This window comes from Brugia malayi (assembly GCF_000002995.4).
Source record: "Brugia malayi strain FR3 genome assembly, contig: Bm_v4_ChrX_scaffold_001, whole genome shotgun sequence".
Taxonomy (NCBI): Eukaryota; Metazoa; Nematoda; class Chromadorea; order Rhabditida; family Onchocercidae; genus Brugia; species Brugia malayi.
In genome coordinates, this window is record NW_025062479.1 from 10617419 (window position 1) to 10905776 (window position 288358).

Below are 288358 nucleotides of genomic sequence, written 5' to 3' on the forward strand. Positions count from 1 at the left end.
TTGTGTAAATATGATAATGAATGGATGGTATCAGAGTGATTCAGAAATGATGAAAATATAACCGGAAGAAACCGGAGAAGTATGGTGAAATTGCATCGTTTTTTTTTTTTTTTTTTCAAACATAAGGATCTATCAGCTATAATTTTTTGTAACATATCGATTTATGGAATAAAGTGGAATGAATAGAATTGAATAAAATGGAATAGAAAGCAATGAAACCAAATAGAAGAGAATGAAATGGAATGGAGTAGAATAAAGTGAAATAAAATGACATGAAACGAAATGAAAAATAAACAAAAAAATGAAATGAAATACAACAAAATAAAACAAAATAAAGTGAAACGAAATAACATAAAATAGTGAAATGGAATGAAATGAAATAAAACGAAGTGGAACAGAGTGAAATGAAATGGAAGAAAGGAATAATAATGAAAATATGAAAGAGTGGAAAGAGAAAGGAGGAGGAAGTTGTAAAGAAATGAAAGGAATTGTGAATCGTAATTTATGTAAATGTAAGCGTAAAAAAAAAGAAAAAAAACCTTCACTATAATCAATAAATAATACATTTCAGATTTCCGATGTTTTTAACTGATTATCCAGGATTGTGTTTTTCGTCTTTCAGTTTTTCAATTTCCCTCTTCCCTCTTCCTCTTCACTCATTCTCCTCATTTATCGCTCTTTCTCTTTTATCTTTCACCATTCTATTATTTTCTCCTAAAAATTCATCATGATATTTTTTTATGATTTTCTTTTCCATCCCGAAATTTTATATTTTCAATTTGGACATTATTTGATAATTTGTTAATATTAATGATTGAAATTTTATGATAATGTTATATTATATTTTATCCCAGTTATAATAAGAAATATAGTAATATATTTGTAATGAATGAATATTTTATTTTTGGTTTTTTTTTTTTTGTAACAATAAATTGGAAAATAGCTACGGTTTTTTTAGATTTTCTTGTACCCAAAATTTGATCACATATTTCTTGGTGGACATTCAAAAAATGAAATTTTTAAGTTAATCTCTTCTTTCTTCCTTCCTTTCTTCATGCTTTCTTTTTGTCTCTTTTCATTTCTTCCTTTCATCCTTTGTTCCCTGTCATTCTTTTCGAGGGGTCAACCAAGGATTGATGAAAAGGAAAAGGGAAGAAGTTGCAATAAAGTTAACGACTTTTCATTGCTTGAGAAAGTGAGAAGAAAGAAGATGCACCAATAATTCAAATAAAGTTTCGTCAAAATTTAACACTACAGATGTCATTTTTGTTAAAATCTTAAAAATTGAGAAGTACTAATCTAATAGTTCAAAAACGAAAAAAAAAAAAAAAAGAAAATGAACGAATAATACATGAATACATCTAAAAGAAAATCAAATGTTATCACTAATTTAAATGAAGCATTTGAGTAAGTTTTTTAATATTTATTCATATTTCATCAACTTCTTTCATTTTTTTAAAGACTTCCTTCGATATTTCATCCTAACCTTTACTATCATTAATAAATGAGAGATTATTGAATAAATCATTTTCCCATCTTATCATTTATTATCAAATGTCAATAGAATATTTTTTCTTCCTTTTTTTAAAAATAATTTTTAATTTTTACAAATTTTATGACTTATTCATTTTTTACCATTTCTCCAACAAATTTCCAGCACTTTTCAGATAATAGTGAATCATTTTTTAAATATCTGTTGTGGCTATTTTTTTTCAAAAACAGAAAAGAAAACGGGAAAGAAGTATCAATGGTAAAATGCAGCAAAAAACTTAAAATATTATTACATTTGCTAATTTATATGATAAAATTAGTTTTGAAGCAAAGAAAAAAAGGATTCAAAATAGCATAATATTTCACAAATTTACAAAAATTTTTCATACTATTTCATAAAAAAAAAGAGAAACTTCCAAAAAATTGAAAGTGAAAAAAGTTTTAAGCATTGAAGTAATTCCAAACAATCAAAAATAGAATAAAGTATGTAATGAGTAATTGAAAATGAAGTTAAATAAAAATTAAAAAACGACGAACATTAAATAAACAATGAAAGAAAAGAGAAAGAAAGAACAAAAAAGAGATAGGGATGAATCTGAAGAAAAAATTAAATGAAATTGAAGGAATGAGTGAGAAAAATGACTTAATCTAATGTTTACAAAGTATGCTAAGTTAATTTCTTACAAACACTAAACCAATTTGATATTTCAAATATTTCAATTCAATTACAATCCGATCAAACAACGTCAATTTCATTTTGTAATGTAATAGGTTTTAAAATAAACTAACTTTTTTTTGCAATCAAACGACTTATAACCTTCTCGGTTCTCCTTTATTTTTTTTCCCTTCAATTTCAAACAAATTATAAAAAAGTTTAATCCAATTAAATGAACAGCTGATTGTTAGACACAACTTCCGTTTCAAATGCAAGTGTTTTAATTAAGTGAAACTACTAAGCAACATTTACTTATTGCATGATTGTTTTAAATAATTTTATGAATTTGAAAAATTTCCAAAACTATATTAATTTTAACAATTCATATATCTTTCCAAAACAATAAATTTATCAGATTTACATTTGTGGCCACAATTTAAAAAATGATAGCAATAAGTTTAGTGAAAATGTCAACTTTGTTCAAGAGACATCGAGCTTCAACAGCTATAATCAAACGATCTAAATTACCGACAACTTATTCTTCAAAGTATTTCGTTTAATTCAATCAATATTTAAATCGAACGAAATATTTTAAAAATATTTAATAGTTTTTGGCAACATAAGCTTGGTTCAAATACTTATATCAATGATCTATTTGGCTTAACTGCTGCATCACTGACATAAAATGAAAATTTTTTCAAATAAAGCAGTGCTATGAAAACTCTGATGCTAAAATTTCAATGTTAAAATCTTAATTTTTCACTCAATACTCAATGATTCAGCACGATTCAATTTTTAAACTTTATTACTCTCATTTTTTTTTTACTTTCATTTTTTCATGATCATTATATTGTTGATCGCAAACGTGAATTATCCTCACGTAGCATAATTAATGGTGGTTAAATGTGGAAAATTTTTGGAAAAGAATAACAAATTCTTCCAAAGGTACTTTCTAAAATAATAAATTTAAAATTAGCCAAAAACTGACGGACTGCATCAGTCAACGATTTCGTTTATTAATTAAAAGAAATTTTTTTTGTACTCTCTGAAAGAATTAAAAACAAAACATTTTTCAGTCTGTTTTTCTTTTCATTGTTTATTTTTTTTAATCTTTTTGAAGTACAGCAAGAGATTATTGATTAATATGCATTGTATATATTTTAATCTGAAGTAGTAAGTAATTCAGGAGATTTTCAGGAATTCAAATTTTTCAACTATAAAATTTATATCCTATAAGTATTTCTAAAAATCAGTTCTAAAAATAAGAAACAAACAAAAAAAAACGAAAAACTTTTTTTTCAGTTCATTTATTTTATTGATTATAAAATTGTTTATTAGGATTAATAAAGATTTTTCAGAATTTTATGTTAAGTAAAAAAAATTTTCGCAACATATAAACATATTCATTTATGCAATATTTTTTTTTTCTTTTTTAATATCTAGAAATAAACCTTTTAAATGTTAAAAACAAATAAAAAGGAAAAATAAAATAGAAAAAAATTAAACGGAATGAAATTAACGAATAGTTGAAAAGTTTTTCAAGCCGGTTTTTACAATTTCAAGAATTATCTCGCACGAAAATGGGTGAAAGTGATTTATTGTTAAATGAACAATCATCTCAAACTCCTGTAAATGTTGAAACAATGCAGTGGATGATGATGTTGTTGTTCATACTTCTTAAATTTCTTTTAAACTTTATTCATGGATGTATGCCACGGTATCAGGAAGAACTTCAATACTTAGATTATTATCTTGGTATACAACCGGAAAATCAGGGTAATTTACCTATTGAAGGTATATTTTTATTAAAAAATTTTTTTTTTTTGTAAAAAAATTATAATTTAAAAAAAAATAATATATATATATTTCTTTTTGCAAATATTTATAAATGAATAATTAAGAATCTCAAAAAAAAAAAAAAAAAAAATGAAATGGTTCAAATTTTTTTCAAAAAAAAGAAAAAAAATTCATTATTAGTTAATTTTCTTTTTCTTCAGAAACTATGATTAAACAATATCTAAGCAATTCATCAAAATTAAATTGTCAATTCAATGAACGATGCGCCTGGATGAATGCTCCTGATGATGATTTATTAGATACATCAGATTTCTATTTATTTGTTAAAACAAACACTAAATTATTTCCACCACACATTCAGCCAGGACCACCTGATCCATTGAAAGGTTTTTCATATTATCAAAAAGAACTTTTAATTTTCAGAAGCAAACAGCAAAAATTTGACCATAAAATAAAAAAAAATTTTTTTTTTGCTTTTTTCTTTCAAGAAAAAAGAGATGTTTAAAAAATTATAATAACAGAATAAATTTGTAGCAAAAATAATTATTAATAAAAGGGCAAAAAGAAGGAACAAAAAATTTGAATCATGATGAATGCTTTTTTTGCGGTCTTAAGGATTTTTGAAAATTGATTTTAGATTAGTTTTAGATTGAAATAACTCATTTTTTTTATATAATAAATATAGACTTTTTTCTCTTTTTTTGAGAATAAATCATTTTTGAGTCATAAAAAGACTTTTTTTCTTTTTTTAGCAAATGAATTATTTTCAGGTACAAAATTTATTCTCGCAGGTAATACAACAACAAAATCTCAAAGTGCTATACTTATTAGCGCACCAATTGCATGTCAACGAGCATCCGGATCACTGGATTTCAGGTAATTTAATTAAGCACAGAAAATAAGTCAACCTTTATGGTGATATAAATATAAACAGTTTTACTTCATCATTTTCTTTTAATTAATTTTTGAAATAAAAAAAAGACAAAAAGATCATTTCCCTAAAATTTCATCCAATAAATAAGATAATGTGCAATTTCATATATTAAAAAACTAGATCTATCCATAAAAGTTGAAATATTTTAGATACTGGCTATACAATGAAGCAAAAATTGAAGTATTAATTTTAAAACCTTCTACCAGAAGGAATCGTCATCAGGTTATTAACTACCTGGCTCCTTTTTTTCATTCATTTACTATTGAGATTTTCATTTTTCAGTTTATAAAATATCAAATTTGTGTAAAAAATAAATAACATTAATGTTTGAAGGTTATTTTACGGCCGCATACCGAATGCTACTTCATTCGTACTTTTAATGATCGTTGCAAAATTGAAATACCAGAAATTAGTGAACCATTTCGAATTGGTATTCGTGTCCATGGTTTAAGAGATTCAGCATTAGGTAGTCTTGGGATGATAACTGATATTAAATATAAAGCTGAAATATGCTTGGAACCTAGTGAGTTGATAAAAGTTTTTTTTTTTCGAAAAAAAATTGATTCTTTAATCAAATTATGACAGTATTTTGTAATTTTTAACAAAAATCATAATAATTAAACAATAATCTGGCAATTAATTTTAGCATTCCTAACTATTAATTGAATTTGCATATAATATTTGCAAATCAATCAAATATTTAAAACATACAAAAGAAGCCATAAAAATCATTAAATTTAAGTAACTAATATAATAATTTATTATTAAAAAAGTCATAAATTAAGTTGAAATTATGCATATAGAAAATTTAAAGAAAAAGAAAATTACAAACAAAATTTAGAATTATCAAAAATTTTTGGTGCTCGAGCAGTTCCACCGTCATTAATTAATTCATATCCAATTTCTGCTGCTGATCTTTCCTGTGTTGATTACAACTCAAGCTGTCGTTGGTCCAATACACTTTCATCATTAGCCGAATGGAAAATTGGACGGAATCGTCGACGATGGAAGGAAATTTTCGAAACAGAAAGTAAACCAACTGGCAGCTTTTTCTATCAATATGTTGATTCAGTTATTCAAGAACCTTATTCATTGCTACGATCAGAACTTATTCCATGCACCAGCACTGTTACAACTTTTTCATTTAGGTTTGTTATATTATATTTAATTTTTGATGATTATAGGGATTTTTAAACTATAAAATAAAGTATTTTGTCAATGCTTTCCCATTTTATTTCTCATTTCTCTTTTTTTGTTTTTGTTTTTTCAAAAAATAAGCAATTTCATTTAATAAATAATGTGAAAAATTTTAATATGAAAAGAAATAGGAAAAAAATTATAATTTTTTGTTGAAATTTTGTCTTAATTTAAATTTTTATAACTTTACATATTGTTGCAAAATCTACAGTTCCAGCAAAAAAAAAAAAAAAAATTTTTTTTGTCAATAAAATGATATTTAAAATTGATTATTTATGTTAAATGTTTGAGAATGCAGCACTCATTTACTGAATTGTTTAATTGAATTATTAGTAATAATTTTTTTATTATAAAAACATTCTATCAAATATTTTTGAATCTTTATTAAATTTACATTTAATAAAATTTGAATTTAAAATTATTTCTATTTACAGATATTGGCTGCAAACAGGTACACAAGTTCAAGTTTGTACAGTTACAGCATCAAATGTTATAATTAGCTGTGTGTATCTAAATGAACTAGCAATGCCCGGACCAGTTAGTATTGATGTTGATGCACCAACTGAAGAACCTTTCCGAGTATGAAATGAGGACTTTTTCTTGAAAAAATTGATAATTTACAGATTTAAATTGTTATATCAAATTGCATAACGCAATTGATTTTTGTTCCATTATTCAAATAATAATACTAATAAGACAGATATTATAAAAATTGTCATGAATAGTTAATGAAGTCTTTCATTAATAATATTAATTTACAATATTTCATATATATATATATATAACATCAGGAAAGTATTTTTTCAAATTTCATTTTACAGTTCATATTTGAATTGATCAATTTTGATAATTCAACATTTGGCCTTGTTGTAATTGATGATATGCAATTTACTGGTTTATTATGTCATGAAGTAACTGTACCAACCACTACAACAATCGATCCATTACAAATCAAACGACTTTTCTCACTTCATCCATATCCAAATTTGCTAATTGTAAGTAAATTAAGCTTTATCATTATATGAATAAAAAAATACACAAATTAATATAATTTGTAAAATAATACTTTTTGAATAATAATAAAATCCTTTTTTTTTTGAATCAAATTTTTGAATTTTTTCACTCGCAGAATTTTTTTTAATATAAATTAAAATGCTTTAAAAAATTTTTTTTAATAAAAACAATAAGGGAAAATTTAAGCAATATTTTCAATAATTTTATCTATTTTTTCAACATTGTTAACACTTTTTTTCACTACAATCATTGTAAATGAAAAAATATTTTTAAGCAGCACTGATTGTTACTGATTATTTGAGAAGTTTTCAAAATAGTGTTTTTTTTTTTTTCTAACTTTAGGATAACATACCAACATTGAATTGTGATTTTAATCAAAATACATGTCCGCAATGGGAAAATGATGGACATTGGTTACTTGGGACAATTCCATGTGACGAATCTTTTACATTACCATCATCATCATCAATAAAAGGCTTAAAATTTATATAAATTTTAAAATTTGTTGAATTTATATATCACCATAATAGTAAATTTATGAATTACTAAATTAATTGCATTCCAAAATTAGTATTTGAATGATACTTATGTTAATAATATAAATGATCTAACTCATAAACATATCTATCCTTTTAATTTTCCTTCCCAATAATCATTTTCAGATCAAGTTTCGGTTGCTGTTCTAAATAATACCATGGCTATATTACAATCCCGAAAAGTTCCATGCGCATCTAATGCTAAGATTTTTATTGCATACTTTCGAACTGAAGAAGCTAACTTAATGGTATGCATCGCGAAACATTGTGTTAGCACTAATGATAGACGTTCCGGTAAAATATTTTTCAAAATTTAAAAAATTTGAAATGATTGATGAAATGTTAATGATAATAAATGAAAGTAGTGGCATCATTCACTTTCTTCATCAATAATTCTTTTTTTTTGAAAATATAAATTAATAATTTTTGGATTTACTAATTTTCGGTTGGCTTTCGATGAATGTTAATTATAAGGAATCATTTTTTATTCGATTAATCGCAAAATCAACTGGACCCGGTTTTGTTGTTATCCGGAAAATTGAAACGACAGGCAACTGGTGTCCACTTCCAACATTATCACGATACGCATGCGAAAAACTTAGCTGTACATTCCGTCAAACTTTTTGCAACTACAAAACAGAAATAAATTCACGTGCTAATGTTTTATTCAAAAGTGATGGAAGAGGTAAATCAAAGATTTTTCTTTTAAATATTATATATATATTTTTGAAAACTTATGAGGGGTTTGTTTATTGCATTTGTTTTGTAACATTACGTTTGATTTAATATGTTCATCACTTAATTTCAGCATATTAAATGAAGCTTATCATTAGCTTACTAACAACAGTTTATTAGTAATTACTAGTTTAAGTTTTTATCCGTTTGAATAGTTGCAATTAATGATGAAAAGTCATCAACTATATTCAGTGCTATAATAATTATTTTCATTATTATTATTTGCTTAATATGTTTAGGAGTGATAGCAGATATTGACAAAGGACCAGGTTTAGCCGTATTGCGATCACCACAGTTCAAGCTTTCACGCCCGGCTGAATTGCAAATTAAGGTTGCTTTTCAAATTTGCAGTCAGTTGAAAATTGATGCACGGAACGGTATAATGTAGCGTTTTCATACAGCATTCATGAATTAGTGCAAGAAAGTGGAACACTAACAGTTACTAGCTTTTTAATTCTGTTTTACTTATTTTTTAAACAGAATAAGAAATAATCTTAAAAAAGAGTTATTAATTAGTTGTTTAAACAAACTTTGATCTAGTTGATTGACAATTCGTTCACGAGAAATTTCTAAGTGAAGAATTGTTTACATCTCATTTTTTTTCCTGATTATCATCTTTCTTAGTCCCAGAAAAAATGATCTTTCCTAGAAACAGATTAAATTAATAAATAAAGAAAGAAAAAAGAGAAAAAAAGGTTGGAGTGAAAAATAAGTTCAACCTCCTTTTTTTTCTTTTTATCCTACCCAAATTGTAATTTTTTTTATTTCGAAATAGAAAAACACAAAAATGCGTTAATGATTACTTTCAATACTTTTTAACTTCTTTATTATGGCTAACAAAAATTATTTCATATTAATTAAATTTAAATTGTTGATAACTTTCAGATCTATCAATCAACATTTGGTTCTCAGACATTCTTGTGCGGTGATGATTTCAACACTCTGTTTGATTGTCAACCAATATTAGGCCCAAAAATAGAACTGCCAATAACAGAAAAAATAATCGTGCCACTTGATCACGATGCACAAAATTTTACAATTCTTGCGGTGCATGATAAATTTATCGAATTTGGTGCAGCAAAATTTATCATTTCAAACATTGAAATATTAGATGAAAATGGAGAATTATTATGTTAAAAAGATGAAATGATCGTAATCAATTTGCTATTGTCTTTTTAAATTTTACAATTTAATAAATTTAATGAATTTTTTTTACAAAAATTTAATGAATATGAATGCAAATTGAAAAGGAAAATAATTGAAAAATTAAGCAACATTATTTTTGCTTTTCGTTTTTTTGTTTTGCTTTTGTTTGATGATGGAAATAAAATTTAATTAAAAAAATTTTAATTCTGATAAAGTTTGGACCCAAATAAATTAGACTAAAGATTTATTTAATAATTTTATTGCATTTTGTTTCTTAAAAAAACTCATTCAATAACTTAATATTTTAGCTCATTTTAACATTTTTTTTTTTTTTTTTTTTTTTTTGAAGTTGTTATTATAATTGGATGTTACATTCACAATTTTTGTATTTATTAGTAAATTTCAATTTTCATTTAAATAATTTATTTGATTAATTTATTGATTTATAAATAACAAATTTCTGTTATTTCATATGGTATTGCAATTTATAAACGATAAGAAATGTTAAATTTTACAACAGTAATTTTTGTTAACATTTACAAATGGTATTAATATATGACAATAATGTTCAAAATGAAAAAGTTTGTTGAATAAATTAATAAATGAAAATAGCAATGATGTCTGGTGACCAAAAAGATTCCTAGTAAATATTTAATAAACAGAAAATGGATTAATGTTATGCTTACTTTTATTGTAAACAAATGTTTCATTTTAGCATTCGTTCAATTGTACAAACATCATTGTGTCATCAAATTTTGGGTCGTTTTTAGCTACTGTAAAACAGTTTTGGGTTTACATTTGTTTTCAAACTTTTACATATAACATCCAAAAAAAAAAAAAAAAAAATTCTGATAAATTACAATATGGAAGCTACAAATTAGCAGTAACTATTTTTTGAAAAAAAAAAAAAAAAAAGGGAAACACGTCAAAATCTCATTTTCAAAAACAAAAAAAAAAAAAATAAATATGAAAAATTTAGGAAAAATAAAAACATAAATAAATAAAAAATATATATAATAAATAAATATGAATTATTAAAATCAATCATATAATAACCGTATTATCGTGAAAATAATAAAAACTGATCAGTAAATGAAAAGAATAATTGGATAGAAAAGAAATAAATAGAAGTGAACAAATCTTGATAAACATTTAAAATTTGACTGAAAATTTCTAAGGATTACAACATTGATTAGTAACAAAATTTCTAAGGATTACAACATTGATTAGTAACAAAAAGTTAAAACATATACTTTTACAAAGATTTTAAAATTGATGAAAAATTTTTTTGAGGTTGAAATACAAAAAGTAAGATAATAATTTGTTTCTTTATCGAATTAAAATTTATTTATTAAAATTTTGCTAAAATTTGAATTACGAAGAGAAAAAGCTAACAATGAGATAATATCTCTACTATTGCAAATAAATTATTCTCGACAAATGTTAAATGAGATTTTGTGAGATTTATGATTATAGGAGGCCATCAACCTCCTCAAATCTATTCAAATCATTTCCATTTGAATTAAAATCTAATTAATCATTTAAAATGTTAGATTAAATTTTTAATCAATAATTTCTTAGCTACAAAAAACGATTCCAGATAAAACTATTCTGGTCTATAATATAACGAAAATTTAACTTCTAGGAAAAAAGAATTCAATTTGACAAGAAATTCAAATAAGTGAAAAAGCAATGTTGAAAATAGCAGAAACTTTGGCTTAAAATTTTTTTTCGGCTTTGAAAAAAAAAGACATAATGTTAATTTGGTTGATAACCTTTCTTATGCAGAAAAAAAAAATGCACAAAATTTGTTGTATGTCAAAAAAATGCTGTGAAAAAGCTAATGTTAATTTTTGTTCTCATAAAAATTTTATTCAATTTAGAGATTTGAGAGCTTGTTTTTTAAAAAAATAGGCTAAAATTGGTTCTCATTTAACATTTATTTAGATTTTAATAAACTTTCGATTGCTACAATCAATTATCAAATCCGGTAATTGAAATATTTCACTCAAATTTTGAAAATATTTTATTCATTACTAATTGAAAAAATTCTCAAAAACTATTCATGAGTCTTTTTCATTATCCATTAGACAATATTTTACTTCTTACAAAATTTTTTCTTTTCTTTTTCTTTTTTTGCCTAATTTTTTTTTGCAAAAAGCAAACGATGTGCGCAAGGTAGGCGTCAACATGTCGTATATTATGCATGTCGCAAGCTAATTTACCGTATTTCCGGTAAACCGTTTAAGGGAAACATGCAAAAAAAAAAAAAATAAAATTATTGAACTTCTCAAATACAGAAAGAATTGAAATATATAAGAAAGATTAATCAACCATTCAAAAATACCATGAAATTTTGATATAATAAAAAGAAAGATTTGCATCTTCAAAAAGACTTATTTCTTTTGATATAATTTAAAATTTGTACATTTTTTCCTTTTCTTTCTTTTTTTTTTTTTTTTTTTTTTTTTTTTTGCGAAGATTTCGCTTAATATTCTATTACAATAAAAATGAAGCAGCAGTAAACTTAATGAATTGTTAATGTTTAAGTATTATAAAGAAGTGGCTTATAGCATAAGTGATTTAAATCTTTTTCAAGGTTTCAGAACCTTTTGAATTCAAATTTAATTTTTTTTCATCATAACATGCTAATGTGCATTAAATTAATAATGTCAATAATAAAGAAAAATGCAATAAATTTTTAATTAATTTGCTAAATGATATACTTGTAATGCAATGAATGTTGGAATTTTTTTTTGAAAAAATCCTTGTTTTATCAAATAACATAAAATATAACATATCATAAATGCAATATATTTGATAAAGATTTCATTTAAACATTGAAGAATATGTAGGAAGAATCCTGTTATCAGTCATACAATTGTTCATATGACAAACGAATAAATCATTTGAAATTCCATAATCATTGCAAAAAAAAAAAAATAAAACGACAAAACAAAAACAAAACAAAACAAAATATCAAATGATTATAATTTTCAGTTTTCTGCACATTAACTATTTAACAAAACAAAAAAAAAGATTTTATTTCCTAATGTTTTTGATAAATTTCGAAAAATTTTCAAGGATCAATTTGAAAAAAACTACAAATTAAAAAGACAAATAATAAAAAAGCTGAAAATTTGAATAAATAAATTAATAATTTTCAAATTTACTCACAGCAAATCTTTAAAATTGCATAATGCGAAGAAATATTAATGAAGGAATGATAAATTTGAAAATTATTTAATCGCAGTAAATTTTGCATATTTGATGATAAAATTTTCATTTTTGAGTGAAAAAGTAAAAAAAAATTTTAAGTAAAAAAAAAGTAAAAAAGCAAAATTTCTGTTTGAGTAAAAAAATTTTTTCAAATTTGTTCAAAAAAAAAAATAGATGTAACATTAACAATTCATAAGAAAAGGAAGAGAGGTCAATTACGCAAACAAGAAAGAGATTCATAGGAAAAAAGAAGTCATTTAGTGAGAAGTAAAAGTTAATGTGTTTGTTAACCATTCTTTTTATTTTTTTGAATTTTAGAGCATAATTTTGAAAGAAAAGTCTGAGCAGTTTAATTTTAATCCAAAATTAATTACACCTCTATTTCAACTTATTTCGCTCTAAGCACAAATTAGTTAAGTCAAATTCATGTAAAAATATAACCATTACAAATTTTAAGCATAATAAAATTAAACATATCAACTGATTGGTTGGATAGAAGATTAGTTACATAAAATATATAGGCCACAAATCATCCAACAATGAAAGCAATTATAGTAATGCATTTGTGAGGGATTAAAAAAAAATTGTATTTAATCAATATTTGTTAAATTAATAGGTAAGCGCAAATATTACACAATTCCTGATTGCTATAATTAGTAATGGCGACATAAGAATATTATAATTTCAAATGATTAATATTAATTATTTAATGATCATTTGATGATGTAATTTGATGTAGCTTACGTATATGCTTCTTAAGATCAAAATTACGACAAAAACCTCTGGCGCAAATTGGACAAACAAACGGTTTCTGTTCTCGATGTGTATGCATATGAAATGTTAGATTGTATGTTTGATGAAATGCTTTATTGCATACGCTACATTTGAATCTTTTTTCGCCACTATGCGTTAATTTATGATTCTTATAATTTCCATTTTGATGAAATCCTTTACCACATAATTCGCATATATACGGTTTATAGCCTAAATTAATTTTTATTTTTATTTTTTTTTCTATTTTCAGCAATTAATTTCATTTTAATTTCAATTCATAAAATCTAATTTAAAAATGAGGAAATTTTTATTGATAAATAAGAATTAACATTGAATAAATGTTTTACGATAACATATAAAATTAAAAAATCGAAACAAACCTAAATGAATACGTATATGCGTATTGAGCGTTGATGAGCGATTAAAGCATTTGCCACAGGTGACACACTAAAAGCTTCTTAGATGGTCATATTTATAATGAAAATAATTATTACTTTTCTATTATTCTCTTCTCACACATCATCCATTATATTTCATATTTTTATTTTCTTTTATAAAATCTCATATTTTGAAATTATTTATTCATCAATTCATGAATTAATGAACGAATTACTTGAGAAAAGAATGAAAAAAAAAAAAAAAAAACTTACTGTATGAGGTTTTTGTTCAGTATGTATAATTTTATGACGACATAATGTTGAAGCTTGTCGAAAAGCCTTACCACAAACCTAAAATTCTTAGAATTTATAATTATGCATTTTTTAAAAATATATTAAAATTCTTTTTACATTTTTTTTAAAAAACTAAAACAGTAGTATAATTGTAATAAATAGTAAATAAATGTTTTACAATGGTGAAATTAATTACAGATTATTATAGATTAACGATCCAAATAAGATTAGTTTAATCACCAAGATTTTTTCGTTAACAATTAACTGATTATTTTTCAGTTATAACCTGATTTATCAAATAGGACTTATAATATAAATAGCCAAAAATTTCATTTAACATATCTATCAATAACTGGAATTGCAAAATACTTCAACTAAATAAGCAATGCTTTATCACTCATCATTTCTATACTGCTAGCTGGATCTTACATAAATTTATTTTATACAAAATACCAATAATTGAATTCTTTTCGATTATTTTCCAAAAAATTAAGTCTAATATGAAAAGATCAAAATTTTGTAAAAAAAAAGGCATGAAACCAAAAAATAACTCAAATTATATCATCAAATCCATTTTCTAATATGCACAAATTTCTTCCTGTTCAATTAATAGATTAAAATTAGTACGAAAATTTGCTTAAATAGTTCACCGGAAGATGAAAGGATAGAGGAAAAAAAGGATTAATTGACAAAAAATTCTTCTTATTAATAGTAATTTGTTAAATTTCAAAACATGAAAAATAATTTTTCAATTTTATAATTGATGGGTGACGAAATTTCTCAGATATAATGAACCTAAATAAATTAGATTGAAATGGATTAGATTAATTTCTTAATGAGAATTAAATGCCTTTTTATTAAGCTAAAAGAACTATCATCTCAAATAATAAGCTGTAACATTTGCAGTTATCAAAATTATATCATTTGAAAGATTGTAAAAAAAGAAAAAAGACCTTGCAAAGGAATGGTCGAGCTCCAGTATGCACCGGCATATGCCTTGTTAAATTATAATGCGCACTGAAAACCTTGCCACATTCTGGGCATTCGAACGATTTCCGTTTTTCATCATTCCAGGTGTCACGCCAAAATGAATTAGTTGATCCGGTCGCCCAAACGCTAGTTAATCTTCTATCAACTGTGAAATCTAAAATTTCACAATCCAATTATCAGTCTAACTTTTCTTAAATGCAAATTTCATACATTTTTAATGTAAAATATCTAGAATCACTGTAATAATAGATCAGCCGAAAAAAGAATAAGTTAAAGAGTATTTGTTCAGATAGCTTACCTGTATACCAAATATAAAACCTAACATTTGTTACAAAATTAATTAAACGATTAGTTTAACATATTGATTCATTACAACTGTTAATAATTAAGTTTTAGCTAAAAATAAAATATAATTTATGGCTTTTTTTTTTTATTCTTAATTATTAGCAATTTGATTAACAGAAGAAAAAATGGATAAAAAAAGCAAACAAAAAAAAAAAAAAAAAAAATCAATTAATATATTGCCGATGTAAAAACTAAAACTATTTTAGTATCATTTTATTATATGATTCAAATTGTAAATAAAATAAATAGGCAAAAAAAAAGAAAAAAAATTACCTGAATTAAGGATTGCATCAATGGAAAATGGAAGAAAAGACATTTTTCCTGAAATTTTTTCTTCAAAAATAATTTTTATTATTCATTTACCGTTAAATCTGACCAAATTTTAAAGATGCAGTAATAATATATATTGTATGAGTGTTTAGTTTCTTGATGATTTATAATGACAGCAGGCGGAGTCCATTGATATTTTTCAGTCCAATCAAACAAACATACACACCCATATTCTTTTCTATTTTATCAAATCATCACTACCGTATAATTGTTTTCTTTTCTCATTTTAATATATATTACGCATCTTTTTATTTTTTATTTTCTTTTACTTCATTTTATCAAAATCTATCAAAAATTAAACTTTTAAAGTGCAGAATTAGCTTTTTTGAAGTACGTTCTTCAGATATGGATTGTACTTTTTTTTTTTTTTTATTATTATTACATTTGTTTTTCATCATTTCAATTTCTCTATTTAATTTTTTTTTCTTTTACCACTGTATTATAGAACTTGTGATGAATATTACCGATTAAGATTCATATTATTAATGTATAACGAATATAATACAGTTTAAGATTATCAATGTAATTCAACGATAAGTTAATTAAGACAAAATAATTGAAAATCAGACCACTGGTGAATCTGTAAATCTCATGAATGATGAGGATAAACGATGAATAATGACGGACTATGATTAATATAATTTATACTAATCATCTTCGAAAAGAGATTGTATTATCAACAGAAAAATATTACTGTTATCACGTTTTTATTTCCATAAAATAGCGAAGAAAACTTACCTCAAACTGTAAATTGTGTTTTTAAATATAACAGTATTCCAAACTATAAATCGCATTTTTGACTGCATTAATCTGTCAACGTTAATCAAATAATTTTTTTTATAAAGAGAAAAAAAATCATTTTTGTTTTCCTGCTTTTTCATTTATTTTTATCTCATTTTAAAGAGATATTCTGCATAACAATAAAAAAAAACTCTTTTTGGTTCCTATCATTGTGCTAAGAAGCTTTTCAAATTGACTTAAATTGTCACTAAAATATTACCAGATTATAGCTAAAGATGACGTCGACAGTTCTAGTAAAAGAGATGATGGCATCATTGCATTGGTTCTGTAAGATTATTTGACTCGATCAGTGGTAGGATTCAAAATTGGTATCGCAGTATTTCGATTTGCGTCACATTCAGAAATACATCATGTAGTCAAGTCGACAGGTAACACGAAATGTGATATAGATGTATTGAATATAGCATATGCTAGCCACAATTTCAAAACCTGGAGAACCCGATACTGTACTTTAACTTTGTCCCTATAACTATCCATCCATATCATAAGTTACATTATTAGATATCCTGAAGTGAACCAAAAAAAAAAACGGTCATTTTCCAGTAGTCGGTAACAAACCCTACTGTTCAATTTATGTCACAGTAGCTTCTCTATAAACTCATTCAAATCGGACTCAAATCGATAGGCATGCATATGATAGTGGAATAGGATGTTGGTTCTATTTTGTTGGTTTCTAATCTAATTGTTAGGAAAAATGGACGAAGATATTCGTGTCGTTATGTAAGAAGCAAAATTTTTGGACCATAAAAAGACTTTTTTCTCAACATTATTATTAAAACTTCAACTCTTAGATGTGGATCACTTGGCTTGTGGATCGATGAAAAACACAGCTAACTGCGATAAATAATGCAAATTGTATAGGCATTGAGCAAGAAGATTTCAAACGTACATTGCACATCAGGTTAGTTACTGATGTCTTTGGGAGTTAATAAAAGTAATATTACTAATGAAAAATAATATTCATTCATTCAAGTAAAACGTTACGAGAGAATTTTTTTTTTTGTTTTTGATAGAAATTTAATAAATCAACAGTCATCAGATGTTTAAAAAGAGAAGAATCTGAAATTAAAATTAAATTCTCGCATAAGCGGTCAAATAAATGAGTAATACTTTATTTCTTTATTAAAAACCTGTGACATATGTACATATAATTGTAACATATATACATATATTATTAACGTATACACATATGATTAATTTTCCATATTAAAAGCAATGAAAGATTATTATTATTATTCATTTATTTTCATTGCAATGATTAGTTCAATTTTCTAACTCCCTAAAGCAAGAGAAATAAATAAAAGGAAGCACTATGTGAATGAATAAATGAACAATAATGGCCAAGAAATCATTTTACAATACTTCAAAACTTCAAATAATGAGTAAAGCCAAGAATAACACTGTCAAATCATCACTGCTTTGATCTCGTCTCAGTCATGATTATCTGCAGAATTTAAACATATAACTAAGCGAAGCAATAAAAAAAAAAATAACGAAGATTTCCTTAGTAACGGCGAGTTAAAAAGAAAAAGCTCAGTGCTGAATCCGATATTGGGCTACATGGAAATTTAACGTATAGGTATAACTAACCGTATTATTAACATTTTTACACCCAAATTCCCCTTGAGCGAGGCTACAGTCCATAGAAGGACTAGACCTGTACAGGTGAGAAAAGTTATGGTATGGAATCGGGCTGTTTGAGATTGCAGCTCAAAGAGGATGGCAAACCTCATCTAAGGCTAAATACGACCACGAGACCGATAGTAGATAAGTACCATGAGGAAAAGTTGCAAAGAACTTTGAAGAGAGAGTCAAGAGGGCGTGAAAATGAAATGGGAACGAATAGAAATACGAAAATTATCGATAGCAATCTTAATTGATCTATTGTTCATTATCCAGAGCATTTTAACAAATTAGTACAATCAATTTAGTGGACCAATTATTTCAATTGATGGGATCCTAAATGTGCTGAAATATGTCTTAGAAGTTTCCCCATATAACTTTCACTTGAAATAATAGTGACATGTATCGATAATTTTACTAGTTATATTTACATGTAATCGTATGCGACTTTATCGGTCAAAGTAATTGGTAATATTATAATATTGTATGCAACAAAGTTATGTATCGATGTGAACGTTAATCACCTATCTGACCCGTCTTGAAACACGGACCAAGGAGTCCAGCATATGCGCAAGTTATTGGTTAGTAAACCTAATTCAAAAGAAAAAAGCATAATGAAAATAAAGATTATCTTTGTTATAATGATGTGATCCATATATATATATTTGTATATGTAAAGTATATCATATGGTGTAACATAACCCCATTCCTGTTGCATGCAATCGGGCGGAGGTAGCGTTATATTCTGGGACTCGAAAGTGAACTATACCTAAGTAGGATGAAGCCAGAGGAAACTCTGGTGAGGGTCCGAAGCGATTTTGACGTGCAAATCGATCGTCTGACTTTGATATTGGGGGGACAAATCGAACTATCATCTAGTAGCTGGTTACCTCTGACGTTTCCCTCAAGATAGCTGGAGCAAATGTCTTGACCAAAACCAAAAAAAAACGTTCAGCCCACAATTGTTTAATGGAACAAACCCCATCCCTCACTTTGTACCACAATATTTGCCCTAAAAATCATCCATGTCCACAACCAGCACAGTGACCAAACATGTAGCCCTTCCTCAAGGTTTGGATTAGAAAAAAAATGAATGATGTCCATCCAGCAACAAATGAAATTCGCAACTAATCTCTATCACCAACGCTCCTTATAAGAATGGTACAACGCTTCCTTAACACCATAGTAGTTCCCCAAGTTATTGTTATCGCTTCAAATCACTTTCAGTTTATAATTAAAGAAGAAAATCCACTTCATTTTCTGGCAATTTGGAAGTAACGGAACGCAATTCTTTGTTCCCTGGAAAAGAACGCATGGAAAACTCAAACAATTGAAATACAAAATGCAAATGAACATGCGACGACCACAGAAATGACAAAATGTTCACGGTAATGACAGTTACATTATTCACAACTGCTAAGGAATAAATTTAACCTTTGGATACCTCTACACTGAATAAAAATACTCTACACTACATTGACCCTCTTTCATATCTATCATCCAAACTGTAGAGAACCATACATTCTACAGAAAAATGTCACAAAAAGCAATTATATGGTTTGTCTCGTATGACTTCATTTTTTTGGATGATTACTTCACTAAATATTCATCATTCGTTTCACGCTAAAAAGACATATCGATCACTAAGGAATGCATGTTGCACCATAAACAGGAGATGGAAACTAATAATTTCAAACGATATATCACTCCGCATTGAACCACGGTTAACAAACACTATTTGCAACTAGATTCCTAAAACTATTCAACCCCACGAACATTGAAATGAAATTGAAATCTTGTCATCTCCCGAAGTTAAATTTGCGATAAAAATAAAACACCGAATTAAGTCATTATAACAAACACTATAAGTTCAAAACAGTAGTTCTCAAGTAGCAGCAAAATGAAACGGGAAACACAGAAACTTCAGAAATTGAAATATCACAAAAAAGGAATGAATATTAAGCTGAGCACAACGAATTTTGTCAGAAAGGATGGAAAAAAAATCATAAAAAAAAGTTGAGAATGGTAAATGGTAATTGACAAGCTACTACTGTTAGTGATCAAATCAGCACCATCAGAAATTTTAACTTTATTTTCTGGTCAGATATGTAGAAATGACATGCTAAAGAGTGGAGTCATTATTATGCTTATTAGAACAGTATGATAGAATACTAAATGACTTGACATATAAAAATACAGCAGAGAAATAAAATGAACATATTGTGGACGGCAACTTAGGATGACGTTACAATAGTTCCATCAGCTAACTGGATAACAATAACTAGGGCTTACAATTTGATGACAGCCATGTTAAGCCTTCATAAAGACCATCACCAGTTGTAGCACAAGACGGTTGCACATACCAATTCCGATCTCTTATTCGTGTCAGTCCCAATTTATCCTGTATTTCATGAGGCTTCATCGCTGTAATTTAACAAACATTTAGGGCCACTGACCCAATTTTAACTGGATTAAATTACATGATTCTAAAGAGAAACGAAAGCTTTAAAAATTAGAGAACTCTTTCAGAAAGTTCTAGGCAATCATAAAGAAACAGGATATGAGCATAACGACATCGATGTCAGAGAAATTCGATGTCTGGACTAACAGAGATGTTTAAAGATGATTTATTTGTAATGGCTCGAGTTACTAATGTTTTACACTTTTAGAAATCAGAAACTTCGGTCCGCATGAATATTCTGTTTGTAAGAAATGCTTGTACGAAAAGCTAGCAAACAGCATGATATCTTCAAAGATCACTCAATGCTTTCAACTTATATATGCTCTAACATGTTCCAAATTATATTTAATTATTGGTTACTGTATATCACTATCGGATAGGCCATCTGTGTAATCATATAAAAAGATTTCTAAAAAAGGGGTGAAGAGTTTTCGAAAAGAATCAGACAAATATTTACTCAGAGGTTTTTTTTTTAAAAAAGTAACCTTCTGAAAGATCTTGTTTGTTAGCAAAAACAAGAATGATTGCATCTCGCATTTCGCGATCGTTGATGATTCGATGCAATTCCTGTCTTGCTTCATCTACTCTCTCTCGATCGGCAGCATCAATTACAAATATTAAGGCTTGCGTACCTGTATAATAATGCCTCCATAGAGGTCTTATTTTGTCTTGACCACCGACGTCCTACAAGTCCGATTTTTAAGAAAAGTATGGATGACGAAATAAATGTTATGAACATTATGTAATTACTATCAATTCACATCTACAGCAGCCCTACTAATAATAGTAAAGCACAAGCCGTTTTCATGAATTTAAAAAATTAATCTGTGTTACTAACTTGGACTATCACATGAAAAACACTAGGTTTAGGGATGAAGCACTCCGTATATGTGCTTTAAAAAGGTGCAAAAAAAATTTTTTTCTCCACTCCAGCAGAACGGAGATTACGAAAAAAGACAAATTAAAAAAAAAATTTACAGATGTTAAAATGAGTGAAAAAAGAAATGATTTCTTTGAACGCAAGAAAGCTCACCCAAACATTAAACTTAATGTTTTTGTAAGTCACTGTCTCAACATTGAAACCAACAGTAGGGATAGTTGTTACTGACTGACCCAATTTCAACTTATATAATATAGCTGAAATAAAAAAAATCAAATGATCGAAACATCAACTAATCTGCCGAACTGCTCTAATAAATTATAATGCTATTTGATAGCAAATTTAGACCATAATAATGGTCTCGGAAATCTTCAAAAAAAAAAAATCTCAGAAATTCTCAACAAATTTTGTTGAACTCTGGAAAAATCGATGAGGCTTACTTGTTTTACCCGCAGCATCCAAGCCGAGCATCAGTATTCGCATTTCTCGCTTGCCAAATATTTTTGATAGTAACTTCCCCATTATTCAAGCGAAAAGAAATTGAATAGGGGAAGATTCTCCTACCAGATCTTATAGTATGGTGGAAACCACCACTCTAATGATGATTTCAGTTCTTAACAACGTTACACAAAGCAATTCAAAAATCATTTTTTGGTAATAACGACATGGAAACGTTCTGCGTACAGAAATAGCACAAGTGATGAATCATTACCACTCAAGCAATCAGCTGTTTCGATACGACGATTGTTGCAATAAGGACGATGAATGTACAGTTTTATAAAACCTAAAATCACACAACTTTTGTCAGGAATAAACAAACAATAACGCAAGAACCAAAAATTATAATAAACGCGTTACGTCTGGCAGGAAAGAAATGTCAATCAGCACATTTCAGGACGATACAAGAGTGGAAAGGACCAAGCAATATTGAAATATAACAGCTCAATGTTTCTGAAGTTTGACGTGATTCGCAAAGCCAATATCACAAAAAACGAACAAGATGAGATTTTTCGGTCAAAAAAAAAAAAAAAAAAAGAATTCTGAGACTTTAACTAGCCAATCAACTAAATGATTGAAGTCAATTTCTGAATACTGACACATTATTAGATCTGACTGTCTACAATCTTATTCTCCTTCAAAAGATCACGAATAGTCTGACGAGTAATCGTGTGAAGAACTGAAAGCAATTCAGCAAAATTCTCCGTAATCTTAGAATTAATGAAGACTAAAGCTAGACAAAAGAAGAAAAACTATGATAGAGTACACCTGAAAAAATGAGAAATTCCCAACGGAGTAAAGCGTCATTTATTCCAATAAATTTACTTGTGCAAAGAAACAACTTCCTCTCTTTTCCTTTTCTTTTTCTCCTTCTTTATTCTTGCCACATCGTATTTTCTCTTTTTATTCTAAAATATAAATCAATTTTTAGGCTAGCAAGATTAAAGAGCTTTCCTAGTATAAACAACGGATAGAAGTTAAAACATTTATAACGTGCATCGTTGAATCACAAATGTATAAGTCTGAAAGTTTGATATAACCAATGTACCAAAACTCAAAAGTTTCATTCATTCCCTAATTGTTTAATTATGATATGCTAATGCCAGACGTTAATGACTTTTTATTATATTGGCAAACTGAAATTAAAAGTTAATAAAAAAGTATTCTCACTAATGTCTCGATTCCATCAATACCGAAACGACACAAGATTAAATCTCCTGACATCACGTACAAAACATATTCCCCAAATCGAACATAAACTTCATACCCAACTATCTGCTATTGCCTATCAGTAAATGGGCCACATTTCGTAATCAGCTATACCGTTATGCAATTCCAGATATCAAAATATTTTCAAATACGCCTTCATTTGTGGAACTATTTCCAGAAATGCTATGTTTTCTTGCTATTAAGTGGGAGATCACAAATCTTTCATTCTCAATATTTTATTTCAATTTTTTATTGTATTTAAAATATGAATTTGGAATGAAGCACTGGATTTTCGCATATCAATTTGGCATCTCTAATATTTCAAATTACATGCACAGTGATAATCGGGCTGTTATTTGTTTACCTTTGATTTTTAATATTGTGAAGAAATAGTAATTAATCTAATATGCTTTGTTATAATAAACCACCATTCCAGCTGAAATCTTAAACAACCAATGAAGAAAAACAGTGCGAACCCGTAAAAAAGAAAGAAATCAGGAATATCCATTCTGTTATTGATAATGTAGTATTTATATTTACGTATATAAATTTCCGAACAGCTGTGGTTCGGTTGATTTTTTTTTCTGAAAACTATATCTCTCACATCTAAACCTTCAATCTTAACTTGAAGATTTGTTGGGAAAATTTCAAGCCATAAATCTCAACAAGCAAATTAAAAAAGTTTTCTTCAAAAGCAAAAAAGAAAAAAAAAAAAACCTAGAACTGATTTTCTTCTACCATTGGAAGATATTCCAAACAACTCATCACCAAACCCTATGTCTTGCTGATATTAATTAGGAGAACCCTGTGTTCTGTTCAATGTTCTTTTAATAACATCAAATTCGCTCACCGAAAACAAGGATTGATAAATCACCCAAGTAGGGGCGCTACAGTCTATCGGTGATATAACTCCAACTCTGTACTCAATTTCTGGAAAAGAACTGCCGGTTTGATTGAAGAAAGCAAAACTTCAATACCGTCGAAATGAAATAACAGGTATGTAAGATTACTAAATGCACTGGCAATGACAGTTCAAACCACTGCACTCGATGTAACGCTGTTATAAAATAGACGAATATCTATTCTAAAGACAAAAATCAATATCGAAATAGATTACTCCATTAATATTCCCCCATCTTTGTAATTTTAGTTGCAAATAAATCTTGTAATGATACAATGATAACCTTAAAATTTGAGAATACTGCAATTACAAAATAACAAAATGCACAACCTAAATCATACAACCATGTAAAACAACTGCAAAGTAATCAGAGTAAATTTTCGATCAGTAGCATTATGAAGTATGTGAAAAACACAGTTTTACAAAGTTTAAAACAACAGTAATTTTAAGTTTTGAGTTGGTGAGAACTTCATCTTACTTTCCTAACTTTTGGATGTTAAAATAAGAAATTATCGCATGTTTTTTGCCCTTAACTTTTTCATTCTTTTCATCACTTTTCCATGCAGAAACGTAAGATTTGCAATGCGCCTTTCAATTCTTAGATTGCCCTTTCCTTTGTTCAGAACATTACAACGGATACTCATTTCAGATTGGAACAATGCAGAAACTAACAGTGCCGCATCATAATGAAAGAAAAGTTGTTCTCCTATGCAGAACGATATACTATTACAAATAAAAATGACTGTTTCAAACAAAACCTTAATGAATCATCAATAAATAAGAATAATTTAAGAACCAGGTAAGTTAAGCTTTTAAATTTCAAGGTAACAAAGACATAAAACGGTATATATATTATAATTTGGAATTAAAGTGCGAGCATTTTGCACATCGCGAATCACAAGCATGAAACATTGATAAGTCGTTTCAGAGACGACTCATGCTGAAAAAAGAATCAAAGACCAATTAAGGTATTCAGTGGTGAAAGATGTTTTTGCTCAAATAATAAGTGATATATTTGCACTTCAAACTGTCATTCATCAGTTGGAAATAAATGACTTCATTTCTCATCATCTTAAGTGCTATCAACTCTTACATTAACTCATCAAGAATAGCTTCAACTGTATCATAATAACATAATATTGTATTCTCATGCTTCCAAACATATACATGTGTATATATGTACGTATACATACATGCATACACATATATAAGAATATGACAACATACTAACTGGCATATGAGGGCTTTCAACTGAAGGAATTCATAAACACGACTGAATCTCTCAGGAATGAATAAGCTTAATTATACTAACTAAAAATGTTTCAGTTATTGATAATACCCTGTAAGTGATCCATTCTGAATCGAAAACAAATCCTCATCATCAGAACCATCTTCTCTATCACTTATATCTTTGCTTAGTGCTTTCCGTAAATCATCAATGCGCTTTTCGGCGCATTGTAAATCCCTCATCAAGGTCTGTTTTTCCATTTCCATTTTCTCGTGTTCAACAGCCTAAAAAATCATCGTCAGATTTTTTTCAAATTATCGGTAGTCATAAAAAGAAAGAAAAAAAACATTTTCCACTTAATATTCACAGCTATACATTATATGTAAAATTAAATAAATAAGTTATGCTTTCCACAAATTTATTGATTTCACGCGAAATGTTTCCAATTAAATTGATTCATGCAAGCTTTGCACAAATTTGTCCAAACCATTTTACAAGACAAATCAGTTTAAACGATTTCCCAACACATACACTGCAGATATAACACGCTGTTTCATATATTAAAAGACTGATATCAACTTACAACTTGTTTGCATTTATGAGCAAGATCCATTTCTCTCTTACGCAGATCTTCTAATTGCTCTTGGAGAGTAATTGTGTCTCTGCGTATTTTACGGTTTATATTAAGATCATTTTCACGCAAGCTGTTTAGTTCCTGAATTTGATCTTTCAGTGATTCCACTTCGTCATTTGCTTTTACCATCAAAGCCTTTAAAATTATTCTATAAAAAGAGTTCCTTGAATGCTCTCATACATCCAAATAAAAAATGATTAAATAACGTACGCAACAAATCAAAGTTTGAAACAAGGGAAGACAAATTAACGACAGTCATTAAGATCGTCAAGCATGAAAGCATCGTACAGAAAACTGACTATCCAAGAACCAAAAATGATGTTACAGTTTACCTCAAGCCTAAGTTTTTGTGAAATCTCCAGTTCCAACTTCGCTTCCAAATCACGTATTCTTTGTTCAGCTAATAACAATTTATGCTTCTCAACTGAATGTTGTTGATGATATTCTAAAGCTGATGAAACATCATTCAATTGTTCACGCAATTTCTCCTTATCTTTCTCCATATCAGCCATCTGAAATGTATTGTTACAATGGAATTTTTCCAAAAATAACGATTGCTTCATAGATGGTTCAAAAATAGGTCATTTGATTGCTGAGTTAACAAGAAATATTCCGTTCTTAAACCAACTAGTTGAACAAATCGAGAATCAACCACTGAATACAAACTTGTTCAAATTGATCAGCAATTTTAATGGAATCAACTGCACTTTGCTGCACCGCTGCTTTGTATTTTTTAAGCAGACTTCGCACCTGTTCATCTTGTTCTTCAACTAGCGCTAATGCACTACTTTTCTCTTTGAAAAGTACCAATGCCCGATCTTCTGCGGAATTTTTTGCTGTTAAAGCAGCTTCCAACTGTAATATAAAAAAAAATAAAACTGGCAAATTTTTAATAACCTTGCTGAGAACACGAAAATTCAATGTTAAGAAAGAGAGAGAGAGAGAGAGGGGAGGGAAGATAGGGAAGGGGATAAATCACACTATACACTAAAAAATTTGAATAAAGATTGTGAAAGATTAAAGGAGAAGTGATCCACAAGGGGTGAAGTTTTGCTTACCTGAGCTCTAACCTCAGCAAGTTCACTTTCCAGAGAATGACGTCCTCGAATCGCACTTAATTTTGCAGCTTCAGCATCCATCAGTTGCTCTTGCAATTGACAAATCATCGATTGACTTAAAGAAGTTTCTCGTTCTCGAGCCAAAACTCGTTGTGTATCTCTCAATAAAGCTAAAGCTTTCCTCAAATCACGTTTATAATGAGTTGATGAAGCTTCGAAACTGAAAGCAAACAATGAAATAGAATCATCATATAACAAAAAAAAAAAAAAAAAAATGTTGGCAGACATCATAAAATGGATTCAAATTATAATTCACCTAACACTATAATTATCTATATCACGTGTACGTCCCTCTAACATACGATTCTGCTTTACTAAAGATGAATTCGTGTCTTGTAAATCTGCCACTTGCTCTTCAAAAGCTCGAATCTGGAAGAGAAAGAATTACGGGATACTTCTCCTCTAAACACAAAAAATTAATGAAAAATTAAAAAAAAAAAATTAAAAACCAGAATCTTACACGTCTCTGATACTGCGACCTCAGTTCATCGATTTCATTATCCTTAGCTTCCAAATCACGTAAACGTTCCGTTCGACTTCGTTCTGCAGCCATTTCCAACCTCGTTACGGTTTGCTCCAACTGTTTCATTCTATCCGTTAATTCATTGAGCTCTTCTTCCTTCAAGCAAAAAAAGAAAAGAAACAACAACATTATGAGAAAGTTTATGATTTAATATAATTCATAGTTCTTGGATTTCTTACCTGTTCAGCACACTTCATCTCCAGAGAATGTTTCGTTTTATGCAGTGAACCAAATTCACTTTCTATAGAGCCTTCCTTAATTTCGTTCAGTTCTTCTAATTCTTTTCGCAGCTTTGCAACGCTCTGGCGCAACTCACCATTTTCAGCCTTTAAATTCTGAAAAGTATTAACGTCTTTAAATCTAGCTAGAAACATAATTGGTAATATATCCTTTTCAAGCTAGAAGAAAAAAAAAAAAAAAAACGATCACAGCAGTGGAGATGCGAAATTCAAGTCTAAATCTTCAGACGAAAATGAAGATGAAGACCTGAAAGACAACTACAAAAAGTGGAAATTCTTTCAAATCTTTTCTTTCACCAATGAAAGAGCCAAATTTATGTACTACATCAAAAATATGACATTTTATGATTCTTTTAAAATAGGATCATAGAATGAGTAATTTATACCTGCAATTCTGTAAATCGTCTTTCACTATTACTGATGGCTTCTTCTCGTTCACGTTCAGCTTTAATCCGTTCTTTTCTTTCTTTCGCGCTATTGTCTTTTACAGTTTTCAAATTCGCATCAAAACTAAAAAACAAAGAAATTTTGCACTAGTCACATAAACGTGCACTTTACACAAAAGCATACATTGAGAATATTTATTAAACAGTATAAATCACATACTTTTTATACTTCTTTTCCAATATGTCGTTCTTTGCTCTGAGATCTCTCAATTCATTTTCAACATCTTTCAATTGCTGCACTGCTTTCTGAGCTCTTAAACGTTGCACTGAATCACTTTCTTTCAACGCCGCAACTTCTTTTTGTAACTCTACAGTCTGCAAAAAAAAAAAAAAAAAAATTTAGACAATACAGTTTAGACAGACGATACACATACAAAATATACCAGTCAAATAACTAAAACAGCATGAAATAATTAACCTTAGCGTCTATGTGTGTACTCTGATCGAGACGTAAATGAGATGAACATGATGAAGACATAGGTGAATCTTCTTTTGAATCTAAAATTTTAGAATTTCGGGAAATAAATTTTCAGAAAGATATTCCTTCTACTTTTATTGCAAGTGAAAAGTGTACGGCTCACCGTGAAAACGCTGTTTTAATACCAGTAGTTGCTTCTCAGTTTGAAGACGATGTTCTACTTCGCGTTCTAGAGCATCATTCATCGACTGTGCATTCCCACGTTCAATAACTAACAGTTGTTCCAATTCCACAACACGTGCTTCTAGGCGGTTTTTTGATATACGTAATTCCTGGATTTTATTTTCTTTTTCATCTAGTTTTTGCTCCCACTCACGATTTTCACGATCACATCTAAAAAATTTGAAACCAAGGTGTACACTGCTAAAGACACAAAGACTGCTATTTTCTGGAAAATAATAATTTAAGAAAGCAAAGGACCTTGTTGCTGCCAGAAGCGGCGACACACGAATGTAAAGACGCCACCAATGCCATTCACGTACTTTTGCGTAGGCACGACCATTTCGTTGTATGCAACGTATGGCAATTTCTTGTACACGTCGCTTAGCCAACCATTTCATAGCCAGGTATTTACGACAGACTTGTTGGAAATGTTCAATAAGACCACTCAAACAAAGTTCACGACGTTCTTCCAGTTCGTCCAGTAAATCATTACGTAGAAGAACCTGATACTTTCACTGCTTATGTGATCTAATAAATTTGCTTACTCGTAGAAATTAATGCCATCATGATACTCGATGAAACAGTAAGCTTAGCCAAATTGATTACATTAATACAGAAATTTAGCTAAAATGTCTAGTTACCTGGCTTAAGCCCAATCGATACCGATGCGGAAATACACCTAATTCCTCCAGTATTTTGCCAGAAATAGCTCGATCATCCATGTATTCGCTTGAAGTATTCTGTTCTTTCAGCAAACACTGGAAACGACATCGAAAATATTTATAAGGAATTTGTTCCGGAAAACCTGAAAATGAGAACTGTAACAAAGTCAAAATAAAGCGATGAAAAGCTTTTTACAAACATACAAGATTAACGAGAAACTAGAAGTACAATATGTGACGAAATAAATGGGTGAAAGATAAATGAATAAATGAACGAAAAAAAGACAAACAAAAAAGAAAAACAAATCACACAACATTGATGAAATATTTAAACACTGTTGCTATAAAAAAAAAAAAAACATAATATACCCTGGTTTGCAGCTCGAGCTGAATTCACTAAGGAGAGGTAGCGCAACTGATTTCGGACATACTGTATATTCAGGAATTCATCAGGTCGCACATGCATATCAACTGTAGACAATGGCCGAATACAGTGTACAAAATGAAGACCACTGATTCTTTTGATACATGATGTGATGCAATCCTATAATTCAAATAATATTTTTAATCATATATAATAGGTAACCCCTTTTTCTGACTGCCGAACTTTGCAACATATTTTCATTCAGAAATCAAAACGAATGAATATAATGATCAATTACAAAAATGCGATGAACAGATGGCTTTAAAAATCTATCAGAAAAATTGGGTCCAAATAAAAATTAGTAAAATATGGAAAGACACATCAAAAATTACCAACTGAAAGCAAAAATCAGCAAAAAATCCAGAAATCACGCGTACACCAGCAGCGTCAAGCTTGATTGTTTGTGTTGCTTTCCGCATTTTCAATGTTGTATTGCCAGCCACAGGGTTAGTAACCGGTGAAAACATAGTTTTAACTGTTAAGCTGAATGAAAATATTTGCATATATACAATCACGTATCGTCAAATGAATATGAATGAAGGGTCTTCTCTATGTTGGCTTCTCTATTATATCTCTATTACAGATATAATTCTGGATCATTGAAATTTTCTAGAATACCAAAAGTATACTTCAAATTAGGAATGCGAACCATATGGCAAAACAATAATGAAAGCTTCGTCATTTTGTTAAGAGAATGAAAACTCTTTACTCACTATATTCCACTATTTCGATTATGGAATATAATTGTAATTTATTCGTTGTCTTAGTTCAGCAATATTCAAACAAACTTACTTATTTGACTTGCACAATAAAGAGGTAAGCGAGGAATCGGTATAATCAGACTGCGCAGCTTTTATCCAGCCTTGAACACTATATGTAACAGAACTGCTATCAAGGCCGTGCCGTAATGCAAATGTCAGCGGATTAGTGCCCCGTCGAATCAAGTCTGAAACAGAAAACGAAAAAAGCTATTGCTTACTATTTTAGTATTCAAGAAATAAAACTTACGTGAATCAGCCAGATGAACGAAGATTCTCTCTAAGAAAGAATCGTCTGTTGCTCCCGGAAACAGTGCTTCCTCATCCAAAATACACATCAGACCACGCTTTTCTGTGCTTCGCAATTCAATATCAACACAGTTTGACTGAAATAATTGTATTCGTTTTAAAATGAAAGAAAACTTAGCGTAGTACAAGTTTGTTTATTCATCTTAAAACTATAGATGTTTGAGCTGGATAGCAAGTATTGTCAATCTCTTTCAAATAGCTATGCGTAGCTATGATCTCCTACTTCTTAAACTTTCTTAAAAAAAAACTTAAAATTTTTTTAAACAAATTCTTAAAATTCAACTTTACTAGTGCTTTCATTATTTTTAGGATTAATGTTATGCAACAAATTACTAGTTGCTGTCTTTGATCAATTAATCGACAAATTTCGTGTGGAGAATTTTGAGTTTGCTCAACATCAGCCTCAACTTGCTCCCTTTTGTACATTTCCACAGGTTCATTAAAGCATACATCATAGTAGAGCTCCGCAAATCGTTCATTTACATAATTGTATAACAAATCATTGAGGTTACGTGGATGAACAGCATCCTGAGAAACCACCAGGTAAAAATCAAAGTGGAGCACAAAATTAGCAGAATATTTCTTTTCAGTTCAAACATTACACAACCAGTTTAAAGATATGAATATTTAACTCTACCGGACTAAATGACCCAAACTGGCTTCCTGGGTAATCAACAATAGTAATAGTAGAAGATGACACTGAACCACCTTCCCCTAAGCGGCGATTTAATAAACGAACAATAGCGTCAAACAGTTCGTTATACAAACAAGCAGTAAATCGATTCAAAGCTTCTTGTCCAGTTTGATTACGTGTTGATAGCGAAAATCGGCTAAAAATAAATGAGATAATAATTGATCTTCAAATTTATATTCGTGGTGATAATTAACAAAATTAAAAATATGCATTTTTCCTCCGTTCTATCTATACTTCTAAATATTATACCACCCGAAACATCTTAGCATTAACAACTTAGTTTAGTAACAGGTAATAATTAACTGGAACTTAAACAATGCATCTTCGGATACAAAAAAAGTTTAGTAATATATAACGATGGTCCACAGAGCATAAAAAAAATGCAGAAAACCATTTAAAATACCTAACAGGATTAGTGGATACAGTATCTGAAAGATTTTTACGAAAAACAGCTGAAGTAAGCTGCTCTATTTCTAGCCCCAATAATGAAGCAGCTTGCTGAGCATGCTGCATGTGTATAAATTGAGATCTTGGCGCATCACTCTGTGTAGCTTCAGCATAAATCAGATGTAGGATTGCTGTAAGGATAGATATGACTGCAGCTTTCTCTTTTTCCGTAAAACTCAATTTCGTAAACGTATCCAACAGTTTCAACCAGTCCTGAAGAAAAAAATGGTGAAGTTAATGATGTCCAGAATTAATCTTCCAGATTTCTTAAGCTTTTCCCATATCATATATAATACCAACGGTCAAATTCCAGATATATTGTGCATTTGAAAAGGACCTAAGAAATTCCGGGTACAAAGAATATGATACGGAAAACATGACCAATTACATATAAAATGAAATACTTTTTGACAGTCAGCATATGAATCGTTGTTTTTCTGTTTGAATGCTGCCACTAATTCTGAATCAGCTCCTTGCAAAAAATAACGTATTACATGAAATACCTTTCCGTCAGTGACACAACGATTTACACGAGTTTTTTCCAGTAAAAATGTTTGTATGGAAGCATTCCTAAAATATACAATACCTCATACATGTAATTTATGAATGTGCGTCCTCATAAGAATTAAAGTGAACTAAACTGATACCAAAATTTTAACAATACTATGCATATGTATTTCGTTATCCTCTCATTGCATGAACCAGTAAACTCTAGGAAAATTAGTGTTTCGAAATCGTCACTTTTCAAATGGTGACTCGCAGTGATATAAGTGATGTTTTGGATGGGATAAATTTGCGAGAAACTTTAAAAGATTTGAGCTGAAGTAAAATTACCTTAATGATGCTACAGTATCAAATGAAAGCGAGAACATCATTAAAAATCGAGTTGAATTCCCATTACTTTTCGTTCTACAGTTACCGAATGATTCCAAAACAAATAGAGCCGACGATATTATATCATCTGAAACACATGATATACAAGGAAAAAAGTAGACACTTGTTAACCTAAAAAAAATGATGAATTTTATCAAAAAAAGCTTCCAATTTCTTAATCTTGTTCAGATGGTACATACAGTAAATATTTTAGTGACCGCTAAAAACTACTTTTTACTTATTTCAAATTAAAGTATTGAGTCAAAAAGTGAAATTAACTCTATTATTATGGACTTACATGACAACGCCTTGGTCCATCCAGCTACTTCACAAAAATAACGACATATATTTCGTAGTTGCATTGTTTTTCCGCTACCAGATGTTCCCGACAATGTAATGCACTGGTTTCTTCCCGACATTTGCAAAGCTCTTTAAAAAGTCGATATCTAGCCATCACCGACCACAGTGGAAAATTAACAGTTTGTATTTAACATCAACGGACAGGAACATGTACATTTCACTATTGATTCGAGATGAAACGGAAGACACTACCTGTAGGCTTGCTGTGCAGAAGAATATATGTGTGGTGGAATCTGCTGACGTCTGCAACCTTTGAAAAGCGAAACTGTCGTTGCTGTCTTTGGACCTTCAGTTGCCAGACATATGATATTCCGTGGACCAACGTAAGTGTAAAACAAATTACTACCATAACGTTGACGAAGTACATGGAGTACACTCGTTTCATTTATATAGCGTAAACTAGAAAAGAAAGAAATGGAGGGAAAAATTAAAAAAAAAAAAGTGCAGAGAAATTCATGAAAAATGAAACTGAGACTTATTCAAATCATTTGTTCAAATTACGATAAATTTTTCATATGTTCGCTGAATAAAAATCTGCAAAAGAACAAAAGAAAATAACCTAATAAGATCCTTAACACGATCTAAGCATGATGGATTTGCTTTATCAACATCCGTTACATCAACATCCATTTCCAAATCCATCACTTTTATTTTCATCCTCCCGTCCGGTAATGTTTCCAATAAACGCGCGAGAGTAAAACCATTTTTATGAATCAACCAGCATCGTTCCTCTTCCGGCGTGTTCTATATCATTAAACTGCTTTATAATTTGAAGTCTTCCATATTTAATTTCATTTCCAAAATTTCACTTAAAACCCACAGTTCCTCTAAAAAAAAATCACCGCATTAGCCTGATATTTCGCATTTGCAGGAAGCATCAGTGAGTCACCAATAGCAGAGCGATCCAACTCATTCCGCTCGCATAATTCAGCTAATTCCGGTGCAGCTCTTACCGTCAGCTCAATAGTTGATCCACAACGCTGTAATAATGATTATTAGCAGACTGTGACATTTAAATTTCAGAACCACTAATCTATACTGTTATCCCAGTACTGGAAAGTAAATCAGATAACTATATCTATACTCCAACATACCAAAAACTTCAAAACTACCATTGATTCAACCTCCACTTATTCCAGTTAACTGTTGAACTGTTCCTAACTGTACTCTATTATGAGCTAGAATATTATCATGTTAAAGAAACAATCCAAAAGTACTACCAGTCCAGGTTTAATGAAAGCAAAACAAGAACTTCTTTTTGAATATGTAGTTTTTCTTTTTTTTGCTATTTCGTAGTGTGAACTGGTAACAGTAACTTACAAAGGGAAATAAAAAAGGATGAATAAATTGGTGACAAAAAGACAGGACGGAAGAAAACATAAGACGATAAGGGTAATTCCTAATTTCATCTTTTATATTTTAATAAGAGTAGCTTTTCTGACAATTTTTGACGTAACTCCATCAATAAACTTGCTTATTTACAGATTGCAGTATAATTTTCTAATTTTCCAAAAAAATATTATAAGAATGGAGGGGGGCGCGCTTATTTTTAAAGCAAAATCGGATTAAAAGAAAATGGAAATATCTTTAAAATTCCACATCTACTAGATTCATTTCGTATCTGATATATCCATTTCGTTTCATATAATCGGAAATTTCCAGAACTAAATCTAAATGTATGTATGTTTATGGGATTAATTGAAAAACACTTATCACTGCTGATTAAACTGATGATTCAGTAACATATGGCTAAATATCACAATTATAACAAAGCCGAAAAAAAAAAAATTAAAACCTCCATAAGAGTTGATAAATCGTTCCGACTTAATACATCGATTGAAGTACCATTAATTTGTAGCAATTGATCACCTGGTAGTAACCCATATCGAATATCGTTTGGTCGTGGTGGACCATTCCGAAACTTCACAGGTTCTACAAAGGCAACAGCATGCAATTTCCCCTGTTTATCAGGAATCTGCGTACGCCGCACAATAAAATCAAAGTCACCTGAAAAAAAGAAAACAAGAGAAGGATGACTTTAAAGATCTTCACTTAAAACAAAGTGAATGAATCTCAGTTATATCGCTTTTAAATTTCAAAATGACAATAGATGTAAGAAATTCTTCATAAAAATTTTCTGAATTAAACCATTAACTATAAGAATTATGCTTACCAGAAATATTTCTACGTAACGATACAGTCCTAATGTTAACTTGCACTGGAGCCAATGCTGGAAGCGACAACTTCGGTAAATTCTAAAAATCATTTGACCAGGAAGTATTCTGCGAATAATTTCCAAAAAATTTAAGCTTGAAAAAACATCAAAAATAAATTAAATGAATTATTTTTAATGCTAAATTATGTATAATGTTAAAAAAAAACCTTGAGGACATGAAATGAGGAAGGTGATGAAATCGCAACAGCTGTATCAGCCATTTTGCCTCATTAATTCCTCTTACAGTTGTAGAAAACAAGCCAATTCTTTAAATCGTTCAAAAGAACGATTTTATGTAAATTTTTTCGTTACTTCTAAATTTAACTACTAAAAAACAATCATTTTTCCAATGCACATATCAAAATTTTCAATGTCATAATTAGAACAAATTTTTCAAAATAAATTTTAACATTGCACACAACTATAATCTCAATTGTCGAAATGTTTTAAATAAAATATTATCGATCATTATTATTCATATGAAATATAACAGAAAAAAAAAATGAATTAAACAGTCCTCCAAATCATGATAAATAATAACATTGACAATTGGATCCATAACACGAAAATTGGCATAATGACACGAAACCATTTTGGTTCTACTTCAGTTATGCAACACAAATGATGGCGGATGGTTTTCATCGTTGTGTTTGGTTGGAATTTACTGTGATTATTAAGCCATTGATTGTTGCCTCATTGATTAATTTATAATTGAGTTACTTTCTTTTTCGTTTTTAAATTTTATAGTATTTTAGTTGATATTTCATTTTCCAGGTCAATTATTTTATTATCTTTAAATATTTTCATTCTGGATGATGAATTATATGGCTAGTAATTGATTAGTTTGATCGAAATTTGCTATTTATCAGAAATATATCCATGTAATTGTATGAGAAGAAAAGAAGAAAATTATTGTAGATGGCATTTTTAACGAATTTATTTGGTGTTCAAGCCAATGGTATACGTGAGACGGATAATGCTGCAGAAGTTGTGGAAAATTTAGTGGAAAGAGTGGAAACATCTACGGTTCCTGAAGATCGACGAGATGCTTTGAAAGCATTACGATCACTTGCTAAGGTTTTTATGATTATTTCTTTTTAAATGCTAATTTTAACAGTAGTAGAAATATTGTGACATGCAAATTACGAGTGAGATAGATAAAATTTAATTGTAGAGAGAGAAAATTTGAACGATGAGGATTGTTAAATTGTTAGCCTGAAATATAGTTAGTCAATTCTGGGATATCTGCAAGAGAAATTTGTCAAGAAATATCGCATGAAACCTATAAATGTACATATGGATCATCATAAATAACACCATGGTTCGCTGATTAATGTGTGATAAAATGTTTTCGAGAATAAATTTTTTAATAGTAGTAAATTATCATGGGAAAGACGTTATATGAACTTTCGATGACTTGTTATCTTATTTGGAGGAAACGATTTGCAAATTATTGAAATGGAAAATTGCAGAAAGTACGATTACCAGTTGCTGCCATAGGTATGAATGCTTATATGGAAATTCTGGAGAAAGAAGGCAGTAGTTCGGAGATCGTATCTATTGTCCTTGAAATACTTGTAGCTGTTCTGTGCGATGATGAGGCTCGTGATGAAGGTCGAGATTAAATTATTGCGCCTTATTTTAGTTGAATTAAATATTTTTCCATTATAGCCAAATCAGCTGAAGGAAAAAAAAGTTTAAGGGATGGACGAAATTGGTGAACGACTTGCGGAAATGATAGTTCGGAGAAAGACATTCATTACATCGATCATGGCACTTGTTGAATCATATGATTTCGCTGTTCGAAGGTATGCTTTTTTCATTTTCATAGAAATCACTAGATTTCAATGACTGTTAGATAGGAAGAAACAGTAGCCAGAGGTTATAAATAGTTGTGCACGGATCCATGAAAATAATTCATAGTACCTGCTATCAAGTCATTCATTAACTTTTATCGGCGATTTTTTTTTTTTTCTTTATTTAAGTGAATAAAGCCATTAAGCAATATGAACAAAACTACGAACTAAACCTAAATTTTCGCACTATTAGAAATTCTTGCATGAAAATTGTCGATGCACAATAAAATAAAAATTGCATGTTTCAGAGCAGCAGTACAATTATTAACAGCACTTTTGCGACATCGCGCTAGTGAAGTACAAACAGCTATTGTTGAGGAACCGATGGGAGTATCTCGTCTAGTAGATTTGCTCCACGATACCAGAGAGGTATCTTATTTTTAGTTAAGCTAATAAAAGTTCAAATATGATAGGAAAGCATAATTTTTTGCTCACCGTTTGAAGTACTATTTTCAAAGCACTCTCAAAAGCATTTGAAACAGCTTTCAAATGAAACATTGAGTTTCTATTTACTAAATTAAATTCAAGCATACTGTGTTTTCTCTTTTTTTTTTCTTTTTTTGTTCAAGATAATTCGTAACAATACGGTGTTAATGCTAAGTGAGCTAAGTCGAGCACATCCACAAATTCAACAGCTTTTGGCTTATGAAAACTCATTTCAACTTCTTTTTGATGTAATCAATGTTGAACCCATGGAAAGTAAGTATTTTTTTTTTAAACATAGAAATACTGAAGATATTCTAAGTTCGCGAGTTGCTTTGTCATACCTTATGCTTCAATTTCAGGTATCGTCATCGAAGACTGTCTTTATGTGTTTCTCAATCTCTTACGGAAAAATCCGAAGAATCAACAACTGTTCCGGGAAGCCAGGTTTGTGCATATTTTTCTCAGATAAAAGTACTGATCACAGTTCATATGTTACAAGTTTCTTCACCTTTTTAATGATATAAAGAAAAAGTAGAAACTCTGATCTGAATGTCCCCTTGTTATTTAGGAACTACATATCTTAGAATTCTTACAATTTTGAGGATGCTGTATGTGGAACTATTTATCATGATATTCAAGTTCTCTTGTTATAAGTGAAAAAATGAAGCAAATTAAGTTCGGCAGAATTGTTTAACCTTAAAATCTCAAGATCTGAAAAATCTTTGATTTTTTTTTCAGTCTGATACAGCGTTTGGCAGTGCTGTTGAACTATTTCTTATATGGACGAGAAGGTGAGGAAGATTTGCCACAGCGCGATTATGAGTGGCAAAAACAGAAAATAGCAAATGTAATATTTTTACTTCAAGTTATTCGAAGTTTGGTTTCTCCGCAAGATAATTCACAGAACAACACTCATGCTGCGCAGAAAGCTATTTCACAGACAGGTAAAGATTTGACATTTCATTAGAAATCTTTTTTCTAAATATTTCGCATTAGCATGCCAAGTAAAATACATGCTAAAATATTAAGATCCGTTTAGTCATTTTTATTAATTTATTTGAATATGGTAACAAGTACAAATCTGTAAAGGTTGAATCGAATTTTGAAATTCGATTAAATTATTACGGTCAAAAACAACTTTAAGTCGTAGTGGGATTTTTCTTGAAAAATTGTCCATCTAGCAATCTTTGCTTTTGACGGTGAGATTTAACTTCGAACCATTGTAAATCTAATGTTTTAACATTGTTATATTAGCAGTCAGGTTCTTTTAAAACTTAGCATTATAAGTTTAGATTAATTTCTCAATAATGGATGGAACCATTTTTTTTTTTTGGCACATCAATCATTCTATAACTTTGTTCGGTCAAATTTCTTAAGTCATCTTTATTGAATTTGACAGAAGGAGGACTTTAATTTAAGATGCTGAGCTTCACTGTGTTCGTTTTTTTTTTTTTTTTTTTTCTCTTTTTATACACATAAGAAAGAGAGGAGTGACCGTGATAAGAAAGCAAAATATATTTTAAATTCGTACTTGATTTTGCAATATATCCAAATTTTTTTTCTTTTTTTACAAGCTTTACAGTACAATTTTAGGAATGCTGAAAAGTTTATGCAGTGTTTTGTTATCGGAAATTGTAGCAACAGTAGAAGTTCTTACTGAAGCTATTATCACTGTAGCAGAAGTGATATGTGGTGACTATCCGAATCAGGAATATTTTTCAACTCGTAGTCTTGCAACCGATGTTGGAAACAGGTAACTCGCTACAAATGCCAGGTTGTTGAAATTGAATGTGATGTTGGATAAAATAGTACTTTTATTTAAATAGTTGGTAGTTCTGGAGGATATCGTTGCGTTTTTTCTAGAAGCACTGGTGTCGTAATATAAAACATTTTTGCCAAATTTCTCATTTAATGTACTTTTTTTTCCACCTTACAGGCCGTCATTAATTGTTCTTTTATTATCAATGAATACTGACAAGCAACCATTTAAACTGCGTTGTGCTGTTTTTTATTGTTTCCTGTGTTATCTGTATGACAACGAATTTGGCAAAACTAAAGTAAGTTTTGTTTTGCTAATTTTGCATTATAAAACTTATTAATAGCTTTGAAGTTACTATTGATAGATAAAGAATTATGTAATCTAAGTAACAGAGACTTTTCAGAGCATGATAAAATCGCAATTAGTTGAAATCTAAAATCTCTCTTGATTATAAGTATTCTGTAGATGCTAGCATTTATTCTTAGTTTGCGATTTGTTGTACTTGAAAGAATTTGATTTTTTTAATAATTAAATGCAGGTAATTGATACACTGTTACCGTCCGGAACTTCAAATAATACACAGATCACTACTGGACAGTGTATATGTACTGCTATTCTGAGTTCAGAAACTATTCAGGTATATAATCATGTGTAGTGAACAAGACTCTGTATCAAACTTCAAAATAATGAAATTCAAAAATTAAGTAGTTAACGGTTTTTTAGAATTAATTCGCAAAAGTTTGCAAAGTATATGAACTCTTTTACACTTTTTTATTTTTTTCAGTGAATCTATTGTTTACTTATCATTGTTCAGATATGGTTTGGTTGCGTTTGTTTGCTGCATTGTCTTCTAGATGCGAATCATCTGAAACAGCAGCTTCTTAGAGTTCAACTAACAACAAGTCCTTCCGAGACGCCTTCTTCACTTTTGCATCATCTTAGTACTATTCTGGTTAGTAAAAATTCCTTTTTTCTTTGAGAAGTTTTTACTGTGATTACTAGTTAACCGATATTTTTCCAGATCTCATTGGGTAACCGTCGGCCGCAGACTAGAACAGGTCTACTGATGTTGCTTTCAACATGGTTGCACAATTGTCCACTTGCAGTTGCACAGTTTATCTCAATCGAAGAAAATGTCCAATATTTAACGACACACATAGGTATAGCATAAAATTTTAATTTCACAACTTTTGAAGTTGTTGAAATCTAATGGTTCTTATCTTTATGAATGTTTTCTATGTTTACATGCCATGGATTTTCTTGAATCATTTTTTATTGTTTTTAAGATGGATATGGTAATGAAGGTTCTGAGGCTGAGAATCAAATTGTAAGGGGATTGATAGCCTTCTTACTTACAGTATGCCTAGTCTTCGATGAAACTGGCGTGGATCAAAGCAGGTAGACTGTGATATTCTCAATATGCATGCATTTAAACTTGTTTCCGTATTATTTTTTGGATATCATTTGGTTAATATTTTCCAGAAAGAATGCTTTGAGTGTGGTAGTGGAGCGTCGCGTTGGAAAGGAGAAGCTAGTTGAGTTATTGGAAGGTTTTTCGCATAGTGAGCATTACGTGAAAGCTGCACAACGACCGCAACCGTTAGCCAAATCAGCTCAGGACTTGTTGTTGGATTATCATTTTACGAAGTTCTTCAAAAGTGTCGAGGGTTCCTCAAAAAATTTTTTTTGGTTATAACGAAGCTTTTTTGCTTAGATTTTAAATCATTTCCCATTTATAACTAGAAACATTAGGACTATTTCATTGTTGGAGGGGGTGAGGGGGGTACAGTCACGGATTTTGATGAAGAATATTGTTTACTTGACAAGCAACTTAGTCATATATTTCACTTCTGGAAAAATTATGACATCAATCATTAGACCATATCGACCTGTCTTCGTTTTTTTAATTGATGTGTGGAATTATTTGTGTTTAGGACTTGTATCATCATTAAAATCTTAGATTTTATAGGTTTTAAAAAGACTTGAAGTATAAATATTTCTCGCAATTATTGTTCAGTTTATATTCCGCTTAAATTTTGTTTTTTAGGTCAAATGGTCAAACAGTTATGTCCATCTGCCGATATAAGTTCTTCCAGTAGCAATAATGATAGTGTTTTCAATTCATACAAAGAACTGATAAAACGTCAGGATGAAACAATCGCATCATTAAATCAACAGATAAGGAAGCTCAAGGAAGAAGCTGAAAATCAGCAGGTTTTTACTTACTGTGACTAACTTATGGGTTTTTGTGTTATGGGATTTTGTTTTATTAGTATCATTTCATGAACTTTTAAGGTAAACTAATCATCTTCTGAGATGTTGAAACATTCATATTTCTTTTCAGAATTATGATAAAGAAAACGAATTAGCTTCGCTTTGGAGGCAACTTGCTGAACAGTGCCAGGTTAATGAAACCAGTATTTCTAGACAACAAGAAATTGAGCACTATAAGTGGTGAATGCTTGAATCTTTTTCAAAGTGTATTTTTTAGAATTTTGGCCCTTATATTTCATTTTTGCCACTGGTCGATCCATAAAATTTGGAAAATTAAGTCCAAAATTTCATTCTTTATAATAAGGCATCCTGAGCTAATTTAACTTGATCACAAAATTAAGATTTCTCATAATTTTCAAACTTTCTCCCGTGAAGTTACACTTTTTGGCCGATATTGAACCGTAAGAACGAAGGTCGTCGAAGTATATTTTTCTATGCTTAGTTCCATTTTTTTTTTTTGCTGAATTGTATACATTTTAGTATGACTGTGCAATGGCAGTCAGAGGCGAAAAGGTATCAGAAGTGGGCAGAACAGTGGCAGCAGTACCAAGTTGCTCAGGTTTGTTTGGGTATTCGAAGTTAGAAGCATTTGTCACCAGTTTAAAATGTGATATTCCATAAAATTGAGATGATTTTCAGTCACCGAACCCTCAAGATCCATTGGTAATGCAGCTTATCTCTCAAAACAAAGAATTGGAAGAACAGTTAGAACGCGGTTGGCAAATGTACGATTCTCAAGGAGTGTCGTTAGTAGCCGCTTTAACAGAGATCGAAGAAGCAAAAACAAAAATTCGTGTTCTCGAAGGACAGATCGCTCAGACGGTTTTGGATCATTCCTACAAACAAATGAATTCCACAGAGGTTTTTTTTTTTAAGTATAAATTTTACTATAGTTACTACCACAATAATGGATATTATCCTTTATTACGTAAGCAAATGAACTTAAGAAAACAAGGAAGATGGAGGAAACTGAATTATTGCTCCCATTACATACTTCGACTTTCTTTTACATACTTAGATTTATTTCAAGGTAAAATTTTGTATATTTCTTGTTTCTGCATTACAGATAGTAAATGATGACGAAGTGGCAGTGTTGAGAAAAGAGCAAGAAGATTTGTTGGTATTACTTGCTGATCAGGATGCTAAGATACTTGAATACAGGCGAAAATTGACAGAACTGGGGCAAGCAGTTACAGATGACGAAGATACTGATGCATAGTGATTTATGTTTTGTAAATCTGCCTTTTATAGTAGGAAAAATTTCGGAAGATGAATTAATTTATTTGAGAAATATTTTCGGTATTTCTTGTAGGACTTAATGATTTCAATGACATGTCTACATTCCACATGTTTTATCTGTGATAAACAGTAACAAGAGCTCATATAGTGAAGGTTTTGGAACTTCCCATTAATTTATCTTGGCATTCTTTTTAAAAGTCTTCTGTTATTCCGATATGCTATATATTACTTTTAAATGAATGATTGCTTTGAATTGCATACAGCAATCATTACCAAATAACTATAATTTGATGTTTCAGGTTTTTCTATATAATAAAATTATCTTTAATATGAATGTAAAAAACAGTAACATTGACATCTTCCTAAGTTTAATGATTATCATCTTAACTTATAACTAATTCGCTAGAACTAGCAAAATCTTAAGATTCAAGAGAGACATTTAAGATATTTTGTTGCAAGTAAGAAGCACATCTGATGCCACTTAAAAGAAACTAATTATAAGGTAACACTGATATAATCTGAAGTATTTTGAACTGAATGAATTGCATACAGTAATTTGTGAAAAAGGATGTATTATAATACGGATGGAGAAAGGGAATATCCTTATCACGATGCATGATTTGCTTATTATTTTTATTCTTTTTATTTCCTCCTAGTAGTTCTTATCGTTAATTTTCCAACAAATTTATTTATACTTTTAGTGATCATCTGTCTAGGAGTTAAAATTGAAGTTGACGATAACTCTAGATGTAAGTTTCGCAGCATATTCCATAGCTCACTATTCGGAAATTCATGAGATGTCAATGCAGATTTAAGGGACATATGACACGTACAACTGCTCGTACGCTTACCAACTAATCATTGAAATCTTTAGTAACAAAGACGGACTCACTTGTTACGATGCAGAATAAAAAATCAGAACAAAACCATTAATGTTATAATTACATGGAATGCAAAAATTCTGACTGAAACTTAAAATCCCCGATAACCCGACATTGATATACATTCTTATCCCATTAAAATAACCATATATTTCTCTCTAATTTTTTCAATTTTGGTACTTTTCATCTCATATTTTCAATGTCCAAAATCGACAATTTCAAATCACATTAATATATCCAAAATGAACTTTCGAAAGCTGTGGCAGTAAGCCAAATGTAAACTGCATTATATAACCTTGAGATAATAATAAATAAAAATAGTATCAGGTCTAATTTTTTCGTATCTTTTTCCACTTCAAGAAAAGTCAAATTAATCGGGATATAATGGAAATCCATTTTATTACTAGAATCATTTTCAGAACAATGGCATGAAGCATGAAGTAACTATTTATTTATTTACTCGATTTCGATCCTGATGAACGTAACATTCGTTCGAGAAATTTCTTATTCGTTTTTAAACAGCTTGGCTTTTTCCTGAAATAATTCTCTCACTTATACTCAGCTGTATTTCGCGTATTTGGGATTATTGCCCGTTATGCCACTTCTAAGACATCAATGAATCAATATAAAGCAAAAGTCAAAAGCTTAAGGGTTTCGTTTATTTTTAATGAATTAACTTTTTTCTTTTATTTTTTTGGACACTTCTAGACTCTTATGTACTTTGACATGATTACACAATTAGGTGGTACTTAATCTCTAGTAGGTATTTTGTCGCCTGATTATTTTGGAATTAATGGTATAGTTAGTTTATTTTTAATGAATATAGTTAGGTTTTGACGTATTCTGTCATTATTCATGTTTAAATATAGTTAAATATGAGAATTTGTTGTTGTCATGTATTTTTATTGGGGTTCTTCTTTTATATTTTCAGTTTTTTAAATATATTCATAATTATTTCGTTATAAATGATAGAACTTACGGTAAAGTTTTCTATATTGACACAGGGTTGCACGGAAGACAGGTATTTTGTTGGGGGGAGGGGAGGGAGGTTTGTTATTATTAATTTCGTAGTAAATTGTTCAGTTTTAATTGATATATACTCAGGCTTATGGTATGTCAATTGATTATTGGCGATTTTTAGAACGATGTTTCTGTGCAAAATATTTTATTTTCTGCTTTTGACACTTATTTTGAATACATTCTGGTGCATGAGTAAAATAAAACACGTCAATATAAATATTTAAACGAAACATACCAGCCCTGTGGTCCAGTTATTTCGTAGCGACGAATACCCAACATAGCATCCTTAAGAATCTCTTCTCGAGCTTTCTTTTCTAATTCAGATAGGCCACTCTTATGCGTTTCAGTATTAGACAGTTGTACTTCCGCGGTTACCATATTTATATTTTTTCTCACTTTGATAATCAGCTTATCCAGTTGACGGAGTTTGGACCGATTAGCTGTTTCATTCATTGATTAGAACTTCCTGAATTATTATTTCGCACAATACCGTTACTACCCGACAATCACTGTTTAAAGTCTCAGAATCTTGTTTAAAATCTCAAAATTCCTATTCATCTACTTACTTTTTGTGTCCCACTGCTGGATCCTATAGTGTCCCAAAACAAACTAATTCCCAGTATGTTCCACTATCACCGATCATATAAAACCCATTCAGAACTGAGACAAATTGCTCGTGCATGATACAAGTTAGACCTAACTTTCTGCCATTTCTACAGAGCAATAAACTATGAAACACCAGGTCATAAAACCTTTATTAAAAACTGATCAGAATTACGGAGGGCACAAAATGACGTGAAAGACAATTCCAAAAAAAGGTGGGACAAGGAATTAAGGGCATGAATTCATAGTTCCAGTTAGGGAGCGTCCACAAAATTTTCTGCTTCATAGGTGCTTACAGTAAATAAAAAACACGACAGTATAACATTTCTCTAATTTTTGCACATAATGTTCTACAGGAAACAATAATTACATTATAAAATCACATAGTGCAAAGAACATTTTGCACATACTTCTCATAAAACAAAAATTTCGGCAAAAAAGTGAGTCGTAATCGCCAAGTAGATACATATACATTATGTTTCAATAATTTCATGAAAAACAAGCATATTACAAGTGATAAAAAAACTATCACAACCATGCTAATTTTAAAGAAAAGGGATAAACATGTGACACACTACCGATATACAACACGGAACATGAATAGCCACAGCCAAAAGACAGATGGTAATGGCTAGTCGTATCTGGCTAATTCCAAAACATCACTGATCTGAACAAAAAAAGTTAAAAAAAAAAAAAAAAAACAGGAACGCGAGACCCAAGCAATCACAGAAGAATAATGTACGACTATAGCTGAATTACTCCAAAAGAGAGAAAAAATAAGGTAGGAAGAAAGTTAATTAATCTGTAAAATAAACAAATATTAGCACCTCCAAGAACAGACTAAAACACACCATAAAGAAAAGAACCAAACAAACAACTGATAGGGAAAAAAGTTGCAAGAAATTGATTTGTGCTCGAAAACATTCTAAATATACAACAAATTTAACGGATTTGGCAGCTTAAACAAAAGTTGTTTCTCAAGAATTTAATTTAACACGATCAAAATGAGCGATTTTGAAGTCAGTACTGAAAATGTGACCTAACTTGATATTTCTGGAAAACTATGCTTGGCATATTTAGGAATGAAAACAACAAATGAACGAGCATAAATAGACAAGATCTCTGCAGTATGCGTCTTATTAACAAAAAAAGAAAGAAAGAAAAAAAGAAAAAAAAAAAAAAACTTCAGGATTATTAAAGCTAAAAACGGCATCATAGGATGTAAAATATAAATAAATGGTTTGGATCTCCAAAGAGTGAAATCAGAATCAACATAGTCTGCTTACGCTAAAACAGTCACTTTTTTTAGACAAAATTTCAAACTTCCTTTTCATATAGCAGCTTCCAAACGTTTCGAAGAGTAGAAAGGTGTTACGGATGAGAGACCTGAGTGAGAAAACGACTCACAACTTTCGTCAATAACTCCACTATCGAATGAATTAAAACTAAGACGACGTATGGAAGATAAATTTAAAGCTTGCTGGGGTGTGTTGGGTGATGTATTAACGATGCTGTTCGACGTATTGCCTTCTATCTCGGATAAACCCGAATCTCGTTCACGTGGTCCGTCGCTACGACTAATCAACGAATGCTTGTCCAATTCGCCATCAATCCTTACTGCTTCCATTTCCGCACACTCGGCTACTGACTCTTTTACATCTGCCACAAACCGATGTCTAAAAGTTCCAGAAAAACCACTGATACAAGAAAGGACTCAAAAGCTATTCCTCATCTTATCCACTTCATGCACGAAAAACAGCAGTTTCTCTCACCTGTCGTCATCATTTTTCGAGTTGAAAAAAATTTCCTGTCCGTCAGGTAGTGTGATCATAATGCCATAATCGTAAAAAGAAGTCTCAAACATGCTAACACGTACTCCAAGAAGCATCATCCACGTGCGCAACACGTACTGGCAACATGATTTTCTCTTTGAAGCCATTTTTGCAATCTACAACAACCGAATATTTCAGAAAGTTACAACTACCCAAACTTTATTCTTCCGTAAAATGCTTTACTTGAAAATATCTTTTCGAACTATAAGAAATGTTTCCTAGAAAAATATCAGCATTAAATTACTAAAAATTCAGATGTTAAAAATTTACCAACAAAAGGTCGTTGAACAAAAAAACTTCGCGTTGATGAGCATTGGATGGTTGTCGCTTATTACGATCGATAATCTGGTTCAAACGGCAGTAACAAACAAGCCGACGATGTGGTTCGACCAAGTTCTAAAAATTATATTATCAGGATGCTGAACATATGCCTAACCAATAAAACTGTGAACATATTAATCAAATTTTAAAACTGAATTATCCAACTTACTGGTTTCTCCTTACCAACCATACTTTGATCAACCACTATAACTTGCGATACATGATCTGACCCAGCGCTAAATGGCGAATCACGAATACGGCGGTAAATCCGAACCAATAGTGATCTTACAAATTGGATAACAAAATGAAAAGTTATATTGAGAAAACAGATTCAAGTTAGGAAAAATAATATTTTGTCAGGCATATGCTTATCTATCAACTTGTTTCAATAAATGAAAACTAATACATAACATCATTAGAAAAAAATCAAAGAAAGGGAACCTGTCAATGTCGTATCCTCCATCAATTCCACGTAAGTTATTGATGAAATCTCCCACTTTCATTTTCAGTGATGGTTTGATATTAGGCGAATGAAGATCTGTGTTCAGCATAACAATGGCAAATGCCAGGATGAATATTGTGTCTCCACTGTGAAAAAGTGTAACCTTGTCGGGATTGCATACGGCATATCGTGCCGAAAATACCTACAATGAGTTATAATGATAATAAATTTTAATGAAATGTTTTAATGAAATATAAGAAAAAAAAAAAAACCGTATGATCCAATATTTTTATAATTCAAAATAAGCACAGGTGAAAAAAAAAAAAAAAAAAACTACCTCAAACTGTTGGAATTTTCAACAGCAACTGATTACTTTGTTCAGTGTATTTGTTGAAGAGCGATACGATGCATCAGAAATGAACAAATTCTCTTCATGAATGGTGATCATGATTGAATCATGTTTTATCTTTTCATTCACTGTTAACAATATTTTTTAAACAATTTCGCAAAACAAAGAAAAACTGGTTACAAACCTGCATAATTCTCTCGATTTTCTGCGCTTCTCCTGGAAGGCGAAAAAACGAAAGCGTGTGCCTAAGAGCAATATCCACTTCCATCCCATGTAAATCAATTTGATCAACGAAATGACTAAAAGTGATAATTGAGGGGAAAATAGAAAATGTAAAGTTTGATGATAATTGATATTTTTAAAATCGCTCAGCAGGATTTACTTATATCCCTCGGCAACATTTGACAATATCCACTTTAATTCAAGTATATTCAACGCACAAATCAAAAAATTTTGTGACTTCATCTTTCAAATTTAGATCACTTCAACCTACTTTTCGAAGCTTTTCGGTTGAAAAAGTCAAGGGGATTACTTACTAAACATCAAAAGATAGATGTTAACCATCCCTGAGAACAGAGGACTGAAAGATGTTAACCATACCTGAGAACAGAGGACTGAAAAGGATTGTGCAAGTGTCCAATGTATTCACCAATCATTTGTTTACTTAAACCTCGACGATGCAATAACAAATTAGCAATAGCGAGAGAACTGTCTTCAACAAAACCCCACTCAATGAGATATTGCACACCACGCGTAGGTTTCCTGTAATTCAAATATTTTTCTGTAATACCCTAATTCGAACTTAACAACGAGATATATGCATCCAATATTAATATTTATATATTACTAATATTCTACGAACTAAGCCTCTCTTTCTCTATTTCCTTTCAAAAATTATTTTCAGAGCATAAAACTTACTTATTAAAGAAATTAAGCGCTATTCTGTACTGACGTCTTCTTCGCTGATCTGGTACTGCATGAGCATTCGATGAAATGCTACAAACAAATGCACCTTAGATAGATGAGGAAATTAACAACAATAACTTTTGAGATTTCGCAGTAATAGTCAAAAATTGCAGATATCAGTTCATCTTTCTTCGAGTCAAGAAGTTATCTCCGACTGTGAATAATTCCTACAGCCTATTTAGTTGATAAAAGCTCCTTACTATTCAATTTTTGGTATTCAAGAGAACTGATGATTTGGTATCCAAAACAAATCACCAATTCTAGCTCCATCTTCTGAGGAATTATTTCCCAGAAGTAAAAGAGTACCATGATTATTCAATAATTCTGACAGAAACAAAAATGAATCTTGATCTTCCTAGCAAAAGCAGTTTTTCAATTAAAATCTTGTTTTTTTTTTTTTAGACAAACATTAACCTGACTGCCTGAGATGGTGTTGCATGTTTGTCGAGACGAGGAAGAGAATTTGAATGACTGCTACGTCCGGTAACTGCTGATGAACGGGGAAGCCAAACATGTGATGCTGGATGTGCCATATTTGTCACGATCCTAAATCGAAAAAAAATCGTCTTATATGTCTTTCCTGATTAATTTTCAATTTCATCCTTATCCTTCATAAGAAAAGTTTCTTTAGGAATTATGTAAACAAACCTTCTTTGGGAAAGTCGAGGCGACAAACATTCCACTGCAGAACGATGAAGTGAGTTACTGTCAAATCTGGCGCTTCCAATATTTTCTGCAACCGCCAGCGGTACTTTACAACCTCGTTCCGGTACAGGTATCTTAATGCGTGAAGATGGATTCTTTGACCTAAAACATGAGCAAGAATTCAGGAAAAAATCTAAATCGGCAGTCGACAACGACGCTTGCGAGCCGTTGATGAAAGTTTCTATTTATAGTTTGGGAAATATCAAAATTAAAGTACATACGTACCTAACTGGTATAATGGAAGGTCGATCAAGACATGCTAGAGCACTAGATGCAACCAAAGATGTATCATGCTTCAAAACATCATTATATCTCTGCCTGTCATCATTTTTGGAATACACTGCATTATTTTGGATTGGTAATACGAGATGTTTCCACTGCTTCAATAAACAAGACTGACGAAATGCTCGCTGTATTCGTGTAGCAGCTGTATGAGCGCGCAGACGGCCACCATACCGACGTTCCAACACCTAAAAAAGCTGCAGTAATGTAGTCATAACGATGGAATACAATTAAATGAAATATATGCATGCAATAATATATAAATTCCAACTGTCATGAAATTTTTAGCATGGTAAGGGAAATCTCTCCCTTACCTGGAGTTGCCGACGACAGAGCTCATCCGAAATTTCATAGCTCGTAAGCGCACGAACCGATATGGTTGGACCACGCCACTCGCTCAACATTCATCAACCCAATATTCTAATAATATTTCTTAATAGCAGCGGTAATTCAATTATGATTTAACACAATAAATACATATACATGTGCACTATTCTGCAGCTAAGATTAATGCTCGGAAAAGTTCATAAGTCTCGAAACTTCATAAGTCTCAAGTTCATCGCTGATAATCTTTTTTAGGATAAAAAATGTAATTCCAAATGCGAACATCTCTAATTCGAAATACGTAAACGATAATTGATGATCGAAAAAATAACACCCCACTATTTAATAAACAATAAAAGAATTATGCACTTAACGATAACAGCGAACCTTTATCAATAATTTAGCTGTTACGAATGGAAACCATTTCTATTGATGATGAATCTTGCAAAAATCAATGTAGGCATAACAATAATAGCGAACAAATTTTTGATATAACACGTGACTTAGAATGGAACTCAATCCTCTTTTTTCTTTTGTTTTTGAGGAAATTCTTAATTAAAAAGATTTCATAGATCGATTGCAACCATTAGATCTATGCTGATGGTAGCAGAAAAACATATGACATTTATTACATGTGTACAGTATCAGCTCCATATGTGTGGTATTTGTTGTATCGGTCTGTTTATCTATCTATCCATCTATCTGTCTGCTTGTCTATTCATCCATCTAGCTATCTATCCATATGTAATATCCAACAAATAAATTTGATAAATGTTGCATATATATTTCCTTTTTGTAAATGCAGTAAAAGATTTGTATTTATTGAATATATTCAAAAATTTATTCGGTATTGATGGGATGTAAATTTGTCATAATGTAAAAATTTACTGCAAAAAATTTTCATATATTTTAAAAAAACAAAAAATTAAATTTTAAATAGTTTGTGAATTATTTGTTTGATTGAAAAAAGAAAACCTCACAAGATTAATTTCTTAAATAATCGTAAATGTTTGTTTAATTTAAAATTACGTAACTGTTTTTACAATACATCAAAAAAAGAAAAAAAGAAAGGGGAAAAAAGGGAGACTACAAAGCTAACAATTATTCGATCAATCATTATGTAAATTAATTGTTGAAATATTGCACCATACCTATTGCCTAACCTATTGATCTTTTCTTTTATCGTCGATGTCTAGCTTATACATGTTTTGTCTTCTACTCGTTGTCAAGCATAAAAGGCACTCTCATCAAAGTCTATTCTATTTTAGCTTATATTTCATGAAAGTATACATGAAATGCTAGAAGTTTTTGCTTAAATTGCTTCCAAAATTTCATTTGGTTTTCCGGTTCCTTTTCTTTTTCATTTATTCATTTAAGTTTAATTTTAAATTCAATTTAAGTTAAATATGTGTTAGGGTAAACAGTAAAATTTATATTTAAACCGTGAAACAAAGAAAAGAAGGATCCTTTCAGGATTAGTGAAATTTTTTCTGTTCAGTGTATTTTTGTATTAAAAAGAATTTTTCTGTTTGGAATTTTTTTTTTTAAGGATATTTCTGGACTGGGGATAGCTGAAAAATGATTATCCTTGATTAGCATAATTCGTTTTTCTTTATTTGTGCGATTTTTTTTTTTTCATTGCATTATAATTCATAATTTTTTCGATTTTTGAAGAAAAAATTGGAAAAACTTCAAGAACATTGGATTCAAGTTTGTTTTCGGTATTGTTTATAGGTTTTAACTGTATCTTTGGCACTGCTTGGAACATATAGCGCATTTTAATTTTGTTATTCTACTTTTACTATTTCTGTGCTAAATAATACACGTTAGTTTCAACAATTTTCAATTTTATCGTTTTATTCAGTATTGAAGTTGTCGTATATGCTTTCGATACAACGACGATTCTTGAGTCGTTGTGCCGATCTGCTTCGTACAGAAACGGCACGAACCTATTTTGAAGTTATATTCTCTAAACTGAAAGCACTCCAGAAGGATGGGAAGGACGAATCGAGGATTAATAATTCTGCTTTAGTCACACATTTAGAAACCGTAACAACATTGGCTCACAAGTTTTACGATAAATTGGAAATGCTCACTCAGTTAGATTTACTTCTGAAAGGTTCGACTATTTTATAAAATTCCATATTCTATGAATATATTCAAAAATAAAAATTTTATTATTTAAAGAGGGAAATGATCCAGAAATCCAAGAAATTGCGAAGTTGGATAGTGAACAATTAACGGAGGAATTGGATAGTGTTGTTAACAAATTAACCGATGTAGTAATACCTGTTACCGAATACGATTTGCTGAACAACTGTCAGCTAGAAATCACTCCGTTGGTCACTACTTAATTATCTTCTTCAAAATTTATTCTTGGAAACATTTTAAGATTTTTATTCTTTCGCTAAAGATTATCTTTTTACGAAAGGACATTACACCTTTCCCGCTTGATAAACAGACTTATATTAGTGAAACTTCAGTTTAAGTCTTAAATTTTATTCTTGCTATGTGCTCGTAATGATTATAAACTTTACTTTTTTTTTTTTTTATAGAGGTGTAGGTGGTGTTGAAGCATCTTTATTTGCATCCGAATTAGCTCAAATGTACCATAATTATGCGCAATTTATGAAATGGAAGTGGACACCTTATCAAATGGATGTTTCACCATCGGGTTGAGATTCCAAACATTTACAAGTGAAGCCAAGAAAAGAACATTTCAGATCAGTTTACTTGGTTATACTACACTTAGTTAGTTGATGACGTAGCATACATAGTGTTTTTGCAGGAGGCATACGTAGTGCTGTAGTTTTTGTGCGAGGTAATGGAGCATTTCGAACGCTACGGTATGAAGCCGGTGTTCATCGCGTACAGAGATTCCCGGTAACGGATAAAACACGCATGCATACAAGTACATCCGTTGTAGCCGTCCTTCCGGAACCAGATAAGGTTAGGTTTGTTTCGCATTTTTCATTCGTGATGGATTGCAAGATGTCCAGCTTCATTCAGATTTAGTTTTAAATGGTAATGTTTTTATTTTGTAAGTCTGAATGTAGAAGGCTATACATATAACATATTTTCAGATAGAGGCTTGCGTGACACCGGCTGATGTGAAGGTAGAAACAATGAGAGCTTCGGGTCCTGGTGGCCAGAACGTCAATCAACGATCCACGGCAGTCCGCTTAACTCATCGTGAAACAGGTGTAACAGTGCATTGTACTGATGAAAGGACGCAATATTCTAATATGGAGGTATGACTTTATACCCCATTCTTCTCCTTTTTTACTCATTCATATTACTAATGGCTTCATGATATAATCGTCATCACGTAAATGCAGAGAGAATTGAACTTTTACTTACAATTGTAATTTCTAGTCCGACACTGAAATGTAACTGTCTCGCTTTCTATATATCATTTAAAGTCCATATATTTTGTTTAGATAGCATACAAACGATTAGCTGCTATACTGTTACAACGGAAACTTGATGAAACACAGAAGCAATACTCATCATCCAGAAAACTACAAGTCAGTTATTACAGAAGTACTAATACTTTATTTGGTATATGAAAATTAAATTAATACGTCCCAGTATTGTAAATTTCTGACTACTATATGAATATTTTAGATAGGAACTAAGGCACGAGCCGAAAAAGTGCGAACATACAACTTCAAAGATGATCAAGTCACAGATCATCGTTTGGGTAGAGCTTGGCAAGGTGTTGCAAACGTTATGAAGGGAAATAGTGTCTTAAATCAGATAATTCAATCTCTGGATGAATTGTCCAAAGCTCAGTACTTGAAAGAAGTCTTGAACGCAGGGGATTGTACTGCAAAACATGCTAGTTTCTAATGTTTAAGTTCAGAAGACAATAAATATTTACATTTGCTTTTATACAGCACTAAAAATTTTTGCCAAGGTGACAAATTTAAAGCGCCATCTACGTATTATGGATTATATTTCATTTTATTTCCAGAGGTACAGTAGGCAAAGCTAAGCAAAAGTAGAACAAATAGTTTTTTTTTTTTTTTTTTTTTTTGCAAATCAGATTTTACAAAATATTGTGAACAAACGGTAATTTAAAGCTGAATCATTGCTTTTTTGGAAACTGACATTCCTACAGATTTGAGTAGTAAGGCCTTTTAAAGGTAAGGTTTACTATGAATAAGCGAGGCCCGGTATTATCATATAGTAATTTGCTTACTGAAGGACGAAACATGAACTCTACTTTAAGAGTAAATAGTGAACTAGAAAATTTGATTCGTTCTCATCAAAAAATCCAAAAATTTGAAGGAGTTCGGAATTTTAAGGAAGTCTCTTAAAGTAGAGTTGGCCCGTTATCCAAAGTTTTCCAGTTGGTAAAATTCTGTTTTAACACTACTGAAATCTGCTAACATTATACTTCAGTATAAGGGGAACATTTTATTTACACTCAACATTACATATCTCCCGTCCATCTCAGTTAGCTTTCCCATATTTTTTCTTCCGATGGAAGATATCATCTGCATATGACTGATTCGGCAATCGCTTAAGCGCTTTATATGGATACTGACCTAGTTGAGGTTGTGGATATTTTGCCATCAAGTTATTTATCTGGTACTTGGTCAATGTTGTTCGTCCATCGACTGAACCGTCAAGTACACCCTGAAACATCCAATCCGGAAAATCAAACTCCACAAAAAGAATGTGGAACACGAAGCTCGTAAATGATGTGAAAGACTCAAGTGTGAATAAGTCATAATTAGGAATTGGGTGAAACAATTCTACCTTCTTTGCAGCTTCAGCAAGCTCCTTATTTGCTTTATAGGTCCTACTCACGCAATCCATATAATCTCGATTGAAGTCTGCGCAAGGCAAATTATCATGCTCCCATTTTTTCAAGCAATCAAAAAGGGCTTGTAGCTCTTTTGTACAAGTTTCACCTGCAAATATATACATCCCACTTATCTTTGGAAATTTAAAGATCCAATTATATCACTGAAACAGAGCAAGCTTGAAGTAAATTAGTGGGAAAGACAAAAGCATAATCACCAGAGATACAAAAAATTTCGAGAATGAACACAGACTGTTACAAATATCTTGAGTATTCTCCTGTACTTCTAAAAAGGAAAAAAAAAAACCCTCCGTTCTTTTTTAATTTCTTTGCAATATTACAAATATAAGTAAAAATTAAACCTCGTGGTTTCGTATAATTACTCATTACATAATTCGTAGATTTTAGGGGAAGAAATTCCTTAAATTGCAACTGATCACTCTTTACCAAACTGGTCGTAATTGGTATTTTAAAATGACATTTTGAAAGCGATCCTGTAAATTGCATCGTTCTTCTCTATTTCTCCCTTCCTTTATCAAAATTAAATAAAACTATTGCATTTAATACTGCTGATTGCCACGAAATAATCCCTGAAACAAAATAATAATGATAGAAAATTTCTAAAAAATATACTAAAAAGCAACTCTTAAATAATATTGCAAAATATCCTACAGCATCAAATCACAGATCCCATCAGAACAACACCAATTCAACCCGGTTGGTTTCATGATGGTCTCAGTCAAGGTTGTACAAAATGCTTTAATTAAATTTCATGGTTCAAAACCATAAGACGGAGTTATTTGATGACTGTGAGCATTAACTGGACTTCGAATATTTGATGATGCTGTTAGGTTTCCGATTTTTAAAAGGTTTTATGAGCGATGTTTAGAAGACATTGGGGAATATAAAAGATGAAACATGGAAATGTCACGTTTTTTTTCTTTTTTAATTTTTGCTAAAATTGTTTATTCATTTGGAAAGAAAGAAATTTATCGAACAAAAGCAAAATTAATATTTTGGAATGCTGAATATTTTTCAGTAATAAGCAATAAATTCATTGTATCATGTTAATAATGAAACATATTTGCAGATGCCGAAACAGCGTCAAGCTTTTGTTGATCCCAATGCGGAACGAGTTCGAACTCACTTGTTTTTTTCATCCAAAGTTCCACGTAATCCATCAAGACGAAGACGACGTCCTCATAGTAAGTTAGGTAATAATAGTTGGGTAGGTTTAAAATACACTAAATACGTATGATACTGATGTGGAATATATGACATAGAGTATTATCCTTTCTTTAAGTATATAAAATTTGGGATGAAATTAGGAATTCGGAAATTTTTCTGTAAAGGTTACTCGCATACTCGTAAATTGCAGATAAATTACACCAGCTCTTGCATCGTAAGGATGAAATGGTGCAAACGGCACCAGCCGAATTAGAACCGTCCTTATGGTCCGGTAATCAACGAGTACTTCATTTTGGTCCTATGGCACAACGTGATCCATTCTTCTACTACTATCCAAAAGGATGGGATGTTCTGTATCCGGCACACTTCGGTTTTTTTCCTTATCGGGCAACGTATGGATTTTTTACATTCCTTATTTACTTTCAATGAATGCGCTTTCCTAAGATGCATTATTTTATGTTGTTGCCTTTTGCTCTAATATCACTGACAAGTAAAGAGAGAGGGAGATTTGGATGAACTCCTTTCGGAATTGAGGGGTCATATACGAAGTTGACTGTGATTTGCAGTCCGACTTTTAAAATTTTGATTGTTTTTTGAATCTTATTTAGTGGAAGAAGTTGACTTTTAATTTGATTTTAGCTTTTCTCGTTAGACGTATTTACTTTTCTCCGGTACTGGGAACTGTTGATCACCCTTAATAATGATCATCCAGGAAAAGTTTCACGTCAGATTTTAGTAAGCTGTCGGAGAAATTTGGTTTTTTCCACATAGTGGCAGGGAAATTTTCAGTAGAAAAGCTTGCGCAAAGAAGTAGGATCGGTATTGATGTAAAATTTCCAACTCTGTCTCCCTGTCTCTCTCTTTCTCTGGAACGGTAGTTAGGTCTTCTGATTTTGCATGGATGTCAATTCTTACATTCCAGAATGCAGTGATTTTGATTAAGGACTACTAAAGATATCGTCTTCATAAATTTCGTTGACGTACTTTTGAACAACTAATTTTTCTAATGCGCCTAACATACTTTATACTGTGAAAGCTACTTCAACTAACATACTTTATAATGCTGCGGAAGCTAACGAAAGTCTTAGGAAATGTTTATTAGATTTCAGATTTTCTCAACGAGTTCCGTGAAATTTGTTCTTCGCATGCTATTGCCGTGATTTCATATGTGACAAATGCAGTTGAACGTCAGTTTTTATCTTTTTTTCCGGATAATTTTAATTCTGAGCGGAATTTCCTATAGAATAAATCTCATTCTTTTCACCTCACTTTTCACTTTCACTTCGCTACCACTTTCTAGGAAATTTCGAGGATCTTCATCCGCTATTTGCATAAGTGCATTTGGCACCTTCTTATCGTTAGGTGGTGCTTTAATGTTGCTTTTGGCACACTTCTCAATGGATGATTCGCCGCTGTTCAATTTGAAATATTATTATCAAAAGCCGATACAATTAGCTGGTTTAATTTTCCTCATTTGTGGTGGTATCCTGGTGTTTGTGTCACTCGTATGTATAATATTTTCGGTTAAGGTTCGTTCGAGGAGTCATTTCTGCATCTTATTAAAATTAAAATTTTGAGTATTATTATTAAAAAGTACTACTTTTTCGAATATGGTTTAATTCCACTGTGCTATTTAGATTTTGAGTGCGGACATCAGTACTGAACTTGGACGGCCACGTTACACAATTTTGAAGCAAGCTATAAAGGTATTTGTTTTCTTCATACTTCGTGCTTCTCTATTAAAGTTTATCTCTTTGCTTTTTGTTTAAAATATAGATAGGGGGAAGTGGTCAGAGAGTGGGTAACATAAATATGTGCATATGCTTAAAAAACATAGGAACAGTCCTGAACATTTGTAACAATTTGCAGATTTTGTACTTTAATATACTTTACATCACTTTTGTATGTTTTGTTAATGAAAACATATTTTCCGGAACCCACAGATTTATGGGAGAAATTTAGCTGGCTCATTTATGCTCATATGTTTAATTAATTATGATATTTTAGGAACCGATTGGTGTTTACGAAAAATCTCCTTACCAATCAATGCCACCACCAGCGTATCCAGTTTTGGAAAACAAATACACTCAAATGACAGTGTTCAGTCCGAAATCAGAATTGAAATTATATCCACCGGTGTTAGTCTTATTAAATAACCGAATGTATATATCGGTTAGCTGATTATGCCCTGTTCTAGGCGTGGGAATGTTAAAAGGGTCAAACAGTGGGGGAATAGTTTTAAAGTGGTCAACAAGTGGATAACATAAATATGTGCAGCACATACGCCTCAATTCACACGCAGACAAGTTGGATTAATCAGTCTCGTAACGGTACGCTGGAGTCCAAGCAAGAGTGAAACTGCAACGTTGACGAAAGGTCGTATAGTTGCATTAATGGGACTGATGGACAAAACAAGTACCACAAGAACTCAACTTGGAAATGGAATTCACCGCTAGTGAGGGAGGATTCTAAAAGATTTGAAAGGAGTGAATGAGGATAAATTCTATCCGATACATTCAAAAGATCCTACACATTCAATTTGAATTAAGCAATGCAATTCAACAACACGAGCATCAGTTCAAGACAGAATTGATAATGGAAGTAAAAGCAAGTGGTGGAATGAAAGTATGACAACTTAGTGAACATTCAGTAGATTGTTGGTATAATTTAGTACTCACTTAGTTGATTTTTTTCTATTATACGACAATAGCAAGAAATACTATAAAATAAAAGCTCTCTCAGACGAAGGTATATTTTTGTTAGTAAATAGCATTTTCTTTGAAACGTTGATTAAAAAAAGATGAAATTGATAAATGCTATTATTAATTCGTTGTCTTTGTCAACCGGCAGATGAATTAGGTAGAACGCTTTAGGAGTTGATAGTGTGAACTGGTGTTAAGGCAATGTCACTTTGATAATGATGAAAAACACTTAATCAGATCAATATCCCGAGCTGTGTGTTATATTATACGATGAGATGAATTTGATGATTAAGAAATACCATTTGGTGAGGCATTAAAAATAGTGGTAGATTTTAAAGTTCCAGTAATTACGTGATTTAACGTGCTAAAATTACATGTAATCCTTATTTTAAAATTACCTATAATCCTTATTTTATAGAATGCCCGGTTGTTCGACGTTATCGTTGCATGATCGATCATCAAGTTCTTATTTTGCTAGTCCATACAATACTTTACGCGCCGTCTCTGCTACAGTGTAATTTTCTGCTTGAAAGTGCAAGGTTTTGCAAATTTATATAGAGATTCTTTTCAAACTTCTTGAAATTCGTGAAATGCAAACTTAAAATAAATCTTTTCAGACAAACGGACATGGTAAAGGAAAATCCACGAGCTAATTCGTTGGCAGGTACTCGAAAGCTTTCAAACGATTCTGTGCAAACTTCACGTCGAACAAAAAGCTTAGCTGCTTCGTCAACAAGAACAGAGAAGTCGACACGCTTGATGAAATGAATTTAAGTGCAATGAAAAGAAAAGGACATGAACTCTTGGATTATTTTCTGTGGCTTAGCGTTAAATTTAATTATATCTGTCGCGAAATTTGTTTCATTTTATCTTTTATCTCTACAATGTCTTTGTTTGCATAGTATTGGTGTTAGTATTCGATTAGTTGTAGCTTGGGTCATCATGTAACACTAATATGTCAGCCATGTAATAACAATATGTCTATCGATTAATTGTTAATCTTATGTAATATTTTGTTCGTATTTTGTGGAGAATTGCTCATAGGTAGGCAAATCACTCTAATGCTTGAGAATTTAGACTTGTCAATGAAAGTGTTTTATTCTTTGACTAGAGATATCTTAGTATGTTTGCTTGGCAGTAAATAATATCGGAAAGAAATATGTAATATTAGAAAGAAATGCTGTTGAACCTTCAAAGCTTTTTTCGTAATTAGGTTTGGAGGGTTCTGAATTGTTATTTGCTAACTATACGTTGTGTGTTCTTAGTCTGCTTGTAGTTTCTTGAATGCATTGTTGTGTGGTACCTAATAATTATCTATATATAATGTGATAGAATGTTTAAATGACATTTTAAAAATCAACGAGGAAAGTGATATTATCCATTCGGATTTACAGAGATTTTCGATTCTTCATTCCAAGTATATGTTGAATTAAATCATTAATTCAATTGGCGGATTACAATAAATATTTCAGTGAGAATGCTGGTAATTTTACAAACAGCAAAACTATTTTCTAGTCGGATTCCATCATTTATTGGCGCTCAAGTTTCTCGTTTTATTTCATACTTGTACTATCAAATTGAAAAGGATGAGTTGAAATTTGAAGGTCGAACTTTAGATTACCCGTCGTCTACCCAATTTTCCGTTCAACTATTAATGCTGAAGAAGGATTGGGGAAAATTGGTTGTTATACCGAATAGATACTGCAGCTCTACTACGAAAAGCTGATTGGTGCTTGGTCTTTTTTTCTCGAGAATCAACGGAGAACATATTTGAGTCGAGAATTGATCTCCGGCGATAGATACGGTATCGAAGTGTAATTGCTGCAATTTTTTTGTATTGAATAAAGAAATAGGTGTATTCTGCATCGGCCTTCAACATTGCGATCAGTATAGAAAATGAATTAAATTCAGGGAATCCCATAATCATACTAATGTTATTACGGAAACTTCATCAGGCAGACATAGGAATTAATGTTAGGAGAACAAATGTTATTATGTGGTAAAAGACATAACAATATGCAACCCTTCATCAATGACGGTGAGTGAATCACGCATTTGCCCTTTCAGGAAATTCATACCCACTATGTTGTCTTGAGTGAATTCATAGCCATTGTGATGTCTTCAGTGAATTTATGAGACAAAATGACCGATTGCGGTAAATTTAATTATTTCTTTGAAAAAAAAAAAAGCATTTAACATTAATATGTCAAATGTGTAGTATATATTTGAACAATTTATACTGTTATCCTGACGTTGACGTAGCAGTTCGTAATCAACCATTTTATATCAGTTTTCAGCAAATGAAAGAAGGTCAAAAGAAATTCATAAATATATGGTTTATTAATTTTAGGTTCAAAAAATAATAGTCAGTTTTTGGCACCAAGTCAAAGGACTACTCGACAATTTCGCTATTTCAGTATGCAAACCGTGGAATTTGCAGTACCATCCGATTCAACAGATGAACTTTCAACTGTTGAATATTTAGGGGGTGGTTCATTCGGCAACGTTATGTACGTATTTATAATACACTTGTCATTTTATTTGTATTTTAATTTGTGAAAAATATAACTGGAATTTTTCGTAATCCTAATTTAAACTTTTGAGAAAGGAATTTGCAGAAAAATTACAAATTTTATATGTGTCGATGGTCGTCGAACAGTTGTTGCAATCAAAAAATTATATGAACCATTTCGCGATGAAAAAACTGCACTAAGAGTACATAGGTAAGAAATTTAAATCTTAAAATGTTCTTGTCACTCGACATCATTGTCCAGAACAAAGCTTGACATATGTGAATGCTGCAGAATTCGACAGCTGTTCAGTTGAGGACTAATAAGCGGAAACAGTATGGTATTCTTGGTGAAGTATATATTGTCAAAATCAATTTGGTGCATTTGCATTGAGAGTGATAAGATATTAATATAAGCTGCTGTTATTTTAAACAGAAAAGAGACAGAAAGGGGAAAGGTACAATATTTCATATGATCTTTTTTAAAAATTGCGAACATTCTTGAGTGGAATTGTCATTCTTTTTTCTTGGAAGAAAAAACATAACTATCCACATCTATTTTTCATATTTTAGGGAAATTCGTCTACTTCAAATGATGGTCCATGAGAATATTGTGAGGCTTTTGGACTTGTATACACCTGATAATTCACTTTCTACTCTTTCCATTGTGTAAGTTTCGTAATAACTTTACCTGAAACTCATTTATTATTCGTCTTTAGTGAAAAAATATTGCTATACAGACAATGGTAATTATTTAGATAACTTCGGAATTTGTTTCTCAGTACTATATTTTACAAGAAGTCTACAGAGAGTTTAATCTGCCAAATTAGTTATTAAAGATTAGAAATTTTAGAATGAGGTCGATGTGCGGAAGAAATATAAGATGAAAGGAAGATAGTTCTTTAGTATGATAAACTTTTATATCACGAATAAGTTCACCTCTTCACTTTTGCATATTACTTTTTACTGAGCATGTCTTCAAACAATCTTTTGCATTTTTTTTTTTTTTTTTTTTCATTATCAACGTTGATAGTTATAAAACTTGTTCAAATAAACTCATTTAGCTTTGTATGACTAATACGGAAAATTATATCTTTATGTCTGTTTTGTTCAGATTTTTTTTGTATAATATATTAGTGTTGGATAGCATTCCCAACATTTATGCACCTTTTAATCTTTTACTTTAGGTATATTGTGACAGAATACGCTGGTAATAGTTTGTATGAAATTTTGAAACGAGAACGTGAAACAGGATTACGAATCCTTACTCCGGAACATCATAAATTTATTATTTATCAATTGTTGCGTGCATTGAAATACATTCATTCAGCAAATGTAATTTTCTCGGAATTCTTTGGTATTTTTTTTTTTTTCACAATGTTACCAGCATTTTTAAGAAATTGAAAAAGATAAGCATTATATACTCTATCAAATTTTGTTAAGGTTATGCATCGAGATTTGAAACCGGGTAATTTGGCTCTTACTGATGAATGTGATTTATCAGTTTTGGATTTTGGTTTAGCTCGTTCATTAAATGCTGACGATACTGTTTTATCTGCATATGTTATAACACGTTGGTATCGTAGTCCGGAAGTTATGTATTGGAAGATATGTTCATACGACACGCAAGGTATGAAATATTCCTTCTCTTATCGTAACATTTAATGTATGAATCTAATATTCGTCTTTTGGTAACGAATCTTTGTTCATAAATTGTACCAAATTTAGTAGATATTTTTTGTAAGAACTAGTGGAGGTATTTTGTTGTAAAAATGAAAAGACGATTCATAGAATAGATCTTATGTAGCTATTTTCGTTAAGTATTATTTTTTGATTAAAAAGAATTTTTCAGCTGATGTGTGGTCAGTAGGTTGCATTCTTGCAGAACTTAGTCTCGGACATCCACTTTTTCCTGGGGAAGATTGTAAGTTTTAGTTTTTTATTGTTAAATGTATAGATTTCAGTTCTTACTTCCATCAAGAAATCATTTTTCGAACTTTATTTTCCAAAGTTTGGACTTAAAAAATGTAATAATTCTTATGTTTTATGCAACTTTTTCGCCTGTTTCGGAATACGTCATTTTCAGCTATGGCACAATATCGTTTAATAGCAGAGCTATGTGGAAGTCCGGACCCAGAATTATTAGTTAAATTAGCTTCGAATGAAGCCATTCTTAATGTTATAACGAAACTGGGTGTTTATTCGCGCAAATCTTTTTCAGAATATTTTCCTAAAACCTTCTCCAAACATCTTGTTGATTTTCTAGATCGAATTCTTGTGCTAGATCCCGAGAAAAGGTTGGTGAATTTTATTATTGAATTATATTTTGTTTACCATATATTATGATAGGGTAGTAATTTCTTCAGTTTATATGCTTTCTTTTTAGGGATTTTTAGATTCAGTTGATAAAAATTTATCATCGATATTTTTTGTTGCTTTTAGAATGACGGTAACGGATGCACTTAGCCATCCTTACTTAGAGGAATATTCAATGCCAGAGGACGAGCCAGTAGCAGATGGGCCTTTCATTCTAGATGAAGGATCAAATGGCCGGACAATTGCAGAATGGAAAGGTAATCATCGATAGTTTAGCCTCATTTGTTGATTCAAAGCAGTAAAATTTCTAATAACTCAAATTTTGTGAGGTGGACTGGATGTCTCGTAAAAAACTGAATATGTAGGGGAAATTCTTAAGTAATAGTGTGCTGACCTGTCATGATTATTTGAAAAACTATTTAATGAACCGATCCAAACGCAAGCGTTACAATTTCTTATCATTGTCCAAGAAAATCTAGGATGAATAATACGTCAGATGCTAATCCGAAGTTCGTACTCATTACTTACTCTTTCTTATCATTTCAGCTCTTATATGGCAAGAATTGTTGAATTTTGATCGACGGAAGAAAAACAGTTGTTGATGACATTAATAACACAAATGTACATTATACGATATTTCTGTTCATAAAATATTTCAGTGTTTTTGTGTAATTTTCCAAAACCATATCAAAAAGTAGGGAAAAATCAACTGCCTAAGTCGAGAAATACATATTGTAATATTTGCAAACAAATATTTATTAGTTACTGATGAAAATTTCACATCAAATATTATAATGTCAAAAGTTTGAACACTTAGAATTTAAATAGCATATATAATGTGTAATTCTTGACAAGCACTCCATGATTTTTTTTTTTTTTTGACAAAATTTTCAACATTATGAAAATTTGTAAAAGATCAAACTACTTCATGTCTAAAATTCCTACTGTATTTTGTTGCATTTTTAGTTCTAACCTAGACATTATGATTTCATTCTCATGAAACTATTCCTAATATGTAGATCATACATTTGGTATGAATATTAATTTAATGCAATTTTTCCTGTATGAAATATATGAATCAAATACGTAATACGTAAGAATATTTATCATTTGAAGAATTCTGAATAACTGATCAAGAAATACACGTTGTTTGTTTCCGGTTAGGTGAACAAGGTGGGAGAGAGAAGGAGAAAAGCAGAGGGTGAAGAAAAAGAAGTAAAGTTCCTATATTGAAGGAGCCTTTCGGAATGCTCAATCAATCTTGTTGAAATGAATAATGATAGCATGTTTATTATATGTTCGTAATAATAATAATAAAAATAATGAATAATCACAATAATAAAAGTAAATAAATAAGAAAAATATAGTGATAGTAAGATAACAACAGTAGTAGCAGTAATAGTATGATCGATAGGAAATCAATTAAATCAGTGAATGAACTGAAATGTTAAACATTGAACTGTGCAACAATGCATTTGATGCATAGCAATACAATGGCTTGCTTCAACTACTTTAACCCGTTGCATTGTTATTTTCGATTAGATTTTTATAAGATCAAAGTTGCGGAAGGAGAGAAGGGGAGAGAGAGCAAAAAAAAAAAAAAAAAAAAAAAAAAAAACAAATAATTATGGAAAGATGGAAAAGAAAGAGGAAGAAGGAAGAAAGATGAGGATGAATTATCGAATATCTCTTAATATATACACTCTGAAATAAAAGATGATAACAAAGCTTTGCTCATTTCTACTAATCTTCATTCTTGCTTCTTCAAACTAACATTTCTTTCTCTTCCCCCTCTTCATCATATTTTGTTAAATGCCGCTGGCATGATTCGCTTAGTCGCTTTCTGCTTGCTTTAATTCATTTTTACAGTGATGCTTTTTTGCTTGATAATATGAATCATTAACAGATACTTCATATTGATTCTTCAATAGCATTTTTAACCGTAGCTGTGTTGATCCTAACTTCATCTAAGCATTTTAGTCATGGCGACAGATTATTTTAGCATATTTTTGTTGCAACTGATGACAATCGTAAGTTTCCTCCTTTTCCTTCTCTCTCTTCTTTCCCTCTTTTTATCATTTCGATAAACATTAATTGACACTATATGGATGTATGTAATTTATTCAATTATATATATATATATATATATATATATATATATATAATAATCGAGTAAATGATTAAGTAGGCATATATATATATATATATATATATATATATATTTATTTATTTAATTATATGCTTCATGTTTACTCCATCCACACATATTTACCTCTTGAATCATTTGCTCAATTATTTATTTCCGTCGTTTTATCTATATTTTATACAGATACATAGTTTATTCACATAGTATTAAAATATATATATATATGGATGCACAGGTACACATACCCATGGTATACATACCTGTATATAGGGACACAGACACATACAAAGACGTACAATATATAAATAAATATATATATGGGTCATCTGATCTGCTCAATTCATCATGATAGCATAGGTAAGATATTCGATGTAATAAATGAATAACGTTTATTTTGTTTGGGGATTTTTGTTTTGGATAAAGAAATATATGATTCGGGTAAAAGTGATGAAAAACGATATTTATTAGTCATATGTAAGTAATTAATTAATAAATTATTTTTTATTTGCTTTTTCTTTTTTGCTACTTTTATATCTTTCTGTATATGTTTGTATGTTCATTCTGTTAAAGATGAGCATAAGGATGTGTTAATATTATTTGTAATTTAATTTATTTTCGTATTTTATTTATTTGAATAATTAGTTAGTTAGGAATCAAGTAAATTAATTGATTTGTGGACAATCGTTGAGAACTTTTTTATTTTATTTGCAGGGTATGGAAAATTGTCGTGTATATTTATAAGATATGTATGTATATTGATGGATGATGAAGTAAACTTTATTGGACTACTTTTTGAGTGATTTTAATTTTAGTATTTTGTATTAAATGTCATTAAAATTCATTGTAGTAGATTTACTTAAAGAGTTAAAATATTTGAATTGATATCTTATCTTGCGTATAACAACAAATAATTGAAAATTATTTATGAATGTTATTCATGAGAGAGAATTAGAATAGAATTACAATTAGGATTGGATATTTTGATTGCTCTTATTATTGCATACTTTCATGTGTGTTTTAGTCATTTCTTCCATTTTATTATAATAATAATAAATTTTCTGGGAATTTTCATATTATTTCGATTTTTTTTAAACTATTTAATTTTTGATCCAATTTTATGGCCAGGTCGATTTTATGTTAGAATTTTGGTTATATTCAATTTTTAACTAATCAATTTTACACGATCCTGCTACTATTATTTGTAGCTTTGATCATTTGATCATTTATAACGGGATTAATAATAGGATTAAACCAATGTTATTTTGATAATAATCAAGCATAAAAGAGATAATTAGACATTAAATGGAACTGTTAATACTTAATATACCTACATCTAATCTATTTGTCTGGTATATTTCTTTTTTTTTCGAGTCAAAATTTTTTTCTTTAATACTTTCATGAAAATTATATATATATATGTATATGTATAAATCTCACTTCCATTTTTGTTTCTTATAATAGATTGAAAATTTCCATGAAATACTTTTTTTTGCAAAAGAAAATGATAAAAGGAAAAGATAAAGTAACCGATTATGAAAAGTATTGAAATCATTTCGTTCATGGCGTTTCTCTTTTTTTTCCTCTTCCTTCTTCATTCTCGTTGAATGCATATAATTTTTAAGATTTTGCAAAAAAACCAAGCACTTTTTTCTTTTTTTTGATGGATAGTCATTAATTTTAAATTTAAAATGTGAAATGATGTCATCACATTTTTTTTGTTTTTTTTTTGTTGATCGTTTCAGTATTTCAATGACAATAATATATATTTATATGTATTCCATATGTTTGTTATAAGGTTGCTGGATGAATTAATTTTACAAAGTTTTTGGGCAAAATAATTTTTTTCCCGAGTTTTTTTTTTTTTTTTTTGGATTACATTTACGCAAGAGATATCACACATGCTAGAACGCATAACATCTTAAATTCAAATAATTATATTTCAAATAACTGTTTGTTTTCCTTCTCTCCTCTTTTCCCTTTCCAGCTTAACCAGTTAGTTAACTGTATTTGTAAATAAATAAACAAATGTATATGATAGTATACTAAAAAGTTAGCATAATTTCATGATATGATGGTATAGTAAAATTAAATAAAAAGAAAAAAACATATATGAAAGTATTTGAATTTTGGAATTCCAGTGACAATATTTTATAGTTTAGAGGAAAAAAAGGAATGAAATGAACTTAGTTTATGAAAGAAGATAATTTTTCTGGTTTACTTACTGAACAGTGTTATTTCTTATCTTTTTATACAATTACCATTCATTTATATATTTATTCATTCATCCATCCATTTCTCTGATGTGATCAAAAATCATCCACTTACTTTAAAATGAACAAATTTCTCTCCCCATTTTTTTATTTGCACCAGTTAGTTTCAAAAAAAAAAGAAAAGAAAAAAAAAAATTAAAATCTTATTCTTATCCATATCATATCTTCAAACATTTAAGCAAATAACAGACATCATTACATCACTTTCCTTTTTTCTCGCTCTCTCTCTCTTTCTTATTAGCTCACTGAATTTAAATTGATAACATGTTATTTCGGTGTTTTATTGTTGATTATCGTACTGACACTTAAAATTTGTAAAAATTTCCACGACATTTTTTATTACTTGGGATAATTTTATCATTTGTGATATGATTACTGTTACTACTATATTTGATAATGATGATAATGGAAAGAAAATGATGAGTATGATGTAACATATTCGATTTAAAAAAAGAAAGGAAGAAAAATCCCCATCTTTAAAATGAAAATTATCTTACATTTGATAGATTTAATTTACAAAAAAAGAAAAAGATGATAATGTAAATTAAAAAAAATTTTTTTTTTGATCAATCTAATGCGAATGAAAGAAAAGAAGTAGAAAGCAAGAATATATTGATTGTGTTGTATTAGTTTTTTAAAGCTTCGAACGCTAACCTAATACATTGATATATTTCTTGAAAAAAAAAATTTTTTTTTAGTGAAATTTTGCGTCCAATTCTTTTTGAAAATAAACAATTTAAAAAAAAAAGAAAAAAAAACGAAATTTTGACTTCATACAAATTACATGCTTAATAATACCATAAATTTCGTTAAAATTACATATGAAAATATGAATGAAATGGAATAGAATAAAATGATCAAATGTTAAATGGAAAAAGTTATGATAAAATAAAAGAATAAATTAGTTAAAAGAATAAAATAATAATAAGGAATTAGTTATATAATAATATTAATGATAATGACTGAAAACTGATACAAGGGAGATTAAAATATATAATAATTTTAATGATAGTGATATGATAATAATAGAATATTCAAAAATATTGACTGAATAAGAGATGATACTAATATTTTAAACTCCATTGTCATTTTGATCAATGATGCTTCTTAAAGTTTTGAGGTTATAAAGAGAGGGGAAGGAAGTAGAAACGACGCTTTCAGGGAATAAAACAACATATCTACATACATGCATACATACACACATACATACATTATTCTGCACGTATTATAAATACACATACTCATATATTACATACATACATACATATGCAGAAGTGTAGTAGCATTTAATTTCCTTTCATACGCTCTTCAATATTTTTCTTTCTGTCATTCCCATTAAACCAGTTTTCTCTTCTATTCTTATCTTTCCTCTTCTTTTTTCTCTTCTTTTTCTTTTCTTTTCATTCCATTCCATTCCATTTCATTCCATTTCATTCCATTCCATTTCATTCCATTCCATTCCATTTCATTCCATTCCATTTCATTTCATTTCATTTCATTCCATTTCATTTCATTTCATTCCATTTCATTTCATTTCATTTCATTCCATTTCATTTCATTTCATTCCATTCCATTTCATTTCATTTCATTTCATTTCATTTCATTTCATTTCATTTCATTTCATTCCATTCCATTTCATTCCATTCCATTTCATTTCATTTCATTTCATTCCATTTCATTTCATTTCATTTCATTTCATTTCATTTCATTTCATTTCATTTCATTTCATTTCATTCCATTTCATTTCATTTCATTCCATTCCATTTCATTCCATTCCATTCCATTTCATTCCATTCCATTCCATTTCATTCCATTCCATTTCATTTCATTTCATTTCATTCCATTTCATTTCATTTCATTCCATTTCATTTCATTCCATTCCATTTCATTTCATTTCATTTCATTTCATTTCATTCCATTTCATTTCATTTCATTTCATTTCATTTCATTTCATTTCATTTCATTTCATTTCATTTCATTCCATTCCATTTCATTCCATTCCATTTCATTTCATTTCATTTCATTCCATTTCATTTCATTTCATTTCATTTCATTTCATTTCATTCATTTCATTTCATTTCATTCCATTCCATTTCATTTCATTTCATTTCATTCCATTTCATTTCATTTCATTTCATTTCATTTCATTTCATTTCATTTCATTTCATTTCATTTCATTCCATTTCATTTCATTTCATTCCATTCCATTTCATTTCATTCCATTTCATTTCATTTCATTTCATTTCATTCCATTTCATTCCATTTCATTTCATTCCATTTCATTCCATTTCATTCCATTTCATTTCATTTCATTCCATTTCATTTCATTTCTTTTCATTCCATTCCATTCCATTTCATTCCATTTCATTCCATTCCATTCCATTTCATTCCATTCCATTCCATTTCATTCCATTCCATTTCATTTCATTTCATTTCATTCCATTTCATTTCATTTCATTCCATTTCATTTCATTTCATTTCATTCCATTCCATTTCATTTCATTTCATTTCATTTCATTCCATTTCATTTCATTTCATTTCATTTCATTTCATTTCATTTCATTTCATTCCATTCCATTTCATTCCATTCCATTTCATTTCATTTCATTTCATTCCATTTCATTTCATTTCATTTCATTTCATTTCATTTCATTTCATTTCATTCCATTCCATTTCATTTCATTTCATTTCATTCCATTCCATTTCATTTCATTTCATTTCATTTCATTTCATTTCATTTCATTTCATTTCATTTCATTCCATTCCATTTCATTTCATTCCATTTCATTTCATTTCATTTCATTCCATTTCATTTCATTTCATTTCATTTCATTTCATTTCATTTCATTTCATTTCATTCCATTCCATTTTCATTCCATTCCATTTCATTTCATTTCATTTCATTCCATTCCATTTCATTTCATTCCATTTCATTCCATTTCATTTCATTCCATTTCATTCCATTTCATTCCATTCCATTCCATTTCATTCCATTCCATTCCATTTCATTTCATTTCATTTCATTCCATTTCATTTCATTTCATTCCATTTCATTTCATTTCATTTCATTTCATTCCATTTCATTCCATTCCATTTCATTCCATTCCATTTCATTTCATTTCATTCCATTTCATTCCATTTCATTTCATTTCATTCCATTTCATTTCATTTCATTTCATTCCATTCCATTCCATTTCATTTCATTTCATTTCATTTCATTTCATTCATTTCATTTCATTTCATTTCATTTCATTTCATTTCATTTCATTTCATTCCATTCCATTCCATTTCATTCCATTCCATTTCATTTCATTTCATTTCATTCCATTCCATTTCATTCCATTCCATTTCATTTCATTTCATTTCATTCCATTTCATTCCATTTCATTCCATTCCATTCCATTTCATTCCATTCCATTCCATTTCATTTCATTTCATTCCATTTCATTTCATTTCATTCCATTTCATTTCATTTCATTTCATTTCATTCCATTCCATTTCATTCCATTCCATTTCATTTCATTTCATTTCATTCCATTTCATTTCATTTCATTCCATTTCATTTCATTTCATTTCATTCCATTCCATTCCATTTCATTTCATTTCATTTCATTTCATTTCATTTCATTCCATTTCATTTCATTTCATTCCATTTCATTTCATTTCATTTCATTCCATTCCATTCCATTTCATTTCATTCCATTTCATTCCATTTCATTTCATTTCATTTCATTTCATTCCATTTCATTTCATTTCATTCCATTTCATTCCATTTCATTCCATTTCATTTCATTTCATTCCATTTCATTTCATTTCATTTCATTCCATTCCATTCCATTTCATTTCATCTCATTTCATTTCATTGTTTGTTTACATTACTTGAAAAGTGTTATCGATTTTGTCAATTTCTTTATGAAATTAGTTTGTAAGAGGCGGATGAACAGCTTATCGTTTATTTCATTCAGATATGTTTTAGTAAATTTGTAGCATTATTATTGTTACTCATTTATAGTTGCATTAATTGATCGGTGGTTTATGTTATTTGAATGCATAATAGAAATTAGTAATTTGTATGTATGTATGAATGTGTAGGTATGTATACATATAAATTTATTATTTCTGATTATATATCATTGAAATGTTTTAAGTTTACTTTTTATTGTGTGTTATATGATTTTTTGAAATTGCTAGAATACTTTAAAACGTTAAAAATTGCAATTTTACATTAGTTTTTTATCTCTAAAAATTTTTTTCTAATTCTCGATGAAATTTTCTGATGAAATTGCTTGCCAACAGAATATGAATATAGAATGATGAATAGTACAGATCGTTTCCAGTTTTTCTTTCGTTTTGCGTTAGGAATTGGAAAATGTATGTATATATTTGTGTTGTGTATATGGAATTATTTCAACCAATGTGATGTATTTAGAAATTCTATATTTTACGAAGAGGAAGAATTTACACGGTGAAATTAACGATTATTATTTTGAACATCACGTGAAGCAATGTTTGATAGCTGCTATAGATTTGGGTCAATTAGATAGTAATGGTTATCAGTTATTTATAATTAAGCAGCATTGTATTTATGTATATTCCTTTATGCGATAACAACATGTTCCTCGTTGTCATATTGTAAGAGTGTTTTGTATTTTTTGTTGAAATGGCAATAGTGTTTTTTTTTTTTTTTTTTTTTTTTTTTTGCAGCATTGAACAATGTCAGGTGGTGTTAAGAATCGTCGAATTTCATTGGGTTCACCTAAAGATTTGAAGGAAGTACATTTCTTTGAAGAAGAAACTATTCCTGATGTTCCTGAAAAAGGTGCTCGTGTTAAGGTACACTTATTAATTCCTTCATTTCCTCATATTTTTGCATAGGTAGTTCAAAAATTAGAAAAACATCATGCATTCCAGTTGTAATGAATTTCCCCGATGTTTTTCTGGATAAATTTCTAGATAACATTTCATGTAACGCTGTGGTTCAAATAGATTTCAGAATTAAATAAAGGAAAGAAAATAACGAAATATCGTCAGCGGTGAAAAATTGATGAATAGGGGAAGGAAATAAAAAGTCATCAGATTATTCATATAGAATAAATATCGATAGTTTCTTTCTAGATTTGCTTTTTTTTTTTCGAGTTTTATTCTATACCGCCCAAAACTAAACATAAATACACATATTTAGGAAAGTTTAAACAAAACTATCAAGTATGAATCAAAAAAGTGGTAAAAAAAATTACTAAGTCTCATCTCATAGGTGATAACGAATAATTATGTAGCTCGAAAACCAGTTTGCGACATTCATGTTTGATGTTTTTATAACACGTAAGTTGTTGTCGTTGATATTCATCAATTTTGTTTAGCTAAATTCTAATGTATTGTTGCAAACAAAAAATGCTGTTAATTATATAATAATTTTGAGGTGTGTTATGCTGGAGTATGTCTTACGGACCGTGAAGTAACAAATACGAAGCAAGCAAGAATTACGAATGGTATAAAAGATACGAGTCTTTTCCCAGGTTAATTTTGTTTGTTATATCACAAGTGCTTTTTCTTTATCGAATAATCTCTTCTATACATCTTTCACAAGTTTTGAAAAGTTTGAAAATTTTAGAATTTATGGTTTTTGCGCATTGATGCAATAGTTTTTTTCAGGATATGAAGTTTCTGGTGTAGTTGAAGCATTCGGCGATGAAGCAAAATGTACGGAATTCGATTTGAAAATTGGAGACAAGGTATGTCTACGATGAATGCTGGCGCATTTTATAGTTTATAAGGTGACTCAACACATCAACTTGAATTTCCAGGAAATTTTATAGTATCGCATTTTTTTTTCCTGTGCAGGCTTGTTCGTTCATTTTTACATAATATATCCGATAATCAAAAAGCTTTGTCTAACTGCTGATCATTCTCTAGGTAATTGTTTGGCCAACGGATGAAATGTGTCAACACGGCTATGCTGACTATGTCACAGTACCTACACTGCAGTTTCTTATCAAGATTCCGGATACTCTCTCAATGCATGTCGCTTCCATCCTTCCAGCCGGTGCTACTTGGGCTCTTTCTGCTGTTATTCAAGTAATTTGGCTCACTTGTTATATGAATGCTTTAATAATATTTCAAAAACAATAGCATCAATAATATGCGCACGACGTTATGTTGTAACTCTAACTTAGCAGTTAGTTTAATAACAAATTCCTAGGTTAAGTTGGGAAACCAAATTATTAGAAAGTGGAGTTGATTTTGTGGATTACTTATTCAGAATATTAGTAATATCATATCTGTTTCAAACAGATGAATGTTTAAGACGATAGTATTAAGGGAGATGAATAGTTTCATAAAAGTCGACATTTTCAATACGTTGTTTTTTGCGTTAGTGACCATAATAGTTTTAGTCTTTTTTTTTTTTTATAAATCTAAATTAGATTCGAAAGGATCGTAAACTTTATAGGTTTCGCAATTTCAGTTTTTCAAATTCGGAACTTTTATTGATATCGAAAATTATTATCGATAATATGCATGATCATTTGATGATCTATGTATATCCTTATTTGTTTATCGATATTTTGTGATTGCATGGGCACATCTTCGAAAATTGTAGTTTTTTTTTTCATGCAGGCACGTCCGATTGTTGAAGCATTCTCGCAGTCAAAGGGCTTCTGCAACATCCTCATCGTCGGTGCCGGTGGTTTGGGTCTGTGGCTACTAAAGTTGGCGAAGCATTTTCTTTCCGGACATCAGGAAAGAAAAATTAAGGTTAATCTATTTCTTAGACATTTTATTAGTTTTGTGCCGCAGTATTTATTATTTCCATTAGACACAATGCAAATATTAAGATATAATTACATGAAGCTAGAAAAGTACTTTATGGCAGGTTATGTATCCCGGTAATCACATTTGTTGTTGGTTTTATTGATTCATGAAATATTTCCGTTGTAATTTTAATTTTTTTAGATCATGGTAGCGGATGCTCGTGAAGAACGTCTGTGCCTTGCTGAGCGTAATGGTGCAGATTTCGTCGTGCATTGGGATGATTCCGGTTGGTTCAGCCTCGCATTTTCAAAATACTTTGTAAAGCATTAAGTTACAATGTTAGCTTTCTTAAGGAAACTAGGAAAGTTTGCTTTTAGTTACAGATGTTAAGGTTTTTTCCAGAATTCGAGGAATATCTCATTATGAGAACTAAAGATGTTGCTCGTACGGGTGTTCAAGTTGTATTCGATTTCGTCACTTCGCCACGTACTGTTACTCGTTCTCTTAAATGCCTTGCTGAGGTACGCGTTTGTTAGCTTCTTGGAATCTCCCACTCTAAATTAATGGGTTTAACTATTTCGTGCCATATCAAAAGTATATGCATATTTCAATATTTAGGGTGGTGTATTGTTTGTTGGTGGTCTGTCGGGTCTTGATGTACAGCTTCCTATTAAACTAGTTGCCCGTAATCGTCTTGCAATCATGGGAGTTACACGTGGTTCCATCGAACAGCTTAAAAATCTTGTTTGTTTAATTGCTGGAGGACAGATAGATGCTCCTGATTACAGAGTTTATCCGGTCAATCAGGCATCACAGGTTTGCACATTACTCTTTCCTTAGTTACTTTAATTTAAAGTGTGAAGATTCCGTCAGTTATTTAGAGATAATTTAATCCCATCATTGAATACTGTAGCTTCACGAGAGCAAAAAATTCTCTCATCACTAATGGTGATATAAGTTATACGAAGTGCTCGGTAAAGGGGAAAAAAAATCCGGTCCTAAAAAATGATTTATCTTTTGTTATACATAATTGGCAACTGTTATCCTATGTGATTGGTTTGTTGATTATGAAGTAACGAATTATTTTCTAACCCGGAAGTTTATTTCCTTTTTGATTTACAAAGTATTGCTGTATTTTGCAGGTGTTAAAACAACTGAGTATGTCAGAAGTTGAAGGACGCGCAATTCTGGAAGTATGCGATCCAAATACGGCGCTCGAACCCGTTGTGAATCCTTGAAAATTGTTAAAATACATTTATTGTGAAATGCATCGGTTTTGTTCGTCTCAAGATGAGCATATTACTATTAAAATTTTATTACTATCATATATCTATCATCATATGCTGTTGTTACTCTGGATCAGAATTTAATTATTCGAACTCCAGAGAGTGCATTATAAAAAAAGCGATAAATAATGAATTACTTTCGGCGAATTTTAGTTTAATTTAGCTCGAGTTAGCAATATTTAACCTTTCTTATCATTTTTTAGAAGATAGCTAAATCAATGATATTCCCATTATGTTTCCCTTACCTCTTCTGTTTAATTTTTACACTTTTGGCATGCGGTACATGTTGTATAATTTTTTTTTTTTCTTTTCTACGTTCTCAACTTCAATTTAGGAGAGGTGAGATGATTTATTAAACGTTAAACTAAAATTTTATTTTCTAAAACAAATGTTTGGTAATTTTTGTATAAATTTTTTTTTTTGTGTGTGTGTCATATGACATACAAACATAGTAGGATGTGTTTTTCTTTTAATTTAGTCTAGTTTTAGTTTACTCATCCCTTACAATGTACTTATTGTATTTTGTATTATTTCCTTCAGCTTAGTTTCTTTTTTTTTTCTTTCTCTTTGTCTTTTTAATGCTTCGATATACCAATTATTATAGAATTGACTTATTTGCAATGCTATTTGTACGTGTGCACAGTTGTATGCAGTGTACTGGGAATAGGAATTATTCATTCATTCGTTAAACTGTTATAAAAAATATTTTTTTCCAAAGATGTGATCGTCATCTATGTTAAATGTACTTTTTTTTTCTCATTCATTTTCCAAAAATTAAAAATATACGTATTAAAAAAAAAAAAAAAAAAAAAAAAAAAACCATCGATTAGTTTTTTTTTTTTGTTCCCAAGCCCAATGTTTACATTTCGTTAGCGATCAATTCTTCCTTTTTTTCTCTGTTAGGTATCTAAAAAGCTATATCATATGATTTAGAAAATTAAAATTAATTTTTTCGTATTACTGGTATTGTTATAGCACTTACCTTTCATATTTGATCAAGTAAAGTTTAGCTATTCAAGTTTTTTCTTTTTTGGGTTTACATGATGAAAATTAAAAATGAGTTTTAAAATGAGGTTGATGAATTTTGTTAGATCCTTTATTGTGTTAATTTAAAATATAAATGGAAAGTGTAACATAAGCAATCTCGGATATCAAATTAACGTGTCGAAAAGTTTTTACAGAATATTAATGGAAGTGTAATGCAACAGTAGATTGTGTGAGGGAAATGTTCCTGTCTTTTTTTTTCACTACAAATTGATTTTTAGCTAACAAGTTTGAACCACGTACTTTTTTGTGTGTTGATGAGATAAATGGCTTTGGACTTTAGGATAGTGTCGAAGGTGCGGTCAGCTCGTCATGGACGACTCAGGTAAATTTCCGGAAGGAAATCAAATGCTCAAATATTTCAAATAGTAGCGATATATGAGGTAGTGAACAATGAAAGTTAATCACCTGTTAATATCGTTAGAATAAAAACATGTTGATGATACTGAGTAGTTTAAGGTTATCACATGCTGATGTTGATACTCCGGTATTTATGCCAGTTGGAACACAAGGAACTATGAAAGGTTTATTGCCGGAACAACTATCAAGAATGGGTTTTCGTTTGATGTTGTGTAATACGTATCATATGGGCCATAGGCCTGGTCACAAAATTGTTCGCAAAGCTGGTGGTCTTCATTCCTTTATTAATTGGCCATATTCTATTCTTACTGATTCTGGTGGCTTTCAGGTATAATCCTAAATTTGTCAAATTTCATAATGTACCATATCATTTGTAATCTCAACTGATTTAAACGATTACTTTTTAGATGGTTTCATTGAATGATTTGATGAATGTGGAAGAGAAAGGGGTCAATTTCGAAAGTCCGCATACTGGCGAGAAGATGATTTTGAGTCCTGAAGCAAGCATACAGATACAGGTAAGAACTTGGTTTGTCGAGGTCAATTTATTTTGTGTACCAACCACTTTATATTTGTTTATTTCTTTATTTTGTTTTTCCTTATGCATTTTCTGAGCATTATTAGTTAAACAGCCATTAGTAATCTTGAGCAAATGAATATCTGAATGACTTTTTCTTTTTTTAAATCAGTTTAAATTATTGCTCTCCGAAACTTTATTTTCTTTTGATTTTGTTGTAGGAAGATTTGGGAGCTGATATTGTAATGCAGTTAGATCATGTAATACATGTATTTCATGAAGGACCTATCGTTGAAGAAGCAATGGAACGATCGATAAGGTTTATGCAACAAGTTGATTAAAATTTGAATAATCGATTGATATAAAACTGTTTTTAGTTCATACAATTTATTCTTTTCAGGTGGTTGAAACGTTGTCGCAATGCGCATACGAGAAAAGATCAAGCTTTATTTCCTATTATACAGGGTGGTTTAGATCTTTCTCTTCGTAAAAAATGTACTGCAGCTATGGTTCAACAGGCGGAAACGGGTATTGCAATTGGTGGCTTAAGCGGTGGTAAGTTACCGCTTTTTTTTTCTCTCGTAAAATTATATCCCATCTTTCTGTGCGTTTTTAACACTGTCATTTGATAAAGAATGATATAATGTAAACATATGTCAAATTGTCATGAAAATAGTGGAAAAGTTTTTGTTCCTCCATTAGTGATGACGAATTGGTATTTCAATGAAACTTTTTTAAAGATTATAAATATTTGAGATATCCAATACGCTTACACAAATAATTCCGCTTCAGTAAGATGCAGCATCAATCATCAAACTATTCTTTTTAGACTATATAGCAATTAGGCTTTTGATAGTACTGTCTGTTTTTCTTTTTCTTTTCGTAGTTCATTTCACATATATCACTTCACAAAATTTTATTTTTAATTTATAAGGTATTAAATTTTGAATTTCTAATTTATATTTATAAGATATTAGAATGGAATAATTTTACCATAATGTGCAGGAGAAGATAAAAATTCATTTTGGAGAATTGTTGCATGCTGTTGTAAGAATTTACCGGAACATCTGCCACGATATGTGATGGGTATTGGATGGCCAATTGATTTAGTAATTTGCTCATTACTGGGTGCTGATATGTTTGATTGTGTTTACCCAACACGTACTGCAAGGTTTTCAACTCATTATGCTTATTTTAAGATATTTAAAAACTGTTTAGTGATAAATTTTCAAAAAATTAATCTCAAATTTGGCAATTTACAAAGCAATGAATAAATTTTGAAGATTTGGTACAGCAATTGTACGACGTGGTGGTATGCTGCATCTTACTCGAAGTGAATTTGAAAATGATTTTCGACCAATTGATGACAGTTGTCCATGTCATTCTTGTCAGTGTTATACACGAGCCTATATTCATTCCATATTGAGTCAGGTATATTTTATTCCATTTATCTTGAACAGAGTAAGAGAGAAAGGGAGAGAGAGAGAGAGAGGAAGATATTAACTTAAGTTTATTGATTTTCTAGAAATGGAAAAGTTTTTGCAGGAAACTGTTGCATGTCATATTATCTCAGTGCATAATCTGCAGCATCATGTCGATCTCATGAAACGATTGCGTAGTGCAATTGACACAAGTACAGTGCAAGAATTTTTAAACGAATTTTTGTTGGAACAATTTCCCGATGGTAATATACCGAATTGGGTACGTAATGCAGTTGCTCATATGCGTTATGAAATTTAAATAAAATTTAAATATATTTTTGTTATTTTATCATTTTATTAAAATTTTTAAAATTAAATAAAACATGCTTATTTCTTTGGTTTACACTGAAAAGTCATAAATTATGCAATCAGGTTTTAGAAGTACAGTTGTATGGGAATACTGATTTCCATAATTAAAATCTAAGAATTATGAAATGTAACTCGATCAATTTGATATCTTCAATTAAATATCAAATTATAACTCAAACACGGTAAAAGAATGTAACGTTATGTGTATTTTGAATGGATGATAATAAACTGATTAATTCAAAAGGTGCGAAATCATCATTTCAAATATGGCTCTTTATTTACCAAATTTATTGGAACAAATATATTGCCGCCTACATGTGAGAAAAGATAAGAGATAATACAAGTAAACTATGGTATTCCAAACTTTTCTTCAGTCTTTAGTATAACTCTAATTTTAATCTTTCAATTTACATTATCAGTTAGAGTTTTCTAGCGAAATCTTAATTTTAGTTTTAACATGAAGGCGACAGATAGCGCAACTGTCCGTGACATTTTCTTTGGATATTTAACTTTTTCGTTTGTGTTATTACTCTTCCACCTCGTTTAAAATTTCATCCTGTGGTACATCATATTCCTGAAATAGCATCATATTTTTGAAATACTAACTTTTTTTAACCTAATCATCACAGATATACTTTAATTTTGTCATATTTTTATTATATTTTTGACCTGAGACTTCTGGGACTTCCCGGAACCGACTACATCAGATGAATTTCAGCAAAATATTGTATTCAATTAGTGGGAATTTTGGAAAAAGCTTGAGTTGTTTTCGCTTATTGCATGCTTTAATTATTAGTGACAGTCTCACCAAATATTTAACAAAAATTATGTCAACAAAAACAAAAAAGACAAAAAAAAAGCAAAAAAATTATCTTGCATTGCTTATACTATAGGGATTGATATCACAACTTCATTATATTGCTTATTTATCTCATTTGAAACTATCTCTAGTAAAATCCAAAGTTGACTAAAGATTTAATTTAAATTTTAATTTTTCAACCTTTGATTGTTCCGGCATTAGAGCAAAGTTTACAATCTTTGCTGATGTTTGGCTGCCATTTGTAACATTTACTTGTTTGAATGTTGATTGGTAGCCATCCGCTGTTACGTAAATTTCGTAATATCCTGGAGTAAGTAAACGGAAATATTCACCAGTTTTCCCTATAAAATAAATAGCTAATTATTTGACCCAAATAGAAATACAATTTAAGCTTTTTTATAGAGATAACAAAATCTAGATTAATTAATTAAAGTTCTGAATTTGAAATTTTTGATTACAAATTTTTAATTTAAAATTTGTGAAAAAGAAATTTAGATGAAATATTATTCATAATTATTCACTGTGCAGACTAGTCCAAAATTCACTATTTTTATTTTTAAAATTTACAGGATGTAACAGGATGTTTGATTGGAGTAATTTCGGTGCTATTTTTTACCCATATAATAGCTTCTGGTATTGGCTGTCCGGTAATTTTATCTGTTACGATACCTTTGATTCCAATATGAGCCTGTAATAACATTTGTCAAAAAATCTATTTCACAGCAGAATTTTTTTTAATACCTTTAAGATTGAATATGTATGAAGTATATGCATATATATCGTGTTAAAGTTGTCAAACATAAACTTGAATTATTCAATATGTTAAATATAACATAAATTATTCAATAAGATTGATAAAGAAGTAAACTAAAATTGTAGTAATGTATTAAAATATATTGTTTAACATTTGATTTAGCTCAAAATATTACATTTAGCTTAATTTCCATTTAAAAAGAAAAAAGGACAAGCGAACAGTTTACAATTAATGAATATAATTACAACAAATTTGCATAAAAGTTTAGCTTTCTAAAAAAAGATTTGCTTAAAATTTAGTTTCAATTTAACAAAATATATAATAATTTGAGGACAAACCTTCCGAATAAAATCAATCAATGCCTCCTTATTATCTCCCCAAAATTTCGGTAACAATGTGCTATCCGGAAATTTTTCACACGATAATTCCAATGTTATTTCAAATGCATTTGTTGCCAAATAATTGAAATCTTGCATGCCACCCGAAACAGAATACCATTTTGCGCCATTTGTTATTCCACCTAAAATGTACTTATATCATTGATTTATGTAATTTTATGAATTTGATTAATTTGTTAATTTATTTTCGATTTTTTTTTTTTGATTTTTTCAAATATATAAAAGTTTAAAAAATTATTTAACCTTGCCGCGCAAATGCATCAGTAACAGTTCCATCACAGGGTGGATGATCATTTTTTGCCATTTGAGCATGTTTGCTTGCATAACTCTCTGCTAGGTATCTTAAATTAATTTTTTTTTTTTGCTGATTTCAAACAAAAAATTCTTTTATCATTTATTATTTTAGCAAGATAATAAGAGAGAATTGTATGATATTATGGTGATAAATTTACAACATCTCTTAATCATGAAATTCCAAAAAAAAAAAATTCTAAATTTATGTAATCCAAAAAGTAATCGAATGATAAATTCTTTAATAACATTTTTTTTTAATAACATTTGAAATATATTAACCGGAATGTTTCATCATCAGGACTTATAGAATATTCATTGCTGTTTGGAATTCGAGCAGAATCAAACGGATAATTAGCCACTAAATCACCTTCATGCATATTGGCTGATAAAACAAATGGCAAAGAAAGAATCCATTTGCCAACAGCTCGTACTTCTGGTTGATACTTAAAATTTTCAAAAATTTATAATTAAAATTACTCTCATAATTATTTGCCTAAATTACTTCAATAAAAATTAAATTTTAAGTAAAAATACATACTTCTTTTCCCTCATCACCGAACAATTCCAGAAGATGATCAAAACGTGGTATATTATGTCGTTCCAAATAGTAATAGAAACCATCAAGATCCGGAAAATCTCGATTCAAATCAACACCATTTGCATTAGATCTACCGGTAAACCAATCACGAGCATTACTTTCCTGAAATATATTTTAGTCTAAATTTATTCGCTAGTATTTTTCATCACAACTGTTTATTTTGCATTTGAAACGTCAGCAATGTTTACTTTACAGTATCCCAAACACCGTAAGCTAACCATTGTTAAAGTTAAAAGAAAAATATTTCAACTGCTTCCAATGTCCTAATTTTTGCTTTTTTTTTTCTTAAAGCAAAAAATTTAAAGAAGAAATAAAAGAAAAGAAAGGAACCTAACTTTTACAATTACATTAATAGTTTTTATTAAATAATCAGTTAGAAATCTAAATTTTAGAGTTTTTATTTTCCTGTTCTATTCAAATTCCTGTTTATTGATGACACTCATTTGAAATGATGTACAAATCCAGAGAAAGAAAAAAAAAAGAATAGAGATATTCTGAAATATTTATTACGGTGGAAAGTGCACGTTCAAATCCATCCGGATTCATTGATGGCAATAAATGAATTGATGTGGAATTGATAAGTGCCATAATTTCCTTATTTTTTGCCAAAAGTTGATCACAAAAGTATGATGCAAGACGTAATAGTAATTCTCTTCCAATAGGTTCATTACCATGCATATTTCCAATATATTTCATTTCTGGTTTTACTAAAAACAAATCTGTTTTTGACTAATTCAAAAGATTTTCACTTTCGTTTTTTTTTTTTTTTTTTTCCACAAATATAAATTCGAAAATTTGAAAACATTTATTTGTATAAAAACAAAAAAATGCTTAAATGACAAAAATTATTGAATGATACATCGCAGATGGAAATTGAGTGAAAGAAAAAACGGCAACGAAAAATGAGAGAATGATTTTGAATCGAAAAAAAGAAATTGATCTTTTTTAAGTAAAAAAAATCCGTTTTTGTAAATATAATTATTTTCAATTGTAAAAAAATTTTTTACACAAATTATTTAAATTTTGTAGGAGAAAAAAATTTATTTAGATTTTACACCAATCATTTAAATTAATAGCGCTAGTAATAACTAAAATTTAAAAAAGAAAAAAAAAAGACAAAAAAAACATACACATTTCATGTTGTCCAGGTGTTGTTGAAAAATGAATCACAAGTAAATCATTACCATTAACACTTTTACCAATGGAATAAATGGTGGTAAAGTTTGAACAATGCTTATTAATATTAATTAGAATTGTTTCTAATTCATGTTGATTATGATATTTGTACCATTTTTCATTAACGGTACAATTAATTTTTTGCATATTTGAAATGAATGTGAGAAATAAAATGAGAAGCAAATATTTATCCATGTAAACAGAAGTAAATAAAATTAATTTATACAATAATTGTAGATTTTTTTAAAAAATATTTCAATATTTAGACAAATATTGATGAAGAAAGAGAGTAATAGCGTAAATAGCAGACAACAAAAATATATGCACGCTGGTTTCTCTTATTTAACAAACTAAAAGCTTTATATGCTTCTCCTTTTTTTTCCTTTAGGGGCTTACTCGTATTTAAGGCTTTTAAAAACTGCATTCCTCCTCCTATCGTATATATATATATACACTCAAACATTATCAATACTATATATGCTTTCTTCTCTTCCTCTTTCTCTTTCTTTTCCCCTCCCTCTCCCTCTCCCTCTTCTATTCTATTCTTCGTTGCTTAATTACTGGATGTAAGATGATGATGACAAATCGATTAGCTTTAACGCCCCTTTCATTTTCTGTATGTATAGACATATATATATATATATTTATGTATTTGTCATTCACTTACTTCTTTGTCATCAAATTTAGAAAAAAAAGAAGCATAAAATGACAGTAATATGTTATTATTTAAAAAAGGAAAAGAAATATTCATCTGGTAATGGTGTGATATCTTAATGATAATGAAGTAATGTGAGAGAAAAAAACTTTCCATTTTTTCATTCTCAGAAAAAAGTTTTTTCCCCACCTTAATTTATATCTTATCTCACTTTTTTAGATCTTCCTTTTCCACTTTCCCTTTTTTCTCGTTTACTTTCTCTTCTTTTAGGTATAATATCATTTTTAAAGACGTATTTTAAAATAAATTTATTCATATATTATTATTAAACTGATTTAATATTAAATTTATTTTTGAGCTTAATAAATTATAGTAATAAAATATATACATGCATAACAATTATCATAACAGATAAGATAACATGATAAATGAGTAATATTTATTTAGGCTTATCAGTAATGCAGTATACTGCCACTTTTAAGTGCATTAAAATAATAACAATTATCTCATTGACATTTTAATGGTTAATGTTTTAAAAAATTTTTTGCCATTTCCTTTGAAACTTCAAAAAGATAATTTTTTTTTCTTCCTTCTTGTTTGCATAAATAAAGTCATTTTCCCTACATAATTTAATTTCCTTATTAAGAATTTTACAAAACTTTAAGAAATGGAAAGAAAAAATGAAAAAGAAATGATATGGAAATGATGGAAGAAGAAAAGAGGAAAAAATGAAATGGAAAAAAAGGAAAAGAAAAACGAAAAAAAGAAAAAGTAAATTTCGTGAAAGGAATAACTTCATTAGAATTCATTCATTAACAATATCACTAGTTTCAATTTCACATGTTTTTTCCATTTCTTGTTTTATTTTAGCTTTTCTTTCTTTCCACCCACGCTTTGTCTTCTGTCCTTTTCTCTCTCACTCTCTTTCTCATTTCTATTTTTTATTTTTCTATTTTGTCACCATGGTAAATTGTTTTTTTTTTTTCATAAAAAAGAATGACTATTAGCAAAACTTAAAAAAAGGAAAAGGTAAAAAGAAAAAGAATCAATTTAATTGATTGAGAATGACTTTTTCATTTCTTTTCCATTGACAATTATTCTGTCGTTAAATTATTAATTATTTAAACTTTTTGAATTTCATTTTTTATTTTTGCTTTTTCTTCTTTTCTTTGTTGAGAACTATAAATTAAAAATATCTTGTAATGTTGAATGAGGTAACCAATTTAAAAAGAAAAAAACAAGAAGAAATTATTATTATTATTTATAGAAATTGGAATGAAGTGAAAAAAAAAGAAGAAATTATTATTTATAAAAGTTTTGAAATGAAATTAATTAATGCAACAATTTCATTGTTTTAATTTTGGAGTTATAGGAAATTATGCTTGTTCCTTTCCTTTCTATTAATTGTTTATAAATTATTTATAATTTTTTTTTCGAGTATTTATAAAAGAAAAACTGAAAAAAATCTGTCTTTTTTCTTTTATTGAATGACTTGAAATTTTATAATTCCATATTTTTTATTTAACTTTATGCATTAATATGATAATTTCGTAATTTCAATTTTGAAATGATGCTAAATTGTGAATAGCAATTTGTTTGAAATGATAACGAATATTTTTTTTTTTTGTTTAATTTTATTAAATGAGCAATTTTTTTCTTTTCCTTCTGCGATTTCTCAAAAAATTGTACACCAATTGCATAATTGTTCATTTTAATTTTCATTGTTATATTATGTAAAATTGGGTGGGTATTATTTTATTCAATAGTGATAATTTAATTCTAACTAAAATTGAAAATATCAGAGTTTTCTTCTTTCTTCCCCAGTTATTGAATCTGTGGTGTGTACAGTTTGAAATTTAACAAATTCTGATAATTTTTTCTTCTTTACATAAACGAATTATCACTGATGCTGAGAGGGAGAAGAAAAAGGGAGCATTATTTAATTTTGTAAAAATATCTAAATTTCAAAATTTTATCAATTTTGAAAAAATCTTCCTTTCTCTGTATAATTTTATAAAAAGTAAAAACAATAACAAAATGTTAAATAAGTGGTGAAATCAATTTTTTGAATATAACTTCAGTGAAAAAAAAAAAAAATTAAAATAAGAAATATATTTGTATATGTATTCTAAATTATTTTCAAATGAAATAATTCAAAGAAATTTTACTCCTTTCTTTCTTATTTTTCATTTCTTTTTCTTTTGTTATATATCTATTGTTTTACCTAATTCATTTATAACATGAGTAAAAATTTTATTTTTACTTAAAAAAAAAACTTTTTCATATCTATTTATATATATGCTTATTTCACTATAAAACAAAGGCTTTTTTTTTCAAAAATTTATAATTTTCGTTAAATTTTATTAATAGCCGTTGATAACTTAACCACTATAATAAGTAATAGACGTTACATTTCAACGTAATGGGTGGAATTTGTTTATTACTTTAAAAAAAAGAAAGTGACTCATTTATATTTATTTGTACATGTAATGAATATCACTTTTTTATCATTTATCATTTTTTTTAATATATCACTTATTATTTTTAAAATGTAAAAAAGTTGAATTTTGCTGTGAATTTTAGGAATGTTTTTTTTTGACAAACTCTTTTCATTAGCAAATTTGAACATTTGCTGAAAATTGTAATGTAATGCAATAGTCACAATGCAGCAAATTAAGTTGGCCATTTTCATAACTATTGCGTTTCTTCTTTTTTTTCCTAAATCATTTTTTTATCAACGATTTTTATTTGATAAACATTGGAAAATTGTCAATTAGCTTATCATTATCACATGGCAGTTGAAAATTTTTCCTTTTAAAAACACATTCAAAAGTTTCATTAAACTAAATCAGATGAAAGTTGTCTTTTTCTGTTACAATTGATATAAAATACATTTCTTTTTTTTTTTGACAAATATGAATTTTCACATATTTGAGTTTTTTTTTCCTTTTTCTTTTCCATTTAAAAAATTTGTCGTTTCTTTTGAAGTTAACTTGTAAAAATGTTTTAGCAGGGAAATTTTAAATGCTAAGCTTTAGTTGTTTTTATTTTCCCAAATGAATTTAACATACATATGAAGAGTGTACGTACCAAAGTATTTTTTTTCTTTTTTTTTGCCTTCTTTTAAAATCATTCTTAATAATTTATTGAGTATAACATGAGAAAAGTGTACTCTTAAGTAAAGAAAAAAATCAGGAATTAATTAAAGTTTAAAAATAAAAAGCAGAAGGTTCCAAACTATTGTGTCATATATTAATTGATTTTTAGAAATAGCAAATTCGTTCATTAGGACAGAATAAATTAGAATTTAGAACATAGTAATTATTTCTAAAATATGTACTTATAAAAAAGACTTCAGTTGAAGTATTCATATTTCAAACTAGCTATTATAATATTTGATTGTCTGTTCTTTTCCTTCTTTCTTTCTCTCCCTTTTTTCGAAACTTTCCAGATCAATGAATTTGGAGAAAATCGTTTTGCAAAAAAAAAAGACATTAATTCAAAAAATTTGAAGAATTTTTTCAAATATCCTTTTATTTTTCCATTTATAACACTATTATTAATTAATATGCTTGCAATTCGCCAATTAAAATATGCCAAACATTTTTTTTTTTTGTAATTAATTTTATCAATCAGTGATATTACTACTTTTTATAAGTTCCTTTATTATAAACTAACCAAGCATTCTAATAATTATAATATTGTGATAGGAAATTGATAAAACTATTTTTTCATGCATGCAACAATTTATTTCTTGATTTTTAGTTCTCCTTTTATAACAACTAATAAAATTTATTTGTAATTATGTATAAAAGCTTGAACTATTTTTTACTGCACATATTCAAAGCAAATAAAAATGAAAAACAAATTTAATTATGTAAAAAATACAAAAGTTTAACAAAAAGAAAAAAAAAGGAAGAAAAAAAATGTATAAATTGATCAAAATAGGCAAATATGGTAGATCGCTGACTAGAAATGTTGTTAAAAATTATATCAACTACCACGCTATGACTAGTGAGCGAATAAGCGGAAAAGTGCATACGAATATAATAATTAATAAAATTCATTTCCAATTTGAAATTTCAGATGATGAAAATGGCTGAGGTAAAATAAAACATTTTTATCGTACAGACAAAAAAAAAGAAATTATATCGTAAATAACGAAAACAGCATAAAATGGCGTACGTAAAAAAAAGAAGAAAATTTAATCTTGCACAGCATAAGCGATAAAGGAAGTCAAAAGTATAAATGTATAATGATAATAATAGTAATAATAATAATAAATAATAATAATAATTAAAAATTATATTCAAAAAAAAGAATAGGAGAAAAAAATTGCGTACAATTTTGTTTGTTTATTTTTTTATTGAAAACTCTCTGTCTCTCTCTCCTACTTCTCTGTATTTTTTGTCCTCTTTTTCTTTTTCCTTTACTGTTTAATCATAAGATGATAGTTTTAAACCATTAAATTAATATTAATTGTTAATTGAATAAGCGAAGCTATTTTATCTACAAGTTAAAAAAAAAGAAAATTTTCAAGTTAACAATAAATGATTCAAAGCGATTATGAAACCAGTAATATGGGTAAAGAGATTTTTGTAATTAAATTTAAAAAAGTTTTCATTAGTGATATTGTTTGAGATTAATGTTAAAATTATTATTATTATTCCTTACTATTATTATTATTATTAGGATCAAAATCATCATAATAATTATAATTAACATCGTGATAATAAAATGATGACTAGAATGAGCCGAAAGACAAAAAAATCGGAGGAGAATAGTGATTGAAATCTTAGAAGAAGTTTGAAAAATGGATTTTATTCTTATCATTATAATTCAAATGGTAACATTTGCATTTTAATGGTAAAATTTGCAGAGCTATCGGTTCGTTGCCGATAATAAATTATATCATTTTTTTTTTTTTTTTTTTTTTTAAGGAGAACATTATATCAAGTTAAAAATTTAAGAAATATTTTTGCAAAAGAAAAAGAAAAAAAAATTAAGAAATAAAGTGCAATTATTTTATATTATGAAATATTTACAACTTTAAACAACTTAAAACTAGTAAAAATATGCAAATTTTAGCTGCAATTCAAAATTTCTTCCATGATTTACTAAATTACTCGCTAACAAAAAAGTTATTACAAAATATTGGGAAAGAGAATCAATTTTATTAACTAACCAACTTAAGTTAACATAAAGCAATCATGCAATTAGCATTTAAAAAAAAAAAAAAAAACTTTTCTGAAAAAAAAAACATTTTCGTGTTTCTATAATTTTTTCAAAAAATTCTTTGAACGAGAGATTATTGACATTTTTTAAAATTACCAATAATTATTCAAAGTAATGCTGTGCTTTTTTTGTCTTTTTTTATTATTTTTTTTCCAATACCTAAATATTGCTAACGTAATAGTATTGAATTCTTTTTTTCAATCATTTTAAATGATTTGCAGATAATTAAGAGTTATCATTTCATATAACACACATGTGAAAAAAAATAAAAAAAAGGAAAGGAAAAAAACATTTGGAAGAATATGAATGATGAAAAATATTTGTTGATGAAATGAAAAAAATATGTGCATTTATAATTGTGAAATATTAATGTTTCACAATCATTAACTGAATAATAAAATCTGTACCTAATCCTTTATTTTTATAATTGCTCAAAAACGGGTGGCGGTGGTATGGTACCAAGAATCGTTTCACTATTTGTATTAGAATTAAGTACCACATCATGTTGTTGTTCGGATTGATGCTGTTGCTGTTGCTCTTGCTGTCGTGTTTGTGATTGTTGTAGTTGCTCTTGCTGTTGCTGTTGCTCTTGTTGCTCTTCCTCTTGCCTACCACGATCATGACCACGACGACGGGCATTCATGAAAAAATTCGCAACTGTCGTAGGATCCAATTGTAGTTGTTGAGATATTGTCAGTTGCATTTCTCGTGATGGCCGTTTGGTTTCCTTGAATATTGCCTATAATAAATGTCTCTCTTTTTCTTATGAATTATTTTAGATATTTTAATTTCAAAGTTTTATAATAGCATCATTTTTTAAAAGGTATTATTTAGAAAAAAAGTTTGAACGAAAAAATTTTCGACCTAATTTGTTAGTTTGTTATAATTGTTAACTGCAAAAAATTTAATAAATCAATATATCACATAAAATTATATAAATTATAAAAAGTATTACTTAAAAAAAAAAAAAAATTGGTGCAAATGCATCAGAATGATGTTGGAAATGTATTAATTCAGGCATGAATTTATATTACAATGGAATATTATTTATTCTTTCTCACATTAGAATTAATAAACAAATATGTATATCCTTTCCTTACAAGATATCCTTTCCTAACTAATTTCAAATCTCTCTTTCTCAAAGAAAAAAAAAAAGATTTGAAGCTTTCGTTTTTTTCCCAAAATATGGAAGGATGTATCTTAAGCCATAATGCTAGAGCAAGGCTAACATACCACCTTCCTCCTTGTAATGTATCTGGAAGACCAGTCCTGTGATGATTTTGCCTTCTTCGCTACTGATAACTGATTGCTTCCGAGAAACGAAGAAGGAAGCGAATACGCACGTAACTGATTAATTATTTAAATGTTGATAGAAATAATGGAAAGAGTGGAGCGTTTTTTAAAATTTGGAGTAAATTTTTGAAGAATGTAAAAATTAAATTGTGTGACAATAACAAATGACATCTGCTTCCTTTTTTTTCCTCCTTCTCATTCTCTCTATCACTCATTCTTGCCCTTACTCTTTTCTTTCTCTCCCTCTTCCTGTTCCCTTTCAGCTTAAAAAAAACAAAAAAGAAAACAAAAAAAAAAAAAAAAAAGCTCTAGAAGTGACTAGGGTTAGCATTCTATTAAATTATGTCAAATAAAAAAAATTTAGATTTAAAAGAAGAAAAAAACATATATAATAGATTAATATTATCTTCATTATATATTATTTTATATAATTTAAATTTAGAAAAAAAGTAGTTTTTTTTTCTGTTAGAAATTACACTTTCCAAAAAAAAGGAAAAAAAAAAAAAAACTATCATATATTTATAATTGATAAAATAGATCACAGAATACAAGATGAAAATATTATTATTCTTTTTGCATAGTTTTTTTGCTTTTTTTTTCTCTTTCTCTTTTTCCCTCCTCCTCTCTCTCCCTCTCTTTTCTCTCTATCTTTTACAAATTTCAATTAGCACCTTCAACTGGCCCACCTGCAATGTACGTCTTTGAATATCGGTGAACACTAAGCGTGGTTTTTTTGGTGTTGTCGGTTGTGAAGCACCATTAATTTGTTGTTCATCTTTTCGTTTACACGCTGAATTAATTTTATTAAAAGCAAAAAAAAAATTTTTTTTGAACAAATAATTAAATTTTTAAAATTGAAACAATTTATTTAATAATTAATGAGTATCATATGCGATCTTTTTTTACTTCTTTTTTGTTTTAATGCATAAGAATTGAAGTAAATATTAGTAGTAATTCGAAAATTTTTTTTCACAAAATTAAAACATAAAAAAAATGAAAGAGAAAGAAAGAGGAAGCAGGAAGAGAGAGAGGAAGAGCGAGAGAGAAAAAGAGAAAGTATACATATTTCATATGTCCCTTGCAATCATAGTCAACCATTTAATTTTTAGAAATTTTCCAGTACATATCATAATTAGTAGTACGAAAAAAAAAACATGAAAAGGATACGCACACTAATTGATAGAGCTTTCTTACAAATAAATTTTACAATAATGCTCATTAATTTATAGTTGAATGCTTGACCTTTCGGCATGGATAATTGGTATAATGATTAGATTTCAATCACAAAATTAGAGAATCATTACTAATGATTATAAAATAAGATTTAGTTTAGAATGTTGAGAGAGATTATAAAATTCAAAAACACAAATTAACAATTACTAAATGATCTTATTTTTATTGCAATGGCACATTTGCTATCTTGTAAAAAAAAAAAAAAAAAAAAAAAAAAACAATAATGTTATCTGTGATAACATATAAATCATATGAGAATGATAATATTTAGATTCATTAATTTTGATTTGGAACAATAAAAGGATATGAAAATTTAAATGGTGATGAAAATGAAAAATAAAATAACTTCAAACGTAAAAAAGAAAAGATTTCACTTTTATCTATCTGTTATAGTGTTATAAATCATTTAAAGTTTCAAAATTGAAAGTAATGAAATTTGATCAGAAAGTTTGTATGGACAATTCGCCAGGAATAAGACAATTTCCGATGAAATTAATTCAGACATTTATTGAGATTGTATAATTCGTCACTATGACATAAGCATATTCTCATCCATTGAGGATGCGCAATAATTTTTGTAAAGATTTATAGGCATATTCAATCTTGTAATCACTCTTGCATATACGTCTAATCTCCCGATTTTTCACTGCATAAAATTAGTCTTTTTTCCGGATCATCTAATTTCAGGTATTTAAGTTTATATACTTTTGTTTGCTTAATTTACAAATATAATAATATCATACTATTTTTCCAAAATATAATGTCAAATGAATATAATTTCATTTTTCTTTTTTATTTTTTGTTTCAATTTCCTTTAGTTAATTTTTTTTTTCTTTCGATAAATAACTATTAAAAGATTTGAAATATTTACAGAAATTCAAACAAAAAGAAGAAAAAAAATTTTTTTTGTTGTGCATAGGTGAAAAATTGCAATTATTTTTCTCAAAAGATTTATGTTCATGTCCAAATTTCATACATTAAAATGTATCAAACAATCTAAAATCACTTCATATTTTCCGGGAATTTTCCGGTCTTTCATCATTTATAGATGTAACGAAATAACCGTAGACAAAAATTTTTGAGAATTAAATTTTTATAAACCATTGCAAGCAAGATAAACTTGAAACGATGAAAAAATGGACATCGGCAACGGATAATGCATTATTAATGAATGTCAAATACATCTGTATGTATGCATGTATGTATGTGTGTGTGTGCGTATATATATGCTCGTACGTAGGTATATTTCACGAGTGTCATATGAGTAAGACAGTTGATAATTAAAAGAATATATAGCGTATTATCATAATATGAAAGATTTGCCGATGATTTCAATTTAATTATTACTTAGCCTAATTATTAGGCTAAGTAATAATTAAATTACTTAGCCTAATTATTATTAGTATTATAAGCATACATTTTGTATTTCAATTCAAACAAAAAAAATTTAAGAGCTGTGTAATTTATATGAATAATAATTATAACGAAAAATTTGACTATAAAAAAAGAAAAAGAAATATTTATTTATAAATTTTTTTTTAATTCGCTGCTTTTATTTATTGTGAATGAAATTTTAATTTTGTTTAGTTTTATTTTTTATTTTTTTTTCTAAATAAAAAATCATTTATACCATTAATGAATGCTATTGGAAAGAAAAAAGTAATAGATAAAAAGTAATAGTAGTTGAAGCTAATAATTTTGAAAAACAAATTAAAATTTAAAATTTTTATAAATACTTTAAAGGAAACAATATTAAATTGGTAATTGTATTACTTAACAATGTTAATCTCATATAAAAAGAAAAAAGTGCTCAAAGATGATAAATTATACAGATTTAACTACTAATTATATTATATTAATGGCAAATGATAATTTTTACTTATTGTCGTATCTTCTTATCAAAGTTTATTTGATGTACAAATTATTTGTCGACTAAATTATCAACCAAACTATTTTTGCTCTGTTTTGAACGTTATCAAAAATTATCATAGCAAATTCTACCACTAATTTATTTGGGAAGTTTCAAATATTACGCAATTATTTTTTCTTACCTGCGAAAAAAGGCAAGGAAAGAAAAGAAAAAATAAATTGAGGTAAATTTGTCAAAAAAAAAAGTTAATGTTGAAAAATAATAAATCATAAATATGAAATAAAAATTAGAATAAATAAATTAGAAATTATATTCGAAAAGTGATAAGAAAAAAAATAAATTTGATAAAATATTGTAAAGGCTATAAAAAATAAATTTGATAAAATATTAATTGTCAAAGATAAAATTACAATTGTAATTGCTATTATTATTAATTCTTGAAGAAAGAATGAAAGAAAGGAAAAAAACACTTTTTCTTCTTTTTCATATTACTTAATAAATTTAATTATCAAATTCTACTATAATTAATTGTTTCAAATTATTTAATATAAATTTTTTAATTTTTACAAATTAAATTTTCACAAAAAGCAAAGAAAAAGAAACAAAAAAAAAGAATAAATAAATTTGTTATAGCATTACAATGACAAGTTAATTTACGATATGCAAATAATTTGACAAATAATCATCGGTTACTGTATCTAAAATATCTTTTCAATCAAATAGATTTATTTTTTCTTTTTTTTCCACTTTTTTTTAACCACTTTGTTTTATTTGTAACAATAAAATGTTTGAGTATCATTTAATCAAGGAAAACTTGTTGCAAAATGTTTAAACAATAATTTTGCATTTATTGTAAAATATTTTATGGTACACATTTGTATAAAATTTATTGTATAAAAAACTTTAAAAAAAGAGAAATGATAAAAAAAAAATGAAAAAAAAAGATAGCAGAAATGAAATAAAAGATAAAGAGGAATGAACAAAAAAGGTGGACGAAGGTCAAAAAACAATTAAATCACAGATCGAGGTAAGTGGTATCCCCCGCACATAAAAAGATTGAAGGAAGAATCACCATCTGTGAGGTTTGGTACAGTAGCAGCTGCACTTTTTGCTCGTTAATCTAAACCCATGCCACTCTTTTCAATTCGGTCATTTATATATGGATAAATTCATATCTTTTCTTTTAGCTATAACACATGTAGTGGTCATTGCCATTATTTATTTTATATTTATTATTATTATTATTAATTAATGATAATAATCAGTTATTAAAAATCAAAAAAAAAAATTCTTTTAAAGCGTTATTAAAAAGTAATGATAATAATAATTATTATTCATTACTATTATTATTATCATCTATCAAGAACACATATCATCCACATAATCGTATTTCATTTTTCATCCTTAATATCACTATGAATTCATTTTAATTCGTAATTTCTAGTTGATTAAAAAAAAAAAAAAAGAAGTAACTTTTTCATCTCAAAATTTTCTTCCCTTCCTTAAAGTAAAAAAAAGCAAAGAAGAAATGGTTAAAGATTTGCTCCCAAAATATCTGAATTGATTAAATCTTATAAGATTTATCAAGTATTAAAATAGTAGTATTTATTTAAAAAAAAAAATCAAAGACGAAAGAATAAATAAAATAAATGAAGAGAATTATATTATTTTGATTTCATATCATTATTTAAAGTAAGCTTAAAATGTTGAAAAATAATAAAAATCTTTTCAATATTATTTTTATACATCAATCAAACTCCAAATTATTGATAAATCTTCTTTTTTGTTTTGCTTTGTTTTGTGAGAGAAAAAATGAATTACCAACAATTTCAAATTATTAAATATAAGAAAAAAAGCTAAGAAATTAAATAAACAACAACAACAAAAAATACCAGCTAAACGTAAAGCGGACATTCGTTGAAATTCCGGTTCCTGTAACCATTTTGCCATACGTCTGAATGTTTCACGACCGCTCTTAAGCTTGGACCATGGTTTTGGATTTCTCAATAAATCAGAAAGCGTTCCTTGTGATCTAAATAATAAAAATTTCATGTTTATACAAATGCAATTATTGAAAAAGTTACTTTTGGAATTATATAATTGGTACTGTTTTTATCATTTTTTTAAAATTCAATCATCGTTTTTTTTTTTTTTTTTTGTTTCTTATTTAATCAGGAAAAAAGAATAATTTAATGATGAAATTTTTTTTTTTTAATTCAAATTTTTAATAATAATAATAAGTAAATGAAAGATAAGTGTAAGAATGCAAAAAAAAAAAAAAAAAAAAAAAAAAAAAAAGATAAAATGTGAAAAGCACAAAATAAATTACTTGCTTGAATTACCTGTTAAATAAATGAATAAATATTTATACATTAATCAAATTCCAAATTATATATACATATATATAAACATATCTAACAAATTAAGAACCAAAAAAAAAAAACGAAAAAAAGAAAAATTGGCAGTGAAGGAAAAAAAGCATGTGATGTACTAATTTTACAAAATTTCTAAAAAAAGGACAGAGAGGGAGAAAAGTAGGAAAGAGAAGGAGATTTCTGAATGAGAAATATAAATAGGGTGCATTAATTTTGAATTTTTTACACATTATAAACAATGAAAGTTGATCGGATTTGTTATGTTATAAAAGAGAAATTTCAATTTGAAATAAGATCGCTTGAAATGAATATGATTCCAATTAAAAGAATGAGAGTTATAGATAAGCATAAAATTAATTTGACTTTTGTATGATGACTAATTATTAGTGAAGTGTATAAGTTGAAGATGAAGTGAGAAAATAAATTATAATGTAGAGAAAGGAAGTGTGTAAAATTAGAGGCTAATAATTAGATGAAATAAAATTAGTGATATCATATTTCTCTTTCTTTCTTTTTCTTCTCTTTTTTTTAGCTAATACAATTAAAAACAATGGGGAATAATTTGCATTGATAAATTTGATAAATTATTGTATGAAATTTTAATCAAGAGTCTTATGACATATGTTATGTTTATATTTGATATGATAATAAGTAAATTTTGAAATAATAAGAAGTAAATTTTGATAAGGAAAGAAGGAAAATAAAAAAAAAGTAAAAAAAAAAAAAAAAAAAAAACGATTTAATAAGATACCTGCATAAAACACGTTGTGCAAAAATTGCTTGTGGAATTGAATACCGTTTAAGTTCAGCGGAAATCCTCTGTGCAAGATCTTTGGTATTTAGCTCATCCATATCGCTACCAGAATCTGGTGATCCGGCATGTGATATTGTATCAGCTTGTAATGGCGAAGAACCATTCTAAAATTTTATCACTACTTAACGCAATAATATTTAAAATTTAAATTAAAAAAAAAAGACGTCTAACATTGATTAATTACAATTTGTTATTGCTCTACTATAACAAATTTATTATTACTATCATAATACCACTAATATTCATCGAATACTTGCAGATAATTCTTATTTACCAATCAATGAATAATTTTTTCAAATTTTAGTAAGTCTAGCAAAGAAAAATAATTAATCTCTAATGAACAATATTACTCGTTTAAATTCTTAATCTTTTCTAAAATTTGAAAATTATTGGCAAATTTGATTTAAAGAAAAAAAAATGAAATAAAAAAAAAGAAACCCTTTTGACAGTTTCCATTGTTTCTGTGTCTAAGATATCATTTGGACCATTAAAAGTATTGTATGAAGTTGAACTGATGAAATCCAATTTTTCCTGTTTCGGTTCCAGAACACCACTATATGATGGTACATATGGTGATTGTGAAGGTGAAAATGGTTCAGTTAATTGATGAAGTTGTTGATGTAAGGTAACTGGTGTTGTATATTCATTCCTGCTATCATTACTGGAATCGGTAGGTTGACCATCTTCCGCATCCGGTTCATTCTTCATGTCATAAACGTATTTAATGTTTATATTATATGCAAATGAGCCAAAATTTAAGGAATTTGGTATGGAACTTGTTGGTGTTTGTTGAAAGAACATGCTACTACCAGATGGAGCACCTGAGTCTGATTCACTTACCGCAGGACTTGCTGTAGAACGATTAAATTTAACAGACGAATTAGTAACCGTTGAAATAGGCGGAAGTGGTTGAAGAGGTGTTAACGTAGTATACTGATTAAATGCTGTTGTTGTAGCAGCAGTTTGACTATGAGGACTATTACGACCATGGCTTGAATAACTATCATCATGAATATGATTCCGATAGTTATCCGGCCGTGACGGTGATGAACTTGATAATGTAGCTGATAGTAACGGATCTGAGCTATTGCTGGTCATCGGTCCTGATGATTCCAGTCCTTCCATTTATCCAAAGTAATATGATGCACTGAGATGCCGGGACCGCTTCGTTTCTGGGCTTTCAACGTAAAGCAAAAAGCTGTGCAACAGACACAGACATATACGCTCACAACGACGACACACATAGATCCATAGATAGGAAAAGGACCCAAAGAGGTGTGACACTTAAGGAAATCCTTAAACTCCACCCTGAAAGAGGAAGAAGGCTTTCTTACTCCGCCGAAATGATATGCGGAAAAGTGAAAAGAGGAGGAGGAGAAGAGAGTAGATGGAAAAGGAGGGAACAATAAGGAAGAGTAGTTAGCTAGCTGAGCTAACTAGGCTTTCATCCTCTCTAAGCTCTAATATTTCAGTTTATGAGAATGAAAGACGAGGAAACAGGAAGAGGTAAAAATGACACATGAGCTAGGGTAGTGGAGGGGGAGGGGGAGGGTAGGGGATGACAAAGGGTGACATTGTTGATTCAGAAAAAGGGAATGAGAAGATGGACCATTTTATAAATGAATGTCTAGCATGCTAGCTTACTGCACCACTCCTGAATTGCTTGCTACTGTTGTCGCATTGCATGCAGACTTTGCCGTCATCCATCCGTTATTCATTGAGCCTAGCAATAAGAGGCACAGCTTGCTATCCGTTATTAAACTCTACCACAATTACATTTAATTCATGCACTACGAGCAGATAGCAGATGTTATTTTGTTACTTACTAAATGCTACTAACTGTGATGAATTCATTTTTAGCAATCAAACAAACAGTAGCTAATTGTTGTAGTAAAAAACATTTTCAATAGCATACATTAAAAATTTCATTTCATTTTATTGTATCTCGTTTTTTTTATTTATTTTTCGAAAAAAAATTTATTTATCAAGCTTAATTATTTTTTCCAATGATTTTATTTTCAAATTTAATATATAATCCATTTTCTGTATGTCGATGAATTATCAAAAAACTTAACTTATGTTTTTAAATATACTTTAATATCCTTCCCTCTCTCTCTCTCTGTTCATTTAAATTTAACAAGATTTTATTTATTTTTTTATTTTGTTAATTCTATTAATAGTTTTATATTAAAATATTTAATGAATCAAACTGTTTATTCTATTATTATTTAAAAATACTTTTAATCATTTACGTATACATAATATTAGTATTGGAAACTATTCTTTTTTCATATTCCACAAGAAATAAAACAATTTCATAAATTTTTAGTGAAAATTCACTCATACATTTCATTTTTTTTTTTTAAAAAAAACCAAATTAATTGTAACGTATTTTATCTTGATAAATCACAATAGTTAGTCATTCATGCATACATTTTATGCATGGTACATTATTTTATTTGAGCAAAAAAAGAAAGAGTAAAAATAGGAAAAAAGTACCAAAATTCAACAAAAAAAAAAAAATTAAAAGTTCACTATATGACAATATATAACAGATAATTAATTACTTTTCTTTCTAAAGGAAAAGCTTAGACAATTTTATTTTTGTCTATACATTATTATCATATTTTCTTTCTTTTTTTTTAAAAAAAAGAAAAAGGTAAATGATCAAATATGAGAAAAAATGAATAAGAAGAATAAATAAATGAATGAATAAATGCGAAAGGAGAAAAGAAGATGGACTTGTAAAAGGTACATCAAAAATAATTGGGTGAAAAGTTTATACTTATAATTTTATAGTTCATTTTTGATCAAAATGTAAAACAAAATTGAATTAACTATAAGCAATAATAAATAATAATGGTAATAATAATAATAATGACAATAATAATAATAATGGTAATAATAATAATAGCAATGATGATGATGATGATAATAATAATAATAATATTAATAATGAAAATAATAATGTCAATATTAATATTAGCATTAATAATGATAATTATAGCAATAAATTCCGCGTCAAAAAATTCAAATTTTAATTACAACTTGAATTTTACTTGCAGAGAAACAATTTATCCAATGTCGCTTAACGTCAGTCAATCAATCATTACTAATTTAAAATTTTTCATTTTTCTTTCTTTCCTCAATTTTTTTTTAAAGTGAATTTTCAATATTTGCCTTAACTTTCATGACATATATGTAAAAATATACTACGAAGCTTTTTCGTTTTTTTTTTTTTGATTTTCAATCGAATCAATAAAATTTTTGAAATCAACAAATATTAATAAATATTATCATTTAATCAAGCCTATTATTTGATGGCGTATACATATGCGCCTGAGCATGTCGTACTCTTTCCGCCATTTCCTTCTCTTCCTCACCAACAAACATCGTTTTCATGTCATACTCATCATCATCTTCATAATAATAACCTATTGGCCTAAAGCAATAAAGTAAAAACATTAAGTAGAAATAACGAAAAAAAAATTTTCTTCATTATCTGATAATGTCATTATTTACTATCATTATTTGGAAGTAGAATTAATTTAAAGATTGTATTAAAGATTGAATAGAATTAAAGATTGTATAAAATCAATAAGAAAACGAAGATATAATGTTGTTATATTAGTTGAAATGCTATGTATAATATAATTTAAAAATTTTTAATTTAATACAAAAGTAGAAACTAAATTATCAATTTCTTTTTTCGTCGTTGTATCAATACTAACCTTGGCTGTTCGCTTGGAATTCGACCATACAAGAAATTAGTATGAGTATTCTCTTCAACTGGACATTTTTCCGGTTCAGATGATTCTTCAACTCGATTAAATCGATATGATATCATCCAAATGATAATAACGATAATAACAAGAATGGTTACTACACCACCAATACCAGCTGTGATAAGAGCAACTTTCTGTGTTCGAGCTTGGAATCGAACCTATTTAAATAACAATTTCATTTAAAATATAGATTTAAATAATAATTTCATTTAAAAGAAAAAAAAAATAGTGAATAGAAATTTTGATAGTATTAACAGTAGTTAAAAGATTTTCCAATCTCCCTTTTTTCTTTAGGAACAAAAAGCTTAAATAAATGGTAAATTTGCTTGAAGCTTCTTGAAAATTTGAATGTTTATTTCAGCTTTCAACGAAACAATAAATTTTTTCAAAAAATTAGAATCAATTGATTTACAATTTCACTGCACTTTTTTCTTCACTTTTCTTTTTTTTTTTTCGTTTTGCTTGTTTTCTTTAAATTTCAATTTAACCTCGCAGCGATCGCCTGAGAAATTCTCTTTACAAATACATTCCACATAACCGATTGGATTCTTCTTACAAGTACCATCATTAAGGCAAAAATTATTGCAAGCATCTAAAATACACTCATTTTTTCTTTTGTTCTTTATTTTGCATTATTAATAATATAATAATGCAAGTTATCAACAAAGAATTAACAAGAAAAAAAAAAAAAAAAAACAGAAACGAAATAATAATGATTAAGTTAAGAAGTTTTTCAAAGATTAAAAAAAAATAAATAATTTAATTTTCTACATCATCATTTATTGATTTTTCTCGCTAAATTTTTTTCTTATTTTATTAATTTCCAAAAATGCGATAATATTTGTTAATTATTTGTTTATTCGCATATTTGCACGATAATTAATGTAATATTATCAGATAAAATTTTAAATTAACATTAAAAAACAAACAAAAAATAAACAAACAAACATTAGAACTGTATACGTTTTATAAATTGATGCAAAATTTTATTACCTTGACAATGTGTTCCATTTCCCTTGTAACCAGGTTTACATTTGCATTGATAAGATGGAATATCATTATCATCAGGTAAATCAATGCAAACTGCATGCCATGAGCAGTTATCCTCACCAGTAGCACATTGATTTGTTGAGTAGCATTGACTTGCTTGTGTTGCACCTAAATTAATCATTAAATTGTTGAAATCATCTTTTTTTTTTTTGAAATTTTAACAAATTGAAACTTCAGCAATTTTATTGAAAGTGGTAAAGTATAAAACCAAACTCTATTTTAAACCATAATTATTAGTTTGAGAAAAAAAGAAAGAAAATCACACAGTTTACAAAAATATGTATTGCAATAAATTCCAGAAAAATTTTGAAATATAGGAATTAATTTTTGATTTAATAAGAGTGATTCTTTCGTTTTCTTTTTCTTTAAAATACCCTGAGAAGCAGTTGTATGATCAGGTGGACAAAGCTTGCAAACAGTTTGAATTTCTTCGTCCTGAAATGTCCCTCGGGGGCAAAATTGACATTGTTTGCTGAAATAGATAATACAATTATTGTTCATGTAATTAAATATGTTTAAATTTAATTTAAAATTAGTTTCCATTTCTAAACTTATAATATATACTTTCTTGTTATACTTTTAATTATTTTTAAAGTATAAAATTTTTGGTAATTTTATGCTATTTTCCATGTAAAATTATCTCATGATTAGTACTCTAATATTGAATTAACCTTTTTTTTTAAATGTTGCTTAATAATTTATTGCAAAAATAATTTACGTAGTAGTAACAAGAAATTGTCCTGCGGAACATTTTGGTGTATTGCATTGCATACGACGGACAGATGCAATTCCTTCGGTGGTGGTACCTGGTGGACAATCAACACAACTTTTATGGACACCACGTGTACGATAGGTACCCTGTGGACATGGTAGACAGACACCAACTTGTGTCAAATGTTCACCATCTAAAAATGTTCACCATTAAAAGTTAAGCAAAAAAAAAAAAAATAATTTTAATATTATTAAATATTAGTTGTAATTACTTTTATAACAAAAAAGGAAAAAAGAAATTAACGTAAGTTTTACAGGTAATCACTACAAATCTGATAACAAAATTTTAAAAAAAAGAGGAAAAAAGGACAGGAGAGCTACAATTAAGTAAATAAAATTCAAAATATTCTCCTTCATTTATAAAAAATTTGCTTTAAAAAAATTCTAATATTTGCATTATAATAAAGTTTAATAATAAATTATGAATTTAATTTTGATGAATTTCATTTAATTTATCACTCTTTTGTTCTTTCACTATGTAAATTCCAATATTGTTTTAAATAGTTTGAAAACTTAAAAAAAAATATTTACCAGGACACTCATCACGACATTCATCTTCAGCTATTGATGTTTCTTTCAGTGTTGTTTTTCCAACACCACAAGGAATACAGCTAAATGCACCTGGTGCAGGTTGATAAAAGCCAAATCCACATGGCTCACAGATACCACTGCTAATATTGAACATTGAACCAGCATCGCATGCATCTTTAAACTTATGCATTCATAACTTTAAAAAAAAGACAATAGAAATTTATTGTTATTGTTTATCATCAGTAAACAAACAAACCAATTTAATTTATTTACTGCTTACATTAATATAGCAATTAAATAGGATAATTACTTGATACTATTTTTCTAATCAATTAATATTACTACAATAATTAGAATAAAATAGAATGCATGGTTGTAGCTTAATGATAATTTATACCCTTCTAAATTAACAGTTAAATCAAAAATTTCTTCACTTAAGTTACAAAAATTAATTTATTGCTTAATTTATAATTTAAAATCATACTTTTACAATCTGTTAAAAGTGCTGAACCAGGAGCAGTTGTAATATAACCTCTAGGACAAGGTAAACATGATGTTTGTGCTGCACGTGGTTGATATTCATCGGTCATGCATAATTTGCAAGTATGTGTTGTTAAATCATAAAATGATCCCGGTGCACAAGGTACTATAAAATTAAAATATTGTAAGCTTAAAGATGAAATTTTTTTTCTTAAATTGATAAAAATGAAAAAGAGGCAAATATATTGTAGCTTTTTAAGTTTTATCATATTTAACAAATTATTAATTTCAATAAAAAAAAGAAAAAAAAAAAGCCATTCCACAAAACTCATTTTATTTTATTTTAATTTTCATTTTAAAACTAATTTTATTAATTATCATGCCAAACATTAAAGAATTCTAATATTACTTACCGCATAAATTACGAACACTAACAGTTCCTATTTCACATAAATGTCGTTCTTTCAATTCAAAACTATTCAAATCTGGCCGACCATTTGGAATTACCTAAAAGATAATTTGAAACAAATATTTTACTAGCAAATTAAACAATATTATAAATTATAATCTTTCAATAAAATTCTCATAAAATAACACTGTGGTTAGCATGATTTATTTGCATATTTAAATATTCAAAGATTTTTATACTGAATATATTAAGCATAATTTTATGTGCTAATCAATAATTAATCTCACAATCAAATAGTTTTTAATTTCATAATAATAATTACTTGCTCCAAACCAAATATATCTTCCAGTAAAATTTCATTCTCTAATACATCTGATACTTTTGCTCGTTGTCCTGTTTTACTGTTCTCCAAAATATCACTAAAAGTAGCATAAATTACAAAAAGAAAGAAATAATTAAATAAATTTTTATCTATTTTCTAATAAAATCCAGTCAAATCTTGATTATTGTTATTTTTTAATAGAATTTAAACTAATTTAAATTAATTCTTCCTATTAAAAAATTAATTACTTTGTAATTGGTATGGAAATTTTAACATTGAAAAAATTTTGCGCTTCACGACGTAATCTTACAGTCATATCAATTGCTGTTACGGTAGTTTCTTCATTTCCGGCAAAACATTGCACCGAAATATTAAATACTGAATGATCACTTATGTTACTGAAATTAGCATTTTTGAATGATAATGTAAAATTTAGTACATATTTTATTATAAAAATTTTTTCTAGTTATTATAATCCAAATATATTTGTGAAAAAAGTGTAACAAAAAATTAAAACTAAATTAAAATTTGGAAAATTTATGGTTAAGACAAAAATGTTGAAAGAAAAAAAAATAAACCTAGTTGAATAAATGTTCCATTTACTATTCAATAATTCAATTCGTTGAGAAAGTTTTTCAGCTAATGTATTTCGACCCGCTGCGTTACATATTGATACGGTAGGATAATTAATGGATACTTCAGCAACACGTATAGCTTGATGTGCTCTTAAAAAAAAAAGAAAATAAAGCAAATTATTAAAAGATGAATGATAATTTCAACATAATAATAAAAAAAAAAAAAAACATTTAAATTGATTTTTGATAATTTAGAAATTATAAATTTAAATGGAAAAAAAGAAAGGAAATAAATAAAATATATAAATTATTAAAAAATGAATAAAAAATGAATAAAATGAAAAAAAATGAAATAATTTTAGCATAAAAAAAACACTTCAATTAATTTTCGAAAACTTAGAAATTATAAATTTAAACAAGAAAAAAAAAAGAAATAAAGAAAATAAAATTTATAATTACAGCTAACTAATTTACTTGGTACATTGGGGATAACGAAATGTATATGCATTGATTGGACGTGGTCTCCATTGACCATCTGAAGAACAGGTGTAAAAAACAGGTGGTTCAATGCTAAATTCATAACCATTTTCACATTCAACTGAGCATGCTTTATAACGTAATTGTGGTCCCCATGATTCACATGCCTGAACGCCATGAAATGGATCTTGTAATGTAGGGCAAAATTCACGCGATACATAGATCTAAAAATGAAATAAATTAAAACATTTTTTTAAATATTAAATAATTAATCAAATCTAATAATGATAATTTAATTTTATGGTTTTTTCTTATATGAGTATTGTTTTTGTATTTCTGAAATTTTAAAATAAATTAATCATTTATCAAATTAATACAATTGAAATAGTTTAAAATTTAAATAAATTAACCTTAAAGATGCATTCAGCTATGGAATAATTATCTTTAGCAAGATAAACGACAAGATATTCACCCCATGTAAATACTTGTCCCGGTTTCAAATTTCTTTTAACTTCAACATAACCATGCACTGATGTAAATACTGGCTCTTGCCATGTGATATTTACCTATAATGTAAAAGCTTTCACAAAATTTATAAAATTTGATAGAACTGAAGCAATATTTGCTTAAAATTGAAATCCTAGTAAAATTTCAAAATTTCATATGAAATTCGAAATAATTTGAATAATAAATTGAAATTTTTAGGTTTTTACAAAAATGCTACATGTTGATAATGTTAACCTCTTTTTGATATGAGACAACAAAAATATCTGATGGACAACCAAAAATATCTATTTTCTTTGCAGGTTGTTGCGTATAATCTCGTCCACAGGTACTCCTAACAACTTTTTCAACTTTTCCAGAAAGTCGCGTATAACCAGCAAAACGCAAAGTAAGGTCATCATAGATAACCTACAGCAATAATTTCAAGTAAATGTTAAAATTATTATCATATGTCATATTATTATTATGACTGTTATTATTATTTATTATTTATTATTTATTATTTATTATTTATTATTTACTATTTATTATTTATTTTTATTATTTATTATTTATTATTTATTATTTATTATTTATTATTTATTATTTATTATTTATTATTTATTATTTATTATTTATTATTTATTATTTATTATTTATTATTTATTATTTATTATTTATTATTTATTATTTATTATTTATTATTTATTATTTATTATTTATTATTTATTATTTATTATTTATTATTTATTATTTATTATTTATTATTTATTATTTATTATTTATTATTTATTATTTATTATTTATTATTTATTATTTATTATTATTATTATTATTATTATTATTATTATTATTATTATTATTATTATTATTATTAACTACTAGCACTGGCATTATAATTATTAGCGTTATAATTAATTATTATTATTACTAATACTATTATTATTAATTGTCGCTATGATTGATAAAGCTCTTTAAATTATCAATACATTATAAGGATAAAAATTTTGAATAAACTAATAAATTTTACCACCTGTTGCTGTTGACATTGATGAACAATTGAGGGAATTTCAGCTTCAAAATCAATTGCACGCTTCCAAATATTAACTCGTGTTATAGAACCAACAAATTTTGGCTCACTTGAAAATTCATTTATTGGTTCACCAAGTGATATCCATGCACTAAAAATGGTAAACAACTATAATTACCATTAAAATGATAAAAACAATTGTGATTATTATTATAATTGTGTATAACACTCATTATTTAAAAATTTTTTCCTTTTCTTTCATTTTTTTCTTCTTTCTTCTAATTATTCTTCTATTGAAAAACTTTAATTTATAAAATAGAAATTTTTCATATTAAAAAAGAATGACTTTCCTTTTCTTTCGAAAAAAAAAAATTAAAACAAACTTTATGTCTAAAATTTTGCCAGTACCATAGCCAATATCAGCATAAATTCGAACAGCATTCCAAATCAATGAATATGAACCACCAATTGATTGCCATGTTATCACCAAGTTATTCCAATTTCCATCATTTAATCGTTGTGTTGGAGGAAAATGAAGATTTAATGGTGTTTCATCGTGTAAAAGATTTAAATGTATATTATCAGCTGATATTCGTAATAATTCGCTTATTTTTGATGGATAATTGCTTTCTCTTAAAATAATAATTTTTAAAAGAAAAAAGAAAAAATACGCGAAAAACAAAGACGGAAAACAATTCATAATATAAAATTATATAATTTAATGTTTAATTTAAAAATTTATTACCAATTAACTGTTAAATATATTATTAAATTTTATAATTTAACCATAAAAAAAAATTTTTTTTTTATTTAATTAATAGATAATGATGTTGAATTAAAAAATAATAAACAATAATTTTTAATTTAACTATGTAATAAATTGTAATTAATTCCATACATAGAAATATCAAACCTGCTACTGTATAAGGTTAAAACAGTTCCACGTGTTAATGGTACGTCAAATTTGACCCAAAGTGAAATGGTAAAAGCGGATGATGTGAATTTGAAAGGAACTGATAATGCTGCAGCAGCTGATAATATTGGATCATAGAAATGAAAATCATAGTCTTCATCAATAACTTTGTCACAATTTAAACCAGTCATATTAAATGGACATTGGCAGAAGAAACCATCAACCTATAATTTTATCAGTTTCAATTCAATTATTATTTATTAATTAAGAAATAAAAAAAACAGAACATTGGTAAATCAAAATCTGAAAGCTCAAAAATATATTTCTGTTCGATTTGAAATCGAAAAAAAAGAGAAAAAAGTTAGCAATTTCAAAGCTCTAAAATATATACCTGATCGATACAGATTGCTGCAAGAGGACATGGTGAAGGTGAACAATCATTAATATTTGTTTCACAATTTTGTCCAGTAAATCCTGAAAATGTCAAAAAAAAAAAAAAGAATTTCCAATTTGTTGTTTTTTAATTGAAGAATTGTTATTGTAAATTTTCTTCGATTTTTTGAAATCAAATCTTTCTATTTATAGAATTTAGTATTCTACAAATTATAAATTTCTAAATTTTCTAGACTTTTACCACATATTATATTAATATTAGCACAATTTTAATGATTTTATTAAATCAATACAATTAATCTGAATAAATGAGTAGATTACTTTTAAAATTTTAAACAGTCATAAAATCTTAGTGCTATTTATACTAATAGTATAAGCTTATTACCAATTTATATTTAACATTTTAAAAAAATAGAAACTTTTTTCTTTAGTTTCAAAAATTCGTAAGTCTAAAAATTTATTATCATTCATATTCTTGTCAACTTTAAAGGTCTACTTATCAATCGAAAGATAATAACTCAGGTAGAATTTATACCTGGTTCACAGATACATCTGTAATTACCACCTTCAAGTAATTCACAAATAGCATCATTTTGACATACACCTTCTTGACATGCATCTAATTCATACTGACAACCAACACCGATGAAATCTGTAAAATTAATCCTTTTTTTTTGAAATACTTTATTTTGTCTAAATTACTTAATAAGTTAGGAAATTAATGATTTAGTTAAAAAATATATGATTCTGATACTTTAATAATTATCATATTATATTTTCTTTAAATATTTTTAGCACAAATAGCTATATAAAATGTACAATCTTTTAATAAAACAATAATTAAATTTAATTTGAAAATAAATTTTTTTTTAATAATCAACTATTAATGCTTGTGCTATTCTTTTTTTTTAAATAATATCTTATCATTTAAACATAATAATTTGAACATATATTTTTTTAAAAAAATTTTCAATAAAATATTTTTATCTATAATAGATACCTTTTGGACAGGTGCATTCCAAATGTGAACCAAAATCACCACAAACACCACCATTATGACATGGTTCACCTAAGCAACGATTTGGTGCAATTTCACAATCTTTACCGCTAACACCTTCCGGACAAACACAAAAATAATCAGCGACAAGATTAACACAATGCGCATCATTATGACATGGATTTAATGCGCATAATCCATCCTCCTCCTCACATCGATTACCTTTCCAACCTCGTGGACAGTCGCATCGAAATTGTGAACCGGTATCAACACATGTACCATTATTAAGACATGGTTCAGATGCACACTAAGATAGTATTTTTTTTTTTAGAAAAAAAAGTCCTAAAATTAAACTTGAAATTAAAATAATTAAGCTCCCAAAAATTTTTTCTTTCTTTTTCTTTTTTAATTTAATTTAGAAATTACAAAATTGATAAATATGGAAAAAAGATAAGAAGGAAAAAAGTTCAAAAAAAAGTATTATAATTATAATTACTTGATCAATATGAATCTCACATAATTCACCAGTATAACCATGACGACAATTACATTTATAGCCATTTATTAAATCTTCACAAAGTTCAGTACCTTCTTGAGAACATTTATGTAATAAATCACATTCATTTCTATTATGTTCACAATGTGCACCTAAAAAAAAAATGAATTGAATTTTTTTTGCAAATATAAAAAATTTTTTTAAGAAAAAGTGTAAATTTTATTAAATTATATTCATTTTCAAAACAAAGAAAAAAAGTCATACATTTTATTTAATCACAAATTACCAACTTTTCATAATTTATTCTCAAATTTAACTTCACAAAGAATTTTTTTTCGAGTGAGAAGTTAAAATTTAAAAATTTTAATAAGTTAATGCTGTTTTACCAACCTTCAAAACCTAGTGAACATTCACACAAGTATTGCGCTCCTTGATTTATACATGTCGCATGATTTCTACATGGTGATGAAGCGCAATGGTCGGTCATATGTTGACAAAGGAAACCATGAAATCCCGGTGCACACTGGCAGATGAATCCATCAATCTGTATGAAATTAAAAACTATTATTATTGCATAAAATCCAATTTGTATAATTTAAAATAAAATGAATTTTAATTTTGTAAAAAAGAATTCTAATAATAACAATAATAATAATTAGCAAATTAAAATATGTTATTATTGCCTGAAATATAATTTACCCAATTTAAATAAAAGTTAGATATCAAATAAATTGAATTTTAATTCCGGGAAAAAGAATATTAATAACTGTACAACTTAATAGCTAAATCAATCATAATAGTAATAAAAATAATAAAAGATTAAAACATTTTTCAATAATTCTAAAAAAAAAAACAATAATCAACAATAATCAAAAAAAATCTATCAAATTTTAATTTGATGAATTTCATTAACAGAACACTTGAACAATTATTCAAAAGATATTGATAAAATTTACAGATATGCTTTTCCTACTTTTTTAAAAAAATAAATAGAAATTTATCGAAACTAATATACTGCTATTATTATTATCAAAATTATTTTAAAAAAAAATTTGAAAGAAAAAGAAGAAAAAGAAAAAATCATAAAAATTTTTTCACCTGATCTTTACATGTAGCACCATTTAAGCATGGATGTGAAGCGCATTGATCAATTTTAATATCACAAATTTCACCTGTCCAACCCGGTTCACATATACAACGTTGTGTATGCAACATATCAACACATAAACCATTAATGCATGGATTTTGTGCACAAAGGTTAATTTTTTCATGGCATCGTTTACCGGTAAATCCAGGTGGACATTCACAACGAAAATCATTGACAAGATCGGTGCAAGTTGCATTCATTGCACATGGATTTTCTGCGCAATCATCTAAAATAATCAAGAAAGTGATAATGAACAAATTATTAATTAGAATTAGAAATATTTGTGAATTATTTAATTGTATGAATGAAATTTGTAAAATTATACGATTAAATATGCAATTAATCATAATTTTATATATACCATATACATATGGCATAATGATTAATTATTAATGTAATTTAATTAATTGAATATTAATTATGAAATAACTAATTAATTAAACTATTGAGAAAGGACAGAAAAAGCAAGAAAAAAGACCAACTAATATTGATTGAACATGTTGGTCCGGTCCATCCCGGTAAACATTTGCATTTAAATCGTCCCAATTGTAATGGTACACAATCAGCGCCATGTTTGCATGGATTATCCATAAAACATGGATCAACAATTTGTGAGCAATCCGGACCAGTAAATCCGGTTCTACAAACATTTAGTATAATATATAATATGCAAATTAGTTGTTATAAAAGAGTGCTTTTTGAAAAACATATTTAGTATTATGCCCAAAAAAATAAAATAAAGAAAGAAATAATAATGGTTTTTTAACCTGCAAATACACTTTGTTGTTCCTAATCCAGGTAAATCATGACATACACCTCCGTTTGGACAACTCATTCCGATACATTCATCAGGACCAAATTGGCATCTACTCCCCGTATAATCTTCAATCATATATATATTAAATAAACATTTACAAAACTAAATTTAAAATTAAATTTGTGCTACTTGAAGCTAATGTAACAATTTTACAAATTATAGTAAAAATAATGCAAATTTGATTGCAAATTTTTAAATTTAAAAAAAATAAAGCAAAAACAAAAAAAAAAATTAAAACAAACTTTGTGCACATATACAACGAAATGTACCAGCTGCTGTTTCACAAATTCCTTCATTAAAACATGGTTGTGTATTACATAATGGCATTTGTTCTTCACAATATTTACCGGTAAATCTAAAAATGTAAAAAATTATTAATTTAAAATCTAAAATAATTTAGAGATTTTAAATATTCAAACTTTTAAACAAAATATCAAATGCTGAGTGTGAAAAGAAAAAAAGGAATAAGAAAAAAATTATTGTCTCTAAAATTCGTGAATAAGTTATAAAATTTACAATAATTTATATTCTTAAGTTCATCAAAAGAAAAACAATCTTATTAATTAATGGTTAACTTAAATAATATAAATTTTTATACGATATACCATAATGACAAGAATTGCTGAAAATGTTCCAATAATTTTATAAATTTCAAACCATCCTAGACTATTCCGATAAATTTTAATTAATTAACATTTAAATTTACATAAAATTTACAATGATTTATATCAGAAATCTCATACAAAAAAAGAATGATTAATTTCAATGATGTAATAATACTTAATTATTTTTATATGATATAATAGTAATGATAAAAATTGCTAAAAAATATTCCTAACAACTTTATAAATTTTAATTCCTTCCTGCATACTTTTGATAAACTCTAATTAATTTGAATTTTAATTTACAAACCCAGGACGACAAAAGCAAAGTGCTTTATGATTATCTACCATACAGGTACCCTTATTTTCACATTTCACAGCTGAGCAATCAACTGGCATACAATCTGTTCCTTCAATTGTACCCACATCTCGTGTTATTGTATCATTGTGACATTCTATACATCTGTAATAAATTTTTAAGAAATCATCGTTTTTCTCTCTCTTTCTCTTTTTTTGCATAATTCATACAAAATTTGAAATTTCTATGATTGATTTTTTTGAATAAAATTAAATGAAATTTATTAAATTAATTTCTACTAAATTTATTTTTTATTAATTATTTCTAACTTATAAAATGTAGAGAAAAAAAACCAAAAAATTATAATGAATATTATTTTTAAAAAAATCTTTAAATAGAAATTAATTATAAAAATAAATTTAGCAATTGTATTATTTCTTTCATTTTTTCCTTGCTTTTTTTTTTTTTTTTTTAAATGCTTATCTTATATAAAATTTGATTAGAAAAAATTTGAGTAATATTTTTTTTTCTATTTTTTGGAAATTAAATAACCTTTGTTGTCCAAGTACAGGTTGATACCAATTAATAGGACATGGTGAGCATGGTTCTAAACCTGTCAACGAGAAATGTCCAGCTGGACAAGGAAGTTTACATTGTGATGGACCAGTAGAGCCTAATTTTGCTGTATATGAACCCTATAAATTTGTTACAACATTATTAGCTCTTTTGCTTTTACTTTTTTGGATTAATTCGGAAATGTTGATTTCTTTTTTCCATTTATAGAGTAATATTTGCTTGAAAAAAAATTTGCAAGAGTTAAAAATTGAAATTCAAAATTTAAATATTAAAACTATCATTTTTCATATATTTAATACAAAACCATTTTTTTTCACTCCTTAAAAATATATTTAAATAAATTGACTTTTCTTTTTAAAAATTTCAATTTATAATACTTGTGGACATTGTTCACATTGCTTATAACCACCAAATATTGGAGGACCAGCAAAAGTATGCCGTGGACATAACTGACATGGAATTAAACCGGTTTCACTATACATACCATTTCCACAGATAGCTATAAAGAATAAAAAAGTAAAAAATATCATTATTATTTCACTTTTTTCTTTTTACGTATTTAACATAATTTAAATTAAACATTTGAATATTTATTACCGTAGAAAAAAAAAAAAAAACATACGAAGACAGGCATTAAATGTTTGAGATCCAGGAAATTGTGTAAAAGTTTGTTCCGGACATGGTTTACAAGTTATTTGAGCTACTTCATCCTGATAACTTCCTGCTGGACATAATTCACAGGTATTATTAATATGAACTGTACCTTTTGGACATTGCACTGAAAAAAACGAAATATTTTATTTATTTATGCAAAATTAGATTTGCAATTTTAATTTCAAATCAGTTTTTTTTGAAATTTTAAATTTATAATAAATAATTGTTATCTATTACTCAAATACTAATTATCAAAAGAAAAACAATTATGAATATTTATCAATCACAAAAAAAAAGAAAAATTTTAGCATATGAAAAGTTATTTTTTCCTTCCTTCCTTCTATTTCTTTAAAATAACTTGTAATATGTGCTAACTTGAATATGAAATTGATAATTTATAAAATAAAAGGAAAATATAATAATTTTTATACTAAAATTTACAGCATTCAGGTAATGTTTCGGCATTGCCCTCACGTAATACTTCACCATCAGCACATCCAAAGCCTTGAACAACCACTGTTTTTGTTGCATTCATTGATGGACAACCAACTGATTGTGTTGCAATTGTTTCACCATTTACATAAAGAAGATTTTGAACAGGTACAGTAACACCTAAACGAATAAAAGTTAAAAATTTTTAGAAAAAACATTAACATAGATATGGTGATCAGTTGTTAACATTTAGATGAATAAAAATTAGAATCGAAATTAAAAAAGAATTAGCGAAATTTTTTTTGTAAAAAAGTTAACATAAAAGTGCTGATTAATTATTAAAATGAAAGTTCACTGGCAGTACTGAATAAATTATTAATATGAAAGTAAATAAAAAAAGAAGAAAGAGAAGAAACGACGGAACAAAAGAGGCAGAAATGTGATAAATAAAACTTTGTTATTAAATTTCAAATTTTCATTCATTTCTAAATAACAATTACAATATTCGAAAATTATTTTTAATCTTTTTTTTCTTTTTTTTTTTGTTTCAGTCTGAAATAAAAAAGCAAAAAAGAGCTGACTTAAATTTTTAGCACTAAAATTAAAATTCAAATATCGAATTTCTAAAGTTTTAACGGAATATTTTTGTTAAATCAAAAAAGTTAAATAACATTTTGAAGATTTAATAATTTACAATTAAGTTTTACAATTTTTTTAAAAAAAAAGAATATATAAAAATATATTTTATTTACCTGGTATTCGTAAATCAAAAATTGTTCGCAATGTTAAACCGCATAATTCATAGAAAACATTTTGTAAAACAGTTGGAAGTATTTGAATAGTATAATTAGCTGTGACACCGTTTACTGTATTAATAAATTTAACATCCAAGAAACGTACAAATACTTCAATAGATGATGAACAACGTTGTGATAAGGTTGCATCTAAGTTATTGAAAAATGTACCAACATATTCCGAATAACCCTAAAAAATTATTTTTCTTTAATGCTAAAAATTATTTCTAAACATTGAATAATCAAACTAAAATTGGATATTAATTTTAAACATTGAGAAATTTTAGGCTCTATCGGATAATTTTAAATCTTGAATAAGTTCAAAAGAAAAAAAAGGAAAAAAGTATGATAAATGAAAGACTAGAAAAGAAAAAAGAAAGAACTAAAAGAAAACATTTCAGAAAAATTTTTTAAATTAAAATTATAATAATAATAGAAAATAAGTCAATAACTTTAAACTGCTGATTTTTATTTCTAAAGATGCCACAAATGCCTAATAAAGTAATAAACTAATCACTGCAAATATGTGATAAGCTGATTACTGCAAATGTGTGATAAAACAGTAAACTATAGTTAAGTGATCACAGTGAACAAAATCCGATGCTCTATCTTTTTTCTTATTAACTAATATTTTTTTCCGTTATTTACTAAATAGCAGAAAAGTGTTACAAAAAAATTTGCTTATTTTTACTCATCATATTTTGATAAAAAATTTCTAACTTTAATTTTAAATTTAAGGAAAATTTTTTCAAAATTTTCATATTTAATTTGCTCTTGAAATAACATTTATAAATGAAAAAAAAAGAAAACGAAGAAAATTAAATTATTTTTTCATTACCTTTAAACAGTCATTGCCAACAGGTGTTAAAGTAGCATAATCAATACTGACAGTTAATTCATAACGAGCTGGTTCCAATGCAATTGGTACACAAGCAGGTATCACATTTGATGGTGACCAAATACCATTGGTACATGTAAATTGTCGTGTACCATTTTTACCATTAACAAATGTAAATTTTCTAGCACATTTAGCAGAGCAAATTGTCGTTGCACCTTTTATTTGACATTCTTTTTCAACATTTTCTTCACCAATTAATGACCATGATGAACATGGTTTTGCTATAATTTTAATTTTTTTTAAAAAAATTAGCAGATTTTACAAATGCAATATGATTAGAGAATTTGAATATTTTTATTTTGTTTTTAATTATCAATTACAAGATTATATCTTTAAAATTTTAACTTTTGCTCTCTAATTATTGAGTGAATATAAGTTTAGTAATACAAGATGTATTGTAATATAATTTAGTATATAATTCAATTAATTAATCATCACAGTAACATTTAGCTATAATCCAATTAAAAAAAAAAAACAAATAAACAAGCAAGAAATATTTAGTTGTGAGCATAATTATTTCCATAAATTTAAAAAAAAAAGAAAAGCGGAAAATTTTATTCAATCCTATCATAGCATATTTATATTTGGTTAACTTTTTTCCATTATAAATTTTTAAATGATAAGTGATAAACTACTGATAACTGAAAAAAAATAAAGTTCTAACGTTGAAGTGACACTTGAAATTTGCATTTATTTCGATTTGATGCACTATCAGTAGCAATAACTTCAACTGTAACATGTGAACTAAGAGTAAGTAAAGCCTCAGATGGCTCAAATGTTACATCCGTAATATTTGATGTATCCTGAATTACCATATGTACGGTACTTTCATTAAATCTAATCAATTTTTCAAATTCTCCATCATTAGCAGGAACAATATATGAATCAGGACATTTCATCACCGGTGGTTGTGTATCTAAAAAAAATAAGTAAATAAATATTTATTTATATCATATATTCAATATTTGTTTAATTTTTCCTAAATTTCAAATATTTCATTTGTAATGGTTGTGCATCTAAAAAAAAAAACGAAAGAAAAAACGGAGAAAATAAATATCTGTTTATATTATATATTCAATATTTTCTTTAACTTTTCCTAAATTTTTTTTCTTTTGGAAAATTTTTAAAATATAATCTTTTAAAAAAATAAAGAAAGCGAAAATTTTAATATTTGATTTAATTTTTCCTGAAAACAATTTTTTTTTTTTTTTTTTTGAAGATTTTGTTTAAAATATAATTTTTTTAAGAGATAAACAAAAATTTTTTACTAAAATAATTATTACCAGGTATTCGAAGTTGTACAGTACATTCAGCTGCATTACCAGCATCATCAAATGCTACGTAAATAATATCCATATCATTTGTTATCATTTTTGGTGGTTCAAAACCATCCGGTGTTACACGTATATATGCTACGGAACCGGAATTATCAGCTGCAGTTGGTATTTCATATGTAGCTGGTAAAAGTTGCCCATTATCATCTGTTAGAATATAAATTGGATTTGTTGGACAATTATGAAATGTTGGTGATTCACTATCGACACACTGTGGTACAGATGCATTCCAACCGACCTAAAATAAAGTATTAAAAGAAAATGATATAATAAATAATAAAAGTAATTTTAAAAAAGAAAAGAAAAAATTAATAAAATTATTTATGAAAGAATAATTTGGGATGCAAAAATTTTTAATTAATTAGTTAAGCAAAAAAAAAAATGATTCATATATTCAATTAATCAATTAACCTGTAAATGAGAAGGAATTTCATGAGCAATTGAAAGTGGTGCTAAACAACCTTGCATATCAAAACGAATACAAGGATTTTGTTCATATTCGGTGACACCAAGAAGAATGTAACGTGCACGTAATGGTGGATTTAATTCAAACTGATGCATTGCATTGTGATTTCCGGATGGTGTTTCAAATTCCTAGTTTTAAAATAACATCACCATTAAAAAAAAAAAAAAAGAAATTATTTAAAATATTACAATTTTTATCATATATTTTTTCTACAAGTAAATTTTTCTTTTTCTTTTTTCAAATTTCACCATAATATATTTTAAGATTTCAATAAAATCAAAATTTTCATATATTTTAGAAATTAAAAAAAATTTCAAAATTTTGTATTTTTTAAAAAAAAAGGAAAACAAAAACATAACATACAATTGGATATGTATCATAATTTTGACTATATTGAACTTTATAAAATAATTGCATTTTAGTAATATGACCACGTAAATGACCACTACCAGCAACACCAGCCATACGTAATGTTGTTAACGTGTAAATACGTTGTAAATCAACAGAAAGAAAAATAAATGCATCCTTAGAACCACACCAACCAGTTGATGATAATCGAGCCTATAAATAACATTTTAGTAAGATAAATTCGAAAAGTATTTTAAATTTTAGAGAAATCATTACGTATAACGTAAAACTGGAAACATTTTGTTGTTTTTTTTTTTTGTCACTATTTACCTTATGCGGTTCATAACCCCAGGTGGTCGAATCAGAATTATCAGCAAAAGCGCCGTCCGGTATAAAACCGGATGAAATTCCAACATCTTCCGCTAAGACACATGCTGTTCCAAGTGTGCAATTAATTGTATCAGATGGAAATGGCTTATAGCCAGCTCTATTACAGGTAAATTTTGCTTGTGCACCTTCTTCCACTGATTCTAATTGAATTTGTCCATCATCCGGAAAACCGGGATCAACACAAACTGGTCCTGCATATTAAAAATATATTATTTCATGCTATCTAGATGATTAATTAAAAGTTAAAAAAAATAAAAATTTCATTCTAACTAAGAATTTTCAATACAAATTTATTTTTAAAATAAGCTAACCTTCACATCTTAAATCACCAAGATCCCAATTACCATCTACATTACATCGAATAGTTCGATCATCATAACTTGATTTACCAATTAAACTATATGGTGGTCTACAACTGAATGTAAATGCTGATCCTACCTTAAAAAAATTTTTTTAAAAATTGTATTCTAGTAATTGAATAGTATAATTAATTAATTCTTTAAAGCATAAAATTACAAATAACAGTTTATTAATTAAATAATCAAGATTAAAAATTAAATAATGAATAAAAATTTAATTTATCATATTTTTAAGATAGTTTCCTTTTTTCTATTCTATTTTCCTTTCCCCTTTATTTTTCGAGAAAAAAAGTTTAATTGATATTAAAACATTAAATTAAAATAATCTCTAGCTTTGTATGAGTAGTCATCGCCTTCGTAAATTGCACCAGCAAGTGATGGTGGTGGTCCACAGTCTACCAATGGACAATCAATTTCTGGTCCTGATAACCAGTAATCACGACCATCTTCTTGTGGATCATAAATACATTGGCGAAATGACGATAATAATGAACTACTTGCTGTAATTTTCTTTTTTCTTTTTTTTTTTTTTCAATAAAAATATATGCTAATTAAAAGAAGAGAGAGAGAGAGGGAAAAAGAAAAAAAAAAAAAGATATTGTAAAAAATATATTAGTTGGTCGAATAATCTTAAGAATTATTATTAATCATTAAATAAATTTCAATTTCTTATCTTCATTCTTTCTACAAAAAAAAAGAGAAAAATATAATTATTTAAAATAAAATTATAACATTATTTTTTAAATTATATTTTCAAAAAATTTATAGAAACTAATTAAAGAACAATTTTCCACATTTCGTTACAACAAATTTTACTAATTTTTAGCAAAAAGAAAAAAAAAAAATAATTCAACAATATTAAATAGCTTACATATTAAAAAGTAAATTAAAAGGTAAAACATATGCAGATGAATTTATTCCCACCTGGCCTGTTTTGTTGACTACAAACAATTGATACATTACGTCCATATGCAATGGTACTGTTTTCAGGTGCAACAAATAAACCAATTGCAGAATTATTACGCACACCTTGACATGTTGCTGCTAAAATGATCTTAGTGAAAAAAATTTATAATTTATTAGATTCTTAAAAAAAATTTTTTTCATCTGAATCAAATTAAATTAACAAAAAATAATATTGCAAAATCAAATTATGTTATTAACAGTAATTATAATACATATATCGTAAAAAGAATTACATTAATTTTTTGTAACTTTTCCGTAAAATAATTTGCTTAGTTAAATAAAAAATTTCAATCAAATTATTTTAGGGTTTCAATTTCATTCTTTTGAAAAACAAAAGAAAAAAAGATTCCAATTTTTTGAATCGGAATTAAAATTTTAATGACTTACGAAGACAAAGTGGTGCTGTACCATTCCAACTACCATCTTGCATACATTTCAAATGGCTTGCACCCATCATCTATGAATTTTCATTCAATTAAAATGAAAAAAAAAAAAAATAAAAGTAATAATATAAATAATAATTTGTCATAATTATATTATATATGATAAATTAAAAAAAAGAATTGTATTATTTATATTAAAATAATTATGACAGATTAAATTATATCAAATTTTATGAAATGAATATTTTACTTGATATGCAAAATCACATTGAAATTGTATAATCATCGGATAATGGAATGTTTTCGCAGTTGAAAGAAGTAAACCATTTTTTGGCGATGATAAATTAGCACATAATCGTGGCACACATGTTTGATTATATCGAATAACATCTAATGCATTTAAACCTGTTTCACCATCCTAAATTTAAGAAAAATTAAAAAATTTTATAAATATTAAACAAAAAAAAGAGAAGAAAAAGAAAAAAACTTCTCAAAAATGATAAATACAAAATTTTAATTTCTATTTCTTTAAAATTATAAAAAAAAAAAATTAAATTAAACCTTTATATGAACACCACCCTGTCCATCTTCAGTAAGTAAATCAAAACCAATTTCACATGCACAGCGATATGATCCTTGTGAATTGATACATATTTGTTCACAATTACCGTTATTTTGTTCACATTCGTTCACATCTATAACGATTTTTTATTTTTTTAGTAAAATTTATGTAAAAAATTTCAACATTTATTGCAACTAAATTTTGATAAATTGTCAATTTTGCAGCAATTCGACTAAATTATTGGTTAAATGCTGATAATTTATCAATTTTTTATAATTAAATCATACTGCAACTATAATAATTTACCAATTCTTTATAACTGGATTAAATTATTGATTAAATGTTGATAATTTATCAATTTTCCATAATTAAATTAATTTATTGATTGAGCATTAATAATTTTACTAAAAACAAAAAAAGTATAAAGAAAAGAAAGAAAAAATTTTACCAAAACAATTAGTTTTATGGCAGCCAAGAATATCCAATTTCATACATGCATTATTGAAAAATTCTTCAATTGTAAGTTCTAATACGCGAACTTCTATTGCTTGCGGTAAAACGAGTAACTCACCACCAACAATCGCAACATTTCGTGTTATCAATTTCTAAATTTTAATTTTAAGTTACAAAAAAAAAAAAATCGTTATAATTTTAAAAAAACTGGAATAAAAATTAAGGTTTTATACATATATATATTCAGTATGAATTTTAACAGTAATGTTTATTTCTGTCAATAATAGGTCAATTTTTTCATAATCACCTAAAAAAAAAATTCATTACTAAATTTTCAAAAATAAAAAATACGATAAAAATTTTATTCCATTTCCAATATTTATTGTCTGTGATTAACTTACGGTTATATTAGCAGCAACAAATGGTATTAGTGGGACGCCAGTACGATTTGAATATTTTAAACTGATAACAATTGGATATGCACCATTTGTTGTTTTTTCAATACGTATTCGTTCGATAACTTTTGGTACAGCAAAAACAAATGTAATTTTTCGATTACTATCATTAGGATTTGCGCACCAGCCTATAAAAAAATTAAAAACAATCAATTAATTATCAATTTTGTTTAAAATGTTTGCAAAAAAGAAAAATTTATTCAAATTATATTGTAGCAGCTAATAGCTTAATATTATTAAAAAAATGTAATAATGAATTTTTTTTGCAAAAAAAAAAAAAAAAAAAAAAAAATGATTTTATTTTTTATTAAATTGGAAAGAAAACGTCATGAATTTTAGTTGTTTAATATTTAATATTATTTACTTTGCTTTTAATTTAAATCATTAGCTATTTAATATTATTAGCTTTGCTTTTTTTCTTTTAAAAAATCTTCTATACCATTTTTATTAGGTCAGTAATAATATTAGTAATAAGAAAAATATATAATGATGCAGAGATGAATGATTTAATGTTATTAAATTTCATTCTAAACTTAGCAAAATATGATTAGATTCATTTTTGTCAAAAAAATTTAATTTAAATTCTAGTTTTACATCAAATGTTTAACTTATTTCTGGAAAAAGAAAAATTTTTTAAATTTACCAGTTGTTGCATAATCTTCAGCACGAAAACCATCCATTTCGCTGCTTCCTTCAGCAGAAAGTGAATTAAGAACTGAAGCTGTATTACATGCTAAAATAATAATTATAATTTCGTACCAAAAGAAGAGATTTTAAAAAGCATTTATGATTATTTAAGTTGAAAAAGAAATCAAATATTTTAAGCTATATAATAGTGCAATTTACTAATTTTGCCATAATACAATTATAATTAATCAAATTGATATAAATAATTATTTGATCTTACATAATTGTGCTTGAAATCCGGAAAGACATTGACAATGATAACCACCCGGCATATTAATACATTTTGTACTCTGAATGCTACAAATAGCCGATCCTTCGGCACATTCATCAATATCCTGACATTCTGGTACATCACTAAGTGTTTGATTTGCAAGACATTTTAATGAATCAGCTCCAACAGTTCGAAATCCTGGTTGACATTCAACACGTGCCAAATCACCAAATTCAAATCGTTCACCCGTTACAACAACACCATTTGTTATTAATGGTACATTTGTACATGTTAATTCTAAAATGAGCAAAAAAAAAAAATTTTTTTTTATCATTTAATTAAATATGGAAAAATTTTGATTAATACAATCATAAAACCTGAAAAGTAAAATAAAAATTAAATAAATATTATTTATACCAAAATTAACGAAGTTTTTTCTTTTTTTCACTTTTGTTGGGAGAATTATGGAAGAAAGAAAGAGATTAATTAATTCAAAACAATTAAAAAATGTATACATAAAAGTTTAATTAAGCATTAAATTAAAAACATTATATAAGACGTGATAATTGTAATTAATTCAATCTATTTCTTCCATAATTTTATATTAAATAGATTTTTACATCAAATTTTTAAACATTTTTTTTTTGCTTAATCAGTTTCTCAAAACTATGAAATTTCAAATTTAATTTCTTTCATATCAAAAAAAAAAAAAAGAAGAGAAAAAAGCTCAAATGATAAGACAAACTTTTGCAATATGGTTGAGCAAATGACCATTCACCAGTGGAAAGACAGAGAAGTGTTGCAGCACCGATTCGTCGAAATCCAGCAGTACATTCAAATCGAAATACAGTACCGTAACCTGTACCATCACCAAATTCCAATATTCTTTCACCATTTAAAAATGGTGCCAATGCAGGACAAGTCATTGCTAGAAATTTAAACATTAAAAATTTAAATTAAGAAAAACGAAAAAATTGCAATTTATTATTTGTAATAAATAAAAGTCCTTCGTTTTACTAAAAAAATTTTTGAGTAAAAACAAATAAAATGAAAGTAAAAAATCTTTTATTTTTATAAAAAAAAAAATCAAAAATTATTTTAAAATTCAAAAAATAAAAAAATATTTAAAAATTAACATTTTCAAATAAAAGAAAAGACATCAAAAATAAAAAACAAAAAATATAACAAATAAAAATTTTAAAAATTGAAAATTATTTTGAGAAAACTATAACTACAAATTTTAGATTACTCCTTTTTTCCTTTTTGTTTTTTTTTTTTTAAATAAATTGTTTTTGAATATGCATTTTACCTTTACAAGATGGTGTTAATGTCCATCGTCCTTCATCGGTACAATAAATTTCACCTGAATCTTTACCGGTAGAAAAATCAAAACCATCATAACATGTATACTTTGCTGATCCACCATATGAAACATTTGTTGCTGATGATGCAAATCCATTAGCAATTTGTGGAACAGTCGAACAATAAACAGCTATAATTATATTTAAGTTTTTTTTGAGATAGATTTTAAATTTTAATTTTGGCAAATTTTTTTAAATAGCTTTTTCTTAAAATAATAGATAAATCTAGAAAACTTCTTAATAATTAAAAAAAAAAAAGAGAATTGAATCAAATAATTAGTGTATAAGGTACGTTGACAATCTGGAATATGATCTTCAGTCCATTTTCCACCTAACTGACAAGTTATATCAAACATTTGTCCACGTCCTGTACGAAATTCATAGCCACGTGGACATGATGCAGTTACTTTTGTGCCAAATGCTGATGCTTTTGTTGACAATGATACAAGTTTTGGTGTTTGTAATGGTGGACAATCTAGAAAATTTCAATATTTTTTTTTCAATTAATTAATTTTAGAAAAAAACAAACTTTTAATAAATTATATAAAAGTTTTTCTTTTTTAACAAAATATTAAATAAATAAAAAATTACTTGTAGAGAAAGTAATATTCCATCCAAGACCATTTCTAATTGAATTAGTAGTGAAAACAATTTGAACAATTCCGGTCTGTGCAAAAATACTTTTTGGTGGTCGTGAAATTGCCGAAAAACCATCACCTGGATGTAAAGCACGACCACCTTCAACCTCTTCAAACATCTACAAATATTTGATGAATTTCCTTTTTACAAGTATTTAACAAAAAAAGAAAATATGCAAATTTGAAATGTTTAAGTTATGAAATAACAAATTAATAATGCATAAATAAATTAAACTAAACCATTAAACGATCATCTTCCGCAACATCAAAACTATTAATAGCAAATGCTGTTGGCTGTTCCGAATTTCTATCCGGTAATTCTACAGTATAAATGCATCTCTGAGAATTTGGATATGATATTCGAGTGTAACCGGGTGATGTTATAATTCCTTTATCAAGACGAATACGATTTGAGCATCCTAATAATGCTTACCATCAATATTCAATAATTTTTTGATTATTATTTTTTAAATATAAACTTAAATAAAACGAAAAGAAAAAGCTAAGAAAAATTTTAATAAAAATGAAAACGTACCACGCTTATATGTTATACTAAATCCTCGTCCATTTCGGGCAAAGTTTGAATAAAAATAAATGTACAATTGTGATTGAGTTGAAATAATTAATTGTGGATTTGAAAATGTTCCAGTCAAACGTGCTAATATTGGTGCTAACGGTGTACCACCATCGTAAATTTGCAAGAAATCATTAGCTCTTTCTAAATCAAGTTCTTCAATCTAAAAAAAAAAAAAAGAAAAAAGAAAATATATCATCATCTATTGATTAATTAAAAGCTTCAAAGATTTTCAAAATATTTCTTTTTTGACCCTAATAGCATTTTAACACGTTTTTTTCCTGTTAATATAAGTTGCTTAATAAGCTTACCTTTTTTATAAATATCATTTATCCACAATTATTCAATTTTAATAAAATCATCATAAAAAATGTTAAAAATTATGATTAATTACTTCTGTTATTAGCCTTTTCTTATATTTGATAACATTTATTAAATTATCATCAAAAATTTCTTAAAAATTATGCTTAAATAAGTTAAAAATTAGCACTAATGAAAACAAACATCAAGTGAAATAAGCTGTCCTGGATCAGCATCAATTTTCCACACGCATTCAACACCACTGGGATAATTTTTTGGATAATCTGGGCTAGTAAATATTTGCCCATATGGTTGAGCCTTCAAAATACCACCACATGATATGCTTGCTAAAAATTTCACAGACCTTTCTTCTCTTTCTTCTTTTTTTTTTAAATATGCAAATAATATGTCATAATTAATTAAATAATCAAAAAAAAATTTTTTAATTTAATAATAAATAATATCTTACTAGCTCGCCAATTTGCTTCAAATCCACGTGCTTGAATTTGTGTATCACTGCTAAATCTTACGACCATTACATTGGTACTTGAAATTAATGTTTCAGGCTTTTTTGATCCAGAAAGTATAGCCATAACAACGGATGAATTTTCCGCTGGACCACCATCCAAAATTGTAACAAAATCTTCATATTCTTCCGTTTCAAATGCATCAAATGTTATCTGTGTAATAATTTGATTCATAAAAATTTTCTATTATTTTTTTCTGTTAATTTTTATACTCTTCAATTCAAATTTTATAAATTTCATTATTATTGGGGAAAAGCAAAATTCGCCTAGCATAAATTATTTTCAATTATATTTATAATTGTTTTTAAAACAATTTTAATTTTCAAATTAAATTGATAAATCTTTTATCCCCTTTTCTCTTTCTTTCCTTCTTTATTTTCTAATTTTTTTTTTTTCATTTCGACCTTTAAACAAAATGTTCTGGAATTTGATAAAATCTAACATGAATGCTTTATTTATTTTCTCCTCATGTATAAATGGTAGAAAAAAAAAAAAAAAATAAATTGAGTGAAAAGATGAGGCGTTTCTTTTTTTCTTTTTTAATATCTTAAATTATTTTACATTTTATGGGAAATTTATTTTCAAATACAACAAAACTCTTTATGTGGTTACATTCATATAATCAATTTTACATTTTTTATATCAAAAGAAATTTTTTTTCGTTTGTTGTACTATTATTAATTACAAAGCATATAAAAATGTATAGTGAAATGAATTAGTAATAACTATAATATTTCATTATAAGAAAAAAATAATTATTTTTTATTTATTAAATTTTGTTTCAAAAAAAGTTATTTTATTAAAAGAAAAAGAAAAGGATAAATTCAAGAGAATTATTCATATCGAATTTATTAATAACATACATAAATTCGTGAATTGATTGGTCCTTCAACAACCCAACGACAATTCGCATTGGCATTATATGGCGATGGAAAATTTGGTGATTGTATTTTACCTGATTCACCTTTTTCATATTTCAAACATGTGATCACTTTTGGTGATGCTATAATATAAAAAATTTGCTACATTTTATCGTGATTTATTATTAATAAATATGAAAATCCAATTTTTCTTCATTTGTTGATGAATTTCAAGTAATTTTAAATTTTTAGTAAATGATATATTAAAAAGATATATATATATATATATAAAACAGGAAAAGAATAAAAGGAAAAAAAGTTTCATACTTTTAAATATTCATTAATGAATTATAATAGGTCGATTCTAATTTATACAAGTAATCGGATTTTAATAAAATTAAATAGAATAAATTGATCAAAGTTTGATATTTTTAAATATTTATTAATGAATTACATTAAATAGATTTATAATAAAACAATGTAAAAAAATGATTTTGAATATTAATGAATAATTATTAGCGAATAGTAAGTGAATACTAATGATTAATATTAAATAAATTAATAAATAATATTGAAGAGAATAAATTGAATTTTTGAATAATATCAAATAAAATTTTTACATAACATTTATAACAGCTAATACATAAAATTTATATATAGAATATTTAGCATAATATAGCAAAGAAAAGAGAAACCAAGAAAAAAAAAATTAAAAGAAAAGAAAAAAACGAAAAACTCCATTTAAAAATTCAAGGTTGCTTAAACTAAAGATTTTTGATTAATTTGACTATTTTAAACTGCATGTGAAACAGGTAATAGTGAATAAAATCTTTACCTGGACAATTGAATTCATCACTGTAATCACCGCAATCATTAATACCATCACAATGAGCTGAATGTGGTACACATTTGCCATTTTGACAAAAAAATGAACCTGAAACAAAAAATAAATAAATAAATTTGATTAATAGTAATTACTATTTTTTGTTTTTCTCTTTTGTGAATTTTTTACAAAATTATTTTGCTTAAACTAAATAAAGAAGGCCTTATTAATTGAAATTTTTAACAATTTAATAAAATTCAAACAAATATGCTAATCAAATTAATTATTGCGTTTTCAAATCATTTCAATAATTGTTAACACATATTTTTTTAATATTGAACATAATGTTAGTTTATTAGTTAGTTTTACGAGAAAATTTTGTATTTCTAAGTAGATATGCAATATCAGTAAATGTATTGAAACTGATAAATGTTATTAATGTCATTTTTGTCTTCTCTCTTTCTTAATGTTTTTTCCTTAGCCCAATACTATTAAAGTCTTTTATCTCTTAAAAAATTTGCCGCAAAAAAATCAGTTGAATATTATAGCCTTAAAAAAAGAGAAATTTAAATAAAATTTTTAATCTGTCAGAATTTTAAAAATTCCCATCCACCATATGTATAAAATAAATTTTTAAAATTATCTTTTTTTAAAAAATTTTTTTATTACAATAAATAAAAATTAAAAAAAAAAAAAAAAAAAAAAAAAAACTAACCAAATTTTAAGAGAAAAAATAATGCAATTATAATTATACATAAATATTCTCATTGTTTTTTTATTTTTAATAATCTATTTCTGAAGATATAATACAGATAAACAGGTATTACGAAATTTCTTCTTTTTTTCTTTTTTTATTTAAAAAAAATATTATTTCAAAGAAAAAAAATTATAGTAACATCAAACAGAAATTGTGAAAATTTCTTTTTTTCCTTTCTATAAAAATGTTAATTAATTTTTGTAATAAGAGTGATGACGATGAAATTTTCGTTTGCTTACTGCATTTCATTTTATTATTTTAATCGGTGATTGGTACAACGAATTGATCGATGCCAAGGTCGTTTAAGTACCCCGCTATCTTTTCACATCTTATCTCATCTTTTATTTTATTTCTATTTAACAAAATTTACAACTATTCATTCATATGTACTATTACTACTAATGATATTCTTTTAAATATTTATTATTCACTAATATTTTGTCATTAATATTATTTATATTTAACTTACCTTTTATACATGCAGGTAATACGCATATAAATGGTAATAGTGTATTGCACATTTCTAAACTCCAACGTAGTTCGTTAGTTGTTGTGATCGACACCTATAAATTTACATATATATGTTACGATCACTATCATATCATATTATTATCAAAATTTAAACAAAATAAAATTTTCATCATATTTTAACACTTATTTCTTTTATCATTTAATAAAATAAGTGATTAAAATCGTTATCGATCATTAATATATTTTAACAAAAAACAATAAACAATAAGTAATAAACACTATATTTTTATTTCTTAATTATATAAAAAAAGATATCATTTTAAGTGATAATGTGATAAAATTTTCTTTTTTTTTTAACACCATCTAATTTTATCATTTCTATCATTTCGCTTCATTTTACTTCTCTTTCCTTTCTTTTCACTTTGTTTCGTTTTTTTTTTTTTTTTTTAAGACTTCAATTTATTCAAAATTTATATGACTCAAATTTTGCAAAAAAAAAAAAAAAAAAAAAAAAAAAAAAAGAAAAGGAATAAAACATAAATTTAAATACTAGATCGACTAATTAAAATTTAAATTTATCAATGTGTGACATTTTTTTACATTATTATAAAATAATTTTTTTTTAGTTTAATAAAATTATACGAATACTTTTGCACAAGTCCCAGTTCTGTAATCCGGTTGTCCATCATTCCAAAAACCAACATAACGTGATATTACGGTACCATCAGACCATAAAAAAAATGCATTTTCATCTTCCGTTTGTTGTGCAACAACACCTTTAACAAAATGATTTTAATTAAATTTTTAATTATCAATTATTTCTTGAAGAAGTGTTAATTTTGCATACCAATCCAAAATTCGTTACGATTTATTGGAAGATTTTTTTGTTGCCGATTGACTAAACGATGTAAAAAGCTATTTTCGCCGAATGATTCGATGCGAGCAAGTTGACTTCCATACCTAATTATGTAATAAAATAATGAAAATATTTCTGACAAAAAATGCAACATCATATCTTATTAGCATAATATTATTTGAAATTTTGGAAATAAAATAAATCATAGAAATTAAACAAATCTGCAAAAATTGATTAGTTTTTTTTTTTGAAGCAAAAATATGTAATTATTCAAAAATAGGGAAATTATTAAAGAAAAATTAAATTTTCTTATTAAAACTAAATTGAAAAAAAATTCATGTCTAATATTTATCAAAAGTTTTGATATAATTTTTTGTTTAGGAACTTTTAAATTTTTTGACTAAAAAACAAGAATGTTGAATTGTGGTAACAATATATGATACAATTATCAATTAATATAACAATTATGCATTTTTCATTGAAAATGTATCCGTCAAAATTATGATTAATTAAAAAATTTAGAAACTGAGTGGAAAAAGCAAAAGCAAGGTTTTTAGAGTTAATTTCGCAGAATTCTCGTGTCAATAATGATAACTGTAATAATAATAGGTAATAATAATAATGATAATGATAATTATAATAATGGTAGTAGTAACAATAATATATAACAATAATAATAATAACATTAAGGCAATAGTATGAAGAATAATATTAAAAATTTTCAAGTAATCTAAAGAAGGTATTAATTAGTCGAATAATTAATTAATACATTTAATTTTACCTAGAACAAAATAATAATGCTTGTGGCCATGATCGTTCAATCGTATACACCCGAAAGCATTTTGATCTGCACTTTTCCCATCCTTGTGCACATTCTAAACCAATATCTGATACTGTATATTTTGCATCAGTCACATTTTTCAAACCATTTTCCTGAAAATTTTTAAACAAAATTCCAAATTAACAACACAGTTTTATAATTTATTTATATTAATGCAAAAGAAAGGTGAAAGAAGAGATGATTTTTTTTCCATTTAATTTTTTAAAATTCTAACTTGTTGAGTAGTAATAGTAATAGTAGCAGTAGTAGTAGTTATTGTTGTTGTAGTAGTACTGATAATTGTAGCACTAATTATCGATGATATTGAAACAGCAGTATCAGTAATGGTAGTAGTATTATTATCCGTAAAAATTGTTGCAGTTACAACATTTTGTTGTAGTAATAATAGCAATATTAATGATAATGATAATCGTAATCGTTGTTTTTGTGGTGTTACGAACAAATGATATTGTTGGAAAATTATCATGGTTGATAATAATGATGATAATAGATGGTTGAAGCGTACTCGTGCACATACACCACCCAATGCAATAAATAATGGGGCGTCAATGTCGCTAGGCGCTCTATCCGTTGAGTTGTTCAGGCTGTCTTACGGATTTTGCAATCAGGGCAAGAAGAAGATGAGAGAAATAGTCCAGTTGACCTCATTAATTTGACCTTCCATTTGCTTCATTTCAACCTTCAAATTAAATGAGAGAATGTTCCATCTTGTCTTCCATTAAAATTCTCACAACAGTCATTACCAGAGATAGGTATAAATATATCAATTTATCCTAATTCATCATCATCTTTTCTTACCATCTTTTCCTCTCTTCTTATCTTTTTTTATCTTTTATATCATTTTCTTTTCATTTCCATCTATTTCAAATATTAAAATTACAAGCTAATACTTTCACTTTATCATCACACATACATAAAATTTTCATTCTCATCATCCCATTAGTTAGTTGATCAGTTATATATCATTCAATAAAATGGTTGATTACCTTACAATAATGATATATATACGAATGGTAAATACTGCATATCAAATGGCCCTATCACTGTCACATTTTGATATTCTTTTTCAATTGTTAATTTAGTTTCTATACGTTTATTAACTAATTACTTCTGTGCCATTCATTCTTTCTAACAAAAAGAAGAAAATTTTCATCTTTTTTATTTTGATTTTTTAATTACTGCAACAAATCATTTCAATAATAATAATTATTATTATTATTATATATTTTAAATGATAACGATTGCTATCATTTTCTATCAAATTTAAGGATCGAGTACGGATTTTGCTGAAATACGTATCTTAAAACCGTTATGAATTTTTTCTTCTATTTTTTTTTCCTTTTTTTGAAAGTGTCACATTAATTTTATTATTTTGCATACTCATGAAAAAAATTCAAATTTAAATTGACAATATTCGAACAAAATTCAAGTTTTTGAACAATCTTTATGTTATATTTTTAAATTACATGAACCTTTTTTTGAGTTTACATCTCATTTTTTTTTTTCACTTTTCTTCTGCCTATCAGTCTTCTACAAATTTCTCTTTTTGTATCTTAAAACACTTATCTCATTTGTTTCCTGAATAATTTTCGGAAAAACTCAAAATTAATATTATTATCATAGCATATGTTAAACATTCCAAAAGACTTAACAGATGTAATGGAATATTTAAATTGGATTTTCTGTGTGAATTAATTATTTTGAATTAATTAGTTAAATAACTGAATTATCCAAATACAAAGTAGTTCCCAGTTCCTACTGCAGTTATTACAGTTTTCTTCTGAGGTTTTTCTACTTTCCTGCAGCATTTTAAAAGATAATATACTAGCAAAATGAGTGGAAAAAAGAGACATTAAAGGTGAATCTAAGTGAAAACAATAAAACATTTTGTTTGTGATAACTTTTACCAAATAATTCAAATATTGATTAATCACTTTTTGTTTTCTTTTTCTTTTTTGCTCCTAAAAGAATTTATAATATGGCGATAAACTGTCACATATTTGTGAAATATAGTAAAGATGGAGAAATTGAATTAAACAGACTATTAAATGAAAGCAAAACAAGTAAACTGACATTAGCATTTTTATTCAAATATTATTTTTCTAACTGAAATGAAAAAAAAAAAAAAGAAAAATATTGATAAATTAATAAAGAAAGTATCAGTAATGGAAATTGAAAATTGCTGTAAACTGATATGAAATGAAAACTAATATCAGCGAAACTGATGTCCATGATGAATACAGTGAAACCAGTTAAATAACTTTTGCCGATATCTTTCATTAATAATAATAATAAACAGTAACATCCAGCAAACATGATTTTCTGATTTAATATAAATTACTTTACTATGCCTTTTTGCATTCCAATGAATTAATTCAATGATATTCAAATGGGAAAAAGAAAGATTTTAAAAACAATACACGCAATTACATCCGTTCATGCATGCACACACATAAACACATACTGTATATATACATACATCACATTGATAAGTATGTTTGCATAGGTGTGGGTGTGTGGGCGTTTGTTTGTGTATTGCTCGCCTAATTAAATGACCTCTTCCATTGGTAAAACACTCTCATCTTTCTACAATAATTTAATATATTTTTTTTTTGATTGTGAGAATATTAAAGATTTTAAAGAATTTTTAAATTTGCCAAACAATTTCAAGGAAAAAGAGAGGAATAAATAATAAATTTGATTTATCATTTAAATCTTATTTATAAAAATACATATATAGGCGAAACAAATGAAATAACTAATTGTAAGGAAGACTTAGGAAATTTTCTAAATACGTTTTTTTTTTCTCCCCCTTTCTCTCTTCTCCTGTTTCTGTCTCTTTCCCTCTTTCTAAAAATAGAGGACAGAATTACAGTGTTTACTAGCGCAATAATTTCGCAGCAGATGATAAATTCATCGATGGCTAGAAAAATTTTTTCAAAAAAAAAAAATTAATTTGGCATATTTTACATGCAAGTTTTAATACTTAAAATGTGATCGCAAAAAAAAAAAAAAAAGACGGGAGAAAGAAGGGAATTAAGAAAGTTATCCAAACATTTAACTTTTACGAATAAATTATAAGCATGTAGAATATTAGTATTTAGCTACATTTGAATTTCTATTGATCGATTAAACAGTTTATAAAGCAATATTGACTGGCCCTTAATGCGATGATTACTCTGAAAAATAGGTAAAAATCTATGGCTAAAGTCCATTCAGCAGCTCTTGACGATGGGTAATTATTGGATAGAGATGAGAAAAATGAAGAAAGTACTATAATAAAGTAGCGAAATTATTAATATGAATGATACAACTTTTCGCCGATCTTAAATATTCTTTGAGAATCAAAAATTTAGTCAAATATATCAGATTAGTCAATATTCAAGAAAGAAAACGATTATATTGTAAGTAAATATGATTTAGGTATAGAAATAGTATTAGCTCCGTTTACTTTTGCAGCAAACCTGTCCACTTCATTGGTTAGCAAATAGTATGATTGGATGACTAGTGACCACGAAGAGAAATTGCACACTAATAAAATAGTAAACCATTTAAGTTTACCAGTCATTCATGCTAATTTGCCTTTGTTAATAATCTTCATTTTACATTTTTAACTAGTTATTTATTGTTTACCAAGTCATTATTATAACGAAAAAGAAGTTATTAAATAATTAAATTAGAATGAATGAACCAATGTAAAATATAAAAATTTTTTTAAATTTATTTAAATATCTTGTTTGGTTGATTATAATTAGATTATTTCAAGAAATATTAAAAATTAAATTCACTCACGCAATCCAATCATTTCATGTTTTATTTTTTTTTCTTTCATTCAAAGATTTCATTTTTTTTTTCAGATCAAATAATTCAATAATTCAATCTAGTTGTATTCATTAAATGATATTAATGATATGAAATTATTAACACTTACTGAAAATGATACATGAAATCCAAATGCGTATATTTAAATATATTTTTCATTCAAAATTACTGTTTAAAAATTTTTAAATGATTTTATCCTTGTTGCAATAGTACATTTGTTTTCTTGTAGAACAATAATGTATCTGTGATCTCTGATATCATAAATCATATGAAAATGATAATATTTCTATCCCTTAATTTTGATAAAAGTTTAAAATTTTGGAATAATAAAATAATGTGAAAATTTAATGTGGTATAATTTGCATTAAATGGTGATGAAAATGAAAAATAAAATAACTTCAAACGTAAAAAAGAAAAGATTTCACTTTTATCTATCTGTTATAGTGTTATAAATCATTTAAAGTTTCAAAATTGAAAGTAATGAAATTTGATCAGAAAGTTTGTATGGACAATTCGCCAGGAATAAGACAATTTCCGATGAAATTAATTCAGACATTTATTGAGATTGTATAATTCGTCACTATGACATAAGCATATTCTCATCCATTGAGGATGCGCAATAATTTTTGTAAAGATTTATAGGCATATTCAATCTTGTAATCACTCTTGCATATACGTCTAATCTCCCGATTTTTCACTGCATAAAATTAGTCTTTTTTCCGGATCATCTAATTTCAGGTATTTAAGTTTATATACTTTTGTTTGTTTAATTTACAAATATAATAATAATAGCATGTTAGTAGACCAAATATTCCTGAAGTTTTGAGACATTCATTCAAAGAAAAAAAAAAAAAAAAAAAAAAAAATGACGAATTTTTTCATAAGCAAATATAAACAAACCAATTGATTTAATGCTGCTTTAAATACCTTAAAATTTTGAGAAGTTTTTTTTTTTTTTTTTCACATGAAAATTTACAAAGGGATATTAATAAGCAGTCTTATACATTTGAGCTGTAGGAATAACATATACCGCCGCATATGTACTATCGAATTTAGAAAATAGGTTTATGAGGTTTTATGCATTCCCTTCGTTAATAAATTTTGTTCAAAAGAAAACGCAGATCAGTAGTATACTTCAATATAATTGAATTCATCATTTCAATTATTCATTTTATTTTCTAAATGAATCACTTGCAATACAATTAAACATGAGATACAGTTAACTGTCTTGGAGTATTTTTATTACATTTTATGATGATTTCTTTTCTTTTTCTTCTTGTAACATCAACAGTGATAATTAAAAAAATATATACAACTTACATAATCAAACAAATGAGATAATAAGAGAAAGATAAAGAAAATCAAAATAGACTGTAATATTTGTTTTCCATCCATAAAATATTCAGAATTATGATGATTTTTTAAATATTACAATAAATTTAGCAAAAAAAAAGAAAAAAAAAACAGATTTGCAAAATCGCATCTAAGATTTATAAATATCTCAAAAATTTCAAAAACTTTTCTTTTCTATTAACATTCTTTTACCGATTCCTTCTCTATATCTTTTAATAATAGATAAAATATAAAATTTCAGCACTATAAACCAAAAGAATAAAAACGAAATAGGTATGTGAAAGAAATTAAAATTTGTTAATCACTTCTATAAAACGAATAATACGTGTACGTTACAGCAGTAGTAGTAGTAGTAGTAGAATAAATTAATCGAATTCGCTAAAATATCGTAAGGAACTAATGATACTTAAATTTTGCTCCATTAAATTCAACAACATTAAAATAGGTTCATTCTTAACCAATAATAATTTAAACATATAATTCCTTTTATCATTGTGAAATTCATAAATTCTGAAGAATTTCAAACATATCAAATAAATTCAATACGGTTATGTTGTATTAAACTACAAAGAACAATTAGAAAGTGAGAAAACAAACAACAACTTGCAAAAATTAAATTATGATAATGAATCTCATATAACAGATGTTTTTAATTTTCTGATTGCTTTTGCATTGATGGAAAATCAATATCCAAAAATACATTTGGTATTTGTGAACCGTAATATATTTTGTTATTCATTGCAATTGCTTCAATTTTTTTCAATTCCAAGAATTCTCTAAAAGGAAAAATTGTTATATTTCAAAAATTTACATATATTAAATTTATAACAATAACGATTACCAGAAGATCCATGAAGATGAAAAATAAGAGCCATAAGAACAGTAACATTCTTCAAAAATTTGTGTCGTATTTATTTCCAAATTTACAACATCTATTTTTTTTTAGTTATGAATTTATATGGAACATTTTAATGAATCGCTTATACATACTTGGTTAATAGCAACTGATTACCCTCTGCCTGTTTCATCCTCGAATAAAATTCAGCATCCGCACGAGCAGTCGCTCGGGCTATATGACTTTCATCTGAAATTTTGAAGCAATTTAAATTCAACTGAAATAAAGCAAACAACATTCAAATGATGATATAAGTGAAATGGATACAGCGAAAACCATACCTTCCAACTGAGAAATTCTTTTTTGAGCTTCTTTTTCGGCTATATGTTGTTCATAATGAATAGCTGCTACTTGCGCAGCTTTTTCAGCTTCTACAATTTTGAGTAACAAGTTCAAAATTTTTCAGAAAATTAACTATATTCATTTAAGACTTACATATATACAAACTTCTAATTGATACTTTTTTTCTAACCATGATGTCTTTTTTAATCAAAAATATCTTACACCTTATTTGTTTTTGAGGCTAAAAATAAATTATATTTTGCAATGTTATAGAGTGAAATAGATGAGATCAATCACATTAAATCATATCACTGAATGATAAACAATATCATTCAAGGAATTTTGAATTCAACCATTTAAAAATTAATACAGCTCCAAAAACACGGCAAAAAAATGCACGATAAAAATAATTTCACCACAAATGGAAACAATTAATTATAACGAATAAAATAAAGAAATAACGAATATACAAAATAATAAAATAACGAATAAAACAATCTAAGATTCACCTATAACAGCTTTTTTGCGTTCCGTTTCAGCTTCTTTCTCAACCACCTTTTGATGCTGTATAGCTACAAGAAGTTTTGTTTTTTCTGCTTCCCTAAAGCAATCACAATTTAACTTAATGAAAATAAACAACAAAAATAAAACGATGACTTTTTGTTATATTCATCACTTAGTAATGATTAAGATATATCAGATATTATCAATTTATACGATATAGAACTTACGATGCTAACTACTCCATTTCTGATGATGACTATTTTGCAATGTGTGAGCAAAATTGAAAAAAAGCATACATTTGCTCATAATTTTGTCGTATTGATTCTGGTATTTTAGGTTTTGTTACTCGGACTGCTTGCACAGAAAGACCTGGAGCCATCCTTATTAAATCCTTTTGTAAAGCCGTTTTCAAATTTTCATCAATTTGATCTGAATAAAAATTAGCAGCTCAAATTGTACGACATATGATCTGATCATATCCGACCATTCAGTGCATAGCATAAAAAGAAAACAAGAAAAATACTAAAAGATATCAATAAAAATAATACTAATTAGTTAGGAAACATACCAAACAGATCAATATAAACTTCTTGAAGTGTATGACTACTGCAAAATTGATTCACCTCATGGTGAACTTTGTTGAATATTAATGGCCTATCGTAGTCTACCGTATAATTTTTCACAATATCATAAACTGTAAATGCAAAATTGAATTTGCAATAGAAAACAAGAAAAAATATATAAATATATTCACTGTTCATACTCAAAACTAGTATCAAAAAAAGTCATAATTCCAGGGGGCGCTCCTAAATTAATCCACTAAAAAGTAATGAAAAAACAGAAAAAAATCCTTTACCGCTTGATGATGATAAAATATTTACAACTTCAATTCGATCAAAATATATCATAACACCACCACTAAAATAAAAGTTCAAGCAAAAGATCTTGTTGAACATGAAAAATTAATGAATTGACCAACATATTACTGTACAAGAAAAAAGCAACAATAACACTAATCTATTCACAACCAAACATAATGATTAGTTTTCGAGAATATTGTCGTGGAATTTATTGACTGCCAGATATTTTATTTTGCTGAGCTCAAACTTGGGTAATTAAACAAACAAATCAACATTAAAAATTAACACAAAATCTACATTATAACAACGCGCAACGGATAAGTATAATATCATTGTAAAACACTAAAATATTATCAAAGTAACGAATAAATATAATTGTAAAACATTAAAATATTATCAAAAACACCCAAAAACATAGAACGAAATAATAGTTAGTGGAGAAAGTTGGTTAGTTTATGTAGGGAATTAAACTGACAACCGGAAAACAAAGATTGGTAACAAGATTAGTTTTTTTTTTGTTGTGTGAGAAAAGGGAAAGTAATTAGTATAATAGTATAGATTAATTACATATGCAATAATATTTTGTGATTGACTCATCATGCATCTGGCAAAAAATATTAGGATTTGAATGTAATTTAAATGTGTCGTTTTTACGACAAATACCATTTGCCATTCTATGAATTCATAAGTATATTCTATTCATGTTTAATTTGTTAATATTACAACTTCACTAGATAAAAAAAAAAAAAAAAAAAAAAAAGAACATAAGAGTTACCTTGTTCCACAAGGTACATTTTTAGCTTCATCCGTTTGTAAGGTAACCTGAACTGATTTATATGTTGTGAAGAACGGAAACATCAGATGATATCCTGGTTGACTGACACGACTTAATAGCGCGCCACCCTTCAATGATCAAATGCATAAAAAAACTTATATTTGAAAACAAAGAAAACAAAATCGATAAAAATGATTAATAGAAATATTTTGATAAAATTTAAAGAGAAAAACAAATTTCAGTTTAATACCAAAAATTCATTAATTGCAAAATTCAGATAACATACTCGATAATATACACCAACATGTCCTTCTTCAATATGATGTAAAGCAAATGCCATAAATAAAGCTACAATTGCACCAACTGTTACTAGAGGCCATCCAGGTACCATGTCTAAACTATATCACCTTTCAATCAGATAAACTTCTGAACTGATTTACAATCATAATACGCAAATAACATGCAATAACTGGTCCATGTACTGTTTTCACTTTCGTCCTCTTCGCTTTTCCTTCCATATTTTTTCTTACATCCATAATGGTCATGGAATTTGGTTTAAATCGAATAAAATTTCTGAATAATCAAAATCAAACTATAAACTTTTTACATGGCTTTCCTTTCCATTTTTAAAATCATTGACTTCAACATTTATGAAACAAAAATATATATTAATGAAACCGAAAAAGGCGACCAGTGATATTCATAAAGTATTAAATAAACAGATATGTCGAAACAATTTATTGGATTCAATAGAATAATTGTACAACAAATTTGAGAATTACACGAGGTCGTAAATTTGATATATCGCCTGATTCACAATCAAATTGTTTCGACATTGGACCACGATGCATTGTTGCAGCTGTTAACAAATCAGCCATTGGAATTCTACTGCTACCTGAAAATTTCAAAATATATTAATAAACGGAAAATATTACAACTTGGTTATTTTAAAGCATTGTAAAATAGTATGGAAATAATTGAAATGTCATGTCAGTTGAAAAGAATTCACCGTTTTGTTTTTAAAAAACTTGATCAAAACAATTTATGTGTCAAAAAAACGAAAAAAAGAAAGAAAAAAAAAGATGGTTAGCAAAAGACAGCCATGCAAAAGAATGAGCAATAAATTTGGAAGAATTATTGCTATATAAAGTTACAAAGCTATATTATTTCGCTATGACAGATTAATTTAATGATTAAAAATTAATGGATTGAGTATGGAAAAGAAAAATTGATCCAAATATAATAATAAGCAACTGATATAAAGTTTATCTTTCAGTTATGATTAAATTATGCCAAACATGCCTGCACAAAGATCTGGCGAAAAGATTCGATTGAGAAAAATTGCTACTTCAAAAAAATCATCATAAGCAGTTTCATAGATAGGCAGTTGTGTCGTACAAAGATGCTCTTTTTTGTTCATATCAACGTCAGCATAGGTTAATGATTGACCGATTTGAAATTTGCACAATATTGATTGAGTTCCCAATAATCTTAATGCACTGTCGACGTTTAGAATGCAAACTAGTTCAACGAAAAGTCGACCTTGTTCAGACATATAGGATAATGATGGTTTCTGAAGAAATCTTGTGATTACATAAAAATACCTGATAAATTTGAGAAATTTTTAAAAGGATAAAAAAATTTTATTCAAATGAAAAACCAATCCATTTCATGCTTGTTTATCATATGCAAAAATATGACAAACTTTTGTTATTTGGCACTGATTACGATATTCATTAATGGCTTTTTCAATTTGTGCAATCCAAAATAATCGAGCATTTCGATTTGGTGCACGTAATATCATAGAAAAATCACCTAAAATCTAGATAGGCAAATATTAGTCTAACAAAGCAGAAATCATTAATAATGCAGTAGCAAACCGGATTATTTCAAACCGGATTGTACAAGATAACTCACGCAAGCAGAAAAATTCAGAAAATCCAAAAAACGCTAACCAGAGCGAACTTCAAACGAACAATCATCCATTTCCTTATTCTGTATAATTTTAGCATTTTCCAATAACAAAGGTGTCTTGTAAAGATTTAACTGTAATTCACTTGTTTTGGTAATCCTGAATTCCTCCAACTATAATAAAATTATATGAAACCTTCAAGAATTTTAGTTTGTTACACTCTCATTAATATGATCTATGTTTTCTTCTCATTACAATCTATTTTCGTACTTCCATCATTGAGTGATTTGCAAAATTTAACATTTTTCTGATACGTAAATCAGGTCATAGTTTTTCTTAGCTGTTGTACAATATATTACCATGACGATCTGGCTAAATGCATATAAATATAATTCGTTAACCTTTTATTAGTCTAGCTACTCATAAAAAGAGATAATGTTGAAACCTGTTCAATTGGTTCTACGGGTGTTGTTAGCATCAAAAAATCATTGAATAATAGAGCAACTAATATTTTCCCATTTAATAGTTTCTGCAAAGCACCACAGTGTAGGAGACATCGTGGTCCAACTTTCCTGAAATTAATATTTATAAAAATCTAAAGCTGATGCATCTTTTAATCTTGCAATTTTCTAAATTTATTTAATTTCGAACTTAGGTTTAAACAACAAAGTACCGTGTAGAAGATGGGAAAACAATAGGTGGTTGTATAGCTTCACAATGAATGTGTTGCTGAGCCCAAATGAGCATACTTGAACTATCCAATGCACTGATAACATCGTTAATTTCGGTGCATAATAACTTCAACAGCTCGTGCGCTTTTTCAAGATTCTAGATAAATAGTATTTACTTTAGAAACAATCATAAATACAATTCGTAAATTTTAGAAAACTGAAACAATTAAAAATTTGAGAAAAAGAAATAATGACAAAGTTTGCAACGCAACCTTGCGTTTAGAATCACTTGGATGCGTATATTTGACAAGCTTTTCAAAAATTAACGGATAACGAGTAATACGATTCATTGGCAAAAGCAAAAAGTAGCTAAAGTTTATTCCATTTGTCTTTATACAACATGAACGATATGCCTGAAATATAATTTTGAAAAATTGAAAATTATAGTATAATAGCGAACTAGAAAAAAAAAAAAAAAAAAAAAATCAAAGGAAAGAGAATACCTGTCTAAATGAAATATTGTTGTGCTCTAGTTCGTTTAACATTTCCAATGCTGCTTGTTGTTTCGAGCAAAATTCAACATAAGCACGAAGTAAATCAAAATTCGCCACAAATACATCACCTCAAAAGAAAAAAAAAAGAAAAGATCATTATATAAACATTGTATAAACAATCAAGAAATTTCTCGACAACCAATTTATAGAGAAATAATTCACTAGAATGAATTCCGAAAAAAAAAAGTTTGATAACAAGAGAAAGAAATGATTTGTATTCAACAAAGAACAAGTTTGAATTTATTGAACAACGAATCCTAATTCTAATTACTAATTTACAGTTTAGAAAGAAAGAGCCAAGAAGCATATGAAATCGCATTCATGTATAAATTTAAGTCTGCATCATCCTCAATCATTTCCTTTTCTTATATTACTTAATATATTGCTTATATTAATTACTTAACATAAAAGGAAACTAACCAGGTGACAGTTGTTCAAGTGCATTAGCAATAGACGTAGATACAGAAATAAGCTGTTCAAAGTTTAAAAATAACTGGCTTGCAAGATCAGTATTAATTATGTCTTTTAATCCTTGAGAGAATATTTCATAGCACTGTGTTAGGTCATGACAATATTTCACTTCAGTATCCAACAATTCCTGAAAAAATTCTGTTTTATAAAAAAAATACAATGATTTTTACTAGAATTGACATACGACAAAAAAACATTTGAAAATTTGAAACGCATTATATCATATTACAAACCTAATTAATAGGCAATAAAAATCCCGGACAAACTTCAATTTGACTTTAATTTAAAAAGATTCAGTTAGATAGAAGATCAAGATAAATAATCATATATAAAATAAAATGATAAAAAGAATATGCATACTTTTGCAACTTTTTCGCATTTCGAAGAAACGATGGGATATTGCTCAGTTGTGATTGTAACAGATTGATTATGCAAAGATGTCACTGAATTTAGAGACACTTCGATGCTTGGTTGTATGGTTTTGCTGAATTGGTAACCATCAGATATTTTAAACTCTTGTACGTAACTAATTTAAAAGACAAAATACGATAATATTAGTATCATTAGAAATTATTAAGTGATGAAGTATCGATAGAATTCATATTAATTTTACTTTTGAATTTAGCAAATTTAATAAAACTTAACATTCTATCATCATATCTTACTTCATCAAACAAAAAAAAAATCATCAATCGCTTGGTATATAACAAAATGTAACTCTCAAGTATTTCTAATCTCCTTACATTCTAACAATGTAGTTCAATCGTTGTCAGAATAATATTTCGGGCTATTTCGAAATTTGAAGAGAGACAAGAATATTTAGCTTGTATATATGAATAAATCAGACTAATTAACGCACTCGTCACATATATCGCAATATAATTGTATCAAAACCATTTTAAGATAACCACCAACTTTTCCAGTTTACAATATATCAAATTTAATAAGACTGGTGTAAATGAACTTCGCGTCATTACTTACGTGTAACGTGTATATGCCAAATAAGAAAGGAAATTGTGCAAGCGTTAATATATTTTCAATCATACAACTACATGTTGCTTTTAATTCATTAAAACTGTTCAAATTATTTCGATTTTATATAATTTTTTCTCATTCTATTTGAAATTCAAATATTAAAAAGCAATGTTTGAAAAATGAGACGAAGAGAAAAATAAACAAATAATTATAAATTCCAGTTATGTGGAAATGTTCCAATATAACAAAAATATTCACAAAATGTTCTTAAATTTCATTTTGAAGTGAGAGCCAACTTCCAACTTTCATATTTATATTTTATTAGTTCACCTACAATTTTCATATAAATCTATTCACTTTTCCAGTATCTCATAATTTTCATATAAACCTATTCACTTTTTCAATATTTCACAATTAAAGGTAGGCAAGACATTAAAGAATGTATTGTTTAAATAGATCACCGCTTTTACGCGGTACTTTAATGGAAAAGGGAAAATACAAATTACTCAAATTCGCCGAAGTCGATATGACAAATAGAAACCCATTCTATTTCTTTTCATTTTTCTTTATGTTAAATGTTCACTTGTTGAACAATATATCGAATTTCTGAGATGCATCCAGAAAAGATATTATATGATATAAATTATCCAGTAAATCTAAGAAGTTAAGAATTGGAAAATTAATAGTTCTCTAAAAAATCACTGAAGTCAAATCCATAATTCTCGGAATTCTAAAATTTGATCATCACCTTTTCCTTTGATAATATCTATCCAAATTCTTCTATAGTACAATTTGCTCTGGTAACGTGCACACCTTTTCCTTTTGGATGCTGTACAAAATCAATTTTCATCAACATAAAATTTATCCGTATTAGTCCAGTGTTTTTTAAATTACAAATGCACAATATGCAAATAATAGCCTTCACCTTATGCCATTAAGCATGTTAATTTTGGTTTAGAATTTTCAAAAAAAATTTAAAATCACGAAAAATACTAGAAAGTAAATTACAAAACTAATTAGTGGAAAGACAAATTGTACATGCCTTCCTCTCGCAACATCATTTTTATAGGTTTGTATTACACTTCTACGGAGTGTTTGATAATTTATCACCTTCAGATTTATGCCATAGTTTGATGGCATTTGAAAGCTTTCTTTTGATGTATCACACATGATTACGTCCAACACAGAATTAGGCGATGCAAGAAAATGATCGTTAACAATTTGATGCTATTAATTTTTGATAGTGAAAATACTATATGCATCTGCTGCTAATAATAAATTCTAAAAATTTTGAATTTCTATTTCCTAAAATCTACCATCTTCAAGTCATTGATAATACAACAAGATCAGAAATGGATAAAACACTAGCTTATACTTTTGCAATGAAAAATATCTATCCTGAATAATCGTTAATGACTTAAGCAGTACCAGTTCAGTCCAAGCTACATAAAATATTTTACCTACACCATATGAAAAAAGGACAAAAGAATCCAGATTTTATTATCAGGACACTCGCTTGAAGTGTAATGCATACCTAGAAGAAAGGAAATCCAGAAGAAAGCAATGCACAATCATAAACTATTTGACACAATGGCATATTGCATAAAATCATTCAAGAATTCACTCCAGTCAATATATGCACTCACGGTAACACCAAATGAGACCTAAAATATTTATCAATGAATTAAAAGAGATAAAACTTCGAAAATTCCAAATAAGGGAAGAAAATTTTTCCAAGTTCTTCCATGTTTAAATTAATTTTTCGATTGATATAGTTAGTGGTAGCACAGATATGCCATTGCCTGATACCATTTTAAGAAATAAAGTAGACAAGTTAGGATTAAGCCATAACAAGCAAAAATTTAACTGTTGCAAACAGCTGTAATTTTTTTAATTTATAAATATTAAATTTAAATATCTTCAAAATTGAGATGCCCTTGATCTTCCATCCAGCATCTTGAAATTTATTCGCTGCATTGCCTGCAACAACCTTACCAATGGCAACTATAATTTTCTCAATAAATTAAGCGAACTGGCATATAGAAGCATATATACAAAACAATAAATTATTGCAATGAGTACCTTTATTACCTGAAACTTGAATCCAGCAACAAGTAATTAAGTAGTTAATGCGAAAATGCGACAATTAAGGTAGAATAAAAAAAAGTTCTAGTCCCTCAATCATAAGTGATATGAGGGATATAAGCGACCATATATCTAAATTATATAATTATGTTTGCAAATTATGGTTATGAAAAATCTAGAAATTTAGACTTTTAACACTGAAATCAGGTCAGTGGTAGCATTTTTGACGAGATTGAAATCCCTCCAAATATAACAGAAAGCGAGTGTTAAACTGATAATAAAATAAACTTTGCAACAGAGCTCCGAGAAAAAATTATCTGAGACCAGAATAGGAAATTATAAAAATCATCATGCATTAATGTCCTTACCATATAACGAGAGACAAAAACAATCATTAAATAAAGAATTATTGTGATGATATAAAATAACAGTACCATATATAAATATTATCTAAAGCAAAGCAAAGAAGGATGAAAGATATACTAAAGAAGAAAAAAGAAAAATATACTAAAGAAGAAAAAAGAAAAACTTGAAATGCAAATAAAAAATGAACCTAATTCGAAAATTTGAAAAACATAGAATTCTTACAAAGCTCCCGAACTTCAAAGTATGAAGAAAATTGAGTAGTTAAATACAATCACTTGAAATGCGTACTGATAAACAATTTTTATATAATCATTATATATTTATTATATCAATACCAAGATAATCAACAATCCAGTAGCAAAGTAAATCCAGCATTAGTAGAAGTAGCACCTGTCCATCATGATAAATTAAAATAATTGCCTACCTTTACAAATATATTTCGAACCAATAAATATTAGGCGTTGATGAAATGACTTCTACCTGACTCGACAATAATGAATTATACGAGTACGATGCTAATTAAGTAGAAATAAAAGTCGCGAATAAATAACGCATTTAAATTTGACCGAAATGATCGAAGAAAAGATATATTTACTGCCTGCAAAGTTTTATCTCCTCAAGACCAGAACTGTCAAATTTAATTATGTTTAAACAATCTTTTGAGCATTTCAATCAAAACAAAGGCAGAAGTCAATACTATGGAATCCGTGCTAATCAAGGTGGCCGTCACCAGAGCTACTAACATACCGGAAAGCTACACCATGAACATGAAGGATGATGTAAGTGGCAATGAGCTTTTTTTTAAAAAAAGAAAACATATTAGCCATACACCAAATTAAATCTGATTGCAGTTGATCTTATATCATAGGAACTACGCTACGATAGCAAGCTAATGAAGTATTAAAGGAGATGAGTACAGAAAACATAAGTGAATTGACCCATTAAAAAGTGAATCAGTATCAAACAAGTCTTATCATCAAATCAAATTGATCTCTTTTAAAGTATGAAAAATTTATTTACTCCTTAAACTTATACATATATATTTATAACTTAGATAAGAATTTAACAAATTCAAGACTACTTTGCCATGCACCCTCATATTTAGTATTTAAATGTCAACCTTATCCATATGGAAGAATACTATATTAAGAATAAATTCTTAAAAAATCGAAGAGCGAATCAAAATCTTATTCGTTCTTGCACTTATTTTTGATTTTGTATTAAAACTTCATTTGGTAACACTAAGTTGGCTTTCTTGGTCATCTTAAAATTTAACTCGAATCTAAGAAATTAATGCGCTCTTCAACTTGAAAAAATTTCGCTAAGACAGAATTTTGAATTCGCATTGGTCTTAAGATCCCATCGAAATATCCGCAAGATATTTAGTTGAAATACCACTAAAAGAAATAAAAAATAACCTACCGCAATTGAACATAATTTCCTGGGAAGAGTGCGTCAGTATTACTTTTGTCATTCAGGAGACGTCCTTTCCACCATTCGCCATCACTTTGATCAGTGACTATTATGATATCACCGTTTTTAAAAGATAATTCATCATCACGCTGTGCCTGGTAATCATATAAGGCTTCTGCTTTCAGTTCATTTCCACCTAAGATTTCCACATAATTACCTGGGAACCAACCAAATTTTCTAGTTCCACCATCGGAAACAATCTGCAAAAATGTTACTTCAATGTTATTATCTAAAATGAAAGTTGGAATTCGAAATGAACACTAATTCGTTCTTTACCTCTCTGCAAATCTAGTTGAGCACAATTCAGAAAAAAGATTTTTTTAGTTACGAACTTCTAGATCAACCTTTTCATGGGCAATCTTGCCTATCAGGATTCTCCCTAACTTCTTACTTCATTTCTCATTTTCTGCTTGCTAAAAAACTATAAATATCATTACAGTTCAGCTGAGAATTTTAGCCCGCAATTGTAGTACGAAGAAAAAATGGGAGTTGCAAAGTAGAAAATTCTAGAAAAGATGTGCAACTTGCCTCGCCTTGCCACCAACCACAAGATGATTTGCTTTGAACTTTTACTACATCACCAACTTTCAGAGACAACTGATTTTCCGCTGTAGCTTCAAAATCAGCAATAGCTCTGCCTGTACCAAAGTCTGCACTTTCTAAATTTTCTTTCGTCAATTTATTCGCATCAAAGCTTTATAATGTAAAGTCTACTTTACGAAAAAAAAAAAAAAAAAAAAAAACATCACAATAGTATTTTTATGGACGACAAATCTTACCAGACTGCGATACATCACCTGAAGAAGGTGGGCATTTTTGCACATAATTCGCAGGGAAAATTCCAGTTCGTCCATTACAAGTTCCTTTCCACCATTCATTGATTGCTTCCGTAACAAGAATACGATCACCTGCATGCAAATCGAGATCTGTTGGTTCCATTGCTTGAAAATCATACAGTGCCACGTACCACTCGCCTGATGTCGATTCAGCTGGTGTTTCTAAAGAAAAGCATCACTTAAAAAAAAAAAGAAACAGTTTTATAAAGCGCATGTGAATTAAAATTTTAATGTGTTTACATTTCAGAGGGAAAAGAATGATTTACAAAAAAAAAAAAAAAAAAAAAAAAAAAAAACTAAACCTGTAACAATATCATATACTGCACCAGCTGAGGGAATAGATGAAGGTGCAGAAGGTTCCTTTGCATCAGATTCTTTTGACTTTTCAACTTGATCTTTTACTAAATTATCTTTCAAATCGGCCTTATCTCCACCTGACATTGAAACGTACGATTTGGGGAACCAACCAACTGAGCCAGATTTATTACGACCCTGGAAAATGCAAAATAATCAGGACTAGTTAACGTCAATATTAAACTCGCAAAAATTTTGGTCTAAATCATAGAAATAAGTCGTCTTCCAAAACTAAATATGTAAATCTAATAGTAACTGTACTAATGTCTATTTTTTGCAGAACTAATATGCGTACTGGTAATTTTTTTTCTATTAACTTACTACTGATATATCCAAAACTTCGAAAAATTAAGACTTAATTCTAAATTAAAGTTCTAAATTTCTAAATTTAATTCGACGTAATTTTGTTACTATATAATTCGATAGTTCTAATGCTCAGATTTCTCATCGTCATTCATGTTACAAAAAAATTTCCGGCCATTTTCAAATGAAATATTAATTTTGCATTCATTACTTAGCTTCTAACCTTCCACCGCATTTCTAGCTGTTCCAGGATCTCGATAGTATCTCCTTTCGAAAAACTTAACTCATTATCATTTCTTGCCTTCCACTGATATAAAGCAACTGCTGCTCCCAGAACAGGCAACCGTTTTTCTTGTCCTAAAAAGATGAAATAAATAAGAATTTGTAAAAAGATGAAATAAAACAAAATAAATAAGAATCTAACAGACATATGATTGTGATGAATCAGTGTTTCTATTTATGAAAACCTTAAACACTAATTTTAAGTTCATAGAATGTCTTGAAAAACAACTACAAACATTATAATATTGATAATTGCATTATCTACCGGATGGTGAAGCACTTAAAGTTCCTGAAGCTGATTTAACAACCGCAGCAGCCGGTTCCTCTACAATGCTCTGCAACGGCTCGCTTGACGGAGAAGTTGTAACAGATGATATGGTTTGCGGCGGCTGAAACAGCACATCCTGAACACTGATTCAATTGGATCTATTAAATAAAAAATGGTACAGTGACAGAAATTAAGCAACTACTGATCTATTTCAACCAATTAAAGTGTTACCTGTGTAGGAACAGCAGTAACAGGTACCATTGGTTCGGCAAATGCTACGGGGAACCATCCTACTTTGTCACGCATCTGTCCCGCTAACCAGCCCGGTTCTGCGGCATGATTTTCAAATGCAAGAATAACATCTCCTGGTTGGAAGCTAAGCTCGTCATCTACAAATTCTAGTACAATATCTCAAAATTACTCCTAAACTGAAAACGGGTAATACGAGACATATGAGGAAAAAAAGAGAAAATGAATAGTGATAAAGATTTCAAAAATGCACCTGAACGAGCATTAAATTCATACAATGCCCGATATTTTACTGTACCAGTAGCACCATTTCCTTTTGGTAATGAATTACTAGGCACGGAAAATTGCTGAACTGTTCCGTTCGTAACACTTTCTAAAAATCGACAACTTCTGAATATAATCTACAGAAAACATTGAAAAACCAAAACCAGACTCACAATTCATATTTGATAAAGATGAATTAATAGTTTTAAAACTTACTCGAATCAACCGATGGAGTTTTATTAAGTGAGTGACCCAACAAAGATGTTGTCACAGCATTCGGCACATCACCATTTTGCCCAGAAACTATGGTATTTACTTTCAACTTCAAAGTTTTAATCTGTTCGTACAATTGAAAATGTAGCGTCGAAAGTTGAGTTAACTTTAAATTACACTCGTTGAATTCTTCCGCTTTCTAAAATTTTATTTCTTTCTTACAAAAAGGAGAATACGGAATTGAAAAAAATGTGACAAAATAAAACTAGTGAAAATGTTGTTACCATGGTAACCAATTGCTGCTGAACCTTTGCTCGTTCATTTGCATCTTTCAACTGTTTATTCAACGTTGATAATTGAGCAATTAGAGATTGTTTTGCATTTTTCGCTTGCTCAAGATCTTCAGCCTTTTGCGCTCTATTACGACATTCAACCTGCATTTGGAGACTTTCGTGTGCCAGTCGTTCATATTGCACACTTAACTGGAATTCAGCTGACATTTTATATTTTGATCAAACTTAAAATCCACAAATCTCCTATAAGTCATTCTAGAACTCTGAGAACAGATAACGAACAGTTCTGAACACTTGAAATAAACACCTTTTGCTAAATATATTTCCACAGCCCCAAATTTCTGAAACCTCAGAGAATTTCATATCGAACACAAGGAAATTTAGCTGCTTTAATTTACTTGTTGTTTTGTTATTTCCAATGATCGAATTTTTTCTGCTTTTTCATCACGTTTGACTTTCATTGATTCTATTTCTTTTGTTATACCAACAATTAGATCCCTTGTCTGCAAAACAAATAAAATTCAAGAGAAATACTATAAATAAAATCGTTAATTGTTTACGAGCCGTAACAGTAGTGAACTCACTGTAAATATGAATTACTTTTTAACTGATTATTACTCTATCTAAATTTGGATAAAAGAATTCCCCAATATCTTAATATATACCTCATAGTATTTTTGAAACTCAAATGTTTATTTACGGAACTATGTTTATCAGTACAGAGTAACAGTTGAGCAAAATAACAAAAGCAACAAAAACAAATAGTACAAAATACTTGAGTAATGTTAGTGTTCAACTCTGTTGACTTTTCATCGAGAGCTTGAAGCTGAAAGGATAGACTTTTCTGGCGTTGCTGTCGTTCCAGAGTGCTGTCCACTTCATTTTGACGCTGTGCCTAAAATTTTGCACGAATTTCAGAAATCCACAGAAATGCATACACAAGACATGCCGCTGATAACGATAATTCTTTGCTTCATCTACTTCAACTAATGGTTCTCAAGTTTCAGGCCATGTCCTAACAACATGTCAAAATTTCTCTCAAATCATTTGTTGGTCTGAACCAAAACGACATCGGCTAAATTATCTTACTTTGATTTCTCGAATTCGTATAGCGTTCAAATCAGCTTTTCTCTGCCGTTCCATCTCCTTTCTAGCTTTCTCTTTTTCTGCCAAAACACGTCTTTCTTCTGCCAGACGAGCTTCTTCGCGTTTCTGCTCACGTTCTAATTCCGCTTCACGTTCAGCCTGACGTTTCCTTTCAGCTTCCTCCCTTTCTCGTTCTCTCTTTTCTGCCAATTCTCTCTCTTTCTTTTCAAATTCTGCACGACGACGTTCTTCCTAAAAATCTGGTACAATGATTATCTAATATCAAAAGAACTTAAAAAAGTCACAGATAGCACCAACAAATTTCTAATTACGAATTTAAGTAAAAACCTCTTCACGTAATGCCTGACGACGTCGATCCAATTCTGCCTGCCCACGATCATAATTATCACGGCGTTTGTCCTCAAATGTTTTCGGTATTTGAATTTTTTGTGCAGGAGGTACATTCGGATCAAGTACTGGTGAATCAGAAACGGAACGTGAACAGTGAGCAGCTAACTCAGGTGGAAGAGTTTTTGGAAGCAAATAACCAGTCTGAAAATTACGCTTCCATTAAAAGCAGAAAAATACAACTAAAATTATTATCTGGACAAGTACTTCAATGTGCTACCTATTGATAAAGTGTTGAAAAATAGAGAAATAATACCTTAACTGAATCAATCAAATGCATGGCAACACAAAATTCTTCTACGCTAAGCCGTCCATCTTTATTATAATCCGACAAATTCCAGATTTCAGCTAAGACAGAATTCGACAGCTGGCTTTGTGCCAAAATATTTCTGAAATAAATACTTCGTACACAAACATTAGAAAAAAAAAAGAATAAAATATCATAGAAATATCATTTTTTTTAAAAAATGAAGTTAAATTCTTTAAAAACCAATACACCATAACAACATATGCTATTTGGTATATTTGTCAATATTTGTCAAAAGAATACCTTGCATGAACACCACTAAGCGACCCAATTCTGTTTTTGTCAAGCTGATTAAAGTGCTGACAATATTTCAATTTGTTATGATGCGGTATGGTCCAATCACCTTGTATCTTCCCAGAAGTGATCAAATCTTGTGTAGTTGGTAGAAGTCCGCCAAAGGTCATTACTGGAGTAACCATTGGTGTTTGCGCCATCAGTGGAGGAAATGATGGAGTTATCACCACTGGAGGCTGTAAAAAATGACTCAGAAAAATGACAGAAAATAATAACTGTATATGGAAGCAGTTAGAAATTTTTGTTTTATTCTCCAAAAGTTTAACTGTAATCTAGAATTAATCCAAAAAATAAAACAAAAAAATTCACGTAAAAAACCTTTAAGGAGATCGGAAGAGTTGGTGGTAACGTCGCACCAGCCAATACAGCACGAATCAAATGCATGGCAATCGAAAATTCAATTCGGTCCATCTTGCCATCCTATAAACTTGACCCGTCTCGCAAAACGGATTTTTTTTAATATTATTGAGTCCATAAAATGATGAAATTATTGAATCCAAAGAATGATACCGAAACATTGTTCTCGAAACGATTATAATAAATTGAATCTACTTTTAGTACTTAAAAAAAAAAAATGCTCTTACCTTACTGTAATCAGCTAAATGCCACACTTGAGCTAGAATTGCTGGTGAAAGACCAGATTTCATGAATAATGGACGTGCCTGTTCACCGGAAACAAATCCATTTACTGGATTAAGAGACGAGAACTGAATATCATTTTCTCGCATTTCTGCTTCAGTTATTACCCACGACGTATCACTCATTGTCTGGAAAAAAAAGGCAAATAAAGAGAAAAGGTAAACTAAAACCGAAATTTCAATTTTTTTAAAAAATCATTCATTAAAATAATCTATATATCCATATTAAAAAGCAAAAAGAAAAAAAAAAAGCTATCGATTAAAATAATCTGTATGTCCATAACGCATAAAGAAAATTATTCATTAAACAGAATGACATTAACCACAAAACAGAAAAAGAAAGAAGAATTTCTGCTTTCATTTGCTTTCTCACAACAATTTAGACTGAATGGAATATTGCACCATTTAAATTAAATAATTCGAAGAGAGAGAAAGAAACAGAGAAAAGAAACAATTCAATTATTCAATAAAATTATACAATATTGCACCGTTTCTATTTATGTGTTTTTTTTTTTGAAAATGACTAATAATATCACATTGAAATTTACTTTATTTTTTCGTCGCATAAGCTCTTTTAATAAGTCCATAAGAATTGCTTAAAATGGAAATCAAAAAAAAGTAAGAAAAAAAGAAAACTAGTAATAAGAATTTTGCCTATCTGGTCATCCTCTCATTTGTCAACTATTCGTAAGCAATGACTGTTTACAAACCCTTTTCCTTCTTTTTTTCTTAACTAATTTCAGTTGCTGGCAACTATATGATTACCTTTTCCTCTCTCTTTTTTTTCGTTTCCTTTCCTCTTTTTTCACTATTTCCGATGACATTTTTTTAACTGAATATATAAATTAAAAAGAAAGTCAGCAAATTGTATTTTCATTCTGAATCACATATACATAAATGTTGATCAGACTTTAAATAATTTGCAGTACGAGGAATAATAACAGTAGTAATGATAATATTTTATGCTCATATAATTTTCCTTGAAATTACAATAACATAAATATTATATATTGAAAAATAACACAGAAATTATAACAGAAAGAAAAAATTGTAATATAAAAAAATTTTTATATTGAAAAATAACAGATACAGAAATTGTGACAGAAAACGTGCCAACGTATGAAACAGATTGTAATATCACTGTACGTATGCGTCAGTTCCTAACGCTACTGCACGTGTGCGTCACCTCTAACGTTATTACACAAATGCGTCAATTTCTAACGTTATTTTCTGTTGTTCCCATATCTTAAAATTGTCCTTTTTCTTTTTTAAATGTCCCCTGTCTTTATTATTTTACCTGAAATGATACTATATTTTGGAAGATTTTATAAATTCTCAAATTTTATATTATTAAAATTTTCTTCTGAGAAATATTGAAATAATATGTGTATTAGAAAGTTACAATTACGATTGGTTATGTCTTCTCCATATATATATATGCTATTTAACATAAAATTTTCTTCTACATAAACATAAAAAATTTGCGACATATATATATATATATATACGCAAATAAATACACTTAAAAATTTTTGACAAATATAAGGAGAAAAGAAGGAGAAAAATATTTTAATAAATATTTGATAAATTTTGATAATAAAAGATATCTAGTTATTAAGAAGAATGTTAGAAAAAAATTTTTTATTTAATATGAAATATTCCTAAATGATATCATAAATGATTTCTCATTTAATAGTTTATTAAATGTAACCTAATTATTTTAAAATGATGTAATTTTGTCGATTTCTTTAGTAACGTGGTCGTAACGTCATCAATAAAAGAATTTTTTAAGAAGTTAAAATTATCGTTGTTAGAGATTACATCAAGCTAAAAGACAATAAAGTAAAATAAAACCATTAATCAATTCAATACAAGAAGATGATTCGTCGGATTTTTCCCTAGCTTTAACTGGCTCAAAGGTATTTATTGCATGTATATGTATGTATGTATGTATGTGTATGTGTTTGTGGGATATATTTTACTCGTAAGGAATGTCAAAAAGAGGAAAATAGGAGGGAAAGAGAGAAAAAAGGAGAAGAGGAATGGCAAGAATTGGTCGATAAAATGTAGTGAAATGAACGGGTGAGATGCCTTTAGCGTTTTATTCTGGAGAGCATTCACGATTCGTCATCTTAAAAATGTTAGATACATCAGAAAGTTTAAGCATTTAAAAAAAGAGGGTATACATATGAAAGTTATAAATTTGAATTACATTCATGTTTAAATTTAAAACAAATAAATAGAAGTAATGTGGTATGATATGATATAATATATAATATAACGATGAGCGGTATTTCAGTGCATTTTTCGGGATTTTCAGATATGTATATCATTAATTGAGATCAATCAGAGTGGTTTGTTTATTTTTATTTCTCGTTGCAGTGATAATATTCAAATTATTTGAGTGTTCATTATTGTATGTAATTAGTTGAAAATGTTGATTTGAAAATTTGGTGAATTTGATACTATATATAACTTTTCACTTTTTTTAGAATAATCTGGTAGCTATGTAGGAAGTCTAGGTTTTAATCGATGCGGGTTTGGTTTTTATTTTTAAAGGTTACTATATTTTGCATAAATTATACTTCTACTTTGTAATTGTTTGAAAGAGTTGTGAAAATTTTTTTGAAAATTTCCTTTGAAAAGTCATTTAACTTCGACTTTGAAGTTGTACAATTTTGTACAGGATGTGAGATTTTATTCAAATCTGTGTTGCTTTTATCTGTTGCTAAATGTTGGACAAAAGTTATTTTTCTTGATAAATGATTCTATTTTTTCCGTTTTAAAAACACTTTGCGTTTTCTAAGACATTTTTGAACTTTAATAAACGTGGTGCGTTTTCTACTACATTACACCTTTCTGTTATCAATCTCAGTAAGTAATTCCTAATTTTTAGGTAATATTCCTCGGAACTGCAGTGGTTTTTCAAATTGAACTACTACATTTATTCTTCTACTAACAGATTTTTAATCTGATTTATGTTACATCCGTGGTGTGTTTTGTTGTATCGAATTTTTGATTCAATAAATAGATATCTTTATAATTACTGATTAATTATTTATTAGAAATCTTTTCTGGATTTGTTTTAAACTGAGTTATGCCGTTTTCCCTTTACATTAAGAACCGAAAAAAGAAAAGCGATGAATCGTAGTTCATGGAGAGACGAATTCGGTCCAATAATGAATACACTTCGCATTTTGGTGCGCAGCCAATTAGGATACCAAATGCGGCATCTTGACTTCAAGTAAATTTTTTAAATCTAATTGTGAATGTCTGCATCCAGTTTCACTTAGACCATGTATATATGTATTGATATACTTTACTAACGTTCACTTTATTTTGACGGATTTTTGCAGCTGGATGTGCAACAATTCATCAAGCTGTTTATTACTTCTATTATTTTGTGAAATTAAACAATTATTTAAAGGGGTTCAAGGTGGTCGCTCGAAAAATTTTGCGATCTTTTTGGACGTGCTCAAACAGTTTCTTCAAGTGTTAGGGAACTCACGAAACTTACTACACGAGGCATATATCCTGGTTAGTATTAATTTGCTTGATGAAGCAACTGTCTAAAACTTTCCTTCTGTATTGGTCGTTTCATGACAGTAGCGATGAAAAAGTTTCTGAACTGTAGTTACAGGTACGGCAGGTTACACGGTCTCGGATGCAGGTCTTGATAATTCTTCAAGTCTTATACAAGTTTTTCATGAGGTAAATAATTTCATCCTTCAGAAATTTTGTTTAAAGATTAATCTTAATTGATTAATTACAATGTTGTTACATAGGATGCTAGCACTTCGAACAACTCTGACAACAAACCCTGGAAGAACGGTGACAGTGGATTAAGCAAAAAACAAGCTTCCGAAAGTTCTGTATTAGGATTTAACGATATTTCAAAGTAAGTGTACATTAGTGTTTAATATATAAATCACCCTAATCCAAACGTTTTCGATTACTGAGAATGATTACGAAAATTCAGAGATGTTTATTTTGCAAATTTTGCCTGGAAACACCATGATATTTCTCAGGAAGGATGCAGATATTGTTTCGTCAATAGTTTCTCCGAAATCGAAGTATTATGAACCGCGTTTACCAAAGGTTTGACTTCCACATCATCAAGCTAAACAGTTTATCTTACCGATCATACATAACTTAAGACGACATGTGTGTTCAGGGCTATCAGTTGAAAGCTTTGGAAGTGGAATCCTTAAATACAAAGAATCGGGAACGCAAAGTACCAAGCTCTCGCATAGCAAGATTTGCTCAATTTGGCCAACTTGGAGTGAGTCTCATTATGGGTGCAGCTGCAGAAGTCAGCAAGCGGACACTGGGCTTTAGTAAGGTAAATTTGTCGTCAATTTGGAACTTCGATTTTATCTTTTGCTGAAATTAAGATTTTGGACGGTGATTGTGTTTTTGAAATAAAATAATTTTAGCCTGCAAATCCATCAGCAGATACCAGTATTACTTCTTCTACCGGAAATCCATTCATGACGGAAGCGAATGCTGAGAAGATTGTACGCACTCTGTGTAGAGTGCGTGGTGCTGCCTTAAAGTTGGGTCAAATGCTCAGCATACAAGGTTATTTCTCGTTTTTTTTTTTCGTTCATTAAAATATGTGGAATCATGAATTATAAATAACTGTCATTGTTTAACTTGTATAGATACCTTCTGTTTGATCAATATGAGTAATTCAAGTTCAGATTCGGAATTAATTTCACCAACATTACTCAAAATATTTGAACGTGTTCGACACAATGCTGATTTTATGCCATCATGGCAGGTTCACCGTCAGATGTGTGATTCGTTTGGTGAAAACTGGCGTGAGAAATTTAGAAGATTTGAGGATGTTCCGTTTGCGGCTGCATCCATCGGACAGGTTGAAGTTATATTAGGACGAGTTTTAATTTTAATAAAGTTCAGTTTATATTTTTAGTTCAGTTTATTTTTAGTATTTTGTTCATATGGTTTCCATTCTTGAGAGAAGAAACGAATAATCTTTTGTTCGGATGTTACAGGTTCACCGAGCTTGGTTACCTAGTGGAGAAAAGGTTGCGCTAAAAATTCAATATCCTGGAGTATCAGCAGGCATTGACTCGGATATTGATAATTTAGTAACAATACTGAACTATGGAAACTTCTTTCCGAAGGGCCTTTATCTGGAAAATTTTGCAGCGGTGAATTTATTTGATTTGATTAATATGGAATAAATATTTTCATCCAGGAGTAGTATCTGACTTCTAAACCTTTCGTAGTTACTAAGGATATAATTTAGGTAGCAAGAAAAGAATTAAAACTGGAATGCGATTACAAACGCGAAGCACGTGCTATAAAAGAATTTCAACGATTGTTAGCTGATGACAAGCATTTTTATGTTCCAAAAGTTTGCAGTTGATGTTGCTTTTGGAATTTTTATTCATTGTTTTTTTTTAAAAAAAAAAAAAAAAACTTCTTTATTTTGGAAATATGCTGCATAGTTTTTAATTGGAATGGAGGAAATTTTCCGTGAAAGGATTTGAATTGGAGAGAAATGGTAATTTCGTCTGATAAAGTTGAGCCTTCTTATACAAACTCATTCTTTTATTGATCTTTCCTCTGTTGGATTGTTTTATGTGTCACTACGGGATATAGAAAAGAATCTGTTTTTCATTATTAGATATCAGTCATTTATGCTAAATTTCTTTTCTTTAGTGATCATCGGATCGCTGAATCAATAATTTTAGGTGATTGATGATCTAACTACAACACATGTGTTGACAACGGAGTACATGGAGGGTGTCCCTGTTGACAAATGTATGGATGAGCCACAAGAAGTTCGTAATTACATTGCTTCTAAATTTATCGAACTCTGTCTCCGCGAAATTTTCGTTTGGAGGTTTATGCAGGTAGTCTTTGTTCATGTTCTCTTTGTGGTATTAAATAATTTGCAACAAGTTGACTACATTTTCAAATTATTGTGGTAATAAGATATCTTTTTACGAAGCAATTTATCTTTCTAAAAACAGTCGTTTTGTTCGATTAAAAACTTTAAAATCTGTAAATAAATCTTAGACCTGCATCGTGAACTATTTTATTTAGAAAGAAAGTGGTGAATTGAATTAGACGACTATAGAAATTTGACTTGTCATTCTCAAGTTATATTTCAATGCATGATTTATGAATGACTCTTCGCATAAGCATGTTAAATTCCTAAATATTTAATAGTATAAATTGAATGCTTATAATTATTTTCATTTATTCGGCATTCACAATTTAAAACTTAGAAAACACAAGTTATTTATTTTCTTTTAGACCGATCCAAACTGGTCTAATTTCTATCTCGGCAAGCATCCAACTGCTAATGGTCCAACATTAATTCTTTTGGATTTTGGAGCTTCACGTTCATATCCCAGAAAGTTTGTTGACCAGTATATGAATATTATTCGTGCTGCTTATGACAATGACAAAAATAAAGTAAACGTTTTCTTAAAACACTGTGTATCTTCTAACCCAAATTTTAATCTACAAAATCCTGGTCAAACTTTTGATTAATACATTTGAAATTATTGTTTATGAGCTACTTCATTTGCAGATGCTGGAATATTCGAGGAAGATTGGTTTCCTATCAGGATATGAATCAAAGGTAACTATACTGTGCAAAATTTGTATATTATTACATTACTGAGAAATCATTGTGAAATGAACATTCCAAAAATTTGTGTTTCACGTGTAAAATATTGCTGCAGATAATGGAGAATGCGCATTGTGAATCAATCGGTATTCTGGGTGAGACATTGGCATCTACAACTCCATATGATTTTTCGAAACAGGTTTAGACTTTGAAAGTTTTTTCGAAGTATAATCATACATGTCGTTTCATTTTTAAAAGAAAATTATCCGAAATTTAAGACAAATTAAAATTTACTGAAATGAATTAAATTATTTTTCCCAGTACATTTGGTTGCTAAACTCTCACTATATGTCTTTAAAATATTTGAAAATGTTGTAAAATTTCAGAATGTAACGAAGAGAATTCACGCATTAATTCCAGTGATGTTAAAACATCGCCTAATATCACCGCCTGATGAAATTTACTCATTACATCGAAAACTTTCTGGATCCTTTTTATTAGCATCCAAATTAAAAGCAGTTGTTCCCTGCGGTGCTTTATACGAACAGATTTATGAGGAGTACAGATTTTGTGATAGCGCCAGCGTGAAAGATGTTAACATTGATAAATGATGCAGTTTAATATGTTATACATTTCCCCGAAGAAATTTTTCGTTTCTTTTTTGCATACATTTTTCTGAAATTTTCAAACAATTTAAAAGTTTTTGTTATATTTAATGTCACTGTTGAGAGCTAGAAAAAGAGATCAGAAAGATAAAAGAACTATATTAATTATCATCTGATAAAGGGAGCGATATTTCAGTTTCATAGATTAAGTGCGCTACTATCCATCAAGAATTTCTTCTATTCATGGTGTAAGAAAAAAATTTACTCATCAGTAAACTTATGACTAACTATTTTTATTATTTTTGTTTAAAAAAAATCAAAATTCAAGATGATGCATTATGCTACTTCATTAGTTAAAATGCTTTCTTTCTTATTCATTAGATTTGAGCTCAGACAATTTAATCGGCTAGTCAGAATAGCAGAATTATTGTAGTTTAAGACTATTTTTTTATATAGTGGGAAATTTTCTAAAATATTATGGAAATTAAAAGAATTTTACACATCAAGCAAAAGATGTGACATTACGTCATTTCGCCAAATTCTCAGCATTGATTAGTGGTCAAACTACTTGAAATATAGCTTCTCAATCTTGCGAATTAGTTGATAATAATGAGAAAACCAGTACAAATTATAGAATGATTGACAATGATAAATTGTTTGTTCATTCATTTAAATTCTGCTCAGTTGGTGATGTCCACTAAAGTGCTTAAACAAAAGAACCGAATAACATTAATAATATTAATAAAATGATAGTGTTGAAATTCCTGTTGAGAAGTAATTATTGTTGAATAAAAATAAACACTTTTTTTTTTTTTCATTTTCTTTGGGAAGTGAAAATGTGGAAGAAAAAAAAAAACGAAAATAAGAAAAAGGGAAAAGGGAAGAAAGTAATGAATGGAAGGATAAAAAAAAGTAAGGGAAGGGAAGATATGAACGTTAGTATAATGGGATTAAATTTAATGATTGTTTCGTTGAAAATTTCAAAAAAAACAAAAAAAAAAACAAAACACAATATGGATATTTGTAAGTAATAGGATATATTCCATTATTGTGTAAGATGAAAATTGTTAAGTGATGTCGTTTTATTTGTCAATCTCATTTTTCTCATTTTAATTGTATCCACTCTTTTTATTTATGACATTACGTGTTTTTATTATTCTTTCATAGTAAGATTTCATGTGGTAAATTTTTGCCACTATTGTTATCATTAGTTAAAATTTCCTTTTTTCTCATTTTTTTTTTCCTCAAAAAATATTATTTTTATTGCTATAAGTAATATTATTTTCATTGTTATAATGATAATGATAATAATGACAGTAATAGTATTAGTATTAATAATACCAAAAGAATAATATTAATTAATAGTATAATAATAATAATAATAATAATAATAATAATAATAATAATAATAATAATAATAATAATAATAATAACAATAATAATAATAATAATAATAATAATAATAATAGTAATACTTATTGTTATTAATTAAAAACGTGGTTAACGAGATAAAAAAATATGGTGAGTTAAACTATTACCAATTTTTCTTCCTATAAAACTTTTAAAAATTGATCATTGATAAAAAGATAATAGAACGATAGAAAAACAATTAAAGAGAAAACAAATGGATAATAGATAAATGATAGGTTTTTCATATTTATTATAATTTCCGCTTCTTTTTTTTTTTTTGAATAATAACTCACTGCAAATAATTAATAATTTTTCAGGGTATTTATTTTCAAATTGAAAAGAAATTTTGAAAATTAGATGAAATAGTACTTTGCATTCATTTTTAGCCATTTACCTAAATTACTGTCTGTGCTGTATTTCTATAAATAGTATTGGCACTCATTTTACTGTGATGAATTGTGCAAAAAAAAAAAAAAAACAAAAACAAAAACAAAAAACAAGGAAAAAAAATTATGAATGAATATAAAATTTAAATAATTAATGTCGCTTCAAAGTAATTAATCACTTCGTTTTATTCCACACAGTAATATTATTATGAAAGTATATTATTGAAATTTATAAAATTCTATATCAAAAATGAATTTGTAAGATTTGAAGAAAGAAAAAAGCTACGGATGAAATGAAATAATATTTAATGCAATAATAGTGAGATTACAATTTATAAATTTTATTACGATTTAGCATAAATTGAGAAAAATATTTAAAAAAAAGTTTAGAAAGAACTTTTTTTTTGCATTTAATATGAATAAAAAAGCAAATGATGTTAAAATCTCTTTAATTTTAAATTTAATATTTTCATCTGAATATAATATTACATTGAATGCTGGTAAAGAGTCAAATGAAATATTTAACAAAAAAAAAAAAAAGAAAATGAAAAAAAGAAGGCGAGAAAAACAAATATCATTGATAATTAACACAAACATAACGTGTTGAAGAAAAAGACAGGAAAAAAAAGAATTGTAACAGCTTGAAATTTATTTTCTTCATTTTATTCTTTCCCTTTTTCGTTTGCCTTTTGCTTTTTTCCTCAATTAAATTCAGGTAAATTTATTTTTAATATATTATAAATGTTGTTATACCAAATAATTATTTATATGTTATATTGGTTTGATAGATAGATACGTATTTATTTATTTTATTATCGAAATTATTAAAATCAATATTGTTATCTATAAATTTTAGAAGGATTTAGCACATACTATTTAAGCGTATGTTTTTGTTAATTTTTTAGAGAAAATATTAAAAATTAATCTTTAAAATGTTATTTAATTATTTTAATAATATACTGATATATTAACTGATAGCATTAAATGTTTCAAACTCATATGTGGTAAAGTTTTAACTTTTGTAATTTTAAATATGAATAAATAAAACATTCTTTATTAAAAAGTTGCTGCAATAGATTTTATTTTCAAGATATCAACTTTAAATTCAAAAATTTTACTTTCAGTTTTGATTAAACAATATACATATTGCTAATGATATGATGAGGAAGAGAATTTAATTTTTATTTTTTTCTTGAATACATCTAACAAATAATTAAAAAAAAAAAAAAAAAATTAATTGGTTGATTGAAATAAAGAATGAAAGAAAGAAATGAATTATAAAACTGCTGAGACAGAAAAACAAATTTATCCAGGAAATTTATCTCTAAAAAAAAATTTTTTTTTGGTGATAATTCATTTGTAATTTCATCAATTCTAACAATCAATAAAATTATATAAGTTATTACTTTTTTTCTGTACTTTGTCAAGGTCAAATTTTGTGAAATGGTGCTAATCAATCAAATTATGAATTCAGAAACATACAAAAGAATTGAATGATTCAACAACTTCCTTTATTGCAAATGTAATTTAAATCTTTTTTTGCGGAAGTTATAAAAAAAGAAAGAATTGTTCATTGTATGCAAAATATTTTTAGGAAATAAATTGTATTTGAAAGAGCCGAATGTTCATCAAGGGTCATTTAGATGATCAGAATAAAAAAAAAAAAAAAAAATAGAAGTGGACAATAAATTGCAGCAAAAAAAAATTGAAAAGAGGAATGAAGAACCAGTTATGAATGAAAAGGTGAGGTGATGAATGGTCAGATTGTTTGTTTATTTATTTATTTACTGAATTGTTTGTTTGTTTACTAAATGGACAAATTAAAAGAAATTTATAGTATTGACCATTCATTTGTTTATAATTTTTCATAGTAAAACAAGTATATGTGTGTATTCATATTTCATGTACAAATATTCCAGTAATGATTTTTTTTTTTTTTAATTACTATTCTATCATAATCATTTTGAATATTCCTTTCCAATGTTCATTTTCAACGATATAAATAATTTGGATTTTCGATTATATATATAATAAAAATTCCTGTTTTAATAAAATGATGTATTTATTAGCGAATCTTGTTCTTCCGTTATTATCTTTTAAAAGAGAGAGAGAAGAAGGAAGAAAGGAAGAAATTACTTTATTGCTCGCCCTTAAAATTAACTTATTCAGTCACTTATTAGATATCTTTATCAAGTAAATATCACTTTTAATTGTATTAATTTAATGTAGGAGAGGAAATATAGTAAGGAGGAAAGATGGAGAAGGAAAAAAAGAATGTTAACATGATAATGTGGTAAATATTATTGATATGTTAATATCATTTTAACATTTACGATGCATTTTTTGACCTTTAACAACTTTTGGCTTTCTTTTGTACTAATTAATTTAATTTTTAGTTTTCTTTAGTATCTAAATCTCAGCAAAAATTGATTATTTCAATAAATACTTATTATTTATTCATTATCTTATAATATTTGTTACTTCTTTCAATTTTTTGCAAGTTTTTATTTGTCAAATTTAGTCTGACTTATTTCTTACTTATTTACTTCTTATTTTATATTAATTTAACTTCATTCATTTAAAATAGTGTTAGAAGGTTAGAAATTTAATAAATAAATTGAAATAGATGTTCATAATTTTCATTTTTCCACTTTAGTTCTTTACATTCAAACAAAATTTTTTTTTCTTCATTAATTTTTAGAAAAATTTAACTGCATTTTTTCTCTTTTTCTTTTTCTCTTTGCACATCGTCTTTGTTTTATTAGTAAATTCAAATTTCATGCATAGTAAAAATAACTTATAAAAGAATTGAAAAATGAATAGGTCTTTCCTTTCAAAATTTGATTATAATTAATTTTTTAATATGTTTCATAAGTGAGAAAAGAAAAACGAATGGGTAAAGTATTTTTCACATTACTTTAACACTTTTTCCGTTTTTGCACCCATAATTTTTTTTTTACAATTTTATGTCGTTTTTTATTTCATCAAAATAGCCAATTTATAGCTTTTTTTCTTTTTCATCTAAATGTTCAAAATTAATTTTTTAAGACGGAAAAAGTTCGTTTTTTTTACAAATGAAAATTTTTTGAAATTGAAATATTTAAATTGAAAATTTTTACTTAACAGAGAATGAAAACATATTCATATATAATATGATATAAGTTTGCAATATATAAATAGTCTATTAAACAATTATGACAAATTTATCACGATTCCATTTTAATTTTTTTCTTATATATCTTAAAAAGTAACAGTTAACAGATTAAAGACTTTCAATTGGAATATTTAATTTTATAATGGTTGGAACAAATGAATGCATCCTTTTCATTCTATTCATTCACCTCATTTCTTCAATGAAATGTAAAGTGGTGACAATATGATAACATTTTCTAAAATTATTTCCATTTCCCCTTTGTTCAGAAAAAAATTTGTGAACTACTCATTTTAATTGCATTCTAACATCTATCTAATTAGCATAAAATTATAAAATTATTCAATGTCATTTAATTTATTAGAAAAAATATACAACAAATTAGGCCATTTATAATTTTACATAGCCCAACACTTATTTAGCCACTTAAATGATTCTCTCTTGTTCTTTCTCTCATTCTCCCTCCCTTGCTCCTTTTTAATTTTCAAAAATTATAAATGTCATTTTATTTAATTATTAATACATTTGATATTACAAACAATGATATGAAAAAAAAGTTTTACTTTCATGAAAATTTGCAAATATTTATTCATGTTTTAATAAATTTTTCAAAATGAATAATTTAGTACGCTTTTATGATAAAATATATATTAAATAAATTTGATTTAAAAATTTGCGTACAAATTTCTTAGAATAATAGTATACATATTAAATTAAAATTTAACGATCATATCATTAAAAGTTGAGAAAAGAAAAATAATGATAAAGAAAATTAATTTCAACAAAATAATGAAAAAATTTTGAAATGAAAGTGAAAAAAATTAAAAAGATTTATTTATTAAAATGACTTCTATTTATACATTGATAATTATTTAGATATTATATTTTTTAACAGATTGCTGATACATGATACAGATATGTTTTATGCTCACAATATTTAAAAACAAATTTAATAAAATGAATGGCCTAATTTCATTATCAAATATAATGATAAATGATCATGATAATTGTCATTATTCTCTTTTCTACATATTAATTAAAAAAATCTTTTCAGTAATGAATTCATTAATAATGTGTAATAAATTTAATGTCAACCAATTCATAATGATTTTAAAAAAAGAGAAGAAAAGAAACAGAAAATGAAAAAATTATTAATTAATAAATTAAAAAGATAAAAAATGATTTATTAAAATTAATAATTATTATATACAATAATTTTTATGTTTTTATTTATTTATTTTACTCTATCCTCATTGTTTTTTTTTTTTTTTTGCTTTGTTTCTTTTCCTTTTTTGTTCTTTAAAAAATTTTTTAATTTATTTTTTATTTTTTTAAGTATCAACACTTTTTTTTTAACAAATCAATCAACTAATAGATGTCTGATTAAGACATTTAGGAAGATAGAAGAGTTCTATGATAGCCTAAGGGAATGAATTAAAATGCATATATAATGAAGTGAAAATGTTATATGAAGGGAACAATACGTAACGTAATCTTACTTCCGCTTCAATCACGCTCATTTCTATGATTTTTCTACTCTCAAAAAAAATTTTTCCTTTTTTTTTTAAACCTTTTGTTTTTTATTTTTCATTTTTTATTCCTAATTTATGTTATTATTCTATTCATTAATACTAATTCTGTTGAAATTTTTTTCGATTTTCATAATAAACAAAATAACTTTTTCTTTTTTTTTTCTTTTCTGCTAATTAATTTAGTCTATTTTTTATATGTTTACTATTTTATATGGTACATTAATTTTAATTCTTTAATTTTCTTGTTTTTTCTATTTTTTTTTTTGTTTTTTTTTCTGCAAAATGAGTAATTTGAAAAGTTTTTATATTCATTTACACTTAGTTCTGCATTAATATGATTTAAAGAAAAAAAGAAACGAAGAAAAAATAATTATTTCACTGGTTTTAATTATGTCATTCAGCTTTTATTTAACATTTTAATAATTTTGTATTAGTTTTTGTCAATTATGAATTTAAAACTATTGTTTAAAAGTTTGTTAAACTGATTGATTGTAAAAATTATCGCTTAATTAGTCCTCGAATTTTTCATCTAATAGTATTTTGATGTTATCATTATTGTTGTTACTGCTGTTATTACATCATTAACCATTATTATTAATAACTACTTCTGTAAATTATTAACAGGAATTATAATAGTTTATTATTTAATAATAGTTACAATAGACTAAATATTCAAATAAATGATGTATTAGTAATTGTTAGAAAATTTTATGCAAGAATATTACTGATTATAGCTACAATAACTTCTATTTTCTTAAGTTACTTTTTATTGTTCAGAAGAAAAAAAATCAACAGCGAAGTTATCATAATTATTGTCATTATCAAATCAATACATTATCATTGCCATCCATCCATCCATCCATCCATCCATCCATCCATCCATCCATCCATCCATCCATCCATCCATCCATCCATCCATCCATCCATCCATCCATCCATCCATCCATCCATCCATCCATCCATCCATCCATCCATCCATCCATCCATCCATCCATCCATCCATCCATCCATCCATCCATCCATCCATCCATCCATCCATCCATCCATCCATCCATCCACCATCCATCCCATCCATCCATCCATCCATCCATCCATCCATCCATCCATCCATCCATCCCATCCATCCATCCATCCATCCATCCATCCATCCCATCCATCCATCCATCCATCCATCATCCATCCATCCATCCCATCCATCCATCCATCCATTCCATCCATCCATCCATCCATCCATCCATCCATCCATCCATCCATCCATCCATCCATCCATCCATCCATCCATCCATCCATCCATCCATCCATCCATCCATCCATCCATCCATCCATCCATCCATCCATCCATCCATCCATCCATCCATCCATCCATCCATCCATCCATCCATCCATCCATCCATCCATCCATCCATCCATCCATCCATCCATCCATCCATCCATCCATCCATCCATCCATCCATCCATCCATCCATCCATCCATCTCATATACAGTGCGGCTATCCTCAAGGATAATAAAATTTAATGTAACGATAAAAAGAAATTAATTTTTATAAAAATTTGTAATTTTGATACATTCGCAAATTTATAATTGCTTAAATTTATATTTAATCTTTCAGACATATAAGCTAAAATGATACTATTATTTATTTTATTACTTTTTTTGTTGAATAATATGGTTGACGCAAGTGGTAGTGATATTCACGCGCGGCAACGCCGTAGCAACATTCCATGTGGTGTCAGTTTTACGCCATGTTCACGTGCAGCACTTGCATTTGGTCTTGTATCAAATACCTTCAGTAAGATTTTTTTTTCGTTTGATTAATTTTTCAAAATTTTTTGAAGTGAACCAAAACAAACTTTTTTACTTCTTTTTCTTTCTTTTTTTTTTCTAAGTTAATAATTGAACATATTATCAAAGCAATAATTCTACATGATAAAAAAAGTGTGAAGAAGGAAAGAATGAAAAAATTATTTGGTATAAATTTTTTTTTTCATTTATTTTATAATTATTTTATACGAATATACATTTCGTTACCTATTTTGAAAATTACTGAAATGACCATAATATAAAAATTTTTCAATTAATTAATAAGTGTATATTTTTACTGTATAATTCCGATTACATTGTTTCATTTACAATATGATACAATAATATTTAATCAATAATCAATATTAATAGCTCTAGGAAAAGAAAAACATTATATTGATGTGAAAGTTTGGAACTTATTTATTTTCTTTTTTTTGATTCAAAAATTTTGCAATAAATAAAAAGTTTTTTCCCACAAATTATTTTTTGATCAAATTTTTATAGTGAATTCGAATTAAAATTAAAATATGAAGCTAGTTAATTTGAGAATTATCATTTGCTAATTGAAGATGAGGACGAAACACAAACTCAGCGAAATTCAAACGAGATTAGAGGACGTCACACTGATATCAAAAAATTAATCAGTCATCAAACTATTATCACCGCGATACGAGAAGCAAAGGATGAAATTGATTTGCTTTTTAATCATACTGAAACAAACATTTTCAAAAATATAAATGGTATAAATTTAGAAAATAAACTAAAACTGTGTTCTCTTTTTTTTTTTGAAATAATTTAAAATTTTAGGATGGGTTATTAGTTTTTAATTTATAATTAGAATTTTGAAAATAGTTGCTAGTCCTTTTTTTTACTGAAATACTGAAATTTTTACTGAAATTTTTTACTGAAATTTACTGAAATATGACATTTCAACCAGGAATATTCCAATAAATTTAATTAATTGATTCAATCATTTGAATTATAAGTTTAAGTTATTTTTTTAACTTGCATTTTGCAAGTGAGCACTTTAATAATAATAATAATAATAATACGAAATGTTTGATTCAAAAGTTATTGATATAATTTTTGAGATTTAAGTGAAAATGGAAAAAAAGTAAAAATATTCCTTAAAAAGAAAGGATAGGAAAATGAATAAAAATAGAACTGAATTCAAATTTAAATATTTCAATTTGTATAAGAAAAAAGTAACGAGATTTGACGAATAAATTATCAATTAAATTTCTATCTTAAATATATAAAAATATTTGTTAAGGAATTTGATAGCAATATATTTTTGTATCATCATACAACATACAAGTATCAAAAGTTTATCATTTAACGTTGTGCTTCGTACCAATTATTTAAATATTTAATATTTAATAACATTTTAGGTGTAATTAATAATCGAAAAATTATTTCATTTCAAATTATAGCATTTGATGGCGAACCATCAGAGATAACATGGAATGGCATAAATAAAATTGATCATTATTCTAAGAAACTTTCCTATTCATCACAAATTTCCATTCTTGCAACTGAAAAACTACAAAAGTATAATTTTTTTTATTAATTTCAAATTTAATATTAGTATTTTTTGATGCTTGGAAATTTTTATTAATTTAACATTTAAATTAGTAAATCATGTCATGTGATAAGAAATGAAAATTGTTTCATTTAATAATGTTAATGAATGATTTTATTATTATAAATTAGTTAACTAATTAATTTGACAACTTTTTTTTAGTGCTGGTCTTACATCGGAGCTAATTCTTTACGATTTACCAATAATGAATCTTCATGATACGCTAATTAATAATATATGTCCGGTAAATTTGGCAACCGAATGTTCATCAACCAAATATCGGACATATTCTGGACACTGTAATAATGTTAATCATCCATTATGGGGTGCATCATCCGAACCGATGCAGCGTTTACTGAAGCCATTTTACGCTAATAGTAAGTAAATTTTAAATACGAAATAATAACTATATGATAATAGTAAATAATTTCATTCATATGAAATTATTTTAATAAAAAGGTATTTTAGTAAATAAAAATTTTTATTTATCTGATAGCTTAGTGTCTTTTTTTGTTGCGTCATCATCTTATAATTTCTGTAATATTTTTAGTTAGAAAGGAGAAAAAACTATTTTATTTTTTCCTCTTTTTTTTCTTTTGACATTCAACAAAAAAAAAAATTATATATGTAAATCCAAAAAAATAATAATAATAATAATAGAAATTTTTATTAATTTAGAAATTTCAAAACCACGAATATCAATTAGCGGTTCATTACTTCCAAGTGCACGAAAAATATCACATAATCTTATCACTGAACCAACTGATCGACATACCTTATGTTCAATGATGATTGCACAATGGGCAATGTTTATCAATGAAGATATCAATCATCCTGGTATCACTACTCTTTATCAAGGTATAATTATTATTTTTTAATAATTCAACGATGAAAAAAAAACAAGGGAAACAAAAGAAATGAAAATTTTTCAAAATGAAAAAAATGCAAAAGCGTTTATAAAAAAAAAAAAAAAAAAACATTAAAAAAAATTTTTTTCTTTTTAACAAATATAATAATAATAATAACAAGAATAAGTAAAATACAGTTTTAATTATTATTATTCACACATATCAAATTTTATTTTTATATAACTTGAGTAATTCTCGCTTTCTATTCTTTTTTTTTTTTCATTCATATGTTATATCAATTGGAATAATAAAAAAGTATTTAATTTTATTTGATTTTGTCTTAATTTTCTTTTTTTCTAAAATTCTCATAATTCGTTCAAAAAAAAAAAAAAAAAAAATGTTAGATTTAAAAAAAAATATATAAAAAAATTGCAGAAAAAATGAACAAAAATTTTCAGTACACATGATTAAGTTGCAAATATTTTTACTTTTAATGATATTTTATAAAAATTATACAAAAACTATATTTAAAAAAAATTAAAAAAAGAACTTATTTTTTTAATTAAAATTTTAGGTGATCGATCAAAATCATTATTATGCTGTAATGAGAAATACACTCATCCAGAATGTTATCCAATTGAAGTAGATGAAGATGATACAACTTATTCAAGTAAGCACTTTTTTTTAAAGAAAAAAATATAATTTTTTTTGGTTTTTGTTTATACATTATAAACTTAAAACTTTTACTTTTATTAAGCAGTATTTTTAAATTTTAATTTTTTGAATTTGGAAGATATTTATTAAATTTTAGTTTTATTAAGTATTATTATTATTATTATATGTCATATTTCTAAATAATTCTACAATTTAACTTTTTCATTACTTTTTCATTATTAAATTAATTATTGTAGAATTAACACAATGTTTGCCATATGTACGTACAGCGACTTCACCACGTGAAAATTGTTCACTTGGTCCACGTGAACAAGTTAATCAAGCAACATCATTTCTTGATGCTAGTAATATTTATGGTAGCACCGTGGAACGCGCTAGTAGACTTCGTGCATATCGAAATGGTTTTAATTTATTGTAATTAATTGTTTAACATTTTAATTGTTCGTTAATGATAATTTCTATTGAAATATATAGATTAAAAAATTTTTGAAAATATACCATAAATATTAAATATCTATTCAATTTTTTTTTCGTTATTTAATTACATATAAATTTAAATTAAAAATTTTGAAAATGAAATACATATGAAGTTAAAATTTTTATTAAATTAATCATTCTTAATATATATATATATATATATAATTAACATAATAATTTGTCAAATATAAACAAATATAAAATTTTTTTTTTCTTCTTATTTCTCAAGGAAAATTGAAATTAAAAAAGATATTATTTTTAATATACTTTAAAAAATATATGTTGTAATAAAATATGTTTGTATAATAAAATATTAATACAATAAAATTTTATTATAATAAAATATATTATGAATACAATGGTTTATCAAATATGAACAAATATAGGTTATAAAAAAAAATTAAAATGAAAAAATAAAAGACAAAAAAGAAAATTTAAATAATATTTATAGGTTTTCTATTAACGCAACAAAGTTCACATTATAATACTTTATTAACAATTACAAATGATGATACCTGTATGAGTAATCGAAGTTCACAACGATGCTTCTTATCGGGTGGTGAATTAACAAATTTATTTCCCACACAAACTGCATTGCATACGATATGGTTACGTCAGCATAATAATATTGCTAAACAATTAAAAGTTAGTAATATTTTCAATTAGAAAAAAATCAATTAAAGCAAATCATTTCAAAAAAAGAAAAAATGAAAAGAGTTATGATATTCTTAATAGAAATAACTTAAAATTAATCAATTACAACATTTTAATCTTGGTATTTCCTTTGAAATTTTTGATTTATGAAAAATATAAAAAAGAAAATTAATATTGTTTATAAATTACCTGAAATTAATTACTCAACAAACTAATGATTGTATATTGCTATATTATTATTTAACTTCTAATTTCAATTTTTAGCATTGCTTTAAATTTTGATTTTAATAAAATATTTCGATTTAATTAAATTTTAGGTTATAAATGTTGACTGGGATGATGAAAAATTATTTCAAGAATCACGTCGAATTATTATAGCACAAATTCAACATATTACTTACAATGAATTCTTACCAATTATTGTTGGAAAAAATAAATTACGACAATATGGAATTAAATTACAACATAATGATTATGATAGTGATTATGACTTGGTTAATTCTAGATTTTTAGAAGGATTTTTTTTCTTTTCTGTAAACTTTTTCAAATATACAAGATTACAACGTTTAAATTTTTGTTTTGTTTTGTTTTTTTTTTTTTTTTTTTTTTTGTTTTTGCTTTTTTTAAATTAACCTGTAACTTTAATTTTGTAAACAATATTAAATAAATCATTAAATTATTTTACATTTTAGAGAATAGATAGCTAATGTTTAATAAAATCTCTTGTTTTTTTTTTTTTCTAGGAAAGGGATTGATGGGTGATATTTAATTATAATTAATCAGTTTTATTATATTTTAAAGAATAAATGAATAATGCGAAATAATGAATTATTTATTTGATTATATTTTAGAAAGTTGATGCAACAGCATTAAATGAATATGCATCAGCGGTTGGATTATTCTACTATTCGCTCTTTTCTGATCAAATGACCTTTTATGAAGATAATGATGGAAATCGAAAAGCGCAAAAATCCTGGAGTACACTGCTTAATGATCCAGGATTATTTTATAATGGTAAAATTGACATCATTTTAAGGTATGATATTATTATTTGCACATTTTTTCTAATAATGATTATCTTTCAAACTAATTTTGCAATTAAATTAAACACTTAGTTAAATAAGAAACTTTTAAAATTGGTAAAAATAAAAACTTAATGAATTAAATTTAAAATTAAAGACTGTGGATCTAAATAACTATTTATTATTATTATTATTTTCTCTTTAACATATATTTTGTTTTTTGATTTGATCTAGACTTTACTTTAATAATTTTTTTGTAATTAAATATACCAAATTTAACTTCTATTATCAGTAAAATTAAAAATTGCAGAACTAAACAATTGTTTGGTATTATTATTTTTTCAAATATGTACTTTGATTTTTGATTTGATTTAGATTTTAGTTTTATAATTATTTTCGAACTAAATATGTTAATTCAATTTCTATTATTGGTGAAATTTAAAATTGCTGCACTAAATAATTGTCAATTATTGTTTTTTATATAATTGGATATTTCATTTGATTTAAATTTTACTTTAATATTTATTTCTCAATCAAATAAATTTGTTATGTTAGTGATAAGTTTAATTTTTAATTTATAATGACTATAATTATAAATTCTCCAATTCATATATTATTTTATTCAAAAAATTAAAAAAAAAAATTTTCCGTATTTTTTTCTAATGTCAGAAATTTAAAAAAGAGAATTAATTTATGATTATATTTTATTTAAAAAAAGATTTACTAATTTTGCAGCTTTTTATTTTTTTTATGATAAAATGTTTTTATTAATCTTGCGAATTTTTGTTTTTCCTATTAATAAAATTTTTTACTAATTTTGCAGATTTTTATTACTTGAAACAATTCGTAAACCTGGCTTACATATGAATAAATATTTTAAAAATGATTTTCTACGTGGTAAAGGCAATTACGGAATTGATTTAGCAGCAATGATTATACAAATGGGACGAGATCATGGAATTCCAGGCTATACTGCTTTTCGTAGTGCTTGTGGCCTTCGACGACCAGCTAATTTTACTGATTTAGATGATATTGTAAATATTTTTTAAAATTTCTTTGAAAAAAGAATTTTTTTTTTTTTTTTTTGTTTTTGTAGATTTGTTATACTTTATGGAAATCGAAAAGCATATATTACAAAATTTTTAGCGCTTAAAATAATTAAATTAAGATTTGTTTTGCAAGTCAAAAGAAGTTCTTTTTTATATTTTAAAAAACTGTTAAATTTTTTAATAAAATTATATAGTAAAAAATGGGGGAAAGGGAGAGAGAGAGAGGAAAAAAGACGATAAGAGTATTGTAATTGATAGATAAATTTACATTTATAGCCAAAAAGCATAATACAAAGTGTTAGCACTTAAAATAATTGAATTAAGAATTATTTTACGAATTAAAATCACTATTTTTTTTATATTTTAAAAGAATGTTAAATTTTTTAGTAGAATTATGTAGTAAAAAAAGAACGAGAGTGAGGGAACGGAGAGAAGGAAAAAAAAATGAAAAGAGCTTGCAGTTACTAGATAAATTTACATCTGCAACCATTAGTATTTTTTTTTTTAATTATAGGTATTAAAATCACTTAATTTGGATGAATTAATCAAATTATATAATCATATCGATGATGTTGATTTATTTGTACTTGGTATGGCTGAGAAGCCAGAACTTGGTGCATTAGTTGGACCAACATTTTCATGTATCATTGGTAGACAATTTCAAAAGGTTCTCTATTTAATTTTTTATTTGAACTAATTGCCAAATTTATGGAATAATAATTAAAATGATAAAATAATATCTATTATGAAATCGAATACAGTGCTATTTGTTTGTCAATGTTTTTTCTTTTCACTTTTTTTTGTTCTAAAATTAAAAAGAAAATTGCTATTACATTTGATTTTCCCTAAGGAAATTGCAATTATATTTAAAATTTTTATTTTTCATCAAAATTTTTATTTTTTTTCAAATTTTTATTTTTATTCATATATCACTTATCATAATTGATTCTAAACAGAATTCAATTCGACATTGATAAATTATAAAGATTAAATGATCAATGATTGATTTTTTTCATCATAGTTGTAAAAATAATATTAATATCCAAATGCTAGAAAAAAAAAATGTTATGGAAGACAAAAATAATTTTTTGATAAATAGGACAAAAGAAAAGATGTCAAACATTTTGTCTTTTTCTTGGAAATCAACTTTTTTAAATGATACTAATAAAAATGTTTAAAAAACAAAAAGAATGAAAATTTTGGACAAAAAAATAGAAGTGTGAATTTTATTAGTTTTAGTTTCAATTTAGTTAAATGTGTTTTCAACTGTCCTTTAATTTTTCTTTAATTCCAATTTAGTTAAAATTTGTTTAGGACTCCTCTTTTTTTTCTTTTACTTTAATTTTTCTTTTTTTAATGTTTAGTTTTTTATTAAGATTCGTAGAGGTGATCGTTTTTGGTATGAAAATTTTTTTGCGCCCTCAGCGTTTACATTGGAACAATTAGCAGAAATTCGAAAAACAACATTGGCTCGAATAATATGTGATAATTCGGATGGCATTCAGCAAATACAACCAAATGTTTTTACACTCGCTGATATTTATGGGTAATTAATTAATTAATTATAAAATGTCATTTTATGCCTAAATTTGAATAAATTTGTTTAAAAATATGAAAAAAAAAAGTAAAACAAAAAGTTGCTACGATAAAATGAAATAAAAAGAAAGTATTCTTTAAAATGAGAAAAGACATTTAAAATTTAAGATTTAATATATTTCTTAAATTTGTTTAATCAAATATTTAGTATTTATTTTTATATAATGATGGATTTTTTTTTTTTACAGAAACTGCCCTATGTATTGTAATTCAACGATAATTGATACAATTGATTTAACACAATGGGTTGATCAAGAGCCTAGGCTAAAGTTACCCATAACAAAGGCTACATTGGAAAAAGCAGTACGTTTAGGTGCTGAACATGCTAAACGTTTAAATGATGCAGAAGCAGACCGAATCAAAAAGCAAGGTTTGAATATATGATATGAAAAAAAAAAATCAAATGTACTTTTTTTTTTTGTAAATTTAAAAAAAATTAAAAATAAATCTTCTTTTTTTGCTCAAAATTTATTAATTAATGGAAATATTTATACTTAAAGTAATATTTATTTTCAAACATCACTTTAATATACATATTATATGCTAGGTAATAATGGTAATCGAAATAAAAACCGAAATTTGGCAATTTATGCGCATTCAAATTTAATGGCACCAAAAAAGGAGTCATTGGAAATTTCACATCGTGCTGAAGTTCTACGTGAAACAACTAAAGTTTTATTAAGAGGGTAAATTTAATTATTTACAAAGAAAAAGGAAAAAGGAAAAAACAAAAACAAAAGCAAAAAAACAAAAAAAAGTGTAACTTTTTTTTTTTAATTTAATTTTCTAACAAATATTAATAATATATTTCTTATATTAAATACATATATAATTATTTTTTTATTTAGTGATGGTCTAAGTGAACAAGAACGTTTGCCATTAGAATTAGACTTGGCAACATTACAACGTTTACTACCTGAAGTTGATGTCACACAATTTGTTGGAAATATTACAAATTTTTTGGGTGAGGAAAATCCATCAATGGAAGAATGCTTACCAAGACCATTACCATGTGATCATACCACAAAATATCGTACATTTTCTGGTTGGTGTAATAATTTAAAGTTTCCACATTATGGAAATGCATTTGCACCAATGCGACGTTTATTGGATCCAGTTTATGGAGATGGTAAAAAAACTTTTTTTTAAACAAATTAAAAAGAAAAAAAAATTTAGTAAAAAAAAGTTTCTTTTATCATTTATAGCAGTTATAAATAAAATTTAAAAGAAAAAAATTATTTTTTTCTTTATTAAATGAAATTATTAAAAAATATACATATATTAATGATATTATTAATTAGGCTTTGATAGTCCACGTATATTTGGTCGTAATAATAGACGTAAATTACCATCAGCACGTAAAATATCAAATATTATCCATGCTGAAGCACCGGTATTTCATGCTAAATATACTCATATGTTAATGCAAATGGGACAAATAATTGATCATGATTTTGCGCATTCACCAGTTTCGCGAGGTTTTAAAATAATTTCAATCTCAAATTCTAACTAATATTTAAAATTAGTAATTTCGATTTCAAATTCTAACCAATATTTATTCACTTCGAAAAAGAAAAAAACGAAAAAAATTAATTGAATTATTTTGGATAACACATTGTAATTCAATTAGTCTAATAATAATAATAATAACAATAATTAAAATTTTAATATCTTTTTTCTTTTGTATTTTTAAAGTTTATTTTAAAGAAAGGAAAAAAGAGAAAAGAGAGAGGGAAAAAAATAAAGGAAGATTATTATTAACAGGACCCGGAAATACAATTTTGGATTGTAGTCGTTGTGATTCAGCTAAAACCGTTTCCATCCATTGCTTTCCGATACCAATTGAAAATGGTGATCCATATTTTCCGCATTTAAATGATAATGGTGAACCACGTTGTATACCGTTTACTCGATCACTTCTTGGACAACTTACACTTGGATATCGAAATCAAGTACAAATATAATTTTATTATTCATATAATAAATACCAATGATTATTTTAATTTAAATTTTGCAAATAGCAATTAAAAAATAAACAAAAAAGTGAGGCATAGAAAACTTGCGAAAGTGAAAAGCGAAGTTTTTTAAAATACTTTTTTTTAAATTTAAAAATAATTTTAATTGATAAAATTTTAGCTTGACCAATTAACATCATACCTTGATGCATCATTTATTTATGGCTCAACAGAATGTGAAGCAAATAAATTACGTTTATTTAGCCAAGGACGTTTAAATTTTACCGATCTTGGCTTCAATCGTGAAGCTTTACCACAAGGCCGTCAAGAAAGAGATTGCAGGTTTTCCGCTTAATAATAGCAATTTTGATAAATTTTTTTTTAACTCAAAACTGATAATTTATGAAACAAAAATCTAACAATTTTAGGGTGAAAACAAAGTTTTTTTTTTTTTTTTTTTTCATTTTTATAAGTTTTTATTTTTTTAAAAGTGAAGAGAGAGAAAAAAAGCAAAAATGAAAAGAAAAGATTGGTGAAAGAAAATTTGTTTATTTTTCATTATTATTTTAGATCACAACCACGACATCCATGTTTTAATGCAGGTGATGAACGTAGTAATGAACAACCAGGTCTTACCGTTATGCATACATTATTTCTTCGTGAACATAATCGTATTGCAGCAAGTTTAAGTCGTATTAATAATTTTTGGTCTGATGAAAAAATATATATGGTAAATAATTCTTTTTTTAAAAAAAAAAAATGTATTGTTTTTATTTTTAAATTTAGAAATTATAAATTTATTTATTAAATAATAATAATAATAAAATTTAATAAAATATAGGAAACACGACGTATAATGGGAGCTAAAATACAACATATTATTTACAATGAATGGTTACCAATTGTAATAGGTTGTGATGCAGCTGCACGATATGATCTTGTACCAAGAAAAACTGGTTATTATACAGGTAATTAAATTGTATTAGTTTTTAATCATATTTCATACTTAATTTATAATATAAAATGCGGTAATAATTTTGAGATATGACAACAAATACTGTAGTATATCATGAAATGGTAATTTTTAACCTTATTAATATGTCATATTTGATTAAATTCATAATATTCTTTGCCACGAAACATTTAATTTTCTATTCTCTTTTTATTTTTAATATTTTATTTTATTATCATGAATTAAATATAGTAATAATTTTGAAGATATGATATTAAATGTAATATCGTTACATTACATAAAGTGATAATTTTTAACGTGATGATATTGCATATCAAATCAAATTTATAATAACGAATTAAGTTTAATAATAATTTCATTATAATAAGTGTAATGTTATTGCTTTATATAAAATGATAATTTTTAATCGTATAAAAATTTTTTTAATTTTAATTAACTATTACTTCAATAGATAATTTATAATATTAAATTAAAATTTGGAAATGAAAAAGGAAGAAAATAAAAATAAAATACTAATTTTAAAGGATATGATGATAAATGTGATGCAACAATGACACAAGAAATGGCAACAGCAGCATTTCGTTTTGGTCATTCATTGATACGTAATATATTTCCACGAATGAATGCTGAATTTCAGGATGAAACAGATGGACTTGATTTAAAAGTAGCTAATTTCTTCTTCATTAATTAATTAAAATTAAAATAATACAATTTTTCATTTTTATTTTACTTTTTGAATTTAGGCGTCATTTAATAATGAAACATTTTATTATACATTGGAAACTGGACATATTGAATCAGTAATTATGGGACTTCTTGGAGCACATAGGTAAGTTATTATTATCAATGCTTTTTCTTTTTTCTTTTGTTTTTTCTTTTTTTGAGACCTTAAATTTTAAAATAATGGATTAAATTAAAATCGAGCGTTTTTTTTTTTAGTATTTACTTATTAATTCTTTTAAATATATTGATGTATAATTTTAGTATGGGTTTTGATCGGCATATTAGTAATGCGGTACGTAATCATTTATTTCAACGATCAACTCATCCATATACAGGTATGGATCTTCCGGCACTTAATATACAACGTGGAAGAGATCATGGTGTACCACCATATAATTCATATCGGTTAGTTTTCTATAAAATTTAATTTAACAAAAAAAAAAAAAAAAATTAATGAAATAAAAAATAAAAAGGGAGACAAAAGGAAGAAAGGAGGGAGCAAAAGATTTCAATTAAAAATTAAACTAGAAAGAAGGAAATGTAAGAAGGAAATTAAAAATTTTAGTTAAAATTTAAAATAAAAAAGGTATATATTTGAAAGAATAGAAAAAAAAAGAACAATAATAATTTATTAAATAATTAAACATCAAAAAAAATTTCGGCAAATAAGAAAAAATAAAATTTAGTGAAATGTGTGGAATGCATCGTGCGAGAAATTTTGATGATTTAAAAGACGTTATGGATAATCGAACAATAGCAGCATTACGAAGTGTTTATGATCATGTAGATGATATTGATCTCTTTCCAGGTATTATGTCTGAAAGGCCACTTAAAGGTAACTTTTTAAGTAAATTAATTGTAATTTTTTATTTTTAACAAAAATAAATTTCTCACTGAAGAAAATTTGGACAAAAAAAGAAAGGAAAAACTATAGCATGAAATGAATTGTGATAAATTTTTTCTTAAATAAAAATTAAAACGAAAAAACAAAACTTATGATTTTCATGAACTTTTTAATGTCATTTTATGAGAAATTTTACTTTTTTAATTATAATTTATGAAATAGTAATTCAATAATTTCTCGTTTTTCTTTATTAATAATTTAAGGAGCACTGGTTGGCCCAATGTTGACATGCATTATTGGTGAACAATTTCAACGATTAAAGCGATGTGATCGATTTTATTATGAAAATGATAATGCAGCAACAAGATTTACATCTGGTTTATTACTTTTATAATAATTTAAGATTAGTGATAAGGGAAAAAAAGTGATTAGAATGCTATTATAATTAAAATCTAATTCATACTTTCATCTAACTTCACTTGATGATAATTGGGCTTTTTTTGCTTGTTATCTATTATAATTTTAATCAATATTTCTTTCAATTTATTAGTTGTTAATTCTTAATAAGTAAATTAATTTTTAACAATAAAAAATAGGAAAAAAATTGACATTTTAACAGATTAATAAAAGAATTTTGCATTGGATATCATTTGTTGCTTTTTTTGTAGCAAATATCAAATCCTTCATCTTTTAATTCTTTTATAGGGAAAGTTATTCATCATAAAAAATAATTGAAATTTTTCTGATAAAAAGAAAAGGCGAAAAAATTTGAATTATCTTAGAATATCTTTTAAGTCCAAAATTCAAAATAAGTCCAAAATAAAGTTTAATTACGGTAACTTGATGTTAATAATTTGAATTATATTTCTAAAAAGATAATGGTTACCTGAAATATTTGTCTATAGGAAAAAATTAAATTTTAAAATATATTAAACAATATAAGAAAACCTGAGCAAACCTATATGTAACATTTTTAACGCAAAAGAAATTTTAACCAAACTTTTTAAAATTACCACATAATTGAACAGCATAGGTAAAAAGTAAAAGTGAATTTCTTCTAACATATAATTCAGTTATTTTCGAATAAGATTTACCGGAAATATAAAAATATAAATAATCATGATTTTCTGCTCCATAAATATCTAAATTTTAGATCAATTAGCTGAAATACGAAAAACAACATTGAGTAAGCTTATTTGCGCAAATAGTCAATATGCGCGTCGTATTCAGCCAAATGCATTTCTCATGCCTGATGATTTAACGTTTGTTTAAATTTTGTCCTTTTCAAGTTGTATGTTTGCTAAATGTACAATTTTGAACTTATTCATTAATTAAACTTTCGACTTTTGACGAGAATTTTTCAGCTAATTAAACCAAACCAAAATTTGTATATATTAAGATTATTATTCATAATTAAAATTTATCATTTAAAACAACACGCTGATATGATCAAAATTATTCCATTTCAGTAATGCACCAATGAAATGCTCTGAACTACCAGATATTGATCTTTATGAATGGCTTGATCGACGTAAATATTCCATCATATTTTCCCTTTTTTTTTTTCTTTTCTTCTGAACTATAAAAAAATGAAATAATTTACAGTTTCCAAAAGAAAGTTTATTTTAAGAATTTTGTGTTGTCGATCATCGTGTTATTAACTTGGGAAGAACAAAACGTATAACACCATGTATCACATGCACATGTACTGCTGAAGGAGTACGTTGAAACGTTTGAAATTGAAATAATTGACAAATTTGATATTAAATTTCTTAAATTAAAGCGAAAAAAGAAATTATCTTGTTTTAAACAAATTAAACTTTAGCCAGAATGTCATTCTATGGTGATTGATCGTTGTGAAACATTGTTAACCGAATATCTCTTCTCAGAAGTGATTGCTGTACGTGAATATTCGTTTTTTTCTTTTTTTTTTTTTTCTCCTCTCTCTTTGGAAGATTTCTAAAGTTTGATAATTTTGCGTAATTTAAAGATGTAACTTTTCCTTTACAGGATACCGTTTGCGTAATACAATGCTCATCACTGATACGCCAACGAAACGGATAACTGCAAACTCTGATGCATCACAGATGCAACTACTAATAAGTTCAAAACATGACAAATATTATCTGTAATTAAAGACGTGCAATGCAATACATTTTGTAGTAATATCTCATCAGTAAATATTTTCAAATTGAATACATACATCATACATCCTTGTGACAGTAAATGTACTGGAATTTCTCATTGTTAGGTTGAATGTAGTAGACTATAACTTATTACTTCAAAGGTTTATTTCATCATTAAATTCAAGTTTGTACACATAGTACTTTAATCCCGAGAATCTTTCTATCATCAAAATAACGACTAAAATTCCGAAATTTCATCGATGTAAAACAATTCATTTCTCTCATTTCGGTAGAATTTCTTTCTGCACATCATGATAAAAGGTGTCATAAAGTGCAAAAAAAAAATACCATAATTGCATAATTGCGAAGAAGACTGATTAGATTAGTATGGTACAACCAAGACAAGGCACTACAAAAAAAAAAAAAAAAAAAAAAAAAAACAAATAAATAAGAGCAGGAAGGGTAAAAGATGTAAATGATCTATTTATATAATTTAACATTTTTATGGAAAGAATTTTTATAAAGACGAATATCATACCAAGAAAGAAGATAACATTCGACTGATCTCACGAAAGAGGTGCAAATACAGATCAGAGATAATAGATCATTGATACAAAAAGCTGTCTCAAAATTTGTGCAGCAGTGGGTTGGTAGAGTGAACAGAGACATGAATCTTATGAAAATCATAAACAATAAATTGAAGAATAGACTTTTTTACAAACAGAAATAAAACGATTTGTTCTCAACATGTAGTCTTAAAACAAATTTAAAAAATAAGGAAATTCTCATAACCTGAGATTAGTTCTGCAAACACCCGAAAAAAAGTTGACTTTAATGCAAAATATATACATATAAAGAAGGCCAAATGAGCACAATTGTAAAATAACGCACAAAGTAAAACATAAAACGTATAATGTACAGAAAAGTAACCAAAAAGAACTTAAACACAAAAACTCAAAACTGAAAGATAAATTTAAAAACTAAAAGAGAAAAGATACATGTCAAATGTTTGTTCCACATTAATAAATAGTGAAACATAGAGTTTATTAGCGGCACCATCGTTTTCGTGGCTCTACAAGAACAATATGCATAAGCTGAGTGGTCTTCCACTCACGGTTTCTTACTAATTCTGGAAAAATCGTGCGGAAGTCAAGTGCAGTCATTTCGTCACATATACCGTAAAGTTGAGAAAGCTGATTCTGTAACAGAAATGATTTTGAAGTTAGCTACGATTGAATATTTGAATTTGAATAAGAAATGAAAGTTAAAAAAAAAAAAAAAAAACGTACATCTGGACGAAGATACAGAAGACAACTGTACAAATTAGGATTCGAAATTTGCATTTCCGGCCATGAAGAAATTTGCTCAATTCGATTAGCCTCAGTGTTACTGTTGTCGTGTTTATTGAACATACTATTGTTAATACCTAAATTTCATTTCAACACTAATGACTGATTAAATAATTAAATATTGATACAGTGTGGTAAATAAATAAATATTTATACAGTGTTACGGACAGGCTAGTAGAAAGCTCAATAAAAAATAAAGAAAATAAAATATTTACATTTTCCTTGACTATCAATCGCATGGAAAGTATCATTTAAGACTAATCTGCGATGACCAAAAGCTTTTTTCAGTATTGGAGAATCATTTAGAGTTCTCGGAAAACAATTCTCTTGTCGGAAATTTGGTACGGAAACTTTTTTCAGTCGAATTACAGGTGAGCCTTGATGTACACCACCATTTGTTTCTGTCAACTGAAAAAAATATCTACAGTAGCACATTCTGTTACAAAACTTATTCGAGTATCCAATGATGAAATGATTAATTTGCAATTGCATATTAACTTATAAGTTCACGAAAAATAATTTGACGAAAACAATTTTTTAATACTTCAGCTAACTTCTACAGCTGTTAGAAAAGAAAAGAAACCTCGACATAACCACTTTTCGTAGCTACTAATGCAGAATTATTCAAACGATCCCTGAATTCTTTTGTTCTTAGATCTTGTTCCTGAAAACATTTTATTAAATGAACTTCCTGCTCAATATTATTCATAAAAGCAGGATCATCGAAAGTTGATCCATAATTTTCGCAAAAACCTTCATCCCTAATTCTTAAAAGTAACTTTAGAAATCATGAAACACTAGTGCTTGTATAACTTCATTGTAACTTAAGAAAAAAATGACAAACCTTTTCTACGTGAAAAAAAAAAAGAAATTTTATACTATACAATTAATGCGTATTTTTATGAACAGATGTACCTGACAAGTAATCACATTTCGCATATCTCTCTCAGTCTTTTCAAAGTCATTCTGTTGCTCAAGAAACCTTTGTTCGAAACTTTGATGTACTTGAATCAGATTATCCTGCAGCAATGCATTCTCACTGCAAACAATTAAAAGAAAAATGTGTTTCTTTAAAATTTTTCTTCATTCAAATGAAATCAGTAAGTTAAGAGAGCAAAGTGAAGCAAAACTGACAAAGAAATTCACCGATTCAAATTTTTAACTTTATATATTAACATTTGATTTTCTCCAAGCGAATCGCCGAGTTGTTTTCTTAATCTGTTAATCTGAAATCAATCAAGTAATTTTATACATGAACTTCGTATTGCAGAAAAAAAAAAAAGACTTCGTTTTACGGAAATACCAGAAACACAAAAAAAAAAAAATACCAGAAATTTCAGCAATATGCAATTTCATACTGAAAAAAGCTTAATCTCTTCTTAAGCTTATGATGTAGAAAAATCCGTTTAACTCATACATTTATCAGTGCTGGTGTGATTCAGCACCTAAACGTACTTTTTCCAATGTACCCTTTGTTATGGGTAACTTTAACTTAACCTTAACTGACACTATTACTGCAACTGCTGCTAAAACCAAAAATTGTAGTAAATTGATGAGAATTAAAATACATTTTGCATTTGAAAAGAAAACTGAAGAAAAAGAATTGCAAGAAAGAGACATCTTACTTCTTGTGTAAGCATATATACATCTCCAGCAAATGGTATTTCATCAAACGGTTTCAGGAGACCTTCTCTCAAATTCTCCGACAAAAATGATACTTTATCAGGCTGAGTCGGAACAATCCAATCTAAAAATCTATGGATTAATCAAGAAAGAAATAAAAATCAAACTTAAAATATTTTTGTTGCTTTGCATACAGTGGAATATTCTCATAATCAATAAAACTACTATTCTAGTATAATGAAAGGTTATAAAACAATGGACAGATAATATAGCAGTATTTATCTAAATATCATTTAACCACTGAAAGTATGAAAGTCTTTCATACTTGTTTCATCCATAGCTTGTGACAATAATTTAGAATCATCATTATCATCATCTTTCTTCGTTTCTTCCACATCATTATCACCCGTTCTTGCATATTCCATCTTATCACTGTCTCTTCCCCTATCTTTCATCTTCTCATCTTTCGTACATCGACGCTTTTCTGGTGGACTATCTGCCATTTTACACTGAAACTTTTCTAGAATCATTTATGAAGAACAGAAACATTTTTGTTCAATTTGATAAAAGAATGTAAACAATCATATGTAAAGAAACATAAACAAAAGCATATAATTTTATGTTCTATATTTATGTATACATAGAAAATTCCACTGAATCAATATTCCATATATATATAATTACTTATTAACTTGAATCTAAAACAGTTTCATGCCAAAAAAAAAGAAAAAATTAAGAGAAATTGAAGTTACATTTACATTAAAATTAAATTTTAGAATATTGTTTAGAACTATTAAGGAACAATACTAATAATTTTAGGTATTAATAAGCAAATTACAATAATATTTTCTATCCATCTATTAGTTATCTTATTTAGATTTATCTTAATTCTTATCATTGCCTATTATAAATCTAAATATTTTATTGGAAATTTTTATTCCTTCTTTTTACTCTAAATCACTAGCAAAACAATGAAATGATTACATTTACAAAGTCCCCTCTCAATTCTTAACAATTGTAATCTTTTACTCCAAAAATGGAAAATTTTTGCTGATTCTCTCTCAACTACACATTATCATTACTTTCTTTTCTTTTTTTTAATCCCTTCCACTGTCTGAACATTACTATCACTCACATCTTAACAAATCTCTGTTTCTCCTCAAAATACATTCAATCTAAGATGCAAAAATTGATGCAAGACGTTTGATAGCCTCACGTATTACTTTAATGGTTGTAGCAAACTTTATGGCGTGAAGTAATCAAAAATGTTTGGTACAAATAAGAGCTAGGAAGATTAAAGAAGTCAAAAAAAGGATTTACAATTTCTTCTTTTGACGGTTCGACTATCCTTATCCCACGTAACGTGTTAAATGACTCGGACTACTTCGTTCCAGTTTGTTGGAAGTTCTTCTGGCTTTTACGTGTAGTAGTAGTGATTTTCGTCACATTTCCTTCACGCTTTTAACGTACGTCGTCTAGTCTGTTAAGAGTGACGAAGTTGTAAATTCGCTCAGCTAGTTCTTTGGTTGATGGTTTAAGTTGTGTCGTACATTTTTTTTTTCTTGTTCTTTTCCAAACCATAATTAGAATAAAGTGTGACAGATTTTCCTTAACGTACGTTCTGTTGGCTTGTAAGAAGTGGTAAAGTTGTAGATTCGCTCAGTTTAACTTTTGGATTGATTTTTTCAGATCGTGGCTTGCATTTCTTTTTTTTTTCTTTTTCGAACGATAATTTTAATTTAACAATTTCGATTTCAGTCAACGTCTTCATGATTTAATTTAGAATAATTTTTGAAGAGTGAATAATTTCAGATTTAATACGAAAGTGACTATATGGCAAAGTGGAGGAATAGAGCACAAGCAGCCTCAGTAATTGGGCATGTTATCGAAGATTTCCATAAATCTAGAGTGGTAAGCAATTCTCCTATATTCAGAATATTTTATAATATTCGGAAATGTTCCGGAATATTTTAGTATAATGAAATTTTTTGGTATGTCTGAAGATTACACGACACATTTATTGTTATTCAAAGATGCACGTTAGGGTATTTTTGAGAAGTCTGATATGTTCTAAACTATATAAAAAATTAGAAATTCTGTTTGTTTGAAACTTCATACAGTACTGCAGTGTAGAAACATATTTCTGGCTTTTCAGGATCTTACTTGGAAAAAGTCGGAAAAGTCATTTCTAAAGCAGAAGGCAAATATCGAGCAAAATAAGAAGAATGTATTACGTAATATGCCAAGAGAAGAACATCTTTCTAATACATACCGGCATTACCTGACTAGTACAATGCATTTGAAATCATTACAAGAGCAGTATAAGGTTAGTTTTATTTCTTTATTTGAGTCTTATGAGAGATGTTTTTTAAAAAATAAATTTCGAGGACTAAACTTTTTATTGGATGGGAGTAAGAAACGATGTTTGCATGAACATAATACTATCATTTCCTGCCTGAATTTGTCAGAATTGCTCATCAACAAAGAGAATTACTTTTTATTTTTAGGGTATGAGATGTACAGTTTCAGAAAAAAAAAAAATCTTTTTTTTCCATTTTTAGGGTGGTGAACGTTCATTAGAAGAAACTGCCAGACTTGTTGGTCTGAAAATACCTTCTTCGAAATCGTAATAGCTTAATCTTTTTTTCATGATTGTGCACTTTTTTTTAAAGAACGTCATATAAAAGTCTCTTTAATTTTTGAAATTTGCAGAAAATTTTCGCGTTATCTCCGAATTGTTGGTCTCTTATTTTAGCGGGTAATTTCACGGATTTTTGTAACGCAATATGCTACTGTGTAAAAATATTCATGTAAGCTTATCTTCTTTATTTCGCATCATTTAAACGATGATTGCTAATTTATACAAAATGATTCGCTTCAAAATAATGAACAAATAAACATAAGTACCCGAAAGCCGGAAGATGATAGCGTTAATTAGAGTATTTCAAGAAAGGTTACTTAGGAATCACAGCCATAGGCTCTTGACCTTCACAAAAGGAAAACGAGACTTTGATATGCGAAAAAATTCTCGAATCTTGAAACCATCAAGTGCATAACAGACATTACCCTCAAATATGAGCAATTTAACCTTAAAACAAAATACCCAAGTCTTGAGACATCAAGAATTATTTGCGAGCATTATTTACTATTTAATATTGTACTGTTGCAGTTTTTTTTTTTTTCTTAAAACATATTTCTGAATACAATTAATGCTTGAGTTATCCGTTACCAAAATTTAGGCTATACAAGTTACTTGCATAAATTCTTGTGAGTTGTTTGCCTGTTCAAAAAATTTTCTTTCACAGTTCTGAAAATTACATAATATTGATTACTGAAAAATGAAATGAACAGTGGAATGTGTTGAAATTTGAATATTTAATAACAATATCACCATTTGATTAAGGTACATCACCTGTCCGTACATAGTATCTTAATTCGTCTTCAGAATTAACAACAACCAATTGTTTTTTAACAATATGGTCACCACTAAGTTCTATCAGCTGTTGTTGCATTTCTAAATTATCACCAATTATTAACATTTAACCGTACAAAAATTGTATCATAAATGGATTATTTCAACTGGGAAAAGATTAGAAAGACTATAATATCAAGTTATATATTTTTTTCTTTTTGTTTATACAATCATAAAATGGTAGCCTAATGTTAAAGATTAAGTTTCTAGACAAAAAAATAAAAATAAAATTGTAATACATTGTTAAATTTTAAATTAAGAAAAAAAACTTTAAAAAATAGTTATTTCTACATTCATTAAATTACATGCTTAATTTATCATAAGAGAAATATTTCTAACTGAAATAAAAAGTAGCATAAATTATTGATGATGATAAGATTTGAAATAATACCAGATGTTGTTTGACTTTGTGTACCGAATCGATTCATCAATCGTATTTGCCGTTGTAAATCAGGATTTGCTACTAATGCTGCTCGTATATCATCAATTGTAATATGACGTTTGATACGTAATCCAAAAGTATTTGATAAAAGATTTGAATTACCACAACCTTCCACTTCTTCACATGTTTCCTATATTATTATTATTATTTTTTTTTTTTGCTTATGTTTAATTTAATTCTTAAGAATTTGAATTGATTAAATTTGTATAAATTTATTAAAATTATTAAATTTTAAATGTAATATATTACCAATGGACATGGTGAAAATGGACAAATCCTGACAAGACAGGAATATTGTACTTTTGATGTTGTCTGATATCGAAATGATTCAGCAATTACTCGTATACCATATTCAGTTTTTTGCGGTGGACATACTAAACCAACGTGATCCGCTTGACAACCATCCTTAATTATTGCTAATGGTTCACGTTCCCATTCATAAATTGATCCAATTGGCTCAACTTGGCATCCCTTTATACTCATATATATTGCTAAAATATTATAATAAAATTCTTTTCTTTTAAGAATAAATTGAAGTTTATATTTTCATTTCAAATAATAAGTTAAAAATATATAATTGAGGAAAAAAAAAAAAAAAAATTAATTAATTCTACGAAACATACGTGGAATAGCGTAGTATGGAATGAAACTAAGTGTTATTTTACTTCCAACAACTACCGCTTCAATTGGTTGTCCATTATGAAAGATATCGAAAATAACAGCATCATTTGATGCTAGTCTTGTATCATTTACGTGAGGTAATGATTTATTTACGCTAAAAAAAGTACAAAATTCATATTGAAACGTTATCAATGATTTATTTGATGTTTGTCTTATTTCATTCATATGAGATGATTTCTTCATGATAAAAAATAATTTATTATCGATATTTAAGTGTTAAATGTTTTGTTTAGATGAGACGATGAAAAAAAAGGGAAGAAATAAAACAAGAAATTATCTCATTATTGAAATGTAACTTTTAATAGAATATTAAAATATTTCAATTACTTTAATATCAAATCTCTTTTTATTATTTTAATACAAACACTAAATCATTTCAATTATAATGGTTTATTCTTTCTTCTGGAAAACAAATTGAATTATTAGTTTCGAAAAAGAATAAATTACCTGTATGAGGTTATTGTTGTATTTTTTGATGGAATTTCTGCTATTCGTTGAATTGAAATATTATTATCTTCTTTTCCGGCAACAAATTGTTCTAATGTTACAGTCATTGTTGAATGATCATTGCCAATTTTTATTCTTTCATCTGTTATTGGTGTAGCTTTTGTTATTTCAATTAGTGTATTTGTTGTTGTTGTCGCTGTTGTTGTTGTTTCCGTTAATGTTATAGCTTTAATAATATCATTCATAGTTGTTGCTGTTGCTGTTGTTGTTGATGATGATAACGACAGTGATGATGATAATGATATTGATGATAACAATGATGATGTTTCGGCATTTCTTGAATTTTGTTCAGCATCTAGTAATGCTGGTGTTATAAATTCCACTGTTGTTGGCAATATTAATGGAAGTGTTGAATTCTCCATTATATCATTTACATTTGTAAATGTCATTATCGTATTGTACCTTAAAAAAATGTTATTCCATTTTCAATTGAAAAATTAAAATATTCAGACAAAATTAAATTTGACATAAAATTACTGTATAAGTAATCAACTAATCAATGATACTATTTATAGAAAATATGGATAATTTTTTACTTTTTTCTTAACACAAATTCGGCAGGAATAAGACAATTTCCGATGAAATTAATTCAGACATTTATTGAGATTGTATAATTCGTCACTATGACATAAGCATATTCTCATCCATTGAGGATGCGCAATAATTTTTGTAAAGATTTATAGGCATATTCAATCTTGTAATCACTCTTGCATATACGTCTAATCTCCCGATTTTTCACTGCATAAAACTAGTCTTTTTTTATAATTCTAATATTTCCTTTGCTTAAAAATAAAGTTTTAAACAACTACACATCTTAACATATTCCTAACTAAGAAAAAAAAAAAAGAAAATTTGCTGTTTTTTTATTTTCCATTAAATTAAACAAAATTATAATGAGCTTTAATCATGCAAAACTAATAATAATTGTTAATAATAGTGATGAACTTACACTGATTGCTGGATAATTTTATTATCTGAAGAAATGAGTGGAAGTGCATCAGTGATAGTGCTGCTTGTACTACTACTATCAGTAAACATAGTGTTTGTGATACTGCTTCCAGGTATTGATATAGTAGTGCATAAATTTGTAAACGTAGTGCTACTACTATTTGACCCCAGAAATGTATTATTGATTTCATTGATAGGTGAAATTTCCGTGCTTTCATGCTTTTCTAAATTTTAATTATTCAACAAAAACAAAAAAAGAAGAAAAACAATTAAATTCCATGTGTAAAAGCTATACATTCTCTTTTGCATTAATATATATTCAAATCAAATTTCCTCAAATAAAAAAGGAATTAAAAGAAAATGAAAAAAAAAAAAAGTGAGAAGGAATATGAAATTGAATGACAAAATTAACAAAAACAAAACATTGTAGAACTTAAAAAGAAAATAATAAAAAAGAGATTTGACCAATAAAATACGAAATTTTATAAATGATACTTTTTAAAAATTTATTTTGGTTTATTACTAATTTAAAAAGTTTGTTAATAATCGTGAAAAGAAGAAAATACTAAGCATGATTTTGTTTTTCCCGGAAAATTTAAAAATTTATAAATCCCTTTTGTCCAAAATATTCGAAAAAAAACAAGAGAGCTTAAAATAAATGTAAAGCATTATTATTGTTATTATTATTATTTATTATATTCACTATTCATTATTATTATTATTATTATTATTATTATTATTATTATTATTATTATTATTGTTATTTATCACTATTATTTACTATTAGTCGTTACTTTAATATTATTGTTTTTTTCATAAAATATTTACGTTCTATTTCATTCAATGTAACATCATTGTTGTAAATATTTTCTTTTTGAATTGTTGTTGCTGTTGTCGTAATAGTAGTAGTGGTTACTGTTGTTGCTATTGTTGTTGTAAACATCATTTTATCTAACATTTTTGTTTTCGAAAATATTTCAGAGCTCGATGGAATCATACTATGTATTGATGTTGCTTCCGGATACATGGCATTTCGTCTGGTTGCTGTTACATCTAATATTCTTGGTGTAATTTTATTTGTAGCTAAATTATACATTTCAAATTCTGAATTTGTTGAACTTATTGAATCGCTGGCAGCAGTGCTTATATTTTCATCATATTTATCAGTTTTAGAATCAAATTTCGATTTAACTGCTTCAATAGTAGTAGTCATATCATCATTAGCTGTAGTAGCAGCAGGAACAGTAGTAGTAGTATTACTAGTAATAGTAATAGTAGTAGTAATAGGTGTTATATTAGTAGTAGTAATTGTTGTAGTAGTAGTAGTTGTTGTTGTTGATGATGATGATGATAATGGTGTTGTTGTTATTGTTGTTGCTGTTAATACTAACAATTTTATTGTTGAAGTACTATTAATATCAGTAATAGTACTATTAATTGAATGTAATGTATTATTATCAATAAAATTATTCATATGATTATTAGTAATAGCATATTTTAATGTCAAATTTTTGTTGATACTTGATAAATGACGTTGTTTAGTTGCATTTGCTAACATCGAAAATAATGTATGTGCTGATGCGATCATTTTCAAATTATCAACTGTTGCATCACTGAAACATTCAATCATGCAATCATGCAAAAATTATTGTACATAAATGATAATATGATAAAACATGCAAAAAAAGAAATAAAGTTATCAATAAATAGTGCTAATGGAATTATTCGTTCACTTTATATATTTTAATTAAAATGATGCATGCCAAAATGAAAAAGTAAAAAAAAAAAAAAAAAAAAAAAAACAAAAAAATAAAGAAGTGAGATATAATTTTGAAAAGTGTATGTAATTTTTTAATTATTTTCTGAAATAATACAATTATTTTTTAGAAAACAAATTTTTCTCTTTTTAATTAATAAAAGGAAAGAAATATAAGCTTTTTTTTTGCTCCATTAATTATTACTAGATGATAATTTCTTTCTCTTTTCTTTAAAAAAAGAAAGAAAGAAAATAGTAATGTCTACTTTTTAAGGGTTGAATGATGATCGGTACTTTGATCTAAACGTTTAGCTTCATTTAATGGACAACGAGCTTGATAGGTAAGATCATCAGGTGTTATAAAATATAATGGTTCAACACCATCTGTTGATATAACTATTTCTAATACCATATCTTTTCCCTAAAATTATAATGGTATAAATTTTTTTGATCTAAAACATTTATTAAATTTTTTAACGAATAAATTCAAATAGTTAAATATTAGAAATGTTAATATCATATATTTAATTTCTATTATTGTCATTCATGCTTCTACTTGAATTTTATATCATCAAATAATAATATTTTTCGTTTTATTCAGTTTTTTTCTTTTTTTTTTTCTGCTCTATCATTTTTCATTTATTTCACTAAGCAAATTTCATGTTATTTATTATTTCAAATTTAATAAATTTTTTTTTTTTTAAAACAAAGAAAACGAAAAATTGTAATTACCTTATAACGTATACTATCACTGCAATTCTTGGAAATTGTTGGTGATGGAAAGAAATATTCAAAATTTGTGTTGTTTTTAGGTTCAATACGACATGTGAAAAAGTCATAAAGGCCATACATGGCACCTGTGTATGGATACTTTGAAATGACCTTCACCTCTATTCCATCATCTTTGCACTCGTAATCAAATGTGAATGAATCTGCAACTAAACTATAACTTTTTATTTTCGTACTTCCAATAACAATTTAAAATTAAATTTAAGAGAGAAAAAAAAGCGGCAAATTATTAAAAAAAAAAAAGAAAAAAAAGAAAGAGAGAGAGAAAAATGGTATAAAATAATTTCTTTGCATTAAATGAAATCATAATTAATCGCAACTTTTTTTTATTTAAAAAAAAAAAAAAAACGTACAAAATTAAATATTAAAATTAAGCGCAAAATATTTATGGTTTATTCTTATTATTTTTTTATTCCGAAGAAAAATTTTCTCATTTCAAATTATACACCTTAATTAATTAATTAATTTAAATAACTAACTATTTGTGCAACTATTTTCGTAATAATCAATTCGGTAGTTGGGATTGTTGTTAATTTTGATCAATGCTGGTTTACTCAGTTGATTATGCTGTGATAAGAAGCAATCACCATCAGTACGATTGTAGGAAACACTACGACATGCATAATTTACTGCGTCCAAACATGCACTTAAGCAATCTTCAAGAGTTTTAGTTCGCATCACTTCACGAACTTCACGTAAATCCATATAACGATCTGATAAATATGTGAATGCATAATCGCCCGAACAACTTTTATTTGCTAAAATAAATTCTTTGCTTTTTTTTCAATTTAACATGAGAAAAAAGTTATTGAATAAAATTTGAAACGATAGAAAAAACGAAGAAATACATAAAAATCGATTATTAATTAAAATGAGATTTTAAAACGATAGATGGATAAACAAAGAGATACTTAAAAATTAGTTACTAATTTAAATAAAATTTGAAGTTATAAAAAAGAAAAAAAGAAAGAAGTAAACAAAAATTAGTTATTAATTAATTCATTTATCTTTTTTTATGTTTGTTTTTTTTTTCTCCTTTTTTTATTCGCAAAAACAAAAACATCAACAAAAAAAAAAATTTAAGATGTTATTAATCAATTTAATTAAATGACCAACAATTTGAAATTTGAAATTTTTTTGTAATTTTTACAAATATTTTATTAGAATTAATTACTTTATAATTTCATCACTTTTTTTTCTTTTTCACTTTTTCATATGCTTGTGAATGTTTTGTGATAGATGAATGACCTATTTTATCGCAATGGAACAATAATTATTTAGCCTTGAAATATCTTGTTACATTTATTTCTTCACCGCAATAACTATTTATTCATTTAAATTATAATTTATTTCATTTATAATTAAAAAAATAAAAAACTTTTTAAAAGGAAACGAAAAAACGTTTGGAGCAAAAAAAAAAGGAAAGAAAATATTAAATAAAGTAAAGCAAATACTTATTGTTAAAGCAATTAAATACAGTAAAATTTGAAATAAAAATTATTTAGCAAATTGGATTTAGAAATATTTAAGTAAAATAAAATGATACAAAAAAATCGAATATTTTTTCTTTTAATTTTGTTTTATTTTAAATTAATCAAATTTTTACCAAAAAACACAAATAAAAAATATATAATGAAACAAATTTATTCAGTTATCATATTTAAATGAAATAACAAAATTATTAAATAATTTAAAAAAGAAATGAAAAAAAAGACTTACACTGAACACAATATTCCCAATAAAATGAATATCTATCATCGGCTTCAAAAAAACTTTCACCATGTTGTAATTGATCAGCTTGATATAATTGGCAATGTTGTGAATATTGTGGTAAACCTTGACGATGATTGAATCTATGCATTATTTAATTATTATTTAATCAATTAATTGACGCATAATTATAATTATCCTTAAATTATTCAAGACCGAAAAAAAAAACTTTAAAACTTTATTTTATTATCATCTTTCATATGCATATGTTGTTTTTAATGTTTTCTTGTTTTTCTTTTTATTTTAAAAAAGGATAAAAAAAAATTTAAGTACAATGAAAAAATTTTTTTCAATTGAATATAAGAAAAAAAACTATAGCAAATTTTGTAAATAATTAACGAGAAAAAAGAATGAGCCAAACAACTAATAAAAATAAAAAAAAAAAATGAAAGAATTTTTTTTTTTTTTTTCACTTTTATCATAAGCAAAAGAAAGTGAACGAATTAAACTAATTGAAAAATAGCTATAGCAACAATTAAGGCAGAAATATAGTTTAATTAATTAGTAAAAAAAAATTTAAACCCTGAGCACTGTATTTCATTATCACTTTTCACAGGATCTTCGTCATTTGCGCACGCTCCTTTACATGCGCGAAATGAATATGGTCCTTCAATTCGTGCACCGAACATTATTTTAACTCGTTGCCATCGTACATATATTGGATTACAGTTTATTCCACTTGTTGCTTAAAAAGAAGAAAGAAAAGAAGAAATATTTTTTAAAATTCAAAAAAAGAAAAATAACAAAAAAAATAAAAAATCATTAATTGATATTATTAATCATCTAATATTAGCACTGAAATAAGGGAAAAAAATGACAAATATAAAAATTAAAACAATTTTAAAAAATATAATTGAATAATTATATTAATTAATTAATTGATTTTGAATTGATATATTTAATTAATGATTAACTACAACCATATTATTCTTAACAGTTTCATTTTTTTATTCAAAAAAAAAATAGAAAAAATGGAAGCATTTTTTCTTTTTCTTAAACACCAAAAGACATATGTAAAGTATATTAAATTTTAGTTAGTTTAACTTTTAATTTTAATTTAAATTAAATTAAATTTTAGTTTGAATTTAAACAAAATTTTTTTATTGCAAGAAGGAAAAAATTTCACTAAATAAACAATGTAAAAAAAAAATCGTATTTTAAACCATAAAACTTTGCTAGGTTTTTTTCTTTTTATTGCCGAGTTTAGTGTACCTTTACAATAAATTATTTTAAAATTATTATTATTATTATTTTAAAAAGTAAAGCTTATTTTTCAAAAAAAAAAAAAAAAAAAGAAAAAATTAAACCATATGGAGTAAATAAATAAATGATCCATAATCCGTAAAACATATGCATCCAGCTGAAAATATCACTTTTGATAACGAATTAGCTGATATGATAATTTATAACATATTACTTTAAAAATAGAAATTTCGAAAAAAAATAATTTATTTCAGGAAAAAATTCACAGTAATGAATTTGATTAATATTTTCGTTTTCTTTTTTTTTTTTTGCTTTTTTCGTCATATGCTTAAAACAATAAATAGAATTTAAATGATGGAGTGTTGGAAAAAGTAAAATATATGAGAATTGTATTTTATCCAATGTCTTTGAAGGCTATATTTATACATTATTATAAATGACTTGGTAAAAGATAGTGAAAGAAAAAAGAGAAATATTTTAATTACGAATTTTAAAAAAATAATGAAAAAAAAAGGAATTGGAAAATGAGAAAACGATAGAAATTGGCAATTTTGACCAAAGTTAATATAGTATGAATAATTTTTGCCATGGTAACGTGAAGAAACAGAAAGAAAAAAATAAAAAAGAATTTTAGAAAAAACGAAATTAAAATTATACAAAACATTCATATATATTTACTGCATGAAAAATGGGCTTTAAATTTAATTAATTAAATTATAAAAAAATGTAGAGAAGGAAAAAAGCGTAAGGGAACGTGAAAAAATGAAAAGAAAAAAAATTTTTTTTGATAATAATTTAAAATTATTAAAAAATAATGCAAATAAAAATTTTTCATAATGTGTTCATTTTTTAAACAAAAGTTGCACTTCTATTTAATCTTGAATTGTAAGAAATCCCTGAAAAGTTTTCAGAATATAAATCGAAAAAAAAATTCTTTTCTTTTTTTGAGAAAAAATTTAGCATATAATAATATAAATTATTATTATTATGCAAAATTTAATTTTTAAAAGTAATACTTATAAGTATTGTAATTGATTGAAATTGTAAAAAATGTAATAATGTTAATTTTATTCAATTATAATGTAAATCTATGCAACTATTCAAATTTTAACATTTTATTCACAATAAATGTTTTGAAATTTTTGATTTTTTCAATTTTTTATCCATTCATTAAAAATTAATGACGAGTGGAAGAAAGGGAGAGAGGGGAAGGAGAGAGAGAAAGAAAGTGGGAGAGGAAAAAACAATACTTACAAATAAAAATATGAAATAACCAAAAAAAAGAATTTTTCAAAAAGATTTGTAAAAAGTTTAAAAATAGTTAGAAAGAATGAAATTGTTGGCTAAAATGAATGAATGGGAGTATAAAATGGGTGACACCCTTGACATATTTCAGGTGACATTTTCTACTTGAAAATCAGAAAAAATAAAAGAAAAGCCAAACATTTATTAGTTCTAAGGCAGAGAAAGCACTTGACTTATCGTTTTTTTTTTATTCTTTTTTTCAAAGATTGATCGTTCATTCGTATTTAGCAATAATATTAAATGAATTTGATCATTTTATATCAATACCTATTAATAATAATAACAGTAATTTGTATCTTTTTCTTTCTTTTTTGAATGAAATTTTTATAAAAAAAGTGTTCAAAAAATATTTACTCAATCAATTTTACGCTTCTTTCTATGCCTTTTCTTCGTTTTTCTTTGTTTTTTTTTTTGCGAAGTTAGCATAATGAAACAAAAAAGATAAGGAGAAAAAAATAAAATAAAAAACGGTATGCGATGAAATTATTTGTAAATTAATCGGTGTCATAAAATGTCTTTTTTTTGAAATTTCTTCTAAAAAAGTTCTAAAAAAATTTTTCCCTTTTCTGTTTTTTTTTTCGCTTTCATTTTCTTTTTCTTTCAAAGTCTTCGTTTAAATTTGGAGTTTTAGTTAATTTTGAATTTTGCAGAGGAATATAACATTCTCTATGTAAAATTTTAAAAATGTTCAAAGAACTTTTTTAAATGGATTACTAGAAGAAAATTAATAATTAAACGAATACTTTAAAAAATAGAAATGCAAGGTGTTATTTCAAATTCCTATTCAAAAATATAGTATTTTTTAAAAAATTATTTCGAAAAAGGAAATTTTATGTACAACATGAATCTTAAAGTTTAGCGAATTTAAAATTAAGAAACAAAAAAAAAAAAATTAAATTGATAAGAAATAACTTGGTATATATTTCAGAGAAAGTTTTTTTGACCTTTTTTAACCTGAAAATGCTATATAATTGATAAAATTTGTTGTGTCAACAAATTTTATTACTTTCCTAATTAAAATATGGCATTATCTCTTATTGAATTGCTAAAAATTTTGTAATTTTGTGTCAAAAAAAAAAAATGGCCTATATTATGCCATTGCTATTCTTTTCTGCATTTCCCAACTTATAAAGCAGTCTTAATTTTAGCTTTTTAATTTTGATCAAAATATTATAGATTAGCATAAATTATCTTCACCTTTATTATGCACTTCGTCCTTCTCTAATTATCATAAAATGAGTCCACTGGCTTACAGTATTACATGATTCTACTACACGTGACAAATTACATATTGAGTTTCCACGTGAACGTTGCGTAGGACTTTCTTTGTTCTTTCAATAAACAAACTGAGTAGCAAAATAATTAATTAACTCAAGTTAAAACTATTTTTTTTCAATTTTATAAATAAAAAAATTTACATATCGGAAATATTTTCATGATAATGAAATTAACAATGGAGTAAAATATGGTTTGGATTCACAACAAAAAAACGGAATATGATCGAAATCAATGCTGTGAAGCAGAGTATAATCAGTAATGTGTTGATCAGGATTTATTCTGAGAAGAGCTAGGATTAATGCTGAGAAGCCGGATATGATCAGGATTGTTTCTGGAAAGAGTCAGGATTGGTGCTGGGAAGCTGGCTATGATCAGGATTGATGTTGAAAATAGGGATAGTGTAGGGTTGAAGGACTACAGGATAGTCTAGAGGCATTAGAGGACTACTACAGGACCTCACCTCACCTCTAATTAGTATATTTACGTATATATGTGTATCTTTATCTTGTCGTGTTAAGTGTCTGTCTGTGTGTATGTGTATGTGTGCGTGTGTCAATTTGAGCAAGGGACCTTGACATCTATTCGATGTCATCCGGTCGCTTTTCCAATACTATCTATGGCAATCATTTTCTGCGATGATTCATGCGTACACACATATAAATATACCTATACAGACACACAAACAGGCGCACACATATATATATATGTGTGTGTCTTCTAATACACAACTGTAAATATCAATTCAATAGATGGTAGTAGTAATGGTAAGTAGTGAGTAGTGACCAAATGACCACTAATTAAATAGCCTGTGCAGTAATAAATGTTATAGAATTAATTATAAATGCACAATAAAACTGTATTTATTTTCAAATTTTTAAACAGCAATGTCAATTCAATATATGCACTTGATTATTCATTATTATAAGCCAAAAAAAAATGAATTGCATTAACTAAGATTGATTGGAAAATAGCATCATTTGTTATTTAGGTGTTAAAGTTTTAAATTTTCCAAATATTTAATATAATTTAAAATATTTACATGTGAAATAAATAAGAAAAATCATCAAAATAATGCCTTTTGACCAGCTATATTTTTTTTTATGCAATTGATAAATTAATGATGATTAAATGAAATGAAATTTAATAATCAATAGTTGAAATATTATATTGTTTTGAAATTTACATCATTTTAAAATTAATTTTATTAAAAATTTCCGAAATTATTGAAAAATTACCAATTTTTGAAACAATTGTTGAAAAATTATCATAAAATTTACATCACCTTAAATTTTGGAATCATTTTTATCAAAAATCTTTGAAATTAAATAAATACACCATTTATTTCATTTCGTTTTGTTATCATTATTTTAACAATTTCATCAGGAGAAATATAGCTCGCTATATGTCATTATTTTTATCAAAATATTTAAGTTACATTATATATTTAAAATTTTAGAAATTTGACGTTTCAATTTTAAAAATAAGGCATCAGGAACAATATATGATTGCTGTTTCATATGTGGCAAATGATTTTTATCCTTAATTTTTCTACTATTTTTTTCTGTTTCTTATCATGTTTAATTGTAAATCGTTCTTTGCTCATATTTTTTTTGTAATTATTTTTTAATTATTGTTTTTTTTTTTTGAAAGAAAGATTCTTTCAGTATTCTTTTTTTACAAATTTATAACGTTGCCAAAAAAAAAAAATAGAAAGGAAGAAAGAAAAGTTATTTATATTTGCAATAAAAGACATTTATTTATATTTTGCCACATTCTTACAATATTTCAAAATATTTTTCCGTGTAAATGCTTTTTTTCTTTCTTCATTTTTTTTTTTTGGTTTTATTTTGACATGATAAAATCCGTTTTCAACAGTTCAAAAACCTACTTTATTTTCAAAATTTGTTGCATTGTTAACAAAAAATGATTTTTATGTCAAAAAATTTTTGATATATATTTAAACGCTAACTTCCGCAATTTTATAATCTTCGTACTTTCGAATAGTAAGCTGTAATAGCTAATAGCTTCGTATTTCTTCAACATTTCGATCGCTATTATTTATTATTATTGCAATTGCTACAATTACTATTCATTTCGTTTTCTTTTAATTTTTAATTAATTAAAGGGATAAGAAAAAAGAACTTCAATTGAAAAGAAAACGGAGTATTTAATTTTTGTTTTCCAAAAATGATCTTGCTATTTTTTTTTTTTTTGTTTGCATGTTTTTTTCCTCTTTGTTTTGTTTTGTTTTACTCTAAAATAATTACAGTTGTGTGAGAAACAATTCTGAACTAATTTTTCTAATTTTTTCTTTGGAAAAAAATTGATAAAAAGAAGCAACTATAAATTAAATGAAATGTATCATCATCGTCAATTTCATGAATGCCATCATCAATTCAAATTCCAAATGACAATTTAGCTCATTAAATTAACGATGACTCTAATTATTCCATACGATCTCTAATTATTCCAACAATCTTTCTCGCTCGAAATAACAAAAAGTCATTTTGTTTAAAAATGAAAATATGCAGTTTAAATTAGGTTATTATCAAACATAAGTCAAAATTTTTGACAGATAAATCAAGTTTTTCCCAAAATGAAAAAAATTCAAAGTGAAATACAATTGAATATCACTAATTGGTTATTACGATACCATTTTTTAAGACAATGTAGTTCACAAAATGATTCCATTTTTTTCATACTTAATTTCATCATTACATGCTTTAACAAACTCTCTCTCGCTGTCATTCTCTTACATTCTAAAATAATCAAATCTAAATTTAGATAATTCAAAAAAAGAAAAAAACGAAATGAAAAACGATTATTACTTTTGCATTTAAGAATAATAAAATACCATTTATTTCATTTTCATTTGTAACTACTTTAGTGATAAACTTGAAATGTCACACATATTATTTTAAAAAATTTTTCATGAATAAATTTGCATTCGAATAACAATTTGAAATAAATATATTTTAATCATATATTTTATAAATGAAGAAAAAGAAAGGGTAAGAATTTCACAGGTAGAAAAAAAGAAGCAAACGAAAAAAGAGGAAAATAGGAAAAGAAAGAAAATGAATTATTTAAAAATTAACAATTTCAAATATTATTTTACTTGTTTTTTAAAAAAATCAAAACTTTTACAGCGAAGAAAAATCAATGAAATTTTGTATTTCTTTTTTTTTTTTTTTTTCATCATTAATATTTGATATTATTATTGTTAGTTATTTAAATTATAATTAATTAGGAAAAAAAGAAAATATTTATGTATGGTACAATCAGATATATTTATATATATGTATGTGTAGCAGCATAGGAAATATAAAAAATCTTTAGCAATGCTATTTATTCTACACAAAAAGAAAAAAGTTGAAGAGATCCTTGATACAAAACGAATTTAAAAAAAAAAAATAAGAAAGAAAGAAAATGAAACAAGACAGAAAAAAACAACATTATTTGAAAAAATTATTAAAAAAATTTTGTAAACAGCATAAAATGGATAAAAAATCGAAAAGAAGAGAGAGGAAGACAACGAAAAAAAAAGAAAAAATGATAATGATTTTATCATCTAAATTCCGGATTTGTATATGAAAAGTTCAGGAAAGCCTCCGGATCAATTGATGCTAACAATGTTTTATCAGCAATTGGTGTAAGTGTTGGCTTCTCCTGCGTAAAATCATCATCAAAATTGGAAATGTCGTTTGCTGATTTCTGCAAACAATAAACAAGACCAATAAATTATAAATGATTAAAAATTAAGAAAAATGTTTTTTTTTTTGGACTATAACAAGTGCTGATGAATGATAAAGTTATAGAGGAATTGAAATATTTTTCACAAAAACAAAATTTTTTATCGTCTCCTATAAATGAAAACTTTTATCCTTTCATTTGAAACATTTTTCAAATTTTAATTTTAAAATACATTACAGTATTTAAAATATAAATTAAAAAAATAATAATGATAAGGAAAAGACAGATTATTCACTCATAGTTATTTCATATAGATGAAAACTTCGATCAATTCATTTTAAACATCTTTCAAATTTTAAATTTAAAAAACATTAAAGTATTTAAAATGCAAAATAGAAAAAAATAATAGTAAAAAAAGAAAAAAAGAGTAATAAAGGTTATTCACTCACAGTATTCTATTATTTCATACATATGAAAACATTTCATTTCAAACATTTTTCATAGTTTAATTCTAAAAAATATTATAAATATTTAAAACTGTAAATTGAAAATAATAATAATAAAGAAACAGAAAGATTATTTTATACCACAGAAGGTTTAAACGGAGGTGGCATTTGTCGCGCTTCATATCTTTTCCAGTCAACACCACGAAAGAATGAATGTGTTCGTATTGGACCATCTGGACATTCTGGCATACCAAGACGAGTATTCGGATTACGATCAAATAACTGAGAAAAAAGGAAAAATTGAGATTAGGAAAAAAATTTTTTTTATACAAATAATAAAAAATTTAATTTTAAATTAACATTATATAATTAAATATTGCAATTTTTAATTCAATTAATAATTTCAGTTACTTATAGTTTATACAACATACTTACCGCACTCAAACATTTAGCAGCTTCTTTACCAATACTTTTTGGAAAATATGGCCTTTCATTTAAGATTGAATCAAAAAGCTCATCCTCTCCTTCACCATGAAATGGACTTTGTCCAATTAACATTTCATAGAGCTTAAGAAAAAGAAAGAGTAAAAATTAATTAAAAATTAATTTGTAGCATCTAGATAATTGGGAAAAAACAGCTTTTTCTTTCTTCTATTAATTAAATATAACTTGAAGTAAAATAAATGCATTTCTTCCCGTAAAAAAAAGAAAAAAAAAAAGGACAAATAATGATTTCAACATTTTATTATTCAAAATTAATTATATTTCAAAATAAATTTTAAATTGAAAAAACAAAAACAAAGAGGAATTGTTGCACCAACCAAAACACCAAATGACCAGAAATCAACCGCTTCATTGTATAATTGGCCTTTAATTATCTAAAATAATATTGTGTTTATTATTACTACTAATTGTCAGTTATAAACATTAAAATTAATTATTAATATTATTTAAATAAAATACATACATATGAAACAGCAATAATTATTGTTCATATCTCAAAATTTCCTGATAATTAGGTTAAAAGTAAATTAGGAATTTCTTTTGCTTTTTTTTTTCAATATTAAATGGGAACAGTAATCATAAAATCTTTGTTTGTAATTTTATCTTTTGGCAACAGTTAACTAAAATGATTTCCATTTTGATTCTTGAAAAATTTTCGTGGATTTTATTTATTTCAGATTGTTAGTGCATTTTTTGCTTACCTTTTTCATGTATAACCAAAGAAAAAAAAGTATGAAATATGAATGGTTAAAAGTTATTCATTATTCTTAATAATTAATTATTAAATATTCCATACCTCAGGTGCAATATAATCCGGTGTACCGCAAAATGTTGATGCCATACCATTTTCTCGATTCATTTCCGTTTTGCACATACCAAAATCCGCCAAATGAATATGCCCATCTGAATCCAATAAAATATTATCCAATTTTAAATCTCTGAAAAAAAAGAGAAAAAAACAAATAAATAAAGCAAACTATGAACAATTACTAATTATTTGTTAATTTACGAATAGATTAAAATATCAAATGAATTTCATTTTTTCTTTTGTTTTTGTTTCTTTGAAATGTCATCTAAAATAAAAAATAAAAAAAAAAAGAAAAAACATTTCAACAATTTCTTTTTCCCAAATAAAAAAAAAAAATGAAAAATATCTCTGTATTTGATGAAGAACAAAATTTCTTTTTAATAAAAATTCTTTTAATGAAAAAAAAAAAAGGCAGAACCTATAAATAATGCCGCGTGCATGAAGAAACTGTAATGCAATGATAATTTCACAAGCATAAAATCGTGAACGATTTTCATCAAATTTTTTACTTGCTTGAATATGATGCATGAGATCACCACCTTTGAGATATTCCATTACAAAAAACAAATATTCCTAAGAAAGAATGTAAAAGAAATTTTCTTTCTCACTTTTTATTTTTCTTTTTTCCATTTTTTTGAATTCATTTCTTATAAATTTAAAAATTTTTTAAATTAATATACTTTACCATTGAGATTTCAAATATGTAAGTATGAATGAGTGTATAAGCGAATATAAAAAAGATACTTTAGTTTTTTCTCTTTCTTTTTTGAAAAACTCATTTTAAATGTAAAATTTTACAAATATACATATTAGTATTTAAAGTGAAAATATTAATTAATTAAAATTTACATTTGTTTGAAAAGAACAGAATAACTGGCAAAGGAATGGACATTGAGATGACAAAATAAGTACACGTCGTTCGATAAACGTACATTCCGTATCATCATCTTCCAATATAACATCCTTTTTAAGACATTTCATCGCATAATATTCATCCTTATTTTTAAGTTCCACCAATAATACCTTTAATTTTCGTTTTTTTTTTTTTTTTTTTTTTTTTTTTATGTTAAAAAAAATTAATTTTCAATAAAAATAGAAAAGGAATATTTATATTTTAATACACGTTACTATCACTTATTCTATTGTATTTTATTTAGACATAATTTATTTGAAAAAAATTATTATATGCATATTTTTTTCATTTTTCTTTTAATTATATTTTAAGTATATTTTATTTCAAAAAAAAAGAAAAAGAAATGGAAAAAAAGGATCTCAAAAAAATAAAAGAAGGAAAGGAATGAATGAATGAAACATTTCGTTTGTTTGTTTTTCGTTTTACAGTTGATTAATTAATTAGTGAATTAATTTAATCAATTATTTAACTAACGAATTTAATTATTAAAAAGAGTAAAATTTTAAAATTAGCAAAAACAAACAAACTTTTCCAAAACTTCCTTTTCCAAGCACTTTGCAAACATTAAAATGCTGTAGCCCGTATTTTTTGATACCATCTGCTGTACTCCATGGTGCATTGATATATCTATAAGATATTGATTCATTCATCAACTTTTTACTTTGTTTTGCTTCTGATTTACTTATTTTTTGAATTCTGCATTTTTTGAATTTTTATATTTTTTTGAACAAATTTAAAATAAAGAAAAAACAGAAAGCAGTGAGCTAATTTTTTTTCATTTTTCCGTTTTTTCTTTTTTTTTTTAAATTATCGATAAAATTATTATAATTAATTCAAAGCTTACTCTTCATTATCACTATGATTATCTAAATTATAATTGTGATAACGGAAAAAAGCTTTAAAACGATCCGGAAATTTATAGCCACTGCATGTTGAACCATTTGATGATGATGAGGAAATGCTACGTGATTCCATTGGTACATTACATCCAGCTGATAATGTCACTGCACCAAAACCAGCTGGAGCACTACAAATAATTTTTAATTAGTTTATTAATTAAAGAAAGAACAAGAAAAAAACGAAAAGATAAAGAGAAAAATAATAATTACAATATCATTAGAATTAATTAATCAATCATTAATTCAACTAATTAATATTTTATAGCAAAAAACAAGAAGAAAACTTATCAAACAATAAAATAATGATTGAAATTTATTAATTGATTAAAATTAACACTTTTTTTTTCATTTTGATCAATATTTTTATGTTATAATCTCATTCATCAAAAAAAAAAATTAATAAAACAAACAAAGAAAATTTTTTTCTATTAATTATGAAATCTTTTTGTCTTATTTAAATAAAGTTTGAAAAATTTTTTTTTAAATTTTTAATGAATTAAAATCAGCAGATTTCTCCTTTCAAAATTTTAGTCTAACAAAAAAAAAAAAAAAAAGAATGAAAGAAAAAATATATGCAATTTACCTTGTTTGACCATGCGCACCACGTTTAATTTCAAATAATGCTTGCGAAAGTTGCTTTTGATTAACACCACATAAGTTAGGCATATATCGTTGACATTTATGATGGCATACAACGCCACAGACTGAATATAAAAATCTATTTTAATTATAATTTGATAATTTATAAGAAAAATTACTAAAACAAACAAAAAAATTTTTTCTACTAATTATAAAAATTTTCCGTGTTATTTAAATATTTAAACAAAGTTTGAAAGTTTTTGTTTGAAATTTTCAATGAATTAAAAATTAGCAAATTTTTTTTCAAAATTTTAGTTTAGTAAAAAATATATAAATTTTTTTCAATAATTTAAAAGTTTAGAAATTTGAAACATTGGGAAAAAAGTTTGATATTTTAATTTTATGTAATCGTTCTGTTTTTGCTAGACAATGTCATTTATAGTTTGACGGCAATGAAAAAACAAATAAGGCATATTATTTCACATTTTTAATTATTTTGATATGTATTACATAAGATTAGGAAGCTAATTCGTTTCTTATCACCAACAACCAATCAGTCATGTGAATGGAATTTTGGTTTAAATTCATAACAAAATTCAGAAGGAAGAATTTAAAATGCAAATGAAAATCTTTTTATTGTTAAAATTCTAGGCAGTTTTTTCTTTTTTTCCTTTTCCTTTTTTTTTATTACATAAACCATAAACATGAATTATGTAAAAAAAAAAAGGAAAAAAAGAGAGAAAAAAAATCAAACCTTCACATTTTAGTCCTTGCTTAAAAAGACCATAAAGTAATGAGCCACAATGATCACAAAACGTTGGACTTTTAAAATTATACGGTTTAAAACGATGTGGAATATCAATTTTGAAACGTTCTTTTAAATACTGAAATTAAAAACAAAAAAGAAAAAAAAACAAAAATAATGAATGATCCAATATTTTCTCTATGAATAGTAAATAATTTACATTATTATTTCTAATCTTTATTATTCCGTTTTTTCTTCTTTTTTTTACAATTAATTTTTGGTGAAATAATTTAACCAAAATAAAGAAGAAATAAAAAATAAAACAATAAAATAAATAAATAATAAACAAATAAATAAAAATGTAACATACAATTGTATCTTTGGTCTTTTCAGCTGAACCAGGACATTGACTGATCATTTTTTCATGACATTTCTTATGAACCGCTGCACTACACAATTGACATTGATATCCTTGCTTATTAAGGCCCCTACAAGTTGGTACCTAAATGAGTTTAATAGCTAAATAAATAAATAAATTTTTAATTTCTAAAATCATTTCTAAATCATGCATTATCCATAAATGTTTCCGTTTTGTCTCCTTTTTTAAAATTTTCTTAAAAAATCTTTTCCAAAATGGTAAATATTCCTTTGATACTTTCTATTTTTTCTTTTTGAAAAAAAAGAGAGAAAAACATCGATCAATACTTTGTAAAAATTTTTTTTCGTTTTCTTTTTTCTTCCTTTTCTTTTAACATAAAGTTAATTTCCATAACAAAATCAATGCATGAATTTATCATTTCCATTAGCTAATTTGCTAGAAGACAAAAAGAAAAAACATATATTTAAAAAAAATGTTTTAATGAATAAGGTAAGGGAAAAGGGGAGAAAGAGCGAAAATAGTACATGCATGTACGGAACATTTATATAATTAATTAAAATAAATAAGTATGAAAAGTGAGATGGAAAGTAAAAAAAAATTGATTAGCATAAATATATGAATCACTTTTTCCTCTTCTTTTTTTTTAAAAAAAAAGAAATTGATTTGAAATATGGAAGTAAAAAAAATAAAATGTAATATTATAGTAATATTCATTCTTCTTTCTTTTTTTTGTTTTCTTCTTCGCAACATTAATTTTTTTATTAAAATTTCACTACAATTTTGCCAACAAAAAATAAATAAATAAATATTGAAAAAAGAGCAAAAATGAAAGACAAAAAAAGGAGATAAACAAACCACATAAAATCGGAACATAGTGAACAAAATGTTGGTTGACGAAAAAATGTCGCAACAAATTGATGTCCACGAATTTCATGTATTCGAGCATGTTTAATAGCGCCACGGCGACGTTGTATACCAGGACCTTGAAGAGAATCACCGCTTGATTTAAGTTCCATTGGACGATCGTTTATTTTTGCTAAAAAAAATTTAAAAAAAAAAAGAAAGAAAAAGCAAGAATATCAGAAAGTAAAAAGAAATAACAAAAAAAAAAGAAAAGGCAAAACAAATTCAATTTTCTAATTTTGAAAATGAGATAAAATATTTCAGTGAATAGAGATAAACAATTTAAGATTTTGATTTTAATAATATTACTAAAATATTTAGCATTTGATATTTGAAAGAAAAAGTAGAAAAAATAAAAAATAAAATGAATTAAAGAATATCTAAGTTTGTTTTTCTTCTCTTCTCTTAAATGAATTGAAAAAATAAAATAGATATCTAATTAGTATAAAAAAAGTAAATTGCCGCATTGAAATTTTTTTTTTTTGCTTTCAAAAAATGACATTTAAAATTATGCATTTAAATCGTTGATTAAATAGTGAAATGAAAATTTGATACAAGAAATGATCATTTACAAATAGGAACGAAAAACTTTGAAATTAAACAAAAAGAAAATTTTAATCAGTTTCAAAAATTCTTTTTTTTAAAATTTTATTTTCGAAGTCTTCAAATTTTTTTATATAAATAATCAAGCTTTAGTAGATAATTATTTTAGCGTAAGCTTTAGCATAGAAAGAAGTTTCTTTAAAATCAACAGTAAAGTTGAGACAATTAATTATATGAAAGAAGATAGAATTAACAGCAGTGAACTTTATTAATTGAATTTTATGTTTCTCGAAACTTCGTTGACTGATGTTTCAACTGATTAGAATGACTTCACACAATCTATACACTCATTAAATAGCATTAATTGTAACAAATTGAAAATTTTTGATTTAAAATTAATATTATTACCACTTTCTTAAACGTTATTAATTTAGAGTTCCTTTAATCATTTAAAAAAGAAGGAAAAAGGAAGAAGTCCTCCATTTATATTATATTCAATTTTAATTGTTCAATTTGCAAAAATGTTGTACTTATAAGTTTTAGTTTATTTTATAGATCAAAATTTATTACTCTCAAATGGATATCCATTTATAAGTTTCACTTCAAATTTCAAAATTGATTATCACCAATTCGATTGTTTAGGAGCTAAATAAAGTGATAAAAGAAAAACATCAATATATTAATTTATATATATATATTTATATAAGATTTTTTTTAAAAAAAAAAAAAAAAAGAATTTCATTATAATTCTATCAAAATCAATTTCAGTTTTAAAATATGAAGGAATAAAAGCTGTTAAAATTTTCACCTAAAATAATACTGCGAATTTTTTTTTGCATTTAAGAAATGATCAAGGAAAGTTCAATTATCAATTGTTCGTATTATAAATTAGTTAATTACTCATATCCATCTATATCCGAAAGGATGTGACTGCATTTTTTCTTTCCGCTAAGAAAAAAACAGAGAAAATGAAATCAATAAAAAATTAGAAAGTGAAAAGTCGGAAGGTCCTTCAAATATGCATTGCGTGAGAGAGAGAGAGAGAGAAAGAGAGGGGTGAAAAAGAAAAAAAAAAGTGATCAAGAATAAATGGATGGTAAATTTAACGATTCAAGATCATTCATCTAACACAATTGAATTTCAAATTAATTGTAAATAAGTAATTTGAATTTGAAAATTTCTATAAAATTATTTTATGAATATTTTTACAAGTTCTTTAATTAAGTAACTGATTAATTTGAAAATCAAAAGTTGAGAAATTTATAATCTATTATTTTACAAATATTAATTAATAATTACAAATTAATGTACTAAATGACTGCATTACATGCTATATGTGATTATTGTCTAGGTTTCAAATTCAAATACATCCGATAGAAGCAAAAAAGTTTGTATATTAAATAATAAGAAATAATCATTTATATTATTAAAAATAATCATTTATATTATTAAGTAAAAGGAAAATTTATATACTTTTTTTTATATAAAATTTATATATTTAAAAAATTTCACTTCGATCTTTTTTTGCAATTTCTATTTTCTGTTTAAATTTCAAAATTTCAATTATATTTCATACGAAATATGTTGCTCTAAACAAAAAATAATTTATATATATTTTTCATAAAAAAAATAAACGATAAATACAAAATAAAAGAATTTATAACATTTTGTTTTTTTAAAAAAAGACGAAAACTTCAACATGCCTAACACAACCCTTTGCCGAAAAAAAATTTTTTTTTTTTGCCCACAAAACTTTTAAACATTGTCAGTTTCCAAAAGAATCATTTAGGAAAAGTTATGATAGTCTTATTTTATCAGTTGCTCCCTCACTCACATTTTCAAAAATTTCAAATGTGAGAATCTTTTTTACTAGAATTTATTAATTTCCTTTACTTATCAGTGAAAAATAAGATGAGGAAAAATGAAAAGATATGAATTAAAATGATACGATAGCATATGTAAAGTGGCAAAAATACTCCATCATGACAATGACATAAATGAAAATTGAAGGCAATATTTTAAATGTATCAAGCAAAGATTGCTAATAAATATATATATGAAAATTAAATTTTTCATTTGATCATTAAGAGAAATAAATGTGTAAGAAATAATTAATTTAAATAAAGAAGAAAAAAAAAAGAAAGAGTGCATTAAAATTATATAACAATATTGTTAACAACAACTGACGATTGCAATATCGAATGAAAAATAATCATCAGTGCTGATTTCTTGTTTAATTAAACAACAAATGATCAATGATTGCTAATGAGAAAATAAAAGAAAAAAGAATTTATTAAAAATGTTCTTTCATTTTCTTTTTTATAAAGAAAAAGAAAAAGAAATAAATAAATGACTTTTATGTTGTATACTTTTTTAATTTCTTTTTTCAAGCTTTAAACTAAAAATTCTAATTTTATGAAGGACAAAAAAAAAAAAAAACAATAATTTTGAGATGAAAAAATTTAATGGATAAATATTGAGCGACTAGTTGAAATGGAACAAGTAAGCTAGGAAAATGAATATATTTTTAACTCAAAGGAATGAAAGTGTTCACTCATATAGAATGAAATTGTTGAAGATCTTAAAATTAACATCTAATTGAATGCTAACAAATTTTTCTAAATATTTGTGACAAGAAAAAAGAAGCTTTCAGGATTTATCGCTCTATGCTAATTTAACCCCTCGGAAACCTTCGGGAATTCACTATTCGTTAATAGCTTTAAAATCATTGAAGAAATATCCTTTTCTTTCAATTTAAACAACTTCTTGTTTTTTTGTTTTATTCTAATCATACAAATTATACTTAAAAATATTTTACAAATAACAATTACTAACATTAATAATAAAAACAATAAACATCACTATGTAATAATTATCTGTGTAATAGCATTTGATTATATTGTTATATTATATAATGAATAATAATGTATCATAGATTATTTTTGATAATTTTATATGTTTGAAAGATTATTTTTGATTTTTCTGTATTTATATTCCTACATATTTCCTCTTTTTTTTTCAAATTTCATTTCAAATCTATTTATTTTAGTGTTGTTAATCTTTAAAAATTAAAAAAGAAAAAGCTCATAAATAAATAATATCACTATTACACATAAGAGAGATTTTAATAACAATAAAAAAAGAAATAGAGAAAGGTATATAATAATCAATTGCGCAATAAGTTTAGCAACAAAATAATAAATTGACTGCAAAAAAATATATTATTCAAATTTAACAAAATGCTAAGTGTATAAAAATATTTCAATTGAATTTAGTGTTTGGAATATTACCGTTTAATAATAAAAATATTTCTAATGCATAAGCAAAATTATGTTTAATTCAAACATATAATGTAATTTTAAATATAATATAAATTTAAAAAAGTCAAAGAAAAACTTGAATAATTATTTTAATTTATGTAGTTTTTAACTTTTCATTTCAAAAAAAGAAATTTATTTCAGTTCAAAAGAAAGATTATTTCCGGCATAAAACAAAATTTATCACAAAATTTTATTATTAAAAATTTATTTACTTTTTATCATCAATCAATTTAATTTGTTTATTTATGCATTAATAAACTAACCAGAATTGCTGATATGACAAGCTTGAGCAAAAATACGTCCTGCCGGTTTCAAATTAATCCAAACATGCGTTGCATTTTCTCCTTTGCATTTTGATATGATATCCTAAAAAAAAAAAAAAAAAGAAAAAGGAAAAAAGTGAAAAATTCAACAATACATTGTAAAGCAAATTCTAATATAATCATTATTATCAATATCATTACTATGATTACTATTATTAGTACTATTCCTATTGTTATCACTATTACTGTTATTAGCATTACTTGTTTAGGCAAGTTAATGTTAGGGGAACAGTGATAGATTTAAAAATTTTTGGATTATTGAACGAATCGTACATATATTTTATTTGACTATAAAATATATTCGTGGGTACAGTAACGGTCAAAATAATAATAATAGTGTAGTAATAATAATAATCTATCATTGATATGCGGTAAAAAGCTATTTTCACTTTAAATTACTTTTTTTTTGTAATCCATTAAGAGAGAAAAAAAAAAAAAATTACAATAATATAGAAATATATCGCATCTATTAATCACTAGTTCCCTTTAAAATTCCGTTAAATGCAAATTTTTATTGTAATACATGAAAAAAAAAAAAAAAAAACAAATTTGAAATAATATAAAATAACCTAGAATACATCGTATTATTCGTAAAAGTATGAAAACAATAAGTGAAAGAGATAAAATGTAACGAATAATCATTTCATCCTAAAATTAAACATATATTGTGAAAGAAACTGAAATAATTAAAGTCAGTTTTCATGAGATAAAGAAAAAAAGAAAAACGTAGAGGAAAAAAAAAAAGAAAATGATTCGAAGCTAATGAATAGTTATCAATTGAAACATGCAACAATATCATACTTTTCATTTCAAATGGTTTAAAAATAAAATAAAATGAAATAAAAAAAAAAAAAAAAAAAAACATGAAAAGGAAAATAAGAAAAAGAGGACAAAAATGTAATGGAAACTTTTAAATTGGAATAGCAATAACAATTAGTTAGAAATAAATAATTTGCTGTAGAAATGTGCAAACTTTCACATTTTTGCTATATAAATAAATGAACATACATAATTATAATTGTTTTAAAAGTATTTCAAATGTTTCTGATGAATGCTAATATGGTAAAAGTAAGTAAACATAGATAATAAGTTTACCTGCTGTCGCATTGTAGCATCAGCGATAGGAGTGGTACCATTAAGTAGAATAATCTGTAATACTCGTCCATCAATAACGCTTGTATCCCAACATACATTCCATTCCGGATGGATCGTTTTCCGTTTTTGTATCAAACGTTTTTCACCTAAAATTATATTTTGTATATGCAAATAATTCATTTTATAGTGCAAAGTTCTACAATAACGCTTTTTTGAATTTTGTATTCTTTTTTTTTAATTATAAAAAGACCTTTTTTTTTCCGAAAAGTCATTTTTTGTTGTAGCAGATTAAATGAATGATAAAATTTTCCTATATTACGAAAGCAGAACAATAAATGCTAAATTATTGTTGCATATATAAGAAGGAGAGAAGGGATGAGACAGAGAGACAGACAGAGTGGAAGGAGAGAAATAGAGGAAGGAACTGGATAAATTTTAGAAAAAAATTTTGGAAAATACATTTTTTTGGAATTGCCACCGAATTACAAAATATTCATTTTATTTCTAAAAATTGTTTTATATTTTCTTTTATGTCTCTTCTTGTCCCTTTAAAATTAATGAAAATTTCAATTATTATCAAAAACGAGAGATAAATTAGAAATGGATCAAAATTAAATTAATTGAAAAAAACGATTTTTTTTTTTAATTTGCACAAGAAAACAAAAATTATAAATAGTTTAAATAATTTTTGAAATATTTACCATTAATTTCAACACGTTCTTTTACATTAATAGCACAGTGTAAATCAGTAACATTTTCCGGCTGTATTTCAGGTGGTAATTCTGGACGTAGCAGTTTAATTCGACATATTGTTTCACCTTCCGGTACGGTTGGCATAATTTTATTGTCTGGTGGAATTGTATTATTATCGTCGTCGTCTTCCTCAATTGTTTCTGGGAAATCTTCCAATGGTAATATATTATATGCCTAAAAATCAAAGTTTACAAATTAAAAAGTAAAAATTACAAAAAAAAAAAAAAAAAAAAAAAAAAAAAAAACGCAAATAATGGTTTATAATTTTAATAGCGAATATGTTTTTTTTAATTGTTAATATCAACTTAATGACTGTTTTTTTTTGATGAAAAAGAATAAAATGAGAGAGTAAAAAGTGGAAGCAAAATGAGAAGAGGCAAAAAGAGATAGGAAAATATTAATGAAAATTAAAATGAAAATACTGAAAGTTAACATATCACCACATTTTTCGAAAAAAAAAATTTTTAAAAGAAAAATTAAAAAAAAAAACATTTATTTTATTCATAACAATCTTTGTTAAAAAATTTGAATGAAGAATAGAAATTGAATTTAATTAGTGTAGATTTCAAAATTTTAATTTCTAATTATTTTAAAAGATTTTGGTCAATTACAATTAATATAAAATAGCAATATTATCAAGCGATAAAAATTTTATTTTATCAAATAAATGAAATAGCAAAAGACAAAAAAAGGCAAAAAGAAAATATCAATTTTCTAAAATAATAAATTTTAATATCATAAATATATAAAATTACTAACATATAAATTGCTAAAACGATAAATTAATCAATAACAATTAAAACAAATATAACAATAAAAAATGATAGAATGATTAGAAAATATTATAAAAAGTAATGTTTAAATGACAATTGCAATATTAAAATATATATATATATATATATATATATATATATATATATATATATATATATTATTAATGAATAGCCGAATTACAAAATATTATAACACATATATATATTGATGATATTGTCTTTAACTAAAAATTTATAAAAGCAAATAAAATAAAATAGAAATTGAAAAAAGATTATTTAAATATTATTGGTCAATTTTAAATTTAAAATAATTTATAGTAAAATCAATTTTTTGGAAAATGAGAAGAATTTAAAGAATGATTTCTAAAGAAAATATTCTTCATATCAATTTCATTTTTTTTCCAAACCACAGAATCTGTGATATTATCCATCATTAAACTACAACACTTAAAAATTGATAACGTAGACAAATCTATTTAATTTTTTTATTTTATAGAAGATTTATCCATTTAGTTGCAAACAACCACAAATAAAAGCAGAAAAAAATTTTTTTCAATCTTTTTAACATTTTTAACATATTTGATAAAATCAGTTAAACATTCTAAAATATACAGCAACGATCGCAACACACAAAGTTTTAACAAAGATTTGATATGAACGATAAGAAGAATTAAATAATTTCAAAAAACAAAAAAAGATTAATTTTAATCCATAATTTTGTTCCATAACAAATAATGGAAATTTTTTTTAACCCAAAAAAGTTGAAATTTAACTCACCTAAAAACTCATAATTAATTATATCATGAGTTCAAAAAAGGCCGATGACAGTTCTTGATTTTAGAATTAATTTAAATACTCAATAATAATTCATTATTGGATTTTCTATTCACCTATTTCATTTCGTTCCTTGGACTTAAATTAATCAACTAAAAACAATTTGGGCGAACTTAAATAGAACAAAAAGAAAAAAAATTAAATAACATATAACTTGAAAGAATCTAATATAAATTAAAGTCATTTCAATTGTAACTTTATTTTTTAACTTTAGCAAAAATGAAAAGATATGAATATTTTAATTGTTTACTCAAATGTTAATAATAGAGTCAATTTTTTAAAAATTTTTACAATTAATCAATTTCCATCTTTTTTTAAAAAAAGAAAAATAAAAAATGAGATTGTGCATGTATTTTTAAATAGATATGTTATCAAATGTTAACTTCTATGTATCTTTCATTTAATAAAAAAAAAAAATAACAAATAAAGGAAACAAAAGTAAATAAATAAAATAAATCTGATATGCTACCCAAATTACCTAATACATTACGATAATTTTTCATGAAATTTTTGCTTCATTAGCTAAAAATGTGACAAATATGACACAACAATTTAGCTATTTCTTGTCCTTTGGGAAAAAAAAGTTATCAGAATTGCAACTATTCGTAATAAACAAAATAAGAAAACAAAAGCAAACAAAAAACAAAGTTTTTTAATAAAATTCGTTTATTTAAAATAGAAATTTATAAATAAGAAGGAGAAGAGTAAATTTTTCAATTAAATTTTTTTTAAATGAATATTTTTTTTTTGAGAGAAAAATTATAATTAGAAATGAAATTGAATGAATTTTTTTCCTTCACTTATTTTAATGATTTGTTTTTTCTCTTTTAAAACATACTACTGCTCAAGTAAATATTATGCCGAATGCTGTAAAACTAATGTTGTCTTTTCTTTACTTTCGTCGTTTTTTCTTCTTTCATTTTTATTGTTAATTTTTTTTTTCCATTAGCAATGCATGCATTATACAAAGCTATCATTCACTTTTTTTTGTTAAACTTAGTAAAGGAGGAAAAAAATTGAATTTTAACAAAATCAAAAAACAAAAACAAAGCGGAGGAAGAGAGAGGAAAAAAGGAGGAAAAGGTTGGAAGAAAAGAAAAATGAAAAAAGAAGTGTTTGAATGAGAAAAGATAAAAATGACCGAACTGATAAATGATAATTAATTGAAATGATATTAGAGAATGAGTTTTTGAATATTATTCTAAAATAAGTAAGAATAATTGTAAAGTGAATGAAATTGAGCGAATAAATATGGTATGGGGGAAAAGTGGGGAATGAGAAATAGAGAGAAAAAAATTAATTAATATCAATAATAAACTTATAAATGGAATTAATTAATAAATAGCTGACAATTCCATTCAGTGTCTCTAATCAAAGCCGTTGATTCAGAAGGAGAGAAAAAGAGAGGAAAAGAAATAAAATGCAAAATGATTCGCAAATAAATGGAAAACAGAAGAGAGAAAGGGAGAGAGAAATAAAAGAGAGATGAATTATCTAGGCTGTTTTTTTTTTTTTGATATATTTATTTCAGTATAATTTATTTTTTTAAATAAAAATTATGACAATTTCAGTAAATAATAATTGTATCATATGCAAAGCAAAACGAAAAAAGGATTTGTAAAGGGACAAAAAAGAAGAAAAAAATGGGAGTGAAAAAAAATTACAAATATATTCATATAATTGATCACTGTTTGGATGAAATTTCCCGACAAAAAGCATTTGAAAAAAAGGAAGGGGAAAAAGAAAAATTAATTGGTAATATTCCACTCTTTGTTCAAAATGAAATAATTTAAAAAAGAAAGGAAAAAACTCTATTCCCATATTATCATTATATTTTATTTGATTAGTTGTCTGGAGATATATTTAGTTGTGTTCAAAAGAATTTGTTAATATTTTAAAAAATCACGGTAAATATAATAGTGGTAACAGTGATAACTACAGTAATGATAATGACGATAATTAATAATAATAGATAATAATAATATTAGCGATAGTAAGGGTTTTCATAATAATAATGATGATGAGACAACATATATGAGATGATAATTATATTGGTAATAGTGATAACGTTAACTATTATAATAATAATGAGAAAGAGAGCGATAATGATTATGATCAGTGAAGTAATAGTAGTGATAATAATGGTTAATGATGGTAATCATGGCTCAAATAATATGGAACTAATGAATAATAATGGTGATGATGCTATAGTAAGGTAGTAATACTTGCTGGTAATGGTGATGATGATAAGAATCATAGCAATAATAACAATGATAACAAAAAATTTATATATTGAAAAATAACAATAATAACGGTGATAATATCAATGAGTGATGATGGACGATGAATGAATGAATAATCAGTATGAGGGAATTAATTAAAAATTCCAAACATACAGCAATATTTAATCCAATGTGAAAAAATAAAAATAAAATTGCATCAGTGGTGTCATTATTTATTGTTATTATTACTATTATTATTATTATCAGCAATTTTTTTCCTCTCATATCTTTTTCATTTGCAGCAATGCTTTATGTACAGATAATAAAAGAGATTAAGAATAGTGGTTTTTTGCATCATTTTGAATAATTCAAAAAGAAAAAAAGAAAAAGTGACAATAAAAAACTTTCAATAAACACTTCAAGAAAGAAAATAGCAATAATGAATTATTTAAATAATTATAAAAAGTAAAATATTGTCCAATTAGAAAATAAATAAATATGGAACTATAATTAATATAGTCAGTAATTAAGGAAATATGTTTGTGCACCTCTCTCTCTATGTGTATTTGTGTGTGTGTGTGTGTGGTTAGTTTGTTGATGATATTTATGTTATTTTTGGTTTTCCAATTGAGAATTGTTAGAAAGCATCTCAAGCTGATTTAAATGCATTATCATCAATCATTTAAGTGCAAGCTTTACATTTGCTTTTCACCATAAAAAAATAAATAAAAAAAGAATCAATTTTCATTTTTAATTTATAAACAATTTCATTTATTACTACTTTATTAATTAATATCAAATGAATATTACTTGATCTCTTTTTTTGTGCTTCAACTAACTGAAAATAAAATAAATTTGAATACTAAATTAGTTATTATATATAGATATTTTATTAAATAATAATTAATATTAATAAATTGCCATATTGGATATAATATTTTTCTTTTCTCGATTCGTTCAAATTTCTCATGGCATAATTTTAAGAGGTAATCGTATGCTAAGAAAAAAAAAGAAAAAAGTATTTCCGATCATCTTATTTCACAATCTAAACTGACTTCATTTTCAATTGATTTATCGCTACCATCATCTAAAACGTTAAAAAATTGTAGCAGTTAACATTTTTGAAAATGAATAAATGCTTTTAGACAGAATTAATATTCTTCGTTCTTTTTTTTTGTTGAATTGTTTAAAAACTTTTTTTTCTTTAGCTTATATTCAATGCATTATATAATCGATCATTTCCGAAATTTTAATACTAACTTATTCATCATTCATCAATTGAAACTTTACTGATACGTAAAATTTGCATATATTGTTATGTGGAATTAGAAAAAAAATTTAGTTTAATTTTTTTTTACCACACTTTAATGGAATTGATATTTAAAAAGGTATTATAAGAGAAGCTAGCAATTATAGGAATAAATAGGTTTCAAGCAATTAGTGAAGCAATGTAAATTAATTTTAAAAAAAAGCAAAAGATTGGTTAAATGGATGAAGCATCTTTTTAGCGATAAATAATGTCTAAGGATTGGATGCGAAAAAAAGGAGAATGATTTCATGCCGGATCCGTTCTTATTCCGGAAAAGAATAAAAAAGAGAAAGAGAGAAGAAAAAGAGAGGAGGAAGAATGAAGACTGATGATAATAAAATATTGAAATGTAGCGCTAATTTAAAAAAATGGATCAGTATTTACTTTTCATCATATCATCTATGAGACATGATAATTTTACATATTATATTTTAATTTAAATTGATTAACGTGAGGAAAGATCAATTTGAAATGAATGTATTCCAAATAAATAAAAAGAAAAAAGCCAATGATGAATTTTCATAATGTAAAAACAATTAACCAGAAATTTTAATAAATGAAATGAAATAATAACTCGCATAAAAAATACTAAAATAACGAATTCAATTTATTAAAATAATGAATAATGAAAGAAAAGAAGAAAAAATGAAATAAGGAGAAAAAAAAGAAGGAAGAAGCAAAAAAAAATCTCAAAAACTAAGAATAAGACAGAATTAAATCGAGCAATAATTTGGCAACAACAATAAAACTGTACTTTGTCTTTTTCCTTCCTCTTTTCTCCCTGTACTTCTTTCTTCTTCCCTCTCTTCTGCACTATTCTCAATTCAATCAAGTTAATTCACTGGAACAAACATTTCTTGAAGATGGCGTAAAATTGAATTTCTTAATAAAAAAAGAAGGATAAAAAAGAAAGAGAAAAAAAAAAAGAAAATCAGCCGTTGAACACTTTTCGTAATTTGATGAATGATTGATGAAATTTTTCGATGCTTCTTATAATGGTTTAAAAAAATTTCTAAAAATTTCGAATATTTCAGCAGAAAATTTTAGGAGAGAAAAAAGACATTTTTTTTTCAATTATTTAACAAACTACCAAAAAAAAAGAAGAAAAAAGAAAATAAACTAAAAGGAAAAGTGAATTCGTAAAAAATGTTAAAAGAATAAATAAATAAATGAAACAAAATGAAAGAAGAAAATGTTAATTTAATGGTCAAATTTTTTGCGTAATATTTAAAAGAAAAAAAAAGAAAACGAAAACAAAAAGCGATAAAAAGTTTTACATTGATAATAAGCAAAGGAAATTTTTCATAGCACAAAAAAAAAAAACGAAAAATGAAAGATTTAAGAAATACAAATTTAAAATTACGCAAAAAAAAAAATGGTATCTATGATGTGCAAACGAGTGTTTATTGGAATGAAAACAGGTATACAGATCCGTACAAACACACACACACACACACACACACACACATACATATACACATACACACACATATATATATATACATATACACATACACACACACATATATATATACATATACACATACACACACATATATATATATATATACATATACACATACACACACAAAAAGAGAGGGAGAGAGAGAGACATTGAAAAGAAACACAGACACATTTATAAAAATGTAGTATAATTGAGAAAAAGGACCGGTCTTGTTAAATACATCCTAATCATAACCTGTTTTTAACTTTTTGAAAATTGTTTCATACCTATTCTTTTCAAATCATATCAGTGATAAAATTTAAAGAAAAATTTTTTTCAACTTCCTATTTTTAATTAATTTCTCATCTATTAATAAAATTCAAACAAATTTACAGAAAAAAAAAATAAAAAAATGGACAGGAAAGAAAGAGAGAGAGTAAGAAAAAAAGACGGAAAATGAAATGTTAGATAATTTAAGTAGAATTTTAATTTAATTTTTTTTTATTTCAAAATAATTTTTTCTTTTTTACTTTCCTCATATGGTTGTTTCTTTTTCTTTTTTTTTTTTTTTCACTCCAGTCGTTTCGTTTCTTTTTATTATACTTTGATGTTAACGGTTGAAAAGATAATTAATAATTCAGATGTATTGTAACTATTACTGCATGCGAAAATTTTATTGTATTTACTTTAACTTTTAATTTTTTAATTGAACCATTTCAATCATGATTATAATTTTTCAATCAAATTTCGTCTTTTAATTAATCAATTAACTAATAATTTTTTTCATCCCTTTGTATAGTTTTCGTCTAATTTCACAATATTGTTCATTAGTTATTTTTAATTTTTTGTCACTGATATTATACATGTAATACAATTAATAGCATATCATTATACATATTCGACTAATTATTTGTTAAATAATAAAAACACACAATGAAATTATTTTGTCGGAAAAAAATTTTAATCATTCAAATTAAGAATATCAAAAAGATTACTTTTAATTAACAACACACAAATTAAATTCCTCATTTAAAAAAAAAATAAAATAAAATAATTATATTAATTGCTTACAATCAATTTAATTGTAGCATCAGCCTATTAAAAGTTAATTTAATTTACTTCAAAAACAATCTAACAAACTTTTAAACGTCCTTATATTTTTGATGAAAATTTAAAAAAAACTCTTCCAAAGTACAAAAAAATTTTATTTCTTGTTAAGGAATTGTATTATTTCAGCTGGTGAAAAGAATGAATGCAAATTTAATTATAAAACTATAAAATCATAAAAATATATCTTGAATGTCACATTATTGTAGCAAAAGACATATAAGAACAAATGAAAATTACCATTTAAATTAACTTTTCCCAGAAGTTGAAATTTGCTGTTAATATATTTTAGATATTTAATATTATTTTAGAAAAAAATTAAGTTTTTTTGACAAATATTAATACTTTTAGTATTGATTAAAAAAAACTAGCAAGCGTGATGTGAATAAACCCACAACATTTAAGAATGAAATATTGTAGAAAGCATACAACAAAAGGTCAAAAAAGATGATTCAGAAATTGTTGGAAACATAAGCATCTTGTACACATTTATCTATTGTATATGTAGGCGTACATATCGCACGTGTATGCATGGATACAAACATATGTATTCAAAAAGAGTATAATTAATAATAATAATAATTATTATTTTTTGAAACTAAACATCTAATATTTTATTAATTAACAAATTTAATTACTAGCTGTAGAGAATAAAAAATAATAAATTATGAGAGAAGCTATACATTTTTAAGCTTCTAAAAACTTTTAAAGAAGAAAAAAACGACAAAAATTTGTTATTTCTCAACTACTTTACAACAAAAAAAAAAAAGAAAAAGATGTGAATGAAAAAAAGAAAAGATAGAATATAAGGAAAAGAAAAAATAAAAAATAAAAATTCAACGTTGTGACAATATTTGAAGAAGAAGGGATAAAAGCAAAGAATGAAAATAATGTCACATTCGTTCATTGCACTTTCCAATCGAACTTTACAAAACCGATTGCGTTTGCATAATGTATAATGCAAAATTATGCATACAATCGTATACAGTATACGTGTACAAATATGAGTACAATAATACCGATTTACATTGTGCATTAATAATAATATCAGTGTAGAACTATTAATACATTAGTACTAATATACGTCTACATACATTTGTATATCAATACTAATATATGTTTCACGTTTACAAACAAATGTACATTATTATTAATATATGCAAACGTACGTACAATAATAGTAATAATAGTTTGACATACAAACGTGCATTAATAATCTAATAATACATGTGCAAATACATACGCATCACAATATTTACAATAGTCGATTATGTGCATGTGTTACGGAATAACGTGAAACACGCACATATACATAAGTATAAAAGTATGCATTTATTATGCTTAAAAAAAAAAGCTTTCTTTTTTCAACGTTTTCAAAAATTTTTAAATAGAAATTTAAAAATTTTTAAGACTAAAATAACAGATGTGCCGTGTAAAAAAAAAAATGATTAGCAAGCAAATAATTTTATCATTTCATAATATTACTTCCCTTATCATTTTATCTTACCATATCATTTTTATCTTCATTTCTTTATTCTTATATTCATTTGACATTTTCTTCCTCAATCATTAAAATGATGAGCCCTAAAATAAAAAATTTATATGCATTGAAAAGGTGTTGACAATCTTTCCCTATGTCATGTCATTTCATATCTCATGTTATTTTATGTCATATTGATAATTTTATGAAAATTTTGTTTTGCTTCCCTCTCCAAAAAAAAAAAAAAAAAAAAGCCAGAAGCTTAAAATATGCATAATAAATAAACACGTGCATTTATGATGTTAGCATAATCTTCCTTCGAAAATTTAGTTTTTGACAAATAAAATATTTATAAAATAAATAAATAATATATGCAATAACAGAATCAGAAATGATAATTTTTGAAAATATTTTCAAAAAAAAGAACAAAACGAAAAAAGAAAAAGAAATAAGATTTAAGTTTAAATACAAATTATACCATTACCTTTTATTAATTCAATCAAACATTGACAATTTTAAAATTTGCAATAAATTTTAGAAATGCTTAAAATTTATTCTATGCAAGCTGAAATGTCTAAACTTTGGCTTAATTTAAAGATGAAAAGTAAAATTTGAATGTTATTATATTAATGTAATTATTGTTATTATCATTTTTTTCAGAACCCTTTTTGTAAAGAAACGAAAAAAAAAACATTTTCCGCTTTTTGGTTTGTTTCCTTTTTTTCCTTTATTCCATAATTACATTCCAAACAAAGAATTTTCGAAGTCTTTCAAAAACGGAAAAATAAATAATGTCGGTTGTAAATGATACTATTATCTCTCCTACATAACACTGCTTACTTCCTATCATTCTGGCTTTCTTTTTAGATAGAAAAAAATAATTTAATAACTAGTACTAGTAGCAGTAGAAATATCGATTGGATCGATTGAAAAAATAATTATTAGTAGGATATAAAATAGCAGTCATATCATTTTTCAGTTGATGTGATTCATACCATCTAACAAATATTTGGTTCAAATAATTCAATTCAAATCACTTTATTTTTTTTTGAAAACAACTGGAAATTTTTTTTCTATTTTCATTTTTTTTTCTTTACTTTTAAAAATCTTTAATTTTTCCTAACTTGTAAGAAAATTCACAAATTTTAATCGAATTAAATAATTATAATTGTAAAAAATAGTGGGAAAACAGAAATGAAAAAGAAGAATTTTTATTCTTTTTCTTTTGGCAAAAATATATTTGGAAAAATAATGAAAGAAAGATGATTTAGTTTTCTTTTTTTTTGTAACTTTACTTTTCTTATCATACCGTTTCTTTCCGAAAATGTTAAATTTCAAAAATTCCAATATAAAAATGTTTTTTTTCTTTGCTTTTTTTTGTTGCTATTTCTATGAAGCAAATAAGTCGTCACAATCTCATTTTTTTCATTTTTCCACTCTTTTTTGTTTATTTTTCATTAAATGTTATTGTTATTCAAATTTATGAATTTAGTTTGCCTGATGATTTTGATTATTGTATAAATTATTATTATCATACCTTTTGCAGCTTTTACTATTTTATTTTCTTAGCAAATTCTATTGTTTAAATATAAAATTTTTTGTCATTCTATTAAAAATTCAGTTTAGAAATAAACAAAAGGAGTAAATAGAACTTTTTGGTGCAAAATTCCAAAAAAAAAAACATGAAAACAGTTGGAAACTTTAATGGCATTATTAATACCACTAACTAATAATAATTAATAACAATAATAGTAATAAATAATGATGATAACAGTGATTATAAATGACAATATTGATAGTGGGGATGATAACAACAATAGTATGAACAATAACGAAATATTAATGACTTAATAACAATAACAATAAAAAAGTAATAACAATAGTAATAATAATAATAATAATAATATTAATGATAACACAACAATATTAATATTAAATAATAACAGCAATAACAATAATGCTATTGATAATAATGGTAATAAATAAACAATATCTAATACTAACTTTTTAATATAAGATAATTAAAAACTCAAGGAAACCAAGAATTTTTCAAAATTTTGATCGAGAATATTGAAAAAATGTTGAAAAATCTGATAAAGGAACATTTGAATAGTTATTTCGGAATAAAAATTATTATTACAATTTTAATTTTTATTGATTAATATGCTATTTGCTTTTTTGTTTCTTTTTCTTTTTTTTTGATTTAAAAAAAAAATGCATACAACTTCAAAATTAAAGTACATGTTACGTGTGATTAACCAAAAATAAATCTTAATCTACCAAATGAACCTCTAATTAATATTAATTTGGCATAAATGTTAGATTGAAAATTTATATACCTCAAATGAATAAAATAAAGAACCTGGAAAAAAAATGGATTTAATAATTTGATAAAGTAATTATTTATAAGAGGAATGGATTGGCAAAGAAAGAGTGAAAAAAAAGCAAAAATTATTAGTTGTTAGAGGTGGAAACAAGCAGTGATAAGTGATAGAAGAAAACAATAAAAAAAATTATAAATTGTTCGCCTTTAAAAAAAAAAAAAAAAAAAAGAAAATCGATGCACAAATGTGTATGCATCAGAGATAGTGGATAAGTTTGAAAAATATGCATGCCTTATAGCTTTTTGATAAAAACAACTGTTACGTGATCAAATTTGGAAAATGCGCTATAGTTTTTGAGAAAATAGCTGTTACTGATTAGATCACTCTTTATAGTTTTTTAATAAAACAAATCAAATTTAGAAAATACGCTTATAGTTTCTGAGAAAACAGTTGTTTATGTGAACAGGTCACGCATTATAGTTTTCAGTAAAACAACTCAAATTTAGAAAATACGCTTATAGTTTCTGAGAAAACAGTTGTTTATGTGAACAGGTCACGCATTATAGTTTTCAGTAAAACAACTCAAATTTAGAAAATACGCTTATAGTTTCTGAGAAAACAGTTGTTTATGTGAACAGGTCACGCATTATAGTTTTCAGTAAAACAACTCAAATTTAGAAAATACGCTTATAGTTTCTGAGAAAACAGTTGTTTACGTGAACAGGTCACGCATTATAGTTTTCAGTAAAACAACTCAAATTTAGGAAATACGCCACATAATTCCCAATATATGTTACCTGATCAAATTTAGAAAATAAGCTTTATACTTTTTGATCACAGAACTGTTATGTGATTAAGTTACGCCTTTTAGTTTTTGATAATTTTTTTTTTCTTAATTCTATAGATGAAAAAAAAAAAAAAAAAAAACTGGTGGATTTGAGTTTGCATTTAACTTATCAAAGTTTAACTTTTTTTGCATGTTTGATAAATTAACACTAGGACATTTAATCTTATGGAATAAAATTTCTTTCTTTCTCTCTTTTTTTTCCATCTTTTCCTGCCTACCTAACCTTTTCCTCGCTACAAATTTTTTCCTTCCCTCTTACTTCATTCTTACCTGAAAACCATTCTCATATCTAACTATACTTAGTAAGAATATATCGGTAATAATTAATTAATCTTTAATTTTGATAAAGTTTCAAATAAAACGAAAAAAAAAAACTTACATTTTGTTCTGGTGATCGTCGCCGTCGTTGAGATGGATGGTGAATACGAAAAACACGAAAACTAAGTGCCAAGGAGCGAAACTTCATTTTTTCTTTTTTCTTTTTTTTTTTTTTTTTTTTTGTTAAAATAACGTTTGAAAGTTTTAAGCAGTAGTAGTTAAACCTTTTAGGTTAAATGTGTCAAAAAAAAAAACATTAAATTTTATAATTAATTAAAAACACATATATCTATATAAACAGATACGATGTATTAATTCAATTATTTTCATTTATTTTCTTTCAAACAATATTTTAATTAAAAAATTTTTTTATTTTGAATTTATTCACTTTCAAAATTTGAATTTAATTCAAACATTAAATCTTTTCACAAATATTCCTTCTTGTTCTTTTTTTTATTTCTCCTGTATTTATTTTTTTTTTCTGCTTTTTTTTCTTAATTTTTTTTTTTTTTTTTTTTTTTTTATTCAATCGTTTAATATTGATAATTTAGCTACTACCATTTTCTTATTTTGCGTTTTTTTTTTTTCGTTCTTTCCTGCAAAATTACATTTTGATGAATGTATTAAAATTCTAAACTAAATTTAATTATTCGATAATTTAACAAAAATAAGTGCTAATGACACGATTTGAATTTACGGTAGTGATTTATCGCATAAAGCATAACAAATATAAACCAACAAAAGCAATTTGATTATTTCGTCATAAAATAACTTCCCAATTTTGGAAGAAATGAGACAGAATATTTCAAAAAAATTTTTAAATATTATTTGTTTACGAGGAAATAAAGGAAGCATCAAAACAATAATTTCTCTCTAGCGGTCGTTTCATACCTTTTGCGATAAATATTAATAATAATAGTAATAAAGGCTGAAATCTTTTAGGAAATAATTAAATAACAAAAGCACTTCAAATTTGGATAAAAAAAGATTAATTTTGAAATGTTATTTAAATGAAAATTTTTCATTTGAAAAAGGAAGAAAACACAAAGGGAAGTGGAAAGAGAGGAAGAAAAAAAACTTTTAGTAAGAAAAGACTTCATTAAAATGATATTTGCTATAATTTAAAAAAATAAAAGAAAAAAGTTATAAAGGATAGAGAAAAAAGCAAAAAAAGCGAGGGAAAAATTATAATTTCAACAAATGATGTAGCAAAATGTTGAATGTTGGACTGCTGAAATAAAAGTAAAAAATGTTGATTATTTTAAAATTTTCTATAAAATATAGTTTAGAATATCGTCATATCATAATCTGTAAGCGAACATTCGAGAAGTTATATTTTTAAGGTTTGAAAATATCTCATTAAATGATATTATTATTACAATTATTGTCATAATAATCATGATAATGATGATAACAATAATAAATATTATTGTTACTATAAGCATCATTATTCTCGTTTCTAGAGGACTAATTTTAAATAATGTTAAGTAAGAAAAAAGTACGCGAAAAGGAAGGGTACGAATAGACTAATAAATAAATTAAAAATCGATCAATTATAAATGTAAATTAATGTTAGACGATTATTTGCTATTATGTTTTACCATATAAATCATAAAAAACATTTGAACAATTAATTTATTATTATTATTATTATTATTTAACTCATGGTATTATATTGTAAAAATCCTTAATCAATATATTAACAAAAAAAAAATTTACAAAATGAAAAATTTTTGTAAATTAAAAAATAAAGGTTCGCAATTAAACTGTTGATAAATAATAGGAAGGATATACCAGTTCAAAATAATTAAAAGCATGAAATAAAGTAAAAGAGAAATATACATACTTTCAAAAATTTTTTTTAAAATCCCCTGTTTCTCTTTTCTCCTCCCTCTCTCTCTCTCTCTCTCATTTTTCATCTCCCCCTTTTTGTTTAACTGTTTTCTTCTTCTTTCCTTCACTTGTTTTTTACTGCCTTTTTTTCTTTGAAAAAGAATCTTTACATTATCATCATGAAAGAGTAAGCAAATGAAAATGACGGAAGTGGAAAGTACATGCAAAAGCAATATGTAAATTACAAGGAAGCTAATTTATAGATATATGGAAAAAAAAAATTTTTTTTTTTTAAATAAGTGCGAAAAAGAATGAAGAAAAAATGAAGAAATGAAATGAAAAATAAAGCAATAAGCATAATTTCATTGACTAATGTCAACTCCATATCCTTTATCCATTTGAAAAGTATTACATAGATCTTCGTTTTTTTAAAGCCTTATCGTTATTTACACATGTGAACATTAACTTAATCTTTATCATTAACAACCATTGTTTACACATGTAAACATTAACTTATTCTTTGTCGAAACAACCTTAATTGCACATGTAAAGATTAATCCTTTATTGTTAACAAATTTACATATAAAAATTGAATTGTCATCAACAATTTTGTCCATTTTTTTCTTTATTATCTCATTAGTGCATACAGTAAAAGGAATTTTAATAGTTACTGCTGTTATTACCACTACCATTATCACCACAACTACTAATAGCAAATCAACAACAACAGCAATAATAAAAATTACTATTGCTATTATCACTGCTGCTACAGCTACCGCTACTACAATAACAGTTACTGCTGCTACCAATTTTTTATTGTTAGCAATCTTACATGTAAAACTTACATTATACTACTAACAATCATTACAACAACAACTACTAACACTACTATTACTGCCATTTTTATTACAGTGTTAGTATAATGACCAGTAACAGTACAACTATAACAATAACTACTATTACAAGCAGAACTGCAACACTACTACTACTGCCACATACTACAATAACAACTAATAGCTGATACATTAACTACAACTAGTAGTACTACTGGCCATTATTACTATTAATACTACTACCACTACTATTGCTGCAACTACTACTACTATTGTTACGCATGGCAGTACAACTATTACTACAACAACAATTGTACTACCAGTACTTGTATTACTGCTGCAATAATCACTACTATTAATAATATAACAATAGCAGCAAAAACAACAACTACAACAACAACTACTACTTTTAGAAAAACTATTATTACAAAAACAATAACAACAATTACTACTATCACAACGAAAGCTCCTACTATTACTATTGACATAATGCTACCGAAACCTTTAAACTGGTTTCGGTAGCATTATGTCCAACTATTGCATCACATAATCCAATATGCTATCAAGCAAAAAATTATTCTTAGTCATCGCTAGCTTACTTTTCTCAAGATTAGCAGCAACAACACCAAGTGAATTTTCCCGCGACTCTTCATTTTACCCTCCTAATGCTCCTCCCTTTTCTCTCTTTCCTCCTCATTCCACAAATGCATATCAAAGCAAAAAAAAAAGATGAATAACAGGGATTTTTCCTGAGAGTTCATGAATTTTTGCTATGTAATAAAAATGAATACAATATTGTTATCATTATTAAATCATAAATAAAAATGTGAAAAAATTAAAAGCAAAGAAATAAAAATAAAAAAAAGAAAAAGATAATACATAAATTATTCAATAACATTATTATGTGTGATTTCAAATCGATAAAATTCTTTTTTCTTTTTTTTCCTCTTTTTATTCTCTCCTACTAATTGCTACGAATTGGATCGAATTTATGGTTTTAAATTGAGAATTAAGAGGGAAAATTTGGTTTAAAAAAAAAAAAATGTGATAAAAAGGATAATTTAGTCGATATAATTAAAAAGTATAAATAACACTATATTTGAAAATATCATTTGACTTATTATTAACGCTGGAATATATCAAATAGTTTTAAGATAAATATTAAAATGGAAAAGAAAAAAGAAGGTGAAAGATAGAGTTGAAGTGATGGAGGCAAAATTTTGATAGGAAAAGAAAAGGACAATATTCATTAAAATTTGAGCTGCAAAATTAAATTTTTAATATCTCAAAGCAAAAAAGAACATATTATTTTTTAAATGAATAATTTCTACTAAAATTTTGTTGAATTATTTTTGAAATTTTCTCATAATTTAAAAATTGGGAGGAAAGAAACTTTTTTTTTTGTACGCCTCTTAAGTAAATGCATTTTGGTTATAGCAAAAGTATTTAAGTCAATAATGCTTATTTTAGTAAAATGAAAAGTGCAATATATCCAGAAGATTATTCACAGTGAATGTTATTTATTATATTTTTTTAAAACCGATTCGAAATTATTTAAGTTTTAGCCAAAAAGATTGAAGAAAAAAACAAGCAAACACAAAAGAAGCAATAGGTATTGTTGGAAAGAAAGAAAAAAAGTTACAAAAATTAGATAAGAGAAAAAAGTCAAATTTATAATTTTGATTATTTTTTTAATACTGAAAAAAAAAAATTTTTTTTAAACTTTTTGGTATTGCAGTAACGAAGGACACAGAATAAAAGTTGTGGTAATAAATGGTTCGTGACAAGAAATGATGGCAAAAGATAAACCGAAAAATTCTTAGAGCAGAAAAAAAAAATATGGAAAAAAATTTCATAGCCAAAGTTGAATGATATATTTGAAAATGTGAATGAAGTAAGTTTGATAAATTTCTAATAGCTAAAATGAAAATCCATCTCATTAATTCATTAATGTTTAATAAATTAATGTAGTATTTAATAAACCAGTGAAAAGAAAATTACTCAATTTTTTTTTCAAAAATAAAAAAAAAAAATTGAGAAAAAGGAAAAAACGAGAAGGTGAGAAAAAAAGAAAGCAAGATGAAAGAGGGAAAAAGTGAGATTATAATCTTTAATAGATTTATTATGATAAAAATTGCATTTTTTTCTATGCATCAACTTTTTTTTTGAAAAAGGTTTTAAAATTTTGGATAAGTTTCATTAAAGAAAAAAATGCTTATTTTCATTTCATTTCAATGATTATTATAGCTATGAACAACTTATTTTTTTATTTTTTTTTAAAGATAAAAATGCATTTGGCATATCTTTTTTTGCTAAAAAAAATGAAAAATTTTTGAAGTTTGAAGTTCTTATTTCAAACTAATACACATATATAGCACATATGAAAAACATAATTTATTTCTTTACAAGTTTTTATTTTTTAGTTTTCTTTTTCTGTTTTATTGTTCTAATAAATTCTGTCTAGTTTTTTTTTTTTTTAATTTTTAATACAAAAAGTTTTATTTTTCTTTTAATATAATTTTAGAAAATCTAAATTGTTTTTTATCACTTTTTTCTGTTTTAATTTATGTATTTTTAAAAATTATAATTATGATGATTAGATAGCAATTTATAAATTTTCTAAAAAAATTTTTATTCAACAATTTCCGAGTTACAGAAAACTTTTTTTATCTTACAACCTTCAAATTCACTTATATTAATTTGAATGAACAGTGGTAGTAGCAGCATATAATAAAAATGTTAAGTGTAAATTGATATTGCAGGTGTTTCTTCTCTCTTTAAAGTTTTAAATATAATACAATTATCAAAATACTTGGAGAAAAAAACAGAAAACAAAAAAATTTATAATTTAATTATTAACAGTTTCATATAATTTACTTTTGCTTTATAATACCATAACTTTTCATATGCATAATTCGTTTTTTTTTTTTTCTTTTTTCTTTTGTTAAGTAATAATTTTTCATTAATTTCATGTTTACATTTCCAATATGTAACTCAAGAAAATTTGCAATGAAACTATTAATTCAAAAAAAAGAAAAATTTGACTTATTTTTTTCATTTTTCATATTAATAATGTAATTATATTCGATTGAAATATAACTTTATAATTTTATTAATAAGAAAAAGTTTTTAAGGAAAAAATTAAAATTTAAAGGCACAAAAGAATAAATAGCCTATAAAAATATTGTGGTGGAATTTAACTTTTAATAAATTCCATCATATGATGCAATTTATTAAAAGAGTACCATTTCTTTCGAAAGGAATAACAAAAAAAAAAAAAAAAAAGTTATTGAATAATATGATGAAAAAAAATTTTATAAAACAGGTATTTTGAATTTTTTTTTACATTATTTTCTCCCTCATTCATTTCTTCCCTTCCCTTTTTATCCATTTTTTTTTTTATTTTTGTTTTCTCCTTCTTGTTTAATTTCATTATCTTATTTCCGTTTTAATAGATAAAAATTATACGCAAAAGAAAATATTCGAAAAAAAAGTTTTTTTTTTTTTTTTTTTTCATTTACTTTTTTTATACAAATCCGTTGAAAAGAAAAATGAAAATTAAAAAAATTAAGAATAAGAATTAAATTGAAATAACTGGAAGAACAACAAAAATTATGGTCAAAATAGAACAAGAAACTAAATAAGGAACTTAAAAGTGTTATATTAGCAAAGATAGAAATTATAAAAAATGATAAATAAACAGACGTAAATTTAAGGGTTAATTGAGAATAAAATTGATAATATATATGATAGATATCAAAATTTGTGTAACTATACTTAACCATTTTATTCGCTGACTTCATTAAACTTCTCAATGTAAATTTTAGGATTTATTTAAAATTTCCTTCTTCTTAAATCTTTCAACATTGGATTTATTAATTTCAGATTTAAGCCTTTCAGTCGCTCAAGTAACTGAAAATATTTTTATTTGAAAAAAATCTTTCAAAATTTTTTTATCCCTAAATTTTTTTGTTTATACTGCACCTAACAATAACATTGTTTTATATATATATATTTTGAAAAAAGAAAAACTTTGCAATCTTTCATTTTAAACATACTTCAAAAAAAGTGAAAAACTTGAATGAAATGAAACGAAGACATTCATTTTTCCCAATTTTAATTCTCATATATTTGAAATAATAAAATAATTCTTTTGTCATTTCAAATTATTTTAAACTCTACTCAAAAAGCAAAAATTTACAAATTTTTTAAATTAAAATCTTTTGAATGAAAATATCAAAAACGAAAATTTTTTTCATGGCAAAAAAACCTTTTAATGCTGTGGTTTAGAAGTGAACGAGCAAAAAAAAAAAAAAAAAACAAACAAACAAACAAACAAATTGTTACATACATATCGTATAAAATGAAAGCAAAAAAATTATTGCTGCTTAATAATCAAATAAAACAGACGATTAACTAATTAATTAATTTAACAAAAAAATAAATAATTATATTTCTATTTTTTTCTCATTTAAGTATATCAAAATTTTACCGCTTCCGCTGTATTTTCCATAAACTTAATGGATAAAACTGGAAAATTTTTCATTTAATTTATTTTTATGGCACTTTTTATTGTTGCTTTTATTTTATCAGTGTTCATTTTCATTTCATATAGGAATGAAATTCTGGAATCATTAAAGCACAGTTGTTTCTCTTATTGTAATCAGCTTAATATGCATTATCATTATTTTCATCATCATCATCAGTTCGTCCAGAAAACGATTATTTAATTTCCAACAAATGAAATAATTTAGGGGCAGATAATAGCAAAAACAAATCAGGGAGTGTTGTTAATTTAAATGATGGGAAAAAATTTTTCTTCAGCATAAATCTAAATTTTCATTTAAAATATTCCTCGTTCGTTTTTATTTATTTATTTTTTGTTTTTATTTTTCCTTTTTTTTTTTAAATTTTGGAATAATTTGAATTAAATTTGATTAGCTTGAATTATTTCATTTGCAAAAAAAAAAATATTTGCAAATATTCCATATTTTAGTTGAAAGACTTTTGATTTTATTTTACAAAGATTTGGCCAAAAATTTTTACAATAAATTATTCTAACAAAATAAGTAAATCGCATTAAAAAATAATTTTAAATTTCAATCTTAAAAAAATCAATCACATTTACTTTAATTATTTAATGATGGTTGTAATTAATTACAATGCAATGATATATGCAGTAGATTATTTCTGAGTCTACATTAGTTAGCTTTTAATAACTCAATTTTTCAGAATATTCAAAAAATGATTATCATTTCAAATATTTGATAGTTAATTTAACATTTTGAATAATGATTTTTTTCTACCATTCCTGTTTTAATTTAGAGCGGAAAAAATGAAAATATATGCATTCAAACATTTGAAATATTCTAATGCATCAAATAATTTATGATTTTAATAAGCAGTTATTAATTTATATCAAATGTAGAAAAAAACTAAATTTCAAAAAATAAAAATTAAATGGATGTTAATACAGCTTCTTGATATAATTAAGACTAACCATTATGCACTAACATTTAATTTCTTTTATAAGTTTCAATGATGAGTTGTGATAATTTCTTTTATAAGTTTCAATGATGAGTTGTGATAATTTCTTTTATAAGTTTCAATGATGAGTTGTGATAATTTGGAAATTTATTTGCAAAATATAAAAAATAACATAAAATATTACAGGTTTAATCATAAAATTAAATTGTTTAAGACTGTCAATAACGTGTTTTTGATATTATCATCATTGTTGTTTCATTATTATTTCTATTACTTTTATTATTATTATTATTATTACTACATTGATACTAAATTAATATACATAATGCATGGATAGAAGTGAATATTGTTTAATTTATTAATAATACTAATGAGGATTTAATAAAAACTCTAATTAGTTTTGATTATTGTCATTATAGAAACACCTTCTTAACAAATTTATGAAAAAAAAAAACAGCAATGATTCTTTAGTTAATAAATATCAGAAATTTAGAGTTTATAAAATTTTGAAACTACAAATCTTTGTATCAAGACATTTCAATTCTAAACAAAAATATCAAAATCTACTGATTGCATTTTGAGGAAATGACGTAATTAGAGGGAATGAATGAACTGTTATGAGATTTCGTAATCAACTTAGTTCTTTTTCATGGAAATTATTTTTTTTCTTTTAACATAAATAAAACAAATTCATTTCTGCACCATCCTTTTTCTAATTAATGATCATAATTAAACATTTATTACTTTAATACTTTATAATTTTCAAAATTTTTTGTGCAAAGAAACTTAATATGAAATTCAATGAATAAATAATTTTTTTATGAGAATTACTTTTTTAACACAAACAGATAATCAGATGTGTAAGTAAATATGTATACACATAATTACGATAATTTAAAATGTCATTAAAAGGAAAAAAAGAAACTTCAAAAAAAAAAAAAAACATGAAAAAAAAAGGAATAACAACAAAGATCAGAAACTGATTGATGTCAATGATTACTTTTTATCAATTCTATTTTAGTGGAATAAATTACATTATGTGGTATAATAGCTTCTAAATCAATAAATCTAATTATTATCACGTTACTAATAAGTAAGAAATAAACGTAGCAACGTGTAACGTTAGCATATGTTTATATTTATGCTTGTAAATTCAAAAAACTTCTGAAAAATTTCTAAATTCCTCTGAGAAATATTAATTACTCAAAACCAACATTCTTAAAATTGTTTATTCAATAAATCAAAATAGTTCACTTATGGTTCCACTTTCTTTTTTCTTTTTCCTTTTGATTCCAAACTCTAACATTTTGAAATTTCTAACATTTTAAGATTTTATATATGATTATATGCAATTAATAATAAAATTGAACATTGATAATTTTGCTGTATGTTAATATACACATAAAAATGAGTGAAAATGATAAAAATCAAATTGTTAAAATAGTTTATGAAATATAAATGGTTGAATGTTTTTCAAGCTGTTCTAGTGAAAATATTAATTATAAATAATTTATTTAATAAATATGTATATACATATACAAAAAATAACAGACTATATTTTCATTTATAACTTCTTAACACAATGATAGCAATCATTAAAAATATGAAAAAAAAATGGGAAGAAAAAAAAGAATTACCGAAAGAAACATATTACGTTGTTAAAATTTATAATCAGGAAAAAAGGAAATTACTAAGAGACGTATTATTAATCAATCACACCAATTGAAATTCATGATCCGAAAAAAAAAAAAAAAAAAAAAGAATTACTAGGAAACGTTATTACTTAATGACATCAATCAGAATTGATAATTTGAAAAAAAGAAAATACTAAAAGACATTTATCACTTTTTCACTATATCAATCATAATCGTTCAAATGATCGATACTGTTTATCTGATGCAATTATAAACCATTGAAATTATTATTTTATAATTGCATTAGTTATGTATTAAAATAAAAAGTCTGATAAAGAAGGTTTATTATCATAAAGTGATTGCGGAAAGAAATTACCATTCCTTTTTCGTGCTGATAATTTAATAAATTATTTCTCTGTATTTGGTTGAAATTTTATCTATTTCATATTTTTTCAATATTTAACTATAATTAGCTATTTCAATAATACAAAATAATACAATTTGTAAATTTATTCAAGTTATCATTATTATTTTTTATTAACTTTTTTTTTTTTTAATTTATCATTTATCTCTCATAATCATTCATTATTCATTAGTGATTTTTTTTTTTCTTTTTTGATTTTTCATATTAATTTTTCTTCACGACAATACATTTATTGGATTTGAATTTATTAAATTATTATTATTATATTGTTATTATCATTAATTACTACCATGAACTATTTACTTAGCCATTTATACCACTCAGCCAAATTTTAATCATTAACCTAATTAACATAAAAATATTGCTTCAAAAAATGTTGTAACTAAATTGGATGTAATTTTTGAACTTTCCCAAGGAAATTTTTTTTACCAAAAACAGAATAAGTTAATATTATTATTTTTAAACCCAAAAGTTTATACTATTATTTTTCTAGTTTAATTTGAATTCATTTCTCTACTCCAATGAATGCATGAATGAACTGAATAATAATAGAGAATTTATAATTTGAAATTTATTCAACTCTCACATTTACTTTTCTATCTTTTCCAGCTTCCTTCCTCTTTCTCTCGTTTTCTTCAGTGTTTATTTGATAATAAATAAAATCAATTTTAAATTAAATCAATTTATTGTAAATAAATTGAAGATCTTTTCAATGTAATTTTTTTTTTCTTTAAATTAATTTTCTTATCGTATTTTGTCATATATATGCATTTTACTTTCGTATGTGTTACACATTACTACATGACATGAAATATTTTGACGTATTTCTTTTACAATAGAATATAAGCACAGATTAAGTTACCAGGTAAATTTGATTGTTGCAGATGCTAACATTTTTAAGATTGTTAGAAAATGATAGTTCCATATATAATTACTGGAGAAATTAGAAAGTGAATGCTAAAGTTCACTTATTAGGCTCTTTTTTGAAAGTTTAGAACTAATATCAATAGTGATTAACTTGCTAAAATACATTTCTTTAAGTTTAAAACTGACACTAAAGATACCTGTTGTTTTCCATTTTAACATTTAGTATATCAAAAAACAAAATAAGTGAGCCGAATTTTCAATCCAATAAATTATAATTTAGAATTTTTCAAATGCAATATATTTCCTTTTATTAGATATTCTAAATTTTAATCGCCATTATATGCTGATTGAAAAGTCTTAAATTTTCAAATAATTCTGGAAGAGTTTTAAAAATCACTTTAAACCAATTTTTACTTCAATAAAAGAAAAATTACCCCAACTAAGTGATATTTCAGTCACAAATTTTTTTTTAAAAAAAAAAATTAGGAAAATTTTATTAACCATTCATCTCATCTTATATATATTGAATGGAAATCAGTATACAGAATATAAAAATTTATTGGCTCTCTGAAATGGTAAGGGCATAATGCTGTGGTGCTTGTATACAAGCAAGCACTTATATGTAGTATTAAAGAAAAAATTCAATTTTTCAACAAAAAAACCAACTTATGGATATGTAAGCGTAGCACTTATATAAGCATAAATACTTATATAAGCACAAACGCTCAGCATATATCCATAAGTTCCAATTTTGATATTTTAAAGCAAAACGTCAAACTCATAAATGCATGAATGGGGAAGTTAGAATAAATGAGTATCGTTCATGTTGAGACGGACACTTGTTTTCTAAATCCAAGTTTCAATCCCAAATTCATTAAACCTTGCTCTGCAAAAGTTAATCCAGTTCAAAACCAAATGAAAGTTCATCACAAGGTATTTTAGAGTTTCATTTTTATCCACTTAACTATGAGCTTTTCATACAGCCATAAGTAATATGATAAAATGCATAGTAGTGGTATCCCAATTTTACAGCTATAATAAAAAGTAGTTTATTATACTTGCATAATATGGTTGATAGAATCATCAAAGACTGATTCTACAATTTTTAGAAATGATTAAACATTCGATTGAAAACTTACTGAAACTGCCCTTCTTCTGAATTATCTGACAATCCGTTTCCTGTCCAGTAGAAACTTTAGCACGCTGTTCATTTTCCTGCAACATGAACGAATTATGTCGTCTGAAGATTAGGATACAATTATTCTTCCTTTTGCAAGTGACATAACACACTGAAACTTTATTTTCTGTGGTGGTAATTCATGTAAGAACAGGCTAATCTGTCTTTGGGAGCTGAAGGAATTCAATAAATGTACACAAGAGTAAATTATAAAAATAATAATTGTAAATTTTCTTCATAAAAACACAAAATTGTTAAAATTTACTGTAATTACCTTCATCATATTTGCACTTTTTCCATTTATCGAACATAGAGTTGCTGCGCTTAGGTTTTCATTGCTTTTCAATCTAGTCTTATTTGCAGCCGAGTCTATTGTTTGCATAGCTAAAGTGCTATGGAATCCTTTCTCTATCTTCTCAAAACACGACTGAACGTTCTTAACCTGCTTTTCAAGCTTCTGAAATAAATTTACGTAGAAATAATTTACAATTTTATTCATTTTGCACTACAAAGATAAAAATTGGAGCGAAATTAATCAAGCAGTACCTTATGCTCACCGCTCAAATAATCAACATAAGCGCAAGTTGTTTTTAGCTTAAGCTGTTCTGTTTTAGCTTTCTTCAACTTATTCTCGCGCTCCTCTTTGATTACTTTGATGTCACGGCGGAAATCATCGAATGCTTCGAAAAGCGTTTCAAGCTTAACATTAATGTCTCCATTTCCTTGTTAGCCCTATCATCACAGTGTTTGCTACTGATGGTAGTAAGTATATTCATCATCTGATCCACACGTTTCATTATACCGTTGTCAAGCTTCTGAAAAATACTTGGGAATAATTTTCTGAAAATTCAATTTCAACTTCTATTTTGATTTCACACTCAATTACTTAACAGCACACTCTTCTGGAATATGATAAATCGAAAACCCTTATTAATTTAAAAAATAGATTACTTTTGGAATTTTCGAAAGTAAAGAATAACATTTGTTACTAAGTTATAATTGTTACCTGTTCAGTAGCATCCAGACGACTTATGATGCTCCATACAACTTTACAGAGTTCCTTCGTTTGATTGTTATTAAACTTTTGCAGCACGAAATGGGTTTCAGAATTCATTTCCGATTTAAAATCCTAAAATTATCGAACTTCATGAGAGAATAGAACTTTAACTTCGTATGATTTTTGAAGAAAAACAGAAAAAGGATGAAATTTAGTGTGAAAAGTGATGTACCATTAAAGAATTTCGTATTAGGCCTGAATATCCATGCTGAAGGTTACCTTCCAGTGATGTTGCTTGCTGGAATTTTTTAACAAAAAAATTAATTTTTTCTTTTATAATTTGGGCTTAATCTGCTTCAGCAATTTAATTTAAAATTGACATTGGAGACCACAAGATAGACAAATTGCATACCATATCCGATTCTGCGTTTCGTGCTTCTAGGAAAACCATAAAACGTTCAGCCAATGGAGCAAGGTGAGGATCGTCAGATAGGATAATTTTAATCGCCATTTCAAATTCATCAACTGCATAATGAATGTTTTCTTCACCCATCCATGTGAGTTGTGGGTTTTCCGCCTTCAATTTGAACTTCTCAACGATTGTTATGAGGCGTTTCTTCAGCAAACGATAGAATTCTTTCGAATCTATTGCTCCAGCTCTCGCAATTCTGAGATCAGAAAGAGCACTGCTGAGGCGCTCACGAAGTCCTGCATTATCAGCATACATCTTCTCAGTCAATGTTTCAAGATACGCAACTTTGGCCTGGCTTGCACAATACATGTGTTCTGCTGCCGCTAAGCTCTCATTAATAGACTGCAGCAATTCCATCTTTTGTTTCTCAAGATCTTCTGCTGCTTTTCTGCGCAGATTCTAAAGTGAATATTACAATGTTTTCTAAATAAGTTTTATACACATAAAAGACATTTAATGAACAAGACAATGAATTAAATTCAAATTTAACTTCATTGATGCTATTTATTCAAACTTATCTAACCTTTAAAAATGAAGCAAACAGTATGAAAAAAAAAAAAGAAAAAAAAAAGCAAAATGTAAATATGCATTTTGGAAAACTTCTCTGCCTTGTTTTTTGCCTTGAAGCTTTTCATTCTTTTCTTACTAGTTTTATAATTGTTACTCCTACATTTCTAAGTATGTGCAAAAAAAAAAAAAAAAAAATGCAAAATTATTCGAATATATACTTGAATGATCGCCTTCAGCTCACCGATTTCAGTGTTCCTTTCAGTCACCTCTGCCTGCAGTAACTCGACTTGTCCTTCAGCTTTAACAAGCTAAAATTTTGACAGTCTTGTAAACATAAATTTTATTTTTTTAATGATAAATACTAAAAACTTTAGTTATAATTCATACAATTATAATTTAATACTGACAGCTTCCTGTGTCGCTGCAAATTCTTCCTTTTGAACATCCACTTCCTGACCAGGCGTTATAAGTTTGTGCTTGAGGTCGTTCTGCAACAAAACCCTACTTGAACGTTTGAGATCAAATTATATTTCGAAATTAATGTGCTAAATTTAGTCTCACATTTTCAAATTCAGAATATCTTCAATCTTACGCAGTGCATTCAACTAAATCAGTATTGTTTTCGGTAATACATTACTGATTACATCTAATAACACTCATTAGCATATGGCTTCTATTTTACTATTTCAGTAATAATTAGTCAGAAATGGGGAAGCTCAGGCTTTTTTATTTGCATTAGTCTCTTACTTGATACTTTCAATTTTACACGGAAATATGAACCCATCTTTAAACTCAACACCTTGAAAGACAACATTTTGTCAAAACGTATTTGACAGTGTTAAAAACCCTGCGATTCTCGTCATTTCCTGGTTTCTGTCTTTTTTTTTTTTTTGATTTTCTGGTCAAATTCATGACTTACACAAAGCATTTGCCACATTCGCTCGCTGGTATTCATCTGGGTAGTGCTCGAATCATTTTCCGACTCTGTCACATCCTAAAAACAGTAGAGTAACAAAACGAAAGCAAACTAAAAAAAAAAAAAAATCTATCCAATTATACCCGAATATAACCAGCGGTAAACACTTCATTTTCATTCGTTCGTGACAACACTACTTCTCCTTCACTGAGTAGTACTTCACTGACTGTTCCACTTGCCTAAAAAATTTGCATACTAGCCTCAACGTACAGTATCCACAAATTTCGTAATGCTCCATTACTGATTTTAGGATGCGGTATCCCAGAATTTCAGGATATGTCATCACCAATCTTCAGGATACGGTTTCCTAAATCTGATAATGAGGAATAACAAAACAAACGTGATTTTATATTGCTAAAAACTTGAGGATAGGCGTAAAGTTGGATTAGATGTTACTGTTTGGTCCGTACGGTTTATTTCCTAAAACTTCATTTAAGTAAGAAAAAATTAACATGAAGAATGTTCAGTGAAACGGAAATAGATAGGAATAGAGGTAACTGAAAATGAATGGAAAGAAGTACGGTAATTTAATTATTAACGAATGTGAATTCATTGCAGTTTCGGACTAAATTCACAGATAATTTCTGATTGCGTTAGAAACGTAAAATATAATCAATCTTTCACAATAAACCAAAAATTTATAGGAAACAAAAAAATTTATTTTTGCCTAAAATTATGGACATATGTAAAAACGGGATAATTATGTTGTTGTGCTTAACGGAATAATCTAACTTGCTTTTGAATTGAAAACGAGGAAATCTTTCTAAAATTTTAAACATGTGCATGAGGATGAATTTATAAAGATGAGTAAATAATGCAATGAATATTTAATTAATAAAAAGATTAGTGATAAGGCACACCAAATTATTCGATGCAGTAATATCCATTGTTTGTTGTTACACTGAAAAATCACAGCAACAACTTTTATATACATTGTTTTATGGGGAATTATATTTACTTAAAGTATCATATAAACTAAGGTTTGCTTTCTGAAGAGACCCATGCTTCTAGCGTTTTGTTATGTTGAGTAAAATTTCCACGAGCAACACCAAAGCGACTTATCCCTGTTCAATACTACAATCAAAACGACCGTGCATGTAACATCAAAATGACAATTCTCCTTAAATAGTACCACCAAAATGACTTTCCTTCTCCCTTCATCAACCGGTACGGTCGTTCCCTCAAATAGTACGGTTGCCTCTTCAAATAGTAGGTCGCCTCTTCAAATACAGTCCCCATTCAAATAGTATGATCTCCCCTTAAATAGTACCACCAACCGTTTGAATAATACGATCATCCCTTCAGCAGTACAGTATCCCCTTTAAATAATACGACCGTCTCCCTAAATAGTACGATGTTCCCTTGCATAGTACCACCACATCTTCCGTCCCTCATTTCTCTTAAACAATTCCCCCAAAATCTACCCTTTTCATCCTTTCCACATAGCAAATCCAACCTGCACCACAGAAACAATGAATCAACCACCTGCAAGCTTGTAACCAGCACGAATAAGGCACTGAATGTGTTTTTCGTTTAAAATACCTTCTTCCAGAAAATATTGATGATTGATTGGTTGATGAGAAGTTACTAACAGCACGTTGATTGGTTAATATTTACCTATCGATTAGTGAATATTTACCTGATAGATGTTTATTTGGTGAGCTAATTGGTGAGCATTTAGCAACAATTAAAAGATATTTACCAATTAATTGTTTTTTTATTGTACTGATGATTAATGGACAGTAATGGACGAGTAGTTGTTGCTGATCGAAGGATATTTACTGGCAAATGATTAATCTTTTTAACTCATTAACTAATATTTGTTGTTTTACATGCAGTAATGTGAATATGCAACCTTGGTTTCCTCTCAAGTTTATGTTTTTGTGTAATAGATGAATTGAGACTGATTATTCTGGTTGAGAGAATGTTTTAAATGAATTATTTTCTGAATCTTTTAAACGAATTGCCTAGTATGGTATCTTTAGAGGTATAAAAATAATTCGCTGGACTAAAATAGTTTAGTGATTAGTGCAGTGATGTGTTTGGATCATGTATAATGATAATAGAACTGATAAGATGCATTGAAAGGAAATTCGCATCGCTTTCGCTTTGTGGTGTAAAGTATTTGGACTTGCTTTTCATTATTTTCACGAACGAAAATTGAAAACAGTTTGTTCCATTGAGCCGAAAAAAAAAGGACGAATAATTTATCCTGTTTGCAGTTAACAACTGAATATATCCAGATTAGTAGGTGATAGTGCTGACAATGTATCTGAGCGTTATTTCCAATCATCAGTGTGCCACGTAGTCAAATCTCCTTCGCTAGAACTAGTTTAACTACGGAAAACTTTAGACGACCAATCGGATATATAGCATACACCACTGCTGCAAATCCGAAAATTGCATTACTAACTCTGTTCAGTTAATTCAATGTAGCATAACTGGACTCAAGACTTGACTGATCTTTCCATGTTCTGATTCCGACGACATTAAATTTTCTTTGAAGTACCAATTGCTGAAACTCATTCTTCAGCTTTTATCTCACAGGAGGCAAAGGAACAGAGAAACCACAGAACAAGTTTTCTAGTATCTCAACAGTTTATGACTTACATAGTATAACATTGAAATTTGAAAAGTATAAAAAAGTAAAAAATTATGAAAACACATAAAACTGCTTCAAGCTCGTTCTTGGAATCTCGACTTAATTCGAAATGCCAAGTTTACTTAAAAGTATGCTCACAATGAGAAAATAAGGTACAACATCAGGAATTAAATTACAACATCAACTATAGTTGGAAATGATCTAAAATCTGAAAACATTGTAAATATATGTGCCTGATAAACCAAAGACACAATATTTTTACCGCTATTCCTTTAAAATTTTCTCCTCCTTCTGAAAATGAAAAAGTTAATGAAAAACAACAACCGCAAAACATTTATCTTCCTTGCATCAGAATTATCTGGTCATTATAGCCCTATGCAGGTCTATTTGGGAAAAGTGTGAAGCCATTACTATAAAATAAAGTCACTTATAATATTTTCGAATACCACTTAACTATATGATTTAATCTACCCACTTGTTACGTTTATGCTGCATCGTTTGTTGTGCATAACCAATCCTAAAACTTACTATATTTCAAAATACTTTCCAGATGCTACCTTAAAAAGACAATATTACAAGCGCGCACCAATCAAAAACGCTTCAAAAAACAAACAAAAAAAAAAAAACACCCAAACAATAACAAAAAGGCCAATGTATTCATTGATTTTAAGAAAGAAAAAAGGGCAGACTAACAAATCCGATGATGCATACAATTGCTATCACGACCATAAAAACATATTCTCAAAACCCGCCTTTATCAAATATGCTAGTTTTAATGATCAACTGTTTTTAATTTTCTTGTACGGCTTTCACACTATCCCTATTATTAGATAGCACAGATTTCTTATCCAAATTCCGAATCTTCAAATTCACACTTTGGGTATCAACATTCCCTTTCTGCTCCATAATACCATCTTTATTCTGAGTGCCATTATTCTCGTCTTTCTTATCGCTTTTCGGCTTCTTTTTTGCTTTTTTAGGTTTCAGTGAGGAGTTTAATAAAGATGTGATCTGGAAAATGACCCGTAATGAAATCTAATCATGAGTTCATTGAAATCAAAAATTGAAAACAGCTACCTTTCTGAAAGACTTCGAAGACACTCCAATCATAAATTTCAGATCTCACTACAATTTTCAAGGAAGGACTCATTAATCATGTTTAATCAAAATGGAAGTGAACTAAAAATTTATTCCAAGCTCCAAAGTAAATAACTAAGAATATTTGTTTTGTCTAAAAAACCAACCAACTGATCCTCGATTTTTACATCGCTTTCTAGCGTATTCATATCAAGAGGAAACCCAGTAATCTTCAATAATCCATTAGGCATGATTAATACTGTAGACTTGAACTGCGCCACATACTCACCATCTCGTTCATAGAAAACCTAAAGATTTATTCTGATTATCGCACCAATTTCACTACTTCTAAAAAACGGATGAATTAGTTATAAAAGGAAAAATACATTTGCTCAAGATAACTAAAAACTTCTCTTTGATGGTTTTCAAATCTTACATTCGTTTATCCAGAATGTAACAAAAATAAGAGAAAGTAAACCGAAAATAGGATAAAAAGCAGTAAGTTTAAGTACGATTCAGTTAAGTCACTGAGCATTTTTTACTATTGCCAAGAAAATCTTGCTGTGCGGGTAGTTCCACCATAAAGTTTTGACCTCTACAAAATTTCCTACGCTGAAGGGAATTTACATTCCAAAGGATCTTGAATTAATTTATATTCAAATCAATGTTTTGAAAAAATGAAGTATATGGTTGTTATAAAAAACAAACAAACAAACCTGATATGGCCGCATTAGATTATGACGTTCACATTCCACTACACCCATTTTCGCTAGTTTCTCATCCTCGAATGACCGTAAAGTGAATGGCATTAGTCCGTACTTGTTCACTGCTGCCGATAAAAACATTCTGAAGCAAAAAAAAAAAACAATGTGAATCTAAGTAAAAACTAAAAACATCTATTGTATTTTCTATTAACGAATGGTGACACAAATTTCTGTTTAAATATGGAACCAACGACAATGCAGTGAATCAGAAGTTTAACTAAATTAAAATTTAAAAAAAAGTAAATGTAAGAGTGTAAAAAATAGGTAGTTCAACAAATACTAAAATCATCGAAAAGGATAATAACACAGTCAAAAGCAATAAAAGTGTTGGAGAAAAACATTACACAAAATTGCTTAATGTGTAAAGAAATGTAAGCATATTCAACATACCTTGACGCTTTAACTTTGAGTGAGTAAACGAGATCATCCACTTTTTTATAAACTGTAGTTCTCGAATCCAGAATACGAGTTTTGCCTTAAAAAAAAACCCATTACATTCACCAGTAGCTTATAATTTCTTAGGATGGCTGGAAAGAACAGCTACCAATGTTTGAGTTAGATATTTGCAAAAATACAGGAAGGAGCGAAACCATAAATTTTTGTCGAATAAGACTGCTAAATATGTGTTTGCTAATACCGTATCATGGAATAAGTGCGACTATTGTTCCTGCAATTATGTGAGGGAAGAAAATCGAAGAGACAGACGAACAGAAAAGGACAACAGATGCTGTACACGTTATTACAAACAGAAAAGTGTATAAACGTAGCCAACCGCAAAGAACAAAAATAAAACATTAAAAGCAAAACAGACCTTCACCAGTGCTCATTAGAATATCAATAGCATACACTTCAAATTTTTCAAAACTACATTTCGTCATTTCGGAACGTTGCTTTTCACCAGGATTTTGAATAATCTGCTTCTCCCCATCAATCTTATTCTTCCTTAATTCATGTGACAGCATATTCTCAACTGGCCTTACCTGAAAGAAAAAAAAAAAAAAATCATTTTCATGGGAAAAACATACAAGATACGCAACCAGACAAATTTATGATTTTTGGGATTACTGAATTTTTTAAAGACCATGGCAGTAAAATGAAGGAAGTTGCAGTCGAATAATGGAATAAAGTTCAGTAAGTCAGCGACAAAAAAATATAATTCTACAATCCGTTAGATAATACAAACCCCATGTCAATCATGTTAATAATTGAACTAAACTAATGGAAGGCGATTCGCTTCTGTTCCGATCCAATACAAGAATATTTCACGTCATTTAAGAATGTATTTACTTTTACAAACCTTATATATATTTGCTATTTTATCGATCATATCTGTAATTTCTATGTTTTTATATAACCCTGGACGAAGCATGCGAACTGCTGCTTCCATAGCATTGTACGCAGCAAGCATCACGTTTGCCATCCTGCCTTTTATTTTATTTTCCTGAATTGAAATTCAAGACCACATAATATAAAAAATAATTTGTTTCCCATCACTATTACAAAACTCATGTGATTTAAGTTTAGGAATTGTACTAATGAAGCATTACTTGTTACCAAAAATTAACAAATGTGGATGCTTTATTTTAAATGTAAAAGTTTCCCCAACATAAACACAACATTTATCATGCGTGTTATTGCTAAAGCTAAAAAATGCAACCGTACTAGAGAAGCTCCGACAACGACGGTGTGAGCAACAGTTGCAATAAAACCATCAATGTGAGCTCCAAGATCAATTTTCACCATTTGCCCATCCTTGATAATTATTGGTGGATCACTTCGCAATGGAGAAAAATGACACACACAATTGTTGATTGAAATACATGTTGGCATAGCGATGCCTATAAAAGAATATCATGCAGTACAATGAAAAGATACGGTTAAATCTATTGCAGGATAATTCAGTCCCACTAGCAAACCTAATCAAAGTAAACGACAGCTAATCATAGAGCTATAGAATCAGATAAGAAACTATATCAACTAATATATTTGTTAAATGAAAAATCATTATTAATTTTAAGAGGATTCTAACTGTTAATAAGGGAAATGTAATAACATGAAAATGTAACTAATATTGATTCATACAATAAAACTATTTCAATTATGAAAAATGGAAGATAAACATATATTTTACCTTTCAAAGTATCTTTTTCCTTTTTAAAAACTTTTGCTAATCGCTCATTCATAAGCCTATCGCCGAGATCACAAATTTCACCTACTTCGACACCGTCTTTTGTAGCTGTTATTAGTTCCTACAAATTTTTGTTTCTATTACATATTGCTTTAAAAGATATTTCTCCTATCCGTAAGCAACCATTTACCGTGATTCGACCTGTTAAAACATTTTCTCTAATGCATTTGCATAGAGCAACATTAAATTTCATCAAATGACTTATGTGAACAGATAAAACTCACTCTCAAGACAGCATTAACGATATCGGCTGCCATTGCATATTTAGTCACGACTAAATCGCTTGCCGGTGTTTCCATAACTATTTTTTCATCATCATTACTTTCGCTACTTGGACTTGTCTGTCTTCCTTTTTCAGCCATTTCTCTAGGTGAACTGAATGTTAGATTAAAGCACAATACTGCAACACATTACACAGTCCGCGAAATTTGTAACCCGAATTTCCAGCACGAAAGTACTTTTGACTGAACCAGTAACTATCTCTTTCTTAAATGTTAGTCTGTCACTGAGAAATATGAGCAATACAATATAAAGGTTATCAACAGATGATATTGTACTACCTTTCATTCCCATTAAATGATTAAGTTTGAGGTGAAAAAAACGAGTAAAAACAATAAAAAAACTGCTCAAAGCCTAATGAAATGAACCGAAATTAACAAGTAAAAGGTAACAAAGTGAAGAAATATCAAGGAAAATAATAAAAATATAAACAAAATCTATATGAACAACTTTTGTCCATTTTAATACTTGATGAAAACATAAAAAAAAAAAATAAGCAAAGCATTAAATATAATCAATGAAAAATTTTCTTTCCAATATTAATATTAAAAAAGGATACAGCAAAAACAAAACATTTCAAATTTAAATATTCAAATCCAAATTAACAAGTTTAAATCTCAACTCGTCATAAATTTTATTTGTAATATATTTGTTCAGCACAAATATCACGACGAAATTATCAGATCATATGAGTCAAAAAAAAAAAAAACAAACAAATGAACAAAAAGAAAGAAACAAATAAACAAAGCAATCAGCAAATCCTACAATTTACAAACAAAACCATACTAAGAGGAAATTATTTCTTGCTGAAAATTGGCAACATTCCAATTACAAAATTATAAAAAGCGTTGTAGGATTTCAATTTGTTCAACGTTTACTTATATCAGTATTGATTTGTGGACGTACAAGTGTACGTGTTTCGTGCATCCTTCATAGTTTATTCATTTAAACACTATTTAGGAATGTGAGTGAAATCTGTGTTCAAATTAAGTGTATAAATTGTATTATGAGAGTTAGTTGAGAAATTTATAAGCGATGTTTTTTTCTTTTTTTATAATCTAAAATTTACAATTGAGGACTTTTTTTTCTTTTCTTTCTAAAATTGATTCAACGAATTGGCAAAAAAAATTTTTTTTTCGATTATTTTTTTTTCTTATGTTTCTTTTATTCTTTTTTTTCTTTTGTCATTCTTTTCTTTCTTTTTATTCTTTTGTCATTCTTCCATTATAATTGTAGATTTGTGTGGCCGAGCATATTTGTAGTTAAAATGATTAAATTCTGGCTTAAAATGTTGAACTGGACATGAGCTCATGCAAGGTGCCATTCTGCATTTTTATTTCAAAATATCTTCACTGCAGTTTAAGGTTGGTTATGTGTTACAAATAGATTTTGCTTAAATCTTAAAAGTGTTTAACGTCTTCCAAAATCATTTATTCATGTTAAGCTTTAATTTGAATTCAATTTTGCATATTTGCAGTGCTCATCACTTTAATAGAATATATTTTTCCTTCAGGTTTATTTGCAAACATTGTGGTAAAATATGGTGTGTTTCTTAGATCTTTTCGTATTATGGGCATTAGTAATGGTTATTACGGGTGCAAGCGTTTATCCATTTTTTCGTGATAGCTATACTTCGAAATATGGATCTTTTACACCGGAAGAATTACTGGAGGCGAAAAAAGCAACGCGAGAAATGTTCTATTTTGCATATGAAAATTATATCCGGCATGCTTTTCCTATGGATGAATTGGATCCAATTAATTGTTCCGGTCGTGGCTATGACCATCTTCATCCGTAAGTTCTGCTGTTTTTCTTTTGAAGATGATTTCAATGAAATTCTCGTGGAAGAAGAGGAAAATTTTTAAGTTTTCTTGTAGGGTATTTGGAAAGAAAGTTCATTTGAATGTGTAGTGATTGTGCAGTTTTATTATCTTCATCTTGAAGAAACTTTTACATATACTTTTTTACTTGTTTTTACAGTGTTTTTAGCGGTAGCATACCAATTTTTCACATTTTATATCCTGAAATACGCTTTTTATAGATCCAATATCAATATTAACGATGTTCTTGGCGATTATTCACTTTCTTTGGTATGTTAACGTTTATTCGGCAGTTATGGTATTCGATGTTCCAAACAAAGCATGCGATGTAATTAGAGAACTGGTTTTTCATAATTATTGGAAAAAGTGTCCCAATCCATGATCCATAAAAAGTGTCCCAATCCATGATCCATTTCTAGATTGAGTCGTTGGATACTCTGGTTGTTTTTGGGAATCGAACTGAATTCCATAATGCTATTAGAATGGTGATCGATAACGTTTCTTTTGAGAGAAACGTTACAGTACAAGTGTTTGAGGCGACGATTAGGTTATTGCACTTTTAAAATGATATGCAAATTGAATTACTCTCACATTTGCTTCTGAATATCAAGTTTTTCTATGAAAGTAGTCGTAGCTTTGCTACAACTCCACGAAATGTTAAGCATGCAATATAGCCACGTCCATTGACAGGCTAATAATCATTAAAAAGAAATCTCGTCAATATAAAAACATTAATTCTGGGCGATTTGCTGATGTATGAGATGGTAATAGTTATTGGTGTTTTTTCGTTGTTTTCCGCTTCCCATGTCTTTCAACTTTTTTTTTTCTCTTTTTTTTTTCAGGATAATCGGATCTCTTTTGTCAGCTCATCTGATCCTTACTGATGATTCCCATATGTTAGGTAATTATGCTCTAAGTGATTATGATGGAGAATTACTTACAATGGCACATGATTTGGCTATTCGTCTGTTACCAGCTTTTGAAGGCACTAAAACCGGTTGGTTACGTGTTATCATACTTGATCGTTAAACCGGTTGGTTACGTGTTATCATATTTGATCGTTAAACGTTAATTTTATTAAAAACCCTTACCTGCAAGATATACGAAACTTTACATTTGTTTTAGGGATACCATTTCCACGGGTAAATTTGCAAAGTGGAGTGAAGGAAGGAACGATTAACGAAAATTGTGTTGCTGGAGCTGGAAGTTTATTACTGGAATTTACAGTTCTCTCACGTCTTTTGGGTGATGCTACATATGAAAGCTTGGCGCGCAAGACCAATCGAAAGTTGTGGTCTTTGAGAAATAAAGTAACTGGTTTGTTGGGTTGGTACTGCTTTTTTTGGTTTTACTAGCTGTAATCATATCATTTACCTTCATGTTTATCTTTCTGTCATTTAGCTTTATTTAACGTTATTTTTTAGCTTTTCATACATAACTTAGTGCTTATATATCTCCAATATATTCTATCCATAATTATTGTAAAGTTTTCTTTTTTTTTTTATAAGTCATTTTTGGTTTTACACGTATGCTCATTTTTTGAGATTTCCTCAAGTAAACATCCTTTCAGGCAATGTCGTAAACATCCAAACAGGCGAATGGAAAGGTGTAATTAGTGGACTTGGTGCTGGCCTTGATTCGTTTTATGAGTATTTGCTTAAAGCTTTCGTTCTTTTCGGTGTTGAGACGGACTTGAGGATGTTCCAGGTATTGTATGGTTTTATGAAATATTTTAACATAGCAGTTTCCTTCTATAGCAAATTCAATTATTATTTTTGTGATATTTTAAAATTTAAAAGTGAGAGAAACATGCTATTTTTTTTTTTATTAGCTTCCTTTCTGAGTATTCTATCCCGGTATGTTTGGCGAAAAAGAAAAAAAAAAAGCGTTCAGTATCTGAGAAAGTACAACACAGAATACGGAATGTGAGATGAGTCTTAACACTGCAATTCATAATATTTTTCTTTTAACGGTCGTTAGCGGTATTAATGACATAAAGGGAGCAGTGCTTGTGATAATTTTTTTATTCCAAAAAGAAGGCAATAAATTTATACATGTCGTAATATACAGGAAGCGTATGCGCTCATAATAAGTCAATTACGACGTGGCCGTGATCGTTGCGTTTTAGGTGAGGGAGAAACGCCAATGTATGTAAACGTTGATATGCGAGATGGTTCACTACTAAATACCTGGATAGATGCTTTACAAGTTTGTTACATTCTACGTTTATTTGTTCGCTTCATTTCTCAACCAATGTTATTTGTAATATGGTTGGGCGAAAGGATGATTTAACTTGAATTTTGACTTTTTCAATTGTTGTTCGTTTACTTTAATATGTTACTGCTCACAGGCTAGTTTTGCTGCTGTTCAAGTATTAAATGGTGATATTGATGAAGCAGTTTGCATTCATGCCATATATTATTCATTGTGGAAGCGATATGATGCTCTTCCTGAACGATACAACTGGCATTTAAAGTAAGTGAAAATTACTTCTATTGATTCATAGGTATTTCGTGATAAGAATAGTTTGCAAAATATTTGACATGTGTTTTTTTTAAGGATACCTGATGTATATTTTTATCCGTTAAGACCAGAACTGGCTGAATCAACTTATATGTTGTATCGTGCTACACAAAATCCCTTTTATCTTCGTGTTGGTTTTGACATTCTTCAATCTCTTAACACGTTTGCAAAAGTGAAATGTGGTTATGCTACCGTGCACAATGTTGTCGATAAATCGTTAGAGGATCGGATGGAATCGTTTTTCCTTTCTGAAACTGTGAAATATCTATATTTGGTAAATAATGTTGTGTGATCGCGAGCTGTATTTAGCCAAATTTAGGATTTAGTTGTTGTTATTGAGTATTTGATTTTCTTATTTGTTCAAAATTTGCTTTATATTTTCTAAAAAAAAAAAAAAAAAAACAATTTTCGTGATGAAATTTTGGCACTTTTTTAGTTGTTCGATATAAACAATGCAGTGAATCGTAATGAAGAACGTATCATGTTTACAACTGAAGGTCATATAATACCCATCGACAACCGTATAAGGGATCCAATTTACGATGCTCCTCAGTATTTTTCTCGTAATCATTCCTGTACTGCGTTTAAACTTGATCGACATCGACCACCATTGGATCAGTCTCGTCTTGCTCAAATATTCCGTTTAGCTGGCATTAGTTTAGGTTTCTCAGGGTGAAATTTTTATTTCTAGTCCATTTTATCACTCTAATTTCTGGTTTATTTGGTATTCCAGGTTCAGAAGCGGAATGTTTTGTGTTAAGTCATGCAAAATTTTCGGTTCTTTATTTCATAGATTTTTCACATAATCTTGTTACCTGTAAGTGATTTTGATTTTCTGCAACTTCCTGTTCTAATATTTGTCACTTCTGTGATTTTTAAAATTAGGCCAACCACTAAACAGCTATAAGTGAATTAAAGTATTGTTTTGTAGTCTTTCACTGGTTTTCTGTGTTTATTAACAAGCTTCATTTAGAAACCGTCTGTGTTCCATCTCCTTTAGTGTCTTAATCACTTTTTTCTCTTAAACCAGGTGCAAATTTGGTGCAGATTTTTTCGTTCTTTTCTTTTTCAAATTTATTCTTAATTCTATTCGTGTCTTACCACATATTCATGGTGAAGTTACTTCTCATTCCAGTGTTAGTGTTAGTCGTCTCCTAGGCGAATTAAACAGTTTTTGAATAAGTGAAGGAATAGATTTATTTGTTTGATGATTTCAATAGTTCCATTCATAATTTGTTGCGAACCAAATGCATTCTGTTTTAGTAATTTTTTCCTTCCAGCTCTATGTTATGTTTTGTGTTATAAAAAATTTAATTAACTTCCGCAAAATGTACATTTTGTATATGTAATTAATTACAATATGATTATTTGATAACGACTGAATAGAGATGCAGCAATACTAAGCAACTATTATGATATACAAAAAAAATATAATAACATAACATAAAGCTAGAAATGATAAACTAATAAACATATCAGTTTTTAAAGAAAATTTCTTGTTTTTTTTTTTTGAATTGATGATAATGCTGCTGTGAATTTTACACCAAGATAAGAGGTGAATGAACATTATGTTCATTTTAATGACACCAAATTACGAAAACAATTTGACAAATGAGAAAACTGATAATGCATTCTGTCAGGCGCAAAATTTATTCGATATCAATTTGAAACATAAATTTTCTTTACATTTTTTGATTGAACATGTATAATCATATGATTACATACAGTTGAAGAATTGAGCATTATGGGAATTAAGCTTGGAACAATTATCATTTCATGATTTGACTCATCTACTTTAAGCAATAAATATTTTATCGGTTATATTTTAATCTAATTTTCAACTATCGTACTTATCATTTTTATTTAGCTGAAAGAAAAAGAAGTAAGTCTTCTTTTAAATCTTGAAAGGAAGTTTTAAGATTTGGAAATTGTAATCATGAAATGAAGTGTATAAAAAAGATTAATGAAAAATGAATGGCAAGTCTGTTTCAATAAAATTTAAACTGAGAATTTTTGATTATTTCAACACGGCGATAAGTGTGAAGAAAAATAGGAAAAAGAAAAAGATCAGATCAATTTTTAAAAAAAAAGCAAAAGAAAATTGTATGATTACAATTAAGATTGTGTAACAAAACAAGATTTTGTCATACCACTGAAAAAATGAAATTTGCTTTTTTTTGTTTAAATAAAATCGCAGCAATGACATTCTCTTCGTCTCATTCTTCTTGTTTTATAAATATTTATGAATAAAATCAATAACTGACATAAATTACGTTTATTAGCAAACAGAAAAAAAGGGAAAAAAACGTGAAAATTTTCCTTTTTATATAAATTAATTTTTTCTTTTAATTTGGTCTTTTTTTTGATTTATTACTTTCACTTTTCCTAATTTTCTTTTGCTATATTAAAGTGATGATAATGTTAACAAATGAATAAATAATATAACGATTTGGATTATATCGGTTATTTGCAGATATGAAAGGGTTATTTGTATTAATATTATTTACCATTAAAATGAGTAAGTTTTATTATAAGACTACTATTTTCGATTTCCTTTTTTTTCTTCTTTTTATTCAATATTTTTACTTATTAATCAATCGTTCATAATAAAATGAAATCTATTATAGGTCAAAGTGATAAACGATTGGTGTCAAATTTTGCTAACGAAATGGAGAAGCTTAATTCATTAGCATCAATTGATTCGAAAGAAATGATTATTGAAGGAAGTAATAATGAATATAAAGGTTAATAATCATTTACACAAAGTAGCGAAGGTTAAGTTGTTTATATAAATTGAACATTCTTCATTCAAGTTAAATTATTAGTACAGTTCATATATATTTCAAAAGAAAAAAAACAGAATTGAAATTAATTAGATATATTTATTAATGATTATGTAATATTTGCCTTGTTCTTTTTTATAGATTGTAATGGCTTTTTTTTTTTTTAAATGGTAAATATTCAAAAAAATATATCGTAAACGAAAACGCAATTGAATATAAATTTTATGGAAAAAAAAAAAAAAACACATATAATTAATAAAACTAAATCTAACGAATGAATATATTTAATAAATAGTAATCAGTTTAAAATTTTTTTAAACTTTTGTTTTTATTCGAATTATTTGTTTTGGTCAGTAAATAATGTTTAGGTTTATGTCGATTGATATTTATGTTTTAAGATGAAAGTATGAAAATTATTATTACTCGTCCCGATACTATTCATTCTACCAATCTACTGATTAACAAGCCAAATATTGAGATAAGTGACAGAAAAAAAGTAATAATTTTAAATTTGATGTCAAATTTAAATAATTTGGATGATTGCACCGGAATTTGTGACAGGTAATTAAAATTTCATCACCATCCAATTTAAAATCATTTCTGAACTGAACATTTTTAAATTTGCATTAGTATATATTTATGCCATAATTACATCCACTATGCCATAATTATAATTAATATTATTTTACATTATAATTGTACATTTTCAAATTTGAATTAATTAATATTTATTTGTTTTACAACTTTTTATGCTATAATTAGTTATTATAGAAACAAAAATATATCAATTGAATTTTTCTTTATTTCTTTATTTGAATTTATTTCTTTAAGTCTTAAATTTTGCACTTTCTTTGGAAGATTTTCCTTCTTTTGTTCGTAATATTTTCATTTAATATATTCAAAAATTATATCAAGGACTAATAATTATGGTTGAGATATCATTACCTCAACCATAATTTATGTTATACTAAAATTAATTACATTTTACAAATAGAAGTGAATTTTTTATGAATGCAAGCGTTTTAGGCTACTTTTAATTTAAAGTGAAATATAATATAGCAAAAGTAAATATTCTATATATATATATATATATATATATATATTTTTTTTTGTTAATTTAAGAAAGAAAAAAAAATTATTTTTAGATGTATTTGCAACTTTCTGATAATTCAAAATTTATAAAAAAAAAAAAAAAAAAATGAAAAAGATAAAGATAAACAATGAGTAATTCCATAATTTTATTACTTTTATATTAAGCCATTATGGAAGTAGTTACATTCTGCCAATTTTGCGTTCTATAAATTATGATAATAACACTGTGCCTACTACATTTTCCGGTTTGTTTGTTTTTTTTTTCTTTTTTTAACTTCTGTTTCAAAATTTTTGCTCTAAAATATTAGAAAAAGAACGAAAAAAATTATAAATGAAAACAAAATTTAAAATATGAAAGGAAAGGAAAAATTATTAAAAATTAATGTATAACATATGCTTTTGGAATAATAAAAAAAAAAAAAAAAACATTTTTTTTTTCCTTTAAATGATATTGATTTAAGAAAAAAATTTTTTTTCTAGATTTACCAGTTGATGTTAGTTTTGCTCTAAAGATTATTCATTTAGCTAATTTTGATTCAAAAAATATGGATTATTCTATCGGTAAGGAAATTTCATATTTGTGTTTATTTATTTATCTATTCATTTATTTTTATTTATTAGTAAAAAGAAATAAAATAATTTTTTTCCAAATTTCAAAAATATCTTTAATTTTTGTTTTTATTTTTTCGTTTTTTTTTTTAAGATTTTGAAATGCAGATGAGTTGGATTGATTCACGTTTAATGAACAATTATACAAAATGGATACGGATTTGGGAAAAAAGAATTTTGGATCAAATATGGAAACCTGATCCGTATTTTGTTAATTCTAAACATTCACATTTCCATTATGTTTCATTTCCAAATTTTCGAATGCTAATAAGTCCAAATGGCTTAGTAATTTATACCATGAGGTGATATTAAAAAAAAAAAAAAAAACGATTTCAGCAATGAAAATATTTATTATCAAGTGTATTTTCTTAATATTTTAAAATTGTTTATAAAATTTTTTGAATTCGTTTTTTGTTTTATCATTTTTACAATATTATCAAATTTTTCTAATTTATTAATTCTTATTTTGATCACTAATTTTAATCAAAACTTTTTATCATATCATTTAAGAATAACACTACAACCATCGTGTTACATGGTTTTTTGTCAATTTCCACATGATGATCAACAATGTGAACTTATGATTAGTTCGCGTTAGTTTTACATCCTTTCTTACGTACGTAAAGTTGAAGCAATATAAGTTAGGTAAATAAATCTACGTGATGTTTTTAAGTGTAACAAATCGCATTTCTTAAATCCTATCTTTTTTCTTTTAACCATTATTTCAAATAAGATTAAATTAATAATAAAAAATTTTCTAGATATTAAATAGTTTTTATAAATTTTTAAAAAAATATATAAAAAAATATATTTCTCCTTCCAATTCTTTCTCCACCAATTTTTTTTTTTTTTAATACCAAGCAATAAGTTAGTTCTGAAATAATAGTTTAGATTTGAATAAAAAGGATTAATAGTTTAAATTTGAACGAAAAACAAAAAAAAAAAAACGAAATATATATAACTTTTAAAGTATCACATATACCATCAAGTGTCCGATTTTCTTGGCTTTCAACAAATCCAATAAATTTAATGTCAACACATCCGTCACCTGATTTCAATCTTGTATCCGTACATACGCATCATTGTGTTGTAGATGGAAAATTATGTAAGCAATGTTTGATTTAATTCATTTAAATTTATTCTTTTTAATTTTAATGTAATTATGGAACTTTAAGTTTAATCAATAGAGAAACATAAAAATTCGAATGAAATATTTTCATATATTAGACATATCACGTGAAAACATGCACACATGTAGAAGCATATAGTAATAAAAAATAAATTTATTAATCATATTTTTAAATTTATGCTTTCTTTCATTCATATATTAAAGTATTACACCAAAAAAAAATTTTTTTTTAAAAATTTTGCATTAATTAGTTTTAATTTTTTCATATTTCACACACAATTTCCAATAATAATTGAAATTAGTAAAAATTAACGGTAAAATTTATTGGCATTGAAATGTAAATTAATTTCCAAAATAAATTAAAAATTTTTTCAAGTGCCTTCATCATGTCTTCGTGTTTTATTCAAATTAAAACGTACCGGTGCACGTTTTATCATTGAAAAATATATACCAAGTTCATTAGCAATGTTTTTTGCATGGATTGCACCATTTGTGCCATATAACTATGAGGAAGTACGAATTATTACACCAATCTCTGTTAGTTAAATACATTTTTATTTTTATTTTTTTTTTTTCATTTAAATTTATTATTTAGGAAAACAATTAAAAAATTATTAGATACTAAAACAAAAAAGGGAAATATTTTTTTTTTAAATTTTAAAATTTTCTTTATTAGTAAAGTAAATTAAGACAAAATATTATAAGAGAATTAACTATTTAATTAAATTAAATGATAAATATTTATTTAATCTTTTTTTTAATGTACTTTTAACATTGGTACAAATGGAAAGAGGTGAAGAACATGTCCATATCAATTATATTACACCATTGGATATATGGTTTCGTGCAATGAAAATATTTACCGTTTTATCATTATTTGAATCAGTCGTCGTTTTAGCACTTATAAGAGCTACTAGAGCTATTGTAAAATTTTCACTGTTTTTATTTTAACTTTATTTATTTAAAAAAATTTTTTTCACTTAATTAATTAATTAAAATAAATCGATTGTAATTGGAACAAAAAAAATAGATTTTCAAGCATATATATCGTATGTCGTAGCTAATTAGCAATAATCATTACTCATTTTATGAAAAAAATAAATAAGAATGACTAAGAAAATTTATTATAGTTATTATTATTCATCATTATTTTATTATTATTATTGTTATTTACAATTATTATATTATTCATAATAGCTTATATTTACAGCAGTAATTTTTATAGATAGTAATAGTAATATTAATTCTGAGAAAAAAAAAAGAACAAAAATTAAAATTTCAGAAGATTCCAAGAGAAATTTAAAAAATAAAAAACAAAATTAAAAAAGTTAAAAAATTGTTTAAAAATTAAAAAAATTTTTTTTTTAGGAAAAACGACGTTTGGAAGCTGCAAATGAATTTGAGCGTGAAATTTTTCGCGTAAAAAAACGACAAGTAATACGATTATATCAACGCCTAGATTATTTCACGCAAATTTTTTCACCCTTACTATTTACAACATTTCTCATGTATTATATTATGAATGTTGTTCATGGCGAATATAATGACTGTAATGCAAATACAATTAATAATTAACGTTTGAAAAAAGAAATTCAAAAAAAAAAGCAAAAATTGACAAATTTATTTCGAACAATTTTTGTACTTTATTTTAAAATATTTTAAGATATTTCAAAATAAAGTATAAAAAATATTCTGATAATAAGACAAAAAAAAATGTATTGAAAGGTAAAAAATGTGAAGAAAAAAAGAGGTAATGAAAAGATTTTTTTAAGAAATCTATTTTAAAATATATTATTTACCTGATAACTATGGATTTTATTATTTCAATTTCTCAATTAATTTTTTTTTTTTTGTTTGAGAAAAAAAATTGATTTTTCTATCAGGGATATATGACACTTATTATTTCCACTCATTAAGCAAAAAATGGGAAATTGAAAAAGGGATAAAAAAGGAATTGGGCGTTTCCAGTATAAATTTACTTTCCGGTATGTGTTTATTCTACAACTTACAAATATGTTTTTGTGTCAACTGAAATTATAATAGTTTCTGATTTATACCAAATTTATGCAATTGTTAAATTAAAGATTGCATTGGAAAATTCTTTTAATTATTAGAAATAATTTATTTGATCACAAAATTTGATTGACATTAATGAGTAAAAACAATAATTTTTCTTTTTTAATTTAAAATTTTATTACTTTTGATGGTATTTCTTTTTTAAATATTTTCAAAAAAAAAATTTCCAAAAAAAGAAAATGAGAAAGCAGAAAAAAATGAAAAGAAAACTGTCAAAGATTTAAAATTTTTGGAATTGCATTATATAAAAGTTTTTTTTTTCAAGTTATATTTTTACGTAAAGGTTAGAGAAAAAAAATATGAATAAGAAAGTATTACTTTTTTACTCTAAAGCAAAATTTTTTCGAAAACAAAGTTTTCTAAATTATGAAATTATAAATTGAAATTATACTTCATTGTTTTTGTTAATATGTTGTTTAAAAAAGCATTATCAAAGATATAGCATATTTATTTGTGAAATGTTTATTTTCACTTTTCATAAATGATATAATTTATATTATTAAAAAAAAGAAAAACAATTGGTTAGTATTCGAAAAATGTGAATGAAAAATGCTCTTTTATAAAAGTTTTTTTTCTACTTTTGTAGAAAATAATACTATTATTCAGAAAAAATGCAATTGATCTTTATTTTTAATAAAAAAAGGAACTAAAAGTTGAGCATTCGTGATAATTACAAATTTTCAAATAATATTTCCAACATTTTATGAAGAATTTTATTTTTAAATTCTGCTTTTTTCTTTTTGGAAAAGAATTTCTCAAAATTCAAACCATTTAAATTGTTGATATTTGACAGCAAAAATACTTTTACGAATTTTAAACAAATTAATTGGAAGATGTTGTTCAGTTAAAAAAAAATTAAACACTTCAAATCGTTGTCAGTTTCGCACTTTCTCATACTATAGCTAGGAAATTGACAAATTTAAAATCAAATCACGTTTTTTCTTTTTTAAAAAAAAAATATATGTAATAAAAGTCTATTCCAGGTCAAAATGACATTGAATTAAATTTCAGTAACTTGATCAAATTTCAGAAAGCAAGCATATTTTGCATGTTAAATTCTATTTTAAAATATTGTAATATATATTTAGAAGCAAAAAAAAAAAATTATATTAAAAAATAAAAAACTGAAATATTACAATACATATATACTAAAATATCATTATAAAATATTGCATCTTATTGTTAGAAAATTTTTTCGAATTTTTTAAATTCAATAAATTTCTCACTGCTTTCTCAATAATTAAACGTTTTTTATATAGATAAAATCATTTAGCAAAAAATGATTCTCCTCTGTAAAACATTTTGAGACAATTTATTCTTTTCTTTTCTTTTTAATTGATAAAAATATCATAAATGTTGTTTCATATCACAGAAAAATTAATTCAGCGATTGATCAATTTGCACTTGATGTATTGTTGTGTGTTAAGTTCACATTGGATAGGTATGAGTCTGTGGAAAATTATATTAGCAAAAATATTATTCAGCTCAGATTTTGCATTTCTTTAGATATATATATTTTGAAATAAAAAAAAATAAAATCACGCATTTCAAGAATTTGAAAAATATTAATATAAATATTTAGAAATTTAAATTACTTCATAATTTTTTTTTAAAATAAAAAGACTAATATTTTTACAAGTAGTTAGTGGTGAATATGTAAGTATATTATTAATAAATGAATTTCCAATTTTTTAAAAATATTTTTTATTGCACTGTTAAATTTGTAAATAAATTTGTGTTAACAATCAAGTAAAAAATGCCAACTAATATTTATTATATTTATATCATACTTTTTATTATATATACAAATTGGCATTTTTTTCATATCTAATTTCTTAATTCTTTTCTCTTCCTAGCAAACAAATAATAACTTTTCAAGAAAAAAAAGAGAAAAAGAAAAACTTCAGTCCAAGAAATTATTACAAATTTTGTAAATTTTCAAAATCTTTGACAAAAGATATTTAGCAAACATAAAACAATAATTCATATCTCTTCATTATTCAATAGTGAAAGCTATAATAATATTAATAATGATAATGGTGATTAATAGTAATAATAATAAGTAATAAATAATAATAATATCAATGGATAATAGCGTAAATTTTTACTGGAAAAAAAAAAAAAACCGATAGATAAATCTGATTTTTTTTAACGAAGTTTTTTGCAACAAAAAGTAAGTTCTACTACATTTTTTTTCCTTTTTTCTTTCAAACAAATTTAAAATAAATTTGTTTGAAAAAAAATTTAAAATAAATTTGTTTGATTTTTTTTATCCAAATTCACGCTGCTATACACTTTAAATATTTACTCAGTTATCTTTTGAGTAAATTAAAGTAATCGTTTTGAAATGATGGTAATAAATAAATATATATTTTTGAAATATCGAAGAAAAAGAGTGGTGTATCGATAAAGTTGATCTTTATTTCATTTTGAATAACAGTTTATTTTCTTTTTCATCCTTATTTTAATATCAATTACCATAGCAACTAATTGCTACGTTCAATTTTCAATTTAATTTTATTTCATTTCAATTCTTTTCCATTCATTTTTCTTGCTACGTTTTCCAGCATATTTCATTCGTAATATATTTTTTTTTCTATTCATTTTTTTTACACATATTCTTTTAACTAGTAACTATAAATAATATAAAATATTATTTTAACATTTTCAATGAATAATTAAATATTCAGCATTGTGTAAAATGAAATCAAAAAAAATTTAAGATCGAAAGAAAAATGAAGGGATTGGTAAAAGTAAAGAAAAAATTACTTTAAGAATGAGAGAAAAATAAGGGAGGAAGAGAAAAGAAAAGCTAAAAAAAGGAACAGCTAATGATGTATTATTATTATCATCTATTATTATTATTATTACTATTATTATTATTATTATTATTATTATTATTATTACTATTATTAATTATTATTACTGTTAATGAATTGAGCTTAACATCAGTATCCGCGAAACCAAACAACCCGATTTTTCCAATTCATATCATTTTCCACTTCATCGTCTATCATTCTGAATGATTTCCTACAATTTCTCCTTTTCCACCTATCTATCACATCTGTATGTTTTGTTATTTATAGAAATATCAAGCGCCACCCTACAATGATATCATTACAGTTTCAGATTGTGCGCTGTTGATGAGAAATGCTGTTTATGCCAGAAGCGCCAAATATTACTGAATGCATCATACTTTTAAATGTAATCAATCAGGAATGTTACTTTGAAAGCACATTGAAAAAATAACTTTATTTATTTGTCAATTTTAGCATATCCATTTTTCTTCGCATTAAAAGAATTTCTATACTTATTTGTTTTATTGAATCATAACTATTAATTATTTCATCTCTAATTTCTAATTAGTCATTCACTATTGTTCGACGTCCAATTTTCAGTTAATTACTTCACTTTCAAACATTCAATCATCAATTCTCAAAAAAAAAAAAAACTTTTCTCTATCATCTTTTTATCAGGAACTTCAATTGCTGTTGAACATTATTGAGATGATATTAATTTACAAAAATAGTTCCAAATTAAAAAAAAAAAATTCCTTTTAAAACATTCAAGTAACAAAAATTAAATTTTTTATTTTAAAATTTCATCAATTTTTTCTCCATCAATTTTCATTAATTTTCCAATTTTTTTGATTTATTTTATTCAATTTTAATTTTTCAATTTAGATATGCTTCAATTTTTTCGAACTTTGCATAATTTTGAGGAAATTTTCAAAAAAATTCATGATAAAAAGTTAATCAAAATTTATTTTATAACTTTGTTTCCTTTTAATTTTTAGAAAAAATGAAAAGGTATACTTTACCGTACTCTGTACCCCAAACCATCTGTAAATTCACCCAATCGTTCTTTATTTTTATTTCTTTTTTTTTTCTATCAACTATTATGATTCTGGTAAAAGGTCTGGCGAATGCTTCGGTTCATTAATTTTCAGCCGGTTTATGACTGTGATTTTCTCTCTTGCACTTTATTCATTTTCCGTCTTCTAAATTATTTCAGGTTCTAATCAGTTTGATATGATCCAAAATTGTCGCAGCCAAAATTTCGATCTGTCAAAATTTTCTCTTTGTTTTTCTTTTCTCAAATAATTCAAAATTTCCAGAATTATTTTTCAAAATTTTATTTATCGAATTCATTTATGCATTTATTCATTTCCTGAACGATTTAAAAAAAAAACAAAATGCGGTTTTATGAAAATAATTAAACAATATAAATAGACGATAGCGGAAAATCTCGCATATCAATTCTAGCAATCGCTACGTGGACCTATGCCAACAATTAGGTTTTCTATCTTTCGTTTCGTTCTTCCGGACTGTTTTAGAATTTCTTCCGTTTTCTTTCAAATTCTTAATTATCATGCATTATTCCGATTTACTAAACTTTTTCCTGACTCTTTCTTTTTTTCAACGCTTGAGCTTTTCATTTGGGCATTTTATTTCGTCAGGAATACTTGTTTTTCATTTATTCTGTTTTATTCGATTTTCTACGAATTATTTTTTCCATCAATTTTCTTCATATTTGTCCTAAATTTGTTACATTTTTTTGCATTACAAATTCTTTGTTGAAAAGGATTTTAGAATTTTAGAGACTTATTTACGTATTTTTCTACTATTTAAAAAAGATTTCGCATATGAATGAAATGAAAGTGAAATGAAACTTTTAACTAATTTACTAAAAAGTTTTCAAATTAAAAATTAAGTTTAACATCGAAATTTTTTATCGGAAAGTACTCAAAATTTACTCATTAATCATTTGGATGATGTAAATAAATTTTTTAGTTAAAATTTTTTTTGCTAAGTTTTAATCTAACATGTATGTATATAAAAGATTGTTCTTATTGTGATTGCAAAATATTAGCAGATATAAATGTATGACAAATTGTTGTAATAAAAATTATTATAATTTCATCAATCATAATAATGGTAAGTGAAATGATATTGCAACTAATATTTGATTATTATTTCCAGACAAATTTATGAAAGAAAATCGAAAAAGAAAATAACGAGGAAAAAAAGGAACCGAAAAGTTAACAACAATAATAATATACAACAATTGTTTCTGTATCAGAAACGCAAAGAAATAAAGTAAAAGTTTTTTTTTTTCGCTCTTTCGTTGTTACTTTTTTTGCTTCCGGAAATTCAGTTTTTTACATGTAAAAACGTCTCTTCCCTTTTTTTATGTGTTTCATTTTATTATTTTATTTTTTTATTCACTTTTTCTGCAAATTTCTTGACAAAATTCATTTAATCGCATTATTTAATTGTAATTCTAAAGTTCCTGTGTTTGTTTGTTTGTTTTTTTTTCTCTTCGTTTCTCTTTTTTCTTTTGCAGTTGAAAACTATCTATTTAATGTAATTGTTCACTATTATTCATCATTATTTTGAATTCGGAATTTTGTATATCAGATAAAAATTTCATTTAGATAACTGAAAAAGAAATGACTTATTTCCTTTTCTCTCTTTTTTTTTAAAAAAAATACAGTACATAATAATTGATATATCGCTTTTTTCACTTATTTGGATTTTTTTTTTTTAAAAAAAGTCCTTTCATTACTGAGGTTACTAATTGATCGATATTTCCACTTTTTTTTTTTGATTTTTTTAATTTATTTATTTCTTTTCTTTTTTTGACAGTTTTCAGCAGTATATCATCTTTAAATATAGCAATTATCACAAATGAATCTTCAACCATTATTATATTCACATGCATGCCTGTACATATAAATATAAATACAAACAAGGAAATTAGTAAAGCATATGATAGATAAAGAAAAATAACTTCATCCATCTTATTTCTTCTATTACTTTAAAAATATGTAATATTAAGCTTTTTTTTCATTTCAAATTTTCATTTTTAGGAAAATGAGAAAGAATTAAAAAGGAAAGAGCAAATGTTGTAATAATGAAATGAAGGATATCATCTTTTATATTATTATTATAAAATTATTATAATAATGTTATTATATTGTTCATACAACTAATAAATTTGCAAAGCAACATTAAATGTTCAATGATAATAATTTGTAAATTATTTAAACCGAGTACTTTTTCAAAACAAAAGATAAAATCTATTTAAAATGGTTAAACATGCACATTTTTCATATAAAATATAAAAAATAACTCCTAAAATTTGGTAAGTAAAAAATGACTGGAAAAATAAACAAAATCACTTTTATCAATGATTAAAAAGAAAAAGGAAAAAAAAAAAAAAAAAAGATTTGGCCGCCATATTGTAAACTTTTAACATTGATTCGATTCATAAATCATTTTGGTTAGCTTTGCAATCTTTTTTTTTTATCCTCCCTCTTGGCATAGTTTAGTTATTTGAAATGAAACATTACAGGAGTTTCTCATCTTTTAAGTTATGCTACTATTAGCGGCTAATGTGTTCAAATTATGGATAACATTATTACGCTTTTTTATTGTACCATTAATGACATCAGCAACAATATATAATATTAGCTGGATATCAACAAATCCATTGTATGTTGTTTTCTTTTCATTCATTTTCTTTTTCTTTTAATCCTTTTTTATTTTTTTTTTCTTTTTTCATTATTTGTTTAATTTATATGAATTATTCTGAAAAATAGTTTTTTTTTTTTTAACATAAACTATAATAGTATTATATTTGTTATAAAAAATTTGATAACATTAGACATTCCGTTTTTTTTTATTAAAATTTATTTGATAGTAATTTAATTAGATTTATTTTAGATTAGAAATAATAAAAAAACGGATTGAACAAGTTAATTAATTGAGTTTTATAAAGGAACAATTATTTATGAATAAATATTTTTTTAAAAAAAAGCATTAGATATTTCTTTTTTTTAATTAAACTTTATTTGATAGTAATTTTAATCGGAAATATTATTTTAGATTAGAAATAATTAATTATGAATAAATGTTTTAAAAATGTATTTTCGTTTGCTAATTTTTTGCTTAGAGTAATCAATAATCATATGAAACTTATTGTTTGTTATGCATAATATAAGCATTATGTTTCATTGTCTTTTTTCTCCCTCTCTCTCTCTCATTCTCTTTTTCTTTCTTTCCCTCATATATTTCTTTTTTTTTTTTTATAACATGATTAGATCAATTTACTTAACTTTGAATGTGCTACAGTTTAAAGAAAAAATTCAAAACAATAAATAAAGTAAGAAGATGATTTAAATTCTTATTAAAAGAGTTCCAATTCTTCCAAACAATACTAATAAAAAGCCATTTTAATTGAAAATTAAATTTTAGATTTTCATCGGGACGCAACAATATTCCATTATTTATGGAAAATTTAAAAGTGAATGATAGGATACGCTTTAGCTGTTCAACAAATGGTACTGAACAAACAGCTATTCACAGAGTGAGAAAATCAATATTAACGTCATATCATGTTACATATTATTCATTTATATATATATATATGTCATTTACAATGACTATTCATTATTGAAATAAAAAGGAATAGAGAAAAAAATGAAGCGGTTCAAGTTTAGATTTTAAATTGAAAATTTATATACATAATTATTGTTGTACTGTTTTATTTCAAAAATATTTAGGTAAATGAACGCGGAGCACTTAATTGCCGTGGCCCAGCAAAATTTATAAATTCACTAATTGGTACATGTATGAAAGCAAATGATTCAATTATCATTCGTTTACGTGAAATACCAATGCTACCAAATGAAATGTCATATAAACCAGATCATGATTACTTTTTTATAAGTTTGTTTATTTTGTTTTGTTTTGCTTTGTCTGTTTGTTTGTTTGTTTGTTCTATTTCTTTTTTTTTTTTCTTTTTTGCTTTTATTTTCTATTTTTCTTTGCCTTTTTTTCAGCAAAAAAAAAAATTTTTTTTCATTTTCTGATTTGTAATATTTTATTTTTTTTCTTTTTTAAAATATAAATTTTCTATTCAAAAAAAAAATATTTTAAATATTTTCGGAATTATAATATTTTATTTTTTTTTTGTTTTTTAATTTATAACAATTTACAATGTTTTATTTTTTCATGAACTTAACTGCATTATTTTCATTACTAGTTCACTTTTTTTTTCTTTGTGTATAATCATAAACAATAAATAATTCTTTTCTCTTTTTGAATTGTAATAAGAACAAATTTTTGTGACAGTATGCAATGTAATTTGTATTATTATTTTTTTTATAAAACATTAAGAAATTTTTCAAAAATTACATATTATACATAAATGCATCATTATATTCACTTCAAAAAAATAAATAAAATTAATAACAGTAAAATTGTTAACTCTTTTAGTTTAGGTCAGATTACAGAAGCCAAGGTCATTATCATTATCATTACCATCATTATCAGCAATAACGTTAATATTACAAATATATATTACACATAAATGCATCATTATATTTATCTGTACAATCATAACTAAATGAAAATGTTCATTCAAGCGAAAAGTTGATCGACATTAACCTTCTCTTCATCGTTTCATTTTATATCATAAAAATTACAATAATTATCTATTAAGGGAATGCTATATGAAAAAAAAATTTGTTGTAAAATTTAAAAAAGCACTACTATTTTGTTAAAATTTATTAAAGGAATATATCGAAAATATTAATCTATTTATATCGAAAATATTAGTCTATTCTTTTTATATCGAAAATATTAATCTATTTAAGAATAAAAAAAGAAGAAAAGCTTGATTAATTATTACTTTAAAAAAGCAAAATTTATTCTAAATTTAAAAATGCATAATTTTTTCAGCAACATCAACAGGTGATAAAGACGGCTTAGAAAATGATGAAGGAGGCCTTTGTCGAACAGAAAATATGCGATTGAAAATTCGAGTGGAATCAAAATGGACAAGAATAAGCCAAAAAAGTAAGTATCGTTAGTAACAAAAAAAAAGGAAAGTGCTAGCATCTACCAAATTATAAGCTTTGTTTTTTTTTTTTTTTTTTTCTTCTTTTTTTCTGAAAGAAAATAACGATGAAATATTGCTTGCATTGAAAGAAATAAATGTTGAACTAGCTTTTTTTTTAAAAAAAAAGAATTAAAACTATTATCGACTAATTAAGTTTGCAAAAATTTAATTTACATTTGCGACATTTCTTAATTTTAGAAACAAAAAAAATTTTACTGAGATTTTTGAATTACTTCTTATACATCCTGGTATATATTATTGCATTTTTGAAATTAATCCTTGACTCTTATTATCATGCTTTTTTTTATTTTTCAGTTCCAGAATTTACTGCTAAAAGTGGACCAGTAATGATGATTCCAGTGAATTCTGGTCAGTATGCTGTTCCTGTTGTTTATATCCCAGTAAGTGCTAGCATCTACCAAATTATAAGCTTTGTTTTTCTTTTTTTTTCTGAAAGAAAATAACGATGAAATATTGCTTACATTGAAGGAAATAAATGTTGAACTAGCTTTTTTTTAAAAAAAAAATTCAGGTAGCTCAATCATCTGAAACTAATGAAGGTGATAAAAAGAGACCAATGTTTCCGTATCATTTGTATTTTGCAAATGGACAATTTCAAGCAACAAACTCAAATTTGGAAGATTTAGGATCTCAAGCAGGTAATTTTTTTCTTTTTTTTAGAATCAACGTTTGTTTATTTCAACATTTCAGCATTTCATGACATTTTACATAATAAACAACAATATGTTTTAAAAATACGAAAAAAAAAAAATTTTCAGGGATTGGTACTCATCCTTATCCTTTTAAAAATTTATTGATGCCTCCTCGTAGTAGCTTGCTACAAGATAGTAAAGTTTTATTTTTAAAAATTTATTTTAATGAAAATTAAACATGAATTATTATATTCTATAATTTAATAACTATATTAAATTTTATTCTGATATGTTTGATTAAAATTAAATAGGATATAAATATAATTAGTTAAATTTAATCTAGCATTTTTATTACAGAAAAGTTTGATGCTGGTGATCGGCCGAAAATTTTCAAACATGTGTCATTTGCAATAAATTCAAATGGATATATTGCACCAAAATTTCTTAAAGAGAAAGAGAAAGACCTTGATTTTGAAATAGATTATATGGATTCAGCTACTAGAAGTAAGTTAAGATACGCTAAGTTAGTATTTCATTCATTTTATTGTTGAGTCAAATAATTTATTTTATTTAATTTTAGGAATGAACAGTTTTTTTTTTTAATTAAACAATTCGTCGCAATTTATTTGTAAAAAAAAAGGGAAAAAAAATGCAATTTAACTACTAATTATAATAAGAACGAAAATTTTTAACAAAACTATAAATTTTTTATATTTTATAAAGTATTTGTGCTAAATCTAGTAAGCAGTCAATTACCAACAAAATTATTTTTTTTAGGGACCATATCAGTTTTAATATCAAATCATTACGATAGTAGCAAAATTGAATTTGTTGAAAAATTGCGAAAGAAATAATTATTAATATGCATTATTTTATCATTTACTCCTAATATTTTCTTATTTTTTCTTTTCATTTTTAGGATTATATGAAAAATTTGGAAATGTAGAAAATACAATTATCATTAGCAGCTGTATCGCGATCGCAAATGTTCTTATATAATCGCAATGATTTTTTTGACTCCTTAGTTTTTATCATTTCTTCAGACTTACTCTTTATACAATTCTTATTTTTTATCCATGTTATCCACTTTTTTTTTGTCATTATCCTCAAGTTACATGCCTTAGCGTTTAATTAACTAATTATTTGTTTTATTTTATAGTATTTTAAGCAGTCGTTCAATTTTTCAATCTCTTTATTCGATCCTAATTTCCTTGATTTACTTGCATATTTCACTGTTATATTATCTTTCATTTTGTTGCAAATGAAATTTTCCAATTACTGAAAGAAAAAAATATGTTCATAATAACATTTCCTATTATAATTTAATTGTTAATTAATCGCATCCGTTTGATTTAATTAAACTTTATTTTGCAACTTAATAAGTAAGTATGCTAATAATTTATAATTTATAGAAAATTGAAAAAGTATTAAAACACTTTCGCCTTTTTTTCTACCTTTATATATATTTTTAATATCAACAAAGTCATTTCACAGTGTATCTAATGTGCCTGCGACATTGAGTGTAAATTGAATACCTGCACAGGTTAACAATCATCTGAACAAAAGAAAAAGTCATTATCATATATAAACATAAATGTTATATAAATACAAATAAAAATTAAAAACAAAAAAGGATAATGAAATAATAAAATGTTGAAAACTGATGAATTTTTCCATTTCTTTTTGCTTTTTCTTGCTGTTCCATTTTTTCTTTTATTTATTTTCTTTACTTTTGATTCATTTTACCAATTCTTTCCCAACAAAATTTTTATCATTTGCCTTAAAATTTTACCATTTATTTAGATGGTTTTTAAATCATTAATACATTTGTTATCATTACATTGCCTGAGCCTAACTGATCATTTTTAGTACATTTCTAAGGATGCTATTATTAGATTGGTAATGATGATGAATCAGTTGCAATGCTATTCCGGTTCAAACTTCATTGCACTACTGCACAATTTCTATTTTACAAAAAATAAAATAAATAAATTTGGTTATTTACTGTCTTTAACAAAGCAAACACGAAACCAAAAAAGTGTAATTTTCAAATTATTATTAAACCAATAAATGTACCAATAATCTATTCATTGATACTGTAAATGCATAGACATAGCATAAATGCATATAATTTAATATTGTTTATTGGTTTTTACTATTGTTACTGTTTTTGTTAAAAAAAAAACCAACAAAATGAAACAAAACAACAAAAAAAAGGTATTCAATTGCTGTTTAGTTCCACTGTATTGATGTCTTTTTTGTTGTTATTGGTAATATTGCCGATCTGTTACAATAATGTCAAATGATAAGAAAATGATAATGTTAAAAAATGATAATAATGAATATGTATTTTATCTTTTGGAAATGATTTCTGCGAAAATCTTTGACCCTTCTTTCATTATTTTGTTATCAAAAGTGCCATAATCAATTAAAATGTTTTTTTTTTTTTTGTCGTTCTTTCATACTTTTATTTAAAGTAAAAAAGGAATAAAAAAAAAGACAAGAAATTATCACACATAAAGAGAAAAGAAAAAAGGGAAAAATGAAGAAGTGAATTCCAGTTTGGTTGAATTTTATTGTAATTAAAATTTAATCAAACCTAATATATCTGTATTTTTTATTTTTTTTTTAACAAAGAAAATAAAAAACAAGGAGAAGGATTTATATGGGCAAATTTTGCCCTTCTTTCTTCATTGCAAAGGCAAACTTTCTGACTATTACATCTATTGCATCATCCTGAATTGTTTCACTTTTTTCGTTTTTTTAATTTCTATTTTCCGTTGAAGTATTAGAAACTTTGTAAAATTGCTATAAAACGATCAAAAGTAGTGATTTTAAAAAGTTTTTTAAACCAGAAATTTCCTGAGGATTAGTTAATTAATTCATGAATTTTTAATTTCATTTTTTGAATGCATCGTTCTTGCTTCCTTTACTATTATTCGCGCAAAAATGAATAAGAATGTTTAACATCTTTCGCTTTTTTTTTCATCCTTTTCATCCTTACTTTTTTTTATTTCCACTTCCAATTTTCTTAATGTTATTGTTTTTATTTATTATAATTGTAATAATAATTATTGTTGATAACGTTATTATTATTATTATTATTATTATTATTATTATTATTATTATTATTATTATTATTATTATTATTATTATTATTATTATTATTATTATTATTATTATTATTATTATTATTATCATTATCATTATCATTATCATTATCATTACTACTGCCACTATCATTGTAATCATTACTATGATTTTTAATTATTACTACTGTCATTCTTCTTCTTCTTATTATTATTACTGGTGTTATAATTGTTGCTCTCTTTTATATAATGAAATGCTAAACATACATACTGTGCCTAATTTAATCGATTGATGGGAAATTACATTTTCAAATTTCATCCCTTTGATTGCTATTTTTGCAATTATTATTGCGCTTTTTTGTCAAATGAGAAACGTTAAATGTTAATTTTAATAAAAATTTTTATTAAAAGGAGCATTTTTACATTCACATATGTATTTATATAATTTATTCTTTCAGTAATGATATTTCATGAAATTTTTGCTTTTTTCTTCTTTTTTAGATCAAAAAATTGTGAAAAATTTTCACCATTACTTTATTTCTTGTTTGTTTAAATAATTTATATGGAAAAATAAGTTATAAATTGACATTTCTACTTCATTTAATTGGTAAAATGAAAAAGGGAAAAGAGAAAATCAAATGAAAATTGTACAACATTTTTAATTGCTATCTCCAACCAGTTAGAATAATTAATTTATTACACAAAAAACGATCAGTTTATTTAACTAACATGCCGTTAATTGGTAACCTTCAGGATTCGTCATTTTGAAAAAAAAATTGTTTCGTTTAATAGTAAAAAAAGAAAATGGGTGGATGTTGTAGCGTAAGTAATCGACCACTTGAAAGTTTGAAGAGAATGGCATACCTGGGTTATTTTCGATGTAAGCATATTTGTTTACTCTCACTTGGATATAGTATTTAATGATAAGATAACAATCCATTTATTTTCGTGAATTAAGTCATTGAATGACAATAATTATAATAACCGATGTGATAGTGTTTTAGCTGAATTATCATATGAATTGCAATTGTAATTATATATATAATTGAGTAAATTATAGCTCATTTATAGCAATTTATAAAATTTATGACACTTTATAAATAAATAATTTATAATTTATCTAAACAATTTATATCCTATTATTATTATTGTTATTGTTATTATTATTATTATTACCATTATCATCATTATTATTGCTACAAATTGTTTGTTAATTATTGTCATCAAATAATAACCAATATATCAGAAAGGATTTAACTCAAATTAATTCTACCTTGCAATAATAATTTGTTATTCGCATATTGTTACGGAGGAGTGACATATTAAAATAATTTTAATAATTTATTGTAATATGTGAAACATTTCATCTTACTCTTTTTTTTTTTTCAATTACCCAAACTTTCTAATTATTTCTAAGATTAAAATTTTAATATTAAATTTTTAATTTTTTTTAAAAAAAGTTGCTAATCATAAACGACAGCAAACATACATGAAAATAAATAACATACAATAAGTGTATAATAACAAAGTAATACGTGTGGATCTTCTTAATTGATAAACAAACAACGTTTATTTTATCATTTAGAATTTAATAGAAAGTAAGCGATGAGGTAAAAGATTAATCGTTGTAATTAATAATTAAACATAATTGTTCTTAATGCTTTGGTAATTTATCATTTCTAATTCTGATACGTCAAAAAAAATAAAAACATAAGTGTAACATTTGTCTAAGACGTAAACAGCAATAGCAGTATATGATTTTAGTGTTTTCTATTCTTTCTTATTTCAAATAATTTAACCATAGGTTTTGGAATTAAAAATGTTATAATAATCTCGTTTTTGTGTTTATTATATTCAAATATGATTTTTTGGTAGAATTTTTGTTGTTGTTGTTTTAAATTTTCTCATATTTTAGTATAAGAACTACTCCTGGAAAAAGCATAAATAATTTTTATGAAAAGAAAATTTTTATTGATAAAAAAATTTGCAAGGAATGTTTGCTAAAAATTTAATTGATTTCAATGGAATATGATATGCATATATTAATCAATCAATATTTCGGAGAGAAATAAAAAATTTTAATTTTTGTAAAGAAATATTTATGCGCTCTTTTCCAAAACGATCATTTCAAAAAACATTTCCATTGTATCACTCATCGTTTGCATTGATATAAATGCATATATATATATTTATTTATCATTCATCAATATTTGTAAAGAAAGCAAATTGTACTATGTAAAGATACTTTTTGCTATGTAAAGGAAAGATTCACCTTAACATTATATTGTCACATTCTCACAAAAAAAAGTAAAGAAAAAAGGAAGAAAAAAATACATTTAAGCAAAAAAAAAAGTGAAATAATTTTTTTTTCTTTTTTCCTTTCTCCCTTTCTTTCATTCTTTCTTTCTTGGTCAAATTTTTAAATAATTTAATTGCACTTTGATTGCATGCTTAATTTTGCATTATAGTAGGGTGCCTATCAAATAGATATTTTTGCACTCTACATTATATTATGCAAAATAAAATGCAAAAACAAAATTGCTAAATGAGAAAATCTTTTTTTTTTTTTTTTTAATAAATGCATTATAGTAGAAATGTTTCGACTGTTAAAATTTTTAGAAAAGAAAACTGTTTGAGAAAATAAACGAACTTTATGTTCGTATTTCATATCAAATTCCACATCCTGAAGAATTAAATCAATTGAAAATAATGTTGGATAATATATATATATATTATTAAGGGAACATCAAATACACGTATTAAACCAAAAATTATTATCATTATTTATTATTATTATTGTTATTATTATTATTATTATTATTTTATCGTTACTATTATTATCACTATTCCTGGTGTAATAAATCAAAGGCTATGAATTGATATGTTCTTTTTCTATTTTGCCAGAATTTTCCAGTTTATGATATTGCGCAATAATTGCTATTTTGCTATTTGATGACTTTCGATTGAAATGTATCTATGTAAACAACAATTGAAGAAAGATGTAAATACCTTGTCACGCACACTCACACCCACACCTACACACGCACGCCCACACACATCCACCTGTACACACGCACGCCCACACACACCCACATATACAGACAGACACGCACACAAATAAACACACATATAAATACCAACATCTATCTTTTCCTTGCTTTTGGAACATTGTAAACTAATAATCATCAGTTTAGGAAAGCCATACACTTTGATATCTGATTGCGACAATAAATAATGCTGATAAGAGCACGTTGTCATTCGTTTTAAGTAATTGCTTAACCCAACTGTTTTTGCGTATCTCAGAGACATTAAGAAGAAAAAACAATTAAATTCTCATTAAAATTAAGTTTTTTTCGTCCTTGTTTAGGTTATTAAATAATTTATTAAATTTGACAACTTACAATGATAATAAAATTCAGTTATTGTTCACTTAATGAGTGAAAAGGGATGGAAACCTATACAATTATTTACTCATACAACAATTTACATCATGAAAAATTTTGCAATTTTTATTTCAATTATTTGTTTTTGTTTTTTTATGATAAAATAATATACCAGATATGATTTTGCAAAAATTTTTTCTTCCACAATAAGCTCATTTTATTCATTATCAAATTAATATAATTAATTTAGTAAGAAAACCCCGAAATGGCTAGTGAAAAAGTTTTAAATCATTAAATTTTATCATCTTTATCATCTTGGTTGGCATCTTTGATTTAATTAAGATTTTGGAAAGCACAAATACACAAAATATGATAACCATTTTCGAATCAAACTTCAAAAATTATCACCGATACCTATGATGTATTATCATTCATTCATTGATTGTAAGGTATGTATTCTAATATAGAAATGCTTAAAAAATTGAAATCATCGGCTAAAAATCATGCGGCTGCGATCAAATCTATATGTTCTAATATCTTATGATTCAGGTTCCAGAATCAAAAATCGTTGCAAATGTCAGTTGCGAAAATTCCGACACCATGCGAATTAAAAGTTGGCTCAAAAAGAATTTTTTTTTCTGCTTTAAATATTTTGAATTCAACTGCTAGTCAATTAACTACAAATTAGATGACTGTTTATCAACTGTTCAGTTAATTATCTCATTTAATTTATTTGCATTCTAATGTAGATTTGGTGCAATTGATGTTTTATAATTATACTTTTTATTATCATTTTATTTACCAATGATAAAGAATAGCAATTTAAAATACTATTTTTTGTATGTGGAAAAATATCAAAAATTTCAGTAGCAGAAATTAATTATAAGATATCCTAAAATGAAAGAAAGATACGACTTTTAAAAATTCATACTATAGTTTAAAGATGAGATTTGCAGCAACGCTATTTTATTGTATTATCATTAACACATTTACTCTATTGACGTATTTCATTTACTTTAATTCCTTCCTTTTTTTAAAAAAAAATAGAATGGTTTAAACATAATATAAGATTTTCATCTAAATATTTTTTGATCCAAACAAACGCAAAATTAATCACTCTGGAACTTTCTCATACTAATTTTAAATTATCTATTTATAATCTGCTGTTTCATTTTCTGTTCATTTTATAAAATTTTAACTGTAAAAAAATTTAACGTTTAATGGTAAAATCTTTGAAAAAAGATTAATTATAGATTTATGATAGTTAGCTGAAGTATTTGCAACTATGAAAAGAAATTTAACAATTTCATCGTTTTATTTCTTCTAGATAAGAAAAATTATTTGATATTAGTGATAAGAATAGATTGTTTGATGATAATGCTAAAAATGTTACCAGTATGAAAAATAAAAAATTTTTTTGAATTGAAGGAAAAGAAGAAGGAAAAGAAATTTTGTTACATTATATATTATTTCCAATCCTATTTCATATTTTATTTTTTTTTAGAAAAAGTTAAAGTTTTAATTTTAAACTTTCACTTTCAAGAAACTTTTTGGTCAGTCCAATGCAAAAAACAAGGAAATACCATATGATGTTATTGTATGTACACGAGAACTTTGTGCGCGTTATCTCGGTGGTGCATGGAATACAATTAGCCCAGAACAGTTACGTATGCAACCAGTTATGTTAGTATTTCCAATTTATTTTTATTTTTTAAAATTTGAATTTAACAACAGATATATTTAAAAAATGACATTGCAGTTTTTGGATAAAAAGTATTACAGAATTTTTGCAATAATGTATCTCTTGTTATTGTACTTGTATGTATGAAAATATTATTTGAATACCTGAAAAGTAAACATCAATTAATTGAGTAGTAAAAAAAGTTTTTCTTAGCCAAATTATAAAAGTACAAAAATTTTTCGAATTAATAAATCAAAATTAAGTTAGGAAAATGAAAAATATCAAAATTCTTAAGTGGTAGGAATTGTTTTTACTTGAAATTATTTAATATAAATAAATCTATATGTTACTTGCTACTTTTTTTTTTCATTTTTATATTTCAGTGGTGGGATAAGCAATTTATTATTCTTGGTGGAACTACCAGAAAATGTAGTACCAGAAGGAGGAGAACCGGTTTGTTCACTTTTGCGCATACATTGTTCCGATGATCTTGATCGTCTTCTCAGTGAAGCAGTTGTTTTTACAATGCTTTCTGAAAGGTTTTCCTTTTTTAAATTATTGATTAGAAAATGCTTCTTTGAAATATAAGTTTGTTCTTTAATAACCTGAAACTTTCGCCTTTGTTTTCATCTTTTTTTACTAATAAATTTTTTTAAATTCCAAAAAAGAAAACGATAAAAAATAAAAATGCGAAAAATCGTAATGAAGAAATGCTTGAAATTTATTATATGTTGTAATGTTTGCACATGTATTTCAAATTTGATGATTTCGAAAATTTTAACAAAATTATTGCATAAATTTCGAAACTCGGAATAGTTCAGATTGCTTGGACCACGACTTTTTGCTGCTTTTCCATCAGGTCGTTTCGAACAATATATTCCATCACGACCATTATTTTGCGATGAATTTCAATATCCAGGGCAAAGATTTCGATTTTTTTTTAAACTTTGAATTTAAAACACTATTTTTTTCTCATTATTATGGTATGATATTCATGAAATTTTAGCATCACCAAACATTTGGGAAAAGTATTTGCTCGTATTCATATACTTAATGTACCTATTGCAAAAAAACCAATGGTTATTGAGGTAGCTAATGGATGGCTAGAAAAGTTAGGCAACAAAATGCGCCATAAAATGAGGCTTAAAATGGTGCAAGCGGATCTTTCAAAAGTAATACCTTTCAATTGTTGAATAACATATTACTCAATTATAATTAGTGTTAATCAGGTGAATCATTTAGTGTGCATATTCGTGTCATCATTCAAGATTATGCTATGCTAAATGTAGTTGATCATCAAATCGTATTTTCATGTTACAACAAATTACAACGGTTTTCTTTTTTTTATTCCATTAATTTCATCCAAAATTTAATACGCTTGTTTAGAAGTAATTTAAATTTCAAAAATGCAACAATAAAAGAACTAAAATAACAAATTTTTTATGGATTTAGAAGTCATAGAAGCCAATAAATCTTATCATCTTTTTTGCATAGAATGATAGGTCCATCATAAGAAAAACAATTATCAAGGTATTCTGTTATTATTAATTAGCCCTTATCAGTAAAATAAATAACCATGTAAAATATTCATTATCTATGAGTGTTTATTTATTTAAATATCAATTTTTGGGAGAAGTATCAATTTTGCCTAAGGTATTAATTAATTTATCTGTAAATAAAAAAAAAAAAAAAACCATTTTTCGTGTCCCGAGCTTGTGACATACGCAGTTTTGAAAAACGAATTAGAAATCATACAACTGTGTCTGGAAAAAAGTGGAAGTCCAATTGTATTCTGTCACAACGACCTTCAGGTTATTCTTTTTGCAAATATTTCACAAAATATATATTAAAAAAGAGAAAAATTGTCAACTGACTTCTAATATGTTATATATCATGATGTGATTGCGCTTATTGCTGTATTTTAATACATCGTTCTCTGCATTTTTTTCTAATAGATTTTAAAGTTCGAAATTATGTATTGCTGTAATGGAATTACAAAGTAAAACGTTACAATACTAATTTTGTTTACTAAGATTTATGCATAATGTTCGATAATTATTATAATGCTAAAAAGAGTACAATTACACAGATAACAAGCGATGAATGTAACACTGATTATTCACGTGGTAATTTCAGGAAGGTAATATATTGCTACATAATCAATATACCATTAATGAGAACGGTGATTTTGATATTAGCGAAAATGAAGATCCGATTTCACCAATCGATTTTGAATATGCCAGCTATAATTACCGGTAATTTTCTTGATTTCCATCTCCTTTGTTAAATATTTGAGGAAATATATTTCTAAACATTTTAATATTCTAACTTCAAACATATTCTGAAAATTAATAAAAATCCAATTTTTAGGGGATTTGAATTTGGTAACTACATTTGTGAGTATATGTTGGATTATGGTAATGATAAATCACCGTTTTATTGGGTTAGACGGGAACGAACACCATCCGATGAACAGCTCTATTATCTGTTCAACTCATATCTGGATGAAATTGATAAGGTAAGCGTTTGAAATAGTTAATGTTTACATTGATATAACATTTTGTTAGCATTGAGAATTCAAAAATCAAATTAAAAAAAAAAAACGCTACATGCAACTTTTTTCTCGCTAAATCTTAAAATTAAAAATTTCAAAAACTTTTTTAATTTTTATTGGAACAATGATGATTCATTTCCATTTATGACGCTGTTTTCTTTTTTTTTACTAATGCTACTATTTTTAAAAGAAAAATTGAAGATTGTTTTGTTTCTAAACAAATAATGCCAAAATTTTAAGAGAAGAAAGATTTTTTTTTTGAAGAAATTCTTTTGTTTTTTTCTTTTTAAAAAGAGTCATATTGATATTAAGTTGTTATAGCAAAAGCAAAATGGTGATCATTTCTATCCAGTTAAAAATTTATCTTTGAGCCGTGAAGCAGAAATTCAAAAATTATTCATTGAAGCACGTCGTTTTCCTGCCGTATCTCATCTATTTTGGTCCATTTGGTCATTTTGTTTGGCTGATGAATCATTGCCCATTTCATTTGATTATATAAGTTATGGTTTGGACCGAATTGCGCTATATTACGAATGCAAACCTCGACTTCTTGAATATCTCAATTGATAAAATTCACTTCATTTAATATATTTCATTTCATTTCTTATATATATATATATATATAAAATGAACAAATGGAAGTTTGTATAATTGCTTCTTTGATGTGTTCATATGATGACATATACATTTCTTTCAATCATTTTTTTAATTCCGAAAAATATCTGGGTCTATTTAATGGCAATTTTAAAGTTAAAAAATAAATTGTTGGCAAAAAAGAGTAATTTGTAACAATTTAAATCATAAATAAACGGGAAAATATAAAAACAATGTTCAATCATGTTATTTTAAGTTCGAAACGTTTCAGATTTCTGCTGTTCGTATTTAATGCTAAAATTAATAGAAAAAACAGGATTTTGCATAGTTGAAACAAGCAAATAACTCACATTATGCCTTTTAAACAAATTTCTTGTTCGAACTGAAATTAAATATGAATTTAAAAAGTACGGAAAACTATATTATTCCTGTAATTAGATTGAAGTTGAAGTGATTTTTCAAAAAAATTTTCGACTGTTTCATTTACGCCCTATAATTTCCACCTTTCAGGTTGTTAGTTTTTCATTCCGATAATGTTGGTCGGTAACATTCCGGTAAAGTTGACCGATAAATAAAGGCTCTTATCTGATAGATTCTCTGACTTATTTATTTGATGAAATGCATAAAAAGATATTGGAATTGCTCATGTGATATGGAAAATTTCGTTTACTTACTAAAATTTAGTTACTACTCCGATAAAGGGTGAGTGATTGCTTATCCGCAGATTTGCTGTTGTTCGCCAGTATTTCTTTCGTCAATTCTTGTCAAACTTATGATAGTCCCAAGAGTTCCTGAAATGCGTTCGTTTAGCACCCGTTCGGTTACTTGCTTTTGTAAATCCGATTTAGTGTTATTATTGCCGCAGCAGGTCTTAGCTATCTCCCTATTAGTATTCTTACGGCGATATTCACTGCTACTTATCCGGGTATGGTGGGATGTTGTTCCTCTGCAGGGGACATTGATGGTTTGGAAGACTAGGACTGAGGGGATGGGGATTCTGGCTGTAGGTATTGTAGGTGCTAATACTTTCTATCAATATAATTGTTCAGCGAGGAAGTGTTTTATCTTTTTGTTGATGCAGTATCCTTCCGCAACTGGTCACTTTTCAGGTAGTCACGTTGGAAAGGTTACTAGTGGAGCCGACAGGATGGCGGGAAGATGCACCAGCGCTATTTGCAATTAGTCGCGATTTGACCGACCTGGCGATATGGTGCTTAATGGAGTTCAGCTGTAACACCACTTGATGGATTTCAGTTGTATTCATCATGTTGGGCAGTGCTGTTGGATGTCAAACTGTTTCCGTGACTGCTCACGGAGCTGGTAGGCAGGTACCATTCACGGTATAGGCTGGCTCCGTATTTAGGATCCAGTTTGGATATTACTACTCAGGCTTAGCGGGATGACAGAGTGGGAATTTTCTCGAATGCGGGAGTTGATGATTCCGGAAATGGAGCGTGGATTATGGTGATGATGTCTTGTAATTTTCATATTTTGTCTGTAGGTGGTCGAATTTTTTCTGCATTAATGTTGATAATAGGGACTTACGTTGTGCAACTCAGTATATCTCAAAAACTAAACCGTAGATTGTGAAGTTGTTTGATCTGGCTAAGCAGAGCATCGGCCAAATTGATACAGACACCTTGTGGCGGAATGGTTTCGTCAGAGGCCATTATGTAGATAGTTCGGCGAATATGATCTTTTCTTTTTTTTTTTGTTTGTTGCCTTGCTTCCGTTTGAAGTTTTATGTTTTTTTTTTTTTTTTTCCTTTGTTACTTTCACTGTTATGTTTATAACATGTTGTGTATTTGTTAAGTGTAGGGTATAAATTTTTTTCTTGAATTTCCATCAGCGTTGTTCAAATATTGTGCCGGTCAACAAAGCCTCATAAATCATAAGGTATTTTTCTGAGATAGAAATAGCAGTCTGTTATTATAATGGGTCGGAATTCATGTGAAGGCTTTCATCATAATTTCGAGAAGAAAACGGAACTTGATTCATTCCCACAACTTTTGGCGAAAGCTTTCCAAAGGAAACTATGAAGCACGATGCAACACTAGTCTGGAGCAATGGTAGATACTTCAGCGCAGTATTTGCAAGACCTCCAGTAGTGTTTCTCAGAGAAGTTAACTTCGAAGACAAATCATCCAGAAAGAGACAGTCTATAACTTCACAAAACCCGACTCGAACTCCTTTTCTTGTGGAAAGAATTCCACATAGTGCATCCCCTCAGAATTCTATTTTAAAGTTGAGAACAAGAAATTGGAAACATCATGAATATTCAGTTATGATCTTTTATTACGTCAAGGATTAAAAATTTTTAAATGCATAGGTTCAAGAGCATCTCTGAAATATGACTTCTAAAACAGCGATAACGTAGAGTACCACATAAATACTTAACAGATCTACAAGTATGCGTTCTTAAATAGTCCACAGATCTGTAACTACAATCGATGTGTTACCCACAATGTTTAACCTAATACTACATAAAAACCTAGAATAATAAAGGAAAACGACAGAAGTGACGTTGGTCTTGATGAATCTGACATGAATATACACAGCCCGATTGCGGTTGTCATGAAATTCCACTTAACCAAATTCTACACCATACAAAAGCATAAATCTACTAAATGAAAGCAACCACATCATGTTTATTGTCCTGCATCTGTCACACACCAAGATACATTTACCATATTATTACCAATACAAGAACAATAAAACAGCCAGAAATTATGAAGATTCTATAATATTTGAAAATGCGCTAACAATAATCATAAACGTAACAGCAAGAAGTTAGTTGTGAAGCCTGTTATAAAACATGGATGGGAAAGAAAATTTGCTAAGTCCAAAAATTTCATTTAAAACATCCTCCTGCTTAGGTAAACTTCCAGTTCCAGATCATTTCCAACAGTCACTTTTGCCTATTCCGAATTAAAACTGCAAGATGTTTAAAAAATCATTTATTTTTTATTTCAAATGAAGAATTGAGCATTTGTAACTTTTCATTTATAATATTTGCAACTAATTATTATAGAATT

At 26.4% G+C, this 288358-nt stretch overlaps 32 protein-coding genes and 1 non-coding gene across 40 annotated transcripts, besides 4 other annotated features; 14 read left to right on the forward strand and 19 right to left on the reverse strand.

Annotated features, from left to right (window-relative positions):
• Positions 1-3726: 3726 nt before the first annotated feature.
• Bma-mam-3 (Uncharacterized protein) lies at positions 3727-9496 on the forward strand (the record flags this gene model as incomplete). Its single annotated transcript, XM_043074397.1, has 13 exons — positions 3727-3940; positions 4144-4329; positions 4714-4819; positions 5027-5099; positions 5211-5400; positions 5719-6025; positions 6509-6653; positions 6896-7069; positions 7431-7563; positions 7751-7872; positions 8099-8309; positions 8599-8690; positions 9245-9496. 13 exons carry the CDS (start codon positions 3727-3729, stop codon positions 9494-9496), a joined length of 2205 nt encoding a protein of 734 aa, XP_042930331.1.
• A 3934-nt stretch (positions 9497-13430) lies between these two features.
• Positions 13431-15820, reverse strand: Bma-fezf-1 (Zinc finger protein 429, putative; the record flags this gene model as incomplete). The annotated part of the gene is made up of 5 exons (XM_043074398.1): positions 13431-13708; positions 13879-13945; positions 14149-14226; positions 15123-15313; positions 15778-15820. 5 exons carry the CDS (start codon positions 15818-15820, stop codon positions 13431-13433), a joined length of 657 nt encoding a protein of 218 aa, XP_042930332.1.
• A 1597-nt stretch (positions 15821-17417) lies between these two features.
• Positions 17418-17563, reverse strand: Bm15591. Its single transcript, XR_006227976.1, has one exon. It is a non-coding gene; the product is annotated as a 5.8S ribosomal RNA (ribosomal RNA).
• Positions 17564-18317: 754 nt separating this feature from the next.
• Positions 18318-18456: a sequence feature (Protein overlapping with rRNA (BM_BM177, VIO87709.1) was converted to a misc_feature.).
• Positions 18457-18720: 264 nt separating this feature from the next.
• Positions 18721-18800: a sequence feature (Protein overlapping with rRNA (BM_BM177, VIO87709.1) was converted to a misc_feature.).
• A 24-nt stretch (positions 18801-18824) lies between these two features.
• Positions 18825-18893: a sequence feature (Protein overlapping with rRNA (BM_BM178, VIO87710.1) was converted to a misc_feature.).
• Positions 18894-18994: 101 nt separating this feature from the next.
• Positions 18995-19171: a sequence feature (Protein overlapping with rRNA (BM_BM178, VIO87710.1) was converted to a misc_feature.).
• A 1368-nt stretch (positions 19172-20539) lies between these two features.
• Positions 20540-22121, reverse strand: Bma-arf-6 (ADP-ribosylation factor 6, putative; the record flags this gene model as incomplete). Its single annotated transcript, XM_001902314.1, has 4 exons — positions 20540-20682; positions 21205-21403; positions 21753-21856; positions 22040-22121. 4 exons carry the CDS (start codon positions 22119-22121, stop codon positions 20540-20542), a joined length of 528 nt encoding a protein of 175 aa, XP_001902349.1.
• A 797-nt stretch (positions 22122-22918) lies between these two features.
• Positions 22919-23321, reverse strand: Bm1130 (Uncharacterized protein; the record flags this gene model as incomplete). The annotated part of the gene is made up of 2 exons (XM_043074399.1): positions 22919-23005; positions 23268-23321. 2 exons carry the CDS (start codon positions 23319-23321, stop codon positions 22919-22921), a joined length of 141 nt encoding a protein of 46 aa, XP_042930333.1.
• Positions 23322-25131: 1810 nt separating this feature from the next.
• Bm8533 lies at positions 25132-35998 on the reverse strand (the record flags this gene model as incomplete). Of its 2 annotated transcripts, XM_001902315.2 has the most annotated exons (31): positions 25132-25147; positions 25547-25719; positions 26019-26204; positions 26402-26581; positions 26736-26924; positions 27128-27347; positions 27444-27556; positions 27648-27806; positions 27890-28045; positions 28336-28459; positions 28556-28710; positions 28814-28893; positions 28977-29206; positions 29294-29538; positions 29677-29840; positions 30067-30241; positions 30454-30604; positions 30914-31067; positions 31130-31265; positions 31522-31716; positions 31826-32018; positions 32286-32542; positions 32734-32899; positions 33164-33290; positions 33501-33631; positions 33755-33961; positions 34122-34306; positions 34405-34542; positions 35358-35569; positions 35736-35817; positions 35945-35998. In XM_001902315.2, the coding sequence occupies 31 exons, from the start codon at positions 35996-35998 to the stop codon at positions 25132-25134; spliced, it is 4953 nt and encodes a 1650-aa protein (XP_001902350.2). The 2 variants fall into 2 exon arrangements, with proteins under 2 accessions (XP_001902350.2, XP_042930334.1); XM_043074400.1 differs by lacking the exons at positions 31522-31716; positions 31826-32018; positions 32286-32542; ... (7 more) ...; positions 35736-35817; positions 35945-35998 and having other exon boundaries at positions 31130-31217.
• Positions 35999-36695: 697 nt separating this feature from the next.
• On the forward strand, positions 36696-43311 carry Bma-uso-1 (Uso1 / p115 like vesicle tethering protein, head region containing protein; the record flags this gene model as incomplete). The annotated part of the gene is made up of 19 exons (XM_001902316.1): positions 36696-36854; positions 37250-37391; positions 37480-37585; positions 37882-38002; positions 38203-38332; positions 38419-38503; positions 38798-39003; positions 39653-39812; positions 39996-40116; positions 40357-40455; positions 40633-40770; positions 40840-40978; positions 41105-41216; positions 41301-41485; positions 41866-42032; positions 42163-42272; positions 42573-42651; positions 42732-42953; positions 43159-43311. 19 exons carry the CDS (start codon positions 36696-36698, stop codon positions 43309-43311), a joined length of 2634 nt encoding a protein of 877 aa, XP_001902351.1.
• Positions 43312-44664: 1353 nt separating this feature from the next.
• On the reverse strand, positions 44665-45685 carry Bm8534 (Uncharacterized protein; the record flags this gene model as incomplete). The annotated part of the gene is made up of 2 exons (XM_001902317.2): positions 44665-44746; positions 45468-45685. The coding sequence occupies 2 exons, from the start codon at positions 45683-45685 to the stop codon at positions 44665-44667; spliced, it is 300 nt and encodes a 99-aa protein (XP_001902352.2).
• A 1480-nt stretch (positions 45686-47165) lies between these two features.
• On the reverse strand, positions 47166-51136 carry Bma-bris-1 (loner ISO1, putative; the record flags this gene model as incomplete). Its single annotated transcript, XM_001902318.1, has 12 exons — positions 47166-47511; positions 47608-47783; positions 47938-48063; positions 48158-48272; positions 48430-48632; positions 48964-49078; positions 49380-49541; positions 49698-49775; positions 50160-50291; positions 50394-50552; positions 50676-50920; positions 51047-51136. 12 exons carry the CDS (start codon positions 51134-51136, stop codon positions 47166-47168), a joined length of 1947 nt encoding a protein of 648 aa, XP_001902353.1.
• A 1801-nt stretch (positions 51137-52937) lies between these two features.
• On the forward strand, positions 52938-54908 carry Bm13972 (Peptidyl-tRNA hydrolase domain containing protein; the record flags this gene model as incomplete). Of its 2 annotated transcripts, none has more annotated exons than XM_001902319.2 (7): positions 52938-53175; positions 53244-53394; positions 53612-53730; positions 53845-54005; positions 54140-54307; positions 54497-54583; positions 54684-54908. In XM_001902319.2, 7 exons carry the CDS (start codon positions 52938-52940, stop codon positions 54906-54908), a joined length of 1149 nt encoding a protein of 382 aa, XP_001902354.1. The 2 variants fall into 2 exon arrangements, with proteins under 2 accessions (XP_001902354.1, XP_042930335.1); XM_043074401.1 differs by having other exon boundaries at positions 53145-53175.
• Positions 54909-55514: 606 nt separating this feature from the next.
• On the reverse strand, positions 55515-56376 carry Bm2338 (CHCH domain containing protein; the record flags this gene model as incomplete). 3 transcript variants are annotated; one of them, XM_001902320.2, is made up of 3 exons in its annotated part: positions 55515-55700; positions 55824-55978; positions 56232-56376. In XM_001902320.2, the coding sequence occupies 3 exons, from the start codon at positions 56374-56376 to the stop codon at positions 55515-55517; spliced, it is 486 nt and encodes a 161-aa protein (XP_001902355.1). The 3 variants fall into 3 exon arrangements, with proteins under 3 accessions (XP_001902355.1, XP_042930336.1, XP_042930337.1); XM_043074402.1 differs by having other exon boundaries at positions 56232-56256; XM_043074403.1 differs by lacking the exon at positions 56232-56376 and having other exon boundaries at positions 55824-55883.
• A 583-nt stretch (positions 56377-56959) lies between these two features.
• Bma-islo-1 (Uncharacterized protein) lies at positions 56960-60527 on the forward strand (the record flags this gene model as incomplete). The annotated part of the gene is made up of 7 exons (XM_043074404.1): positions 56960-57074; positions 57248-57449; positions 58358-58586; positions 58695-58763; positions 59065-59195; positions 60178-60273; positions 60377-60527. The coding sequence occupies 7 exons, from the start codon at positions 56960-56962 to the stop codon at positions 60525-60527; spliced, it is 993 nt and encodes a 330-aa protein (XP_042930338.1).
• Positions 60528-61901: 1374 nt separating this feature from the next.
• Bma-pmk-3 (Mitogen-activated protein kinase, putative) lies at positions 61902-65186 on the forward strand (the record flags this gene model as incomplete). 2 transcript variants are annotated; one of them, XM_001902323.2, is made up of 10 exons in its annotated part: positions 61902-61914; positions 62110-62269; positions 62378-62482; positions 62842-62937; positions 63456-63603; positions 63712-63898; positions 64121-64192; positions 64355-64565; positions 64711-64841; positions 65131-65186. In XM_001902323.2, 10 exons carry the CDS (start codon positions 61902-61904, stop codon positions 65184-65186), a joined length of 1179 nt encoding a protein of 392 aa, XP_001902358.2. The 2 variants fall into 2 exon arrangements, with proteins under 2 accessions (XP_001902358.2, XP_042930339.1); XM_043074405.1 differs by lacking the exons at positions 61902-61914; positions 62110-62269; positions 62378-62482 and having other exon boundaries at positions 62861-62937.
• An 8527-nt stretch (positions 65187-73713) lies between these two features.
• Bm7560 (oxidoreductase, zinc-binding dehydrogenase family protein) lies at positions 73714-76988 on the forward strand (the record flags this gene model as incomplete). Its single annotated transcript, XM_001902324.2, has 9 exons — positions 73714-73833; positions 74420-74516; positions 74653-74732; positions 74914-75075; positions 75616-75753; positions 75952-76036; positions 76153-76271; positions 76369-76566; positions 76893-76988. 9 exons carry the CDS (start codon positions 73714-73716, stop codon positions 76986-76988), a joined length of 1095 nt encoding a protein of 364 aa, XP_001902359.2.
• A 1358-nt stretch (positions 76989-78346) lies between these two features.
• Positions 78347-80697, forward strand: Bma-tgt-1 (Conserved hypothetical protein, putative; the record flags this gene model as incomplete). Its single annotated transcript, XM_043074406.1, has 8 exons — positions 78347-78405; positions 78540-78768; positions 78848-78958; positions 79179-79276; positions 79358-79512; positions 79963-80128; positions 80241-80388; positions 80503-80697. 8 exons carry the CDS (start codon positions 78347-78349, stop codon positions 80695-80697), a joined length of 1161 nt encoding a protein of 386 aa, XP_042930340.1.
• A 576-nt stretch (positions 80698-81273) lies between these two features.
• Bma-egl-21 lies at positions 81274-84982 on the reverse strand (the record flags this gene model as incomplete). Of its 2 annotated transcripts, none has more annotated exons than XM_001902326.2 (9): positions 81274-81321; positions 81748-81908; positions 82135-82255; positions 82660-82841; positions 82963-83060; positions 83293-83456; positions 83552-83713; positions 84122-84318; positions 84742-84982. In XM_001902326.2, the coding sequence occupies 9 exons, from the start codon at positions 84980-84982 to the stop codon at positions 81274-81276; spliced, it is 1374 nt and encodes a 457-aa protein (XP_001902361.1). The 2 variants fall into 2 exon arrangements, with proteins under 2 accessions (XP_001902361.1, XP_042930341.1); XM_043074407.1 differs by having other exon boundaries at positions 84742-84934.
• Positions 84983-91098: 6116 nt separating this feature from the next.
• On the reverse strand, positions 91099-99387 carry Bma-ceh-48 (Homeobox protein onecut, putative; the record flags this gene model as incomplete). The annotated part of the gene is made up of 5 exons (XM_043074408.1): positions 91099-91416; positions 92657-92760; positions 96966-97105; positions 98200-98366; positions 98701-99387. The coding sequence occupies 5 exons, from the start codon at positions 99385-99387 to the stop codon at positions 91099-91101; spliced, it is 1416 nt and encodes a 471-aa protein (XP_042930342.1).
• A 2175-nt stretch (positions 99388-101562) lies between these two features.
• Bma-clec-78 (GCC2 and GCC3 family protein) lies at positions 101563-132280 on the reverse strand (the record flags this gene model as incomplete). Its single annotated transcript, XM_043074409.1, has 64 exons — positions 101563-101704; positions 101994-102205; positions 102536-102639; positions 103041-103205; positions 103472-103569; positions 103816-104002; positions 104400-104573; positions 104884-105045; positions 105293-105386; positions 105611-105707; positions 105859-106008; positions 106189-106335; positions 106660-106886; positions 107073-107228; positions 107404-107574; positions 108179-108326; positions 108559-108807; positions 109089-109312; positions 109480-109562; positions 110017-110133; positions 110482-110785; positions 110975-111126; positions 111365-111518; positions 112073-112347; positions 112604-112761; positions 112889-113003; positions 113181-113293; positions 113851-114003; positions 114391-114533; positions 114792-114913; positions 115037-115192; positions 115510-115680; positions 116253-116484; positions 117133-117413; positions 117857-118108; positions 118476-118764; positions 118938-119120; positions 119356-119553; positions 119671-119921; positions 120042-120168; positions 120423-120589; positions 121014-121133; positions 121443-121512; positions 121689-121856; positions 122000-122133; positions 122449-122605; positions 122855-123036; positions 123552-123641; positions 123816-124103; positions 124552-124734; positions 125116-125298; positions 125460-125642; positions 125759-125924; positions 126046-126224; positions 126341-126542; positions 126884-127026; positions 127149-127359; positions 128070-128209; positions 128902-129000; positions 130116-130209; positions 130766-130893; positions 130965-131077; positions 131755-131906; positions 132029-132280. The coding sequence occupies 64 exons, from the start codon at positions 132278-132280 to the stop codon at positions 101563-101565; spliced, it is 10740 nt and encodes a 3579-aa protein (XP_042930343.1).
• Positions 132281-137638: 5358 nt separating this feature from the next.
• Bma-erl-1 lies at positions 137639-140696 on the reverse strand (the record flags this gene model as incomplete). 2 transcript variants are annotated; one of them, XM_001892016.1, is made up of 9 exons in its annotated part: positions 137639-137765; positions 137980-138073; positions 138166-138255; positions 138676-138767; positions 138967-139099; positions 139239-139364; positions 139527-139588; positions 140306-140433; positions 140592-140696. In XM_001892016.1, the coding sequence occupies 9 exons, from the start codon at positions 140694-140696 to the stop codon at positions 137639-137641; spliced, it is 957 nt and encodes a 318-aa protein (XP_001892051.1). The 2 variants fall into 2 exon arrangements, with proteins under 2 accessions (XP_001892051.1, XP_042930344.1); XM_043074410.1 differs by lacking the exons at positions 140306-140433; positions 140592-140696 and having other exon boundaries at positions 139527-139626.
• An 891-nt stretch (positions 140697-141587) lies between these two features.
• Positions 141588-154733, reverse strand: Bma-itsn-1 (Variant SH3 domain containing protein; the record flags this gene model as incomplete). The annotated part of the gene is made up of 27 exons (XM_043074411.1): positions 141588-141878; positions 142011-142120; positions 142261-142390; positions 142663-142789; positions 142891-143045; positions 143161-143301; positions 143392-143510; positions 143863-144040; positions 144274-144397; positions 148762-149012; positions 149341-149471; positions 149592-149810; positions 149951-150140; positions 150529-150662; positions 150853-150976; positions 151087-151244; positions 151358-151477; positions 151585-151780; positions 151866-152063; positions 152273-152377; positions 152650-152769; positions 152964-153212; positions 153309-153512; positions 153625-153757; positions 153919-154145; positions 154288-154389; positions 154554-154733. The coding sequence occupies 27 exons, from the start codon at positions 154731-154733 to the stop codon at positions 141588-141590; spliced, it is 4416 nt and encodes a 1471-aa protein (XP_042930345.1).
• A 3014-nt stretch (positions 154734-157747) lies between these two features.
• On the forward strand, positions 157748-161828 carry Bma-coq-8 (chaperone-activity of bc1 complex-like, mitochondrial, putative; the record flags this gene model as incomplete). Its single annotated transcript, XM_001892013.1, has 15 exons — positions 157748-157851; positions 158035-158144; positions 158248-158318; positions 158393-158505; positions 158636-158705; positions 158782-158949; positions 159044-159188; positions 159311-159486; positions 159626-159784; positions 159883-159990; positions 160331-160492; positions 160899-161060; positions 161179-161229; positions 161333-161416; positions 161604-161828. The coding sequence occupies 15 exons, from the start codon at positions 157748-157750 to the stop codon at positions 161826-161828; spliced, it is 1908 nt and encodes a 635-aa protein (XP_001892048.1).
• A 3748-nt stretch (positions 161829-165576) lies between these two features.
• Positions 165577-169775, reverse strand: Bm17963 (Uncharacterized protein; the record flags this gene model as incomplete). Its single annotated transcript, XM_043074412.1, has 2 exons — positions 165577-165658; positions 169135-169775. 2 exons carry the CDS (start codon positions 169773-169775, stop codon positions 165577-165579), a joined length of 723 nt encoding a protein of 240 aa, XP_042930346.1.
• Positions 169776-169967: 192 nt separating this feature from the next.
• Bm2787 (uncharacterized protein) lies at positions 169968-184632 on the forward strand (the record flags this gene model as incomplete). Its single annotated transcript, XM_043074413.1, has 30 exons — positions 169968-170091; positions 171494-171653; positions 171847-172061; positions 172363-172542; positions 173107-173202; positions 173444-173608; positions 174136-174329; positions 174656-174832; positions 175190-175374; positions 176184-176394; positions 176924-177076; positions 177786-177955; positions 178194-178375; positions 178553-178691; positions 178854-179134; positions 179307-179483; positions 179770-179957; positions 180142-180302; positions 180531-180690; positions 180802-180928; positions 181458-181597; positions 181677-181762; positions 181918-182061; positions 182343-182491; positions 182764-182877; positions 183654-183762; positions 183970-184031; positions 184131-184219; positions 184326-184404; positions 184511-184632. 30 exons carry the CDS (start codon positions 169968-169970, stop codon positions 184630-184632), a joined length of 4539 nt encoding a protein of 1512 aa, XP_042930347.1.
• A 1040-nt stretch (positions 184633-185672) lies between these two features.
• Positions 185673-188101, reverse strand: Bm7850 (Uncharacterized protein; the record flags this gene model as incomplete). The annotated part of the gene is made up of 8 exons (XM_043074414.1): positions 185673-185825; positions 185916-186052; positions 186191-186383; positions 186559-186639; positions 186891-187014; positions 187122-187201; positions 187601-187722; positions 187924-188101. The coding sequence occupies 8 exons, from the start codon at positions 188099-188101 to the stop codon at positions 185673-185675; spliced, it is 1068 nt and encodes a 355-aa protein (XP_042930348.1).
• A 1330-nt stretch (positions 188102-189431) lies between these two features.
• Positions 189432-190228, forward strand: Bm7851 (Uncharacterized protein; the record flags this gene model as incomplete). The annotated part of the gene is made up of 3 exons (XM_043074415.1): positions 189432-189509; positions 189754-189924; positions 190160-190228. 3 exons carry the CDS (start codon positions 189432-189434, stop codon positions 190226-190228), a joined length of 318 nt encoding a protein of 105 aa, XP_042930349.1.
• A 768-nt stretch (positions 190229-190996) lies between these two features.
• Bma-let-653 (Uncharacterized protein) lies at positions 190997-198592 on the reverse strand (the record flags this gene model as incomplete). Its single annotated transcript, XM_043074416.1, has 12 exons — positions 190997-191112; positions 191462-191642; positions 191762-192003; positions 192136-192287; positions 192641-193102; positions 193650-193872; positions 194477-195261; positions 195671-195825; positions 196137-196342; positions 196673-196951; positions 197913-198046; positions 198486-198592. The coding sequence occupies 12 exons, from the start codon at positions 198590-198592 to the stop codon at positions 190997-190999; spliced, it is 3042 nt and encodes a 1013-aa protein (XP_042930350.1).
• A 6724-nt stretch (positions 198593-205316) lies between these two features.
• Positions 205317-230458, reverse strand: Bma-tpa-1 (Uncharacterized protein; the record flags this gene model as incomplete). The annotated part of the gene is made up of 17 exons (XM_043074417.1): positions 205317-205463; positions 206030-206170; positions 206324-206455; positions 206710-206766; positions 207189-207330; positions 207619-207773; positions 208050-208223; positions 208641-208740; positions 208958-209140; positions 209596-209716; positions 210346-210475; positions 210707-210824; positions 211571-211751; positions 215745-215847; positions 216900-217045; positions 217601-217826; positions 230372-230458. 17 exons carry the CDS (start codon positions 230456-230458, stop codon positions 205317-205319), a joined length of 2343 nt encoding a protein of 780 aa, XP_042930351.1.
• Positions 230459-242209: 11751 nt separating this feature from the next.
• On the reverse strand, positions 242210-246407 carry Bm8097 (Uncharacterized protein; the record flags this gene model as incomplete). The annotated part of the gene is made up of 11 exons (XM_043074418.1): positions 242210-242274; positions 242528-242603; positions 242840-243022; positions 243112-243264; positions 243572-243694; positions 243975-244433; positions 244763-244852; positions 244952-245032; positions 245464-245538; positions 245604-245699; positions 246381-246407. 11 exons carry the CDS (start codon positions 246405-246407, stop codon positions 242210-242212), a joined length of 1428 nt encoding a protein of 475 aa, XP_042930352.1.
• A 2504-nt stretch (positions 246408-248911) lies between these two features.
• Bm6238 (DNA-binding protein, 42 kDa containing protein) lies at positions 248912-252513 on the reverse strand (the record flags this gene model as incomplete). Its single annotated transcript, XM_001893971.1, has 9 exons — positions 248912-249133; positions 249367-249507; positions 249916-250045; positions 250354-250438; positions 250775-250943; positions 251261-251404; positions 251626-251801; positions 252095-252212; positions 252376-252513. 9 exons carry the CDS (start codon positions 252511-252513, stop codon positions 248912-248914), a joined length of 1323 nt encoding a protein of 440 aa, XP_001894006.1.
• A 1457-nt stretch (positions 252514-253970) lies between these two features.
• On the forward strand, positions 253971-257449 carry Bm2817 (ER degradation-enhancing alpha-mannosidase-like, putative; the record flags this gene model as incomplete). The annotated part of the gene is made up of 10 exons (XM_043074419.1): positions 253971-254224; positions 254472-254520; positions 254670-254797; positions 255093-255247; positions 255376-255576; positions 255821-255957; positions 256321-256458; positions 256601-256725; positions 256810-257047; positions 257210-257449. 10 exons carry the CDS (start codon positions 253971-253973, stop codon positions 257447-257449), a joined length of 1665 nt encoding a protein of 554 aa, XP_042930353.1.
• A 1799-nt stretch (positions 257450-259248) lies between these two features.
• On the forward strand, positions 259249-263961 carry Bma-lgc-43 (Uncharacterized protein; the record flags this gene model as incomplete). Its single annotated transcript, XM_043074420.1, has 11 exons — positions 259249-259291; positions 259401-259517; positions 259955-260117; positions 260814-260893; positions 261129-261209; positions 261352-261460; positions 261768-261850; positions 262228-262362; positions 262763-262927; positions 263186-263310; positions 263755-263961. The coding sequence occupies 11 exons, from the start codon at positions 259249-259251 to the stop codon at positions 263959-263961; spliced, it is 1308 nt and encodes a 435-aa protein (XP_042930354.1).
• A 6879-nt stretch (positions 263962-270840) lies between these two features.
• Positions 270841-275021, forward strand: Bm11673 (Uncharacterized protein; the record flags this gene model as incomplete). Its single annotated transcript, XM_043074421.1, has 8 exons — positions 270841-270959; positions 271722-271833; positions 272030-272195; positions 273210-273326; positions 273685-273770; positions 273902-274028; positions 274380-274526; positions 274942-275021. The coding sequence occupies 8 exons, from the start codon at positions 270841-270843 to the stop codon at positions 275019-275021; spliced, it is 954 nt and encodes a 317-aa protein (XP_042930355.1).
• Positions 275022-281068: 6047 nt separating this feature from the next.
• Positions 281069-285296, forward strand: Bma-cka-1.2 (Choline/ethanolamine kinase family protein; the record flags this gene model as incomplete). The annotated part of the gene is made up of 9 exons (XM_043074422.1): positions 281069-281107; positions 282038-282177; positions 282559-282714; positions 282997-283095; positions 283182-283363; positions 283904-283986; positions 284312-284430; positions 284546-284693; positions 285051-285296. 9 exons carry the CDS (start codon positions 281069-281071, stop codon positions 285294-285296), a joined length of 1212 nt encoding a protein of 403 aa, XP_042930356.1.
• Positions 285297-288358: the final 3062 nt, after the last annotated feature.